This window comes from Dysidea avara, chromosome 5, assembly GCF_963678975.1.
Source record: "Dysidea avara chromosome 5, odDysAvar1.4, whole genome shotgun sequence".
NCBI classification, from domain to species: Eukaryota; Metazoa; Porifera; class Demospongiae; order Dictyoceratida; family Dysideidae; genus Dysidea; species Dysidea avara.
This window is the reverse complement of record NC_089276.1, coordinates 29,236,917-29,521,363: the sequence shown is the minus strand read 5'-3', so window position 1 is coordinate 29,521,363 and position 284,447 is coordinate 29,236,917. Positions and strand designations below refer to the sequence as shown.

The following is a 284,447-nucleotide window of genomic DNA, read 5'->3' as shown; positions in this document are numbered from 1 at the left end:
GTTTTACTGAAAAACCTTGACTGTCAACAGCTCATCAGTAATATTAAGGCTCATCAAACATGGGGAATCACATGGAACACTCCATGATTATATACACCTTCATGTAGTCATGGGGATTGGCTACAGATTGATGCACATGCATAGGGATTAAAATATTCACTAGTATGCAGGGTGCACTACTTTGCAGGTGTAGGCAACCTCCTTTGTTTCATTTTCATGATCCAATATCCAATATATTGGATCATGAAAATGAAACAAAGGAGGTTGCATGCTGCTAAGCATTTCCATACAACATCAGATCATGTCAGATGCAAACTTGTATTTGTTGGAAATCAAAACAGATTCTCAGAACCAGAGAGGATTATAACTGGTCTTCGTTGATCTGAAATTATGTCAGATCAAAGTCATAGTTGATCTGACATTGTATGGCAATGCTTATCAGCATGAATAAGCATGCCATGCTGGAGCATGCCCCCTGAAAAATTTTGGATTTTCAAGCTTGGATGTGAGTATTTTGATTGATTGATTGATTAATTAATTCATTGATTATAACTTTACAGTACTGCATACAAGTATAGAATAAGGGATGTACAATTAATAAAATCTTTAGGGTACAGTACTGATAGTCCGCTAGCTCAAGGCTACCGGCCATTAAAAATCAAAAATTTATACTTACGTACCGCATTACATTACTTATAAAAATTACATTACTTATACTTAAAGAGTTACATTAAAGGGGGACGGGATGTGTTGGAACATCTACTACATGGGCATAACAAATGAAATGTACAAGGGTTGTCATGTCTAAAGTTTGATAAAAAATGTGACCATAGAAACTTATATATCCTTGTCTAGCGGAAGAAGTTTTGATACCCAAAACTCCTTCAGCAGCCATGCACTGCATCACTGTTTAAGCCACATACATAATAAATCTGTAATAATAACATTTTATATTGTGATGATTTGATGTGATGTTTTGTGACATGATCTATATCAAATATACTGCAATACATTTAATACCCCTTAGAAACCACTGAAACAGTGTGTGAACGTAAAATGGTGCGAGTTGCACTTCGCTGAAAGCTGCAGGTTCAATTTCCTAAGCTAGACAAATTTTTTTCCGATTTTTTGGATCTTTTAGGTACACCTTTTTAGAAACTCTTTGACTGCTCTATTAGAGTCACTGACTGTTCTATTAGATAAGGGTTTCCACTCAAAATAGAAGGTGCTACATTCTGTTGTTTCTGGAGATTTTCAAACAGATTTGCCTTTAAGATAATACAAACAAGTGCTAATTTGTTACTGGAATGTTTGCAGCAGTTGCTATCAGCACAATTTTAACATATGTAAATACCCAAAAAGTGGTCACATGACCAAAAATCCCTTCATATAGGATTTCCACTACAAAATAAGGTGATGCCTCAGCTCTTTCATCGTTTTTGATGATTTTCACGCAGGCTGACATTAATAAGATAAAACAAACAAGTGTTAATATATTAGTACACTGTCTATTACTTTCAATATCAGTGCTGTTTTAACTGTAAACACCCAAAAAGTGGTCACGTGGCCAATAATCTCACTACAGCTATAAAGGATGTGCTATAGCACTACAAGATGTAGAAGTCTTCATTATAAGGCAAGAAAATACACTAATTGTGACTTCAGCAACCCTAAAATACAGTGATTTTCTAATAAGTTTCCCAATTTAACTATTATGATTTTTTGGTCACGTGACCACTTTTTGTATGTTTTGTGTGTTAAAATTATGCTGATACCCAATGCTACAAGCAATCCAATAATAAATTAGCACTTGTTTGCTTTATCTTAAAGGTCAGTCTGTGTGAAAATCACCAGAAACAACAAAAGGAAGCACCTTCCTATTTTGAGTTGGAAACCCTATAATTAGAGTATATCGATTTTTTTTAGTAGAAAGTGGTCATTGACTGGTTCAGTAGGTAATTGGGCCGTCTTTGAGCTAATTGGTCGGTAAATGTTCGATGGCCAACCGTTATAATCCACTCTACCCAGAACCCTTAATCCTGTATCTTCTCCTAGGAGCCTGCTACTTGTTTAGTAGCCAAAGTAGCTAATCATAGTTGGATACTAGCTGTGTGCTCAGTTTCTTTGCTATTTACATAAGGTATAGTAAAGAACTGTGCACCTTGCACATGTACACCATAGGTGTATGGGTTCAATTTGCAGTAAACATGCATATGACATAACTTCATCTTTTTGGGAAGGTATATGTATAGCAAATCATTATTTGTCTGTGAAAAGGGGTCTTACAGCTATTCCAAATGCATGTACTTAGTAACCCATTAATTAATTGACTTGTGGATAGCTTGATACCCCTAACATATCACTATTGCTTGATGTAATTTCATGGTTATAGTTGAAAAACACAAGGGGAAATGAAAAGGCTACAAAAGTATAAGATCTGGTCACATGTTTAAAGGTGTCTGGAGACTGGTAATTGGATAGCATATAACCTTAGTTAGCAACCGTTCCTGTATTAAGTAGATAAGTTTACCGTTCAAGTAGATACGTAAGTTTACTGTAAACAAACTATTTTTGACAGTTATTTCATATCTCCCTTACTTCATTGCAGACAGACAATCAATATACTACACATGCAGTTAAAATTAATGGGAAAATTCTATAATTTAATGAAAATTTTATGACATAAAGATAGCTAACAGGTAAAACATATAAACAAATAAGCAAATGTATGCGTCAGTGTGTCTAATTCTAGTGATGGTTTGCTACAAAATCAAATGCCTTTGCAATTTCTTTACACACATGCTTAGGTATATATGTCACTAGGATTATCAATTTGACAAATGATATCTTTAAATTGCGGTCGCTTATCTGGGGTCAGTGACAAGCACCTAACCATGAGGATGCATATAACAAGGGGAGTGTCTTTAGGTGTCTTCATTCTGTATCCTTGCTTCACACTCTCTTTAATAATCTGCAAATACATGTGCTATTACATTAACATAATTATTACATACAGTAGCAAGGTCCGCAAACCAAAAAATCACCCTTTACAAATCGATCCCCCTACCATTGTGGGATGTTCAGCATAGTATACCATTGTTACATCCACCATGAAACCGGAAATACAATTGCTGTCTTCATGGAAATATTGAAGTTTATGTCTCACGCACTGAATTTTTAAAAAAATTTTGTGCCTCACACAAATGACTGGTTGAAACTCACTACTTATATTTAGCCACATATTATCTAAAGTTGTTGTAGTCAAAAAGTACGCACAGCAATAAGCAAATGATTTGTTGGATTTCCAGCACAGGGCTGCTTTCTTTAAAAAATCACAAAACGAAACATGAATTTTCGAATTCAAACTGCCCTACTAGTCAAGACAAGAAAAGCCAACTATGCTTCACAGTGTTTTGATAAGGTTGGGTGCATAGTCTATCTATGCTGTTAGTCTGGAAAGGATCTGAAACTTCTCACCATCTGGGTGACAAGCATCAAAATTTTCATGCTTCATTTCATGGGATTCCCTCAATGATGCTTAAGTCCTTTTCAGCACTTCTGATGCCACACTGATCAGCTAATTTTATATAGAATGATGATAAAAGATGGACCAAAATGTTTGGCAGTGGTAGCAGTCATTGTTTCTACTATTTCATATGATGAGGTATAGTAGCAGCTTGCCAGGAGCCCCACCTAGCTTGATTCGAAAATGATGAATATTTTGCAACACGATGATGGTGTAGGGTGATCTAGTAAAGATTTGAAGCCACTGTGGAGCATGAGAGGTGAAGTCATTTTTGGAATATTTAGCTGCTTCTGGTGGTGTAGAGCTTCAAACGACACATAGAGGGTATGGATGAAATAATAATTGACAACCACTGACACAAACCGTCCAGGGACATCTTTGCTATCTTTCTAGTCAACCATTGATGGCTATTGTAGTTCTAAAAGCACTGGAAATGGCTAGAAGGCACGATATGTTTCCTTAAATTAATGTTGCAGAACATTTTGACATTTGTCACCCAGATGGTGAGAAGTCTCAGATCCTTTCCAGACTAACAGCATACACAAACCATGTATCCAACTTTATCAAAATACTGTGAAGAATACTTGGCTTTTCTTGTCTTGGCTAGTAGGGCAGTTTGAATTTGAAAATTCGTGCTTCGTTTTGTGATTTTTAAAAGAAAGTAGCCCTATTCTGGGAATCCAGCAAATCATTTGCTTACTACTGTGCATACCTTTTAACTACAACAACTCTAGATAAGATCTGGCTGAGTAGCGAATTTTATCTGGTCCTTTGTGTGGAGCATGAAATTTTAAAAACAAATTTTGCATATTGTGAGATATAAAAAGTGGTATTTTTGTGAAGACAATGATTGTGCCTCTGGTTTCATGGTGAATCTAGCAATGGTATACTGTGATCAACATCCCACAATAGTAGGGGGATCAATTTGTAAAAGTTGATTTTTTGGATTGCAAACCCTAACATTGCACATAATACCAATCAGTGTTGGGAGTACCGCGTTACGTTACGTAATATTATTACTTTTGTGGTAACTAAATAATATAACAAAATACGCTATAAAAACAGGTAATATAACTCAAGTTACTTTACTTACAATTATAGAACTTTACGTGGGTGAGATCAAAGGAAAAGGTGTACTTTAAATTTCATACAGTACACTCTCAGCCGGCCTACTGCTTCATCGACCACAAAGAGTGCTTTATTGCACCGCAAAGAGTATGCTAATAAAGCACTCGGCTTCGCCTCATGCTTTATTAGCATATCGGCCGCGCGCCTCGTACTTTATTTTTCATATAGCACTCGCGGCTATGCTTTAACATATACATGTAACACGTTACCTATTAGTAATATAGTTACTGTAATGAATCTAATACTGTATTACGTAATATTATTACTACAAGTAACGAAGTTACTAATCTCGTTAGTAATCCACTGAGTAATGCCTAGCCACAACAAAGTAATGAAGCCTACTGAATGAAGCTTATTCACAAACTTCTTACTCGTAACCATGATTTTCACGTTGTCCAACAACGCAATCATGTCACGTGATAAAGTGGTAGTTTTACACATGACAGCTTAAGGCTGTGGACACAAAGTAATATAATATGTAATATTATTATAGTAACTTTATTTATGGATAATATGTAACTGTAACTAAATAGTTCAGTTGCAAGTAATATGTAATATGTAACTAGTTACTTTTAAAAAGTAACTTGCCCAACACTGATACCAATGTAGATTACACATTTTAAGGTTACGGTATAGTCAAGGGGAATCATTCAAAATTTTGAATGCCTATTGATACTTTTTGAGAAGGGCATAAAACCAGTCTAGCAGTGTGAACAGTTTAAAATGAAGGTGAAGCTCTTCATATTTAATGTTTTCGTGTAGCTACAATGTAGTTTGAGGCAGGTGCAACACTACAAGTTTTTGTACCTTAGGGTGAAAAATTTTTGTGGGATACAAATTTTTGTGGATTTTGCGGGCATCTTACCATGAAAATTAAAATATTTTGTAGCTCCTGTACGAGTTGTATGGGGATTGATGTCTAAACAATGAAAGTTTGTTCCATGAAAATTACCGATTTTACCATATTAAATTTTTAGCAATCCACTGCCACAAAAATTTCTTGCCCTACGGTAGCAACATAAGTAAGCCAGCTCCAGCTATCACTACCATGTTTTTCTGCCACCAAATATATACAGCAAAAGCTGTCGGCTCTATGGGAATTTCTGGGGCATAGTGATACTGTATATTAAATTCATTAGGTCCTGTGGAAGCGTTTTTGGCATGTTTCTTCCCAGTGACAGAGATATAATAAGCCTTCAAAGAGCTTGTTTCACTCGAAGAAACTACTAACAGTTCAATAAAACGTCTATACAACCAGTAACTTTAAAAATCACTTCCATAGAACCTAGATATTTTAGTTGTTTAGTTACGTGTGTTGAAATTATAAGGATACAGTAATCTGTTAGTTGTTTTAGGCGGCACACTTTTATAAAACATCGCTCTATTGTGGACCACACACTCAAGAACAGTCGTTGTTCTGCAGTAAAACAAACAAGTACAATTAGTTTTATTGCTAACACAACACAGTAGTTGAAATTATTTATCCCTACTTGGTTTAAAGCAGGTTTTGTGATTTGTTCCACCCACACATTTTAAAATATTCTGCAACTTTAAATAAATCAATTGCAAAAAAATGCTGATTTCAGAATTAGCTGGTTATTGAAGTACTGTACAACTGCATTTATAAATGATGCAAAAAAAATTTTTATGAATCTGAAAAATATCAAGACACGCGGTAGTGTGTCATGCAGTGAACAAATTTTTTTCTCCAAAGTATTAATGTTGCTGTAAATTTGCACACCTACAAAAGTTTTCCACCTCAAAACATTTTATGCATATGGTGTATAAAGTAATTGTAAAAACCAGATTAGATATATCTCAGTTGCAGTGGGATCACCAATAATGTGTGTATGCACTCATGATTATCAGTAGAAGAACTTAACTCACCCTGAAGATAGTTGTGTCCTCATGCTTACACATAGGTTTCCTCACAAGTATATTCACATACAAAACCAATGCTGAATGTGGGCTAGTTGTCCCATTGGATGGGCATGCAGTGTAATGATGGAGTCAGTAACTGATACAACCAACACATATTAGTAAAGGTAATCCTATGAATTAATCACAATTACGTAGCTAACATGTAGTACTATTAGTGGTTGCAAAAAACTATACAAGTTTGTCTGGTGTTACTTGCTAATCAAAGAAGAGGGCTTATAGAAAAAAAACAACATACGTATACAAATCAAAAATCTACTCTTCATGATTGTGTTAGATAGATTGCAACTATTATGGCTTAAAGTGAATAGTGCATACAGAGGTTGTAGATGATTAACTGTAGACAAGGATGATGAATTTGAATTTTAGGCATACTGGCTAACAAGATATACATTGCATGTAACTCATTACTAACACAGATAAAGCTAAAGTGCATGATCACCATGCAGTCTTCATTTTGACATTTTATACAGTACAATGAAACTGACTGACTGGCTGGAAAACTTTCATTGAAGAAACTACATAACTTTTATTTGTTAAATCTTCTAGAATATTTCTTGAGATATTATCTGCTGATGTTCTGTTAATAGATACAAAGAAGACAATCGTGTTCTCCATTAATATTGGATAACTGTTGTGGACTTGTGGTCAAGAACAGTATAATCTTGTGATATAGAATGCAAGACCTGTAAATAGTAGTTGACATTACAACCGTTGTAGTCATTTATTGGCTACCACTCTTTGATACTAATATTATTAATATGAAGTAGGGATCCAATTGAGAAATATCACATAGGACAGAGACTATTACAGACACTCTAGTAAATCAGTCACCCTAATACAACAAATATTCTAATAGAATTTATAGAACTTTGCATGGTAGATAGACATCAAAAGAAAAGGTGTATTATATTTCCATAACATTACAGCTGAGTGTTAACTGTACTTTATTTACCACCAACTGTTGTGCAATAATATTAATTAAATTGGATCCCTACTTCATAAGTTCATTAATAATTATTTAGATGTACTAGTCAAAATTATGTAGCTGTTCACTTTTTTGCTATAGCGATGTACTTACAGTACAGTATATGTTACTTACAGTATATATTAAAGCATTGCTGTGAGTGTTACAGTATAAGCATGAGGCATGCAGTCAAGATGCTAATAAAGCATGAGGCGAAACTGAGTGTTTTATTATAGCACTGAGGCCAAGCGCCAAGCACCGAGTGCATCCGTATAGCATGTGCAAGGCTATGGTTTACATTCTTTATGGAATGTTCTAGTAGATTGAAACCCAGTACATAAGTTGTGCTAACATGGTACAGTAACTTGTATATGGTGGTCATGAACTTGCACTAGTCCAGGTGAATGTTAATTGCTTTGGTCCATGATATCGAAACTGTTTCAGTTTCAACATAGTGTACAACAAAGTACACTATGTTGAAACTTCATGTTATTTCCTGTGGACTAAGCTGCTGATTATTGTGTTCTGATAATATGTTGGCCACACCCATCAGCTGTCCTAAGGGTTGTTGACAGCAAAATGTTGGTACCTGTGTTTTAATTGCTGTCATAATTGTACTTTATTAAGCTTTGAAAGTACAGTTGGTGGTAAACAAAGTACACTTCATACCTCGTCTATAATCTTTGGAAATAAAATATGATTTTTCTTTTGATGTCAAAGTTCTATATATTCTATTAGAATATCGTACATGGCTGTTGTGTTAGGGTGATTGCCTTATTAGAGTATCTGTATTAGTCTCTGTCCTACGTGATGTTTCAAGAATACAGTACAACAGAAGGATCTCCCAGCACCCCAAATTCCAGATAGTGATTGATAAAAGTTGTCTAAGCTCATTTTTTGGTCTTCCAGCCTACCTCAGGGGCGTAGGGAGGGGGGTTCCGGGGGGTTCAGGAACCCCCCTTGTAAAATTTAGACTTCTGCAAGCAGGATCCTAACACACCATTTAGTGTGGCAGGACAAAATGAGTGAGTAATATAGCACAGTACAATAATTGATAAAGCTTGCATTCATCTCTCAGGGAAGGATTTACAGAGGTAACATGAGCCCTAGGCCTCTTCAAAACTTGCTAAAAAGATCGATATACTCTAATAGAGCAGTCAAGTATATACTCTAATAGAGCAGTCAGGTATACTAAAGAACATGCATGTAAATATATCCATGTCCATATGAAGTTTTTCAGACATTCTAACATTAAATACAAAACTTAGCATGACCTTATACTGCTATAGCTTTGGTGTGCAGTGTTTAAAGATATAGAGCTCCAGTAATTTATCACTTGTGTTATGCAAAATGAATTCATGCTATGCATATTTGTATATAGTTACATTGTTTTGATTGTAAGTCATTCCATTTATATCAGTGGATTCATGGCTCTTATACCACAGTGAGATAACTATCATTTGTGACCGGATTTGCGAAAAGGTACCTTTTTCACACACAAAATTTGATTCATTTTTTTAACTTTAAAGCTTCATAACTTTTTGATCATGGCATATATATAATTGTTTGAAATTTTCACCAAATGTAGCTACAGTATCTGGTTACATTTTGATACTACAAGCAAGTTAATCAGCACAAGGAATCAAGTGTTACATCATTTTGTCTGTTGGTATGTCAAATGTGTGGAAAAGGTATACCTTTTCGCAAATCCGGTCACATTTACAGATTACTATGTGTCTCTATAATTATATGTGTTATGTTGTCTGTTTCCACTAGGTGGCTTTATGTAGTACTACCTTCATCGCGGGGCACTTATATGTATCATGGTTAATGTACTTTTCGCATAAAATATAGCAATTTGCTGAGTTTTGATTCACAAAAATATTGAAAGTCTCTCAGCGGCTGGGGGCTGTGCCCCCAGACCCCTGCTTCTGGTAACTCAATGCTGCTGCTGGAACCCCCCTTCAAAAAATCCTGGCTACACCCCTGTTATCAGTTATACAAGAATTCTAATTATGTATTTCAGGAGTCCCATAGGTCCTAGGAATGGTAATACACAAAGTACTTGGGGACATTTATTTATTTATTATTGCAAATGGCAAGTTGCCAAAGGTCCCGTACAGTAATTATAAAGCATTTTAATTATATATAATGTCTGAAAGTGAATAGGTAGGTGGTGGCAGTTCATGACATCTGCTACTTGGACATAAATAAAGGTAGGTACAGTGGTTTTTATCATGGAGATGATCTACAAAGTGATTCCACATGAAATTCCTTTTGTTTTTTCTTGATAATTACTGCAATGGAGAGGTATAGATATCGGCATTCCACAAGCAAGGCAGGCAATGTAAATAGGAGTTTCTATTTAGATTATTAGTGTGTACAAGATGATTAAGTTTGCTGCATGTAGAAGATCTGGTGTGTCCTTGAGAGAATGTAACAATATTATAGTTGTTGATGTCAAAATTTTGTGCAGGTGACTTGAGTGGCTTGGTCACAAATAAAATATCTTGGATCTCAAAGATATACATTATAGGTAGGAATCTGAGTTCAAGTAGCCTGGATTTATAATTAATATCATAGTTGTTTAAAATGTATTTTGTTGCTCGATACTGAATACGCTCAAAGTACATAATATCCTTATGATCGTCATAACTGTGAGCATGCAGTAAGTGAGGTGCATGGGAACAAACTATAAATTAGCTATATACAAGTTTGTTTTAGCTGATGGAAAAATGATTGGAACAAAATGTATGCTGTATCAGTCCCAATGATTTGTATGCGTTGAATATTATAAAATTGTAATGATTGGTCCACTTCAAGTCACTGGAGAGCATCACTCCTAAGTCTTTTTGGGTCTCATGACACTCTACTTTAGTAGTATAGAAATAAGATATCTAGTGTTGGAAGTAGATTTGAAGGGAACATAATATACATTTAGTGAAGTTGAGCATTAAATTAGATTAGAAAGGGAAGGCTGATAATGAATGGAGCCAACTCTAAATGTAAATAAATGCAGTTTGGGTCTAATATAGATAGGCACCAGCCAAAGTATCAAAGTTATTTTTTCACAAAATAACATGCTTTATTAAAACTGTTCATTCTCCTTGATCATTGACTGTTCTATTAGAGTTATTGATCAATTGATTATCTAATATTATATAGAGTGTCAGTCAATTTTTATATGCCAGCAGGGGCGGATCCAGACTCATTGAAAGGGGTAAAAATGAACAGAGGCACTACATTGTCTGGTTTGGTAAGGTGAGACCAAAAAAGGTCACAGTCAGCTGACAATGGCTGCCCACCTCACCAACTATGCATTTATCATTAATTAAGTACATAAAAATCCTTACATAGCTCACTACATACTGCTCTAATACTGTGACTGCTTTATTAAAGTGACTTCTCTATAAGAGTATCTCAATCTTGGTATATATACTAAAAATTTTTGGAGAGGGTCAAGAGCCCCCTTTTACCCTCCCTGTATCCGCCGCTGTATACCGGCATGCATTTTCAGGGATTACGTCGTGAGCAAGGATTTCATATTTACGTTGTAGTATCAACCATATTGCTTCAGATATCTATAACTTACATTGCAAAATTCACGCCAGCATAACTATCGGGTGCATGCATAGCAGACTGGAGGCGGACCGTTTATGTTCAGCCCGGACCATTTATGCACTGGCATGGGTGGTCCGGGGGGACCAGTTATGTAAGCACAAGTGGTCCGGCCGGACCATTTGTGACAGCATAAATGGTCCGCCCAGACCATTGGTGCGTTGACAGCACACAAGTAATCATTAGGGATTCACGAGATAGCAGCAATTTTGACATTAAAGTATTATTTTATTTTCCAAAAATGTGCAGCCTCAGTTTGAGGATTAACGCACATATGAAACATGCATACAAAATGTTTTACAATATGATTGACTATGGGATTACTGATTGGTAGGGGGAAAGTAATAATAATTTCAGTTGGTACTTAAAAATTTGTAATGATTGTTGTTGGATTAGGTCAGGTGGGAGTGAATTCCACAGTCTAATTGATCTAGGGAAAAATGAATTACTGTACTGATTGGTCCTTGCATAGATATGATGAAATCTTTGATCATGTCCTCTGGTGTTAGAAGTGACAGGGATTAAATTAACTGGAGATATATCAATGAGATTATGAACAATTTTGTAGAGGAGGGTGATACTAGATACTTGTCTGCGGTGTTCTAAGCTGGGAATGTTAAGGTCAATGAGCATGTTAGTTACGCTGCTGAAACGCGAGAAGTCAGCCATAATGAATCTGGCAGATTGCATCAGTACTCGTTCAAGCTTATCAATGTCTCTTCTGATGTGAGGGGACCAGACAGGATTGGCGTATTCTAAGATTGGTCTTATCATAGCATTAGTAAAATGGTCTTATATAGAGGTGGTCTTTATAAAGAGGTGAGCACTAAGTGAATTATCTAACTACCAGATTCCTGAGCTTTTGACACCATCCCTCACATCAGAGGAGATTGGACGCGTTCACGTGAGCTGTACATTTTCATTGGAAAATCTTCGTTTCTATGATAGGGTCCGCAATCCGAAAAATCAACTTTCACAAATTGATCCCCCTACCATTGTGGGATGTTCATTGTAGTATCCCATTGCTATATCCACCATGAAACCGGAGGCACGGTTGTTGTCTTCACAGAACTATCGATTTTAGTATTTCGTGAGATGAAAAAATTATTTTTAAAATTTCGGGCTCCACACAAAGAACAGGATAGAACTTGCTGCTTAGCTAGATATTATCTAGAGTTAATGTAGTTAAAAAGTATGCACAGTAATAAGCAAATGATTCACTGGGTTCCCGGCACAGGGTCGCTTTCTCTCAAAAAGCAGAAAACGAAACACAAATTTTCGAATTCAAACTGCCCTACCAGCCAAGACAAGAAAAGCCAACTCTTCCTCATAGTGATGTGTTAAGGTTGGATGCATAGTCTGTCTATGCTGTTAGTTTGGAAAGGATCTGAGACTTCTCACCATCTGGGTGAAGAACGTCAAAATTTTCGTGCGTCATTTCAAGGGATTCTCTCAATGGTACCAAAGTGCTTTCCAGTACTTCTGATGCCACACTGGTCACTTAATTTTGTTTAGAATGATGATAAATGATGGTTCAAAACGTTTGGTAGTAGTAGTAGTTGATGTTTCTGTGATTTCATATGATGCAGTATACCAGCAGCTCACCAGGAGCTCCACCCAGCTCGAATAAAAAATGAAAGATTTTGTGCATTTTTCGGTTTGTTTTGGGATGTTTTGCAGCATAATGGTGATGTAGGGTGATCTAGTGAAGATTTGAAACTGCTGTGGAGCGTTAGAGGTGAAGTCAAATTTGGACGATTTTGCTGCCTCCCTTGATGCATAGCTTAGAGCGAGGCGTGGAAGCTGTGGATGAAATAATAATTGACAACCGCTGTTACCAAGCGTTCAGGGACATCTTTTGCCATAGTTTTAGTCTATAATTGATGATTGTTGTGGCTGCAGAAGCGCTGGAAATGGGTAGAATTCGCAACACAATTCTTTGATGCTGCAAAAATTTTTTACGCTCGTCACCCAGATGGTGAGAAGTCTCAGATCTTTTCCAAACTAACAGCATAGACAGACTATGCACCCAACCGTATCGAAACACTATGAGGAAGAGTTGGCTTCTCTTGCCCTGGGTGGTAGGGCAGTTTGAATTCGAAACTTCGTATTTCTTTGTCTGTTTTTTCAAAGAAAGCAACCCTGTGCCGGGCACCCAGCAAACCATTTACTTATTTCTGTGCGTAGTTTTCAACTACAACAACTCTGGATACGATTTGGCTAAGTAGCAAGTTTCATCCGGTCCTTTGTGTTGAGCACGAAATTTTAAAAATAAATCTTGCATCTTGTGAGATACTGAAAATGATATTTCTGTGAAGACAACAATCGTGCCTCCGGTTTCATGGTGGATCAAGCAATGGGATACTACAATGAACATCCCACAATGGTAGGGGGATTGATTTGTAGAAGTTGATTTTTCGGATTGCGGACCCTATCTATGAAGACAATTTTATTAAAATTATTAAAACTATAGTGCACTTGAAAGTTTATGTATTTCTAAATCTAACGGCGTGGCGATCCCCAGCGAACCCCGCTGATTTGGCTAGTAACAAAGCCAGAGTTTAAAGCGCCAATAAAATAAATTACGCAAAATCAGTTTTATTGAGGAGAGTAATGCAGCGTAGTCTGGCGCCGCCCGCCCCTTCGCATAAAGTAAGGGTCTGGTGAAATACAGATACTAAATCATTTCTAGCGCCCAGATTCGGCGCTAGCCAATTAGTGCATGCCAATGACGTTCATACAGAAATCGCCTTGGCAACACAATGCTTTTGTTCGAATTGCAGTACAATCATCTGACGTAACAAGCATTACGTGCGCTGTCTAATTGAATTCCTTTTGAAATGATTAGGTATTTGTATTTCTCCAGACCCTTACTTTTTGCGAAGGGGCGGGCGGCGCCAGACTAAATGCAGCGATCTCAGTGTACCGTACGCAAGGAAATTTTGACGAAGGAAAAATTTGACGAATTCAGACTTCAGCAGATTTGACGAATAAAATGTTGACGAAAATCAAGAAATTGTAGGCATAACCTGTACCTTTTAAGGGCGCTTATAAATATTTGACGAATTAAACCGATTCGTCAAAATTTTTGACGACAAAATTTCCTTACGTACGGTAATGTAGTGAAGGGACGTTGTTATAGAAAACATACGTGACAAGTCTGGTGAAGTTGTAGCTATGCATCAAATTGCAATTTATTAATTTCACCCCGAATCTCAAGTGCCTTGAGAAAACAAAGTACGTAGCGAATATCTAACGAGCCCCAGTGAATTCCATAGTTTTTCAGTTTAGTATGAGCCTTATCCACAATGACGTTTTATGACATCACGAGAATAAAGATGGCTGCGATAGTTGGAAGACTGTTACACAGGCGCCTATGGAGAAAAATTTTTAATTGCTCATATTTCAGCCAGAAAAGAAGATATCGAGTTCTAAACAACAAGTTTTATATAAGTCATTACGATAAACGAGTTTTGTCACGTTTCAATTTTTTTTCTAAATAGCGTACGTTTACAATATCTTTTGTTACTTCATAACCATACCTGTCGGTTAATGGTCGATATCTCCATGCCTAGCTTAGTCTCGCGGCGCCCGACCCTAAAAAGAGGGTCTGGTGAAACTGTGTACAAAAAGTTTGGCGCTGCCGGAATGTTGGAAGCTCCAATCAGATCGCTCCATTTCAAATTGATTATGTAATGCGTACATTTCAAAAGATTCGCGGCTTATGGTTAATTACATCCGGTGACTCTGCCGCTTAAAATCGTTGAGAAAACGGCCTTACAATTCTGTTGGGTTCGTTTTAATGAATAAATGAAGTAGCGCCATTAGTTTAGTGATGCTGTAAGCGGATATGGTTGAATGGATGCTGTGGCGTAAACAGTGCACTTACGTAAAACGTCATCCAATAAACATCCCAGAGATCAAACTTTTTGTACAGAGTTTCACCAGACCCTCTTTTTAGGGTCGGGCGCCGCGAGACTATTCCTAGATGAAATGTGAGCGATCGAAAATTTATCTCCATAGGCGCCTGTATAACCATAGATATTCTTTCTAATATCTATGGTATAACAGTCCCCCAACTATCGCAGCCATTTTTATTCTCCTGATGTCATAAACGTCATTGTGGATAAGGCTTATTGCGACTATTGAGGGTCACGTGCAATTAAGAGTAATATATATTTAAGTAGCGCTTATAGCGCGTCCCGGCAACCTCTCCTCAAATGATACTGCAGCTGCTGAATAGGCTAATAATCTGCTGGCCACAGCCCATTACAACCGATTGTACAGCTCTAGACATAATAAACATGATAATGAAGACATGACATGAAAGGGTTGAGAGTGGATTCATACTTAGTAATTACTCTTATGTGTGTGGACATGACTATAGTAACCATTATGATTATGATAATTGGAAAAGCAGCAGAATGCTGATTACATCCAATGAAACCATACACAAAATAAATAAATATGCAAAATACAAGTTTGAAAAATTATAGAAAATGATAATCTAAAAGAGATTACAAAAACCCTTAAAAAGCATTAATAGCATTCAGCTTGTGAAAATAGAGCAATCAATACACAGTCTATACTACACATTTTTTAGTGCACACAGTACAGTAATGCACGCGGTCATTACGCAACTAGGTAATACAATTCAACAGTATTTATGCAAGATGAATTGCATGCCTTGAGATTCTTTGTCTCTGTACAACCACCAATTGCAAGAATGGCTCGATCACCTATTGGAGCTACTGCACAGTGTGCTCTTGGACCAGAGAGTGAGTCAACCTCATTCCATGAAGTAGTGTCAGGATCAAAAGCTAAAACAGCTGAAACTGTCTTATTTTGTTTATCATCCCCACCAAGAACAACAAGAGGGTTAGATTGTGGAACCACAGACATCTTATAATAGATTGTATCACGGCGCATTTCTTTCCAGGGATGCTTTTCTACAGTTGAAGATACAAGATTGGCAAACGGAATTGCATACACTTGATTGCCACGGCTACTACCATCATCATAACCAACTATCCACACCTGGTCTTGTGATACAGTGATTGGCATGTCATACATCTTTGCTGGCAGACAAGTAGTTAACATGGACCAAGTTCGATCCTGGATCTTCATCACTTCAATGCTATCAGTCATCGTATTTCTTCTTTCTTTGATCTTACCTCCTAACACTATGACAAAACCATCATGCACCACCACAGCTGGCCGATACCTTGGTTGAATCATGCCTGGATAATGTGACTCCCACTGACCACTATCTTCATTGTAAGTGTTAACACTATTGACTGCAACCTTGTTGCTGGGTCTTCGTCCCCCAATTAGTGACAGCCTTCCTTCTATAATTGCTGGTATACTATGATGAAACCCTGATGGTGGGAGCTTGATCCACTGATTCTTTAATAAATTAAATTTTAATAAGTTTTCCACAGGAAAGCCATTACGGGAGTTACCCCCAGTCACATACACATCCATTCCTTTGGTGACAGCATAAGCCCAATACATAGGAGCAGGCAGATGCTGACAAGGTGTACACTGCAACTTGTGTTTTTTAGTGGCTAGGTATGACACTAGTGATGGCTAAAAGAGAACAAGTTATTACATACAAACAACAATCTAATTGACTTACATGTTCATCAGTATACAATAGCTTATAAGCCATCATCTCAGGATCATTTTTTCGGGTAATCAATTGGTTGATGTGGTCACACACTTCCTGTGTTTGTGGTCTAGCCACTACATCATCTTTAAGACATTGTTTAATACATGACAACAATGGGTGGACACTATGAACACTATCAAGGTCACTTTTACGTCGTTCCACTTCTAATTGTATACTAACATCAGTGCTGGGTCGAGGAGGAAACCTGGTAATGACCTGAAGAAATAATACCCCTAAAGTGAATACATTTGATTGGTTAGAGTGAGGCTTGTTTTGTAGCACCTCAGGTGGCACATAACCTGAGGATTTACCAACAATATCATTGAGTAGTAGAGGACACAAATAATCAGCTATCTTTGCATGACCATCACTGGTCATCATCACATTACCACCATGAAGATTTCTGTGTACCAGTGACTGGGACTGAAGGTAATGTACTCCTTGAGCCATATCGAGGCACAGTTTCAGCTGTTGATCGGTATAGATAGGCTTGCTAGTGTGACTCAAATAGCTAGTGAGAGACTCAGAGCACAACTCAGTGATTATTATTGGAACACCATCAGCTGAAACACGTACAACATCAATGAACCGTTCAACATTAGGATGTGAGAAACTGCTAGCTACAGAACTACATTTAGTAGAAAATTGTTTTAATAGCTTGGACAAGTCTTCTTTTGATATATTAGGATATCCCGGTAATAGTCTGGCATGGAGTGTCTTGCCAACATGCAAACCATCCTTGTAATGAACTCTGTGTACCTCACCATAACTACCACCACCAAGTAGGCTGTACTTTACTGGGTACATTTCCTGTACGAAGTAAAATGTAATGCAGCATTGAATACTATTAATTATAAAATACATACCGTACTGCTACCATCAACATCTGGCCTTTTTGCTTCTTTTGTATCTGCAATCTTTTTTAAAAGCAGTCGATTATCCTCTTTTGATTTCTTCAGTTCTTCATTTTTTACCCTCCATTTTGAATCTAATTCTTCGATTTCCTCCTGAAACTGTACCTGCATCTGTAATGTACACATGGTAGCTTTAACACAGTAAACTTAATATTGTTCATGTATTGAAAACACAACATCAATTAGATGGGTGTATACAGTAGAATTTACATACTGCATGCTTGGAGTTAAGGGTAGCTAGCCACATTAGGCCCGTACTCGGGGGGGGGTTCGGTAGGTTCGGACGAACCACCCTCCTTATTGTTAGGTCCACTTTATGACTAGCTTGAGGACTAGTTATGCACACTTGTGTGGCATAACTCATGAGTCTTGTACATTAATAATGAAGCTTTTTGCTTCTCACCTTAGGTAAGAATTGGTCCTGTGTGATTCTCCACGCGGATTTTCTTATACAGGAATATGTTCATGAATCTGTATGATTATCATTATCTATGGTAGTACGAAGAATTACTACAATTGATGGTGGGGTTCATTTCCAATGTGGTTTTGAGGATTTTGATTGTGGTCTTGCATGTTAATACTGTGAAATGGGAAGAGAAAACAAAAAGCCCACAAAAGGAAACACTCAGCTGTATCGTGCCAGCAATTGGATGGTTTTTTCACAAAACGGAAGAAGAGCCAAGAGAGTACAGTAGATGCAAGAATTGCAATTGATGGTGATGAAGACCGTGGAGCTGAAGAGCCAGGCAGTTCGCATAAGAGCCCCGTCAGCCCTGCTGATGCCATCGCACCATCGCCATTGCACCATCACTTAATCAGGCCAATGAAACTTCAGGTACCTGTAGTTATATTGTACATAAGAGGTTATAGCTATCCGTTTCCCTAGTTGTATGAGGTATGACTGCTGAGCAGAGATTAGCTATATATAGCACAGCCACTGTGGCTACAGTAACTAGCCCTTTAGAAATGGAGTTTAAATTTTGGAATAACACTTATAGACACATTTTGTTTATTGTCTATATTGTAGGTATAACAAACAAATAATTAGCTAGCCTTTACAGACTAGCTGATGCCATGGCACTCATTGATAAGGGCTATATAGCATGCATGTAATGGTTTTGTACATTTCTATATATTATAACATTGTATTTTAGGCAGTGGCGTAGCCAGACTTTTCGCCATGCCGGGGCAATGGGTGGGCAAGCCATTTCCCATGCACACACGTACACATGCCCATCTTCATATGGACATCAATATAACATTTTTAAAATGCATTATGTATCATCCCACACTACTGTATGCAAGATGACTAATATCAACCTAATAGAAGCGAACGCCTAGCTAGCTATTGGCCTTCTAACATATTACATACATCTAGCTACATGTGTCTTAATACCAGACTACAAAGATTCTTGAATTAAAGCACGAGGCGCTCTATCATGTGATGACTATGCTCTGCCACTACAGTTGTTAGCCTAGAAAAGTGGAAACAAAAAGAAAAGAATTGTTGACTGAACAAGTACTCCATACCATTTGAACTGAGCAGTATCCACACGGATAGATGGGTGCTAATTTCACAAATACCTCTAGACTGCTTTGCCTCCCGAGTTTTGACCATACCAATAGCTACCGTGATCACTTAATCCAAATGTAAACCGTCCAGCCCACTATAGTGAAACCAATTCTTTGTCCTTCACTCCTTGCCACAATGCTGCACGGTTTTTTGTAATCACGTGATCTTGCTTCTATTTATTGCCTCCTCTATTTGTGCACAATCACGTTACTCGTAGGGAAAATCCCTTGGATAACCCCATCTCTATTTAGCCAAAAAGAAGGAAACCATCGGCGAAAATGGCACGGTGAGTATTGTATAAGTTGTGCAGTGACTAGTTAAGAAACTTTAGCAAAATCTCGAGCTATCCAGCCCACGTCTTTATAATTACTCTAGGAGCCGCTGATGGTGGGGCAAAGAAGTGTGATGCCCGGGCAATGCCCTGGCTTGTCCGGATTTGGCTACACCACTGATTTTAGGTATGGATGATGTCTTAACTGAGACTGTGTCAGTGAGTCAGATTTGGAAAGTTTATCTGCTTCATTTCATATCCCTGATTCAGAGCCTGCAAGTGTTCCAGAACCTAGTCAGCTTCTACTCAGCAAATCTTGGATGTTGGTGAGATTTACTGTATGCAAGTGCTACATCACCTGCTGAGTTCACTAAAGCCATGCAATCCCTAACAGCATTGAAACCGGGTCACTACTGCTGACCTGGATAACCCACTGACCCGGATAGCAATCCGGGTCAGATCCTGATTTGACCCGGATGTGACCCAGATTAATTAAAGCTGAAGCGTGCGATAAGAGCTATGTTTCTGGTAGTCTCGAGTAAGTGAGACTACATTTTGAGGGTTCGATTCGTGTTGAGTAAATAAGTAGTTATGTGATAACTAAGCCGGTAAGCTTATAATTAAAAATCAGTCAGTGGGTTTGGTTTCACATAGCTACTGTGAGTTTACGGACAGCAATTGGGAGTGGCTTTGGGTATTACAATTTCCCGATATATTAAAGTGGGTGTGGCTCACAAAAGGACTTATCCTGCTGCAAGACTAGACTATATACAACTCGTACAATAATCGATTAGTGGGCATGGCTCCATGTACAAGATACTGAACAATTCTGTACATATAGACCATAATCTAGAATACAACACCAACCATACTCGGGGGCACCCCTTTAAACTAGTTACATTGCCAACCAGAATCAATGCTTACCACGATTCCTTTTTCCCTTCAACTGTCACGTTATGGAACAATCTGCCGGCGGAGGTTGTTACTTCTAGTAACTTAGAACATTTTAGAAAGAGTTGTAACAGTTACTTTTATAACTGACTATATTTTCTTATCAAAATATGTACATTTTTCCTCTTATAGAGGTTGTACATTAATCAAATATAATAATTATGACATATAATAATATAATGTAAGCTTGCAGACAGCAACGGACACAGTTTTGTGCTACAGACTGCACCTACTAATAAAGGGGCACAGCTGAGCATATGTTTGTAATGCGATAAGTGGGCGTGGCTCACGAAAGAGCTACACGACTAATGTTAATAAGTTTCCATGTCATCAAAACAATTTCGTTTCTCACGTGATCCAATCCAGGTCAGACCTGGATAATCTGTAAACCAAGTCGAACCCGGATGACCCGGACAAAATGTGACCCGGTTGACCCAGATAACCTGACCGGGATGACCCGACCAGGTTTCAACGCTGATCGCTAACAGCTGCTCAGAAATATGCGCTGTTAACAAAGCCATTCAAAACTCAAGTGTTTCCTTCACAGTATCTTGGTGGCTGTAATCATACTTTTAGGTATACATGGCTTGAAGAAAATCCTTGGTTGTTGTATAGTGAGAAGGTCGATTAAAAAGTATGCTACTTGGTAACAATCATGCCAGAGAAAATGATAACAAACTGTAACTATTCACACTACATGCACGTACTTGTTTTAGCTTGATTTGTTCTGCTCCACGGAGGTGCTTAGTTAATTTCTAATAATACGTAGAATATAATTATTGTAAACATAAATGTGCATACTTGCGTACCTCCAAATCATCTATGTCATATTCTAATTGTTGCACACTCTCCACTACAGAAGGTGAAGAGACTTCACTGTAGACTTCTGCTTTAGGTTTACTATCAAGAAGCTAATGAATAATAATGTAATTATACAACAAACTAACAAAACATGCTTACATCTTGTACATCAGGAGTGATTTGCTTGATAGTGTCTTCAATTTCTTTCTTATGATCATCAAGTCTCTGCTGTATGCCTTTTGTTTTCGTTCTAAACTCTCTCTCAACTTCTTCTCTGATTTTTTTATTTTCCTCTTGCAATTCATTGTATCTTCTTTGCAATGTTTCAGCAGAATCACGAAACTTTTCTTCCATCTGTTCAGTTTTACTCAGCTTATTCTGCAAGCGATCTTGCTTTTCAATATTCTACAACAACAACATATAGTACGTACTGATTATAAAATATTTGTTTGAAAATCATATCCTGTCACACTTACATGTCTGTTCTCTTCTTTGGATTTTTCAAGTTCCTTATTCTTTTGGTTTAACTGAACTTCTAGTTGATCAATTTTTTCTTGAAGATGCAACTGTAGATATAAACAAATATCCTATTACTGATAATGTGTTGCATGTACATACATTACACGACTACCTAACTACCATAAAGGACTGTACCCACTTCTACACACTACAGACTATCAAAATACATACATTATGGATGCCATTTACTGTTTTCAGACTCTGCTTGATAAACAGCAAGGCAACTGTGTGACTGGAAGGGGATTTACTATTGTCACGAAGCAAATCAAGACACACGATAGTGTGTTGTGCGGCCCAAGAAGCCGGCGCGCCACACCGTGAGTATATTAACAGGAAGAAAGAAAATGCAATTTTCACACCTATGTAGCTCTGTGATCCCTTATCCGATTGGAACCAAATTTGCTAGAGACATGCCGCCCAGTTAGGGGAGTCTACATACCAAATTTGAAGAAAATCGCTCCAGCCATTTCCGAGATACGAGTGAACAAAATTTCGTTTTAATTTCTTCGTTTTTTTCTTCTTCATCTTCTTCATTTCGCTCACTTCGCAAAATTCGCCATAAAACACGAATGCGTGCTCGGATTGGGCTGAAATTTGGCACACTTAAAGGGCTCATTAAGGCGGATCTCCGTACCAACTTTGGTAGGAGTCCGATGAACATTCACGGAGTTATGACCGATTATTTGCGTAAAATAAGGTCGAAGGTCTGTCACGCCTACAGGGTAAACCCCTTGGAGGAATCAGTTGAAAATTGATATGTAGATGGAGCAACCATCGTAGGAGTGCCTTTTTGTGGTTTGAAAGGAATCGAGATAAAGACCATGGAGATATGACACAAAACCCAACCTGTGTCAAAATTACGCGATCGATTTTTATGAATAAAAAAATTATTAGTTTTCATGTCTACCAGACAAACCGCTTAGAGCAACGAGCTGAAAATCTGTATGTAGCTGGAATAATCATCATAGAAAGTTCTTGCAGTAGTACAGAAGAATCGGATTACAAATCACTGAGTTATGATTCGAAAGGCAACTACGTGCAGCAAATGCGAGATCGAGATACTCTAATAGAACAGTCACCCTAATAAAGCATTCAGTTGCATGTATAATTTACTCAGTTATATTACATTGCAAGTTATTCTGTAGGGAATTCAGCTACAAACAAGTCACCCTGTAGTCAGATCAGCTAGAAGAAGGTACCTAATAGAGAGTTCATCTACAAAGAAGCCATCATGTAGAGAGTTCAGCTCAAATAAATCACCCTGTAGAGAATTCAGCTACAAACAAATTGCCCTGTAGAGAGATCAGCTAGAAGAAGTTACCTTGTAGAGAGTTCAGTTAAAAAGAAACAATCATGCAAAGAGTTTAGCTGCAAACAAATCACCCAGTAGAAAGTTCCGCTATGAACAGATTCACTATAGAGAGTTCAGTTAGAAACAAGTCATCTTGTAGAGAGATCAGCTAGAAGAAGTCACATTGTAGAGAGTTCAGTTACAAAGAAACAATCATGCAAAGAGTTTAGCTGCAAACAAATCACCCAGTAGAAAGTTCCGCTATGAACAGATCACACTGTAGAGAGTTCAGTTAGAAACAAGTCATCCTGTAGAGAGATCAGCTAGAAGAAGTTACCTTGTAGAGAGTTCAGTTACAAAGAAACAATCACGCAAAGAGTTTAGCTGCAAACAAATCACCCAGTAGAAAGTTCCGCTATGAACAGATCACACTGTAAAGAGTTCAGTTAGAAACAAGTCATCCTGTAGATAGATCAGCTAGAAGAAGTCACTTTGTAGAGAGTTCGGCTACAAAGGAACCACCGTGTAAGAGAGTTCAGTTGCAAACAAACCACTCTGTACAGACTTCAGCTACGAACAGATCACCCTGTAGAGAGATCAGCTAGAAACAAGTCATCCTGTAGAGAGTTCAGCTAGAAGAAGTTACATTGTAGAGAGTTCAGCTACAAAGAAACCACCATGTAAGAGAGTTCAGCTGCAAACAAATCACCTGTAGAGAGTTCAGCTAGGAACAAGTCACCCTGTACAGAGATCAGCTAGAAACAAGTCATCCTGTAGAGAGTTCAGCTAGAAGAAGTTACATTGTAGTGAGTTCAGCTACAAAGAAACTACCATGTAGAGAGCTCAGCAGCAAACAAATCACGCTGTAGAGAATTCAGCTACAAACAAATCACCCTGTAGAAAGATCAGCTAGAAGAAGTTACCTTGTAGAGAGTTCAGCTACAAACAAATCACCCTGTAGAGAGTTCAGCTACAAACAAGTCACCCTGTAGAGAGTTCAGCTAGAAGAAGTTACATTGTAGAGAGTTCAGCTACAAAGAAACCACCATGTAAGAGAGTTCAGCTGCAAACAAATCACCCTGTAGAGAGTTCAGCTAGGAACAAGTCACCCTGTACAGAGATCAGGTAGAAACAAATCATCCTGTAGAGAGTTCAGCTAGAAGAAGTTACATTGTAGAGAGTTCAGCTACAAAGAAACTACCATGTAGAGAATTCAGCTGCAAACAAATTGCCCTGTAGAGAGATCAGCTAGAAGAAGTTACATTGTAGAGAGTTCAGCTACAAAGAAACTACCATGTAGAGAGTTCAGCTGCAAACAAATTGCCCTGTAGAGAATTCAGCTACAAACAAATCACCCTGTAGAGAGTTCAGCTAGAAACAAGTCACCCTGTAGAGAGATCAGCTAGAAACAAGTCACCATGTAGAGAGTTCAGCTAGAAGAAGTTACATTGTAGAGAGTTCAGCTACAAAGAAACTACCATGTAGAGAGTTCAGCTGCAAACAAATTGCCCTGTAGAGAATTCAGCTACAAACAAATCACCCTGTAGAGAGTTCAGCTAGAAACAAGTCACCCTGTAGAGAGATCAGCTAGAAACAAGTCACCTGTAGAGAGTTCAGCTAGACGAAGTTACATTGTAGAGAGTTCAGCTACAAAGAAACTACCATGTAGAGAGCTCAGCAGCAAACAAATCACGCTGTAGAGAATTCAGCTACAAACAAATCACCCTGTAGAAAGATCAGCTAGAAGAAGTTACCTTGTAGAGAGTTCAGCTACAAACAAATCACCCTGTAGAGGGTTCAGCTACAAACAAGTCACCCTGTAGAGAGTTCAGCTAGAAGAAGTTACATTGTAGAGAGTTCAGCTACAAACAAATCACCCTGTAGAGAGTTCAGCTAGAAACAAGTCACCCTGTAGAGAGATCAGCTAGAAACAAGTCACCATGTAGAGAGTTCAGCTAGAAGAAGTTACATTGTAGAGAGTTCAGCTACAAAGAAACTACCATGTACAGAGTTCAGCTGCAAACAAATTGCCCTGTAGAGAATTCAGCTACAAACAAATCACCCTATAGAGAGTTCAGCTAGAAACAAGTCACCCTGTAGAGAGATCAGCTAGAAACAAGTCACCTGTAGAGAGTTCAGCTAGACGAAGTTACATTGTAGAGAGTTCAGCTACAAAGAAACTACCATGTAGAGAGCTCAGCAGCAAACAAATCACGCTGTAGAGAATTCAGCTACAAACAAATCACCCTGTAGAAAGATCAGCTAGAAGAAGTTACCTTGTAGAGAGTTCAGCTACAAACAAATCACCCTGTAGAGGGTTCAGCTACAAACAAGTCACCCTGTAGAGAGTTCAGCTAGAAGAAGTTACATTGTAGAGAGTTCAGCTACAAACAAATCACCCTGTAGAGAGTTCAGCTAGAAACAAGTCACCCTGTAGAGAGATCAGCTAGAAACAAGTCACCATGTAGAGAGTTCAGCTAGAAGAAGTTACATTGTAGAGAGTTCAGCTACAAAGAAACTACCATGTACAGAGTTCAGCTGCAAACAAATTGCCCTGTAGAGAATTCAGCTACAAACAAATCACCCTGTAGAGAGTTCAGCTAGAAACAAGTCATCCTGTAGAGAGTTCAGCTAGAAGAAGTTACATTGTAGAGAGTTCAGCTACAAAGAAACTACCATGTAGAGAGTTCAGCTGCAAACAAATTGCCCTGTAGAAAATTCAGCTACAAACAAATCACCCTGTAGAAAGATCAGCTAGAAGAAGTTACCTTGTAGAGAATTCAGCTACAAACAAATCACCCTGTAGAGAGTTCAGCTAGAAACAAGTTACACTGTAGAGAAACAAGTCACCCTGTAGAGAGTTCAGCTAGAAGAAGTTACATTGTAGAGAGTTCAGCTACAAAGAAACTACCATGTAGAGAGTTCAGCTGCAAACAAATTGCCCTGTACAGAATTCAGCTACAAACAAATCACCCTGTAGAAAGATCAGCTAGAAGAAGTTACCTTGTAGAGAGTTCAGCTAGAAACAAATCACCCTGTAGAGAGTTCAGCTAGAAACAAGTCACCCTGTAGAGAGATCAGCTAGAAACAAACCACCCGTAGAGAGTTCAGCTAGAAGAAGTTACATTGTAGAGAGTTCAGCAGTTTAGCTGCAAACAAATCACCCTGTAGAGAATTCAGCTACAAACAAATTACCCTGTAGAAAGATCAGCTAGAAGAAGTTACCTTGTAGAGAGTTCAACTACAAACAAATCACCCTGTAAAGAGTTCAGCTACAAACAAGTCATCCGGTAGAGAGATCAGCTAGAAGGATCACCTTGCAGAGAGGTCAGCTACAAAGAAATCACCCTACTTCATCTTTTCTTCTTCCTTTAGTAAAGAAAAAATGACAGGTTAAAATCCCTAAAGCCGGCCATAGGCCGGCTTTGGGGTATACAAATACAAAAAGAAGTGAAATCTATTCCAAAACAGCCAAGCTGTAAAAAAAGAGTGCGGCCCTGAGAAAGGCTATGGTGAAAAAAGATGTGAAATCCAAGGTGGCGGCCAAGAAATGGCTGTGATGGTAGGTTAATGGTAAAAATTTTAATAACAACAATTCAGGTGGATTTGGTGCCGCTTGGTCTTGGCACAAAATTCACCTGAATTGTCGTTATTAAAATTTTTACCATTAACCTACCATCACAGCCATTTCTTGGCCGCCACCTTGGATTTCACATCTTTTTTCACCATAGCCTTCCTCAGGGCCGAACTCTTTTTTTACAGCTTGGCTGTTTTGGATTAGATATAATTATCAGCGCAATAAATTGCAAATTTTGTTATAATTGATACCCACTATGGCCAATCATTAAACTCTTTACTGGGTGTCACAGTAACTTGAATTAAAGCACACTAAGCACCGAAAATTGCTTCGCATTTCGATGTACAACTTAATGTGTCACCCCAAAGAAAATTTAGATACATTGCAGAAGTCACCCTTTAGAGAGTTCAGCTACAAACAAGTCAAGAGTTCAGTTACAACACATCATCCTGTACAGAGGTCACCTACAAACAGTTCACCCTGTAGAGAGCTCAGCTACAAGTCACTCTGTACAGAGTTTAGCTACATAGAAGTTCATTATAGTATAAACTAACAAAACGTGCTTACATCTTGTACATCGGGAGTAATCTGCTTGACAGTATCTTCAATTTCTTTCTTATGATCATCAGGTCTCTGCTGTATGCCTTTTGTTTTCATTCTAAACTCTCTTTCAACTCCTTCTCTGATTTTTTTATTTTCCTCTTGTAATTCATTGTATCTTTTTTGCAATGTTTCAGCAGAATTACGAAACTTTTCTTCCATCTGTTCAGTTTTACTCAGCTTATTCTGCAAGCGATCTTGCTTTTCAATATTCTACAACATACGTCTGATTATAAAATATTTGTTTGAAAACCATATCCTGTCACACTTACATGTCTATTCTCTTCTTTGGATTTTTCAAGTTCCTTATTCTTTTGGTTTAACTGAACTTCTAGTTGATAAATTTTCTCTTGAAGTTGCAACTGTAGATATAAACAAACATCCTATTATCGATAATGTTATATGTACATACACATATATTACATGACTACCTAAGGAACTGTAGGCCACACATGCAGTACCCACTTCTACACACTACAGACTATCAAAATACATACATTATGGATGCCATTTACTGTCTTCAGACTCTGATTGATAAACAGCAAGGCAACTGTGTGACTGGAAGGGGGATTACTATGTCACAAAGCAAATAAATTTATCAGAACAATAAATAGTGAATTTTTGTTATATACCTGTCATGGCTAATCATTAAACACTTTACTGGGTATCACAGTAACTTGAATTAAAGCACACTAAGCACTGAAAATTGCTCCGCGTTTAGATGCACGACTTGATAAGTCACCCCGAAGAAAGTTTAGATACATTAGAAGTCACCCTGTAGAGAGTCCAGCACTGAAAATTGCTCCACATTTAGATGCACGACTTAATATGTCACCCCGAAGAAAGTTTAGATACATTAGAAGTCACCCTGTAGAGGGTCCATCTACAAGTCACCCTGTAGAGACTTCATCTACAAACAATTCACCCTGTAGAGAGTTCAGCTACAAGTCACTCTGTAGAGAGCTCAGCTACATAGAAGTTCAGCTACAAACCAGTCACCCTGTAGAGAGTTCAGTTATTAGAAGTCACCCTGTAGAGAGTTCCGCTACAAACAAGTTACCTTGTAGAGAGTTCAGCTACAGTACAACATATCACCCTATAGAGTTCAGATACATTAGAAGTCACCCTGTAGAGAGTTCAGCCACAAACAAGTCACCCGGTAGAGAGTTCAGTTCCATTAGAAGTCACCCTATAGAGAGTTCAGCTACATCCTGCAGCTACAACAAATCACCCTGTGGATACAATAGAAGTCATCCTGTAAAGAGTTCAGCTACAAATAAGTTACCCTGTAGAGAGTTCAGCTATAAAAAAAGCCAACCTGTAGGAAAGAGTTCATGTGATAATTTTACACAGTGTTAAAATGCATAATTATAAGCAAAAAAATAGTTAAATTGGAAAATATCCATGAATAAAAATTCAGTCCCTGATCTCTTCCTCCTTTCTGTAGCAAAGTAAAAAGACAAGTAAAAAAAGCTCCAAAGCTGGCCATAGGTTGGCTTTGGAGTATATAAATAGAAAAAGAAGTAATCTCGATACCAAAGCAGCTAAGAGGTAAAAAAGGGTACAGCCCCCTAAAAGTCATGGTGAAAAAAAAGTTGTGAAATCCAAGGCGGCCAAGAAATGGCTATGATAGTAGATTAATGGCAAACATTTTAATAATGATAATTCAGGTGAATTTGGTGCTATATCTATACTTCCATTACACAAATTTGTGATATATAAGCATACATTTGCAATTGTGAGGTTAAAAAGACATCCAAAATTTTACTGCCATGAATAAAGAGTGAATATAGAAGTGTGTATTAGTAGGTGCAATAGTTGAATCTACCTTGACATCACTGCTATCAACAGCAAAGAGTTTTTGGTATTCTGTCACATCGTCTGCAGCTGATTGCTGATAAACTGACACTTCCATTATGCCTCTCTCATCCTCTAGTATCTGGGTGCCAATAAGATTTTTTATAGACTTTGGAATAGTCCAATAGATCACAGTAGGATTGTACCTCACTGCTAGTAACTGAAAACAATGCTGTGTGATGCCACACTTGTCCATTAGTAGAGATCGTGTGTTATACACAAACTGGAGAGAAGGTTGTAGAGAAGGTTGTTTAAACTTTTGAGCAGAACTAACAGCAAGCAATGTGTGTGTGCTATTTTCATAGGGTATCATATTGGATCTAAGGAAAGGAGGCATATCATAAGACGTAATTGGCTGAAATGGATACAGCATAGCATCAAATTTATCAACTAAATCAACAGCCTCCTCACAAGTATCAGCCAGCATTCTCAGAATTGAGTGATCACTCCATGTTGAGTATGAGGTCAACTCCCACACCAGTGACTGAACACTGGTATATCTGCTCAATTTCTCCACATACTCATCAGAGAAGAGATTGATTTTGTGTATATCACTGGCCATCAGACTTCTACAAGTTTCAATCAACACTTCTGGATCACATGACTGTAGCAGTTCCCTCACTTTATCAGTGAGATAGAGAAACTCAGTGTACACTATTGATGGGTCAAAGTAGTGATTACTAGTAGACATATTAACTTGTGGTAGATCAGTAACAAGTTCCATTTTGTTATCAGAGGTCATTGTTATTCCAGGAATCACTGTAATGGAGAAAATAACTTGTGTACTACACAGAAATGCAATTCTTACCTTCTACCACCTTTTCAAAAAGCTCCAATTGTTTTTGCTGTAGCAATTGACAAAAGCTCAATAATGGTAAGCTTTTTAAATGCATGACATGTTGTAGTAACAACTGGTTTCTCTGATGACTATTTGACATCGTACAGATAATATTCTTTTCGTCTTCAGTCAATAAACCATGAGAATGCATTACAGGCAAAATCAATGTACTATTCGTGTACTGTAACAGAAGATCTTGCAATCTCTTTGTTTTATGAAAGAGATAATAAGAGCAAAAAACTGTATATAAAGGAGAAGGTGTACATAAGTATAATCATACAGTACGATAGCACTGTATACATGTAGTAGGGACCACAAAGGAGTAGGCGTGGCCCACAAAATACCATCACCCAAATCCCAGCCTCCATTTTCCCAGACAACGATGAAGCACTATTGGTTAGGTCAAACAAAGCTTTCAGATCGAGCCATAATGCCTTCAAAACGTAGCTACAGAATTTTATTATTTACCAGAATTTTCTACTGACTGAGTAACTGACTGACTGACTGACTGACTGACTGACTGACTGACTGACTGACTGACTGACTGACTGACTGACTGACTGACTGACTGACTGACTGACTGACTGACTGATGCCTTCAGACAAGCGTAACTCGATAACGGCTAAGGCTACGGGTTTGATTTTTTCACTGTTCGGCATCACTTCGGCCAGAGAGGTGCCTTTTGGCATACCGCAGTACATACAACGCATTCTTCATGGACTTATCAGTGTCCTCCGTTGTGTCCCATTCATCTTTGCTGACAGCAAGTGTTGATTTGATGGTAGCACGTGATGGCTTCCCTTCGTAATGGAAATTGTCTGTATTTTTCATAGTAGCTATTTTTATTGCAGAGGTGCTTTTCGAACAGTTCTTGTTTTGTACTACTGTGTAATGAGTTGAACATAGCTGATAACGAAGCGTAACGGATACTTCACTTTTCAGATGATAATTGATATAGCTGAGGAGCGCGGCACCATTTCTTTCTTTCAGTATATTCTTGGATTGCAGAGGTGCTTTTCAAACAGCTGTTGATTCATAATGCTGTGTAACGGGTTGAGCATAGCTGACAATGAAGCGTAATGGTTACTTCCATTTTTCAGACAATAATTGATATAGCTGGGGCACGCAGTGCCATTTCAGATGCGGTATGCGTGGATTCACCAGTCATAATAATTATTTACAAAAAAAGTTAACAAACAAGTACACAAAAAATTTTGAAATTTCAACTAGAGTAGGGACCATAGCACATCGATAAAAGTACTGAAACAAGTTGGAGTAATCCATGATATTAAATCACAGTAAAACAACAAAAAATTGTCATATCCCTACTGTGCATTTCTGCTATGTTATCTTGAGTACAGTAGGGATATAACACTTCTTATTGTTTTACACACATTTTACATATCAGCAAACAAAATGGTGTAATACTTGACTCCTTACACTGATTAACCTTCTCAAAATGTAGCCAGATACTGTAGCTATACACTCATGGAAAATGTCAGGCAATTATATGCCACGGTCAAAAAATTATGAAGCCTTAAAGTTCAAAAAATGGGTCAAATTTTGTGTGTAAAAAGGTACCTTTTTTGCAAATCCAGGCACAAATAAGGTTAATTCTCATAACTCAAACATAAAGCTTTAATGGCCAGGTTTGGGGCTTACTTATACATACTACATGTCTTCCTTTTCTACAGGCATAAAAGAATGAGTGAAGACTGCATTACTGTATATGGGTCTTGTACATAAATAAAAAAGAAGTAATATCATGAACCATGGTTCACTAGATAAGGGTGGGCAGTTTTCTACGCAGTAAGGGTGGGCAGGGTGGGTATTTTAATTATAAATATTGCGGTGTTACCAAATACCCACTAAATATGTATAAGTTTCCATTGCATCAATAGCCTCATTGTAGACTACGCAGTGCTTACTCTTCAAGTAGGAAAACAAATTGGAGGCATTAGCCAACAAACTTTTTAGACAGAAGTAACAAATAGCACTCTCATATTTGACTGATCTCCCATTAGTACCTTACTAGTAGTGCTGAGCAATAATATCGATAGTTCGATACTCGCAACAAAAAATCATTATCGCGATATGATAATTACAGCTTACTATCGCGATATTGCTGTAAGGTTACTAGAAACATTGTTACCAAGTTAATTTAACTGTTTTGTAACTCTTTAGGCTTGCTTATTCGCGAGATGTTTGGTTGCAATGCTACAACAAGCTATGTAACACTTTGACACCTCAGATCAAAGGAATTCTTTATGCTACAAATGTGATGTTGCACTGCTTGTGATGTTGCACACTTAGCAGTGCAACATCTAGATGTCGCACTGCAAAGAACTCATTACTGCATTCCACAAACTGTACAGCTTTAATGCTTCTTACTATTGAATACTGTAGTAAAATGTATATGAAACCTATATGACCAACATCCACTTTGCATTGTGGGCTTCAGTGATCTCCTGTGGCCTACAATTGAGCCTCCTGTGGCTCTCAATTGAGACCAACCGAATCCCACAATCAAAACTGTCTCGTGGTGATAAGGTTTCTTATACATTTTGAAAACCTTACATAGTAAGTACTAGTGTTATAGTGAGAGCTAATATGAAGCTTTGATATAATAACAATAATGATATATTCAACCACCACAAAGGATCCTGGACAAATGCTAGACCACATTAAAGGCACCCTCAACCACATCAAAGGCATTTAACTTAAAAGTGAATTTAGCAGCTTAAAACTACTGTAAAAGTAACTTGAAAGGGTTAGAACTACTTTACAAAGCTACTTTGAAGTGTAACATATTAGTTGCAACACTGTAAGTCGTGCATTACCTGATATGTACGCACGATGCTCCCTACAGCGTTACAACCATTACGTGTATATTTATCGGCCGCCCACGCAATTAGTTGATAGCTTCGAGAAGGGTCTAGAATTCCACTAAAAATGCTGCTTGAGAAGCTGGCTTGGCTGTTTTATAACTACTTGCCTTGCTTTATCATGGAAAAGTTTGGCTGCAAGGCTGTAACAAAAATTGTAGAAATATCGGCCACCCACGCAATTAATTACAAAATTGATGCACTTACAAGAAAACCAAGCAAACAGTAATCAATGATGATGTTAATTATGCTTAACATGCATTGAATACTTAGAACTATCATTCAAAGTGTAATTATCATGATATTATCTTATTGTGAATAATACTTCAATATCTATCGTGATAGTGAATTTCTACTATCGCTCAGCTCTACTTACTAGTAGTCCCATGCTATGCTCTCTTGCTAACAGGCTCTGCTATAATACTGTTTAAGTAATTTGAAAACCAGTAATTTCCAGTATTAACTATTTAACGATTCGGTTTTTAAAAATAATATGTTGCACAATAACTAAAAATCAGTATATTTCCCACCCCTAAATGAAGGTTGCCTATGATCTTGACAAAATCCTAATAGAACACTCGCCTAAACACCACCTTAAAAAATTCCCTTAACCACACAAGAAGCCTTTGAAGTTGATTTTGAAGAGGTATAGGTCCACTAGTAAATATGAAGTCAAAAGAACATTAAAACTATTTTTTCCAATCTTGAAAAATGCCACTTTGTTCATCCTGATATATTATTATCTAATCCAAAACAGCCAAGCTGTAAAAAAAGTGTGCGGCCCTCAGAAAGGCTATGGTAAAAAAGATGTGAAATCCAAGGTGGCGGCCAAGAAATGGCTGTGATGGTAGGTTAATGGTAAAAATTTTAATAACAACAATTCAGGTGAATTTTGGTGCCGCTTGGTCAATTGGCACAAAATTCACCTGAATTGTCGTTATTAAAATTTTTACCATTAACCTACCATGACAGCCATTTCTTGGCCGCCACCTTGGATTTCACATCTTTTTTCACCATAGCCTTTCTGAGGGCCGCACACTTTTTTTACAGCTTGGCTGTTTTGGATTAGATTTCATTTCTTTTTGTATTTGTATACCCCAAAGCCGGCCTATGGCCAGCTTTGGGACTTTTTTAACCTATGTTTTTTTTCTTTACTACAGGAAGAAGAAAAGATGAAGTACATGTACTTTAAATATTTTGTCAGTAAATGTACAAATTATATATATAATACATATGTTTATTACAGAACTGTCCATGGTGGTTTCTTTGTAACTGAACACTCTTCAAGGTAACTTCTTCTAGCTGTTCTCTCTACAGGGTGATTTATTTGTAGCTGGATTCTGTACAGGTGATTTTTTTGCTGCTGAGCTCTTTACAGAATGGTTTCTTTGTAGCTGAACTCTCTACAAGGTAACTTCTTCTAACTGATCTCTCTACAGGGAGATTTGTTTGTAGCTGAACTCTCTACAGGTGATTTGTTTGCAGCTGATCATGAACTATCTAGATGATGGTTTCTTTGTAGCTGAACTCTCTACAAGGTAATTTCTTCTAGCTGAACTCTCTACATGGTGGTTTCTTTGTAGCTGAACTCTCTACAAGATAACTTCTTCTAACTGATCTTTCTACAGGGCAATTTGTTGGTGGCAGAATTTTCTACAGGGTGATTTCTTTGCAGCTGAACTCTCTACATGGTGGTTTCTTCTAGCTGATCTCTCTACAGGGTGATTTGTTTGTAGCTGAATTCTATAATGGTGATTTGTTTGCAGCTGAGCTCTTTACAGAATGGTTTCTTTGTAGCTGAACTCTCTACAAGGTAACTTCTTCTAACTGAACTCTCTACAGGGAGATTTGTTTGCAGCTGAACTCTTTTCATGATGGTTTCTTTGTAGCTGAACTCTCTACTAGGTAATTTCTTCTAGCTGAACTCCCTACATGGTGGTTTCTTTGTAGCTGAACTCTCTACAAGGTGACTTCTTCTAGCTGATATTTCTACAGGGTGATTTTTCTACAGGGTGATTTGTTTGTAGCTGATTTTTCTACAGGGTGATTTGTTTGCAGCTGAACTCTCTATATGGTGGTTTCTTTGTAGCTGAACTATCTACAAGGTGACTTCTTCTAGCTGATCTCTCTACAGGGTGATTTGTTTGTAGCTGAACTCTCTTCATGATGGTTTCTTTGTAGCTGAACTCTCTACAAGGTAACTTCTTCTAACTGAACTCTCTACAGGGAGATTTGTTTGCAGCTGAACTCTCTTCATGATGGTTTCTTTGTAGCTGAACTCTCTACAAGGTAACTTCTTCTAGCTGAACTCCCTACATGGTGGTTTCTTTGTAGCTGAACTCTCTACAGGTGATTTGTTTGCAGCTGAACTCTCCACATGATGGTTTCTTTAAATTTGTAGCTGAACTCTCTACAAGGTAACTTCTTCTAGCTGATCTCTCTACAGGGTGATTTGTTTGTAGCTAAATTCTGTACAGGTGATTTGTTTGCAGCTGAGCTCTTTACAGAATGTTTTCTTTGTAGCTGAATTCTCTACAAGGTAACTTCTTCTAACTAAACTCTCTACAGGGAGATTTGTTTGCAGCTGAACTCTCTTCATGATGGTTTCTTTGTAGCTGAACTCTCTACAAGGTAGCTTCTTCTAGCTGAACTCGGTACATGGTGGTTTCTTTGTAGCTGAACTCTCTACAAGGTGACTTCTTCTAGCTGATCTTTCTACAGGGTGATTTGTTTGTAGCTGAATTCTGTACAGGTAATTTGTTTGCAGCTGAGCTCTTCACAGAATGGTTGCTTTGTAGCTGAACTCTCTACAAGGTAACTTCTTCTAACTAAACTCTCTACAGGGAGATTTGTTTGCAGCTGAACTCTCTTCATGATGGTTTCTTTGTAGCTGAACTCTCTACAAGGTAACTTCTTCTAGCTGAACTCGGTACATGGTGGTTTCTTTGTAGCTGAACTCTCTACAAGGTGACTTCTTCTAGCTGATCTTTCTACAGGGTGGTTTGTTTGTAGCTGAATTCTGTATAGGTGATTTGTTTGCAGCTGAGCTCTTTATAGAATGGTTTCTTTGTAGCTGAGCTCCCTACAAGGTAGTTTCTTCTAGCTGATGTCTCCACAAGGTCACTAGTTTGTAGCTGCACTTTCTACATGGTGGTTTCTTTGTAACTGAACTCTCTACAAGGTAACTTCTTCTAGCCGATCTTTCTACAGGGTGATTTGTTTGTGGCTGAATTCTCTACAAGGAAACTTCTTCTAGCTGATCTCTCTACAGGGAGATTGGTTTGTAGCTGAACTCTCTACTGGTGATTTGTTAGCAGCTGAACTCTCCACATGATGGTTTCTTTGTATCTGAACTCTCTACAAGGTAACTTCTTCTAGCTGATCTCTCTACAGGGTGATTTGTTTGTAGCTGAATTCTGTACAGGTGATTTGTTTGCAGCTGAGCTATTTACAGAATGGTTTCTATGTAGCTGAACTCTTTACAAGGTAATTTCTTCTAGCTGATGTCTCTACAGGGTCACTAGTTTGTAAATGAATTCTCTACATGGTAGTTTCTTTGTAGCTGAACTCTCTACGAGGTAACTTCTTCTAGCTGATCTTTCTATGACTTGTTTGTAGTGGAATTCTGTACAGGTGATTTTTTTGCAGCTGAGCTCTTTACAGAATGGTTTCTTTGCAGCTGAATTCTTTACAAGGTAACTTCTTCTAGCTGATGTCTCTACAGGGTCACTAGTTTGTAAACGAATTCTCTACATGGTGGTTTCTTTGTAACTGAACTCTCTACAAGGAAACTTCTCCTAGCTGATCTCTCTACAGGGAGATTTCTTTGTAGCTGAACTCTCTACAGGTGATTCGTTTGCAGCTGAATTCTCTACAAGTTAACTTCTTCTAGCTGATCTCTCTACAGGGTGATTTGTTTGTAGCTGAACTCTCTACATTGTGGTTTCTTTGTAGCTGAACTCTACCAGGTGATTTCTTCTAGCTGAATTATCTCTTTCTATAGTTGCATGAATTCCCTACAAGGTAACTTCTTCTAGCTGATCTCTCTATAGGGTGAATTGTTTGTGGCTGATCTCTCTACAGGGTGACTTGTTTGTAGCTGATCTCTATACAGGTTACTTGTTTCTAGCTGATCTCTTGAATTCTTTTCGGGTGACTGCTCTATTAGGATGACTGCTCTATTAGAGTATCTCGATCTCGCTCTTGCTACACCAAGTTGGATTTCGTGTTATAACTCCGTGGCTCTAAGTCTGATTTTTCTACACCATTGAAGAGCCTTTCTAAGATGATAACTCCATCTGTACAGCGATTTTAAAAGCATTACCCCAAGCGGTTTACCTGGTAGGCGTGGCAAGCAGTCGTTTTTTATTAGCTAATCTCGATTGCGTAATTGTTACACACTGTTGGTTTTTTTGTTGTATCTTCCTGGTTTTTAGCTCGATTTCTTTCAAACCACAAAAGGTTTGAGGTTCAATAGTTAACCTATTCACCCACCGAGTTTCAGCTTCTTCCCATACGCGGTTCACCCTGTAGGCGTGACAACATATTGGTGTTATTTTTCGTGAATAATCGCTCATAACTCTTTGCCTGTTTATCGTATTCCAACCAAAGTTGGTACAGAGATGCGCCTTTATACCCCCCTTCTGTGTGCCAAATTTCAAGGCGATCGGATATGGCATTCGCGTTTTATAGCAGTTTTTGTAAGTGTGCGAAAAGAGGAAGAAAAATAAGAAGAAGAAAAAAAAAACGAAGAAACTAAGCCAATTTTTGAAGTCGCATATCTCGGGAACACGCGAAGCGATTTCGCTCAAATTTGGCATGTGGAGTGCTGAAGGTGGAGGGAGTGTCCACAGCAAAAATCATCTTGTTTCATCAAGGCAGCACAGAGCTACGGAGGTGCGAAAATTGCGTTTTCTTTCTTCCTGTCAATATACTCACGGGTGTTACGCGCCGGCTTCTTGGGCCGCACGACACACTACCGTGTGTCTTGATCTAATCCAAAACAGCCAAGCTGTAAAAAAAAGAGTGCGGCCCTCAAAAAGGCTAGGTGAAAAAAGATGTGAAATCCAAGGTGGCGGCCATAAATGGCTGTGATGGTAGGTTAATGGTAAAAATTTTAATAACGACAATTCAGGCGAATTTTGTGCCTTGATTACATTTCACTTCTTTTTGTATTTGTATACCCCAAAGCTGGCCTATGGCCGGCTTTGGGACTTTTTAAACCTATCCTTTTTTCTTTACCACAGGAAGAAGAAAAGATGAAACAGATTTTAAATACTTTAAATATTTCTGATTTTATCAGTAAATGTACAAATTATAATATAATACATATATTTATTACAGAACTCTCCATGGTGGTTTCTTTGTAACTGAACACTCTACAAGGTGACTTCTTCTAGCTGCTCTCTCTACAGGGTGAATTGTTTGTAGCTGAACGATCTACAAGGTAACTTCTTCTAGCTGATCTCTCTACAGGGTGATTTGTTTGTAGCTGAACTATCTACAAGGGAACTTCTTCTAGCTGATCTCTCTACAGGGTGATTTGTTTGTAGCTGAATTCTGTACAGGTGATTTGTTTGCATCTGAGCTCTTTACAGAATGGTTTCTTTGTAGCTGAACTCTCTACAAGGTAACTTCTTCTAACTGATCTTTCTACAGGGCAATTTGTTTGTGGCTGAATTTTCTACAGGGTGATTTGTTTGCAGCTGAACTCTCTACATGGTGGTTCCTTTGTAGCTGAACTCTCTGCAAGGTGACTTCTTCTAGCTGATCTTCTACAGAGTGATTTGCTTGTAGCTGAACTCTCTACAAGGAAACTTCTTCTAACTGAGCTCTGTATAGGGTGAATTGTTTGTAGCTGAACTATCTACAAGGTAAATTCTTCTAGCTGATCTCTCTACAGGGTGATTTGTTTGCAGCTGAATTCTGTACAGGTGATTTGTTTGCAGCTGAGCTCTTTACAGAATGGTTTCTTTGTAGCTGAACTCTCTACAAGGTAACTTCTTCTAGCTGATCTCTCTACAGGGTGATTTGTTTGTAGCTGAATTCTGCATAGGTGATTTGTGTGCAACTGAGCTCTTTATAGAATGGTTTCTTTGTAGCTGAATTTTCTACAAGGTAACTTCTTCTAGCTGATGTCTCTACAGGGTCACTAGTTTGTAGCTGAATTCTCTACATGGTGGTTTCTTTGTAACTGAACTCTCTACAAGGTGACTTCTTCTAGCTGATCTTTCTACAGGGTGATTTGTTTGTAGCTGAACTATCTACAAGGTAACTTCTTCTAGCTGATCTCTCTACAGGGTGATTTGTTTGTGGCTGAACTATCTACAAGGTAACTTCTTCTAGCTGATCTCTCTACAGGATGATTTGTTTGTAGCTGAATTCTGTATAGGTGATTTGTTTGCAGCTGAGCTCTTTACAGAATGGTTTCTTTGTAGCTGAACTCTCTACAAGGTAACTTCTACTAGCTGAGGTCTCTACAAGGTCACTAGTTTATAGCTGAACTCTCTACATGGTGGTTTCTTTGTAACTGAACTCTCTACAAGGTTACTTCTTCTAACTGATCTTTCTACAGGGTGATTTGTTTGTAGCTGAGGAAACTTCTTCTAGCTGATCTCTCTACAGGGTGATTTGTTTGTAGCTGAATTCTGTATAGGTGATTTGTTTGCAGCTGAGCTCTTTACAGAATGATTTCTTTGTAGTTGAATTTTCTACAAGGTAACTTCTTCTAGCTGATGTTTCTACAGGGTCACTAGTTTGTAGCTGAATTCTCTACATGGTGGTTTCTTTGTAACTGAACTCTCTACAAGGTAACTTCTTCTAGCTGATCTTTCTACAGGGTGAATTGTTTGTAGCTGAACTCTCTACAAGGTAACTTCTTCTAGCTGATCTCTCTACAGGGTGATTTGTTTGTAGCTGAATTCTGTATAGGTGATTTGTTTGCAGCTGAGCTCTTTACAGAATGATTTTTTTGTAGCTGAATTTTCTACAAGGTAACTTCTTCTAGCTGATGTCTCTACAGGGTCACTAGTTTGTAGCTGAATTCTCTACATGGTGGTTTCTTTGTAACTGAACTCTCTACAAGTTAACTTCTTCTAGCTGATCTTTCTACAGGGTGAATTGTTTGTAGCTGAACTCTCTACAAGGTAACTTCTACTAGCTGATGTCTCTACAAGGTCACTAGTTTGTAGCTGAACTCTCTACATGGTGGTTTCTTTGTAACTGAACTCTCTACAAGGTTACTTCTTCTAACTGATCTTTCTACAGGGTGATTTGTTTGTAGCTGAGGAAACTTCTTCTAGCTGATCTCTCTACAGGGAGATTTGTTTGTAGCTGAACTCTCTACAGGTGATTTGTTTGCAGTTGAACTCTCTACATGATGGTTTCTTTGTAGCTGAACTCTCTACAAGGTAACTTCTTCTAGCTGATCTCTCTACAGGGCGATTTGTTTGTAGCTGAACTCTCTACATGGTGGTTTCTTTGTAGCTGAACTCTACAAGGTGATTTCTTCTAGCTGAACTATCTCTTTCCGTAGTTGAACTCCCTACAAGGTAACTTCTTCTAGCTGATCTTTCTACAGGGTGAATTGTTTTCTAGCTGATCTCTCTACAGGGTGACTTGTTTCTAGCTGATCTCTATACAGGTTACTAGTTTCTAGCTGATCTCTTGAACTCTCTTCAGGGTGACTGCTCTATTAGGGTGACTGCTCTATTAGAGTATCTCGATCTTGCACTTGCTACACCAAGTTGGATTTCGTGTTATAACTCCGCGGCTTTAAGTCTGATTCTTCTATACCATTGAAGAGCCTTTCTAAGATGATTACTCCATCTGTACAGTGATTTTCAAAGCATTACCCCAAGCAGTTTTTCTGGTAGGCGTGACAAGTAGTTGTTTTTTTTATTAGCTAATCTCGATTGCATAATTGTTACACACTGTTGGTTTTTTCGTTGTATCTTCCTGATTTTTAGCTCGATTGTTTTCAAACCACAAAAGGTTTGAGGTTCAATAGTTAACCTATTCACCCACCGATTTTCAGCTTCTTCCCATACGCGGTTTACCCTGTAGGCGTGACAACATAATAAATATTAATTGGTGTTATTTTTCGTGAATAATCGCTCATAACTCTTTGCCTGTTTATCGTATTCCAGCCAAAGTTGGTACCGAGATGCACCTTTATACCCTTCTTCTGTGTGCCAAATTTCAAGGCAATCGGATATGGCGTTCGCGTTTTATAGCAGTTTTTGTAAGTGTGTGACAAGAGGAAGAAAATAAGAAGAAAAAAAACAACTAAGAAACTAAGCTAGTTTTTGAAGTCGCATATCTCGGGAACGCGTGAAGCGATTTCGCTCAAATATGGAATGTGGAGTGCTGAAGTTGGAGGGCATGTCCACAGCTAAAATCGTCTTGTTTCATCAAGGCAGCACAGAGCTACGAAAATTGCGTTTTCTTTCTTCCTGTCAATATACTCAAGGGTGTTGCGCGCCGGCTTCTTGGGCCGCACGACACACTACCGTGTGTCTTGATTATTACTAGAATCAAGTCACATGCAACCAAGTATATACACCAATGTGGCAACTCCCTGGTAAGGCTATGCTTGACAGGGCAGTGACGGCATGATCAACAAATGGTCCCAAATCAAGCCAATATGGCAAAATAGCGACAGATATAACACAATAATGCCATTGTAACTAAAGGCCAACCGGTAGGTAGTGCCGATACATCAGTGGTGTATGTGGTAATAACACAGTGATGTACGTAATATGTATGTATGCTTACAAAACATACAGGAGAGAGCTATACGTACATTATTGTAGTATGCAGCAATACATTATTGGCAATACCAAAGATGGAAATTATTCAGCTATGTATAGCAAGTCAAGTACATACAAAATGTAAACCTGTTAATTTTTTTTTTACATTGTAGGTGTGAAATATTTCTGAAGATGACTCAGTAAAGTAGTGAGACTATGCATGACAAGGTTGTAAACATAATTATAATCCCAAGCCAAGCCATAATACAACACAGTATCAGGCACTGTATGAGGCCACCAGTAGTGAAGTGCAGTTCATCAGTGGTGTGGCAATGGCACAGTGACTGTATACATACACAACATGCACATTACTGTTGTAAGTACATAGAGTATGAATGCCAGATCTAGAAAGCCAGCCAGGTGAGACATCCAAGCCAGCTGGAAAGCCAGGTGAAGGATGAAACATACAAAATGTACAATACAAGTAAACAATACAAGCAAACATTAAAACATATCACGTTCTTACAATACAAACATGTACAACAAACAGCCAAGTCAACCAGAACCTAGCAAGCCAACTGAAGGTCAAGAATGAAAAATATATGCTACAAGCAAATAATAATACCCAAATAAAATTGCCAAAGCCCAATTTTTGGTCTGCCTACGTACCTTACTGCCTTATACACAGCCTCATTGCCTGACCACGTTTGCCACAATAACAAACTCATGTGTGGAACGTACCATTTCTGGTTCCGATGAGTGTCTGCCTTCTGCATTTTGCCTTTCCTTTAATCTTCAATTACATGGTTGTCTTCTTCTTTTTGCAAGGAAAACATACCAACATGACAATTTTCTGTATCAATAGAGGGGAACAATTAGGTGCTAACAAACTATACTTGAATGTCTTATGCTGAGAGTAGATCACTGTAACTACACTTGTGACCATAGACTCCTTAATGATCCAGCTGAAGTTTTGCTGTAGAAAACAGGGAATGGCAGCCACTTCCCTTTTTCTATTGTGAGTTAAGTAGCAAGCCACACGTGTTAAAGAAGACACCCTTAAAAGTAACATAGATGTTTTGTCTAAAAGAGTTTGTGTCATTTGCACTACTATAGATGATCAATCATGGGCTAAATTGTGTGGGCAATAGTACTCAAGACATTATTCATACAATGCCATATATAGAGATGATTGTGGTATTCAATAATTAAGTTGTTATCATATTCTATGTACACACATTACTAAGCTATGGACCTATGTATCAATACAAATTAGTACTGTTGTGAACACTTGATCCGTGGTCTGCTCAATGGCTGACACATGGTGCATAGAAAGATGGATTTACACATTGCTCAAATGACTACTGATAGATACTTAGTCACAGAATGTAGTGTTACAGTCCATTTTCAGCAACTTTACACTAGGCCTAGAAATTAAATACAACAGTTTTATTAAAGATTAAAGTGTACAGTATCTTTGAACGTTTTGCATCAAAGTGACTAGTAAGGAAATATGCTAGTTATACTACGTATAAGTGACACCTTAAAACACCCACCCACACAAAGGAAGGTACAAGGTTATATGTACTGCATGTATAAGCCATGATAAGTAACAATCTGCTGTGTGTGATAAATGTCAAGGGAATTAAAGTATGAGTTTGCAGTTTATTGCATTTCTTGTAAAAGAGTGTAATAAGAACTAGGATTCAGAGAAAAAAATTATAACTTCAGTCATGCATCTCTAAACTTCAAAACAAACATTGGGAAAGGTATGAGTGTACTTTTGTGTTTTCTGTTTCCTGTCAGTACAGAAACTGGTACTTCGATGCAAGCAAGTTAATATGACTTAGGCAAGATTGTGTACTTTGATGTATACAAGATTGAGTGAGTTATTGATTTGTCTAGGACAACACAATATAACAGGGAAGTGCATCGGGTTGAAGATATGTGAGCTAGTGTATAACAGCCATTATTAACTTTACATGTCTCAACACAAAACTGAGATATACGTACATATAGGTTTGGATAGACACATACATACAATAGTAGATACAAAGTGTTAGATACATATTATATTTTTAAGTTACATAGTTACCTGGATTAATTGTCTTAGTACTTGAATATTTCAGTGAAAAAATTGCTGGGTAATTTTCAACTTCAAAGTAAATGAAGGATTCAAACTCCTGCAAACTAATCAGCGCATTCTGGTATAATTGATAAGCATGGTGCTTAGGAATGAACCATAAAAGCTGCAAGCAACCTGTCCAGATGGCCCTTAATTTAGCACTACCCGGTGTAGAATCAATCATATATTCTAGGCTGTATTGGTAATTCTTAATATCTCCTACAGTTAGTTGACTGGTGTTCTTGTTGAACTTTAACTCAACAGTAGCACATTCAGTTTTATTCATCAAACAAACTGGAATATTCAAGAATACTTCATTAATTCTGATTGCACATATGTACTGTTTGTAGTTTCTAATGGTTTGCTTTGCTCCATCAACTTCAGATACATCTACCATAATTTCCAGCATATGTGTATCAAACCAGTTCCAGCAATCACACTCAGCTAGGACTAAGAAAAGGCTCTTCACATCTTTTGAACTTTTAATTGCAGCAATGAAATCAACTTCATTAGAGATCTTGATAACATCAGGGCCCCTAATGTACGTAACACAAGCCTCTTGAATATTAGACAAATCTACTTGATTGAAGTATGATTTCATGACATTTAGTAATTTTAAGTATGCACGGTAGTGGTCGTTGTATTCAGAAAAATCTAAAATTTTACTGACACTACTATCTGTAGCAACAACAAAATGACATCAATAATAAATTGTGCAATAATCTATAGTACCTGATAAGAGAGGTTGCTGGCGATTATCTAATTCATCCAAAATACGTTTTGCCCTTTTATCACAAGTCCCATCTCCATGGTGCTGCATTATTTTTAGCAATATCTTAAATGAGTCTGAGTCACCTGCTGCTAAATGACTGGTTATTTTCATCAGTATCATTTCTGCTTTTTCCTGAATTGTATTACAGTCTCCATAGGCTCCTAGTGTCACTACTTTATGAGGCACAAATTGTGAAAAGAAATTTTCATCTTGTGCTTTTATCAAGACGGTGAGATCATGACGGTGTTTTAAAAACACGTCACTTGCAATTTCTGTATCAAAAATTAACACATACGTAATGCATTGTGTTAATATGCTCACACTTTTGTATGTACGTATAGTTATAAATAAAACCACAATTACATATCTTTTCACTATGTGCATGAGCATGTGACCAAATTGTGGAAAACGGTCAATGTATGCACATATTTCAAAAATCAATCATTATATTGCTTTTATTTTATCTATAGAGCCAAAGGAATGGACTGGCAAAGTTTCAACCTTGTAAGTTTAGCGGTATGGGAGATATAGTACTGGAAAGCCAAGCTAGCAAATTAATTAATTTGTACAAAAACTATTAAGAAAATAATCTACAAGTGCTAAAATAAATATTCATAACTTATTGTTATGTGCAATGATAAAACTTGGCTGTTCATTAGAATCTGTGAATCCACCAAGGTATAATTTTGCCCAATATCTGTTTCTGTTTGTATTCACTCACGCACGCACGCACGCACGCACGCACGCACGCACGCACGCACGCACGCACGCACGCACGCACGCACGCACACACACACACACACACAGTACTGTTTTCTGTCCCTGCTTTTTCATTGCTAAGGATCTTAATTCACTTTAAACAATGTGCAGAATTATCATCTGGACTGTTTTATAGTCTGTCTATGTTTACTTATAAAATTCTCTTAATAAGTGTACTTTTCATTTTCGCACACATACAAGAGGGGCATGGCTTGAAGGGATGCACAATTTCTACAAGGCCCACACTGTCATTTTTCAGGCATAACAATACCTGTACAGCCTATAAGAAAAGTTGTTCAGACCATATTCAAAATCTCATTTCATTCATATTTTGATTTACATACCTCTGAGTAAGGATTGCCTGCCCTAGATCTAATAAAGGATGCACACATTTTCAGCCATGCAGGAACATACCCACAGCCAGCTTGCCACCAGCTGTGTAACTTCAATACACATTACAGTAGCATAACTTTGCATAAGTCTAGAGACAGTACCACACATTCCCAATAAGTGGGCGTGGCTCACAAAAGAAGGTGGACTGTTAGCAATCGATTTATGGGCGTGGCTCCACATAAGCCTGCAGACAGTAACACACAATCCCAATAAGTGAGCATGCACATGGTTCATGAAAGAAACTGAGTTTTTGCAGGAGGACTAGATAACGATACTTCCACAATGTCAAACTAATGCATTCCACCTGTGATCCAAGGATATTTTATAAGCGGGTCAGTCCCAGACAAAACGCGACCCGGCTGGTTGACATGACCTGGTTTCAACCCTGTGCTACATGCCTATGGACAGCAAATACATTCTCATTAAGTGGGTGGTTCCACATAAGTATGTAGACCTGCATTTGCATCAGTACAATTGTGCTAGCTAAATTATTCTCATGTGATCTGACCAGAGACCAGCTTGATCCAGACAAAATGTGACTTAAATGATCTTCACCGACCCAACCCTGTTTCAACCTTGCTACCTGAAGATCTAACAACCCCCGGGGCAATTGACAATGATCCACTTTTATTGGGCAATAAAATCCCCTAGTCCTTAGTACTAGGAAGTAGTGGGGATTTGGAAAGCTAGTTTACACCACAATTTATCCAATTCGACCCAGAGGAGGGAAGCTCGAGATGGGGAACGGAATTGATGAATGCATTTTATAAGTTAATAAACCAACAAGCTTTTCTTTAAAATTACCCATGTAACACTTATTCTCGAGACTATAGACTATGTGACACTCACCTGACATGGTAATGTTAGTTCAAAGCTTCTGTTAGGGTGTTTTTTCGCGCATATATGCACATTTCCGGAAGCGTGTTGACTGACCTGTGAATATAAAATGCTTTAGCAGGTATTCTTATACTTACACGCACATACACATATATCGTAGATACTAACAGTTAATCAAGAGTTAATGACACGAAAAATAGCCGACATTTCTATTTCTACAAGGGGCGCACTACACTAAAACAGCCTTATAAGTGGTTAGTCTGGTGGTTTTTGCGGGCGCACGCTGACCACAAAAGTCAATATTTTTGTTGTTGTCGAGGCTGACAACAAATGGCATAGCTGCCATGCCCAGGCACTGGGAAGGTAGGCCATCTTCGACCATGCAGCACACTGCATACATACACTGGCATGATCAGCATCTATATAGAGAGCATTTAAAACATGTTGTGCATCACTAAGCCGCTACACACTGATTGCTACATCTATACTGAGTAGCTGGGTGCAGGAGTCGTTTTATTTCTGAAAGCTAAACATGTCCTTAGCTACTTGAAGCCACAATGCTGTAACAGTTGCTCCACTATTACAGGGGGCATACGGAGGGGGGTTTCCAGTGGTTTCAGGCCGGGAAACCCCTTTGGATTTTACACAGTACTTGAAACATTCAGAAATTGAAACTTCAGGTTTCCAAAATCTGGAATCAATCATGGGGCAAGACGGATTTTAAAATTTTATCTTAGTTTCTTAGCAGCGCTTATAACATTGTTCTGAATTATGATTTTGGTGAAAATATATATAGAGAGAGAGAGCCATCATTACATGAGAAAATATGTACAGGAATGAAAAAGAAGCATCTGTAACCTCGGACTGCATGCGACCACAGAGTAGGCTGCCTAGAGCACTACTGTGGGCATGGCAAGGTACAAAAAGAGAAAAAAAAACACACAATTATACACATACAATTACAATGATAATTGCAATATTAACTAACTACGTATCTAGTTCGGACACCACTCTTTACATTGTCTCGCCATGAAAATCCTCTGAGAGGCAGAGATACTGGCAGAGGCTGCTTCATCTAACCAACTCCTGATTCCACTTTTTGGTGTGTTTAACTCAGGAAGGATAAATCTAAACAAATTGACCAAGTTCTGGATAGAAGAGACTTGGTAATGCCCCAATATTGTTATCTCAATTGTTTTACTCTAATAAAGCAGTCAGGTAATATAAACTACTCTAATATAACAGTCACTTAGCTGTAGTGGAAACCCTTTTTCAAAATTTCTACATACGCTCCTGATTACTGCAGAGCCTTTGCTGGTTCTTGATTTAAATCACAAGGTGCTTTCAATATCACGTGATGACTAGGAGATGTATCAATTTCAACCTAGAGGCTGAAAACAATTAAAATTCAGACCCTACATACCATTAATTTTGGATTGCCCACAAACCAGTGACCCCTGGCAGGCAGGTGCTTTTACTGACATGGCACACATGCCAAGCTGGCACTTCAGGGTTTGCTACACCATCTCTAGATGTGACCACATAAACTCAACTCCAAATACTGTCCAATGCACCAGCAGTTCCAAGGCCAACCCCTGTCACAATAGCCCACCGGTAGATTAAAGATTTAATGATTGTACTGGGAAGTCAGATCAACTGATGATTGAGGCCCAGGTGGCAAATAGCCACAAAACACAAAGAAACATACATTATACAATCAATTAAGCAGAAAAGAAGTTTATAAGAGTCTGTTATACTTAAACATGTACTTAATTATTGTTTCTAAGGTTCTTGAAAGAATTAGCTACTAAGATAGTCAATCATATCAGCAAATCCATCAGTCCATCTCAGTTTGGCTTCACCAAAAATTGTTTTGCATTGCTTAATTTTTACTCGGATCATATCATAAACAGCCCTCTTCAAACTGATGTTGACATCAGTAAAGCTTTCGATACTGTGTCCCATAGTATTTTGTTGACTAAGCTGTGCATAGTTGGTGTGCTGTGGACTTGGTTTAAGAATTACTATACTTGTTGAACCATTACCAAAGTGTTTCAATCAACAACTGTCTCTCTGATTTGCTGCCTATTGTTTCAGGAGTGCCACAGGGTAGTATTCTTGGCCCCCTGTTATTCCTGGTTTACATCAACAATATGTATATGTGAGTGGTTCAAGTAAAATCCAAATTTTATTTCTTTTGAACAAATCCGAAAAAATGAAGATTAAAATTTAGCATTATGACATCATCATTATGACTTCACCATGCACAAAATTTGTCAAAATTTGTTATTATGTTGATACGACATTCCTCACGGACTAAATTGTATTTAAAAAAATAAGTTTTTAAAATACGGCAATAATACTTTGATTTTACTTGAACCACTCACATATATATATTCATTTAAGTAAACTCCTTAAATTTGCTGATGACACAAAACTTCTTCATATTGCTTCTTTTTCTGACCACAATTCTCTCCAGGAGGACATCACTGCTTTGTTTATTTGATCTAAGGACTCAGACTTGGACTTCTATCTGAGGAAATTTGTACATCTATCATTCAAGCGTATTTTTAGTACAACCTACGTATACCTCACCTAGATTCTCATAAAGATCTTGGACTCATATTGTCAGAAGATTTAAGCACTATAAATTCGTCATTGCCCATGTTTACAAGGTCTTAGAGCTAAATATGCCGTACATTTCATTCACCCTCTATACATTAACTAAATTGTATATTTCATTGGTAAGGTCACCACTTCTTTATTGCACTCAGTTGTGGCACCTGCATTTGATGAAAGATATACTGAACCTTGAACAAATTCAGTGTCATGCCAGTAAGTCCATACTCAATGATTATACTAGCATCTGTGACTCCAACCAACCAGTTTAACATTACTAATCATATCAAATTTAGCTCTGCCAACACTAGATCCAGTACTAGCATCCTCGCCACTTAAACAACATGTCTCGTCACTCCTACTTTCATAGATTACTATCACTTTGGAATGCTATGCTTGTGCTTGACCTGAATTTGTCATTTCCTGGGATAAAATACAAACTTAAACAATATCTGTGGAACCATTTTATACACAAATTTTGACAACAACATAAACTGTTCACTACATTACTGTTGTCCCTACTCAAGGTGCATCAGTCCAAGCCACCCACCTCTAACTTGCATCTCTTGTAAATAACGTATGTATGTATGTAAATATAGTACTTAACCCCTGAGACCTGTAATCCTGTATCACTTGTTAAATGTATGTAATTAAGTAGTTAAGTGCATGAGTATGTGTAGTTTAGCTATATTTTAATGTACTTTTTGGCTGTTGGTGTGTGTTTCCAACAGACTATTGGTGTTTTCACCATAAAGTTATTATTAAATTAGAGGAAAACTGATTGTGAGGGTAGCAGTCAAGTAAGTGATTTGGTAAATTGTTCCATAATTTGATGGTGCTGGGAAAGCATCTATGTTACTATGTATGTTGATAAGTGGATGGAGCAGTTAAATGTGGGATAAATCATGCTAGATGAAAATTTCTTGTAGATGATTGCATTGGTCTGGAATAGGTTGGAATCTCAAGAGCTGTATTGTGGTGAATAGCATTATGAAACAGTGTACTTTTAGCACATTTTCTTAAGGTAGTGAAACTTTTGCTAAAGTTGTAGCCAGAACACACCCAGTGGGCAGCTCTACACTGGAATTTTTAAGCTCTAGTGTATGTGAGTCAAAGTGGGATCCCAAACACAGCTAGCATAATATTATTCCAGTAACAGTCTAACCAAAGAGATGTAGTCTTAAGAACAATCACACAGGTTGCGTTGCAATAAATTTAGCATGTTGGTAGATTTAACAGATAAAATTTTGATGTGGGGTAACCATGTAAGTGATTTATCAATTAGGATGCCAAGGTAAGAGTGTTGGTCTTTATTACTAGAAGTTGTTTGTTTAATAAGTATTCATAGTTAGAGCCATTGGTGATCTATTGCATTATGTAAAGTATAACATTTGTTTATGTTAAGTTCCGTTTGCCAAAGTTGTGCCCAGGCTACGTGGTCATGAGACAGATCTGTGGTCATGTGATCAACAAACTTAAGGGAATGCAGGACCTCACCGTGAGACCCAGAGTATTGACTATAATCTGTGAGACTCACAGAAAACTTTGACAGTTGGCAGATCTGTATATGTGATAGAATTCCACGGAATTCAAAGAATTGGATTTAACGCTTTCTCACAATCTTACTAGCAACTAAACAACTACAAGCTGAACTATATAGCCATAGATAATATACCTACTGACAGTGTCAGTATAGGTATAATACGTGTATCTATGAACTAGCCAAAGCTGATGCTATATCCTCTGGACACAGAGTAGCTAAAGCATGAGAATAATTCAAGTAGCTACTGTTACAGTAGCTAATAGCTTGCCTCGAAAAATGTAACTCTGTTCATTGCCTCTTACTTGACCTTGCTAAAGTTTTTGATTTTGTCCAACATCAGCGACTGTTACTCTGACAGATCTGGGGTGCCCCAAGGATCAGTTCTAGGCCCCCTATTGTTTTTATTGTATGTAGATGAGCTGAATAAAATTATCCAACACAGTAACACCAAACTCTTTGCTGATAATATAGCACTTTATAAAGAAATTGTGATTGTGAGCTTCTCCAAGAATTCAAGACATACAAATGGTGCAAAACAATGGCTATTGAAGTCGAATCCTCTGAAGTGTGAAAACATTTGTATCTCATACAGACATCTTCCTGGGTGGCTTACAGATACAGATTCCACTAGTCAGATTTTCAGTAATTCTAAGCTTAAATGGGGTGACTATTACGTATGTAAAACATCTAGCAGCCAAAGCATCACGTTCACTGAACTACTTGCGTCATATACTATTTTCATGTTCTCCATCAGTTAAAGCAACTGCATACAAAGCTTAATCAGAGTATGCTTCTCTAGTTGCAATTGGTGCCTGTACATTCCACAAAATATGTGTGTTTCAATTAGAATTGATTCAGCACTGTGTAGGGATCATAGAAATAAAAAGACATGAAACAAGGGTGGACATCTACACCTCAGTAACACCTGCAGTTGTACTAGCGGACATTCAATTCTTACTTCAGTCATGACTATTGACTGTATATGACTGAAATAGGAATTAAATGTACATTAGTATGGCTGCAGATAGAGGTATCTCCATTGCTTTATTGTTGTTTTTTTTTATGATCCTTATTCAAATGTAAAATTTAACAGTTTTTATACTTGTATATATGTATTACTGTGACAAATTCTGTGTTTGTCCAAATAACTGCCTACACTCAGAAAAACGGCCACACATACTTATATATAGCTTGTAAAACAGTTATGTGATGGGAAATACAGTATGCACAACATGAGTAATGAGTAGAAAATAATATGCAAATGTCATATATACCCTCAGGAGTTTATAGCCTTCAGTCTAATAGTACAGTAGTAAAACTATTCACTTCATGCCCTTTTGCTTTTGCTTTTGCAAAGGTCGCTTAACAGTTCTTGCGATTCTTTTATCATGAACCACAGTAGTGGTTCATGATATAATAGAGTTCGCCTATTATGTTTTGCTAAAATCCTAGTAGAATGCTCACCTAGACAACACCTTAAAAAGCATCCCCAACTACAAAAGAAGACTTAGAAGTTAAGAAGTATAGGTTGACTAGTAAGTAAGATTTGAAAACTGAAATATGCCATTTTGTTCATTTTTCATATTATACAATATAGTAGTGCTGTGTAGGAACCCCAAACAAAATAGAATCCTTAGAATGCTGCCACCAAAGAATACTTTGCAGGATGAAAAGCATATTAGTGGTTATAACATCAAAAACAAGAATACTAAGTTTTAAAAATCCCAAAACCAATTTTTGGTCTGCTTACCTGCTGCCTGCCAGCCTGACCATGGTCACTAGGCTATAGCTATAAAGGCTAAACAACGTACCATATACAGCCACATTTTATATTACAATACCTAACTGACATCTGGCATGGTTCTGAAGAATGTCTGCCCTCTGCACCTTGTCTTTCCTTTTATCTTCAATCATGCTGGTCATAATGTTCTATGCATGTAATGGAACCATATCAAAATTTTTCATATCATCACTTTCCTTGAGGAGCATTTATGTGCCACTTGAAGCCCTCATGATACTGTAAGAGATAGTAGAAACCCACTATAGCTGTACAATAGGTTTAATTTACCACTGAAAATAGGGAACAACAGTAATGATCAAATGGACTTAAACCAGCCACCATGCCCATATATGATAGCTAGATGCATTTTGTAGTCATCAACAGTGCCCCTCAATAAATGCATTATAATAGTGATTGAGCACTGCATTTATACACACCATTAATGATCCAACTGCAATGCTTAGAGTAATTGAGCATGGTGAACATGCCAATTCCTATTGGTCTACTAATACTGCAGCTATGTAAAATATTCTAATAGAACAGCGATACCAAACGCAGGACTGCCCAGAGAATCTAAGGGGTCCAGGGCAAAGAGTTAAAGTGGGCCCCTATATATAATATTATCATGTTTAAATTTTATGCACATGATTGGTCATGCCCAAGTCTGAACATTCTGTATGCACACTCAGCATGATCTATCTAGGGGGGTCTGGGGGCATGCCCCTCCAGAAATATTTTGGAAAAAAAAACAGTGAAATGAGATTGAATTTTAAGGGTATTTCAAAAACTCAATTTGTTTATAATTATTCAAGAAGATTAGTAGCTAAATACTGCAGCTTTACAGCTAGCTATGTTTGTAACTAGGATGTTGCTTTAAACTGCAAACTACTAGATTTATGTGGTGTATGTTTATTTTTACCCAGGCCAGCACCTGCACAAAATTAAATCATGCAGCTTTAGGTAGCTATAATAGCCACTCTCCTAGTACATTCTGTATAATTATATACAAGGGTGTAGGCAGAAATTTTTGAAGGGGACTTCCAACAGCAGTATTGAGTTACCAGAAACAGGGGTCTGGGGGCTGCCAGACCCTGAGAGATTTTCAATATTTTAATGAATAAAACTCAGAATATTAATAGTACTTTATGCTAAAACAGTACGTTGATTATATTTGCATAATTATAAGTGCCCCTGGGATGAAGCTAGTGCTACGTAGATAAAGCTACCTAGTGGAAACAGACAGTATAACACATATAGAGAGACACATATAGACATCTGTAAATCCCACTGGCATGGGAACCATAAATCCACTGATACAAATATAATGACTTACAATCAAAACATTATTAATATGCATATTATGGGTTCATTTTGCATGCCCAAGTGATACTGGAGTTCTATATCTTTAAACACTGCACACCAAAGCTATAGCAATAGAAGGATGCCAATTTGGCAACTTATGAGAGAGTTACTAAAATTGGCAAATAGCCAGTGGAAGGTTGCCAATTTTGGAATGTTGGTAACTTCTAATAGCTGTGGCCAACTTTTAAAATAGATTCCACTAGTATATTAGGTACTAATAAATTGTTGTAAATAGATCGATACTCCCTAATGGATCAGTCAGTGTAAATACAGACTATAGAGCATTCAAATGTATTGAACATTGCTCTCTAGATCGATACACTCCAGTAGAATAGTCATTATGGTAAGAAATGTTAAACAACTCTAAAGAGCATAACAGGTAACATTTTGGGAAATTTCTGAAAGCATTTTGTGCCAGATCTACTCACACACCAAGAAATCTTGATTCTTAATGTGTCAAAATTTAATGGATTGAAATTACTGCATAAAATGATAAGATATATTACCTAGTAATACTGACAAAAATGGAATGACTCATGAAATTAATGGTAATTAAAAACAAACAATCAACACATTACAAATTATTTGATAATAGCTAGATATACAACAAGTGTATTAGAGATACATCCAGTATAGTGAGTATACCCAATTGCAAGTTGTATAAATGCTGTCTGTCTCCCTGAATATGGTCAGAAACTATGGACTAGCAGTAAAGCTCACACTTAATGTAGCTGACATAATGTCTAAATCCATTAACTTTGATGATTCTGCAGTCTGAATGACCACTAGTACAAATCACCATAAGCACTGACACTATATTGATTTTCTGAGTGACTTTTTTGAATTAGGTGGTGTGTAAATACATACACTTAGTTTGAAGTAGTAGTCAAGGCAGCAACATTGTAATAATTATGGTGTTCCTCACTGAAAATGGGTAGCTCTGAACTTCGATAATGTTCTACTGCATACTTCATCACTTTTCCTGCAATTGGTTTCCTTCCCCCACTTTATTTTACTATAAATTCCAAGGAAGTGTCTTGATGCTTTATAAAAGGTTTCTTCTTACATACATGGTGAGGGTATAAGATGTCACATGTAGCTTCTCTAGGTCCCCTCTGAGGATTGAATTTCATGTTACTGTGCAGGGGCGGATCTAGGATTTATAAAGGGGGGGGCTAACTCAAGGTACTAATCTCTTGGGTAGAGGTGTGCGAAGCACACTTCCCAGCATGCAAAACATGCTGGAACTAGGGGGGTCATGCCATCCCAGAAAAAATTTGAAAAATAGATGCTAAAATACTGCACATTTCCACATAAAATTCATAATATTTTCTGCATGTAGATATTTTATATACTGCCTTTAGATTATAGATATGGCTTTCTGAAACATTTTGTTAATGGAAAAGTTTGGTTAGGTACAGACAACCAAGTACATGATGCACCCCTCTCACAATTGCACAACACTGAATAGGTGCATGTTAGAATAATAATGTTGAAAGTGGAAAATTTTGAAATTTAAACAATACAAGATTAAATCTGAGAGCATTTTCAATGGAAATTGTGTACCTGAATTAAGTATTGCCACACATATTAACTACACAAGTAGATGAATGTAGCCCTTTAAACAGACCATGCACTTCATTGTATGGGCAGATTTGGAAAAATTCCATAACAGAACCAACTACATGTTTCCAGTGAATGTTCTATTAGATAAGTTAGCTGACTGCTCTATTAGAGTATCTCGATCTTGTACACCTCCAATGCTGATCCGGGTCCTTGTTGCATAAACTTTAGCATAAATCCACTAATAATGACTTGGAAAGATGTTTATAAGGTGGTTTTATGAGTATTTGTATTATTGGTGATCATATAATTATGCTAAGACAAAATTTCAATATAATACTCAGCATATTGATCAAGTAAAGCCTAAATATGAAGGGGGGCTTCAGCCCCCAAAGCCCCCCCCCCCGGGATCCGCCCCTGCTGTGAATTTGTTGTACTGCACTGTTCTAAATGCTGTGCAGTCAAACTTGAATGCCTTTGTTGTCTGTAAGGCCAATGAAACTTGATTACCAGTTTCTCGCTCAGATTTTTGAAAATTTGATGAGGGCGGGCGGTTATTATTCATTATTCATTATTTTCCAAAAGTACAACACACGTCCCAATCATGAAGATTTCTGCCAAAAAAAGTGAGATTTACACCAGCGTTGAAACCGGGTCGGGTCATCCGGGTCACATTTTCTCCGGGTCATCCGGGTCTGACCCGGTTTACAAATTATCCGGGTCTGACCCGGATTGGATCACGTGAGAAACGAAATTGATCGTTTGACGACGTGGAACCTATAAACGCTAGTCGCGTAGCTCTTTCATGAGCCACGCCCACTTATCGCGTTACAAACATACGCTCAGCCACGCCCATTTATTAGTAAGTGCAGTCTGTAGCATGAAACTGTGTCCGTTTCTGTCTGCAAGCTTACGTGGAGCCACGCCCACTAATCGATTAATGTATGAGTTGTATATAGTCTAGGTCTAGTCTTGCAGCAGGATGCTAAGTCCTTTTGTGAGCCACACCCATTTTAATATATTGGGAAATTGCAATACTAAGTATGTATAAAGCCACACCCAATTGCTGTCTGTAAACTCACAGTAGTTACGTGGAACCAAACCCACGGACTGATTTTAAATTATAAACTTACTATTATTATTATTGGTAATACTGTGCAGACCTCTATTAGAGTATAGTGCACAGGTCACAACATACATACAAGTATACAAATTAAATAATAGCTAGTTTTTGTTTGAACTGATCAATACAGCTATTTCGATTGTGGGAATAGTTGCGCTTGCTTCCTATCCGCTTTCATACAACCAATTTCACCAAACTTTGAAGTAAAAATCTTTCCTACATCAATCAACGAAGACCAGGCTCAAGGACTACTACAGAAGAGGCCAGTTTCGACGCTTAGATCCGCGCAACAGACGCGCGACTGACTGAAACGCGAGAACCTTGGTACCGTGGTGAATAACGGTACCTGATCAGGCTAGTTTCAAGTTATAGTCTTACACTTGTTTGTTTTTGCTCGTTTTACCAGAGTGCTCGCCAATTGGAAATGGCCAGCGGAATAGCCAAGACCAAACGCCTAGCAAGCTCTCCAGCCAATAAGGAGGAAAAGAAGGCAAGAGGAGATCAGTGTATGGTTTGTTCTGAACCAGCTACTGCTGACATATTTGAGTGTCTATGGTGTGAGGGACGTCAGCACGCAAGTTGTTCAAAGCTAAGTACTGATGAATGTAATGCTATAGCTAACATATCAACACCAAATATTGTATTCTTTTGTTCCTCTTGTATTCAAGTGGTCCCTGTTGCTTTACGGCACTATGACAATCAAGTGCTTGTTGAATCTAGAATTACAGCTGTCGAAACTTCCGTCATCGAGATTCAATGTTCTGAACGAAAACTTCATGAATCAGTGAAATCTGTTGAATCACAAATTGAGTCCTTTCAAAAATCAATAAAGTCGTTACTAAATGAGCACACTACACAGTTATCAAAGGTCTCTACTTCTGTTAATGCTGTACCCCCTGAATCTGCAGAGCAAATTGCAGTGTCTTTACTTTCCGAGCAAAAAGAGAAAGAAAAGCGGCAGTTGAACATAATGATCCATAAGTTAGAAGAATCCACTGCAGATGATGGCCAATCTAGAAAGCAAGATGACATCAAGAAATGTGTATCATTATTTCAGAATTACTTGGGAGCGAAAGTGGCTATTACAAATGCTTTCCGTTTAGGTAAAAAATCTAACCGACCACGTTTACTTAAACTAACCCTTAGCAGTATGGAGGAGAAAGCCTTAATACTAAGAAATAAATCTAAACTAAGATCTACCTCTCACCCAGAAGATGTCCGTAACGTATTCATCACCCCAGATTTCACACCCATTGAACAGAAGAGGAACAAGGCCTTACGGGAACAGTTAATTAATATGAACAAAACAGAAAACATCTACATGATAAAAAATGGGAGGATAGTGCGGAGGCAAACTTAGCTTCCCCCCGCACTGATAATCAGTTACCCCTTACCCCTAGTGATCCTACTCCTAATGATTATCTTGATAATTCATTTAATCGCTCCCTTACCGTCTTATCTCTAAATTGTCAGTCTCTCTTAGCTAAAAAGGAGTCCTTTCTTAACCTTATCTGTTTCCATACCCCTGACATTATTATAGGTTGTGAATCTTGGCTCAAACCTGATGTTAAGAACTGTGAAATATTTCCATCTAATTACAATGTACATCGGATTGACCGTGCTGATGGCTATGGAGGCGTTTTTATAGCATGCCATGATTCTCTTGCTTCCTGTAACATACAGATAGAATCATCCTGTGAACTAGTGGCATGCCAGATACAACTTCCCAACCAGCCTCACTTAATTATCTGTTCACTCTACCGACCTCCATCAAGTAATGAAGCTTATTTAAATGAATGCTGCCACCAGCTGGAATCTATCAGACATAGCTATCCTGACTCAGCACTGTGGATTGCTGGAGATGTCAATCTCCCAGATATAGATTGGGTCAACAACACCATCAACAGTCATCAATACTCACTTAACCTAAACCAGATATTTCTAGACTTCCTGCAAGATAATGCTTTGTCTCAACTTGTCAATTATCCAACCAGAGGCTCAAATATACTAGATGTTTTTATTACTGACAGACCTTCGTTAGTTGAATTTTGTAACACAATTGATGGTATTAGTGACCATGAAGCTATCCTTGTGACATCTTATGTCCTTGCTCCGTTAAGACCTCCTATAGAAAGATCTATTTACCTATGGTCTCGAGCTAATTTTGATCATATAAGACAAGAAATGCAATCTTTGTGTGATGAGTTCATCACCACTTACTCGTCCTCTACACCAGTAGATGTCCTATGGAATAATTTTCTTGTGCTATGTAATGTTGGTCTGGCCATGGTTCCCACTAAGTCCACTTCCACTCAACCTAAGCAGCCCTGGGTAACCAACAATGTCAAACGCTTAAGTAGGAAGAAACAACGTGCCTACAATCGCGCACGTACTTCTGACTCCCCTTTAGACTGGTCCAAATATCATGACCTTAAAAGACAATGCCAAAGAGAATGTCGTCAAGCATTCAATAATTACATCTCTTCCCTGATAGACCCTAATAGCAGCAAAGTTACCAAAAGATTATGGTCATTCATCAAAAGTAGAAAACAAGATAATACTGGAATTGGCCCTCTTATCCACCAAGGAACTAAGTTTATTGATTCTAAGGACAAAGCTAATGTGCTGGCTGATTACTTTTCATCTGTTTTCACATGCAACAACACTTCCCATTTACCTGAAGTAAATGACATCCCTCTGCCTAGCATATCACCATTAACAGTCCATGTTGAAGGAGTGGCCCAATTACTAACTAACATCCAACCACACAAAGCTAGTGGACCAGACAATTTACCTGCTCGTTTCCTCAAGGAAGTCGCTTACGAGATTGCTCCTGTTTTATCAATTGTATTCCAGGCATCATTAGACCAAGGTCACTTACCAAATATTTGGCGAACTGCTGCAGTCGTTCCGATATATAAAAAAGGAAGTAAAACTGAGCCAAGCAATTACAGACCAGTATCCCTTACTTGTATTTGTTCCAAAATTCTAGAACACATTGTTTATTCTGCCATATCCAAACACTTAGAACACCACCAAACACTTTGTGATGAACAGCATGGATTTCGTAAGAGAAGAAGTTGCGAAACCCAATTGATTTCCACAGTGAATGATTTTGCCGAATGTCTGAATCAAAGGGGACAATGCGACATCCTTCTACTAGATTTCAGGAAGGCTTTTGATAAAGTTTCTCACTCGCTCCTGTATCACAAGCTAGCACATTACGGAGTACAAGGATCACTACTATTTTGGCTAAAATCATTTCTGAGTCACAGATCACAATACGTTATTCTAGATAACCACAAAAGTGATACCACCCAGGTCCTTTCTGGTGTACCTCAAGGCACGGTTCTTGCCCCTCTATTGTTTTTGATTTATATTAACGACCTACCTTTTTCCATCCACAATAAGATCAAACTGTATGCAGATAACGTATTGTTGTATTCTCGAATAACATCAATTGCTGACTGCTTAAGCTTATAACAGGACTTAGATCTACTTGCTCAATGGGCCAACAGATGGAAGATGACATTCAATATCCTGAAATGTGAGTTCCTGAGAGTAACAAACCAGCGCAATCCTATCTTGCACACATATTATATTGAAAATTCTCCCATTAAGGAAGTTCCATCTACCAAATATCTAGGGGTCACCATCGACAACAAGCTTACCTTCAATGACCATATCCAAACAATCACCAATAAAGCTAACCAAATCAATGCCTTTATTTACAGAAACCTGCGCCACTGTCCAAGCACTGTGAAATGTAACTGCTACAGAAGTATGGTCAGGCCAGTGCTTGAATATGCATCATCTGTATGGGATCCCCATACCTTAAATAATATTAATAGAATTGAAGCAGTACAGAGAAGAGCGGCCAGATTTTGCCTAAATGAGTTTTCAAGTTACTCTAGTGTTACTAACATGCTAAGCACACTTAACTTACCCCCTTTACAACAAAGAAGAGAGAGAGCTAAACTTATAATGATGTATAAAATTATTAATGATCTTATTGATATCCCCAAAGAGTACTTTACCCCTAATGATTCGCGATTAAGAAAAGGATACTACAGGCAACTGACGACAAACATTGACTCGTATAAATTTTCCTTTTTCCCCTCTGCAATTAAACTTTGGAACCCCCTTCCCCCCTATATAATTAATTCCCCTTCCCTGGATAATTTTTGTAACAACTTAAGTAATTATATCTGTGCATTATAATCATTTGTGATTTCTGCACAGTAAAAACAAATAATAATAATAATATCATTGGAGTCAATCACATTTTGGGGTAGATCATTCCAGATTTTGATTGCCGAAGGGAAAAAGGAGTACACATAAGAATCAATCCGTGTCATTGGTTGCATAAATCTCATATTATGACCTCTGGTACTATGTACAGTGGATATGGATGTCAGAAACGGATTTACTGGGATGTCAACAAGGTGGTTAATTATTTTAAACATCATTATGGCTTTCAGTTCATCTCTGCATCGTGCAAGTGTAGGCCAATTAAGGTCTGTAAGCATTTGCGTGACACTAGCGTAACGGGAGTAGTTGCTGGTCACAAATCTAGCTGCTTGTCGTTGTGTTCTCTCAATCATATCAATATCCCTCTTAGTACATATCCAACAATTAAGCGACTTTTAATAAAAAAATTTTTATTGGCAAGATACACGCGTCTACACTGGAAGCAGGTTTTCAAGGCTCTGTTATGGAGCGTCAGATAACTTTTAAACCCTTTCCAGGTTCTAGCAGGAATGGCCAGCATGACATCTACTTTCACGTAAAATGTAACAGCTTAATACGGCCTTCTTCATGGTACAAAGTAGGGGGTTTAACATTACACATAGAACCATTGGCCATGAAAATATTGGCTCACCTCAACAATCCAGGCGCAAACTTTTTAACGATTCCAGGTTATACCAGGCTAGATCTATCCTTTCTTGAATACTTCAGCTAGCTATACCGTTCGTGACGAACGTTTTACACGGTACAAATAATTTTATAAAAATCACTATCTCAATCCAATAGTCGCATACCCTGGCTGAGCACTGATTATTAATGACGCGCGCGCTATATTGCGTGGGCGAGTTGCAATGGAGAAGTATTACGTTCTTGAATGTTTAATTCATCAACTTTTCAATGGTCAATAGTCCTTGTACATCATGCTAATAACTTTTTTAGATCACGTGATACATCTTTGTATTTTGTACATGTAATCAAATAAATATTTTGAAAAATGGTCATTATAAAAATTTCAAGTTACTTGTTTGCAGTTCTCCAACGTATAAACCTGTGGAAAAAACAGTCACATTTAAATTGGTGAATTTAAAAAATCTTTATCACGCACACACTACACACACACACACACACTACACACACACACACACTACACACACTACACACACACACTACACACACACTACACACACACACACACACACACACACACACACACACTACACACTACACACTTCACTACATATTCACATAAAAATAAAACACTACAAGGTATGGTAATGGTTGTTTACATTGGTTAATTTTGTGGTGTGCCACATATAGCAACAAGGGAAATGTGTATCTGTGATCAAGAATTTAATTTAGTTTGTAATATCAATCTTTGTCAACTAGAGATGAACTGGCTATTGGTAAAAAGCGAGGGGTAGCCAATGCCTTGGGAATCTTGTATGCTATGTGAGAAATCCAATCAGAAATACACAAATATATTAGAAACCAAATCCTAAATCCTAAATCATGTAAAAATAAAGGAGAAAGTGAGTTTAACAAAGTAGACAATGATTGATCATGAATAACTAGAACAAGATGTAGATCAACAACTGTACAGGTAGTTACTAGTTAGCAATATCACTAAATGCTTTTAAAAATACATAAAGATTGGGAGTCTCGTATACGCCAGTTGGGTGCTTTGCTTGGGCATTGACAACCCCATTTCTGTGTTTTGCGTGGGCGTTGGCTACCCCTCGGGAAAAATAAAATAATGAAAGACTATACAGAAGCTGATCTGTACAGAAGATGAGCCCTGCACAGCTACGTGGGCTTCTTTTTACAAAGCATACGCTCACCTTATTTGCACATTGCCCAATCATCATCATGGACGCTTCCACCTCCCACCGTGCACTAAAGTAATAGAAACAAACATCATTAAATAATATAAGCATTAATATTATTATAGCATAACACAGCAGCACAATATTACAGCATGATAAACAAACCAAAGTATTTATACAGAAAACTATGTCATAGACATTTAATTGTCTTTGAGCAAGGCCATTTTAACGAAGGCGCAAATTGGGCGTGGGTGGGCAATTCATTACATTCTTTTCGCCGTTTATAACTATCACTGGCAAACTAATGCATATACTATATCAAAGAACGTATATATTTAAACAGTTGTATGATACTTATAGACTGTTTTTTCACTGTCAACCACTTCTTGCGCGTGGGCGCCCCACCACCCCTCCCCTCCGCACCCTCCCATATGATATACGTGCTATACAGCTGAGCATATAAAAGTTGCTAAAATTAACACGTTTTTGTAGAATCAGTTTTATTTTTAAAATTCTAATTGAACAAACAGTACATTTTCATACTGTAGCTGAATGACATTTAAATACATTGAATTGTCTGATATGTATGAGGTGCCCAGACAACAGCTGCATACTCTATAATTGGCTTAACCATTGCTTTGTACAACCTGTCCTTAATTGTTGGTGTACAATTGTGGAGGTTACGCTGAAGAAAACCTTTAGTTCTGTTAGCCTTGGAAGTTATTTGTTTTATGTGTTCTGACCAGGATAGATTTTGGCTTATTGTTACACCCAAGTATTTGGCCTACCGGCTTAGTTATCACATAACTATTCGTTTACTCAACACGAATCGAACGCTCAAAACGTAGTCTCGCTTGCTCGAGAATACCCGAAACATAGCTCTTATCGCGCGCCTCGGCTTAATTCAAACCGGGTCACATCCGGGTCAAATCCGGGTCTGACCCGGATTGCTATCCGGGTCAGTGGGTCATCCGGGTCAGCAGTAGTGACCCGGTTTCAACGCTGATTTACACTGATTACTCTTGCATTAAATAGCTAAAGTACGTTACTAATCCATATAACAAATGATTTTTCCATTAGAGTATAGCTGATTGCTCCATTAGAGTAAAAGTGACTGCTCTATTAGAGTATTTCAATCTGAAATGTCAATAATGAAATTCCATGCGGGTGTATCAAAAGCATGCGGGCGATGACGCGAAACTGCTAATCAAGTTTCATTGGCCTAAACTTTCACTGTAGAAATCCAACTTTTTCAAATGGGGTTTCTGAAGTCTTTGGAAACTCTCCTCCGTGCACCCATGCATTTTGTATGTCCCAGATAAAAACTAGGTGTTGAGTGTATGTATACAAATTGTGAGCTTGCCAACATACACATCATAGGCGGCGGAAAGGGGGGGCTAGGGGGCTGAAGCCCCCCCTCGGTCTGCTGAAGCCCCCCTTTCTTGGAGTGGGGCTGAAAACCGTGATAAAGATCGAGATACTCTAATAGAGCAGTCACTTTAATAAAGTAGTCAGTGTGTAGCGAGCTATGTAAGGATTTTTATGTAGTTTATCAGCTAGAAATGGTAGCTGGTGAGGTGGAAAGCTTTTGTTAACTTTTTTTTTTTTGGTCTCACCTTACCAAACTATAGAAATAAGTCTGGGTCAGCCCAGCCCCCCCTCATATCAACTACTTCCTCCGCCGCTGGTCTGACAGCAACATGTGCTGCAACCTTAGGATTACCTAACCTAATTTCAGGGACCTAGACCTAATGACTTGACTTACTGACTGACTGATAAGGTGTTGTGGACCCTACCTAGCTACAGGGTAAACCGCGTATGGGAAGAAGCTGAAAATCGGTGGGTGAATAGGTTAACTATTGAACCTCAAACCTTTTGTGGTTTGAAAGAAATCGAGCTAAAAAACAGGAAGATACAACGAAAAAACCAACAGTGTGTAACAATTACGCAATCGAGATTAGCTAATAAAAAAACGACTACTTGCCACGCCTACCAGAAAAACCGCTTGGGGTATTGCTTTGAAAATTACTGTACAGATGGAGTAATCATCTTAAAAAGCCTCTTCAATGGTGTAGAACAATCAGACTTAAAGCCACGGAGTTATAACACGAAATCCAACTTGGTGTACCAAGTGCGAGATCGAGATACTCTAATAGAGCAGTCACCCTAATAGAGCAGTCACCCTGAAGAGAATTCAAGATATCAGCTAGAAACAAGTAACCTGTATAGAGATCAGCTACAAACAAGTCACCCTGTAGAGAGATCAGCTACAAACAATTCACTCTGTAGAGAGGTCAGCTAGAAGAAGTTACCTTGTAGGGAGTTCAACTACGGAAAGAGATAGTTCAGCTAGAAGAAATCACCTTGTAGAGTTCAGCTACAAAGAAACCACCATGTAGAGAGTTCAGCTACAAACAAATCGCCCTGTAGAGAGATCAGCTAGAAGAAGTTACCTTGTAGAGAGTTCAGTTATACAAAGACACCATCATGTAAAGAGTTCAGCTGCAAACAAATCACCTGTAGAGAGTTCAACTACAAAGGAACCATCATGTAGAGAGTTCAGCTCCCTGTAGAGAGATCAGCTAGAAGAAGTTTCCTTGTAGAGAGTTCAGCTACAAACAAATCACCCAGAAGAAGTCACCTTGTAGAGAGTTCAGTTACAAAGAAACCACCATGTAGAGAGTTCAGCTACAAACTAGTGACCTTGTAGAGACATCAACTAGAAGAAGTTACCTTGTAGAGAGTTCAGCTACAAACAATTCACCCTGTTCAGAGATCAGTTAGAAGAAGTTTTCTTGTAGAGAGTTCAGCTACAAACAAATCATCCTGTAGAAAGATCAGCTAGAAGAAGTCACCTTGTAGAGAGTTCAGTCACAAAGAAACCACCATGTAGAGAATTCAGCTATAGTAACCCTATAGAGACATCAGCTAGAATAAGTTACCTTGTAGAGAGTTCAGCTACAAAGAAACCATTCTGTAAAGAGCTCAGCTGCAAACAAATGACCTATACAGAATTCAGCTACAAACAAATCACCCTGTAGAGAGATCAGCTAGAAGAAGTTACCTTGTAGATAGTTCAGCTACAAACAATTCACCCTGTAGAGAGAGCAGCTAGAAGAAGTCACCTTGTAGAGTGTTCAGTTACAAAGAAACCACTATGCAGAGTTCTGTAATAAATATATGCATTATATATATAATTTGTACATTTACTGATAAAATTAGAAATATTTACATCTGCTTCATCTTTTCTCCTTCCTGTGGTAAAGAAATAAAGATAGGTAAAAAAGTCTCAAAGCCGTCCATAGGTCGGCTTTGGGATATACAAATACAAAAGAAGTGAAATCTAATCCAAAACAACCAAGCTGTAAAAAAAGAGTGTGGCCCTCATGGTGAAAAAAGATGTGAAATCCAAGGTGGCGGCCAAGAAATGGCTGTGATGGTAGGTTAATGGTAAAAATTTTAATAACAACGAATTTTTGTGCCAAGACCGGATTAGATATAATTATACTCTGATAAACCAAAGATACCTGTACCTGCACAGTTAGCTACTGACTGTTGTATTAGAGTAGGTTGAATGCGAGATGCATTTAGTAGGCAAAGTTTTATAGTATGGCACAGTTATTCTCAATATTCTGCCTATTATGGTACTTCAGGCCACCTATTATAGTAAAAATGATGTCCTAGGCTGGTATTTAAATCGATACCTCGACTGATAAAACCAGCACTGGTTTTTAAGCTAGGAACAGATTTGACCAGCTTTAGCTGGTCATTTGTTGCATAAGCATTAGGAAATAGGAATTGCTCCCTATATGGCTAAGAAACATGCTTGTAGGATTATTAACAGTGCTTCTAAGATTAGGAACACTGCTTCTCAGTAGGATTAGGAACAGTGCTCCTAGAATTAAGAACAGTGGCCTAGGTTGGTCGGATTCAGCCTTAGTTTGTTCTTCACTTTTGTTACTAACATAAAGCTTTCTTCGTCTTCACATTTACAAAGTAGAAAAGGTAGCTGGAAGCACCGTGGTACAATGTATGGTCATGACAATGCCAGGGACCAAAAGGCAGTGGTGGATACAGAAGTGCACTGGTTTCAGCTGAAATCCTCTCTGAAAATAAGGCACGCGCCCAAAATCAGTTCATGGAGTGGGTGAAACTACCTAGTTTGTAGACCAGCAACCAAGTGCACAATTCATGTTCACTATAATAATAGCTAACAACCTAGCTAATCATTTGATGCCACCCTAGCATCAGGGTTGGAAGGTACAAAATAATTCACTGTAAATTCAGAAGTGTGAAGTTCATACTGATAGTATGTCTCCTGCGGTCACTTAGTGTGGTTGTCATACTTCTGAAGTATGAGCATCACACTAAGCGACCGCAGGAGTCATACCATCAGTATGAACATCACACTTCTGAATTTACAGTGAAGTGCCTCAAGAGTAATATTATTATTGTTTTAATGGTTTATTTATATTAATGCTTTATAGTACACACAAACGCACACTCGCACACACCCACACACACCACACACGCACACACGCACACGCACGCACACACACACACACACACACACATACACACACACACACACACATACATGCACATGCATGAGTTCAGGTACACACACAGGTACAAGTATGGCAATGCATATGGTGTACTAAAGGTCTGTAGGTTTGTGCTTACAGCCAAAAGTAGTAATTATTAATAGCTAAGTGATAAAAAAGATCACATGATGAAATTAATTGTCTATAACAGTGTGTAGTTATAATTGAGAAATGATTGGCAACACACCAACTACAAGGACAGAGGTATACGTAGTGCAATGTACATACGTATGAGGATTGAGGGATCAAAATTATGAGTGAAATGATCTCAGAAATGTGACTTAACTCTGTTCCTGATAGTGTCAACAGTCAGATGAATGGAAGTACATTCCATAAGTGATAAATCCTTATGAAGTAAATGTGTTGCTGCTTAGAGGGATTGTAATGTAATTTGAAGTCTCCTGATCTGACGCTGGTAGAAAAGGGTGAATAGGGTCTATTAGTTGGATTTTTGATAGATTTGATGAAAAACAGTGATATCTGAAGCTCAAAGGCATACATTGATGGGAAAAGCTCTAGTTTGAGAAGTGCTAGTTGGAAATATAATTGTTCAGAATATAGTATAGTTTGTGGCTCATCTCGGCTGAAGATATTCTATATAGGTTATTGATGTCTTTCACTAAATATGGATACCAGATAGGGGAGCATGCACGCAATACATGAAATTGAGACTTGATTAGAGATACTGTAACTTAACTTTTAGTCAGTGGCGGTATAGATGAACTGAAGGTTCTTTGTACAAGACCTAATATTTGGGGTTGTTCTTTTTTCTGGATGTGAGAAATCACACCATAGCTACATTATAATTTTATGTTGTGGCCCACACATGCATATCATGCAGATTCATAACTGCTACTTCTAGAGACTAGTATTGAATGGTGAGCTTTCTTTCAACATACATGATACCGTTTATTCAACAAGTGTAGCACCAAATAAGGCAAAATTGGGAGGCATTCAGTTGGTTTGCTTTGCCATCTGTATGTTAGCTTTTAGAATTGCCACTGCTAGAGTTGGATAATAAAATAACACCATGAAGTATACAGTGTTAATTTAATCAAAAATGTAAGTAGCTGCTAACTAGCTACAGTTCGTAGACGAGTGTCTGGAACAAACCTACGTGATATCACGTGATCTATCGGCATATTTCAGTTATCACATTCTACGATAGGATTAGGTAATTAATTAATTAATGTGTTAATATGCGTACCTATCCCCGATCACACGGTAAACTGATCGAACTTACAGTACGTAGAAATGGCGAAGCACGATGATAACAGCACCACGGCTGGACATGTTTGTCCAGGCAACTTGTATGGAGCAGACGGAGTGAAAGCTTATCACGAAAAGGTTAAACAAGATCCGTTAGTACAAGCATTCTTACATCCAGCAATGATCGACTTCTTGAAAACAGAAGTTTCAGGTAAAAAGATTTTAGATGTTGGTTGTGGAACTGGCTACTGGAGTTATCACGCAGCTCAGCACGGAGCCAAACTTGTACATGGATTTGACATTCAAGGCGATATGGTCGCATTAGCAAGGCAAGCTACCTCAGAGCTTACCAATGTGCATATCCAAGTCGGAGATGTGATAAACATGCCTTATGATGATGACAGTTTTGAGGTTGCCATGAGTGTGTTCATAACCTGTAGCTTGCCAACTGAAGTACTGAAAAGGCATTTCACAGAACTCTTTCGAGTACTTGTGCCAGGCGGAAAAGCTATGGTAGTGAATCTCACTAAGCCAGCTTTTGACACTTTGTTAGTAACTTGTGGAGCAGATAAAGCAAGTGCAGAAATGAAAATTAATAAAATCTTAACCAGTCTTCCAAAACATCCAACTCATCTGCAAATAAACAAGGCATTAGAGCCTCTTCATGAAATAGTACATGCTTGTTTTGCAGCTGATGCTGGGGGCAGCCTTTTCCTTGTAAGCAGCATAGACCAGTTAAATAACGGGCAGGCTGTGTGGAATAAAACAGAAATCATCGCCTTTCCCAATTACTATTATGATGATCAATTCTTGAAAACTTGTATTGTGGCAAGTGGCCTTAAAATTGGTAATGTTGAGAGCTTCTTTACGGAGGAAAGGAGGTTGGCATATAATAGCACTTTCTCTTCTAAATTTGATGAAAATGTAACTGCTTTTCCACATGCTTTGATGTACCACCTCGTGAAGCCCCTTTACAGTATACACAGCATGTAGTTAAATGAGATGTCTGTAATTTTATACGCACACTATAGGCATTGTACATTGTTTATATTGTGGGCATTGTAGCTGTATATATATACATAGACCTATTTGTAATTTAACACCATAAGTGCATTTGCATGCAGTGTAGTATGTACATGCCAAAAACGTTTCATTATGACTTCATGTGTAAGTGTAATGGAATAATTATGATGACTGTATAATATTATGTTCCCCTTAACAATGACAGAAGCCATGCATACAGGATCACCTAGATCTGTAGCTGTCATTCATATCAACAACTTATACTTGTTGCATGTGTCATAAGGACTCACTTTAGTATGATGCACATACTTTGTAAGGGGCCCCAAGAGGGACTCCAGAGGTCAGTCTAGCATACGGTACATGTATAGTGTTCAGAAATTTCCTAGGTGATATGCATTAATTTTGGCAGAAAGCTTACTATAATTAATATCAGTGCAAGCTTGAGAGAGCAGTCACCCTAGACAACAGTCATTAATATTATACTATTGAAATCACTCTCACCTTCAGTCTTATAGGGCATAATTTTCAAAAATTTCCTGGATGGGGGGGGAAGCCCTCAAACACCCTTTCCCTCCCTCCCTTCCCCCAGATTGACATGCTTCAAAAGGTGTTATCTAGCAATATCAGTTATAGGGGACCCAAATTCTAAATTTGCTCTGGGCCCTTAAATTCTCTCGGTGGTCCTCATCATAGTATGAAGTATGTATATCAAACTAGGAGAGTATACCATTAATATTATTTATAGTGCTATGTTACATGTGTTACTCTATTATGTTACACATGTCATGTTGGTTGTGATTGCATGGAGCAACCCTGAACAAGCCCCATGCAAGTCGGTATTGTGTGTCTGAGAATTACCGTTACACGTAAACATGGAAAGCCTAGAATTTAGGTTACAGACACAGAAATCCCCAACTGGGTGGTCAATGCGTATACGTTGTACAAGCGTTGCATGCTCGATAATTTACCTTAAGGTTACACTGGGAGAGAACATGTGGTCACTGCATAATACTACACATTAGTGTTGCACCGATAATCGGATCGGTTATTGGAAAAACCATATATTGGCTGTATTTTTGTGTATCGGTATCGGATCGGCACCATGAGAGAAAAAGCAGCAGATTCAGATATATGTATTATTTAAAAATACATGTTCGTGTTCACCAAACTGTGTATAGAGTAGCATTTTACTGCTTTGCAGTGTTGTTATTACTGCTAAAAAGTGCTGTCAGCTATTGTTGTAGCACTATCAACACTACAAACAAGCTAAATTAGTCCTTCATAAACAAATTTGTGGTAAAACTCACTGAAGGATAGACATGCAGTATTATATCGGATCGGTTAAGTTTATCGGCTTGGAAATATCATCCAATATCGGTTATCGGAATATTGGCAAAATGTCATATCGGTGCAACACTACTACACATAGATTATATGTTCCCTACTACACTGTTAAAATGAAGAGTAACCACAACTCTCAAGGAGTTCCCAGTGTAGGGAGGATTTAACACCCCTGGAGAGTAACCATTACTCTAAAGGAGTAACTGGGGAGTAACACATGCTCTGAGGGTGGTGTTGCTTACTCTTCAGAGTAATGGTTATTCTCTTCAGAGTGTTGGTTACTCTCCATGAGGTGTTAAATCCTCCCTACACTGGGAACTCTCAGAGTGGTGGTTACTCTTTATTATTAACAGTGTATGACACACATCACTGAACAACTTATTTACTTCATATACTTCGACCAAGAACAGTCATATGAACGGTGCACATTATAGTTAAATGGCTAAATGAAGCGAGTGTGACAGACTATATTAAACTGATGAAGGGAGAGCTAGGTTGATTGGTATTCAGTTGTGTTTGCTCCTGCTTTTGTAACCGATACACATGCAAATTCCGGTATGTTCCTATTTACAGTCTTAACAGGTTGATGATAATAAGTAACTAGTGGGGAAGGATATTCCCTACTCCGTTTAGCTACTACATGTTAAAGTTCTAAATAGGTCATCCTATATACCATCACTTTGTTTTCAACAAGATCGATCATAACCTTGTATGTGTAGAGAGTTGACTGATTATATTGTTTCTTTAATGTGTTGTGATTTGTATTGGTACAAGATCATTAGGGAGGTATGGTTACTGGTAGGTAACTGACCTGGCATTGAATTTATTAGTGCCATCTTGCTTTACACTAAGTTAAGTTATAATTATTGAATTCATGTAGACTGGCTTAGCACAAACATCAACAGCTGATAGTAGTGTATATCAAGCTAAGGTGACTATGCTTGAAGCTACTCACCAATGAACATTACAAATGTAGAGTTCAATAAATTGCACAATGTGTAGAACATTTCTCTACTATACACTGTAGCTCTAAAGAAACAGAAGTTAACGTGTTGTCGGTGTAATCTAATGCTATTGCTAGCTATACCAAAGTGTTTTATACTAGAAACATTGTCCATCCAGCTAAGTGTATATAGTACTGCCCAAACTTTACAAATGACATACATTTTATAAAATATGGCTACAAAGGTATCACCATAAGTTCACCTTTTCTTTCTAAGCAATAGGTGTTGACATAATGAAGCCTTTGTAATATGCCATCTATCATAATTAAAGTCCATAATAATGCTTATACATTTTTGTGCTACTATACCATCATGCCTATGCATGCATAGCTGAGATATTGCACATACTTTTTTAGATAAGGTGTTGTAACTTAATCACTTTTGTTTAACAGCCAAGCAGCTTCCAGCTAGAAGTTGAAAAATTTAACATTCACAGTATGATGACATAATAATTATAGTACGTGATGGATCCAATCACTAAAATGTGAAGTAATAAAATGGTCATGTGCATGACATCATAAATTGCTAAGCACCATTAGTTGTTCTACAGCATTGCATAGATACTTACAGTAATATTTACAATTACTGGTTGAAGTCTTAGGTCCTCCGAAAAAAAACAACATAAAAAGCAGCAGCTAAATACATACACATGGGTTGAGTATTGCAGTCAACCAACTTGTAGTTAATGCAGAACTATAATAGCAAAATTTACTGATATAGTTATAGCAGAAATTTAAGACAGTTCATGACTAGTACTATTTGGATGAATTTCTTGATATGTACTACTTAGTCAGAAGCTTCAGCAGTAGTAATATATTACAAACAGGCACATCCCAGGCAACTACTACATATTCTTTGCACTGTAAATTCAGCAAATGTATGATCATCATACTAAGTGACCTGCACAGGAGTCATACTGTAAGTGTGAACTTCCTTCTGAATTTACAGTGTATAATATACTGTAAAAACTTGAGGTTGAAGATTTTGATAATGGTTAGAACACTGTCACATCTTAGTCTGACATATCCAGACCCCCTTGCTGCACTGCATGAGGCTTATCACAAGCACCTGCTGAAAAAAATTGTAACATCATCATCTTTACCTGCTTGTGATAGCTACTGGTTATTAAAGGGAAGCTATGGTATTTGGGTACTATACACAACTGTAAGTTAGCAGGTGCTATCAGTTACCAAGCAACCATATAGTGTTAATACTGCAGGTTGAATAAAGTGATTTACTGATTTCAATAAAGTATGCTGTTTCTTGTTTCCTAGATACTTACAAAGTGCAAGTTTAATTATGCGGGATTCTTTTTAATAATCAAAGGTGATGATTAACTAACCACTGAGTGAACACTGGTAGGGGATGACTGCTCTTGAGGTTTAGTGAGGTTCTACAATGGAATTCAACAATAGTTGAAATCACTATGATCACATGCATATGCATCCTTCTCCTTGTCACTATGTGTGTATAGTGTCAGGACATTGCAATGAACTTCAATTAGAAGTATGCGATACACTTGATGCAAGATGGTGAAGATGCGTGACACTATTTTGAGCACAATGCATGTAATATTAGTTAGCTATAGCTATGAGTCATAGTATTTTAGAAAAGTAGCGCTAGCTGCTGATACATTGCTGGATCTATTAAATCAAAACACTCAACAAAGTTTATTGTAACCGGCAAGAAAATGCCAGCAGACACCTTTACTGATCAGGTATTGCTGCAGCTACTAGCTATGTATCAAAAGATAAAAGTTCGTTCAGAGGGTCAATTTGCCTATAAGGGAATTTTAAGTCTTGTTCAGTATTGAAGCAACAATTTCTGAAGTGCTGCAGCCAGCAATGAGAAAGAATCATCATTATTGAAATAATGAGCCCTTGGCCACATGCATGCGACCACTAAAAAAATAGGTTTAAATAGTGATGAACACCATGACAAGGAATTGTTTTGAGAAGTAATAAGCATGCACATTAAATTTTTAAAAGCATCAGTCGGGGGAGGGACCATACATTTCGTAACTGTTACCTCGGACTGTTAGCTACACTATAGTGTTAATCAGACTTTCGTAATGATGGGACGCGGGTATGGTATAGGTCTAGCGTGGTTATCAGACCGTAGATGCGGTAAAGCGTGGGCGAGTATAGTGTCGCGGGCCCGCTACAGTATAATTATGTCACGTAGCTATAAATACATAGCTACTTATTAATTAACAATTTGCTATTAATTTCAGTAGCCTCGAACCAGTCGACAGTGCTGTGCGTTCCGTCAGACTGCCGTTATTTCCTCGTGGATCACTAGCTAGCTAGCACAGTGACAAGTCACTACAATCAGATGGCAGAATTCGGGTGCCGTTATGGAGACGATGTGGTCGAAACTTACGCTAAGAATCACGCGCAAGAAGTGCTGACTCGAGTGTTCATGCATCCATCAATGATGAACTATCTCAGATCACATGTACCCGATAAGAAAGTTTTGGACGTCGCATGTGGGGATGGCTACTGGAGCTATCAAGCCGCTCACTGTGAACCCAAATCTGTTGATGGGTTTGACATCCAAGAAGATATGTTGGCCATAGCAAGGAAAACCACATCGAAATTCAGCACTGTCAATATCCAAGTTGGTGATGTAGTGAACATGCCATATGAAAATGATACTTTTGATGTTGCCATGATCATGTATGTGACATGTAGTGTGGCTACAGAAACATTACGCTCTCTGTTCAAAGAGTTGCATCGAGTACTTTTGCCAGGTGGAAAAGCTGTAGTAGTCCACCTCACAGAGCAATCTTTTGAAAAACTGTATTTGTTTGATGGAGTGGATGAGGAAACAGTGAGGAGTAAGATTGGCCTGTGCTTAAAACAACTGCCAGACTATCCTACTATTTCACAAGTAAACAAGGCTTTGGAAGATCTTCATAAAGTTATAAGGGTTTGTTTTGCAACAGACCAACATGGACGTGTCTACCAGATTACAGATATAAACAAGCTGAGTAATGGAGAACCTATATGGAATAAAACACCAATAATAACCTATCCCAATTATTATTATAAAGATAAGTTTCTGAGAGATCAAGTAATTTCAGCTGGTTTTTGCATAGACGAAATTGAAAACATTTACACCGAGAAAGCTAGACTGGAATACAATAATATACACCCCATTGGAAACCAAATTAGTAAAGTGATTACTGATTATCCACCAGCAGACATTCTTCATCTCTCAAAGCCAATACAACAAGTTCAAGTATAAATATGCTGTATATCTCATAACTCCATACAGTACAATACTATAGCAATACACACACAATTATGTAGATGAAAAATACAGACAAGCATGCATATGTATACAGCTGTGATTAATATACTGTAATTAAGAGGATCATACATGTTCTTGAAACCTTGTGATTTAATTAACATCATTGCAGCCATTTCTTGCTGCCATGCACCTTTGGCTTACAACTTTCCAAATACTGCAATATGCCTGTTGTTTGAAGGCTCACCCATTTTACAATTAATTGAGGTTGATATAAAGCTGAAAAAGAAGGGTCGATGCATGAAGTTGATTCTGCTATACATCACACTCCAGTCCGCACATACTCAGCTCATACAGAAAACTCCATGATTCAGACAAGTATAGTTGAGAGTTTTGATGTTAAATCTCTAACTCCCCAGTGGCAGATTCAGACTTTAAAGAAGGAGGGTTCTTTTCTGAGGTACAACTACTAACTAGTTCTAATGTAGTAAGGCAATCACTCTACAACATTACTAAACTTACCATTTAGGACCTTACTTGAAGCCTTGACAATTCAGTTTGAAAAGTTATTAATAGATACTGAACCAGAAATAAATCAAGGATAGTGACTATCCTAGATACCTTTCAGCAATATAGCGTTACTGCATGTAGCAATAGATTTGAAGAGCTGACACCAAGGCTAGTTTGACATTGTGATAACGTGTAAACGCACTCGGCATGAGAAGTTGTTAGGGTATGTGGGGCTTGAGCTCAGTGTGAGGATATACTCTTACAGAAAGTTTGCCTTCCCAATAGAATTAATTGTGGCTGAAATTCATAAATGCTGTGCTGACCACTTGACACTGAAGATTTAACTCTACAGAGATGAAACCTCTGTCTGTACTATATAGTACAACAAAACTGGGATAAGAATTCTGGTACTGTATAAATGCTGCATAGGTTCCACTTCAGCAGTGAAATTAACTGTGTGGAGCTAAGACCCAAAATATTTGCCCTTATATTATGGAGTATTGAATTCTCGAGAGGTTCTACAGTTTAGGTTTGCTTTGTTAAGTGTAGTAGCCTGAGTTATATATGCATTTGCTGACATAATTTAGGTCATCAAAGCATCAAGCATATGACCACAAAGCATTAGTTTCTTGTCCCCACCAGCATCACAGTTTTTTTGCCAATGTTTTGCACTCATTTGTGGCCAAGCTCAGCCATAAAACAGCCTTTTTAGTTAGTGGCTAGCTAGAACAGACTAATTGCATTCTGAGCCAATGTAGGCTACTATATCTAGTTAATAATAAATTGTTAATAAAAATCTACCACCCACATTTTAAATTGGATGAGATTCTGAAACTAACAATTAAATTTAGGCCACTCCAAATAAATTTTCTTGTTTCCAATCCTCTCACTAGACATATTTGTATGCAGGTGAGCAGTCTATGTATTCATTATTGCATTATTGATTTGACAACTTTTAAATCATTTAGCTATTATATAGCAAACTGCATAAAGTAAAGAAATGCTTAACCTATAATACTTTTACCATTAAAGCTGCAAGAATATTACAATGATATATTATTTATAACATGGGTAGCTACTCGTGATTTACCGTAATTTTCTTGTTTTTCGTTGTAAAATAATTTTCGTATGAAAATTTTTACATACGTAAGATCGAACTAGTCTAATAGAGCAGTCATCACGTAAATCATACAAAAACATTGTTACAGGATAATTTTTATCACGAAAGTTTTTTGCACGAAAATAAAGCGAATTACGCACTGTAAAACATTAAGTGTGCTTATAAGCACACTTAATAGCATTTAATAAAAAATTTATAACTATAGTTATAAATTTTTTATTAAATGCTATCCCACTAGGGACCTGTGAGGAGGCTAAAGCCTGTGAATACAGGGAGTCAGAAACATGTAATTAAAGCGTTGAAGAATGCACTCCAGAGGCGTAGCTAAGGTGGGGACTGGTAGGGCACAGGCCCAACCAATCAGTTTTAGTGCCCTACCAACTTAATTTGCAGAAACTATTCAAGCGCGATCGAAATACCCTAATAGAGCAGTCACCCTAATACAAGAGTCAAGCATTATTAGCATGATAATAAATGATCAACTGCTTAAATTGCTCTAAAATTCAACTTTAGAGGGTTTGACTTAAAACAATTTCCTTGGGGGCATGCCCCCAGATGCCCCTAGCAATAAAGTGTCAACCCTTTTTTTTTTGGTCTTCACCTAAAATCTAGCTGTGCCCAACCAATCCTTCAGGGCTGGCTACGCCACTGATGCACTCAAACTCAGTGGTGACTTGATCCCCCACAACATGTAGTCTAGGCATGCAAATTTTAGTGCTGACAGTAAACAGATGTGAGTGGTGGATGGAAAGTGTGCTGTGTGCAGCAGGAGTGTGTGCAGAATTCTGAAAAGAGGTTTTCTCTACAGCTCAGTGACTGTTATATGAAAGTTTATATTGCCTGACTGTTTTATTAGAGTATCTTGATCTTTTCATCACAATTACTGCTCAGAACAATGCTACAAGTGTTGCTATTGTGCGGAAAACCACTAAGGTAAAGGTTTAAGATGTGCCCTGTTTCGTGATAGATTCCATATTCTGGAAACCTGAAATTACAATATCTCAATGTTTCAAATAGTGCATAAAATCCAAAGGGATTTACTGAAACCCCTGGAAACCCCCCTGGGTACACTCCTGCGTAGCTGTGTCAGTGAGAGCACCAATACATTATGAGCATTGCAGCATTAATGCATTGTGCATACTACACATTCCTTGTATTGTAAATGATGTGTAGGAGATGATAGCATGGATCCGCTTCATTGAAACACTAAATGTGAACTATTATCTCACTTATCATACCCCACAGGGACATATTTTATGCATACCATATAGGGTATAACACTTATATGTACAAATAAACGCATCTTCTGTAACCACACTGAATTTGCAATAAAATGTGATCATGAGTTAGCAGTTTAAATATTAAATTTTATTGTATCAGTTGTAGCTATATTTTGTGCAGTGTATATACAGTAGTTTTGTATAATGATAAATGGAAAATATCAACACTAATATAGCAAGCTCATTTTAATTTGTAAATTTCAAGAAGAGTTTGTGGCTAAACATAACAGAAGAATGTGTATGTAATAGTTGTAACATGGGCACGAGTGATTTTCCTGATATACACTCAGGGCCGCAGGCCAGAGTGCAAGTGCATATATACACATATCAAGCAAATCGTAAGTGCCCATGTTACATATATTCCACTTGGGTGATTCACCTGCAAATGTGGGTAACTACATTGCAAGTATATTTATATTGGGCGATTTAAATATTGATCGTGGATGATCTATATACAGGGTCTGTATGCAAAAGTAAATAACACGGTGTTACTGAGGCTGAATGTAAGTGTAACAACATGAGCATGCTGCTTTGATTGTGGGTGTGCAAGTGAGCAAAGAAAACAAGCTCATAACAATGTCTTAAGTGTACTAAAGTACTTACTTTAATAGCCATTAATAAAGTTAAAGTCATGAATATGTTAATAATTCCAATGGCTAAATCCATTAAGTACCACAGTGCTATACGTGACATCTTGCACGCCAGGTGTCTATTATTGATCAAAACAACAATACAAACTAGCCTGTAACATTATTCATTCAATGAAACAGCAAATTATCTTCATTCCCAAGTCCATATTATAGTTTAACTTTACATTATTCACACATTGTCAAACTAATACATACCTACAATCAATCCCATTAAGTGTCACAGAGGCGATCAAATAGTTTTATCAACAAAAAGTTCTGGTGATTTCTGGGAATTCCTGGAATTCATTAACAAGAAATGGAAGCAGTACATCAAAATGTATACGATTGTGGCACTTTAGATCAAAGGAAGCCACAAGGTTATATATATGCCTTTACCACAGGGCGACATCAAGATGTCACCCTGTGGTTAGGGAAAAATCATGATATATATACTCTTACCACAAATATAAACGCTTTTGGTGCTGAGGCAGTACAAAGCATAAATATCCCCTTTGATTCTGTATATTGAGTGGTTCAAAGTTTTACATTGTGAGTTTGAGTTCAGCATGGACTAATAGGCTTGGAAAGATAGAATTTATAACTAGTTCAGCAACTAGACATCACTAAATAATTGACCATTAATCATTTTCACAGTATTGGGAACACTTTTCTGACGAAACATTTGTGGATACAATTTCTAGCCATCTAACCCCATTAAGGATGCCTAAAAAGTAGGTTATTTAGCTTAAGTTGGTACTTAACAGCATAAGTTACTAATATCAAGCCATCTTGCCACGTGATTCAAGTTGAAATGTAATGTATAGAAAAATTAGGCTTAGCTGCCTCTGAAGTGAGGTGTGAAAGTAGTATAACTATTTGTATATAAATATAATACTTCCAGTGTATTATTTCAGCAGGGTGATGCATATCTGAGTAGCTGCATGGTCATTCATGGTGAGTGGCTAGCCATCCCATATACCTCCCCTGAATCAGCCCCTGTATAAGAAGTCACCATCAAATAAAACGGTAATTATTCTTATTATCATTTTAGACTACAACAAGTTTGATACTGAAATTTGATTGGCTGAAAACGTGGTCTCTAAATCTCGTAGAGCCACGGTCATGTCCAATAGAGACCACGCTCTGAGGCGATACGAAACACGATAATTACGCGCCTGTAACATTGGCAACGCATGGGCATTTAAATGGCTAGTAACAGCCGTACTGAATTAGAGGGAGGTGTAATGGGCTTGTTTGTACTAATCAACACTACATTACTTGCTTACAAGCAGCTGTCGAGGCACAACAACAGCAACAATGAGTTGTAGTCCAGTCGCTGAGTCCAGTACTTCGATACATAGCACGCGCCTGTAACATTGGCAACGCATGGGCGTTTAAACGGGTAGCAACAGCCACGCTGAGGTCCCGCCATGTCGGGAGGTGTAGAGGGCTTGTTTCTAGTAATTAGCCATACATTTCCTATTTACAAGCAGCTGTCAACTCAAGGTACAATAACGAGTTGTAGTCTAAATAAGTTAGACGTCAAGAACCACTGGGTTCTACGGGATTTAGAAAACCCTCAGGCCCTTAGTAGCGCCCTCGCTGCGCTCAGGCGCTACAGCCCAGGGCCTTCGAGTTTTCTAAATCCCGTAGAACCCTGGTTCTTGACGTCTAACTATTATATAGAGGCACTTAGCACGTCATGAGCTATGTGCTGGAAAAGCAATTTGGATGGTTTTGTAACAAAGAAATATAATTTAAATGGTTTGGTTATACAATAACTGCTCCCTTCAGTGATAAATTGGTTTTGGCTTTACTGAATTGTAATTGATACAGCCAAAAATGTCTTCACCAGAAAGGGAATTTCATGGAACCCCTCCTGGTCTGTCCCTGCTACACAGGCCTCCTGGTCTGTCCCTGCTACACAGGCCTCCTGGTCTGTCCCTGCTACACAGGCCTCCTGGTCTGTCCCTGCTACACAGGCCTCCTGGTCTGTCCCTGCTACACAGGCCTCCTGGTCTGTCCCTGCTACACAGGCCTCCTGGTCTGTCCCTGCTACACAGGCCTCCTGGTCTGTCCCTGCTACACAGGCCTCCTGGTCTGTCCCTGCTACACAGGCCTCCTGGTCTGTCCCTGCTACACAGGCCTCCTGGTCTGTCCCTGCTACACAGGCCTCCTGGTCTGTCCCTGCTACACAGGCCTCCTGGTCTGTCCCTGCTACACAGGCCTCCTGGTCTGTCCCTGCTACACAGGCCTTCGGTAGCCTTCTTGCAGGTCCCTATAGTGGGATAGTGATTAATTAGTATAATGTGTGCTATTTATCATAATATACTGTAGCTACAAAAAGATAATTCCAGTGGTTCATTATGCATTCACATTTAGTTGCTGGGCCACCATTATTATACTTTATCTCATATCTTACGTCTGGTTCAGTTTTATGCATGGAGACTCCCATTAAATAAACTGCTGACCCCATTCACTAATTTTCAGAATTGTCATAACTCATAATTACTGTTCCCATTTGCTTGCAGTATAGCTAGTACATACTCTATGCTGTATACATTATGTATGCATCCTTTAGTTACTAGGCATTACTACAATTAATGTGTACATGTGTCCATTACATGTACGTAATACAAATAACCACACAAATTGGGTGAGTATTTATACAAATGACCATACAAATTTTACAATAGTTATGTCCTTTATATTTATACTACAAAACTACACTCTGATGACAGCCCATAGTCAGTTTGTGTCAGTAACTCAGTGATAACATATTCTAGGGCTGTAGGCACAATTATTTCAATGCTACATATGTTCAGTCTGTGCAATCCTTTTCTGGATAGTTTTAGGCCATCATTTTTAATTGTTTGATTGTGGATCATGTGAACTCATTGTGATTGAGTGGAGCACTGTCATAATGACAATTAAGAGGTAAGTGCATTTGCTGTGCTTATGTAAGGCAACTAGACGAAACACAGCTAGCTCAGTGCATGATATTTCTATCCATACAGAGATTTCCCTCTACACAACAAAGTTATGCAGCAATTTTCATAATCGAATAATGAGTATGTAGCGTATTATGAAGAATACATTTTTAGTTACTAGGTGTAGCTACAAATTTGCACTATACGTAGTAAATAAGTGTACAATAATTAATTGTGTTGTACAAATAAATCTCACAAGTGGTATGTACTTTGCATTATGAAACCACTACAATGACAACAGTACAGTTTCCCATGGTCAGTCTCTAGTGGTAGCATAGGGCTTCAAACACAATTTTCATTGCTCAATTGATACCTTTATTTGTCATGAAATTGTAGGAATTTTAGTTGCTAAGTGTATTAGCTACAAATAGTTGGTATATATAAATGTAAAACAAATTATGGGTGCTATAGTACAAATGATCTGAAAATCTACAAATGGCGGTGTGCATTGTATTACAAGACAACTCTGATGATGACAGCATATTATGTATAACCATGATATGTTAATTTTGTATGGGTGGCTCAATGGTAACATAGGCTTTCAAGTGCAGTTAAATTTAACACTAAATTCAGTTCATTGCATCAGTAGTACTTCAAGTCTGTGGGAGATGATGTTGCAGATGATGTTTCAGTTTAGTAGAGCGGCATAGCACATAAATAATATTATGATGATTTTGTGTACTTTGTGAGGAAAGCATCAAACTTAACATTTGTACTTCCATAGTGGGGTAGCTTAGCATTGAATTTTGAGGAAATCGTTACGAAGCAGATAAAAACACCATTTTTCTGAAGGTTTGTTGAAACTTTTGGACAATTTTTAAAAGGGGTGCCATGCCCCCATTATTATTGGTCCCTGCTTGTAGCAAAATATCTAAATACTCTAATAGGGAAGTCAACCACTAACAGATATTTTGCACATATCTCCTTTAAAAGCTATAGCTAATACTTAGTCGGTAAAAACACAGTAAGAACAACTTATATGTGACATAATTATGTTGATGATCTAGAAACCTATCATGCTGGGGATGTCTAGTTTGTAAGCATTTTTTGAGTTTATTTATTTATTAATGCCTTACAGCACAAGTGCTGAAGGTCTGTAGGACACCTAGTCCTACAGCCTGCTCAAAGACTTTAGCTACATAAAGTGTGTTTGAAAAGTTGCAGAAAGGAGAAAAAATCCATGACTGGACCTAGGTAGCCTTGAACCTGCAGCCATCCGATTTACGCTATAAATGTACATTCAGCTACTGCATGTCATGGATAGTGTAGTGATTGATTACAACCTCCTGGAGTTGGTCCCCCTGTTATGTAATCAATTTTACCACAATACAATTAGATGAAACAATATGGGGGTCACATGAATAGACAGTATAAAAGGAACTCAAGATTCAAAAAGGTGAACACTATCTCAGTTTATAAATGGAGGTACTTGAAATGCAAAACAGAAAACGAACTACTGAATTGTCCATGTGGTTACTTCAGAGCTTATGATCCTCCATGCAAACTATAATTATTTACTAATGAACATTGTATCATGACTAAAGTGGTGGTGGCTCTGTGGCTAAGCATGCCACATAGCTATAATACAGCATGTAGATATGCGTACCCAGGAAGTTTTTGTAGAAAGCAAATGCTTTTTCATAGTCATGTAAGTAGTATAGTGTGTGTCTTATGAGCTATAGTCACTTGTGACTCAAACACTGATATAGATTATTAGTTTGCTTATGCACTGGTGGTAAATGCATTTTCTAAAATATTGAGGCAATTTTGAAAAGAAGGCCTATAGTCCAGTAGATAAAACTTGTAACCCGGAAAAAAATGGTATAAAAGAAAGTTTGGTATCATTTTAAAGCTCTTTTCTCATAGAACAACATATCCAAAGTCCCAAAAAATCCCCCTTGGGGAATTTGTTTTATATCAGTTTAAAATTTCCAGGTGTTTTCAATCAGTATGTGCAAGAACAAGCAGCTGCTAACAATCATGACTGGATCTGCAAGAACCCCACATGTCAGTACTAGTTCATTTTTTTTGGATTTCCATTTTCTTTAGATAGCCAAGGAATGGTAAACTGAAGTTTCAGCTAGAGAAGCCAAGCACTTTTGAAGTGACAGTGCTACAAAGTGGTAATAACAGAACTAAAATCAATTTGTACAGTGACAATAAAGAATATAAACTACAGGCACTTAATTAAACGGTCATAATTAAACGGTCATAATTAAACGCACTTAATTAAACGCACTTAATTAAACGCACTTAATTAAACGGTCATAATTAAACGCACTTAATTAAACAGTCATAATTAAACGATTGCAGTCCTCTACCAAGATGCAACTTGCATCATCAGATTCTCCATGAACAGGTGAATCCATTGCTGGGTAAGTTTTGTCTTCCAGGCCCTTCCTACAACCATCGCCAGGCAAAATTGACAATGTGAGAACTGATCCACTTGTTCAACACAAGGTAGACTAATGCTCATACGTTTTGTCTCCTTGGGGGTACAGACATGAAACAAAGATTTACAAACTCCTATTGCTTTGGGGATCACGATGCTATCAAGGATTTCGTTGTTAGCACCTTCCTTCATTGAGAAAGAAGCGCTCAAAAATTCCAAAATATTTCACCCAATGGCATTGCATTCATAAATCAGGGGGAAAGCGTGGCTATTTTACACGATTACACATGAAACTACAAATTGTGACCATAAACTACGTATAGCTACATGTATAACAACTATGATATGACTATAACAACGAGAGTACAATTATGGGGAAAAGGAGGAGTCATCATCCAAACCTTGTGAGCCCGATATCATAAAAATAATCCTGGCATTGTTTGCTCAACATGAACACACTGAAAGTTATTGATGTAAATTTCTCCTAGACACTTTGGATGGAACTACGATCAGTAATGGGTCTAAGAATTGATCTCGGAATTGATGGTGCAAAAGGTGTCCTTACCCCAAAAGATTCCACAACTATAGTGGAATGAAATGACCTCCTCTTAAAAGCTATTACTCTAAACACTGAGTTCAATAGCAGAGACTTGTTCACAAATGATTTGTAGTAATTGTGTTGACAAATTATGACCGAATCTGCAAGAATCCCACATGTTATAGTACGTTCGCGTTGAGCTGAATCCTGGGTTGGTGATTAAGAAGCCATACAAGATCAAAGGCTTTAAACATGATGTTCATGACGCATTTATTCGTAAGCTCATGTTACGGGCGCGTACTTAATTGTCGAAAATATGGCGTCCAGTGCAGCGTTAGTGAGTGCGGAGCGAAACCCTCTTGGAAAGAGGTTAAACAGCCAAACAAAGCTTCTACTAATGAAGCTATGGAACTACTTCGAACAAGAAGCGAACAAGTCTAAAGTTTCCGTCAATGTGAAGCAGAGAATCTCTAAGGCCACTGGTATTAAATATCTTTGCAGCTGGGTTTGGTATTGATTTCGCCACATAGGGATTTCAGAGTCATCTATTATAAGAGTGAGGATGGAGTACCGCAAGAAAGGCGGGTTTTCTACACCAAGAAAAAGGTACAAAAGTAGTTTGCAGGAGGCTACTCTATTCATCTAATCGTCACTGCAGGTACAAACATTACTTTATTGTTACTTTATTATGCTTGCAGAAGGTGAACATACCAGACATTGTGTATATTGATCAGTGCAGGAGTGTTTAAAAGTCACTAAAGGTATTATAGGTCCAAATGCATACAAACAGTATTTCATTTAGTGAAACTTTCTGTAGAGTCCTCTGGGAATGTGACTTTGAGAACCAGGTGCTGATTTGAAACGGCTTGTATGGCATGTGCACAAAGTGATGTGAAAAGGATTAAAATGACAAATTGACTAGATGGGAATAGGAGAGAATAAGCAGCTGTGTGGTAAATGTGAAGTTAAAAACATGTTGTTTGCCTCACTTGCAGGTACACCTATGCTGGATAAAAGTACTTGAGCTGTTATAATTTGGGTTTTTACTCTTAATGGCTGAAAGAGGTTTTTCCCAAGATAAGTGGGCCACTTACCTTCTAAATACAATGCAACAGTGGCCTCAGCTCTTCTACTCACGCAACTCTGTTTTACACACACAAAAACTGTTTATTTTTTCTTGCAAAAGTGTATTACAGCCTCTTACATAACAGATGGTGATATCATGCGTGTTGAGGGCGGGAGTGTGATGTCTGGCTTCGCCACAAACATGTGTCAACATGAATATCAAAGGGCCGCGCTTTAGAGGCTTCCCCATTGAAAATGTATGGAGAAACTTTGCAGTGTCATAACTAGAGTGTCTTACATTCGAATGAAGCGCTTTTAATATATTTTTAGCAGATTGAGAAGCGCTACGTATCGAGCAATACAGGAGGCCAGTGCGATGTAGCAATCGTAAGTTATTAATAGTTTTTGAGGGTTCAGCTCAACGCGAACGTACTATAGTGTGAACCTAATTTTACAGTAGCTACCTATAGAATGCAGGAGTTATATTTGATCCTGATTATCAACATGGCTATCCTGCCTATTTTGGTGTCTCTGTCTGCAGTACTACTCAGTCTGCATATAATCTCCTTCTCTGCTTCCTGTGTTGCCCATGGGGTGGCTGCTGCAGCTGGATAGGTGGCTAAGGATACTACTGAAGCACCTGGCTCCTATGAATAAGCAGCTAAAGAAAATTCTGATTTTTTAACTAGCAAACTGATGTGGACATAGTGTGGCCGGCTAATAGTTTTACTCAATAGGATGCCTCACTCTGCTGCTGGCATTTACACCAGATATAGGTAGTCACCTATCAGTTGCAAGCTTTCTTGTACCTTTTCATTTGGAAACAACTGGCCTAGTGCCTGTCTATAAGATGCTAAAAGACATACTGTAATTTATGGTTGATTATATTCTACAAAGTTACAGGGAAAGCATTAGGTAAGACTTCTTAGCATAGTGATAATCGGAAAGCTGTTTTTCAAAATGATAGCATTGTGCACAGTTCTCCTTCACTATACCAGCAACAAAGAAAAGCTGCACATTACATATATAGGTAATCCTGCAAGCTAACATGTTATGTATGTGTAAGCTAAACAGTTTATGCCTCCGCCTTCCATTCAATGATAAGAAGCTACTGCTAGCTCAATGCATTCTGTTTTACTTAAAGAGCTATGTAAAAGCAGTTAGTTTTGATTACATGCCTTCTGCACTGCAGCACGCTACTGATGTTAGCTCCTAATCTCACATCCTCCTGATTACTTGAACTGTGCATTAGTTGAATCATAGAAATTTTGGTTTCACAAACCTTACTTAGATATCTGAGATCAATGCTTGCTGAGATGTAGTACAGGTGTTTGGTTATTCAGAGTATATGTATCTCAGCCTTCCCTGGTGCCATCAGCTTTTAAACTACGTAACAAAAGCTAATTACCTACGCTTTCTTTACAACAGCTGTGTCGTTATCATCAGTATCAGGATTAAGAAAACACTTTCAAAACTGCAGCACTCCCTTTAAAGGGTTTGATGCTACAGTATGTGCCTTCATCCTTTATATTGCTCACAGTTTACCTCTCTCGAAAGACTGATTTAAATCACAGGTCCTATGGTGCCATCTTTTGCCATAAAATCATTCTGGTCATTTGATATTGAAGATGTACTGACATACTCTGATCTTGAGAAATATTACACACCCTTGCTCTGCAGTTTTATTTGAAAATGACAAAAAAGCATGATCAATATTTTGATCATTGTGTAGCTATAACAAGATCAGTGCTTATGGTTACATACCTACAGTAACTACATTTTTTATGAATGCATCTCACACAGGCTAAAATTTAATGTAATCATTCACTTATTCGTAACAGGAAGTGCATATCTGTATATTAATGTACTTATCAATATTATTCTCCTCCTCTCCCCTTCCAAGAATAATAGAGGGTGATAGTAGCTGGCCATGGCTTCTGAGCCTATGTACATATGTGACCGGATTTGCAGAAAGGGGTCTTCCACACACATCCAATTTACCAACTTTGACGATTTGTAACTTCAGATTGGAGGAGGCTTTTGACCTGAAATTTGGTGTGATGTGAGCACCAGCATGGGTTAATAAATGGAGAAAATTTCAGGTTTACATCAATCTTGAATACCAAGTTATGGTCTCTCAAGTTCATGGAATTGGATGTGTGTGGAAGACCCCTTTTCGCAAATCCGGTCACATATTATGGTCATAGTGATTATATCACTATCATGTTCTACTGTATTCAAACAATGCCCCTACAGTAGCCCAAGTATATAAGTGCATGGGGATATGATGGCAAATGATGCAATGTGCGTAGGGAATCTGATTGCATAATAGTCAAATCCCTTACTATGGTTCCTGGGAGGTGAAGCTGATCACACATTTACAGTAACACATTTGAAAGACGTGTACTTAGCGGCATGGGTGGGTTTTTACCTTGAGAGTTGAGACATCCAGTGTCGGAGAGGTACTCACACTACTGTTGACAAACTTATTGTCAGCCATTTTGAATTAAAATCATTTATGTCATCTGCCATGTACAGCCATCACAATATACTTTGTTCAGTTTTCCAGTAGGAATGTGCGTGATTATACAGATGTATCGATATAAAATTTACAATAATCATGATATCAGTATTAAAATATTCATGAGGACCATCAAAGAGACAACATCCAAACATTACTAAGACAAGGGACTCCATACTCACTAAATCCATTAGCAGTGGAGCCCTAGTGTATACACCAATGGAAGAACATGCCCTACAAATACAGTGCATGGATAGCTGATCAAAGCAATGAAAATCCCAGACATGCAACCGTGAAGCAAACCTAAAACTACCAAATACTCATCCCTCACTTAGTGGACAAAAGAAAAGCCAAAGGCTTATAAAAGATAATAGCTTCGTGAGCTAATTGTGATGGGTGCATCTAAAAGTGGCACGTTCAATCTCACAAATGTGCTGGCCATATACATGAGATTTGATATTGTCATGTTTCTTTAAGACAAAATATAAGAGATGAAGTTGTTGGAGGAAGCAAGAGGATTGAAATTTTACTGTTATTCCTTTTTAGAGGTAAAATTGTAATCATAGAGGTTCACAGGAACCTCAGAAACTGTCCTTCATAAGTAGGTTAAATGTAGAGTGTACTTTACAGTTTACATGGAGGGTCCTTTATGCACTGCATGTACATGTACAAACTTATTTTCACCAGCTATCACTTAGACTTGCCAATTCCAAACTAATGCATATGCACAACCATAGTACTGTGCTTATGATCCATTTTTCCTCAAATATCAACTCAACAAGTAAGCTGTAGCTGGTGATTACTATTCTATTAGACACCAGCTGTCAACCATTTGTTACAGAAATTACATGCAAACATTTAAACAATAGTAAAAATAATTCCCAAAGATGGATTTTTTGGGATTTTGGATATGTTATTCTCCATTACATTTCACACAGAATGATACCAAAACTTCTTTTATACCATTTTTTTCCGGGTACATGACCTTTTTTGCATTTGACTACCGGACTACTATGTTACAGTATTAGAACCTAACCTTTTGTTCTCAAGGAAAAAGCAAGAATGTGTGTTTGGTGGCAAGTGTAGTTATAGTAGCCATCCAAGAAAGCTGTCTGGATTCTAGACAATTATTATACATCTTTCCTAGCTCCTATTGAAGTTTCCAGCAATGTGAAAGATTTAGTATTGTCTTTATGATGAACTAGTTTAAAGATGCAAAGGTAGGTTTTTCAGCAAATTGCTGACCTACTCTTGCATCTTTAAACTTGCTTGTCATAAAGACAATACTATATAAATATTTCACATTGGTGAAAGGTGCTGGGAAAGATGTATGAAACCTAATTATGTGCGGGTTGAAAACAAAATGGCCATATATGTAGCCCCAGTATAGTACGCACATTTACAGTATATCATACACTTAATATGGAGTGAAATTCACTTATATAGTTTTCCTATTTTAATTGAATTTGGCATTCAATATGTACAAACTTGTCAACTGAATCAGTAAATTAATGGTACTGTAAGTTAACTTTTACATGTAGCTATGCCGGTAATTTGAGTAATCTTGTTTATGGGTCTAATGTTAACAGTCATTACCAAACTGCATAGTGTGCATGAGCTATAGCTTGAGCCAAAATTTATATATTGTTAACTACAGTCCAAATGCCTGTTGATGCATTACCAAAGCACAGTTGTGAATGTACATCTTATTTCACTCCATATTCAAGTGTATGACATACCGTGGATATACTATACTGGGTCTACTTGATGGCCATATAATTAGGTTTGGTAGGCACCCCTTTTAATATTGATGAGTACACTATAAAGAACTTGTGTACCAAAAATGGTGCTTTATACACTCTGTAACAAAAAAATTTCTAAGCTATCTCACTACCAGTGGCATTCATTTTTGGATATAGTGCCATTGCATATTTGACCTTTGGTGAACTTTATGGCCATTTATCACCCTCAGGCATTGTTTTACACCATTAAAACATGGTTTCAAATTAAGATAGAAACAACTTGGTTTTTATTTGAAATCAATCAGTATTTCATTCCAAAGATATGACCATTTTATTAACCATAAAATTTTATAAAGTTACCTTCCCATTGGTAATTTACACCCCAAGGGCAGATAAATTCAAAGAATTTATGACTAATGAAAATGATCATAACTTTGGAGTGGAATGAGCTATTGACTTCAAATCATTATCAAGTTGTTTCTCAGGTTGACACCTTAAATTTGGAACCATGCTTTAACATGTAAAATAATGTCTCAGGGAGATACAGACAAAAATGTCAATTTTCAATACAAAAATGGCTGCAAAGGTCATCATAGGTAAAATCTACGATGGTACTATATCAAAAATGAATGTCATTAGGAGTACAATTGATGTGGAAAGTTTCATGCCTTTCTCACAAGTGACGTAACTTTCGCACTATGCCACTCTACTAGTTATGTTGTTAATCATACAATACAGTAGTACTGTATAGTAGGGATCCCCCCAAAATTAAATGGCACCTCCAAAACCTGTATTCAAAAATCATCATAGAAATACATCACACATCAAAAGGCACCTTCACAGGATAGTATGTCTAATGTCAAATTCAGCATTAAAAGTAAAGAAACATTCAACACCAATACTGACTTTAAATAAATAGTAAAAACAAGTTTTGGTTTGCCTTCCTGCCTGACTTCATTCAAAAAGTTAGAAGCCAAACAACATATAGCATGGCCTCCATTTTACATGTGAAGGTCAAGCTCGCTGATGGCATGTGCTGTTTGGGGTTCCTGCTGTTTTTACCAATTCTTCTCATAGTCATCTAGCTACTTCATGCATAGCTACGAAGGCATTAATTTTCATATTGACACTTGCCGTACAGGCACTTAATCATATCGACACCACAGGCCAGTGTCAAATACTGTATGCCAGCATAATGAAAATAGGCTGGAGTGCTATGCCTGACATATTAGGTGGATATTTCAAACTATGTAGCTTAATTCCTTAAAAATAGAGTGATACTCCCTCATAGAGCAGTCATGATCATAGCTCCTTATCTCTAATAGAACAGTTACTTTGTAGTGAAATACTCTATTAGAGCATTTCACTGATTAAAAGGTTCCAAGATAATTGTGGATCCCTACTTCTGTCTCATTTTTTAAAACGATAATTTTAAATACACTAGTTATATTTTATAATTTGTGGTATCACTTGCCACTTGCAAATAGGCAAACAGATTGAGGTGGTGAGTATGCTTCCTACATGAGGCAGACTACAGAGGTATAACTAATGGTAGCTAGTACTAAGTCATATGTGGGGTTGACAGATTTTGAATATTAATATGATTCAAACCTATATAAAATGAAGTATATATATAGATTAATCCACGGAGATTCAGGGGTTCCATGGAACCCCCCTCCATTTCAGGAAGAACAGTTTATTTATTTGGTGAGCTCACAATCAGCTTATCACTAAGAGATATCTATGGTATACCTATAAGTGGCCCTATCTTTATTACAAATCTGTCTTCCTTTATTAAGAAATCAACTGAAACTGCTAGCCTTAGCAACTCTACAATAATCATCAAATCGATGTTAAAATTCATAGCTTTTGTGATTGCCTCAATCCTTTAACAAAGGCCCTAAATAATAAAATTTACAGTGAGACAATAATATGATACAAAGTGGTTTTTTTATTACAGCTACATAATATAGTAAAATTATATATTTCAATCCATTGAGCTTTTTAGCAGAAACATGCAGACCAAATGAAATTATTATTGTTATAGTTGTATAAACAAAGCAGTTCCACATGGAACATCAAGGCATGCAGTTCTTCCGGTAGTAGTTATGTGTTTTTATTTTACGTTATTCACCTAGTACTTTCTTGGTCTCTCAACTCATTACTGTGAGTCTCTAATGATGATGTACAACTAGATTTGTAATTAGCTTTGAACATTGTAAAAATGACACATGCTTTGGAATTTTTGTCAAGCAAGTATTCAAAATCTGGGAGTCAAAGAGGACAAACAGTGCTTTGGTTAGCATAATACTGTACCACTTTATCATTTGATGATATCCATGCGAAGTTCTGTAATAACTTACATAATATATAATGCACCGTGTATTGTAAAGTGGTAACCAGGTAGCTAGTTGGTTACCCCTATATAATACTCATACAAGATCAAAGTATTGTATTCTAATAGAACAGTCACAAATACTTTTAATGCAATCATACAGAACATTCATTATTAAAACAGATGAAACCCAATTATTGGAAGATTAAAATTTGTACTTTATGTCAGATCCGCATAACATTATGTAGATGTTTTATTTTCAATGGGGAAGTAGCATCTATATATTCCTTAGTATTCTTTACATGTATATTCCTGATCATTAAATAATACTGTAGTACATGAAATCTCTTCAACAGAATGTATACTCTGCCAATTACCATTATGCATTTTACCAGAAATTATCTAGATATGCCTGTAATTATAAGTGATTGAAATTAGCAGTGTCAATGTTAGTGACACTGCTAGTGATAATGATGTGGTTACAATTTATTTACAATACTGTTCTGTGTATATTTTAGCATAAAAGAACAACTTTGGCCATGCATTTGGAAGTTAACTAAAAACTGATCATCAGTGATCAATTACTTAATCAATAACAGTTTAATTCAATATCACTACCAGCACTGACCTGTCATAACTGCCCTTACATGTGACATATTGCAGTTTTTCAAAATTCTGTGTTAGCTAATACTAATAGATCTAAGTACAGCACTTACAGTGGATGGCTTTTTCAATGACACACATAGGTACTTGTATTATAGCTACCCCCACCTAAATATCAAATACTGAAAAGTGAAGTGGCCATTCCTTCACTATTTTATGCAGTGCTTTGAGCAAAGAACAGTGTAAGAAGTACCTCTACAATTTCCATTACAAGGAAGCCTTTGTGCATTACCCACAAATCAAACACCTACGTAGTAGTGGAGAAAGAAATAGGACAAAAAGGAGGACAAAGGTAAGTCCATGATGCATCCACTGTAGCTGCTGCGGTAAGCAAAAAGGCACATCTTAGGCCAAAGTGATATAAGCCTGTAGTGACAGCCACAGTCGAGTTATGTTTGGTTGAAGGCATCAGTTAGTTAGTTACTTAGGTAGTTGGTACAAAGTTTAGTCAAATAGAAATTTAAATTTCATAGTTGGAAGTGTTTGGGGTCACTCCAGCGGTGTGTTTGGGTTTGATTATGCCTAACCAATACTAGCTGCCATGCTGTTGTGAAGGAAATAATTACGAGGCTGGTTTTTGAGTGATATTTCTGCCCAGACCTCCATAATGATCCCGCAGTACAAACTACACTGTATGATACAGTGTAGTTCCACAATTACAGTAATTAGATGCCTAATCTAGCTCCAATTATTTCTGCTTCAGTGTTGCAGCCAGAATAAATGTAAACCTCTTGATGTAGCTAACTTTTTGACTATATCTAAATAAACAACTGGACACACCACGCTGTCACTTTATTTAAGGTCATAAAGTGATGGCTATTTTCTAGTCTACAAAATATAAATGCTAAAATTTGCTCAAAACTTTGCCGTATAATCTCAGATAGTCAAATTCAATCATTATACATGCAGCACACTTGATGTACCACAAAATGATTGTGCTATACTTCCGCCACACACAATGAATTTTAACTAACTGCATCAAAGTAACTTTTAGACTATAGCATTTTGACATTAACACCAACAGATACCTGGCCGGGGCTCCAATTACAAACATAACTTAAAGTTTAATGTCACTTTGTATTAAACCAGTTACTAACAATGATGTGTTATACCTTTAGCATCATTGTATCTACACTATAGTTACTGTACACAAAAGTATGGTTGAACTAAAAGTATTACGTAGTGCATATATGCAGCCTGTAAATCAACACAAGTAAATACAACACATGCCTTTAAGCTATCTACAATGAAATTTGGATATCCTTTAGTATGGTGACAACCTGACCAAATTTTGGTCTCCTTTCTGGTTCATAGATCCAGCATTTTCTCATGACTTCATTGTAGAGTGATTTAGGGGTGTTCTCAGGTGCTTCCATCCTATGACCTTGTTCAATATATTGTCGAGCTTGCTGTAAATGAAAAACATCAGTACAATTATAATGTTTTATTGTATATTAGTATCTAAAATGTACTGCATTTCTGAATCTAACTCTTAAACGTATAGTGCATTGCATGGTATGTATTCTGAGCTGAGTGGCAAAAAAAGTAACTTGTACAAACATAAGGGGTACAGACAAGTGTATATGTGTACAATATAATAAGTAAACATGAAAAGGGTCTAAGTAACCCTCCAAATTTCACCACAAATCTTTCAAAGGGTCGAATTCTAGATATTACAGAACTTGTCACAATATATATATATATATACCCTTTTCATGTTTATGACGCATACACTAACACTGGTAGCATTTACTATGCATACCCACCTGAGAACTGGTAACAACAGTCATGGGTGGTGTAGTGGGTTTGTTTATACAACATTAATTAACACTAAATTTCTCTGTTACAAGCAGCTGTCAACAGTGTCAAGGTACAGCGAATAATAGGGTCTAAATAGGGTAGACTTTAGACTACTAGGGGTCTAGTAACCCTCAGACTCTGTAGAGATGCCTTCTCTTTGCTCAGGCATTACGACACACAGGGCCTTTGGTTTACTAAATTACATAGACCTCTGTGGTCTGTAGTCTAACTATTACTTAGAAAAACAGCCATAGCTTGTGAATAACTTGCAAATCAATTATTTTATGGGGAACTATACATACAACACAATGAAATAAGTTTGTATCTGGATGTCATAGCACTCAGGAGTTTAAATTTTGAATAGAGTAGTATAACTATATAATGCTGTATACAGCCATAGATACCAAAAAATTTTAAATCTACTTCTTGTGCTGCAGATACTCACAGTGGCCAAAAATGGCTCTGCTTTCTGTAAAAATGGCACTTCTATTAAGTACAAAATACTGCTTATCTACGAACACAGTTGGAGCCGTTTCTTCAGAAAAGTAATTTTTTTTATCCCATGTAACTTAGTTACAATTACTTTTAAAAGGTAACTAAGTATCTAGTTACTTTAATAAATAAAAAATAAATTGTGGCTCGTTTGTTAACTTTTGTAACATGATGATTTTTCCCAGATATGCTTCTAGAAAGGAAAGAAGAGAACTATGCATATGTGTACTTTCTGAAAATGATGATTCTGTGGCCTTTCAGCTCAGTATCAACTGTTACATCTGTTACTCAAGGCCTCAAGCTGAATCTTGTAGAACAGTACACAGAATGTGTCTACTTAATGTGGCTGCAGCACAAAAATTGAAGTGCTCTTGCTTTTAAAGCATAAGTACCCACAGTTACAATGTAACTATGGTAATTAGTTACTACCATAACTTAGTTACTTTTCAGACAGTTACTCCTTGTTACAAGTTACTATAGTTACAAGTTACTAGTTACAAAGTAAGTAACTAGTTATATTACTAGTTACTTGTAAAGTAACTAGTTACGTAACTTAGTTACAAAACTAACTAGTTACCCCCAACTCTGTCTACGAATGAAATTGTGCCCAAATCATCAGTTTAGTAAAAACATATCATATAAATTATTTTAAGAAGTCAGTTTACTGAACTAACATGTCAGCCTTTACCATATTATTCATTCCAGGATATGGTGGTAGTCCATGGGAGAATATTTCATAAAGCAGAATTCCATAACTCCACGTGTCACTAGCACTTGTATACTGATAGTGGTTAAGCACCTGAAACAATAACAAACACAAATGACCACACATACAGTAGGCTCTGCCGAACAAGTAACTAATCTAAGAGGAGCATAATCATGTATATGTATTTACTGTACATTCATAAGCATGTAAATTTACTTAACTGTTTCAGAGGCAAGATAATTAACCAATAAAGTTTATTTATTCATTGAAGTACACATGTTAAACTATCTGTGTACATACCTTAGGAGCAGTCCACTTAATAGGAATGTATCTTTCATCAGATGTCAGTGGCAAAAAGCCTTCTTTTGCCTTTCTGCTTAATCTAAAATCTGAAATCTTCAGAACCTGGTACTGTTCACCAATCATACAATTTCTGGCAGCCAAGTCTCGATGGATGATGTTGCATGATGCAAGGTATGCCATTCCTTGGGCAGCATCAAGAGAAAATTTCAGCAGCTGATACAAAGTTTGGTTGACACCCTCTTTTTGCAGGTAATGGAGGAAGTTTCCCCCAAGCAGTGGCTCCATTACAACATACAATGTATCCACATTGCTACATACTCCTAATAGTTTGATGATATTGTTATGATCAAGCTGTTTGTGAAGTTCAATTTCTTTCAAACACAGCTGCTTTTTATAAACAACACCAGAGAAACATTTCTTGACACACACTCGATTTCCAGAATCTCTCAGAATTCCTGAATACATTTCTCCAAGAACTCCCTTGCTAAGTGGTTGTCCATTGAATATAATATTGTGAAATGATATGTTAAGATTTGGGCAATGTTGTGAAACAGTTTGTTTACAAATTGGCCTTCTCAGCACAACCTGGTTACGTTTAGTAATAGGAATTTGATTAACAACATAGTGAGTGAGAAGCTCAGAAATACTAGGAAAAGCCAGTTTGTCTACAAAGCAATATTTTTGACCGTCCTATAATATCAAATGAATATAGCATACTATAGAAATATATTTGCATACTTTATCATTTAATTTCTGTATAACAAAATGTCTGTCAATTCCCTCCCATTGTGTAGTAATCACATGGCATTGCTTTGCTTCAGTATATCGAACCAAATAATCACCATCTACCTTCAACAATTGAGTTGCATCAACACGTGAAATGTCATGATAATACCAGAGCTCCTCCTCTACTGAAACCTAAAATGTACATGGTATTTGCATATGAAACTTTATGTAAAACAGATCTGATTTTCCATACTGTATGCATGCATGATTTGTATTACACAAGCCGTGAAAAAATTTCAATCACATTTTCCAAAACATTACATGCAGTTGTAATGATGTGCATATCAAGACACACGGTAGTGTGTCGTGCGGCCCAAGAAGCCGGCGCGCAACACCCGTGAGTATATTGACAGGAAGAAAGAAAACGCAATTTTCGCACCTCCGTAGCTCTGTGCTGCCTTGATGAAACAAGACGATTTTTACTGTGGACACTCCCTCCAACTTCAGCACACCACATTCCAAATTTGATCGAAATCGCTTCAAACGTTCCCGAGATATGCGACTTCAAAAATTGGTTTAGTTTCTTCGTTTTTTTTTCTTCTTATTTTTCTTCCTCTTTTCGCACACTTACAAAAACTGCTATAAAACGCGAACGCCATATCCGATCGCCTTGAAATTTGGCACACAGAAGGGGGGTATAAAGGCGCATCTCTGTACAAACTTTGGCTGGAATACGATGAACAGGCAAAGAGTTATGAGCGATTATTCACGAAAAATAACACCAATATGTTGTCACGCCTACAGGGTAAACCGCGTATGGAAAGAAGCTGAAAATCGGTGGGTGAATAGGTTAACTATTGAACCTCAAACCTTTTGTGGTTTGAAAGAAATCGAGCTAAGAACCAGGAAGATACAACGAAAAAACCAACAGTGTGTAACAATTACGCAATCGAGATTAGCTAATAAAAAACGACTGCTTGCCACGCCTACCAGATAAACCGCTTTGGGTAATGCTTTGAAAATCGCTGTACAGATGGAGTTATCATCTTAGAAAGGCTCTTCAATGGTGTAGAAGAATCAGACTTAAAGCCACGGAGTTATAACACGAAATCCAACTTGGTGTAGCAAGTGCGAGATCGAGATACTCTAATACAGCAGTCAGCCTAATAGAGCAGTCATCCTAATAGAGCAGTCATCCTAATAGAGCAGTCACCCGAAGAGAATTCAAGAGATCAGCTAGAAACAAGTAACCTGTATAGAGATCAGCTACAAACAAGTCACCCTGTAGAGAGATCAGCTAGAAGAAGTTACCTTGTAGAGAGTTCAGCTACAAAGAAACCATCATGTAGAGAGTTCAGCTGCAAACAAATCACCTCTAGAGAGTTCAGCTACAAACAAATCTCCTGAGAGATCAGCTAGGAGAAGTTTCCTTGTAGAGAGTTCAGTTACAAAGAAACCACCATGTAGAGAATTCATTTACAAACTAGTGACCCTGTAGAGACATCAACTAGAAGAAGTTACCTTGTAAAGAGTTCAGCTACATAGAAATCATTCTGTAAAGAGCTCAGTTGCAAACAAATCACCTGTACAGAATTCAGCTACAAACAAATCACCCTGTAGAGAGATCAGCTAGAAGAAGTTACCTTGTTGATAGTTCAGCTACAAACAAATCACCCTGTAGAGAGATCAGCTAGAAGAAGTTACCTTGTAGAGAGTTCAGCTACAAAGAAACCATCATGTGGAGAGTTCAGCTGCAAACAAATTACCTGTAGAGAGTTCAGCTACAAACAAATCTCCCTGTAGAGAGATCAGCTAGAAGAAGTTTCCTTGTAGAGAGTTCAGCCACAAACAAATCACCCTGTAGAAAGATCAGTTAGAAGAAGTTACCTTGTAGAGAGTTCAGTTACAAAGAAACCACCATGTAGAAAGTTCAGCTACAAACTAGTGACCTTGTGGAGACATCAGCTAGAAGAAGCTACCTTGTAGAGAGTTCAGCTACAAAGAAACCGTTCTGTAAAGAGCTCAGCTGCAAACAAATCACCTGTACAGAATTCAGCTACAAACAAATCACCCTGTAGAAAGATCAGCTAGAAGAAGTCACCTTGTAGAGAATTCAGCTACAAAGAAACCACCATGTAGGGAGTTCAGCTAGAAGAAGTTACCTTGTAGAGAGTTCAGCTACAAAGAAACCATCATGAAGAGAGTTCAGCTGCAAACAAATCTCCCTGTAGAGAGTTCAGTTAGAAGAAGTTACCTTGTAGAGAGTTCAGCTACAAAGAAACCATTCTGTAAAGAGCTCAGCTGCAAACAAATCACCTGTACAGAATTCAGCTACAAACAAATCACCCTGTAGAGAGATCAGCAAGAAAAAGTTATCTTGTAGATAGTTCAGCTACAAACAAATCACCCTGTAGAGAGATCAGCTAGAAGAAGTTACCTTGTAGAGAGTTCAGCTACAAATTTAAAGAAACCATCATGTAGAGAGTTTAGCTGCAAACAAATCACCCTGTAGAGAGTTCAGCTACAAACAAAACACCCTGTAGAGAGATCAGCTAGAAGAAGTCACCTTGTAGAGAGTTCAGCTACAAAGAAACCATCATGTAGGGAGTTCAGCTAGAAGAAATTACCTTGTAGAGAGTTCAGCTACAAAGAAACCATCATGAAGAGAGTTCAGCTGCAAACAAATCACCCTGTAAAAAAATCAGCTACAAACAAATCACCCTGTAGAAAGATCAGCTAGAAGAAGTCACCTTGTAGAGAGTTCAGCTACAAAGAAACCACCATGTAGGGAGTTCAGCTAGAAGAAATTACCTTGTAGAGAGTTCAGCTACAAAGAAACCATCATGAAGAGAGTTCAGCTGCAAACTAATCTCCCTGTAGAGAGTTCAGTTAGAAGAAGTCACCTTGTAGAGAGTCCAGCTACAAAGAAACCACCATATAGAGAGTTCAGCTGCAAAGAAATCACCCTGTAGAAAATTCTGCCACAAACAAATTGCCCGGTAGAAAGATCAGTTAGAAGAAGTTATCTTGTAGAGAGTTCAGCTACAAAGAAACCACCATGTAGAGAGTTCAGCTAGAAGAAATTACCTTGTAGAGAGTTCAGCTACAAAGAAACCATCATCTAGATAGTTCAGCTGCAAACAAATCACCTGTAGAGAGTTCAGCTACAAATACATCTCCCTGTAGAGAGAACAGCTAGAAGAAGTTACCTTGAAGAGTGTTCAGTTACAAAGAAACCACCATGGACAGTTCTGTAATAAATATATGTATTATATATATAATTTGTATATTTACTGATAAAATCAGAAATATTTAAGGTACATCTGCTTCATCTTTTCTTCTTCCTGTGGTAAAGAAAAAAAGATAGGTTAAAAAAGTCCCAAAGCAGGCCATAGGCCGGCTTTGGGGTATACAAATACAAAAAGAAGTGAAATCTAATCCAAAACAGCCAAGCTGTAAAAAAAGTGTGCGGCCCTCAAAAAGGCTATGGTGAAAAAAGATGTGAAATCCAAGGTGGCGGCCAAGAAATGGCTGTGATGGTAGGTTAATGGTAAAAATTTTAATAACGACAATTGAGGTGAATTTTGTGCCGCTTGGTCAATTGGCACAAATTCACCTGAATTGTCATTATTAAAATTAAATGTCTGTGTGTATGTCTCTGTATGTGTACGCACACACACATACACACCCTACCATATCCAATTATTTCCCAGCTTCTACTTAACGATCAATAAGAGTGGGAATTTTTAGGAGTGGTTGAATGCAGAAGCCCATAAATGTCTTACAGCACTTAATGTCCCCTGGTGACTGTACTTTTGTCATGAAGTTTTCAGCTTCTAGGGATAAAATGGGACAATTTTAAGGGCTGCCATGATTATGATATAGCTAATAGAAACATTTCATTCAAAAAAGTTAATGCCTGCATAGAAATCATTATTGAAGCAATGTGCGTTATGGAAATCACCACATCAGTAAGTTTTACAGGGGAAGTATGCACAGTGAAACTATCACTACATTTAGGTATTGAGAGTCACCACTTGAATAAAAAGTAGTTAGCTTGTAGTGACAGTGACTTCAAAAGTTGTAATCACCTGGGTTATTTGTTTGTTAACCTTAATTACATAAAATTATCACAATATTAACTAGAACATATACCTGCTATGTTGTGCTACTCAGGAAACTGAAATTACATTTACCTACGTAGTATTATAAGTAGATGTGAATTAACTTACCTACAAAAGGAGACTGCCAGGTTGCCTCTAGCTATCTCCTGTATTTAAAACTATAACAGCCATTTTTTATCGCAGACTTGCTGATTTATTGTCCCGCAGGAACACACTATCCTTTAGCATGGCTTCGACGCACACGATCTTTTTCATTGTTAAGATCTGCAACAATGTGCATCTGTGGAAGCTGGTCCATTTCCTATCACTCTGCTGATGCTTCTCCAGAGATGGGCCTGGCTTCGGGCGCCCTAAGGACTAAATTATCAGCTTTTGTCCAGCACTTATGCTGTCTGTGCTGAGGGTGGTGGCAAGAGCATAACATCTAGCATGGAAAAAAATAACAGCCGCAACAGATCACTAAATAGCTACTTTCAAGGGCAACTTCTGATACAAGGGTCACCTTGATTCTGACACCCTGGTTTAGTTGCTGTAATATGCAGCTGTCCACAACATGACAGCTAATGCCTTGAGTATTGGCAAGGGTAGCCCAGGGGAAATAATAGCTACTCACAAGCACATCATAAGTCACAACAACAACAACAACAACAATTTAAAAAACACCCAAATCCAATTTTGCACATATTAATGCTATATTCTACCTATCCTAAAATTGGACAGAGGATAGTCTTACATCACTAAACCCTTCATCAAACAACACCAGACTGAGAAGCTAGTTGGCATTTGTATGTCCGCAGCCCAGTTCTGCAATTTGTAAGCTCCAAAGAAAACATGAAACAGTTACTTTTTGCAAATCTTCTGTAGCCTTGTGCCTCTAAGGTTGTCAGTGTTCCTGGACTCATGGGAAGTCTACGTACCATCTATTGATTGTTTGAGCAGAAGTGAAATCAATGAGAACCCCATACAGGCTTGAATTGTGAATTGTGGTTAGTACCAATGTACATCATCTCTGTGACATAGTTTAATCTGCAAGTGTACAGACTGTATGTAAATATTAACCTCCTATCACTGTGATGGCTCCTGTGATCTGGTTTATGATAATGGTGACACTGAACAGTCTGTGGATCTTCACACTGTAGAATGGTGCTATGCAGGCAGATATCGCAAAGTATATCGTTCTGATAAACCTTTTACCCAGCCATCAACCTCTACTAATGCTGCTGCTGCTCTGCCTAAAATTTGCTCTTCATCAATGTATAGAGCAATGGGATTTGCTGATGACTTGACTGTTCATCTCTAAAGATGTCAAATCTCATCAGAAAGCTTTATCATCACTTGTCTCGAAGGCAATGGACATATGTTATGAGTTCCAACCACAGAAGTGCATATCTCTGAACTTCAATGGTCACCGTATGATTTCCTCCACAGTGTTCTCAATGGCAGATGGGAATACTATTAATATCTGTAATGTGGAATGCACCAAGTTTCTGGGTCGCACTATCGGTGTTTCTCCAATATTTCTCAAACGACTACTTCTGCCAACATGGAACTTACGGTTCTTACAACACATTTACAAGTGTTCTATTCGGGGTGAACATAAGGTATGGATTTTGAAAAACTTTGTGTCTTCTGTTCTACATTTTTATTTTGCTGTTGAGAGGTTTACTGTGTCATCTATTACTCCAGCACACTCATCAATACTGAAGTTTATGAAGAGTTGGTTGAATTTCCCCCGAAATTGCAATCCTGGAACTGTTTTTCATCTGGATGTGTTGAATCTCCCCTTTTTACCTCATCTGAAGCAGTCATCTAAGCTGTCATACATTCTGGCTATTGAGCGGTCAGTTGACCCACTGATTGTAGAGCTGCAATATTCTGTACTAGCCAACAGTCCAGATGTCTCTCCCACTGTCCTTAACCGTATATCTGCTGCTAAGGCTTCTGTTGCCAACGTCCTCTCTGCTACATTAAAGAACCATGCACGTCATGATTTACGTCATACTCATGTTGATTATTGGGAATCAAAATTCGAGACATTAACTGTTCAAAATAAATGTTTAGACATTGTCACTCTGGAGCAAGCTTGTCCTTTATGGAAGAGATTGATGTATGGCTTCCCTGAGAAACAGCTGTCCTTCTTACTACATGCTGGTTGTGACACTCTACCAACTCCTATGAACCTGGCTATGCGGAACATCATTACTAGCCCTAAATGTGACCTTTGTCAAGCTCCCCAGCCCACAACAAACCATATCTTGACCGGATGTCCTGTTGCTCTTGATCAAGGCATGTATACCTGGAGACATGATTCAGTCCTACAGGTTCTCATTTACAGACTCCAACAGCACTTATCTGACAATTATAAACTCTATGCTGACCTTTCAGGATATCTTGTTAGTGTCTGCCCTCCTAGCACCATTCCAACCAATCTTTCCTCCACCCTTAGCAGACCTGACTTGGTGTTGGGTTCCAATAATTCCATCTGTTTGTTTGAACTAACTATCCCCACCAATACCAGCAACATCTTTTGGCTGCTCGAACTCAGAAGGAAGATCGGTATGGCTGTTTACAATATGACCTTCAGCTTTCTGGTAATCTCATTTCCATCAAGATTGGTTGTTTAGGCCACTTTATGCCAGACACAATTGCCCAAGTGGCCAATGCTTGTGAAATGACAAAGAAGATTGTAAGATTCCTGTTTGAGCAGGGTGCTCGCATTGCTATCTCCTGCTCATACAGGATTTTTAATCCTAGAGCCTCCCCGGACTGGGATTTATTGGTTTGCCTAAACTGAACTTTTCTGTATGCCATAAATGTTTTTTTTGTATTGTAATAGTGTGAGTCTTGCCAGGGCTCCTGTACTGTCCATCCAGTGCATGGTACCCCTGAGTCTAGACCCTTGTAATTATGTTGTATATTGTCTTAACAAATAAGACGTCTCTCTCTCTCTCAGACCTGGCCTCAATATCCTTGAGGTCTAGGCACACATGAGGAAACCCTCAATTGGCAGAAAGCTACACACTGCTGGATCAACAAGGGGGTGGTACTCCAATATATCCTGTACTCCGATCTTCACCCTCGGTCAAAGTTGTCAAACTTGAACAATAAGCCTTGACCTTTGACTTTCACTAAAAACTGCACTTGACCCATGACCGAATTTCTGTATATTCTAGTAAAATTATGTTCACGCTGCTATTCTTAAAGCATCAATCGTGGTATACACTTTACAAATCATGCTTGCCCTTTGCCCAGCTGCAAAATTCTAGCTTGAATTTTGACTTTCACTTCGACCGAAGACGAAGATCGGAGTACAGGATATATTGGAGTGCCACCCCTTGATCAAAGTGTAGCACAGGCCTTATAAACACATACTTGCACACACACAATGTAACTCAACACATGTAGGTAATAATAATCCTGATAGGATTTCTTGTGGTTGTACTGAGTCAGTTGTTGTACAGTTGTAGAATCAATGGTGGTTACCTTGTCCTCGAGATACAGTATCACAAAAGACGTACTCGTGTGTGCTGGATAAAAGCATTGCTGTGGTCAGCAAATGCGTACCTATAAGCGCTTACCATAACATACAATGTGTAACTGATAAAGCAGATGAAACAAATAAAATCAAAACAATCGCTTGCGTAGCTAATTTGGCTGTTTGAATAGCACTTTATTATGAATCTAAATAAAGTCTGCAGCAGGCCCCTATACTTGAAGCTCCAGGACTCCCTTAGCCCTGGCAGCAGTTTGTCTATACTGAGCCTGATGGTAAGTTCGCCTCTGTCTGAAAAGTCCATCAACGACTGAATTAAGGGCGTGGTTTATCCATGGACCGTTTTATACAGTACAATAGACACTAACTTACATGCCATAGTGGGTGGCTGTCTAAAAAACAATTCACCTCCGTCTGTTCCAAGGTGTAGCTTACAAGCTGGGACTCTCGTACACTATCAGATAAATCCAAGAAATCTATAATTTAAATACGGTTATTTTTGTTTCCGTCCGTTCACCCATTAATTTCATGAACTTCGGGGCAGCAACCAGCTAAAATCATCAAAGATGAGCCCGGCTTTCAGACAATGGCTAGGCAGCTACAATGACTATTTGGAGTAATTAGGTGCTGAATGTTTCGTGAATCAACCATTACAAAGCACAATTGTGCTCCTGCCGAGACTTCTTTGGTCCCCTCTTGTCTACTGTCCCTGTTTCGTACACAAGTAGTAGAGAGAACTCGAGTGAACCATCTTTAAAATGTAGGTAAAATTTTTAATTGTATTTATAAATACTTATTAAATATTTTGAAATACTTAAATATTGGGACTCCCGTATTATACAAGCTTGGGAGCTATCCCGGCCCCCTTGGTCTGTGGTCTGTTCGGTCTCTAGCTATGTCTAATAGAGACACACCCGTTAATTAAATTAGCACAGAATCTGAATCACGTGGTTTGACTGAGGAGAACAAGTCGAGGAACAAGTACTGTTAAATGTGTGTGATCATACGTAGATATACTAACCCCAGGTACCTGGGGTTAGCTAGTATATCTATGGTGTGATGGTACGTATATATACGGTAGCTAATATGGTCAGGCTATAACTACAGGAAAACTGTATAAAGCCGATCCTGCAGCATTCTTTGTGGTGCTAATGCACCTATCAATGTTATCCCCCACCTCCCCCCTCCCGGGCGTAGTGGGGGAAATGGTGGGGATTTGACTTTTTGAAAAATCAAATTCTCCACCCACTGGGGAACAACTAGTGGTCAAATCTCCATGTAGTATCGCTGGAATAAACTTTAGGAAACAGATCAATTCTTATAGCTCGCAAGCTAAAGCAAACGCCTAAAATTTCGAACGGTCAAATGCCCCACTAGTGGGGCAAAATTTCTGATCAAATCGGCGAAAATCCCCCACTAATCCCTTAGTAAGCCCGGGAGGGGGGTAGTGGGGCTTAACATTGATAGGTGCATAATTCACTCAGTGCTCTAACTAGCTACTGCATCATGATCCCTAGCTGCTTCACAAGCTTTGCGTAGTCTAAAATTGCAGGTCCCAAAGGGCTAGCTAGCTACTGTAACTAGCTAGCTACTGTAACTAGCTAGCAAATCATCAGAAGAAGCTTCCCCATGGTTGACCAAAGTAAGCTGACTACACAGTATTTTTTGACCGTTTCTATCACCAATCAAACATGACTTTACTAACTAGATAGCTAGGCTATGACTGTATGAGGGCAGCACAAAAGGCAGGGCCAGTAGCTAGCTAGCTATCAAAATTTGTCAATCCAATTTAGCTATGTATTTTTAATATAGTTACTATGGTACAGCTGCTAGATTGTTGATATGATAAAGTCACTATGTACATTTTGTGGTGTTCAGTTTCAATATTCTTTGAAGAATTGCAGTGCATGTCTTTCAAAGTGTATAACTAACCCTCTACAAACCCATGATAATAAGGAACACGAGGGGTCTGCAAGAACTGCATGTAGCTACCAGTTGATAAAGAAATTGTCTTATTACACTCTCAATAAGTACCTACTGACATAGATGGTAAATTGGTAATACCCTAAATGCAGCAGTATAGGTGCTATTTTTTAGATTGTACATATGTTAAATAGCTGCTAACCGGTCGTATTATGCCTGTATAAATGAGTGGTTTAGCATACATGCTATAGCTTTGTGCTTGCATTGTATTATTATGTTGTCTACAAAATGGCCATGACTTGTAGATATGTTTGGAACTTGGCCTCTATAATGAGGGTGATCTATAAATAAAGTACTGGAGAGCACAAAGATCCTCACAAGTACATGGTTACTACAACAGATCACCCTAATGTATGATCCAGATAATATTATAGATGAGCCTTCATTTTCATTTATGCAGCCATAAATTTTGGTTCCATACAGTGTAAATGGCTCAGTCATTCATTAGTAACAGTTGAATATTATAAAGGCTTACATGTTGTTATACTATTTCTGTGATGACATTTAAGAATACTATGTATACAAGAGTAATGAACTATCATTTGCTTTGTATCAAGTTTCGAATGTGGTTGACTCACAGTTAAATAGATTTAACACCTCTGTGTCATTCCTGTCACATGTAACCACAGGCATCTAAAATTGAATTTGTGGTTAACATTTTATTTATAGTACTGTATTTACACCACTCCTTTTAGACAAACACACCAGCTAGGTAATCAACCTTACAGAGGTCAAATCACAAGATGTTACAGTGTTCATGAGCAGCTTTGTGTAGTTAACCAGAAGCTTTGTGAAGTTTTCTTCTTTCTATATACATACTATCTATAATACTAACAGAGATAGCTAAGTTGCTTTTGATTACTTTTGTTCAAATGCATGCAGGTAGTACCTAGTTGTGACTCTATCTCAAATTCTCAAGGGTTCAGTTTGTATAATAAATGATTATTACTTTTACCTGTATGTAATATGTCTATGCGATCAAAACACACAATATAGCTAATATGTACATAAGCACAAAAAACTTGTTTTGTGACCTTTATGATCCCAACCTCTACTGTAACTATGGCAACTAAAGAATCAACAAACAGTTTGATCAGGTATACAGTGCCAGGGAAACATGATACTTTGACCACACAGGCACATGCTCTAACATACCATTACATAACCACAATCATTGTATGTTATGGTTAGTTATCGATCTTGGCACTATCTAAGGTTAAATGTTATTCTTATGTAAATGATCATGGACAACGGTATGATTGAAAGCCATCATAAGAAATATTGAAAGACATAGCCACACTCTTAGACTTTCAGTGTAAAGCTTTAAATTAATAATGAAACCTACACTTAGTTACCTGTTACTTGTTGGTCATGCTGGAGCAGATACAACTGCCATGGTTAGTCACGTCTTCAATGGAACCCTGACATGAATTCAGTTGACCAGATTTCATTACCCACCAGAAACCTCAATTATGGTTACTAATATGTACGATATGTTTAACCACCACAAGTACCAGTTGCTTTACTCTCCCCCTTCTTTTACTAGATTTTACTCCCTAGCTAGATTCTTCTATTTTGTAAATAGTACACATTAATTTTTGGAATTATATTGCTCACGATACTCTCTCTGTGTAACTCTACCCCTAGATATCTGTTGTACCAATTTTTGTACTATGTAGCTAACCAATTCGTTTTGTATTTGCATTATTTTTTGTCATTGAATGTTTTAGCTAGTTGTGATGCACTTGATTGTGTGTATAGTTATTTAGTTTTGTATCTCATTTTAGTGCTTTGTGCTTTTTGTACTGGTAGCTAAACAAAGGTGATCGCAGGTGATGATATCCCTCATAGACCAATGCCTTTTGTCACTGGATATTAAAACTAAGGCCACTCCAAATGAGGATGTAGTTTCCTGTCTTCCACCCACATCACGTCTGAGCACCTGCAATGGTCATTATTACCATATTATTGTCATTATTCTCTAATTACGAGAAGATGATTATTTCTTGACAGTACTGCCAGGTGTATGGATCTGTGTTAAGCCTTCTGTTATGTGCTGAAACTCTGAAAGAATAGCTCTAAGAGGCCTTGTAACTGACTGATCACTTTGCAAATCTGTGGAAAGTTGAGGAATTTTTAAGTAAGTTTAGTAATACTGAACTAGATGATGGAATGTCAATCTCTGCATGCATGTACAGCTATCACATTAGGTAACTAGCTATAGCAAGTGCTCAAGTGGCTATAGAAATAAGATAATATATTGAGTCTCAGTTTTATATTATAGCCTCGGTTTTTTATTAGAGTATTTACAGCTACTTGCAGAATTTGATCGTTTGAGGATTGATAACTGTCAGTTATGAAACAGTTGAAATTGGTGTGCTACGACACAGCTGTATTCAGCACTTTAAGAGTTTTGTTGACTTCATTGAGCTTTCAGCCACCACCAAGTCTTCTATTTGACAGACTTTTGACAATGCAGCTAAGACGTGCATATCCTGCTCACAGAAAATTTTCTTGGCCAGGAATTGCAGTGAGCGGACAGCATATAGTTTATGTAATAATGTAACAAATTTTCTATTTTTGTATGTAGTTTAGGATTTTTTTGTTTGTTTAACCTTGCCGTTCCCACACAGATATCTTTAAAAAGTCTGGTTGTGGTTACACGAGACTGAGGTTTCATCAATATTGTAATGTATTTGCATGTTTCCTCATTCAGTAATGATGGTTCTATCATTCACAGTTAGCTATAATACTAAATTTTGCTTGGACTGTTTACCCACTGTTGATGAAACATGAATAGTTGAACCGCAACCTGTTGTTGTGATTGTAGTCTTCAATCTGTGAATATATCTAGAGCTTCCAAATTTACTAGTAATTAGCTTTGTGAAGTACTACATAGTTATGTGATCATCATCAACAAGGACTGGCAAATATTTTAGCAAATGCTTTCAAAATCATGAATCATGACATGGAAGGCATTTCTTTACTATAATGATGCTTGGCAGGAAGGATTTGGATGACCAAAAGTAACTGTTGTCATAATACAGCATATGCAGCCATGGTTCATCTGTTCCTTGGAGAACGATGATATATATAGAAGTTAGAATACATGATATATGAAAATAGTCTATAGCTACCTGGATTACTTGGAGCTCAGCATTCTAAAGTAGTGAACTTTACTAATAGTGAACTGCTGCTAGGCATGTACCTCAAAGCCCTTGGTAAATACTGAAAAAATGAATGACATACAAAATGAAAGATTCAATAAGACTATGTGAAGCCTAACTGAGTATAAGAAGCAAAAATCATAAGCTCAAGAAATGTGTCAGCCAATGTCCAGATACTAGGTGATTCTCATTCTCTGGCTATTTCTGCAAGCCTGTCAAAGCCCTCTTGGTCAAGATAAATGTCGTTTTCACTCAAGTAAGTTGTAGAGATTGTAAATCAGTCTGTGTAGATCTATGCCTGACAGAAAAGCTACACCACTGTATTCAGCTGCTAAGTTTGAAGCACTATGTGTAACTGCTCTGGTCCAGTAACTTCCTAGAGTGATAGCTAGCGTAGTGCTATAGGGTATATGAAAATTAAAGAAGAGTATGAAACAGTATGCTACAGTAGATTTTTGACTTCATTTCACAGTTAGTTTTGTGGCTCAAAAGCCATTGATGTAATAATGAATAATGATAATAAGCCTCCCTCCCTCACCACATTTTCAAAAATCTTGGATGGGGAACTACATTCTCATTTGGAGTGGCCTAAAATACTTGACATCTGTACAGCCCATTCCAACTTCTTCCCAGAACACCAGCACTGTTCAATCCCAACAAGCCAATGTTTCAGTACTAGTTGATAAGCCATTAATCTCTCTTAAATCTCCAGATCTTTAATCTGCCTCAAATTGTCCAACTGAGAACTCCAATTGACTAGATTCCGTCTGTCTGATGAACATACATAGTATTGTCAACAAAATCACTTTATGATAACCTTTGACTTTTCCACTTCACACAACAGTATCCACAATTCAGCCTCAAGTAAAATCTTCAATTTTTCTAAAGGCAACTACGACGGACTTTGTGATTTTATTCATCATTCAGATTTTACATTCTACTATATGTCTGAAGACATCGCATTTGTGTGGTCCTACTTGAGTAATCTTATTAGGAATTTCTTTAAGCAGTTTATTCTAATTGTTACAGTACAGGAAAATAATCAACCACCTCTGTTTAACTCTGACATCAGGCATCACATTAAATGTCTCCGAACCTTAGACGTAAATACACATCCTACTGACTACAACTGTACCAAAGTAGAAAAGTCTCAAGGACAACTCCAATCTAAAATAAGCAATGCCAAAAGTATAGTTATGAAAGTAAACATGTTACTGAATTAGCCAACAACAACAATTCCTGAATTAGCCAGCAACAACAATTCCAAAATTTACAAGCACATCAGAAACCTTACCAAGACAATATTTCTTCCATCTACACTATTCCAAGATTCTTCTCCTATAAACTGTGAAATTGAAAAAGTTAATTTATTTAATAGCTAATTTTCACAAAAACTTCATCTAGTTCAGTTGCCAGTAGTGATTATCCTATGTTACTCTCCAGCATTATCATCATCGAAGAAAAAGTCTATGACTGTCTAGTCTATCTTGATACAACTAAGGCTATAGGTCCAGATGGAATATCACCAATTGTACTATCTAAATGTGCCTCAGTCCTTACTTCATTATTTGTTCTGCTTGACTGTCAAGTATGGATATCTACCCAGTGAGTGGAAAATTCACAAGATAATTTTAAAATCAGGTAACCGCACTCAGGTTAAGAACTATTGCCCAATTTCTTTACTTAGTAATATATCCAAGGTGCTAGAGCGAATAATTTACAACAAAATAATCAATCATATTTCCAGTAGGATCAACCCAGCTCAGTTTGGGTTTTTACAGAATAGGTCAATGACTCAGCAACTTTTATTATTTCTATCAAAAATTTTTATCACTCGTCATCAGCTGGATGTCATCTACTTAGAAATTAGCAAGGCATTTGACACAGTTTCCCACTCACATCTTCTTACCAAACTTCTATCATTAACATTGGAGGTGAAGTTTGGTCCTGGTTCCATGCCTATTATTACAAACAGATATCTGTATGTAACTATACAATAACAGTAATTCCTATCTACTTCACTTCCATTGGAATCAGGTGTACCACGAGGTAGTATCTTATGTCTCCTCCTGTAACGTCCTGTTCATCATATACATGAATAACCTTCTCAATGCTGTTCTCTTCAGCAAATTAAACCTTTTTGTTTGCAGATGACACTAAGTGCTTTAAACATATAAGAGAACATAGTGATATGAATCTCTTACTAAACGATATCAACTGTCTGTCAAACTGGAGCACAACTTCACACCTGCCATTTCATCCCTCCAAAAGTTATCATCTATCCTTTAACGTGAAATTCCAAACATCTTCTACTATTGACAGTACCACCATACCTTCACTTCCCACACACAAAGACCTTGGAGTAATAATTAGTAATAACCTTGAATGAAGTCCTCACCTGGATAGTAACTAAAGTCTACAAGACCTTAGGTCTTATTCGAAGAACATTTAGTCAATCTATGTCACTGCCAGTAAAAGTTAAACTCTACAAAGCACTGGTCAGATCTCAAATCATGCATTGCTCTCCAACTTGGCATCCTTACCTTATGCAAGATATTACCAGTGGTAATATCTTTCATAAGGTAAGGACATTTACCAGGTTTGAACAACTACAATGTAGAGCCACCAAATACATCCTGATTGACTATACATCCGACTACAAAACAGGTCTAATAAAACTTCAACTTATTCCTTTAATGTATGTTCTGTTAATGTAGTTTTTTGATACTGTCACAGGATGCCAGTATTCCATCAGTGTAATTTTCAATAATATAGTTAATTTATTACATTGTACAACCTTTTTGTCTGTCACTGCTTTTTACACTGTAATGTAAAGTCTTTAAATTAAAACTACCCATTGATGTAATTAATTCCCCAGCTAGATACTAATAACTAAGGTTAATATACCTCCTCTGATTTAGCTATTTATAAAGCCAATGCAGGAGTCACATTCGACTAGACTGAATGATTATGGAGTCTAATACGTAGCTAGCTAGCTACAAATATAGTTGGTAGATATTGAAAGGAAAGAATTGAAAAAATAGAAATAGAACATCCGGGAGGCATACCCCTTTGTAATAAACAACACAACCACAACTGCCCACAAGGGGATTGACACTTGACTTGATCAGCCACACCCGTCTATGAGCGTCCGGAATATCCAGAGTTGCTCCGTATAGCTATAATATTATTTTTTTTCACATTTGAATTGATTTGTTGACTGTAGCTGAAGAACAATAGCTAGCTACTACTCTGGCTAAATCCATACGAAGTTGCTAACTACTATTGATAAAAGTGAGTGTAAACGATTAGCCACAGTAGCTAGCGATCATGTGTGCATCATTACACAGTTGATAAGATGCATGCAGTTATAGTTAATTTATCCAACGTATATCTAAAGATACCCTGCATGACCCACTAGCTATACTACCATGTATCATGGCACCGGGTGATGTGATAGCGCTCTCGTGCACCAGACCGCTTTGTGGAGTGGGGGAGAGGTGGCGGTCTGGCTTACCGGCCCACGATATTATAGCTACAGGATTAGCCGTACGGCGTGCATGCTGAACGTAGTTAGGGGTGTAGCTATGGTACTTTTTTTTACCGCCGGACTGGTAGACCTATAATGCAACAGTCTTGCTAAATTATTTGCGTGGATGTAGCTACGTACCTGGCCTCCAGAGCCTGGTTCAGTGGCTATAGCTAGTTGGCTGTAACAAAGGCGCTGCTGCGCTTAAAGTAATAGTAGCTGCGCTGTTGTATACTTAGACTATGTTTCTCCAGCTTAGAGTAGCTATCACCATAAAGCCAGGATTTGGTTTTGTAGCACAACGCCATCATAGAGGCCATCATTCATGTAGCTACGTTTGAACTTTGAAGCTTAAAAAGTCACATGACATATCAGATATCAATCATATCATAAACCGCGGATTACTTAAGCAATGCAAACCGCAGGTTGTAAGGCTCTTGAACTGCTTGAACAACTGCATAAATAGAGCTAGCTATGCACAAAAAAAGCTTATAGCAGGTTGAAGTGGCTGTATATTTTCCCTTAGTGAAAGTAGTCACTGAAGGTTTACTGTCGGTTCAATAACTGGTAGCTATACGGCTTATCGAACCGACTTTTAATTCAGTTTTCAAATACGTATTTGACAACAAAAATAACTGAAATCGATGTAGTCAATTATTAAAATCTCCTGAGCAGGCCAGCTAGGGCAACAACTAACTATATTATTATACTCTATGGCAATAGCTTAGCTAACTATATGGTGTTGCTCCATTTTAGAAAGTATAGAGATCATCCCTTGTGCAAACCAATTAGCTATCCTTATAAAATTAATCCCTTTGATTGTCATGGAGCTAGTATACAATTTATTTTAAATGTGCGGAATTGGAATTTCTGCTCTTGTGCTAGCTGTGCAATTGCTGCTGCTGTTGCTACTGTTGGTTGTGCTGCTGCTGCCACCACTGCCATCACTGCATGTTGTTGTCCATGCTGCCAATGCAGTAAGCTATACAAATAGCAATGCTGATAATGAATGTAAACTGTTTGCTTTGAACTCAATTAAGTGTCTGCACGTGCCTTTGGTTTTATGTAGCAATATTACTTCCACTAATGATATGTTAGTATGTCAGTTGGGTGAACATAATATGTGACCAGATTTCACAGAACCGATCCAAATCGCACATCAGGCAAAATCAAACTAACACCACCAGTGGATAGCTACACTATCGTACTACAAGTTTTGACCCTCAGCACTACTCAAACTACACGAGGCTGGTTTTTACACACGTCTTTTCTGGGTGGTGTGGAGTGCTCAAATGGCGGTTTCAGGCCTTGTGAACGACCTGGCTTGGCAAGAGTCAGTGGTTTACTGGTGGACAGCCTTATAATGTTGGCCAGACGTGTTCTCTGCTGATTTTGCTACATATCAGCCACTAAGGAGCCAGCACAGCCCTGTAATCTGGTGTCTGGACTCCAATCGTGGTCTGCCTCCATTTTGAGGTCTATCTTTTGCCCTCCCCACCACCCCCCAACCTCCACCCCTTTGTGAGCACTCGTGATACTACTTCGCTCGTCCAACTGCTCAGATTTTCTATCTTATTTGGCGGGAAACTGTACAAGCAGCTACAAGTACTGGAAGTGGCTTGAAAGGTAACAGATTGATGCATCTTTTGTGTAAATTTTATACGCGTGCTTGCTATCCTTGGAGAGTTATGCTGGCTTCAATTCTTTAAAACCGTTTATCTCGGAACTTCTAATGTGCGATTTGGATCGTTTTTCCAAAATCCAGTCACATATACACAATAAAATAATTTTGTAGCATCAGAGAGTTAATTATATATATATAATTATAAATAACAGCAGCTGCTTTATATTCTACGGCTACACTAAGGCATAAAAGCAACGGCCATAGTTTCTACAGTTTTACTAAAAATTAATTTCTCAGTCTAAAATGGTAACCAATGTCTATTGATTTAGAGCAATTACATCAACAGTATAAGTCTTTTCTTCAGCTACAAATGCTGCAGATACAAATTAACATGCTCACTATGACTGCACAACTCACTACAGCAACTAACAAAAACTTTAACTTAGTGCTGGGTTTGCATGTGCAGTCAACATCTCTGTTAATGTTGCAAGCATGCAATACTGTTCGGTTGGCTTGTTTCAGATAAGATAAGATAGTAACCACTTTTTAATCATATTCCTTGTAGCAGAAGAAAAAACATGTTTGTATCTTTATTCACATTATGAGTTACCATGCATTACATAATTTAACTACAGTTCTTATTTTGCTATTTATATATTCTTTAATTTTGTATACTGTCTGTGCATTTTGCATATTCTTTCCACATGTACTTAGGTGCACAAACATTTGAAAGTGCATCGGCAGGATGAAACTGCTGTTATTTGCACTGTTTTCATTGCTGAGCTTTCACAAGAGGTGAGAATCACATATACTTAACATTAATTTATACAGTGTTTGATACATGATAGCTTATATATGTACAAAATGAAACCTCCTCAACATAACTGTAAATGGGACAATGGCTGCAAGATATGTAGAAGTAGCTTTATATGTAAACCATAAAACACATTTAACTTCTTTTTTTGGGAAGCTACTACTATAATGAAGTAGTATCATTGAATAGGTGGCCACTACATGATGAGCTTTCACCATATACAGTCTGGTTTTGAGGTCTACACAATTTTAGTAGTCTGCATTAAACCCTACACCTGAGCTAAGTTGCTACTATATATACAAAGCCTGACAGCTGCTAGATTACTAAGCACTGTTTTCTACCTTTTTGACTTTAGCTTAATTGCTGTACTTTTGCAGCTGCCAATAAAAAGAAAATTAGGTTCAGTGTAGAGTAATCAGGTAGTAAACATTTGATGTTGTTATTGCAAAAAATTCAAATGGCACACTTTGCTAATGACAGCTATACAATGTTTTGTGTCTCCTCTTTATATGCAATACTGCTTAGACACAATGTCGTCTTGCGAGAGTGTGAACAATTACAAAAAACTCTCTAATGAAATGGTGTGGCACCCATTTTGCTCATGAGTATTCATCCAATTTTGCTTGGGGTGAACACTTAATTGTGAGTGAAATGGGTATCACGCCCTTTAATTAGTGAGTTTTCAATCACTTGCACTCTTGCGAGATGACATTGCATTTGAGTGGTACGATATTATTGTAAAGATCACTTGACAGTCTATGGATTTTAATTGGTGACCTGTTTGTCAGCCAGTCAAATTTGAGTACTCAACCTTGTTGGAGTCTTCTAATAGGTTATCTTTATTTAGCTATAAACTTAGGCCACTTCAATTTGATTAGTTTTTTTATAGGCCAACATCTCAGGAATATAGGATTGGTAGACTTTCACAGAAATTAAAATATTACTGTACAGAAGTCTGCACACAATATACAAGTAAGGGGGCATAATCTCGACAAAACAGTAACTAATTTGTAGCCATAGTGTGTTTCTGAACTAGGAAATTATTCTGCAGTTGGAAGAATATGAGACTTGTGTTCAGAGTTTCTTGTGGTATTTTATCTTCATTTTCCACTTATGAAAATTTATTTTAATTTTTCAATCTATGAAGAATGTACTACTGCTTATTTGCTGCAATTGTTGTTCTAGTGCCTCTCAGAGATCTCATTGTACTGCGTCATACCTGACCTATCATACCTACTATGAACACACAACTCAATACTCAAGTGAAGCATACACCCAACGTTGTGGATTGTTTGGATGGAGTAGATGTACTGTTTATCGGTAAGTGAAGTATTTTGGCAACACTATATTTAGCAATCTTGAACAGTCACTGAATCAGATGTATTTAGCTCTGCATGCACATAATATATTTAAATGACATTAGAATGTAATTTATTTCTAGTATTATTTTACTACCGGTTTATGTAACAGTTGCTATCTGGGTCAGTCAATCACTTGCAAAAACTGTCCATTCTTTAATCTGATCAGTGCAAAACATAGGAATTAAATTACTTACAATCTGTACATCCAAACTGCTATTCTGTAATTTGCTTTTTTTGTTGTAAAATAGTTTTCATATGCAAAACTTGTACAAAAATTTCTTACAAGAAAATTTGTGCATAATACTGAACAGAGCAACCATTCACATAAATGATACAAAAATATTTTTACATGAAACTTTTTATCACGAAACTTTTTTGCATAAAATAAAGCAAAGTATGGTTGCTCTCATTCAAGTCATTTGTTTTACCGGAATGTGTCATTTTACAGACAAACATCAACAAATCCTGTAGTTGCAAGACAAGGTTCAGCAGTAGTCTATCGTGTAGTGTGTTGTGCTGGATATACTGGAACATATCCTAGTTGTCAACGTATGTATGTAAATTAATATAACCAATGTTTATAGTAGATGTTTGTATCAACAGCAATCTGTGAACTTTCATGTATGAATGGTGGAACATGTTCTGCACCTAATACATGTAGTTGTGCTCCTGGTTGGATTGGTGAACAGTGCAATGTAGGTAAGTGCAGCTAAAACTATGTATCTACCTACACTATGATATTATCAATAATCATTAGATGTCGATGAGTGTCTACAACCAAACCCACCTTGTCAGCACACGTGTGTAAACACACTAGGAAGTTATACTTGTAGATGTAATGATGGCTACACATCAAATGGAAATGAATGTGATGGTAAAATTTAATAGAATAGTGCTGTATGTATGCATGTACACTGTATGTATACTTACATACATACATACATACATGCACACAAACACACACACACCATGCACACCACGCACACGCACGCACGCACACACACACACAAACATCATACATATATCCACGCATGCATGCATGTATGTATTTATGTGTGTGTGTGTGTGTGTTTGTGTGTGTGTGGATGTATGCACTATTGTGTGTTTATTTATAAGTATCTTAAATGCTAACCTCTATATTTCATATAGCATTCTTCAAGCTTGCAAGTAAAACTTTTTGCATATACGTAGACACATATAAATCATACAGTACGGTAGTATTGTATATTAAGGATCATGGAGTTTTGGGCTTTCTTGCCCTTCAAAGTACAGCCTCAGTTTTCCTTCAAAGTAGCTTGGCGGTATTGCTTAAGCATAACCAAACCCAAGAAAGCCTTCAGAGTGACCCCAAACCCTTCCAACAAGTTTCTAAGAAAAATTTAACTGGATATTCTAGTGACTAACCCCAAGCATAACTCAACAGTCCATTAGGCTACGGGCTTGATTGTTTCACTGTTCAAAGTCATTTTATTCTGAGACATGCCTTTTCACCAACCGCAGTACATACACATACCATGAATATACCTATGTTCCCCAGCTCTTTTCACTGATGACACAAGTTGTCAATTCACAGTAGTGTGATACGGTCACATGTTTACATCTAAATATTATTAAAAGTAGAAGGAAAAAATAGAAGTTTTAAAGAATAAAAAGTAGTGAAACAAGGGTAGGGAATAGTAAAAAAGTAACGAAACAAGAGAGGTTGCCTATACTTGCAGATAAATTAATGGACAGCTTCCCTGTGGCTGTAGTACATAGTATATAGCTATGTGATTGCTGAGACACTTGCTCTTCATTTGTATTACTGTGTAACAGGTGGAACATAGCTGAAGACAAAGTGTAATTTATCCACTGCGTTTTTCAGTAATTTATTGTTAGGCTGGCACCATTTTTTCATTTGAAGTGGTGTGCATGGCTTCATTAGTCATAACTATGTTATAGGTTTAAAAAAGTAAATTAACAAGTAGAATGAAAAATCAGAAAAGAATCAAAGAATAAAAAAGCAGTGAAACAAGGAATAGCAAAAAAGTAGCAAAACAAGAGAGGTTGCCTAATTAATATACTAATGAACATTTAATCTGCAAATGAAAAATGTACTTTATTTTCCATAACTACAAAAATACAGTTCAGATGTGAACGGTTTATAGCCCACCAACTGTACATTATGAAACTTTAAAGCTTAATATTAAGCAGACGCCAGTGGTTTGTTGTCAATAATCCCAAGGACAGCAAGGAACCACTAAGGCACCAACCTAATACTATAACCCAGTTATGAGCAGCTCTTAGTCCCACAGAAATATAGCTTAAGATATATGACCAACTCTGGAAAATCTGGCCATATTACAGGTTTGGTTTTCCACTACAGACAAAAAAGCCACATTGTAGCTATGCTACTAAAATTTCACTGTTATAATCAACAAAAGTTAGGTGATCTGTGTTTGCTGGCAAATCCAGCAGGATTTCCTTTATGAAGCTCTGCTTGTAGTTGATTTATCTGGTTGTAAAGAACCTTAATTTGAATTTCAAGCTTAATGAAGTACACCAAGGCTGGCTCAGCAAGGTGGGCCAGGTGGGCCATGCCCCAGCCAATAATTCCTGCCAAAATATTTTAACTCAGCAAACCAGTTTAATCTCACAGTTTAATTATTCTGACACCTGGTTTCCAATCATCACTGAAGCAACTGGCCGTGTTTCTCCTTGTAACAGCTGCTGTTTACATTGTTTGTCATAGTTGTAGTTGTTGTAGCTTGGAGGCCATTCACGATTGTTATCTCACACGATGGACCTTGTAAAGTAATGCGCCTTGCCTTTATTTAGGACAGTTATTTTTGTTTAAACATTTAGAGCCTCAACATACGTGACAACACATGTCATCATCAAGTTAAACCATTAATTTTCATCCTCTCACTTTTATGAAGACATATATATGGTTTAAGGAATCACTCTTGCCAATATTCATGGTTTACTGAGTTTAACGTTCTTTATTATGATGATAAAGAAGTGTTTTGCCCCACTTTCCAAAAGCGGTCTACCAGGGAGAAGGAAATATGTAGCTTATACAACAAGGTCTGATCAAGCTTTTTAAAGTTTAATATTAATACTTACTGGTTTATAAACCAACATTGCATTGCCAGCAGCTTTCAACAAATTGAAAGATTGACTGGAAAAAGTTTTAAGCTGGATACTAGCTAGCAATGAGAATACTGATCATGTTTAACAAATTTTCTGTCAAAATTATCATAATTTTCATTCTCAAGCATCTAAATTTTAAAAAATTTCCTGGGGGCCATGCCTCCAGACCCCCTAGAGGGCAAAATGCAAAGCATTTTGCAAGCACAGTGTGCAGTGACTTTTATCCCTATTAAGTATATAACAATTTAGCTCACCCAATGTTTAAAAAGTGAACTGATCCTGAAGTACACTTATGGCAGCAATTATCTAATACTGGAACTCATTAATGAGCAGCTTAGTCAACAGAAAATAACTGAATCTTTAGGTTATTAGCAGGCCTGTTATGCACTACAAAGACACTGGAACACTAGAGATAACACACACCTGTACTACGGTACAGTTCAACTATAATTGCATCATATCACACATGAACTTGCATGATTCCATGCTACGTTAGTGCATGGCTCACGTTTGTGTACTCACCTCACTTCTAGTGGCAGCACGTATGTGGTTTCATTAGAACATGCAATATTCTTGTGGAGTATACAGTGGAAAACCAGTAAACCATGCAGCGAAAAGTAAAATGTAGGATACGCATACCACATCGCTGCATTTTATCGCGGGTCTTTTGACCAACATCACAGCACTGTATCTCTGGAACATAGTGTTTTACAGTACCAACTTGTAATCACCACCATCTTGTTGGAAATTTAATTATCTTTTAAATGGTGCCTAGTATAAGGGCATAGGGTATTTGGTTTACGAGCTGTGAGTAATATTAAGCTATAGCCCCAAAGTACTCACCAAATATGGCTGAAACTTAAACAGCCCATTAGTTTTTCCCTATACAGTGAGGAATTAAAGTCATAAATTAAATTTCGAAAAATGAAAACAATCACTCAGTGGATCACATATGGTTTAATTCAGCCATCAATTCATCTTATGTCATTCATGCACTTGCCTGTGATGCGATGTACTAAACAGAAAATACTGTAATGCTATCTAGATTATATGTTATGTGCCAATGTTTCTTTACAAACTTCCTCAATGTTAGCTGCTGTGATAATAATACAAAATTTACTATGAAGGTATGCAATGTTCTACCTCCTATTCATTACGACAAATGGGAAGTGGGGATTGCTATACAGGGGAAATTTGGGTAAGCATGTCCCCATCCAGGCCTGTCCTTATCTGTACCACTGCATGAGACAAGAAATTGTATGCACATGTACATTTTATGAAGGAAATGTTATTTTCTGTGGTCCACAGATATTGATGAATGCAGTTTGGAGACTCCACCATGTGAACAGCAATGCAGAAATACTGTGGGCAGCTTCGTGTGTTCATGTCGTTTTGGTTATGCTGTGGACAACAGTGACCCAACAGCTTGTGTTGGTATGTATACTGTAACTTCTATTACTTTGTATGTAAAAATACTCCAGGAATTTGTATGCACATCATCATGTGTAAAACTGATGAAAATATTAAAATTATTGGCTGGGTACCAGCTGCACTTACAATTGCAGAAGGGAAAGGAAATGATTTTAAAATTAATGTTAAAATTTTTCTTCAGACCTAAAATGTGATGACAAGTATAAGGAAAATTTAAATGATCAATTTGTTCATTAAGTATACAAAAATATTACTTCTTATAAAGTAATAATATATATGCTTAAAACCAGAGTGTCTTGTTCAGAGTAGTGTTGTTCTAAATGATCTAGTGCTGCAAATTAATTTTGATGTAATTCTAGTTCTAGCACCCTCAGTCATCTTTTGTTAGTTATAGCCTAAGTAAACTTTTATTTTAGTTCTAATACTCCAATTTCCTGTAATTACAGTTAGTATTAGTTCCAGTGCCCTATTGTTAGTTCTAGTACCATAGCATGCCAGTTTGCAACGATTGTATTCAAAGTTTGACTAATTACTTGACTATACTGTACATACAAGTATATATGTATAAGGAAAAATTAGGAATTTTGTTTGATTAAGGATCATAGAAAAAAGTAGGACACAAGGGAGATCATTTACACCTGCAGATATATTATTGGACAATAAATCCCTAATTAGTTGATACCCATGACATACACAGTACAGTAGACCCTCTCTTTGTCAGACACCTTAGAGCAATCATTATTTGAGAGGGAATTTAATTTTAGGCAGTTAACATGAACATATAAATAAAAGAGTTATACATTAAAAAATAAAGAAAATGGATTTGTTTCATTCAAAGGAATGGCGTAAGTGTATTGTTTCAACGTATGAAGGTGTTTTGATCCTAAACGATTCTACTTACATTCTATTTAAAGCTCACCATTAATCTTTACGTATGATATGAAGCAAACGTTCATTTTCTCAGACTACAGTAGTTACATATGTCTAACGTCTGTAATATTAAATACAGTGCAATGAATAATGGCCTAATGTATTTCGCGGACTGGACTCGCGGACTGGACTCACGCACTGAACTGGAAACAGTTTTTAAACAATAATCCAGACATTATCCATCTCTTGCTACACTGGAGACCCCACTATCGAGCTACAACTGCTGGTACTACTCTTCCTTACAAGTCTACAAACTAGCGCATGCACTAATTAATTAGAATATACTTACGATACACGAGTACTGACAGTGATAAAGCGTGATAGAGGCTATTGTTGTAGCATAGATGTTTTCCTTTATTGTTTTGGCACTAGTACTAGGGTTGTAGAGATGAGTCAGTAACAATTCTTAGCAGGGTAGCTGTAGATGGCACCGCCCGGCGAGGTGATGGGGCTATGCAAATAAACTGGGTCATCACTACAGCCCTAACACTAGTCCTAAGTACTGGAGCAACAAAGGAAAAACATTTAAGCTACAACAACCTCTATCACGTTTTATCACTGCTAGTACTCGTGCATCATAAGTGTATTCTAATTAATTAGTGCATGCGCTAGTTTGTTGACTTGTAAGGAAGAGCAGTATTAGCAGTTGTAGCTCGATAGTGGTCTTCAGTGTTGCAAGAGATGGATAATGTCTGGATTATTGTTTAAAAACTGTTTCCAGCTCAGTGCGTGAGTCCAGTCTGTGAGTCCAGTCCGCGAAATACATTAGGCCATGAATAATACCTAATGTCCAGATGTGCTTTATCTGTAGCATACTTGTAGACATGCTTTGCTTTAAATGCTGTAGATATTGATGAATGTGTTTCATCCCCATGTGAACACATCTGTTTAAATAATCCTGGAAGCTATCAGTGTTTATGTCGAAGTGGATTTGAATTAGAATTTGACTTACATGATGGCACAGGCAGTTGCATTGGTGAGTTGAAGTGTTTCATGTACTATTGCAATATGATTGGTGTGTGAATCCACCTGTCAGAGTATGCACGATCATTTAATATTGCTCCTTGTTTTTCTATCCTCCTGTACCACTGTACTGAGTATATAGTCTCTGGTGGAGTGCTAGCACCAAGTCAAATGATTGGGTGGTGGTTTATGCGTAGATACACACAGCATCCAGCTTTAGAAAGGTTCACTGCCTTAGGCAAAAAATAGGGGTTAGTACCTACCACAATGCTTGGACACCTGCTATTGTTAGGATTCATACGTATGTAATTCATTTAGATTAGCTTTGATCATTTTGGATTTAGATTAGCTTAGATCACTATGAGGAGGTGGTTACCAATGCGACACTTGAACATTTCAAGTGGATTATTTTTTTATGTACACACTAACATGGTAGACAAGATAAATATCCTTGAAACAAATTGTTTGCGTGAAAGTTTTCTCACCACAGATATATAAACAGCCCTCTATGCATGCTGTAATTGTACAGTATCTCCCAAGTTCCAAGTGGTTCTTTTAGTAACTCTGTTTCTGATGACTCATTAAGATGAAAGAAGGCTGTAAGCATATTAGGTATAGTATAGGTTGCTAAAAACTAACATGCCAAGTTACTCAATTAGTAAGTATTCACTAGTGTCTGTAGGCAAATCAAGTATGGTAAAGTACACTCTACTCTTATACAGCACTCTATATTATGCTATTTAAACCCCCAAAATACTGCCATCAAATTTTACACCTTGAAAAAGATTGTCACGAATGGTATATCTGTAACTAATGTAAAATCTAGCTTTAAAATAATCAAACCCTTACAGTAGCACCAGCATTTAACTTTTAAATGCCAAAATATGATATTCATTGTGCCTGTCTGCCTTGCCTGTCTCTAGAGGCGAAATGATGTATAACATCTGTTAATATTAAACCACCTGTCAGGAGCTGAAACCACCATAATTGTAATATTATTAATTGTAAAAATGAAGTAGGGATCTAGGCAATAAAAAGTAGTGCAACAAGAGATGAATAATGGTATTACAGCATAGCTATATGAGAAAATCCCTACATTGGCACGTTATAACAAATATTTTGTTCAATGCCAAAGAAGGGATTTCACACCAAACTAAGCTGCAATACCATTATTCATGATCATCTCTTGTTTCACTACTTTTTATTTCCTGGATCCTTACATCATTTTTAATTTAATATACTAGTTTGTTTGGGTTTTTTTTGTTATAGCAAACAGCTATACACATGTGATTGTTCTATCAGGGTGACTGCTGTATTAGAGTATCTCGAGTGAGCCTTTAACCTAACAAGGAGTGTGTTACTATTTCTGTACAGTGGAACTTTTCTTATCCGGGCAGTCTGGTACTATACATACTACTGTCAGAAATGTCAGTAACTAAGAATACCATGCTAATGTGCTAAAGTGACTGACTTAAATACAAGCATTGTTGTTATTACTATCAATTAGGGTTATACAGTTTTGTGAGCAGAAGAGGAAGCGACTAAAGAGCAGTTATAGTCACTCTCCTGGGCTGTAAAAGTGTGTTATTGCCTAGCAACAAAGTGGTAGTTATTACTAGTGGAATAAACAAGCTACCTAACAGGTAAACAATTAAGCTCCCTCCTTGTGCTTTCATCTAACCCAAATTTCCTTATAGTGAATAGGCTACAGGCCATGTGACTAATTTAGGCTGTCCAGACAACAGAGGTGACCAGATAGTAGAGGTCCGGATAAGGGAGGTTCCATTGTACTAGCGTTATAAATACAGCTATACCAATAATAAGGGTGTGTGGTGATTTTGATCACATAAAAAGATTGTTAAGGGGAATTGTCTCTACATTCAATTATGATTAATTCGTTAATGGGTGTGATCTCAGTCCAATCATTAAGTTAAAGAAATATATTATTATTATTATTAGCACATATACTTTAAAGAATTTTGTTGCATCTAATTATGCCACTCAAGGAAAGTGCTAATAAAAAAATTAATGCCTCAGTAGGATTTCATTGCATAAAGAAGGTAATGACCAGCCTGTAAAAGAAAAGACAAGGTGCAGAGGGCACACACTCGTTGGAACAACAACAAACAACACATGTCACTGGTGAGTTTGTTACTGTGGTGTACAATGGTGTCTGTGCACTGCTTGGTTTGGCCTCCAGCCATGCAACTGTGGTCAAGCAGGCAGAGCTGGCTGGCCGACTGGCTGGCTGCTGGCAGGCTAAAACTCAAGTTTTGATGATTTTAAAATTTCTTTATCCATCCACCTGTAAGCGTTTTCTTGATTTTATGGTGTTTTTGACTAACACCATTCTGTAAAGGTGATGTAAGATGTCTCTAGGATGATTTTTAAAGATGATATTTTAGGCGGCATGTGTTACTTCTGGCGTGGTCCCTACATTAAACAGTACGAATAGATTAAAGTGCAATTTAGGTGATCTATATGCAACATGCTTAGAAGTCATTAGCCTTGATGGACATTTGTATGGTAGCAACACATTATGCACCTGGCCCAATACCCAATCTTTATTGCTCAAAGGGGCAGTATTCCAAGCCATACAAGTGTTGAAACAACAACATTTAATTTTGATGCTGTTATACACAACTACTGAGCAATTGTGGTTGGGAAATGAACTCACTTCCATAAAGCCTGCTGCAATGACTTGGAATACTTTTGTTCCATAAAGCCTGCTGCAATGACTTGGAATACTTTTGTTGTAAAATTACATGTCTAGACAGGTTATGTAAGTCAAATAGAAAATTGTAAACAGCCTGATTGCTTGATTGTATTGCAATGGAATGGAACACTAGCAGAAATGTAGCTGTAGTGCTAGCCATTGTAGACCATTAATTAACTCAACAGACTTGAAGTTCTTGTCAGTGATACAATCATGACAACAGTACAAATTGGTATTAGTTTCCAATTTGTATGGGGCAAAGCTTTACAGAGCAGTTCTTTTTGCAACCAAACAATGATATGAATAGCAGGACCTTACGAGTAAAACAGTACAAATTTGTTTACAACTATCCTGTTAGAAGATCACTACAAGTTCACCATTAATTTTTGCAGCATGATGTAATAAAACACAACAAGTTGTTACATCTTGAGAATATCTTATGAGATGTAAAATTAGCATTTGCATGGTTTGGCATACTGTCTCTTCAATCTGACAATAATAGGGAACAAAATATATAGCAGTTTGCACCTATGTTATACTGATTATATTAGATCAAATGAAAATTAAGAAGCCCACTAATTTAGCTATTGCGATGTAGGAATCATAAAGGTTTGCACTTCCTGCTAAGAAGGTCAATCATGCATATAGAACCTATCATCACAATAACAAGCACATTTAGGGGAAAACATGCGCACCTATCAGAGTGTATATTAGGCTTAATTATATGCATACATATCATTATTGTTTAGTTACGCTACCACTCACCTACTTATGTGGTCTGCTCCTCGGATCTTCATTCTTCACCTCCAGCAATCCATTGATTGAGGAGGGGATTTGGTGAGTGTTAGGGGCCTCATCTGCCATGGTATATGGCCTACGCAAGGTTATGTAATTCCAGCGGGGCCAAAGTAGGAAGTACTTTTGGTTTATTGATGCTTGAGTAATGAAAGAGTTTAGAGCAGAGAAGCGTCTCTGTCCTAAACTCTTTACGATAGAGGCCATAGGTAGGTCATAATATATTATATATATATATATATATATATATATATATATTGTGATCTACCCCCCCCCCCCCCAAGCATCAAGGTTATTTATTTTATTTAGACCATGCAATGTGCAGAAATTTGATGGTGACAACATCTAGTATTATGCACGATAAGCTATGCTTGCAACATACAGAAGATGATGTACAAACCGAGCCACGGTAACATACGAAACAAGCAGTGGAAGCGACATACGTTGGTATACAAACAAGCAATGGTGACAACATACATATCAAGCAAATGTGACGACATACAAATGTGACAATATAAATATTAGGAAGACATAACACACAAGCTAACTAACATGCAACTAACAACACAATGGTGTGTCCCATGCCAATTGCCTAGCAAAATTGTGGAGCACATCCTAACCATAGAACTAGATATATAACGAAGACACTGTACCATGTACACATTAGAGCAAGCACCGTGTTTTGAAATGATTCCTATTACAGTTGTATAGGTTGAAGTTTCCTTTAATGACAATAAAATGTACTTTTCTTTGTGACTATTATAAGACTCAAGGGTATGGTGTACAAGAAGCTGACACAACACCGTGAAACTGCTATACAAAGTTCTAACATGCACCTGGCTGCTTTTCTGCATACAATTTATGATTACTGTGTTTTTTTGTTTGTTTTGTTTTTAACAGGTATGAATTCAAGTACTGCCAACGTGTTCTGCTCACGTTGCTGCGCATGCGTTGTTCTTATTAGAACCCACTGTTGTATGCTAATATTTTGGATACTTGCATGGCCTACGCTTCACAACATTAACTGTGTTTAATAACTTAAACTTTATTTATACTTGTGTTTTAATACTATGCATTTTCCCACATTCAGATATTAATGAGTGCTCATCATCCCCCTGTGAACATTACTGTACTAATACAGTTGGAAGCTATGAGTGTTCATGTAGGAGAGGGTTCATGTTGGATGACACTAGATGTAGAGGTGTGTTGACATTATTTTGAATATTTCCAAAATGAGATTGTACTCTACCTGTAGATATTGATGAGTGTGTATCACGTCCATGTGATCACTTGTGTACAAACACTATTGGCAGTTTTGAGTGTTCATGTAGAAGTGGGTTTATGTTGGATACCAATGGGATATCTTGTAATGGTTAGTCCACCATCTACAGTACTTAATAGTGCTACTTTTGTATATACTTTGTAAAGTGGTGCTGTTACTACTAGAAGCCTAAGCCAACTATTATAATTATAACAGTGATGTTCTAGGAGAAAACCAGCTTTTTTAAAGTAAAAGCATTCGGCTTATTAAAAAGACATCTCTAAAGATTAACATTATTAAACGGAATACTTACTTAATATTGGGATGTAGCAGGGATGCTAGATCCCAATATTAATATATTTAGATGCTCTGGGATGTAGCAGCACTGCCACATCCCAGAGCAATGTAAATTTAATAAACATGTGGTACAAAATACTCTACTTCTACTTCTTATTTGCTATATAAGTAACTAAATCACTAATTGTGACCCAGTTTGGGAAAACCAGTCTTATGAACATCCTCTTGCCCTCCTTCTGGGCCCCTGCCTCCCTCCACCTTTGGAGCTCGGTTTAAAAACTATGGGAAACTTAGTTGTTGGCTACTTGCACAGTGGTTGCTCTGGAAGGTAAGGGATTGGTGTAAAATGTGTGAACATATGGTATACATAGATTCAACTATTGGCGAGCTACAACACATTAAATACTTAAAACCGGTATTGCTTGATACTTTTAAATAAGTGATATGACCGGTATTCCCAGACTAGGTCACAATTAATCAAGCACAGCCATGAAAGTTTGACTTTTATGAGAATATGGCATGTTCACATTAAAAAGGACACTACTATTAATTGAAAGCTAATAAGTATGTGTTATATTTACATATGTTGGAACAGAATCATCAAAGTTGAAATATGTAATCCATGTACAGATATTGATGAGTGCCAGATATCACCACCACCTTTATGTGCACAAGACTGTGTTAACACTATTGGCAGCTATAGGTGTGCATGTGGTGTTGGATATGAATTGGATAGTGATGGAGAATCTTGCAATGGTAAGTATATGCCTAGGATTGATAGAGAATCTTGTTATTCTTGATGGTTGGGTACAAGAATTACAGGCATGGTGATGAATAAGTGCGTTGTTCATGTACAGACCTGTGGGGTTGTTTATGAAGAATTCAGTTAGCAGTTTGATCATAAGACACACAATAGTGTGCCGTGTGGCCAAGAAAGCTGGCACGCCACACTGTGAATATATTAACAGGAAGAAAGAATTAACATTTTAATGTGTGCATAGCTCCATAGCTCCTTCTTTAAAGCACATTATAAAGCTGTTGATCAGGTAGGGTATGGGTGTGGAGGTCCCTGGCTTAAAACCTGGATAAAAACTTTCCAACATTTTTTGTCCATTTTTTACTTCTCAGTTACAGTTCTATTAAAATATCTCTATCGTACTTTTTGTCACATGTTTGGTTTTGCTTTATACATATCTCCTTATCTAATAATCTCAGTACTTTCAAACCACAAAAGGTTTACATTACTATAGTAACTTCATGTACAGACCGATCTTCAAGTTATTCCATCAATCGGATTACCCTCTAGGCATGTCAAAATTGCACGTAATTTTGTTGTTCTTAGTTCAATCTATATATAAATTGGACTAAATGTGTTGCAGTATGCTCTTACTACCCTCCAAATTTGAAGTAAATCGACTAAAGTATGCTTGAGTTATAGCGAGTAGAGCAAAAAGAAAAGCAGATGAAGAAAAATAGGAAGAAAATAAGATGAACTTTAAAGGCACATATCTAGTGATGGCTGGGTGGATTTAACTCAAATGTAGAATAGGAGGTACCATAAATATCCCAAGGGACTTTCTGCAGCAAAACTGGTTTATTTCTGTTCAGGCACTATTATTGAGCTACAAATGCATGAAAACAGCATTGTCTTAGTTCCAGTAAAATTATACACTTGTCTGTCACGCATCCATACTAGCCATACTTAATGCACAATGCACTATTGTATGTCCTGATTCACAACACAGGGTTCTACCTAATTTTGTTACCCTTAGGTCCTGTGGTAGCACCCTCACTTTGTTTGTATGCTATAGCACAAAACCTTGTGTTTTGTAATCTACTGTATCTTTTATTAAGAACAGTATTACCTGGTACTAGGGATCACCCTACATTTTAAAATGTTACCTCTATTAACATCTTCATGAAAGATTCTTGGTGGAACTATCAGACATATAATGCATGCAGTGTGAACTACAATAGCATCAACACTGGGTTTGGTATATCAAAGCTAGAATTTTTAATATCAGTGCATACTATCAAGGCGTGCCCTAGCAAATCTTTAAAATACTCTAATAGAACAGTCATTGATTACAAGACAATGACAGTAAATGTTATGTATTGTATAGAGAACCTTTCAAATTTATTCCGCTTACAAGCTTTTTTTACTGGCATACTTATAGCATGGTGTGGCATATGCAATATTTTATACCGAATGATCTTTTTACATTAAATAAATTATATTATACCTTATAACAATAATATAAAAATGGTGCAAATTATTGCATTAAAAAGGTAGTGTTGATTAGATATGTTATATTAGCCACTTTCTGTATAAGTCAATTTCATCATTTTGTTTCCGCTGATACTAGAATTGTAACTATTGTTGGCACATACTAATGGATGCTGCTAAGCTAGAAACTGTTGCTTATATTAATGACCTATGTAATAGTTATACCATGGGCATAAGTGTGGCCCTCGGGCATGTGCATATATATCAGGCAAAGCACAAGTGCCCGTGGTATAACTAATATGTTCTACTTTAGCATGCAGACTTACCTAATTGGCAAAAACTTTAGTTGTTATGCCCTTCTCTTATATAAGGAACCTAGTAAGCTGTGATTGTGGGATTGAATTTTGCCAAACAAGCTGTAATTGTGGAATTTAGTTTTAATACATCAAACAGTAGTTTGATTTTACTTGTGCTAAAACAGTAATTTTAAGAGACTAGTGTTTAATATGTTTCTTTAATTACTACATTTACAAAGCAACAAAACAAACTATTGTTGATGTATTAAAATTGAATCCCACAACCACAGGTTTTTTGACAAAATTCAATCCCACAATCACAGCTGGCTTGATTCCCTATATAAAAGAAGAGGATAAAAGTATAACATCAAAGAATTAAGTCTGATGATTTCTGGATATGTGACCGGATTTCACATAACAAGGCTTCCACACACACAAAATCAAACTTACGATTTTACCAGAAATGGATTGCTGGTCTAATACACTATCATATTTCACACTGTACTTCCTTCAGCACTGACAAGTCTGGTTTCTGTAGCAGCTTTCTTCCGACCCTGTCAAAGCCACGAGTGTGAGATTGGCACCATTAAATGGCCATGGCTCTGTGATAATGGTGTGTAGTGAGCTGGGACTTCACAGAGAGCTCGCCAATAGTGTTCTCAGTCAATTTGGAGTAATCTGAGTGCCATGGAGGGCCATGGAGAACCCAAACTTGGCCTCTGGATTCCAATCGTCTTCTTACTTCATTTTATACCCGTATATTAAGACCACCGTCCACCCCCACCCTCCCACCCTATTAGTACCGCCTGTGATATTATTACCCGCTCGAAAAAAGCTGCTCAAAACAGGGCAAATTTTGGGTATCAGAAATGTATACACCCACTCAGTGATAGCTAGTGAACAGATGAACAATTGGTGCAAATTTTGTTTGCACAGCTGTAGGCACTGGGAAGTTATTACACAATGATTCCTTAAAATCGCCATATCTCCTAACAAAGCTTTGTGCGTCGAAGCCTTGTTTTGTCAAATTCAGTCACACATGAATGCATCATAGCCCATATAAAGTGTAACTTACCAATTGACGCTTGAAAACAGGGTCACACTTTAATACCAACCCATGGAACACAGGGAATAGCAAGAGGCAGCCAAACAAGCAATCTGCATTGTTGTTAGATCACGTGATCTCACGTGATGCCTCTCATAATATTAAATGTGACCGGATTTCACATAACAAGGCTTCCACACACACAAAATCAAACTTACGATTTTACCAGAAATGGATTGCTGGTCTAATACACTATCATATTTCACACTGTACTTCCTTCAGCACTGACAAGTCTGGTTTCTGTAGCAGCTTTCTTCCGACCCTGTCAAAGCCACGAGTGTGAGATTGGCACCATTAAATGGCCATGGCTCTGTGATAATGGTGTGTAGTGAGCTGGGACTTCACAGAGAGCTCGCCAATAGTGTTCTCAGTCAATTTGGAGTAATCTGAGTGCCATGGATGGCCATGGAGAGCCCAAACTTGGCCTCTGGATTCCAATCGTCTTCTTACTTCATTTTATACCCGTATATTAAGACCACCGTCCACCCCCACCCTCCCACCCTATTAGTACCGCCTGTGATATTATTACCCGCTCGAAAAAAGCTGCTCAAAACAGGGAAAATTTTGGGTATCAGAAATGTATACACCCACTCAGTGATAGCTAGTGAACAGATGAACAATTGGTGCAAATTTTGTTTGCACAGCTGTAGGCACTGGGAAGTTATTACACAATGATTCCTTAAAATCGCCATATCTCCTAACAAAGCTTTGTGCGTCGAAGCCTTGTTTTGTCAAATTCAGTCACATATAGTGTGCACTCCTATTAGGTGTACAATGTCTCGAGTTAACGAGATATACGCACTGGTGGCAGTGCTTATATCTTGTTAAGGCAGTGTGTAATGAGATACACACACTGCCTTAACGGGATATATGCACTGGTAGCTGGTAGCAGTGCGTATGTCTCATTAACATTTGAGTCAGTGCAACATGTGATATATATGCACTGGCTTTCCTTTGATCTGAGGTGTGAAAGTGGTACATATATATACACCACTTTCATTTGGATGTTCAAAGGTACCACTCAGTGTTCAACTCACATAATTCCTGAGAAACATCAATAGAATATGGTTTGCTTGTGGCTTTCATGCCCAACCAGTTTAAATATGATATGCTTTGACTCGTTATAGTAAGCAACACAGAGCATTAAATTGTACAGGTGAGGCTATGCTCTGTGTAGTTGCTACATTTGATAGTTATTGAACTCAGATGAATGATCAGTAAAATAATAATTTGGACAATGTGTGGATTTGTATTTCTACCCACCAAGTGTCAGCCATCAAGCAAACCAAACAAAAAACACTGGTTATATAGAACAATATAACATCAACATTTTTAATAATGCACTTTAAGGTTATGGTATAGTCACGGGCAATCATTCAAAATTTTGAATGCCTATCGATACTTTTTGAGAAGCCCATAAAACCAGTCTAGCAGCATGAAAAGTTTTAAATGAAGGTGAAGCTCTTCATATTTAATGTTTATATGTAGCTACAGTGTAGTTTGAGGCAGGTGGAACACTACAATTTGTTGTAGTAACACAAGTAAGCCAGCCTGTACATCGCTCAGCTCCAGCTGTCACTACCATGTTTTTCCGCTGCCAAGTACAGCAAAAGCTGTAGACTCTATTGGCTTTTCTGGGGCATAGTGATACTGTATATTAAATTTATTAGGTCCTGTGGAAGCGTTTTTGGCGTGTTTCTTCCCAGTGACTCAGATACAAGCCTTCAAAGAGCTTGTTTCACTCTAAAAAACTACTAAAAGTTCAATAAAACGTCTATACAACCAGTAACTTTAAAAAACGCTTCCACAGGACCTAGATATTGTAGTTGTTTAGTCACTTGTGTTGAAATTATAAGGATTCAGCAATCTGTTAGTCTGGCTTTTGGGGGCGCGTTTTTATAAAACATCGCTCTGCTGTGGACCACACACCCAAGAACAGTCGTTGTTCTGTAGTAAAAACAAACAAACACAATTAGTTGTATTGCTAACACAACGCAGTTGTTGAAATTATTTATCCCTGCTTGGTTAAAGCAGGTTTTGTAATTTGTTCCGCCCACGCATTTAAAACTATTCTGTAACCTTAATTTGAGTATGAAAGAGGAGGTAAGTAAAATGAGTGCACTCTGTATGCTTGTGAAATGTTGAAAATTATGGATGATCCTTTAATAAGTACCTTTTTGTACTGATAATTATGGGTAACAGCTAGTAAGTAGCCATTAATGTCATCAAACTTTAGTAGGGATTGCTCCAATAATGAATGGTACCTTCCAAAATTCTGCTTCTAAAAACCACCCTAGAGTGGCAAAAGTACCTTAAACGACAAATTTAATGTCAAATATTGATTTTTAAATTGTCAAAATCGAATTTTCAGTCTGCCTGCCTGCCTGCCTGCCTGCCTGCCTGCCTGCCTGCCTGCCTGCCTGCCTGCCTGCCTGCCTGCCTGCCTGCCTGCCTGCCTGCCTGCCTGCCTGCCTGCCTGCCTGCCTGCCTGCCTGCCTGCCTGCCTGCCTGCCTGCCTGCCTGCCTGCCTGCCTGCCTGCCTGCCTGCCTGCCTGCCTGCCTGCCTGCCTGCCTGCCTGCCTGCCTGCCTGCCTGCCTGCCTGCCTGCCTGCCTGCCTGCCTGCCTGCCTGCCTGCCTGCCTGCCTGCCTGCCTGCCTGCCTGCCTGCCTGCCTGCCTGCCTGCCTGCCTGCCTGCCTGCCTGCCTGCCTGCCTGCCTGCCTGCCTGCCTGCCTGCCTGCCTGCCTGCCTGCCTGCCTGACCACAGGTATACAAGGCTAGAGGCTAAATGATGCATTATACAGCCACTGTTTTATGCCACAATACTTTACTCATGTGCCTTTCGGGTTCTGATGAGTGTCTGCCCTCTGTGCTTGCCTTTCCTTTAATCTTCTTCATGAATGAAACTATATTGAGACATAATTTTCCATATTGGCATCTTCCTTATTAGACACCATAAAATTATTTAAAAGTGGTGCTTATACTGCTTTAAGAGTACATGTTTGGTGGACACTGTACTTGCACAATAGGACTTTTTACAAACTAGCTGGATTTACAGCAATTGAGTGACATGCCCTATTACAATCTAGCTGGACCAGTATAACAATAGAAGTACATCCCCCTTAGTAATCTAGCTGTACTTACAGTGATTGATTATTTAATACATGCCACTTACTTAGAACTATAAGTTACTCATTTACCATATTGTCTCGGATTATTGCCCGTGCATTTATTTCTTTCAAGCAACTATTTACCCAGGCTACTAAATGAAACCGATGACTATACGAGACTGGCGTTTGTATACCTGATCAGTATTCACGAGTCAACTTTATACCTTGGTGTTGTACTCTCCTGGACTCTCCTTGATGTTTCCCTCAGCATATTTCACAGATTCAAGCTTACAAGGAACTCTATAAAACATTTTTCACTTCATCGCTTATAATGCCACCCGAAATTGTTAAAAATAATGACTGCACTAGACGTTTATTTGTGACCTGGCATTAATTCGAGACCCGGCATTTATTTTTGTTATGATGCTGTATACTCCTGGTGACTAAACGGACCAGGAATTTATACAAGACCGACTGTAATTCGAGGCAATACAGTATTTAAATCTAGTTGCCCTCATTGTGTTTTTCTGTGGTCTTCCTCAATGTATCTCCATACGTCATCCTCTGTAGGCACTTACAGAATATCAATTTACTTGTAGCCTTGAGTATACTACTTGTCCACAATATCTGTCCAGACTTCAGCTGCAACCCAGTTTCCATACAGTTAACCAAATACTAGTACTATGAATTATTACTTTATATAGTGCTGCTAGGACCAACATTACTAAAAGTGTACAGGTGAATTTACCTCCTCCCCTAATATACTTTCTCACTGTACTGTTGCAAAAATGCTGAAAATAATGGACTTGATTCCTGAGACTTTCTACTTGATTGTTAATTACACTATAATTGTATCTGAGTCAAACTGACTTTTACTTTGCCATGTAATCAAACAAATGTAATTTTAAACATATACTACAGATATTGATGAGTGTCGAATAATGCCACCGTTATGTCAGCAGCAGTGCAGAAACACTGTAGGAAGTTTTGTATGTTTTTGTATTCCTGGATACTATCTAGCTGATAATCAGTTATCTTGTAATGGTGAGTCTGTACAGAGTTAATAACTGAAACTCCTCTGAAATGACCATTGCTCAGGGTGTACATTCAATTATCAACAGTTTGTATGTATGCGTGCATGATTGCATCTTTAAAGTATTTCACTGTTCTATACAAAGGCATGTACACCCCTTTGTATGTTATCAATAGCATTAATACTGCATGTTCTTTATGCTAATGAAAACTTTGCTTCCAAACATAAGACTGGTTACAGTGCAACAATTTTATATTAAAATATTCATGCAGAACTTGTAGAACTGAAGCACACAGCTGTTGTCAGTGACTGATTCCATTTAGATTAGGGACCATATGGAACTACATAGGAATGAAAATTGAGTTTTCTTCCTTCCTGTATATGTGACCAAATTTTTAATAATCATAGATCTACGCACACACCAGTGAAGATTGCTTTTCATCATGAATGGATTGCCATACCAATACTCTACACATTTGCGCCACAGCCATACCTCTGATTTGATCAGGCTTCTTTTCATGTGTGGATTTCTAGAGATGTGTGCCAGCCACTGGGAACTCTTGTACTGCAACACAAGACTAGAGACATGAACAGACTTGGACAATTTCCCAGATATTTTCTACATACATTTCTTTAATTTACAGTGGCACTGGTAGTTTTGAGAGCCCAATATTAAGGCTGGAGACAACATATGATCCACTTGGCTATTTTCTGTTCATGTATCAATCATCCACCCACCACCCACGGTGACATGCTTGTGTTATACAGATACGGTGGTGAAACAGTTGCTCAAAATCGTGGTTATATCAATAGCTAACTTGCTATGGATTGAAGCACAATAAACACTATGGTTGGCTGCATTCACGGTGAAAATTTCAAACTCATACCTTTTGACCATCTCAGTGGATTGAAATGTTTAAAATTAGGTCACATATACCAATGCAGCAGCTTACACAAGATACACTACTGTGTGTCTTGATTAACTCTAATGATAAATTTCTGTAATAAAAGAAAGACACCAAGATATTTGATAGCAATATAGAATTTGTACCTATCATGTTTACCACGGCACCAATGTATAACCACTAACAACAGTTCTGTGTTTCAGTTTTATATTCCACTATAGAAATTTTTGATCTGACTCTAAACTGTAGTGCAGTGAGCAATATTACACACTGTATGACATGTATATTCATACTTCATTTTGTACATAGATATTGATGAATGCACATTTTCTCCATGTCAACATGACTGTACTAATACCATTGGAAGTTTTGAGTGCTTATGTAACAATGGACATGAGCTAGATAGCAATGGACGTACATGCACTGGTAAGCGTATTGCTCTACTAAACTTGTATGTGTGTGTGCAAGGTGTGTGTGTGTGTGTACCATGTGTGTGTGCATACCATGTGTGTGTGCGTACCATGTGTGTGTGCGTACCATGTGTGTGTGCGTACCGTGTGTGTGTGCGTGCGTGTGTGCATGCATGGCATGTGTACGTGCACGCGCGCATGTGTGTGTGTGTGAATGTAGTGTTCCTGTTATGAAGTATATTTAGTTATCCTCAAGAATCCTTTTACCTTAAAATTTGTCTCTTACATTCATTGATCACAGATTTACATACACACATTTATAAATGCAAAAGGTAGTTTTTTAATTACAGATTTTGACAAGCTTATCCTCCCAATAGATCACCATGTGTATGTATTTTTGCAGCTGTTGGTAGTCCATGTGAATCATCTCCATGTGAACAAATTTGCAATGAAAATACTAACAGTTATGAATGTTCCTGTTTACATGGTTACATGTTGCAGAGCAACAGGATGAACTGTGTTGGTAAGTGTGACATGCACTGTAATGGTTGATATTTGTGTGGATCCCTAAAACGAAAAGTGCCCATACTATTAACTGCACCATTAAAAGCCATCATAGAAGTATCATGCACTATAAAAATAACATTTAGGGAATCAAATCCAGCATTTAAAACAATAAAACAGAAAACTGAATATTGAACTTAAAAATACAAAAAAAAAACCTAATGCAAACCTCACTGCCTAACTACATTCTCAAGGTTATAGAGGCCAAATGAAGCTGTGTACAGCTACCATTTCATCTGCTCTCTGCATATGTAGTAACTATATAATCTCTATATTGCACTAATCACATGCACATTTGATTGTAACATATGCAGCACATGGATACATGATGTAACAATAAGTCACGTGACTAGGGATTATTCGAGAACTTGACTAGTTGTACTGGCACATGTATGGATGAACTATTGTACTGAATGAACTATGATTGAATTGTGAATTACACATGCCTTTCCTTTTATCTTGCCATCTTCTTCTTCATGAAAGGAAACCACATCAAGGAAAAAATAGACACTTTCCTTATAGGGGCATATTTAAATGCCACAAAAATTATTTGAAGTATATGAGCTACTGTAATAGGGAGTAAATACCTGTAGCTGCACTTACAAAGTGATTGTGTGTACTAACCATTGTAGCTACATGTGTTTTACACCAATTCCTTACCTCTTCAGAGTATCTTCTGTACAAGTAGCCAAAAGCTAAGTTTCCCACTATTTAGATAATTTTTAACTCGAGGCTGATTGTATCAGGTGAGCTTCAATAAGGGTAGTGGGCAGGTGGATGGGAGAGTAAGGCCAAATTATAGGCAATGATAAGACCAGATGGAGTAACAAATATTATTATGTGTAATTTAAAAATAAAACAATAAAAGCAGCGAAACAAGGTAATGAATGACAGTAACTATGACAACATAGCTATGTGAGAAAATCCCTACTTTGGCATTGAAAAGATGATGGTATATCACTGAAAACCTATGTATTTTTATTTTTAAATTAACAATTTTTGTCTGCACTAACACAAGTACAGATTAATAACTGTTATTGGTTCACTACCTAACAATCACAGAAAAGCCTCACTAAACTGTGATATCGTACTGTTTGATAACCATAAAACTAAGCACACATGAATGCTGCAATAAATGAGTTGAACTACTGTAAAAATTCAGTTTCAGTAGCCCATACTTGCATTGATACGGTGTATGTAAATTCCAGTCAAGCAAGCTCTTAGTAATTGTTTGACATTTATTTGTTTTAACACAATGTCACTGATTACAAATTACCAGTAAAGATGCCACCTTTTCCTCATGTGTAAAGCCCAAAAGCCTCAGGGCTTGCTTTTAGCTTAGTGCATAGCAGTACACCATCACATTGCTGTGCTATACTCCTAATTATTACAACAAAAGTCAACATGTTTTGTTTTATACAGATATTGATGAATGCAGTACATCACCTTGTCAACAAGGGTGTATTAATACTCCAGGGAGTTATGAGTGCTCTTGCAATCAAGGATATACACTGAATAATGATCTATCAACTTGTCTTGGTATGTAAATATTACATTAGTATTATTATTAGTATTATACATACTTAATAGTGTACGTTTGTATGTTGTACTAGCGAGGTCACATGTTTTTTTTTTAAAGTAGAAGAAACTTGATTTTTAGCTACAGCATCTTGTAAAGGATAGGTTTGCCACATTTGCTTTTGTAATAGCTAGTAACTATTAAATATACAAGTAGGCAGTTCTCCAGACATTTCTACTAAGCACCATTGGTAGCCATGGCAAAACATATCGCATAGTAAAAAACTTTGGTGGTAAAAAACTTTTGCGAATTTGGCGAATAGCATTCAATTCGCCAAAGTTTTTTTTGCCAATTATTTTAGATGATCACACGAGCACATTGAGTAACTAGAACTTAAGATGAAGGTCAACTCGTACTACCACGCAATAAAGTTCGAGCTGACTTTTGAGATCTTCGAAATGTGTCCCACAGTTGTAAGCACTCCTTCGGGATAGCATTTCCAACCAGCTTCATGTTCGCACATCAGCTAGTTCATTGCCTCACGATGGATTTAGGCATGAGGCTATTATGCTCCAAAAATTGAGCATTATGCTCTTGAGTTGTGCTCAAAAAATCACCTATTATGCTTTTGAGAATTTCCCATTATTCCCAAAATTATGCCACCATGATTGGCTAATAATTGCTGTATAAGACCATTTTTTCATTGATGTTTAAGCTTCAAATAGTCTTGACTTCTTTGGCTGATAGCTGTATTAGAGTATTTCATTTCGTGACTGTTCTATTAGAGTTTCTGACTGCTCTATTAGAGTATCTAATCAAAAACAGCCAAGCTGTAAAAAAAGTGTGCGGCCCTCAGAAAGGCTATGGTGAAAAAAGATGTGAAATCCAAGGTGGCGGCCAAGAAATGGCTGTGATGGTAGGTTAATGGTAAAAATTTTAATAATGACAATTCAGGTAAATTTTGTGAAGCGGCACAAAAATTCACCTGAATTGTCGTTATTAAAATTTTTACCATTAACCTACCATCACAGCCATTTCTTGGCCGCCACCTTGGATTTCACATCTTTTTTCACCATAGCCTTTCTGAGGGCCGCACACTTTTTTTACAGCTTGGCTGTTTTTGATTAGATTTCATTTCTTTTTGTATTTGTATACCCCAAAGCCGGCCCAGCTTTGGGACTTTTTTAACCTATGTTTTTTTTCTTTACTACAGGAAGAAGAAAAGATGAAGTAGATGTACTTTAAATATTTTATCAGTAAATGTACAAATTATATATATAATACATATGTGACCGGATTTGCGAAAAGGGGCCTTCCACACACATTCAATTTTCCAACTTTGACAATTGATAACTTCAGATTGGAAAGAGCTATTACCTTGAAATTTGGGCAGTGGTGATTTCTTTGCAGCTAAACTCTCCACATGATGGTTTCTTTGTAGCTGAACTCTCTACAAGGTAATTTCTTCTAGCTGATCTCTCTACAGGGAGATTTGTTTGTAGCTGAACTATCTACAAGGTAACTTCTTCTAGCTGATCTCTCTACAGGGTGATTTGTTCGTAGCTGAATTCTGTACAGGTGATTTGTTTGCAGCTGAGCTCTTTACAAATGGTTTCTTTGTAGCTGAACTCTCTACAAAGTAACTTCTTTTGACTGATCTTTCTACAGGGTGATTTGTTTGTAGCTGAACTATCTACAAGGTAATTTCTTCTAGCTGATCTCTCTACAGGGTGATTTGTTTGTTGCTGAATTCTGTACAGGTGATTTGTTTGCAGCTGAGCTCTTTACAGAATGGTTTCTTTGTAGCTGAACTCTCTAAAAGGTAACTTCTTCTAACTGATCTTTCTACAGGGTGATTTGTTTGTAGCTGAACTATCTACAAGGTAATATCTTCTAGCTGATCTCTCTACAGGGTGATTTGTTTGTAGCTGAATTTTGTACAGGTGATTTGTTTGCAGCTGAGCTCTTTACAGAATGGTTTCTTTGTAACTGAACTCTCTACAAGGTAATTACTTCTAGCTGATCTCTCTACAGGGAGATTTGTTTGTAGCTGAACTATCTACAAGGTAACTTCTTCTAGCTGATCTCTCTACAGGGTGATTTGTTCATAGCTGAATTCTGTACAGGTGATTTGTTTGCAGCTGAGCTCTTTACAAAATGGTTTCTTTGTAGCTGAACTCTCTACAAAGTAACTTCTTCTAACTGATCTTTCTACAGGGTGATTTGTTTGTAGCTGAACTATCTACAAGGTAATATCTTCTAGCTGATCTCTCTACAGGGTGATTTGTTTGTAGCTGAATTTCGTACAGGTGATTTGTTTGCAGCTGAGCTCTTTACAGAATGGTTTCTTTGTAACTGAACTCTCTACAAGGTAATTACTTCTAGCTGATCTCTCTACAGGGAGATTTGTTTGTAGCTGAACTATCTACAAGGTAACTTCTTCTAGCTGATCTCTCTACAGGGTGATTTGTTCATAGCTGAATTCTGTACAGGTGATTTGTTTGCAGCTGAGCTCTTTACAAAATGGTTTCTTTGTAGCTGAACTCTCTACAAAGTAACTTCTTCTAACTGATCTTTCTACAGGGTGATTTGTTTGTAGCTGAACTATCTACAAGGTAATATCTTCTAGCTGATCTCTCTACAGGGTGATTTGTTTGTAGCTGAATTTCGTACAGGTGATTTGTTTGCAGCTGAGCTCTTTACAGAATGGTTTCTTTGTAACTGAACTCTCTACAAGGTAATTACTTCTAGCTGATCTCTCTACAGGGAGATTTGTTTGTAGCTGAACTATCTACAAGGTAACTTCTTCTAGCTGATCTCTCTACAGGGTGATTTGTTCATAGCTGAATTCTGTACAGGTGATTTGTTTGCAGCTGAGCTCTTTACAAAATGGTTTCTTTGTAGCTGAACTCTCTACAAAGTAACTTCTTCTAACTGATCTTTCTACAGGGTGATTTGTTTGTAGCTGAACTATCTACAAGGTAATTTCTTCTAGCTGATCTCTCTACAGGGTGATTTGTTTGTAGCTGAATTCTGTACAGGTGATTTGTTTGCAGCTGAGCTCTTTACAGAATGGTTTCTTTGTAGCTGAACTCTCTAAAAGGTAACTTCTTCTAACTGATCTTTCTACAGGGCAACTTGTTTGTGGCAGAATTTTATACAGGGTGATTTCTTTGTAGCTGAACTCTCTACATGGTGGTTTTTTTGTAGCTGAACTCTCTACTAAGTAATTTCTTCTAGCTGATCTCTCTACAGGGTGATTTGTTTGTAGCTGAATTCTGTACAGGTGATTTGTTTGCAGCTGAGCTCTTTACAGAATGGTTTCTTTGTAGCTGAACTCTCTATAAGGTAACTTCTTCTAACTGATCTTTCTACAGGGTAATTTGTTTGTAGCTGAACTATCTACAAGGTAATTTCTTCTAGCTGATCTCTCTACAGGGTGATTTGTTTGTTGCTGAATTCTGTACAGGTGATTTGTTTGCAGCTGAGCTCTTTACAGAATGGTTTCTTTGTAGCTGAACTCTCTACAAGGTAACTTTTCTAGCTGATGTCTCTACAAGGTGGCTAGTTTGTAGCTGAACTCTCTACATGGTGGTTTCTTTGTAATTGAACTTTCTACAAGGTGACTTCTTCTAGCTGATCTTTCAATAGGGTGATTTGTTTGTAGCTTCACTCTCTACAAGGTAACTTCTTCTAGCTGATCTCTCTACAGGGAGATTTGTTTGTAGCTGAACTCTCTACAAGTTAACTTCTTCTAGCTGATCTCTCTACAGGGTGATTTGTTTGTAGCTGAATTCTGTACAGGTGATTTGTTTGCAGCTGAGCTCTTTACAGAATGGTTTCTTTGTAGCTGAACTCTCTAAAAGGTAACTTCTTCTAACTGATCTTTCTACAGGGCAATTTGTTTGTGGCAGAATTTTCTACAGGGTGATTTCTTTGCAGCTGAACTCTCTACATGATGGTTTCTTTGTAGCTGAACTCTCTACAAGGTAATTTCTTCTAGCTGATCTCTCTACAGAGAGATTTGTTTGTAGTTGAACTATCTACAAGGTAACTTCTTCTAGCTGATCTCTCTACAGGGTGATTTGTTCGTAGCTGATTTCTGTACAGGTGATTTGTTTGCAGCTGAGCTCTTTACAAAATGGTTTTTTTGTAGCTGAACTCTCTACAAGGTAACTTCTTCTAACTGATCTTTCTACAGGGCAATTTGTTTGTGGCAGAAATTTATACAGGGTGATTTCTTTGTAGCTGAACTCTCTACATGGTGGTTTCTTTGGAGCTGAACTCTCTACAAGGTAACTTCTTCTAGCTGATCTCTCTACTGGGTGATTTGTTTGTAGCTGAACGATCTACAAGGTAACTTCTTCTAGCTGATCTCTCTACATGGTGGTTTCTTTGTAGCTGAACTCTCTACAAGGTAACTTCTTTTAGCTGATCTCTCTACTGGGTGATTTGTTTGTAGCTGAACGATCTACAAGGTAACTTCTTCTAGCTGATCTCTCTACAGGGTGATTTCTTTGGAGCTGAACTCTCTACATGGTGGTTTCTTTGTAGCTGAACTCTCTACAAGGTAACTTCTTCTAGCTGATCTCTCTACAGGGTGATTTGTTTGTAGCTGAACGATCTACAGGGTAACTTCTTCTAGCTGATCTCTCTATAGGGTGGTTTCTTTGTAGCTGAACTCTCTAAAAGGTAACTTCTTCTAACTGATCTTTCTACAGGGCAATTTGTTTGTGGCTGTATTTTCTACAGGGTGATTTCTTTGTAGCTGAACTCTCTACAAAGTAATTTCTTCTAGCTGATCTCTCTACAGGGTGATTTGTTTGTAGCTGAATTCTGTACAGGTGATTTGTTTGCAGCTGAGCTCTTTACAGAATGGTTTCTTTGTAGCTGAACTCTCTACAAAGTAACTTCTTCTAACTGATCTTTCTACAGGGAAATTTGTTCGTGGCAGAATTTTATACAGGGTGATTTCTTTGCAGCTGAATTCTCTACATGGTGGTTTCTTTGTAACTGAACTCTCTACAAGGTAACTTTTTCTAGCTTATCTTTCTACAGGGTGATTTATTTGTAGCTGAATTCTTTACAGGTGATTTGTTTGCAGCTGAGCTCTTTAAAGAATGGTTTCTTTGTAGCTGAACTCTCTACAAGGTAACTTCTTCTAGCTGATGTCTCTACATGGTGGTTTTTTTGTAACTGAACTCTCTACAAGGTAACCTCTTCTAGCTGATCTTTCTACATGGTGATTTGTTTGAAGCTGAACTCTCTACAAGGTAACTTCTTCTAGCTGATCTTTCTACAGGGAGATTTGTTTGTAGCTGAACTCTCTAAATGATGGTTTCTTTGTAGCTGAACTCTCTACAAGGTAACTTCTTCTAGCTAATCTCTCTACAGGGAGATTTGTTTGTAGCTGAACTCCCTACATGATGGTTTCTTTGAAGCTGAACTCTCTGCAAGGTAACTTCTTCTATTGATCTCTCCACAGGGCGATTTGTTTGTAGCTGAACTCTCTACATGGTGGTTTCTTTGTAGCTGAACTCTACAAGGTGATTTTTTCTAGCTGAACTATCTCTTTCCATAGTTGCATGAACTCCCTGCAAGGTAACTTCTTCTAGCTGATCTCTCTACAGGGTGACTTGTGTGTAGCTGATCTCTATACAGGTTTCTTATTTCTAGCTGATCTCTTGAATTCTCTTCAGGGTGACTGCTCTATTAGGATGACTGCTCTATTAGAGTATCTCGATCTCGCACTTGCCGCACCAAGTTGGATTTCGTGTTATAACTCCGTGGCTTTAAGTCTGATTCTTCTGCACCATTGAGGAGCCTTTCTAAGATGATTACTCCATCTGTACAACGATTTTCAAAGCATTATCCCAAGCGGTTTATCTGGTAGGCGTGGCAAGCAGTCGTTTTTTTATTAGCTGATCTCGATTGCATAATTGTTACACACTGTTGGTTTTTTTGTTGTATCTTCCTGGTTTTTATCTCGATTTCTTTCAAACCACAAAAGGTTTGAGGTTCAATAGTTAACCTATTCACCCACCGATTTTCAGCTTCTTCCCATACACGGTTTACCCTGTAGGCGTGACAACATATTGGTGTTATTTTTCGTGCATAATTGCTCATAACTCTTTGCCTGTTTATCGTATTCCAGCCAAAGTTGATACCGAGATGCGCCTTTATATCCCCCTTCTGTGTGCCAAATTTCAAGGCAATCGGATATGGCGTTCGAGTTTTATAGCAGTTTTTGTAAGTGTGCGACAAGAAAAAGAAAAATAAGAAGAAAAAAAAAAAAAAGAAAGAAACTGAGCCAATTTTTGAATTCGCATATCTCGGGAACGCGCGAAGCGATTTCGCTCAAATTTGGAATGTGGAGTGCTGCAGTTGGAGGGCATGTCCACAGCAAAAATCGTCTTGTTTCATCAAGGAAGCACAGAGCTACGGAGGTGCGAAAATCGCATTTTCTTTCTTCCTGTCAATATACTCACGGGTGTTACGCGCCGGCTTCTTGGGCCGCACGACACACTACCGTGTGTCTTGATCTCGATCTTTTTTAACGGAATTGTGCAATCTACAGATTTTCCTACTGGTAAAGCTTTATAATTACCTCAAAATGCTAGCATAATTCCTGAGTCCCACACACACCTATTATGCCTGAAATTATGCCGGCATAATCACTGCATCCCTAGATGGATTTGACCAAACTGATACTTTGATATACGTGATAACCTCTGCTACTGAAAAAGTAAATATGGTTACTCTTGGCATCGCGGGAGATAGTGAAGCACGCCTTTGTTAGCACGTCATTACATCAGTAGCTACATAAGTACTGCTACAAAAACAACGCTAGCTACCTATACACTTACTATAGTACCGTAGAGTAAAAACTTTGGGGGTAAAAACTTTGGCAAATATTATTTCAATCGCCAAAGCTTTTTCGGCCAATTTTTCAACAGAGCGGTTTCGTCACACTTTTTACTACCAAAGTTTTTTACTATACGGTAAACAAGTGACGTTTGCAGAATTATGTCACTTTGTATTATGAAGTGCATTGTCGCCAATAAACTATCATATAGACTTTTAAGTTGTATCTTGCAATGAGTAAAAACCATTCAACCCATGAGCTGGACCACTTCTCCATGTGGCAAGCAATGATACTCTTCTCCCATAGGTTTTCCATGGAAAGAACCTACGTTATAGCTTAACCAAATGCCTTTTTCTGCTCTGATCACGAAAAACTCACCAGAAGAGCACTAAAGGATACATTCTATGCTGAGAGCAATATTTTTCAAAGTTTCTGAAATAATACATGTACCTCTGAGTTCAATATTTTTACACTTAATATGACTATTGTTCTGAGTTATCTGTATAGCTGCATAGAATAAAATGTTAAATATGGTTCAACAGTTTTAGTACACTAGTACATTATGAATTTCTCAAATTTCAGACATTAATGAGTGTGAAGTGCGTAGACCATGTCATCAGCGATGTACCAACACTATTGGCAGTTATCAGTGTACTTGTTACACTGGATATGAACTGGATAATCATCAGTTTTGCAATGGTTAGTGTAATATCATGTGAAGCATTTGGCACAGTTGTACCTACATTGCATAGCATATTGTGTGCTTATACCTGTAATCTGTTGCAAGTGATTTATGCATACTGTAAATTTCAAACATTATCACACGGTGATAACAATGCATAGAAATTGTTTATTTGTCTTTTAGTTTTCTCTAATACATGTAGTAATACATATATAGTAATAACAATCCTTGCCACATCTATACAGATATTGATGAGTGCACAGCATCACCTTCTCCATGTGAACATAGATGTATTAACAGTCCTGGTAGTTTTGAATGCTCCTGCAATGTTGGATATGAACTGAATAATGACCAACGAAGTTGTGTTGGTATGTATGCTCATTGTGCAATGTTATCTATATATCTCACTGTTCATGTATATCTGACTATACAGTATTTGTACAGGATGTAGCTACTCTACATGTTATTAAAATCATCATAGTTGTACAATAAAAACTATAGCATTATATATTTGTATTAATAGTTGCCGAAATTTTCAAAAACTTCTGTCCATGTAGCTACAAAGATTTAAAGCCTGTCAACTGTGTTGGAATATTCTGTTTGCTGTACTATGCCACTGTTTGTAATGAAGGTCCCTGAGACTTCCCATCCATTTCAAAAGTCATTGTATGCTTAGGTTATACACAAGTGGATCTAGTTATTTTACTAGTTGCCACTGTTCTTTGCAGTAGCACAAGTACGTAGTATAATATGGTAGTCAATTATTTTGACCGATTTTTGTGAGAAATGCATTACTATTGGAGTTTGCTTGAACATAGAATTTCTGGGGGCCACGAGGCACTGCAGCCAAGTTAGATAAAGATATGTAATAAATGAAAAACATTTTGAGTTATTTCTGAAAATGAAGTTGCTTAGCCACAGGAAGTTCTTTTTTGAATGGTTACACAAAATTTTATTTGATAACAATGAGAGTGGTTGATTGCAGTATTCGATAAACACTTTGCTATAATTTGACCGTCTCACATTGTATTTATGCACACAATCTTAGCCCTTCCCTTTGCTAGCTTTATGCATATTTCCATTACCTGTTACTTAATTAAATATAATAGCACCTATGACTTTCACTAGTATAGATACCTAGTTAGATTAAGTTTTATAAAGCTGAAAGGTATATATGCTGTAACACCCCTAAATCTATCCCAGAGGTTAGCAACCCCTAAATATGCCCCTGAGGTTAACTACATCCCTGAGGGTCATATAACCTTCCCCTGAGGTTGTAGAATCTGCCCCTGAAAATAGCACTGATAAATCTCTTCATGTAGGTAACACTCTCTAAATCTCCCCCTGAGATTAATAAACCCCTTAAATCTGCCCCTAAAATTAGCACCTAATCAGTTAACCCTTATGATTCAGTCCTAAATTTCACAATCCATAGAGATATGCATGTGTACATATATACCCGCAGACCTGCACTGAGAATTTGTACACTTTTATAGTGATATCAAATTTACATACCTAGTGCAAGGGAATGTAAGTAGCATAACCTTCGTATCACTGCTCATAATGTCATCATACAATTAGTGACATCATCCACACTTGGTACAAGTTACTAATGCCTTGAGGGCTACCCAGCGGTACTGCCCAAGGGCAATAATAACTGTTCTACATGTTATAAAACATTTTTATATGTCGAAAGTTACCGAAAGTTGAGTTTGACATCTAAAATACGGAGCAATTTCTGGTGCTTAGAAGAGTAGTTCAATTAGTAGTGTTGCCTAGTTGAATGTTCAGTGATTGACCATAGCAGATACTGATTATAATGTTAACCCATAGTTCCTAGTAACACTTTTTTGTGACATAGTAGACCACTTTAAGTTAGTCAGTATTCCTGGCCTAACCAATACTTTTCTGTGCCATTTCTCACTACAAGATCATAAGTCTTCTGCAACTTACTGCCCCATCAAACAAGGTCAGAAGACAGTAACTAGGATCCATAAATTTAGGTATTTTGATGGCACATACAAAAGTGGGAACTGCATGACTTACAGCGGTGCGCGACTTACGATCCATTATGCTACAGTGTATGTATGTACCCCAGGCCTCAGCATAACTTTCAGACAAAAATTGGAAAAATTGTTATATTTGCAATGAATAAGTAGCTATACATTTCTGTTACATATATCCTCCCTGGGCTAAGAACAATGTAGTTCATCATTATTGTATGCATACTGATGTTAATGTGATTGTACACCATTTGTAACTGCAGATATTAATGAATGCACAACACAGCCATGTGGACAAAGATGTAGTAACACTCAAGGGAGTTTTGTGTGTTCATGTGATGATGGATTCCGACTGGATAATAATGGACTAAGTTGTTCTGGTGTGTATGAATGTATGAATGTTTAGTGCAATTATGTTGTCTGAAAATATGTTGTTGTACACTATTGAACAACTGCTACATACAGTTATTTGGATATCAACTGTTTTCACACACAGATGTCGATGACTGTATATCAAGTCCATGCGACCACAATTGTATTAATACTGTTGGAAGTTACCAGTGTACCTGTCACCCTGGGTTTGCTTTAAGTGGTACCAGGTGTATTGGTAAGTGTGGTGTTATACACCTGCAGTAGCTGCATATGTGCATCAACACCAACACTACTTTAGACATCAATGAGTGTAACAGCAACCCATGTGAACAGATTTGTACTAACACAATTGGAAGTTATCAGTGTGGCTGTCGCGCTGGATATACACGGAATGGAAATAATTGTGAAGGTATATTCTGTTTTGTGTATGTATGTGTGTGTGTATGTGTGTATTATTATTGACTTTTCAAACTGGTACATTAAGGATGATAATAAGTATCAGGACTTTTTTAAATGCTGTTGTGATCTGCACCCAAAGCAATAACAGCATACATTTTATTTCTCCAGTGCACAATACATGTACAGTGGATTCTGCCACCATCTTTGATTTCACAACTTATTAGCCATGGCTATATTGGAGACAGTACACTGTCTGTTTTGCATTGCATATAACTTCTTTTTGTAATTGCAAGTCCCAAAACCAGTCTGTGGTCTTTGTGATTCTTTTTCTTCAGTGGCTATTCTTGTTGATGTATGCTTGTCTTAGCCTCTGAGGAAATCATATCATTCAGATGAAAATATTCTGCTACGGCCACATCAATTCAATTAAATAGTTCTCTCAAAAGCAAAACTGACATTATATCTAATGCATTATCACCTGCAAATATGTATCTTCTCAAAAACACACTATGACTGCAAAAAAGCTTTTCATTTGTTAAGACTAAGTAAGCCCTTTACTTATAGTAGTTATAGCTGTACTCCCTTCATGCTGTACATTTTATTTGTATGCTGACCTACTGCAACTATGTATATATACTCTTGAGAATTTTTCCCATGAGGCAACTGGCCTAATCAACAAATTGAACCCATTGCAAATGTTGAAGACATCTTTGGGGGCTTGACATTACTTTTCCGATGCTGTCCAAGTACTGTAAAGGTATTGAGTGGATGATATCTGGTAAGTGTTTTTAATACGTTAAAGCAAACTATCTTAATCTCTACAGTGATTGATCACGTTGTGACGATACTTATAAGGGTACTATGCACTTGATAATGTACATTTTGCTTTGCTGCTTACAGTTAATATTGCTGAAAACGGTTACTGATCTATATACACAATTCTATATAGTGTAGTTATGTATAATAGTTGAAGTCTTTATTGGGTGGAATTCATTATACTATTTAAGAGCACAATATGGGTAGGCTGCATTTATAACTGTGAAATATAATACATGATATGAACATTACTATGTAATAAGTTCACATGATCTAAGAATTCAACTGTTATCTCATACACAGATAATAATGAGTGCCAAGCATCACATCCATGTGAGCAAGGATGTAATAACACAATTGGCAGCTATCAGTGTACTTGTGGTGCTGGATATACACTGAATAGTGATGGACAGTCATGTTCAGGTACATGATAATAATGTGGATGTGCTTACGTATGCTCTGTTTTTAAATTTACAATAAGATTGACACCAGTCAAAATTTGTTGTCCAGACATATGAACGTGGCTACTGTATTATAATTAAGCAATGTATGATCAAATCACAAGGAGGGGAGGCTAAACAGTCCCCCGGTTGCTAGAAATCAAGGAAGTAACGACAAATATACACACCAACTCTTCTACTCATTGGTAGCCATGGCACAAAACTAAAACAAATGACGTATGCATGATTATGCCACTTTGTATTGTCAATTGCATAGCATCACCTAATATAGCTGGTTAAGTTCCATCACACAATGAACGAAAACCACTCTATCCATAAGCTGGAACGCATTTATCAAACATTACGGTCATACCATTTAAATAGGGGTAGTGGTGAATGTTTCGCACATTTCCCAAAATTCCACCTTTAAAAATCATCCTGCAGACATTTACGTGGCGAAAATCACCTTTACAGAATAGTACTAGTCCATATAATACATAAAACAGCATTAAATACAACAAAACACTTACAAGTGGCCAGATAGAAATTTTTAAAAATCGCCAAAACTTCTAATTTTAGTCTCACTGCCTCACTCACTGCCTCACTCACTGCCTCACTCACTGCCTCACTCACTGCCTCACTCACTGCCTCACTCACTGCCTCACTCACTGCCTCACTCACTGCCTCACTCACTGCCTTACTCACTGCCTCACTCACTGCCTGACCACAGTCACAAGCCTAGAGCCCAAAGGAAGTAGTACACAGTCACCATTTCACGCCACAACAACAAACTCACTGGTGGGATGTGCCTTTTGAGGTTCCGATGAGTGTGCACCTTGTCTTTCCTTTTATCCTCAATCAGGTTGGTTGTCTTCTTCTTCAAGCATCGAAACCAAACCGAGGCATTGATTTTCCGTATCAACACTTTTCTGTAAACACCACAAAATTATTTCAGAAAATGCTTATGCTGCTGAAAGTGCGGGGCGCTTATAATTTCAAGTGTTGCACATGAAACATTAAGGCTGCTGAGTTGTCACTTCAACTTTTGCCAACGCCTGGATTGCAATTGACGAAGAGATTTGAGACGGACTGATACTCGACGGCTTGTTCCTCTGAACACACTGACTCAGCCACTCAGTGCCGGATGGTGAGATCAGCGAGTGATTCATGTGAATGAATAGTACTTGAGTGGAAATTGTAGTACTTCATCCTATTAGTCGAGATTAAGCTCCAGACAACTGAAAGGGCCTGTTTGTTTAAACAACTTCTGGCCCGGGTGAATAGAACACGGACCATTGTACTGCGACAGGTCATAGATCTGAGCGCCACTGCTACTACAATCAAAGGTAAGCTATGCATGCTACTACAGGCCTATGTGCTTCCAATTTTGGTACAGTGCGTACTTTAATAAGCTGTAACTAGCTAGCTGTGCTACAACAAAAAACTAAACAAAGCAGTATTTAAAAATTGTTAATTTAAAAATGAAGCAGGGATCTATGCAATACAAAGTAGTGAAACAAGAGATGAATGATGGTATTACAGTATAGCTCGGTGGAAAAGTCCCTATTTTGGCACATTAACTATAATTTTGCTCAATGCCATAGTAGGGACTTTCCCACAGAGCTATGCTGTAATACCATCATTCATCTCTTGTTTCACTACTTTTTATTGTATAGACCCGTACTTCATTTTTAAATTAACAATTTTTAAATACTAGTAATATGTGATGAACTATAAAACTCATTTTCCATACATATTATTCTATTCTTTGAATGTTATCCCACTAAGGATCTGTGAGAAAGCTTAAAACTTGTGATTTTCTGTGGAAAGAACTTGTGTTTGAGCTTAAGCGTATGCCTTTCTACTGTATATGATCACACACCAAATTCAAGGTGAATACTATGAAACCAATGATTCTATTGCCTAAGCTGTCTACTGAACATATACAGCCCAATGTGCCAGTTTTTATGTGCAATTTTCAGGAGAAAATATTAACAATTTTTTAAGGGTTTTAACCTCACTACATATATTTTGCAATACAAGCAAGAACACAGTGTAATAGACTTGGTTTAATCCTTAGGTTCCTTCCTCGGTCTTTTTATTGTCTATCATTCTTGCTATGCATATGCATATCAAAGTACTGTAATTTACTAGTGTTTGTATGCATTTATATTCTACAGATATCAATGAGTGTGAAGCAATGCCACCACATTGTGAACAAGATTGTCGAAACACTCCTGGAAGTTTTGTGTGTTCATGCAGACTTGGATACTTCCTAGCTGATAATCAGTTATCTTGCAATGGTAAGTGTTTCATGGACAATCTTGTTGATAACACACTATTGTGCTGTGCCTTGCAGCTTCCTTGGATGTCTGACACACTACAATGTGTTCTAATGTACAAATTTGGTTATACATGAACATACTGTATTCTTGATTATTTCATTATAGAGGCTACATTTTATTATGTTTTTGCTAAATGCAATCAGTAACATGTCATTCAAGAGGTAATGAATAGACACCAGTATATATATTTTCCTTTTTGTGTTCCCAGTCTATTATGCTTGAAATTATGCTGCCTCTATCTGTTGTTAATCGATCACTCCTCTTTTAAAAATGTATTATTTTAATTTGTGAACGATTAGTTTAAAGTAAGTATAATGCTTTCATGCTCTAATAAAAGTCATGTCAAATAGCCTGACTGCTTGATTATTATTTTATTAGGGCATGTTGATGTTTTCTCTGTCATGCACTTTTACAAGAATTTTTAGAATAGCACTTCTATATATCTCTATGATACTTCATTTTCTATGATGCTCTAAATTATGCCAACACAGAGAGCATAATAAGTAATAATTACAAACTGTATGAAATTAATATGTTTACAGACGTTGATGAGTGTGGATTTTCTCCTTGTGAACACATTTGTACTAACAATGTTGGAAGTTTTGAATGTTCATGTAGAAGTGAATATGAGCTAGATAACAATCGACGTACCTGTACTGGTATGTTTGAAACTATGTACACCAGTAAATAGCTCTATGCAATTATGCGTATACAAATAGAATCTAAATTGAAACATTCTGTAACATGCAATAATTAAATATTGTATTGTAAACTGGGAATGCTTCACTGGGAGAAAGTTCATGGCTAAGTCATACCAAGATGATTCACGGTAAAACCTTTGTGGTAAAGCTTAAAATTGTAGAACATGTACGTTAAATTCATTTCAATTTAGCAGCAAAACATCCATGTTTTGCTTTGAAACCATAAAAATGCAAAACTTTCTCTAGAAGCAAGACTTTGATATACTGAACACAACACGGTATGTCTGTTTCTTCATTGTTTTGTAAGAATCTTGACCCTAATAGCACTGCAAATTTACTTTTAAACTTTTGTTAGCTACCATTAAAGTACACTGGACTCTATACCTATGTGCATGCATATATATATATTTGTACCCATAAAACATTTTTACTACTAAATTTTTCCAGGACACAATGAATAAAGCATCATTGTATTCTAAACCACTTATGTGTACATCTAGGTAATTGCTATGGACTAATAACCCTGACTAGGCTGTCTTTGTTTGTATGAATACCCCACCAAATAATTATACTATGCCAAAACCACAGAAATAACAGCTTCATCAAGTTTATAGCTGTACTACAATCTATAAAACTACTCCATTACTGAGCAATCGTATTTTCTTCAAGTTTTATCAACATCACATATATATTTTTATGTTCACACATCATAACAAGTTGCTGTAATACCTCAGGTTGTCATCTTAGGTTGTTATTGTTATTAGAGCATTACAGTGACCAGCACTGAAGGTCTGACAGCAACATGTGCTGCAGCCTTTGTCTTAGCCTATCCACTATCACATATCAAAAATGGCGAATATAATGAAAACTGTCCTATTGACATTTCACAGGATTGCATGCAGAGATTGTACTGTACATAAGATACCCAAAAAGTATGCCCAAATGATTTTGAGATTTATTTCAGTATTTTGAAACTCTAATAGAACAGTCACTTACTCCATCCATTAGAGTGATCAGCACAATGGTTTAGATTAGTCACTAAGCATCTTGCCAAAATTATACAACTAAATTTAGAAATGTTTTTTAACCTTTCCTAACAGTTTGATTGCAAAAGCAAAATATATATTAATAATGAGTGCATTTTGGAAAATAAAGCATTTCAACTAATTTTGAGCATAATTACTACAAGCCTAAAATCCACAATAGTGTGCAGTGGACCTGGTTATTCAAGAAACAAAACTTTTGTGGGAATATCTGTTTCAGGACAAGCACGATCAACATACCACATGACTGAAGTACTAGCAAGTTGGAACTGTACTCAACATGTGTTTGTTGTGTTGGATGCAGCCAGTCAAACAAATTTCTTGCTAACCTTTTTTGAGTACTCATCTCAGCCAAACTAGTCATAAACACAAAATGGAGCCTCCAATATAAGGATTGCACCAGTAGAATGCTTCTTTGAGATTTCTTATATTGTAGTATTATTGGGCTGATTGCTCTTTACCTTGTTTCATTATTTGGCTCTTCATACTACATAGATAATCTGACTAGCAGAAGAACAACTCACCGCCTATTTTCTTTCCACAGCACAAAACTTAGTTATAATTTGATCTTATAAGTTTATTATGAACTATATACTGAAGTGCTGTATGCAACTATTATTTACAGCTGTTGGTAGTCCATGTGAATCATCTCCATGTGAACAAGTTTGTAATGAAAATGCTGACAGTTATGAATGCTCTTGTTTACATGGTTACATGCTACTGAGCAACAGGATGAACTGTGTTGGTAAGTTTGACATTGTTAATGGAACATAGTTATATATGTACTGTATGTACAAATCTTGCATTTTTGTAATGAATATACAGTATGTATATGGCAGTACACATTTTAGAATCATCGTATGAATTTGTACAGACTAAAACTTTACATGTGTATGTAGACTGCAAAAGGCTGCTGTAACGTTTGTGCTACAGCAGGTGCCTGTATTGCTGTCCATAACATCAAACTATAATTTAGAGAGAACAAACTGTTAATGGCATTCCATACTGATATAATGATAAAAGTGCTAATGATATATGTATCTAAACCAAAACAGCCAAGCTGTAAAAAAAGAGTACGGCTCCAAAAAGGCCAAAGTGGAAAAAAATGTGAAATCCAAGGTGGTGGCCAAGAAATGGCTGTGATGGTAGGTTAATGGCAAAAATTTTAATTATGACAATTCAGGTGAGTTTGCGTTGCCTCCTCCCCTAGGATTTGGCACCAAATTCACCTGAATTGTCGTAATTAAAATTTTTGCCGTTAACCTACCATCACAGCCATTTCTTGGCTGCCATCTTGGATTTCACATCTTTTTTCACCCTGGCCTTTTTGGGGGCTGCGCTCTTTTTTTACAGCTTGGCTGTTTTGGTTTAGATATCACTTCTTTTTGTATTGCAAGCCACAAAGCTGGCCATATGGCTTTGATGCTTCCTTTTAACTTGTTTTTTTTCTTTACTGCAGGAATTGTGGAACAAAGGAAGTAATTGTGTGTATAGCTCTTGTCTGATGAAATATTTGTATATTTAACATTGAATGTGATTATCACATACTGTAGTTAATAAGGTGACTTCTTACATAACTGAACTGTAGCTGAAACTCTCATTGCTTTTTGTAGCTGAACTCTTTCCAGGATGATTTGTTTCTAGCTAAACTCTCTACAGGATGATTTGTTTCTAGCTGAACTCTCTACAGGGTGATTTTGTTTGCAGCTGAACTCTCTACATGGTGGTTTCTTTGTAGTTGAACTCTGTACAAGGTAACTTGTTCTAGCTGAACTCTCTACAGGGTGGCTGAACTCTCTACAGGGTGATCTGTTTGCAATTGAACTCTCTACAAGATGATTTGTTTCTAGCTGATCTCTCTATAGTGTAACTTGATTGTAGCTGAACTCTCTACACGATGGTTTCTTTGTAGCTGATCTCTCTACAGAGTGACTTGTTTCTAGCTGATCTCTCTACACGATGACTTGTTTCTAGCTGAACTCTCTATAGGGTTATCTGTTTGTAATTGAACTCTCTACAGGATGGTTTCTTTGTAGCTGATCTCTCTACAGGGTGACTTGTTTCTAGCTGATCTCTCTACAGGGTGAACTTGTTTCTGGCTGAACTCTCTACAGATGATTTGTTTGCAGCTGAACTCTCTACATGGTGGTTTATTTGTAGCTGAACTTTCTACAAAGCAATTTCTTCTAGCTGGTCGCTCTAAAGTGTGATCTGTTCATAGCTGAACTCTCTACAGGGTGATTTGTTTGCAGCTGAACTCTTTATATGATGGTTTCTTTGTAGCTGAACTCTCTACAAGGTAACTTCTTCTAGCTGATCTCTCTACAGGGTGACTTGTTTGTAGCTGAACTATCTGCAGGATGATTTGTTTGTAGTTGAATTCTCTACAAGGTGATCCTTCTAGCTGATCTCTCTACAGGATGACTTTTTCTAGCTGAACTCTCTACAGGGTGATCTGTTCATAGCTGGACTCTCTACAGGATGATTTGTTTGCAGCTGAACTCGCTACATGGTGGTTTCTTTGTAACTGAACTCTCTATAAGGTGATGTCTTGTAGCTAATATCTCTACTGGATGACTTGTTTCTAGCTGAACTCTCATAGAGCTATAACTTTCTCTGTAGAGTTTAAACATGTTTGTATAGCTGAACTCTTTACAGAGTGGTTTTTTTGATTGGTTCCTGAACTCTCCAGCTAGGCGGTGACTTATTTGTACTACAGAGTGACTTGTTTGTAGCTGAACTCTCTACATGCAGAGTGACTTACTTGTAGCTGAACATTGTATATAGTAACTTGTTTGTAGCTGATCTAGATGAACTCTCTACTGGTTTAGCTGAACCCTCTACACAGTGACTTGTTTGTAGCTGAATTCTCTACAGAGTGACTTGTTGTAGCTGAACTCTCTACAGGGTGACTTGTTTATAGCTGAATTCTCTTCAGTGTGACTTATGGTGTTCTGAATCTCTACAGCAACATATTTGTAGCTGAACTCTCTACAGGATGACTTGCTTGTAGCTGAATTGTCTATAAGATTAACTGTTTGTAGCTGAACTCCCTACAGAATAACTTGGGGGCAATGCAATATAATTCTATAATGGAGTAAGTCATAAAAGTAGCTGAATGCTCTATTAGGGTGACTGTTCTATTAGAGTATCTCGATCTTGCATATGCTAAACGTAGTTGGCTTGGAATCATAACTCAGTGGTTTGTAATCCGATTCTTCTGTATTACTGCAAGGACTTTCTATGATAATTATTCCAGCTACACATTGATTTTCAGCTCATTGCTATAAGCAGTTTGCCCTGTAGGCGTGAAAACTAATAGTTGTTTTTTTATTCATAAAAATCAATCGCGTAATTGTGACACAGGTTGGGTTTTGTGTCATATCTCGATGGCCTTTAACTGGATTCCTTTCAAATCACAAAAAGGCACTTCTACGATAGTGACTCCATCCACATAGCAATTTTCAGCTCATTCCTTCAAGTGGTTTACCCTGTGGGTGTGACAGACCTTCGACCTTATTTTACGCAAATAATCGGTCATACCTCCGTGAATGTTCATCGGATTCCTACCAAACTTGGTACTAAGATTTGCCTTAATGAGCCCATTAAGTGTGTCAAGTTTCAGCACGATTGGAGCACACATTAGTGTTTTATGGCGGATTTTTCGAGGTGTGCGAAAAGAAGTAGAAGAAAAAAACTAAACTTTGGCTGCTCGTATCTCGGAAATGGCTGGAGCGAGTTTCTTCAAATTTGGAATGTGGACTCCCCTACCTAGCCGGCACTTCTGTAGCAACTTTGGTGTCAATCAGATAAGGAATCATGGAACTACAAAGGTATGAAAATCGCGTTTACTTTCTTCCTGTTAATATACTCACGGTGTGGCACGCCGGCATCATGGGCCGCACGACACACTACCTTGTGTCTTGATTTTAATAAAGTTGTGCAGTTTATTAAATGTTTGACTTGAGTTTCACATGCCGTATATGTAATGCTGTTAATGTTACCTATTTCCCTAAGAGATTAACTACAAAAGTATTTACAGAGTAGAGGTGTATAACTTTTTGTAAGATACTCCAACAACATTTGTTCATGCTTAATGCAAAGCATTAAGTGGCCACTGTACACATATTATATTTTTCTTTTATTTACTAATCATATCTTCATGTAGATATTGATGAATGCACCTCATCACCTTGTCAACATGGGTGTAGGAATACTCCAGGAAGTTATCGGTGTTCCTGTAATCAAGGATATACACTGGATAATGATTTAATGAATTGTCAAGGTAATTATGGTATAGTATTAATTTAATATTGTTGGTGTATGCCACCAGGACTCAAATACCATATTTTACTGGTTAGTAGTTGTGGCTGCTATAACTTTCAGCAAGGAGAACCCTGCAGCTACTATGCGGCATGGGTGGCAATAGTCTGTGGCATTTATATGGTTTCATGATTGACTGACCTTGTTTAATCATCTTTCAATGCTATCATTTATTTCAACTACTCTCAAAAACACTATTTCCTGGTTTAAAACAACTCCTTTGCTCGGTTTCTGCCTAGATTTCTGCTTCAAACATGCCTGATAGGTATTCAGATACAAGTCATGGCTCTTATCCAAGGGCAGCTCTTGTGACAATAATTCTAGGCTGTGGAGTGGCTACTATCAGGGGGGGGGGGGGGGGGCTATAATACAAGCCACAACTATTAACCATTCAAAAAAGGTAGTATAAGCAATCAATTATCAGCCATGTTCCAACCTGTGGGATTCTCAAGATATACACAAACTTTTTATACCCGAGTGATAGGAAATTTAATACTCTAGGTGTCCACAACATACCTGCTCCCCAGGCAGTGGCATTCTTCAATAGCATCCAACCAAAGGCAGTGGTGAACATTATCAATTATCGACAGTCAACATCGTTTATCATCCACTTGTTAACTTGCTTGCATCAATTATCTTCCAGTTTGATGTTGGCACTCTCATGCAAAATCTTTCCAATGCTACAAAATAGTCTACCAGTACTAATTGTAATTCCACCAAAACTTCAAGAAAGTCTTATGAGTGGTCTTTGAAATACCTCAAATCAATTTCTAATAAAACAAACATTTAATGATTTAACACAATTAAAATGAATTAATGCTGCACCACCTCTAGTTTAGCAGTCCATACTGTTCATGTACACCACTACTACGTAGTTTAGTCTATACAGTGTATGCTGCATTGTGCTTTTCCAATTTGGAAATCTTCACATATGATGGAACAGAAGTTAAAGGATATTAAGTCTGCAGCTCATGTGTCACAAACTCTTAGCAAATTTGTATGAGGCAACTTTCTAATTTTACAGTAATGCATTTGATAATACTTTCTCTAAATATTCACTTCCTTTTGAATCAAATCGCTGGTATGCTTGTGAGCTTGTCCTTAAATTTTGTGCAATCACATGTTTTTACTGTGATATTTCTTAACTTTTAGACATTAATGAATGTGATATGGGTCGACCATGTCATGGAGGATGTATAAACACTATTGGCAGTTATCAATGCACTTGTAACACTGGATATGAGCTAGCTGATGATCAGTTTTGCAATGGTTAGTGTACATCACTGTTCATGAACGTGTGTAAATCATCAAGCTAATACTGTAGAAGCTAAGTAGCTGCCTTTGAACAATGGTATTGTTGTCTAATCATATTGATTTTCAATATCATATCAATTATATTGATTATCATGATAAATTTCTATGCGTATTTTGATTATGATACAATCTTTTTTATGTTGTGATATTATAGTGACACAAATGGTGTAGCACAATCTCTTACAGAAAATAATGTGGATGACAGTATACTGTGGTAATAATTTTCTTTAATAGAGATTTCCATTAGGTTTGGAAGGATTACATGGTGTTGTATTGCTACTTTCATATGATAAGAGCTGCATTTGTTAGTAATCTACTATCATGGCTTCACAATTTATATATCAGTATTTTATTGTACCATTGTAAAAAGATGCACAAGCATTTTAGATTTAAAATATGAAATTATTCATGCTATGAAGAAAATGTATGCAAGTTTTAATCAAGCCTTACTAAGGAAAGTCAGTCTCAAATCAGTTAAACTAAACCATAATATAATCTGCCTGCTCATGGAGAGTTCAAAAATTTCTGTTTCATTTTTATAGTCATGACTTTATAGTCATAGTCATGACTTTTTATAGTCATTTTTATAAGTCATATGAGTTTGTTTACAATGCAGTAGACGTAAACAAGATCATCATTATTATTTTCTTGCCTCCACACATGAATGCACAAATGGCTACAAGCTACAGTCATACCTTCATTAATCTGCCAGTCCATATAGTGAACATTTTGATTCAAATCCCAATTCAAGTACGTACCTGCAATTTATTTTCAGTATACAAATTGATTTCCTTGCTCTTCCTACTGTCTAATGCTATTATTCCAAAACTATTCACCACAATAAGCTGACACCTTGGTGATCCTTCCATTGACACTGTAGAAATCTTGAGAAAATAAAAACAAAATTTGCAGGTTATTGCTGAGACAGTCACAATTATTAATAAGTCATCTTCCTATACAGATATTGATGAGTGTGCAGCATCTCCTTCTCGATGTGAGCATAGATGTATTAATAATCCTGGAAGTTTTGAATGCTCCTGCAATATTGGATATGGACTGGATAATGACCAACGAAGTTGTGTTGGTATGTACAAATGCTCAGTGTTATGTTATTTATCTCACTGTTCTGTGCAGACTGTATTTATAGTGATTATGCATGCTATAAAAGGTACAGGTTTTGCCATACATAAGTATGATGGTAAATTGAAGACGCATAATAATGTAAACTACTTAAACTGTGGCTATTTGTAAGACCTACTATGTATGTGAATATGTGACTGTCTCTGGGAAAACTGGTCTTATCGCCCATTTAAAAGTATCGAGAAATGTTGGTTTAAATATTCAGAGTGTTGTGGCTGGCCAATGGTGGTAGCTACGCATACCAAATTTTTACATGTTTTACAACCATTTCTTACCTTCCTGATCATCCAGTGAAGAAGTAGTCAACAGTTAAGTTTCCCGCCATTTTAGATAGTTTTTAAACTGAGGTTGTCTGTATCAGGCAAGCTCCAGAAAGGTGGGAGGTCGGGGCCCTGGAAGGCATGCAACATGGTGTTCAAAAATTGAAAAGAAACATGTTGTGGGCCATTCAGGGCTCAGAACTGGCTAAAATGAAATGAAATTTACAGCACAGGTCATTTTCCAGCACCATGGAGCTGTACAGCCACACATAGCCATCTCCCGGTTGGCCAGGGCTCCATCAAGACCCCAGACCATTCGTATGGCTCACCACTGTGCTTTAAAAAAGCAGCCAGCAAATTTAAAGCAGACCACTTTACTCTGGTCGACTGTGGCAGTGAAACTTGATAGTACATTCATTAAGCTTTGTGTTTGTGTGAAAAAATCAAACTTCCTGTCTTGGGCGATAAGAATGGCTTTTGTAGATCCAGTCACATATTATGTTCATGTATGTTGGTGGCCAAGTGTCACCATGCATAATCTAGTTGATATATGATAGTGTCAAGTTTTGGTTTGCTGTATAAATACTTGGTTTCGGTTGAACATGCTTTCAGCTGTCCGTGTGGCGGCCTCCCAACTATCCATCATAATGAGCTTCGGGATATTACTGCTGGATTGCTGACCGAACTGTGTCATGGTGTTGAAGTTGAACCATCCCTGTAACCACTTTCGGGGGAATCATTTCGGTTGCGATCGGCCAATACTGAAGATGGGGCACGTCTTGATGTTGTTGCTAATGGCTTCTGGGAACGCGGGCAGAATGCTTATTTTGATGTTAAAGTCTTCAATCCTTTTACTCCTACGCACTGTTCAATTTCTTTATCACAGTGCTACAGGCGTGCGGAGCTAGAGAAGAAGAGAAAATATGAGGAGAGAATCCGGGAAGTTGAGCATGGGCCATTTTCGCCATTGATTTTTTCATGTACTGGAGGTATGGGACCTTTGGCCACCGTTGTTTACAAACGAATTGCCACACTACTCGCTGAGAAGCATGGACAATCATATAGGAAAACATTGTACTGGTTACGATGTAGGCTGGGATTTTCATTGCTCCGTTCAGCTGTTCAATGTTTAAGAGGTTCATGGTCCTCTTACCACCGCTGTGGATCGGGCGAGACAGCTGTCATTGACCTTGCTTATGCAGAAGGCAGGCTGGACTCAGCTTCACCTGACTAACTTTATATTTGTTTCATGTGCTTGTAAATATGCGTCCTTTATTTTATGCACAAAATATACATAAAAAATAAATAAATAGGGAAGGCCCTATAGAACAGTCAAAAAAAAAAAAAAAAAAAAGTTAATTTTTACCATACATATTTTCCTCCTCAGAAAATAATTTCACGCTTTCTACATTAACTCAACATATTTCATCATTGCCCATTCAGTACTATTTTGGCAAGGTTGTGGGCAACCGTTTGCATTATTTACAAAGTTTTAGCAACTACATTCAGTGAACAGATCCTTTGCTTACAGTATCTGCATGCTTTGTGGCATAAAGTCACAGCAAGTTTATATAAACAACATCAAGGCTTGCAACATTTCAGAATTGCTACTTTCAAGGATTGTCTTTAAATCTAGCATGCATATAAACCCAATATAATTGCTGCTGTGTATACGTAGTTTGCAATGTATGTTTGTGTAGCATTGTTTTTAGTCACCATCTTGATCACTTATGATCCCTACTAATAGGATTACCGTACCTGTATGTACTTACAGATGGTGTCCACATTAAAGCATTCTGATTTTATTGCTTGATCTTGTCATCTTACACATGCTAACAATAGAGCTGTAGTAATTGTACATGTTTCCTATTTGTAGATATTAATGAATGTAGAACAACACAACCATGTGGACAAAGATGTAACAACACTCAAGGGAGTTTTGTGTGTTCATGTGATGATGGATACAGGCTGGATAATAATGGACTAACTTGTTCTGGTGAGTTTGCAACATTTAGAGCAAACATGTTATCTAGTAAGAAATGTGCTTGCTCTGGAGAATGATTTGTTAATAATGACTATACTATATTTTTTTGCAGACATTGATGAATGTTTATCGCATCCATGTCAACACATTTGTACTAATACTATTGGAAGTTTTCAGTGTTCCTGCCACCCCGGGTTTGCTCTAAGTGGTACTAGGTGTATTGGTGAGTGTAACATTATGGTCTAAAGCTTCAGACACAAATTTTTCAATTTAGACATCAATGAATGTATTGGCAACCCATGTGGACAGATTTGCACCAACACAATTGGAAGTTATCAGTGTAGTTGTCGTCCTGGATATACACAGAATGGAAATAACTGTGAAGGTACACTGATGGATGTACATGCACAGTATATTGTAACAGGCAGTAAACTATACATCACGCACTACTGTGTGCAGTTTTAATTAAATTCTATATATAGTAGAGGTTTTGAAGACCCAGTAAAGTTTAAATTTTACCTTTAGCATAAATAAACTTCAGTAAGCATAAAATACTACTAAACTTCAGTCATTGCGTTTAATGCACAAAGACAGACATGGTGATTGTATGCTACTTTGGTGTCATAGGTAAAAAACATTTGCTAGTCATTTTTTTGCGGTGATCTCTATTGGTTCATTTATAATTTGCAGTTTGCCTACATTGCTATCTAGTGGAATATCTACTGGTATCCTATAAAGGGATCTGAATCCCTAGTAGAGATTTTCATTGCAGGTCAAGATGCTCAAAGAAGTCACTGCATTCAATATTGGTACATACATAAGTTTTGCAATATTCCCAAAACATAATTTTCTAAAACTGGGACAATCTCTCTGCATACATAATTTCATTGAAATTTATTATGTGGACTGTTCTACAGTACCTAGTAGACAACTCTACCATAGTAATGGCTCTATTTAAAATAAGGATGCAACAAGCATGAATATTGTTAAACCCATTAACAACCACTGGCATCATAACTCAGCAGGGCATCATATGCTAGTGCTGAAGTAGAAATGCCTATAGAATCCTGTTTTTGGGATAACTGGATCCTTCCCACATTTGATATGTAAGAGCGCAAAGTGTAACATTTCATGACAGGTGAGTTAAATCGTTCTTCAAGTTGATAAGTATTATTTGATAATAAAGAAAGTTTTTTACATCAAGATAGAGACAGGTCATGTTGACAGTCAACTGATTTATCCCGGTGTGGCATAGTGGACACGTATGCATACATATATGCATGCACAACAGCAAAATAGGACAAATCATAATAAACCAGTTATGGAATAGATCGCAAGTAAACTGTATAGTTCTTTAGAGTGTAAGGCACCTTTGTAAATAGTTGTAGTTGAATTCCATTGTCAGCTGGTTTTTACCAAAGTTTAGACTTTGTTTTTTGATAACTTCATTGTGGTTACTGACATGTAAACAAAACCACTCAAAAACAGCCAAGCTGTAAAAAAAGAGTGCGGTCCTCAAAAGCCTGGGTGAAAAAAGTTGTGAAATCAAAGGTGGTGGCCAAGAAATGGCTGCAATGATGTTAATGCTAATAAATTTTAACAATGCACACAGCCATTATTAAAATTTTTACTTCATTGCAGCCATTGCTTGGCCGCCACCTTTGATTTCACAACTTTTTTCACCCAGGCTTTTGAGGGCCGCACTCTGTTTTTACAGCTTGGCTGTTTTTGAGTGGATTTCACTTCTTTTTATGATTTCAAAAACCAAATTCTGCACCTTTTTACTGGGATATGTTTTCCAAGCTGTTGTATCACAAGTTTTTCTAGCATAGTACTTATTATGATGATTATGATGATGATGATTGGCGTGAGTTGTTCATACTAGTCTGCTCGCAGACCGCCTGGGGGCGAAACTAAGTTAATACTACAAATATACCACTGATCGAGTTGATATGAAAATGGCTCTGATTTGATAAAATAGCTAATAGATTGAGCCTCAAAGTGTTGCAACAATAGTATGGTGCTAATGCTCTAATAGAGCGCACGTTCTTGCTTTCACTGAAATCATCTAATAGAACACACATAAAATGTTCTAAAACAATCTAGATTTTCTATTGGTAGATCAGTTTTACTTATTAAGCTAGAATTTTCATTTATAAGATAGAAATTAAGTGAAGTGATCAACCGAGATAGCAGTGGTTCAGTGGTTAAGGATGCAAGCGTTAGGTATGGAGGTCCTTGGTTCAAATTCTGGTCATGATCAGTTCATTTTTTCGACATTTTTTATGCACCTTTTTTGCCCCTCAGTGACTGCTCTATTAGAGTATCTCAATCCCAAAATTTTACACTTGCTCGGTTTTTGCTTTATAACTTTGTAGCTGTAAGTCTGTTGCTGTTCTAACCACCAAAAGGCACTACTACGATGATCAGCCTATGTACACACGAATTTTCAAGTTATTCCTCTACTCGGTTTACCCTGTAGCCGTGACAAAAGTTTCATCTTTTTTTACATGAATAAATGCTCATAACTCCTTGGATATGTATCAGATTCATAGCAAACTTGGTACGCGAATGTACCTTTATACACTCTTCACTTGTGTCAAATATCGATACAATGGAGTTACAAGTTTGTGTTTTATAGCAATTTTTGCAAAGTGTGCGAAAAGAAATCGAAGCCCCCGTAGCTCCCCCTACGGCGAAGAAAAAAAAACAAAAAATTAAAATGAAACTTTGGCCACTCATATTTCAGAAATGGCTAGGGAGATTTCCCTCAAATTTGCTATGTGGCATGGCCTACCTGGCGGGCACTTCTGTAGTGAAACTAGTTCCAATCGGATAAGGGATCATGGAACTACAAAGGTGTGAAAATCGCATTTCTTTCTTCCTGTAAATATACTAACTAACGGGGTGGGGTCTATTCTAAACGGAACGGAACGGAATGATGTACTAAACTACGGAACAGAATGCTTTCTCAAATTGAAGCTTGCAGCTTACCATTGCTGTACAAGTTATCGATGGCACTTCCAGCAGGTAATCAAACGCACCCCAAGAAAGATAAAACGAATTTAAGGATTGATTGTGGGTTCTTGTTGGTTGTCATTAGTAACAAAGTACTAATTGTGGGAATAGCTGACTCAATGTGTTCATCTTCAGATGTATCAAGTAGAGAACTTAATGCATGACTTGTTTTTACTAGTATGTGAGTTGTTTTTGCTTACTTTGGCTTTAGAATGTACGGTCTGGGACCCAGCCTTTCTAATCGGCATAAAACAGTATGTACTGTAGCTACACTACAAAGGAAACAAGTATGGTGACAAGCTGAATCAACTCAGTCTAAGCAGAATCTAAAGGAATTTTGTGCAATGTGCCTCAAGGAGGCTATATTGTGTGAACATCAATGATTCATTAACAGAGTAGTAGGCCAGATATCTCAGCCTGAGTAGTGAGTTGAATCCAGGATGGGGTCTATTTTACAGAATGGAATGCTTTCTGAATCAAAACTTGCAGCTTGGCTAGCCGCTATCATTGCTGAAATTGCATTTTATCAGTGGAGCCTCCAAGAAAATGGAATAGGATAATAATAATAATATATTAATAGCTGTCTCATGTAGTGATTGTTCTACTGCCTGATATATCAAGCAGGTCTCTTCAATTCATTTATTGCATGACCAAGGCAAGTTTTGCTACTACAATACAGTAGCCGATTGGATGCCAGTTGTTTCTGCTGATCTTGACAAGATAAATAGTTTAGAAGACCGCGGGCCACTCAATTTCTTCAGTTTCAGAGCATAATATCCACAGAGAAATTAACTATATAGAAAGTTACTGGTGACAGGAAAAAGCTAGGTGATCATGACTTTATTCAGTCTAATAAACAGAATATATGATTGATTGAGTGAGGTATCACTTTCAGAATGTTCAGACAACCAGCAATGAGATGCATGGATTCATCGAATTTTTGTTGCGGTTGGAGACATTAAATATCCAAAAGCAAACTGACTGTATAATATTAATTCACTTTCTTTATATTTTCTCAATTTTGAGCCTGCATGTATACAAATAATTAATTTTTTCTTAGTCAATGAATAAGACGGGAGAGAAAATTTATCTTTGTTTACCTATACTGTACAACTTCAAAGGAAAATGAAGAAAACATACAGACAAATCAATAAAATTAGTACAACTACAATAAGGTGAATTACAGAATTAAATACTTAATATGGATTAGAGCCTTTAGATAATTATTGTTCCAAAGCAAACTTGTAGATGGAAAAAACAAAGACTGGTGAGATCTTGGTTAATAAATGACAGTGGTTGGAGATTAAAAGGGTGGTAACTTCTTGTTCTTGAATATGTTACAAAGTGGAGGTACAAATCAAAATGGGATATCAATTAAATTTGTATACATAAATAATCTAGCATTACTGTATTCATTTGTCCTCCACTTAAATATGCTACAACAGTGTCGGTACGTTGGCAGTCTACCTTGAAATCTCAACTCTAGAGTAGATCCAACACAGAGCAGCCCGCACTGTAACAAATACATGTGATCCCACTGTAATTTCATGGACCAGCTGGACTGCGGTTTAAAATAGACGAACAAATTTAACCTGTTTTATTTGAAGCATGTGAAATGTTACACTTAAGAAATTCTAGGATTCTTAGGTGGTATGTAATTAATGTGAGTGTTCCATTTCAGGTCTGACTAGATACATTGAAATTACACACACATCTTGGTCCAAATCACATTTGCCTGCTGGCTATGGGCATGGTATCCAGGGCTGTCCAGGGACATTAAGGGGCCCAGGGCAAGGAGGTTTTCATTCTGAATCACAACTTCACCCAAGCTGTATATTGAAGACAAAGAAAAAGAAGAAAAAAAAGGTCATTACAGCTGAGAATGACAATAGCTACCCCTCACCAACCATATCTCTTTATTTATAAGCTTGCTACACTGCTCCTCCTCTGAAGAATACTGTGACTGCTTTATTGAGTATTTAGATCTGACTGCTCTATTAGAGTATATCAATCTTGTAAACAGGTATTCAAGGGGCCCTTCATGGGGCCTCCTGGGGCCCCTTTCAGGCTGGGGCCCAGGACAAAATGCCCCAGTTGCCCCCTCTGTGGGCGGCCCTGATGGTATCACATACATAGAAGGTTTATAATTGAGATTTGGTTGATCTTGCAGTTTTGGCATTTAGCCTTATTCAAGGCTAACAGTCAGGCACATCCTTAAATTTGTGTAACAGAAAAAATCAGCACACTATCAAACATGGCATTAGTCCACTGCACCGGCTGTTAATAACTCCATGCATACACTTCAGTGATGTTTGCAGAGTATAGCCTTTTTGCGGTCTGCCAAAATATTTGCTCCTCACACACTGCACAAAATTATTCAAGTTTTAATTCAGCTATATAGCTCTTTCCTGTTACCAGTGTCTTCCTGCTTGCTTTATTTGTACACTGACTTATGACCTGCAAAGCTGGCCCATACTGTTTTCTAAAGTAAAAATAAGCAAAACAGCTCACATAAAGTGCCCTTCTTGATATATCCGTAGATGAATCATGGATGAACATCACTAATACAGCTCATCCCACAATTAATACTTCATTACTAATGACAACCAACAAGAACCCACAATCGATCCTTTAATTCTTTTATCTTATGTTTAATCACCCACTGGAGGTGCCACTGATAACTTTGTAAGGGCAGTTTCTGTAATGGTAAGTTGCAAGCTTCAATTTGAGAAAGCATTCTGTTCCGTGGTTTAGTCCATCATTCTGTTCCGTTCTGTACCATTCCGTAGAATAGACCCCACCACTAATGGTGTGGCGTGCCGGCTTCTTGGGCTGCATGACACACTACCATGTGTCTTGAACTGCATAGTCAACTTTTGTAGTTTATAGTGAGTATTTAGATATATGGTTACTAAGTAGTTATGTGTATTGGGCCGTTAGTATGATGCAATTCAGTAATTCAGCCAGTGGTTACTGAGAATTTGGCTGTGAATGGGTTAATTGTCATTCCTGTTAACCAGTGTGGAGCCCCAGTTCTTTGAACTGAACTTGCACACTACATTATAGTACTACATAGAGAATTTTACTTGGTTAAACAATGCAGCTCTTACTGACAATAAATACCATTAAGTAACTATATTATATACATTTAAATAATAGTTGTAGCTACTGCAATATATTCAAAAGTATGTACCTTAAGAACACATTGTGGACACTCAAAAGGATGGTTCATATTATATGCACATTGTGGGTGTGACTTTTCTTCAATCAATGTGCAGACATCTATGTCATTGCATATGTGGTTTACAGAGTATGATATATAACTAATATTATGCATACAGATATTGATGAGTGTCAAATGTCACCTCCGCCTCCATGTGAACAAGGCTGTTCTAACACAATTGGTAGCTATCAGTGTACTTGTGGTATTGGATATGCACTACATGATGATGGACAAAATTGTACAGGTATGTTATTCTGTATTGATGATTGACCATCGTGGATTATGGCGGCATAATTTAAGGCATAATTGATTGGCAAAAGCATCAATCCAATGGTACAATACTTACAAGTTGAGCAGATTTGTATTCTCTAAATAAAAAGTGCACTTTAATGTCAAATTTAGAGTCTCTTGTGTTAGGAACTAAATAGGGAGATACTCTTATAGAACAGTCACCACATGGAGAGGCACCATACAGTACTGTATATTAGAGATCATGAATATTTGGGCTTTTTTTGGCCAAAATTATCACCCTAAAACCAGCCTCACATTACGTTTAGCAGTATACCTTACCTTGGTGCCTTGGGAGTATTGGCAAGATATATATAAGCAAGCCCAAAGTGCTTTCAATATGACCTTAAAGTTGCTACAATATTTTTGATTTTTTCACTGTTCAATGTTGCTTCAACTGGTGTCTTTTGACAATGCAAGTTCCATGGACTTACCTGTGTCCTCCTTTGTGTCCAATTTATTTTTGCTGACAGCACAAGGTGTATAGGGATTTAATGTTCACTAGTATATCTTCAGATGTAAGTGACCTCCCTTGTTTCATTAAATTATTCCTTCTAATAAAAAAGCTCCTAGACACATATGATACTCTGATAAAGAAGTACAATGTTCCAAGACAATAGTTAGGGTATGATGGAGCACAACTAAGCATATTGTGAAGCGTTACTCTAAAATGTTGAACTAATATCAAAGGCACAATAGTTCCAGGCCTATGGTACTGTTGAGTTTCTACAATTTCAAATTGTGTTGATTATCAATAGACATAAACAGTTTTTGATTTTAGGATTTGACCTAGTACTATTCCTGTATGGTCACTTACTTTGGCAGTGCTCAATTGATGCTATTATTTAGGCTCTCTTCTTATTGCTATAGTGACTGACATTCTTGCATTTGTCTTTGTTATATACATAATGCACATATCCACTTTATTGTGTACTATGCAAGTTGTTATGTACCTTTTCACAGGTCAAGTTATGATTTGTCTAGTCTATTCATGCCAATTGGAGAAGCTATAAGACTGCAATCGATCAATGATTTATTTAGTGTATATATATTCTATTACAGATAACGTAGAATGCAATGCAATGCCACCATATTGTGAACAACAGTGCAGGAACACTCTTGGAAGTTTTGTGTGTTCGTGTAATGATGGATACTCTCTGGCTGTTGACCAGTTGTCCTGCAATGGTGAGTTTATGTTGTGTATATTTATAGAGTTTTGAGATTCAAATCCAGCTCAGCTTCTTACTTCTGCATTTTTCATGCAATATTTCAGTCTGGCTGAATGTTCTATTAGAGTTTTCCTAATCTTTAACTATTACATCATACTTCAATACAATAAAATCTAAAAAAAAAGTTTTGCAATTTATTGGAGTATTCACACTGTGTGCAAACAAATGGAGAAAACACCTATATAGACTTCAATAAAGGAAACTTAAATACAGTGTGAAGCTGGTTCTGCCTGTATAGCAGGTAACTCCTGTAAAAGACTGTTGTAATTTGGAGAAAGAACTGTGGAGTTATGCATCCATGAAACTGATTTCTTCTTTCTTCCTGTTCATGGTGTGACATGCTGTCTTTCTTGGCCATACTATATACTGCGCTCTACTGTTTGTTCTGTAGCATGCATTTTCTAGACTAGTACAGATAAAAGCAGCATAATTACTGTGCAAATACAGTTACATTTGTAGTGGAAATTTTAAAGTATATAAAATTTCTTGTCAAAATACTTTGTTTGTTATTAATTATTGCTATAATTTTTATATGACTGGATCTGCAAAAACCCTACACAGTCACACAAGTCTAAATATGCAGTATAAAGAATTAAATACAATGGATAAAAAAATGTCCATAAATTTTTAAATGTCTTGTGCTTAGTGAATTTAGGGCCTAACAGCAAAACTCTGGATATCACCTTATTCGCATACACAAGAGGAGATGGAAAATCTTCATTTTGTTACAGTAGATCTCCAAGGATACACAAGTTATGGGCATTTGTTTATGACATGTCATGGTTAATGGTGAACATGATGGTGCAAATTTGAACCCCGTATCTTACTTTATATTACAATTGTTTTAGTAAATGCCTGTGACCTATTGTCCTTATACTTGCTGTACAAATTGTTTTTTCTGTTTTTGCTACTTTGTAGGGCTGTAACTCACAACGTTATTGTCATATGAGGCTGAAAACTTTGCCAGAGCATGCACTTAGTTAAGTGAATTACAAATATTTAGTAAACAGGAATTCAAACAATGCGCAATTTTGTTGGCTTTTTGCAGATCCAGTCACATAATTATGTGTATCATTAAAATGACATATTTGGTTAAGATGATATTTACACCCTGTATAATGTAAACATACCTGTAGATATTGATGAGTGTAGATTCACTCCTTGTGAACACATTTGTACTAACAATAATGGAAGTTTTGTGTGTACTTGTAATGATGGACATGAGCTAGATAGCAATGGACGAACTTGTACTGGTATGTATAATGCTGTATATTGTAAATATATTGCACTGTAAAGAGTGTGTATGTAAAATATACTCTTGCAAAACTCATGTGAAAAAACTTTGAAACAGGATTTCTGTAACATACACTTAATTTAAGAAAAAATGTCTGGTGTTGTCTGCCTCTCTATTAGTTACCAATGGTCTTAACCCAAATGGTCTTATATTACAAAACCATTAATAATAATAATAATACTGCCCAAATAAATTCTTTTAACTGTCTTGCATGCCCAGGAGTAGATATCCTTGATCATTTGTGTATTAATTGTTGCAGCTATTGGTAGTCCATGTGAAACTTCTCCCCGACCATGTGAACAAATTTGCACTGAAAATGGTGACAGTTATGAATGCACCTGTTTGCACGGATACATGCTGCAGAGCAACAGGAGAAATTGTGATGGTATGTGTAACATTGTTAACAGAAAATAAGTGTTAGTTATATTCATTTTGTAAAATTAGCTAGTTCAGTATTGATGGCTACACTTCAAAACACAGTAACCCACAGGCCCTATGTTGTGGCACCTGAGTGAAGTAAAGACACTACTGCAGGACCTGAGGATTACTAATTCCATAAAATCCAGTGTTTTGAAGTCTACTTACTATTTCAGACTTTAACTTGTTGTTATACCTTCACAGAGTCCAGCTTTTAACATAGAAAGGTTGAGATACTAGAACAAACAAGCCAACTAACCTCCCTATAATTTAATATGGCTGTTAGCATCTATTATTTTAAATGTCTGATGTTATACGTAGGTACATGATTTCCTTGTTTTGTGCATCAGAGCAAAGCATGGTGTATATAGATCCTAATGCAGAACATGATGTGATGTAGAGATCATGTTTATAGCCAATCAAATTTCACAATCAAACATTGTTAGATCATTTAGTGAACAAAGCTGTATGATTATAGCACCCAAAATACACATCACTTAACACAGTACCTTCATTGTCATAATAAATACAAATGTATTGCACTAGTTACTGTAACAGTATATAAGATGACTCACATTGCAATTACAATTAAATAATACAGTAAGTTCTGATAGGTTTCTTGTTGAATAATTGCTGTGATATTAGTGACATACAGAGAGCAGCTGCTATTATTATATAATTCTTTTGAAAGGCTATCAGACTTGGTAGTTGTACAGACTGCTACTTAACTGCTGCTGCTGCTGCTGTTGCTGCTGCTGCCTGCTAATGTTGGTGTAATGCCATGTACCACAGACTATGTCATTTCATAAGTAGTTACTTACCGGTATACCTGACCTGTCAATATCATTCTTACATTGCATAATATGGGAACAAACTCTTATTTACGTCTACATATATTTGCAGATATCAATGAATGTAGCTCATCTAGTTGTCATCAAGGATGTACAAATACTCCGGGAAGTTATGAGTGCTTTTGTAATCGAGGATATACATTGGACAATGATCAAATAACTTGTAGAGGTATGTATGAGCAATTTATTGTAACGTGGAAGTGTAATGTAATGAGATAGTGTATAATACCTATGCATACATAATTACTGGGAATCAAATCAGTAATGTATAGATGAAAATAAGTCAAAGTAATTTTGTGTAAAGTCTTCCTCAATACCATTCTTTCATAAAAGGATTCGGGTCCAATAAAATAAGATACCATATTTTATAGCTAGGAGTTGTTGATTTATTCTTTGTACATACAAACATTTATTAATACTGTATGTATAGTACTAGACATCCGATTATAAACAACCTGATTCCTCATTAATTGTACCCACTAAACCACATTGGAGAAAGCATGATATCATTTTCGCTTTTCCATTTGGTAGCAGTATTATCAGACAATGACCAAATAGGTTTTGTTGAGAACAGATGCACACATTTATTTTCCTATTTTTCTTGAATCATAGGTTTAAATATATCTCTACTCCAACAGCAAATAATTGCACCAGTTCACTAAGATAAAGTTTTAACAATAACTATAAACATTTTTATTTTCTTTTGCATGTCTCCTCACTTTGTGTACTAATATTGAATTTGGTATTTCTTGCTTTCAGACATTAATGAGTGTGACTTGGGTAGTCCATGTCACCAACAATGCAGCAACACTGAAGGTGGTTACTACTGCAGTTGTAATCCTGGATATGAACTGGTCAACGATCAGTTTTGTAATGGTTAGTGAATGCCACTATTCATTGTACAGTATGTATATACGTATCTTGCTACGTATACTGTTAGTAGGCTATTTGCACTTTGAACATTGGTGTTGTTGTATAATGAAAACTACTAATACTGTATATTGTCTTCCTAAACAGATATCAATGAATGCGCAGTATCACCATGTGATCAAAGATGTACCAACCATCCAGGAACTTATGCATGTTCTTGCAATATTGGATATGAACTAAACAGTGATGAACGAAGCTGTACTGGTATGTATGTGTAATGATATGTGGCTTTGTATGTATCTAACTGTAAGTAAAGTACATCTTAACTATACTTACGTGTATGTATGACTGTAGCTGTTATACGTAAACACAATGAATTACAAATACGTATTTCATGGAGATTTCTTAGTATACTAGTAGGGCAGCTTAGCTGGCAGAAGTGGACACTCTGGACAAAAGCACCAATATTTTTTTACATACTACCCAGGTCGGTAGCATTCAGTTTTTGATAGGAACCAATTCATCTAATCACCCTGAGGCAGTTTGCTAAAGCATTTTAAGTTGGCTGCTATGGTTAGTAAAATGGCTTTTTGTTTATTTCTTCCTTAGGCATTGTTTAAATTGCTACTATTTGGCATCAAAGCATAGGGCTTACTTTGTGAAACAGCTTGCTTTTATTTGAAGTCAATAGCTTGTTCCATTGCAGAGTTGTGATCATTTATGTAAACCAAAAACCCATCAAATCGGTCCCGCCCACACATTTAATTACAAATGCAATGAAGTTTGTTTTGATGCCTAACTCCTGATCAGTTCATTATTAAGACATGTTAGGGTTATTGTAGGCATATACTCCATGTAGAATGTTACCATAGAAACCTAAACACTCATCTGTTACCATAGAAACCTACAAGAAACATTGAAAACACTCGGTATAGTGTTTTCAGTAGTCTTGTAATCCATATGTAAAATTGCACAAGTTATAAGCTCTTTATTCATTATCATAATAGCTCAGCAAATATCAGAAAACAGTTGATGATACCTGTACTGTTTGCAAAACAGAACACAATGAATCAAAATCCAACTAAATACGTACAATCAAGAAGGATAATTTACTAAATTTTACTGTATTAGTGGTCTATCAAGTATCGTCACACTCAGTATTAGCTATCGTATGTTTCTCAATCTAAGCAGTGACAGTTACAGAGCTCTGTGCGCTACCAACCAGCTTTTCTGCATGAACATCTGCCACTCTTACATTTACACTTGACTAGTTCACTACAAGCATTAGCAGCTATAGGTAATGTGCTCCACACTGCAACCCAGACATTGCACTCATCAAGTGTCCACCCCTAGCCTTCTAGAGGTGACTTCTATTGCTCATTTTGCTTACTGTAGCACCATATTGCAGTTTGGTATGCCACTCATTTGGTATGCTGCAACAGTGCTTCCTGTGTTGGGATAGCATCTCCATCAGCCTACCCTTGTTGCAAATTATATCCTTTCTAGCTTTATTCACACATTGTAGCTCTCTTGTTTTGTCATATATTAATGTTCTAGCAACTTGAAATGTGGAGAATCAATATCTGTAATAGATAAAGGGTGGAGTGCCACATAGGCCACCCATTCTGATCTCTTACCCTAACCATAAAGTGAAGATGTAGTGTCACAACCTGTGAAACTATGTATATGAAAAACTGGTATATAGAGTAATGGATCTCTCTGTACCAAGCTTTTGATAGATAGCACTTAATTATGTGATAAAGTGTTTTCCAGCACCAAAGGCCACCCAAATATTATGGCTTTGACAGAAAGTTACAAGATGGTGGAACTTTCCAATTAAAATCTGTATCAACAATGCAGTTGCTATGGCCATTCATAAAAGCTTCGGATAACCAGCCTTGTGTCAGCTTCTATTTTGATTGTTGAAAGAGAACAAAATGGCTTTTGGCTGTGGTACTTGAGGGATTGTGTTCAAGGTTGTCAAGTGCATCAACAGTAAACAGAAAATTTACAACTCCCTTCTCTTCATATATTCCTCACAAACAGAAGTTGTTAACTGGTTTTCTATTTCAAGAACCATGTCTTGGCTTGTGCACCTAGACTTAAGTCATATAGATGGTTTACTATCTTTTTAGACCTAGTTTCTCTGTGAATTTTCATAGAGAAGCAATGGATGTTGTCTCTCCAATAAATGATGAGACTAAACAGTAGCTGGTGTGTGCTTACTGAAATCAAAAAAGTGTTTGTGAGATTGTGAGGCTTACCTATGAATTGGTGGAATCTTGACATTTTAAGTCAAGACCATTATTTTAGTATCACAGATACTAGGGTCTGTTGCTGACAGCCAGGTAGAAACTTACCATGAAAATAAAAACCTTTGTAACTTGTAATGTCTTTTCACAAACAACACCATTTGATCTTGTGTGGCACAGCCTGTTTTAATATCTCCTGTATATATACTGTACCTTGCTCAAAAGCCATAATTTTATTATTGTCATCATTTTGTTCTTGCTCTTGTGGAAAATGTGCTAGAACTTTCTCCCTATATCAAACTATGTTTATCTCCTTCTAAACACCAAGGTCAAATGTGACTGGATTTGAGAAAACCCATGCAGCTTCGACGTACAAAGCTTCGTTAGGAGATATGGCAATATTAAATAATCATTGTGTAGTAACTTCCCAGTGCCTACAGCTGTGCAAACAAAATTTGCACCAATTATTCATCTATGTACTAGCTATCACTGTGTGGGTCTATAAGTTCTGATACCCAAATATGCCCTGTTTTTGGAAGCTTTTTTGAGTGTGTGTAGTGAGCTGGGACTTCACAGAGAGCTCGCCAATAATGTTCTCAATCAATTTGAGAGCCATGGAGGGCCCAAGCTTGGCCTCTGGATTCCATTCATCTTCTTGCTCCATTTTATACTTTTATACTGCTATATTAAGCCCACCCACTGCCCCTATTACTACACCTGTGACATTATTACCCCATTAAAACAAAGCCATAGCCATTTAATAGCACCAATCTTTCACTCTTGGCTTTGACAGGGTCGAAAGAAAGCTTTCTGCAGAAACCAGACTTGCCAGTCCTGAAGGAAATACAGAGTGGTGTATTAGCCATTCCTGTTAAAAACGTAAGTTTGATTTTGTGTGTGTGGAAGCCGGGTTATATGAAATCCGGTCACATATAACCTCGAACTTTTTCATGCAATTGGTAAGATAAGTAAGACAAGACATGACGAGCCATCGTATCTGTTGACCAGCATCAATGGGACTTCACACCTGAAATCGTAAATACTGCTTCCTACAGTAGCTTGAATTGATGATCTCATTAATTTCTCATTGCTAATTTTATATAACAAGACTTATGCCATGTTACCTTGTTTTGCACTAGTTCTTCAGTTGTAATATCATTACGGAACATTAGGACAACTAGCAAAGTTTCAAGCAAATGAGTTGTATACTACTAAAGCCATACCTATTTGATCTTATGTTGCGCGGGCCCGACCGACTGCATTTTTCTTCAAATGAAATAATTTTGAAAATCACGTGTGCGGATCACGTGTTCTTAATTAAAGACAACACCCTCGTGATATAGTCCAAAAGGGAACATTGAAGATCGTCCAATGCTCTAACATTGTAGAATACGATGGGAAAGCTCTTTGGGAGATCTATGTTTAAATCTGATGCTACTAGAAGAATATGAAATCTAGATTTTTAACTGTGTATGTACTATTATAGCTACATTCATTTTGTATGCTTGTGTTTAAAATTTTTATCATTTTCATTTTCAAACCGACCTACCTACCCAAATTTAAAATAATTTTTCCCGCGTAGCATAAGATCAAATAGGTATGGCCTAACAGGTTCTGTCTCCTTTTTGTATTGAGTTGGCATGTCAGTGTCTTTTGCTGACAGGTCAGACACATACTCCAATCCATATTTAAAACTTTAGTTCAAGTACATTTGTTTATTTAACAACACTTAACTTAATGTCAACATACAGATAGGCTATTTATCTTAGAAAGTATTCAAAATCTCAATCCCACAAGTAAAAGGTAGTTGTCATTGGTAACCATATGTGTTGTCAATGACAACCATATGTGTGAATGCTTTACTACAGCTCAGGAGTGTAGGGAGGGGGGGTTCCGGGGGGTTCAGATACCCCCCCTGCAAAAGTTAGACTTCTGCAAGCAGGATCCTAACACACCATTTAGTGTGACAGGACAAAATGAGTGAGCAATATAGTGTAATGGCACAATACAACAATTGATAAAACTTACATTCATCTCTCAGGGAAGGATTTACAGAGGTAACATGAGCCCTCTTCAAAACTTGTTAAAAGATCGATATACTCTAATAGAGCAGTCAGGTATATACTCTAATAGAGCAGTCAGGTATACTCTAAATAGAACATGCATGTAAATATCCATGTCCATATGAAGTTTTTCAGACATTCCAACATTAAATGCAAGACTTAGCATGACCTTATACTGCTATAGCTTTGGTGTACAGTATTTAAAGATATAGAGCTCCAGTAATTTATCACTTGTGTTATGCAAAATGAATTCATGCTATGCATAATTGTATAGCTATATTGTTTTGATTGTCATTTGTATTAGTGGATTTATGGCTCCTATACCACAGTAAGATATAACCATCACTTACAGATTACTATTATGTGTCTCTATGTGTTATGCTGTCTGTTTCCACTAGGTGACTTTATCTAGTACTACCTTCATCCCAGGGGCACTTAATGCATTATAATTAATGTACTTTTTGCATAAAGTATAGTAATTTGCTGAGTTTTGATGTATTAAAATATTGAAAGTCCCTCAGCGGACTCAATGCTGGTGCTAGAACCCCCCTTCAAAAAATCCTGGCTACGCCCCTGACAGCTGATTTTTGCCATTATGTAATATAATATTGACGCTATGATGAGAAAATGCATGGGAACACATGTATGACTTCATGTTCACTTGATTTCATTACATCAGATACTTTAAATGCATAAATAATTGGGAAGCCATAAAAGTACAATCTGGTTCCTATTGGAAATTGAAAGGTAATAGGGTAGACAACATTTGGAGAAAGTTTGGTGCTTTTGTCCAGAATGTCCACATCCAGAATGTCCACATCCATCCATCCAGAATGTCCAAATTTGCCATTAAGCTGCCCTACTATACCTGTTTACTAAAAATGCAAAACATTTTAGATTATGCATTTGCATAGTATTTATGTCTGATAACACTTATGCATACAAATGATGATTTGATTGCGTATTTTTCTATTTGCAGATATTAATGAATGTACAACAACACAACCATGTGAACAAGGATGTACCAACACTCAAGGGAGTTTTGTCTGTTCATGCCGCCATGGATACAGGCTGGATAACAATGGATTAACTTGTTCTGGTACACTATGTGTGAATGTTTAGTACATTTTTAGTTTGCCTAAAACAAGTTCATACTTGTGAAGCTTGATAAATGTGATTACTTATATTTTTAAATAACCTTTACATGCAGATGTTGATGAATGTGTCTCAAATCCATGTCAACACACTTGTACTAATGATATTGGAAGTTATCAGTGTTCCTGTGACCCCGGGTTTGCTTTAAGTGGTACCAGGTGTAATGGTAAGTGTGGTGTTGTATACTGTATAAATAACCATTAAAACTGTTTTGATTGTTTTCAGATATCAATGAGTGCATTAGCAGCCCTTGTGAACACCATTGTACTAACACAATTGGAAGTTATCGTTGTAGCTGTCGTACTGGATATATACTGAATGGAAATAACTGTGAAGGTGTGCTAGGAGTAAAACAGTGTACATGTGTAAAATGCAAAAAACAAATATTTACAAAAGTTATACTCTGTTGCACCATAACCCGGACTCCTGTTAAAAGTCTTTACAGAAACACCGACATTGAATTAAACCAATGTCAATACCCATATGCATATTTGATCTTCCTGCTTACCTCACAGTCTCAAGGCTATAATATTATGATCTTCTTCATGCAAAACCATGCATTCAGTTTCTTCGTCTCAGAGGTTGTTTCTTCTGTCTAATATTTAGTACTCAGTTAACATAGATGAAGACTATCTAGTTGTTAAAAGTTAGTGTAGCACAACATTGACTTGTAAGTAGTCATAAAAATTCTTTAAATTTATTTCCCCCTGGGGTTACTGTAATTAGCAGTGAGCAGGTAATTTTATAGAATTTCATGGCTAATATAAATGATTAGAACTTTGGGTTGTAATCATAAAATGTAAGGGACCATAAGTTACACATCTTTTGCTTTGCCACTCATAACGTCACTGTACAACTAGTGACGTCATCCGCACTCGGTACATGTGACTAGTGCCTCAAGAGCTATCCTGTGGTACTACTACCTGCGGGCATGGATGGCTGCATTGCACGTTATAAATCATTTTAAAAGCATCAAAGTTACTGAAACTAATGCATGCAGTAACACATTAAGATGTACATCTAAATACAGAGTGATTTCTGGTGCTTAGCAATTTGACCTTGAGTTTGTTCAAGTAGTAGTATTGCCCAGTCAAGTGTTCAACGATTGTCCATGGCAGGTACTGATTATATGATAGTCCATAATTCCTAGTGCTTATAATGGTGCTTCTTTTGTGACATAGTAAAACACCTCAATTTGATCAATTTTCCTGGTTAAGATCCTATACATTTTTTAATCACGAGATTACATGTTTTATGCAACTTACTGCCTATCAAGCATGGTAACCATCATCTGCAAATCTACTTGCTGTATTGTGATGGTGCATAACATAGAGAAGTGGGAACTGCATGACATATGGTGGTGCATGACTTACAGTCCCTTACACCATTGACTTCAAGTAAAACTCTTCATCAACTTGAAAGCATGTTTTAACCATGTCAAATAATGCATCAGGGAGACTAAGACTGAAATGATCAATTTTTAGTGCGAAATTGCTATAAAAGTCACCAAAGATCAAATCTCCAATGTCATAAGGAGTGCAAATTAGGCAAAAAGTTTTATGATTGCATCATAGATGACGTTTACTGTTCACACTATAATACTATATGCCACTCTACTATTTCATTCATTGCATGGAATTTGATCATTTTATTATAAAATAAAACTTTCATAAACTCTGTGCTGCAAAGTATAGTAGTTTCTCCTATGAAGGTATCAGGGGTACGGGGAAAGAGGGTTTTTAACAGTTGCAGGAAACTGCTCAAAGTTTACTAGCAGGAAGCTATCACGCCATTACTTTTAGTGGCAACACTAAAGTAGTGAGCAACAAAATGCAATACAACACTTCATGGCAAACTAAAACTAATACCCATTCCTCACAGGGAAGGATCTAGAAAGGAAAAAGGAGTATTTCAAAAGACTCTTTTTCAATTTGTCATACTTTAATAGAGCAGTCATGTACGTATGGTGTACTCTTACGACTAATAGAGCATTCACATAAATAATAAGTACTTAATCATCTTGATTGTAGTTACAAATTAAATCGTTAAAAGTCATTACATTTTTTTCAGTACTGTATGCATGTCAATGTAACCCATTTTCGTGGGGCTATACTTTGTTTTAATGTTACATCAATTCATACATGAAATAATTATCCCAACCTGTAAAGTTTAAGCCATCTGAATCTTAAAAGTCTCTCAGTGGAAGTTCAATACTGTTGTTGAAAACTGCTTTTGAAAAAAAAATTATGTTATGTAACATACACACTGTGGATCATTCTATTATCTGTATGCAGATGTCAACGAGTGCTTAATAAGGCCAAGTCTATGTGAACACATCTGCACTAACATGGATGGCGGATATACATGTGCTTGTAGAGAAGGATATCATTTGAATGCTAATGGATCTTGCACTGGTATGTACATGCACGTATGTATGAAATATGCTGTAGTGGCTTATGCAAAGTATATACTACAGTGTATATCATACTTGCACATACATGTGAATTAAATTGCTGTATATATTCACTGTTTAGTCAATATCTACTCTGTACCTTTTAGAAATTGATGAGTGTGCTAGCAATCAAAATCCATGCCATCACCAATGTACAAACACCCCAGGAAGCTATCGCTGTAGTTGTAATAGTGGATATGAATTGGTGGAGAATACGTTTTGCAATGGTTAGTGTGTTTCTGGTAGCATTTTATGTAATATATTTATGTACCCTACATGTGCGAAATTTTGAGTTTATTGGCACACAGCATTTTGGCCGTCAACAAAGCTTCTCTTGAATTTTAGGATTTTAAATGCAAACTAGAATTGGCAGATCTAGGGGTTCCGTGGAATTCCCCTTTGGTAATCCACGTGGAAGTACTGTACGTCCATGCATGATGCCTGCATTTTAACTGTTATGGTTGGAGAAAAGTCATGTATTGGGCTTAAGCAACATCAAACAGCGAAGAAAATTAAAGCCATAGCCATAAACTACAGTTGAGTAATGTTTGGCTGAAGGCATCAATCAGGCAGTCTGTTAGTAGAAACTTTAGTTAAATACAAGGAAAATGTAATAGGAATTTTAAAGTTCTATTTGGGATCATATAAATAAATACAGTAAGAGTAAACAAGGAAGGTCACCTATATACCTGAAGATGTACTTGTGGATGTTTAAGGTCTACTATAGTCTATAGACAAACTTAAAATCCTGATGTCACCTTGTACTTGTTAGTTTACTGTTTTGTAACTGAGGTGAACCGATGTATACCACATCAAAAAGAAAAAAAGAATCACACCAAACTTATTTTTTTGTCTAAATATGTGCCCCAACTAACGATTAACTGCCCATTATGTTTCTTTGTCAACTATGTTCATCCCGTTACATAGGAACAGTATGAAAAGTGCCTTTGCAATCAATCCACAAAGCATCATCTGTTCTGCTTGCTGTTATTAAATGTTATAATTTGCCATAATTGGTGATACAAACTGAACATGGGAAATGTATTAATTTACCATTGCATTGATTGCTGTTGCTAATATTCATTCAATATGTTTCACTTGATCAACAGATATTAATGAGTGTGCAGCAAGACCATCCCCATGTCAACAAGGGTGTACAAACTATCCAGGAAGTTATGAATGTTACTGTAATGATGGATATAGACTACATGAAAATGGTCAAACTTGTTTTGGTAGGAAACAATTTTTATAGTGACAATATGCTTATTTGTATGTGTGCAGGTATGTTCAATTTTGTGTGCATTCAGTAATCTTATTAGCCCGTAGAAAATAGAAAGTTTATAGTTGGAGACATGTAGTCTGTTAATATAGAAAGCAACACAAATATTTGTGTGCATTTTGATGTATTTGAAAAACTTTGTGTGCCCTAATTAATTACCATATATGTATGTATGAGTATATGTACATATATGTATTTTTCTCTACATGTATCTTTGATTCTTAATAGTTACATAGTATTTTGCCAATATGTATATCAACCAGTGAATTAGTCAGTCAGTCAGTCTGTCATTCAGTCTGTTTGTCAGTCAGTCAGTCAGTCAGTCAGTTAGTCATTATTTGTGACCAGATTTGTGAAAAAGGCTCTTTCGCACACATCCAATTCACCAACTTTAACAACTAATAACTTCAGCTGGGCAAACACTATTGACTTGCAATTTTGTCAGTACTGAGCACCAACATCATCTAATTGATGAAGTGGCTTTCAGGTTTATATGTTTTTTGTACACTAAGTTGTGGTCTTCAAATTTCATAGAATTGGATGTGTGTGGAAGGTCCCTTTTGCTAACCTGGTTACATTTAGTGAATTTTAAAATGCTAACAACCAGAAACAATTCTCTTTCCAGGCTATTTAATAATATTGTTGTGATAACCATAAGCAGTGGTAACAAGGGGGCATGCATCCTACTTTTGTTGGTGAATTCTTGTACAAAAGATAAGGTACTCAAATAGAGTAGCCCATTACTCTAATAGAACAGTCACATTTTATATCTCATAAAATTTTGGGTTGCTACTTAATTTATCTGTTACAACACAGTAGAAATACTCTTAAATAACAGTCCAGTACTTCTGTTTCCTACAAATTGCCTAGGGGCATGTCATAGACTTCCTAGGGTGCACTTCCATCTCTCTCTCTCTCTCTCTCTTGTATGCTTCGATCTGTACTACAGTATGTACAGTAATTTCCATTTGTAAAGTTAGCCCACTCGCTCTTTGGTTTACTTCACAAACCCTGGTGATAACTACATGTTTAAGTTATATATATATAAGATGCGTTGTACTGAAGGAACACGCATATGTCTTGCTTTTTATAAATGAACAGATATCCGTGAATGTGATGAAAATACTGATCGGTGTCATCAAGTATGTAACAACACAGTGGGAAGCTATGACTGCTCTTGTTATAATGGATTTTTACTGAATAGCAATGAAATTTCTTGTGATGGTATGTTTAGAATTGTGTTGTCACATACAATACATTTGTTACTAATGACATGCACTTTCAGATGCCAAGTACATGAGCATACTTACATTTACACTTTTTCTGTTATGCTTTGTTAAGTACTTCCTCACTAATCCTAACATTACTTACCTGAACTCCTCCTTACATCTTTAGTTTGTGTGAATTGCTTTGTGTGTATTAAACTTTTATCAACAGTGATTGTGCTTATACTTGCTTTATGCTATTGAAGAACACTTGTACCAAAAGCTCATCATAATGAATGAACTCTTGATAATTATTCCCTTGAATTCAGTTACAGACAGTACTTGCACTTGTACTTTACACAAAAGTCCCACAAGTAATGGTACTTATTTTATTGTAATTGGTGACTATCTGAACTTTCTTTAGTGCACGTAATGTTTTACACTGCTTGTTTTACAGATATTAATGAATGTGAGATGGGATTTCCTTGTGGTGACCATCAATGCATCAATACAATAGGAAGTTATGAGTGTAGTTGTAATGAGGGATATTATCTGAGTAACAACTATTGTTATGGTTAGTACAAATGCAGTCTCGTTCATAGATACTGTATATCATATACCATGTTATTATAACAATCACAGATATCAATGAATGTGGGGGTACTCCACGGCCATGCAGTGACTGGTGTGAAAACCTACCTGGATCATATCGCTGTCATTGCAATGACACCACAAAATTCCCAACAGCAGATGGTAACTGCACAGGTAATATCAGATCAAAAGTTGTGGAAATTTGTGCCAGTGAAGATTGTTGACATACTATCATAGATATTGATGAGTGTGCTGTTTCACCTCCACCATGTAACCATACATGTAACAATGTAATTGGTGGATATTTCTGCACATGTATGGAAGGGTTTGATTTGATACGTGGACATGATTGTAATGGTATGTGCCTGTTTCACAATCAATACTATTTTCTCTATATATACATACATTCAGGGGTATAGCTTGGATATTTCAAAGGGCAGTATCTAAATGTAATAGTAGGTCAGTGGTGTGGGGTCAACCCCCAGCTGCTGCTATAGTTTGAGCATTAAAATGGAGAAGGATTATATAATTCTATAAGTAATACAGATACAGGGATGCACTAAGACTGACTGCATATTAACATTTAGCTGTAACTACATGTGCAAATAAATTTATGAACTTTCTGACTTACACAATGGTAGAGTAAACATTTAACAGTTTATAAGTTTGTATTTACAAATAAAGCTACCTACTACCTTCTCAAATCCAAAACATGATTGTCAAACTGAGATATGCTCCCAGATTGTTTGCACACAAAGTTTTAGCATTTTTTTCATGCTATGAGCTAGAAAACTTACTATAATTAGCTTTTTTCATTGTAAAATAATTTTTGTATGCAAACCTTGTATATACGAAAGATTATTTTTACACATATTTTTTTACATAAGATCAAATTACTCTAATAGAGCAGCCATTCACGTAAATTATACAAAAATATTTTTACACGAAGCAAATTATGGTATATCATACATCCTCTGCAAAGGAGTAATTCCCACTTTGATTCCTGGATAGGGGTGTATAAATTACTGAAACAGCTATTCTTCACTAATTCAACACAAATTACTGCACATGGTTCTTGCTAATTCAAATAAAGTTTTGGCTGATCATTTATTGTGGTAACTGGAGTACAAATTTTGTCAAATCTGTATATAAATTAAGATTGCAAATAAATAGTTTCAGCAAAAGTATCTCTCAACCTAGGACTGATGGAGCAGCTAGCCAGAGAGTGGGGGCTAATATTGGTATACAGTGGCATTTGAAGTGTACTACAGCTGGACCATAGCAAGTGGTCTGGCTGGTTTGATTTAGGCTGGCTCACTTTTCAGCCACTTAAAATTTTGAAAAACAGATTTAGATACTCTAATAGAGCAGTGTATCCTAAAAGAACAGTCAATACTGTACAATAAGTTTAACAAAGCAGTAGGTTTCAGTTGCCAATCTGCATTGACAATTTCAGTCAGAATTGCTTCCAAATTCAATCTCAGAGGGTTCAAATTTTTCATGTGGAGACATGCCCCCATACCCCCTTAGTTAACATGCTTTGCATACCCATATGTGATATAACCACATTTTTGGCCTTGCTATGGCCCTGTGCAGACTAGGATTCTATTCTGGGAGTTTGGAGGAATGTCTCCAGGACTTCAGAATCTCTGAAATGGTGTTATATTTTATTTTCACTGTGTTGTATTGCTTGGTGTCTTCCAATACATAAGTCCCAAATAATGAGAGCTTAAGATTTTTACACAAGCAACTATAGTATGACTGCATGTGTACATATATTATTATTATTATTATTATTATTAGCGCTTCACAGTGACCAGCACTGAGGGTCTGACAGCAACATGTGCTGCAGCCTTAGGATTACCTAACCTAATTTCAAGGACTTAGACCTAGTGACTTGACTTACTGGCTGATAAGGTATAACAGAAAAGGGGCCAAAGCAAGGAAAAAATCCCTCCAACCGCAGGATTCGAACTGCACGTCACCCAATGTCTAGTCGGGGCCACACTCAGTCTTCCTCCAGGAGGGATGGATTTTCTTCCTTAAACCTAAAATATATGACCAACTTACTGTCAGTACTTTGCATGAATCACAATTATTAAATGCTTCTCTATTTAAAAGATACGTACAAGCAACTCATGTTTACTGCACATTTTCTATGACTTTGTTTTTAGATACTGATGAATGTGCTGAATCATCTACATGTCAACAAAACTGTTTGAACACTATTGGTAGTTTTGAGTGTTCCTGTAGGAATGGTTTCCACCTAATTAACAGGCAAAATTGCACAGGTAAGATCTGCATGCATGTGTCACATGTTATAAGTATTTCCCATTTACGTAGATGATAATGAATGTGACAATATTCCTTGTGATCAAATCTGTGTCAACACACCAGGAAGTTATGAATGTAGCTGTAATACTGGATATACATTGATTGGAGATCGGTGTCGTGGTAAGTTTGCACACGTACAGTAAAAGGGCAGCAAAATCATACCTTCAAAATACATGATATCAAATTCTTAATTTAGTTGTCAACTATACTATGAAATGTAGCCACATTGTACCTGTAATGTAGTAGTATTGATATGGTCATGAAAGTAACAACATTTGTTAATTTCATTGTTATTATTCATATGTGAGACTACAGTAAATGTCAGTTGTCAATAGTCAAGTGTTTGCCACAAACACTACTGTATCTCAGTATGTATGTAGTTGATATAGTGAGAAACAAAATAATCTGAAAATGCCCCAAACCATTTTAATAAATTTGATTGACCGAAGATTAAGTTTTGGACTAATATAATCTATGGATTGACCCAGTATAAAATCACAATTAAACTTGTTAAAAGTGCAACACTGTTGATATGCAGCCTTCCTTTTCCATACAGGCTGCTTGCAGTATGCAGACACATTTTTAACCACCCAGATAGAGACATGAACACACACACAACACACATGGTACCCAAACATACTCTTTGTACACACACACACACACACACACACACACACACACACACACACACACACACACACACACACACACACACACACACACACACACACACACACGCACACACAATTAATGAACAGAAAAGCATGCATATAATTCATTACAAGTCCACCAGTATGGATGTAATGCATGATGTAGACATACTGTACGAAAGTGTATACATAGTCTTAAACTGAGTGATAAATTTAATATTATGGCATTGTGAATAATTTGAGTATGTGTAGTTAGCTCATCTATTACTTCTGTTATATTGTTCACAGATGATAATGAGTGTAACATGTCACCACTTCCTTGTGAACATTTGTGCACCAATACTGATGGCAGTTATGAGTGTTCTTGTCGTAGTGGATACTCATTGAACAGTGATTCAAGTTCTTGTACAGGTATGATTATGTGGCATATGCAGGAATAAATTTATCTATGCAGTATATATAAAATAATTAATTTTAAAACAAAGCAGTAATGCAAGTGATGAAAAGTAGTGAAATAAGATCCGGATTACAGCATAGTTGTATGAGAGAGTTCTCACATTGACATGTCAATGGATTTCCCACATGGTTATGTTGCAATACTGTCATCTGTATATCTTGTTTATGCTTTAAGTCTTGGATCCCTATTCTGTGATAACCTTCAATGCACCACTTCGTTTACTTTATTGCTATGGCATAGCTACTATATATGTGTGCAACTGTTCTGGTGGCTGTTGTAAAAGAGTGCTTTATTAGAGTATCTCTATCTCGATGCAAATTGAGTGAACTTCTGTCTACATTGTGTATTGTGATTGCCATGCTGGACAAACTGATTAAGAAGGTAGTTCAATGCCATGTCTTGCTTACTACTAAGATCATTCATTTCATTTTGATTTTGATTTTTCAATACTTTTATAAGTGCAGCTACACATAGCTATCTACTCCCTCTTGAGCTCTTGAAATTGCTTTGTGGCATCTAACTATGCTCCTCTATTAACATGAAAAACTAATGCCTTTGAATGGTTTAAAGAAAGGTGAAGGGCAGGAGGCAGACACTTGTTGAAAATAGAAAAGATACGTACGACCCGTGAGTTTGTATAATGATGGCTGTGTACTGCTTTGTTTGACCTCTAGCCTTGCAACTGTGGTCAGGAAGACAGGTAGGCAAAGTAAGCAAGCAGGCAAGCAAGCAAATAGACCAAAATTTAGATTTTGGCCAGCTCAAAATTCAATATCCAGCTGTCTGTAAGTGCTTTCTTCTTTTATTGCTGCAATTGATGTTAGCTGGACTAAGACTAGTCCGTAAGTGATTTTCATCACATATGATATTTCTATGGTAGTTATTAGTGATAGAATTTTGGGCAGCACAGGGAGAGCCCTACTAAACATGCTGTTAAAACTCTATTATGAAAGTGCATTGCATCATGTATAGTAAGATAATTATTTGTTAGCAGCATTCTAGGGTAGACCAATGAATTTAAGGTTACTACCATACTGTATGATACCACACTAATACATTAATGAGTCATTATCTGAGGGGAGGTAGTACTCCAGTATGATGGTAACTGTAGTGTACTTGTAGGTGTAAAACAATTGATTTGTACAGTGACTAGCTATACTGAAAATAAATTACAGGTGCTCATTTAATCAATAATAATTCATGGGTGCAACAGGCTATGGAGTTGGGACTTGTCTCTTTGTGTTTACCATAACTAGGAAATTCTTCAAAATACAATTTTGGCCAGTGTCTATAGCCATGTTTTTACTGTAAGCAAGAAAGCTATTCAAGCTTAGAAATGGTAAGAGTAAATTTACGTTTTACCACAACATAAATGAACACAATTCACTTTGCTTCATGGTATAGAAACGAAACTAAAACATTCCTACTCTCCATGAAGAGGAAAACCTTTTGATATATAAGTTTGAGTATTGTTTCAATTTACAAAAATTTTTGTAGCACTTAACTGTTTTTTATGCTGTTTATTTAAATATGTATACTAGTCGAGTTTTCGCTCAGCGGGTCACATTCACATATATGCAGCTACTTAGGAGTATGTAGCACACTAGATTAAGCTATATGCTCTTTAAGATTTGTCAAATCAAATAGGGTTTTCAAAATCTAGTTAACTTCCTACCTATAATTTAGACACTCACATTTATGTATTTATGAGCTTCCTTTTTAATGGTTCTGCAACTGATTTGATCATACATTAATAATTGCCTGTGTTATTGTTATTAATGAAATTTACACATGTTTAGATATTGATGAGTGTACTAACAACCCTTGTCAACACAACTGTACCAATACTCCTGGAAGTTTTCTGTGCAGTTGTGTACCTGGATATCGACTGACTGGAAGAACATTTTGTGAGGGTAAGTGTCACATTATTATTTTTAGCTTGTGGTGATGACATGCATGTGTACAGCATCAAATTATATACACACAAACAGTCGAGCCCTTTTTTCATAGCTTAGCTGTGTGTTGATTTTGTAGCCCCATTCAAATTGCAAAGCCCATGGCTAGCTCTGGGATTTGTTTTTCCTTCATTACAAACACAATGAAAACAGAATAGTTGTGTATTACATGTTTTATTCAGAGCACACATTATTGATGACTTCTAATAAAACTCACATACGGTAGAAGGTTTAGTAGTACAATGGGGTGTCAATCAAAACCTCAGAAACCTACTAAGATCTGTCACTGGAGGACACAACAATAGAATGATTGATAGAACTGGGCAGTATTGGAATTTTAGTACCCAGTATATCATGTAGAAAAATATGAGGACACACTGTTTATCAAGGTGAAGTGACTGTTATAAATTATAGTAGTTGATTATTCTATTAGGGTATTCTGATCTTATGCTGGAATTAAAAATACCAGGCACTTGTCTCCAGTAGCATCATGTGTTTGTTTTGGTTCAATATAATAGTCTAAAAGCCTAAAAAGGGCTGTCACAGACACTATATTGGTGAAAACCATAGTATATATATATAATATTGATATTGCGATATTATCGTTAAGGTATGGTTACATTGGAGCACCATGGTATTGTTATAATACTGAGATACCACCCAAATTATTGATGTCATTGGATAATTAGAAAGCATGATTGAGATTACTGCTATACACACTCCCATGTTTTTAGTTGCCTTGTTTAATTGTTTGTTTTTTTGGCAATATCCATTTCCCATACTTTAATTTTTTAAATTATTTATGAATACACCTCTATTATGGACACATCTCTAGGGAAAATACAATGATTCTAGATAGATTATATATCACTTTATGAAACAGTTTTAAACTTAATTGCATTCTCTCACCAATTAAGATGATAGATGACTGAATTCACCATTATTTCACCTGGCTATTCTCAAGTGTCCTATCATAGCAATTGCAACAGAAACTTTAAATTCATATCATCCAAAAGTTGATAATAGCAGAAGCACATCGAATCCTATGGAGAACATATAACTCCATACACTACTAATACAACAGGTGAATTCAAACATGGTATCCAGTGTTACTATGTATATCATCGGCTACACTATCCAGGGGCAGATTCAGACTTATGGAAATGGGGAGTCAAAATGAACTGAGGCACTACATTGTCTGGTTTGGAAGAAATAAAAGGTCACAACCAGCTGACAACAGCTGCCCACCTCACCAACTATGCATTTATCACTGATAAAGTACATAAAATCCTTATATAGCTTGCTACACACTGCTCCAATACTATGACTGCTTTATTAGAGTGACTGCTCTATTAGAGTATCTCGATCTTGGTATACTAAAAAATTCCTTATACATTATCTTTATGTGCAGTAGGGATGTGCAGAATAAGCCGCCACATCATTGTATTCTGTGAAGGCAGCCAAGCTGGCTTTAATAGGTCGCCTTCAAGTCGAGAGATAACTATATAATGGTCGAGTCAAGTAATGTCACATCGCTTGTGAATACTGAAAGGCTACCCTGTTATGCCTGTGCTACTATTCTTCCATTGTGCCATTCAGCTTCATTCCATAGCTTTGTTTCCATAGCTTTGTTTCCATAGCTTTGTTTCCATAGCTTTGTTTCAGTAATGCCGGTAACATGACATACTCGAGCATGCGTTTATATATAATGTACTAATACGGAATTTTATAAAGTTACTTTTGTAGCACATGGCAGCCATGTTGAATTTCGCTGTTTACAGGGTTACATGCTCCTTTGTCCATAGAATTTGATGCACTCCTGATAATAATTCAAAGATATCATGGAACTACTATACTGTGACTGCTATTACATCCTGGCTATGAGTTTACAAAATTTACTTACTACACCTACTACTTCATTGTCATTATTACATTATGTACAAGCTATGTGTCAGCTTGTTAATTTCATTTTACTGTACTGCTTACATGACCCACAGATGTTGATGAATGTCAAGCATCGCCATCTCCATGTGATCAAGGCTGTACTAACACTGTGGGGAGTTATCAGTGTTACTGTAATAATGGATATAGGCTACATGAAAATGGACGAAGCTGTAATGGTATGTTGGTACATATCTGTAAGTATAAAGACTGATATACTTTACTCTGGAAATGAATAGCCCATTTATACTAGAGATAATCACAGTATGTGCCTTTATATATGGAGGTAGTGTATTGTTATAGTATATTAAACTTGCTGTACCTTTATAATACTTATAACAGTAGATCTGAGTTTACAGTAATATAATGACCACTTATTGCAAGTGCAGCACAAATTGCAAATTGCAAATTGGTCCATTGTGGACACCTAAACTAATTGACTTTGAAAAATTCCACTGAAGGATTAACCCAGCTGAAGAATACATTAAAGTTATTCTTTTTTACTTTAAGAATATCAGTTATTGTAATGATCTGGTTTAATATGTAATCTTACCTTATTATTATTATAGATACTAATGAATGTGCTGAAATGACTTCACTTTGTGATCAAGTTTGTATCAACACTGTGGGTGGTTACAACTGTTCTTGCAATGATGGCTACACTCTGAATTCTAATGGATTAACTTGTGATGGTATGTTTTATGAATACCTACTCAATGGATAATGTGTACTGTTCACATAATGTATATGCACAGATATCCCCTTACCATATAGCATATAATCTTACACTTGCTCTGTTACAGACAATGATGAGTGTGGAGATGATCCTTTCCCATGCCAACAAATATGCAATAACACTGTAGGAAGCTATCAATGTATTTGTAACACTGGATATAGAGCAGATAGCAACTTGTGTATTGGTCAGTACATAGAAGAGCTTGGGGTTACGCTTTGTGAAATACATGTTATTGTAGATATTAATGAGTGTGATAATAATCCACCACCATGTGAAGACGTTTGTACCAACACAGTAGGGTCTTATCATTGTTCCTGTAGTGACACATCTAAATCTGTGACTGAGGATGGTCGTTGTATAGGTATTGTATAACAGTTTATTATTGTTGAAACTTTATCATAGTGTTACTACTGCAGATATTGATGAATGTGCCATACCAGGAATATGTCAGCAGAATTGTACCAACATACCTGGTGGGTATTTTTGTAGATGTCGTGAGGGCTACCAACTGGTTAATGGACATAACTGTACAGGTAAGAAAACTTATAGTTAAGTGATAGTAATATTCTAGATGTTCCCAAATTCATTGAATAACTAAGCCATACAGGTTAGTAAATATGTACACCCTTTATACTGTATGTGTGTCCAGATTAGCGTACATACGTATCTTTCATGAATATGAAAGATGTTATTATCCTTCACCATGGGTTTCAACTTTGTGAACAGAGTTGGCTTACATTTATGAACTCTTACCCACCGATCAATTTTCCCACCAAGTAGTGTTGCACCGATAATCAGTTCAATAATCAGTATCAGTCTGACATTGGCTACTATCCAATTAATCAGTTTTGAGTAAATCAAAGCTGATGTTAACCTCCACTGTGTTGTGTAGTATCATACACTATGATAGTAGTGTACAGTAGGGACCACAAAGGAGTAGGCGTGGCCCACGAAATAATATCACACAGAAAACAGCCTCAATTTCCCCTAACGACAATCGGGCAGTATTGGTTAGGTGAAACTAAGCCCAAACAAACTTTCAGATCGACCCAAAATGCTTTCAACAAGTTGCTATGGAATTTTAAAAATAATTTATTTAATGGAATTTTCTACTGACTGAGTAAGTAATTAAGTGAGTCTGGTGCCTTCAGACAAGAGTAACTCGATAACGGCTAAGGCTACGGGCTTGATTTTTTCACCGTTTGACATTGCTTCAACCCAACAGGTGCCTTTTGGCATACCGCAGTACGTACAATGCATTCTTCATGGACTTACCAATGTCCTCCTTTGTGTACCATTCATCTTTGCTGACAGCAAAAAGTGTCGATTTGGCAATAGCATGTGATGGTTTCCCTTCGTAATGGAAATCGTCCGTATTTGTCATAGCGGCTATTTTGATATCAGAGGTGCTTTTCAAACAGTTCTTGATTCATACTGCTGTGTAACGGGTTGAACATAGCCGACAATGAAGCGTAATGGATACTTCACTTTTCAGATGATAATTGATATAACTGGGGCGCGCGGCACTTTCTTTCGGTATGCGTGGATTGCAAAGGTGCTTTTTGAACAGTTATTGATTTGAAATGTTGCGTAACGGGGTTGAACATAGCTGACAACGAAGCGTAATGGTTACTTCACTTTTCAGACAATAATTGGGGCGCGTGGTACCATTTCAGATGCGGTATGCGTGGGTTCACCAGTCATAATTATTATTTACAAAAAAAAGTTAACAAACAAGTACACAGAAAAATTTGGAATTTTCAACTAGAGTAGGGACCATAACACATCGATAAAACATACTGAAACAAGCTGGATATTAATTCACAGTAAAACAATAAGAAGTATTATGTCCTTACTGTGCTCAAGATACCATAATGGAAATGCACAGTAGGGATATAACAGTTTTACTGTGAATTAATATCATGCACTACTCCAGCTTGTTTCAGTACTTTTTATTGATGTGTTATGGTCCCTACTCTAGTTGAAAATTCCGAATTTTTTGTGTGCTTTTAATTAGGCTTGCGCCAATTATGCCAGCATAATTTCAAACATAATAGGCTAGCAAAAGCATCAACCATTATGCAAGCGTAATAGGACGATTTTCAAGAATTTTAATTAAAACATGCAATGTGCATGCCAAAATACTGCACAACATGAACACACTGCACATTATTACTGAATTTTATATCAAAAACCTTGCAGTGTTACTATTTTTACTATTTCTTGACTGATTATTCATACTTTATAGAAATAAGATCGAGATACTCTAATAGAGCAGTCACTTACTCTAATACAGCAGTCAAGAAATGCAAATATACTCTAATAAAACAGTCAACTCTCGAGCATAATCTTGGTTTTTGAGAGCATAATTTTGAGCATAATAGGCTGGATTTTGAGCACTACTCAAAAGCATAATAGACAATTTTCAAAGCATAATTGGCTCAAGCCTACTTGTAATGATGTGTGGAGACTAGACATCAGTTATTTGGTATTTTAATTGAATTATGTTTTGATGGTTTAGTGGTGACTACAAGCCATTCCCACAGTAAACTGTCAGGTTTTAGGCCATTCCCACAGTAAACTGAGGTTTTAGGTCTATGCTCATTCTAACCACTTGTTTTTACTGTACAGTAGTAGCACAATGTACTTAAAAATCTGTTTACCATGAGTAAATTTTACTTGTGGTATGCATCTAACTTGACATTTTAGCCTAGAATGAGCTGTATATTGTACACTATGATAGTAGTGTATAGTAGGGACCACAAAGGAGTAGGCGTGGCCCACGAAATATCACCCAAAAAACAGCCTCAATTTCCCCTAACAACGATCAGGCAGTATTGGTTAGGTGAAACTAAGCCCAAACAAGCTTTCAGACTGATCCGAAATGCTTTCAACAAGTTTCTACAGAATTTTAAAAATAATTTATTTAATGGAATTTTCTACTGACTGAGTAAGTAAGTAAGTAACTGACTGATTCCTTCAGACAAGAGTAACTTGATAACAGCTAAGGCTACGGGCTTGATTTTTTCTCTGTTCGATGTCGCTTCGGCCTAACAGGTGCCTTTTGACACACCGCAGTACATACAATGCATTCTTCATGGACTTATCAGTGTCCTCCTTTGTGTACCATTCATCTTTGCTGACAGCGAAAAGTGTCAATTTGACAATAACACGTGATGGCTTTCCTTCGTAATGGAAATCGTCCGTATTTGTCATAGTGGCTATTTTGATATCAGAGGTGCTTTTCAAACAGTTCTTGATTCATACTGCTATGTAACGGGTTGAACATAGCAGACAATGAAGCGTAATGGATATTTCACTTTTCAGATGATAATTGATATAACTGGGGCGTGCAGCACCATTTCTTTCTTTCGGTATGCGTGGATTGCAGAGGTGCTTTTTGAACAGTTCTTGATTCGAAATGCTGCGTAACGGGTTGAACATGGCTGACAACGAAGCGTAATGGATACTTCACTTTTCAGACAATAATTTGGTGCCATTTCAGATGTGGTATGAGTGGGTTTACCAGTCATAATAATTTATTTACAAAAAAAAGTTCACAAACAAGTACACAGAAAATTTTGGAAATTTCAACTAGAGCAGGGACCATAACACATCGATAAAAAGTACCGAAACAAGCTGGAGTAGTGCACGATATGAATTCACAGTAAAACTATAAGAAGTGTTATGTCCCTACTGTGCATTTCCATTATGGTATCTTGAGCACAGTAGGGATATAACACTTCTTATAGTTTTAATATCGTGCACTATACTCCAGCTTGTTTCAGTACTTTTTATCGATGTGTTATGGTCCCCACTCCAGTTGAAATTTCCAAATTTTTCTGTGTACTTGTCAATACTTAGGTCTCTAATATGAGTCACTTAATAATGATGAGGATGATCATGAGTGTTAGTGTTATTAGTGTATACCGGATTGGTTATCAGTATCAGCTAATTCTGTTGCTTAATACCGGTTATCAGAATAATCAGTTAATTTGGATATCGGTGCAACTCTACCACCAAGTCAACAAGTTATAACCATATACAGCAAAGCCTCACTTAGCAGCCACCTCTTTAATAAGACCACCTTATTATAGTGGCCACTTCTAGTAGGTCACAAATACTGCTAAGCAGTACTTTATAACCTCATTAATAAGGCCACTCCGTTATTAAGACCAATTTTTCTGGTCCCAGAGGTGGCATCATTAATGAGGTTTCACTGTATTGACAAAAATTAAAATGATAGTTTTAAACAGCAATCCAATAATTGTCACAAGGTAATTTGACCATGGAATAACATTTAGTTTGGTTTAACCAGTTAGAGCATTGGGCTTGCCAAGACATATAGCTAGGTGGCAAGGTATCACTTTTGCAATGATTGATCCAGCAGAGTTGATAATGTTCTGAGTTAGCTAGTGTAGCAGCTACAGACATACTGTATATAGCAGCTATCGTTTTTTGAATATACATAACCTTTGCCATCATTTCTTTCTAGCTGCATTTTAAAATCACAACAAATTTGATTGTTTACTGAATTACTGAAACAACAAAAATATATCATGTCAAAATTTTAATGACAAATATTTCAATGTTGATTATTATAAATTGTACACTTCTTGTGTAGACATTAATGAATGTGCAGCCACACCCCTTCCATGCAGACAGTTATGTACCAACACTGAAGGAAGTTATCAATGTTCCTGTCGTATTGGATTTGAACTTAATCCTGATGGTTTTACTTGTAATGGTATGTTTTATTTACTTAAGTTGCAAACTCTTCTAGATGTTATACACACTAAATATAATTAGATACTGATGAGTGTCTACTTGTGTCATCATGTGATCAGATATGTACTAACACTCGAGGAAGTTTTGTGTGTAGTTGTTTTGCTGGATATCGATGGAATGGCAGCAGATGTGTAGGTTAGAAAATGACATGATTTATACAATGTGTTCCTTAAACAGTGCACTATTATGTTGTGAGTTGAGGAATGTTTGATGTTGCTTTTGATAATTTATGTATGCATACATTATATGGTATTTTTATACTTTTATAGACATTGATGAATGTGCAGTATCCAACACATGCACACAGATGTGCACTAATACAAATGGAAGTTTTAGGTGTTCATGCAACATTGGGTTTCAACTTGATGATGATGGTGAAATATGCAATGGTATGTGTACATATTGTTATCCTGTATAAACATTATGTAAAATGTACATGTATATGTATTAAGGGAACAATTTACCATTCTTTGAGGTCATCTTGGGCTGTCATAGTTGTATGAATATTTAAACTGTATTTTTGATAAAGGCAACAGTGCATTTGAAGTAACCATGGATATATTTATGTTCTTTCTAAGCTGGCAATTGGTGATTCATAGATTTTAACTTTTAAAAGTCGGTTGATGGTCTTGACCATCAAATAAATAATATATTTGGGAAGCCATAGTTTCACTAAGTTTGTGAGAACACTGTGTAATCTTGAAATATAAACTTTTTACCAGCCATAATAAAAATAATATTTGAAAGAGAATGACTGAATGTGATACGTGCAAAAAGATTGTAACCTTGCAGATGAAGTGAAGGCTTAAAGGCAACAGTACTAAATAGTCAGAGTAATATAAGCTGCTTATACCTGTTCCCATGTGTAAGCTTTAAATGTTGATGTATGTATGCATTACTCTCTACCTGTGCAGCCTTAATAAATTGCAATAATTACAATATGCTGATGATTCATTTTTGCTGCACTACAGATATAGATGAGTGCAGAACTGGTCACTTATGTGAACAAATATGTACAAATACTATTGGGAGCTACCACTGTAGCTGCAATCCTGGATATACAGTAAATGGCAGCATGTGTAACGGTAAGTATATGCTCCACTTATGAAACTAATTTTGCAATGATAATATTATGTCATTCAGTATGGGGATAGCACAGTTTCATGGAAGATGGCACTTTTTCCCCAAAAAAACACTAGCCAGAATTATCCTCACAACCTTTTTGGCACATTGGCTGTGTTGGTTAGTTGTATTCAAGCCCAAAAAGTACCTTCAGTGCAACCAACATGCATGCTTCCAGTAGGTTGCTACAAAATTTTTAAAAATCAAGACACACGGTAGTGTGTCGTGCGGCCTAGGAAGCCGGTGCGCCACACCGTGAGTATATTAACAGGAAGAAAGTAAACGTGATTTTCACACCTTTGTAGCTCCGTGATTCCTTATCCGATTGAAACCAAAGTTGCTACAGAAGTGCCGACTAGGTAGGGGAGTCCACATTCCAAATTTGAAGAAAATTGCTCCAGCCATTTCCGAGATACGAGCAGCCAAAGATAGGGTTTTTTTTCTTCATTTTTTTCTTCTACTTCTTTTTGCACACTTCGTAAAATCCACCATAAAACACGAATGCGTGCTCCAATTGGGCTGAACTTTTGCACACTTTAAGGGCTCATAAAGGCGAATCTCAGTACCAAGTTTTGTAGGAATCCGATGCACATTCACAGAGTTATGACCAATTATTAGTGTAAAATAAGGTTGAAGGTCTGTCACGCCCACAGGGTAAACCGCTTGAAGGAATGAGCTGAAAATTGCTATGTAGATGGAGTAACTAACATAGGAGTGCCATTTTGTGGTTTGACAAGGAATCCAGTTAAAGGCCATCGAGATATGACTCAAAACCCAACCTGTGTCGCAATTACGCGATCGATTTTTATTTTTATATATTTTTTTTATTTTTTTAGCTAAATGAAGGCATTTTTCTTCTCAATGAATGACATAAGATAAAACAGTACATACTAAACAAAAACAATTTATCTTAAATATGGGCCTCAGCGACCTGCACAGCAACCGGTGCCTCAACAATGGGACAGTGCAAACTGGACCTGGCACCGTGAATGCACATAATTGCAGACCTCAACAAAGAGAAGCTTGATTTACATCTCAGCCATCCTATCATTATTCCATAAGAAAGACTGTGCTTTGCACTCAAAAGGTTGGCCAATCTCTTATAAAACTGAGTAGCAGCATCACCCATTCCACCAGTAGTAGTAAAACTTAAGGGAGTAAATGAGACATTCTCAACTTCATGAACCCGTTGTTGGTATTCATGTCTCTTTTCCTTGTCATGACATTGGTATGCAGAGTGTAGTGGCAGATTTGAGGGTGCACTAGGGTTAAAAATTCTGACATCAAAGTATGACCTCTCAAATTGTCCTCCCCAAAAAACCATTCTATAGATTTTTATGAATAAAAAAACTATTAGTTTTCACACCTACCAGGCAAACCGCTTAGAGCAATGAACTGAAAATTGGTGTGTAGCTGGAATAATTATCATAGAAAGTCCTTGCAGTAGTACAGAAGAATCGGTGTACAGACCACCAAGTTATGATTCCAAAGCAAACTACGTGTAGCATATGTGAGATCGAGATACTCTAATAGAACAGTCACCCTAATAGAGCATTCAGCCTATGATTCAGCTACGTTTATAACTTACTCCATTATAGAATTGCAAGTTATTCTGTAGGGAGTTCAGCTACAAACAGTTAATCTTATAGACAATTCAGCTACAAGCAAGTCACCCTGTAGAGAGTTCAGCTACAAATATGTTGCTGTAGAGATTCAGAACATTATAAGTCACACTGAAGAGAATTCAGCTATAAACAAGTCACCCTGTAGAGAGTTCAGCTACAACAAGTCACTCTGTAGAGAATTCAGCTACAAACAAGTCACTATGTAGAGGGTTCAGCTACAAAAAAGCTACCCAGTAGAGAGTTCATCTAGATCAGCTACAAACAAGTCACTCTGTAGAGAGTTCAGCTACAAACAAGTGTATCTGGAGAGTTCAGCAACCAATCAAAAAAACCACTCTGTAAAGAGTTTAGCTATACAAACATGTTATAACGCGATAAAGAAAGTTATAACTTTATAGAGAGATCAGCTAGAAACAAGTCATCCAGTAGAGAGATCAGCTACAAGACATCACCTTATAGAGAGCTCAGTTACAAAGAAACCACCATGTAGAGAGCTCAGCTGCAAACAAATCACCCTGTAGAGAGTTCAGCTAGAAAAAGTCATCCTGTAGAGAGAACAGCTAGAAGGATCACCTTGTAGAGAGTTCAACTACAAACAAATCACCCTGCAGATAGTTCAGCCACAAACAAGTCACCCTGTAGAGAGATCAGAAGGTACCTTGTACAGAGTTCAGCTACAAAGAAACCATCATATAAAGAGTTCAGCTGCAAGCAAATCACCCTGTAGAGAGTTCAGCTACGAACAGATCACCCTGTAGAGAGATCAGCTAGAAGAAATCACCTTGTAGAGAGTTCAGCTACAAAGAAACCACCATGTAGAGAGTTCAGCAGCAAACAAATCATCTGTAGAGAGTTCAGCCAGAAACAAGTTCACCCTGTAGAGAGATCAGCTAGAAACAAGTCACCCTGTAGAGAGATCAGCTACAAAAGAAACAGAGAGTTCAATTACAAAGAGATAACCCTATAGAGAGATCAGCTAGAAACAAGTCACCTTGTAGAGAGATCAGCTAGAAACAAGTCACCCTGTAGAGAGATCAGCTAGAATCAAGTCAACCTGTAGAGAGATCAGCTAGAAACAAATCACCCTGTAGAGAGATCAGTTACAAAGAAACCATCCTGTAGAGAGTTTAATTACAAACAGAAAACCCTATAGAGAGTTCAGCTAGAAACAAGTCACCTTGTAGAGAGATTAGCTAGAAACAAGTCATCCAGAGTTCAGCTAGAAGCAAGTCACCCTGTAGAGAGATCAGCTACAAAGAAACCATCCTATAAAGAGTTGAATTACAAACGGATAACCCTATAGAGAGTTCAGTTACAAACACGTCACCATGTAGAGAGATGAGCTAGAAACAAGTCATCCAGAGATCAGCTAGAAACAAGTCACCCTGTAGAGAGACCAGCTAGAAACAAGTCACCCTGTAGAGAGATCAGCTACAAAGAAACCATCCTGTAGAGAGTTCAAGTTACAGAGATCAGCTAGAAACAAATCATCTTGTAGAGAGTTCAGTTGCAAACAAATCACCCTGTAGAGAGTTCAGCTAGAACAAGTTTCTTTGTGGAGAGTTCAGCTACAAAGAAACCACCATGTAGAAAATTCAGCTGCAAAAGAATCACTCTGTAGAGAGTTCAGCTAGAAACAAATCGTCCTGTAGAGAGTTTAGCTAGAAACAAATCACCCTGAAAAGAGTCCAGCTACAAACAATGAGAGTTTCAGCTACAGTTCAGTTATGTAAGAAATCACCTTATTAACTGCTGTATGTGATAATCATCATTCAATGTTAAATATACAAATATTTCATCAGACAAAAGCTTAGAGCTATACACACAATTACTTCCTTTGTTCCACAATTCCTGCAGTAAAGAAAAATAACAAGTTAAAAGGAAGCATCAAAGCCATATGGCCAGCTTTGTGGCTTGCAATACAAAAAGAAGTGATATCTAAACCAAAACAGCCAAGCTGTAAAAAATGAGTGCGGCCCCCCAAAAAGGCCAAGGTGAAAAAAAGATGTGAAATCCAAGGTGGTGGCCAAGAAATGGCTGTGATGGTAGGTTAATAGAAAAAATTTTAACTACGACATATCAGGTGAATTTGGTGCCGAATCCTAGTGGAGGAGGCAACGCAAATTCACCTGAATTGTCATAATTAAAAATTTTTCCATTAACCTACCATCACAGCCATTTCTTGGCCGCCACCTTGGATTTCACATCTTTTTTCACCTTAGCCATTTTGGGGGCCGCACTCTTTGTTTACAGCTTGGCTGTTGTGGTTTAGATATATTTACTCAGTGTAACTTTATACAGACTGACTACAAACTGCATGATACCTTTGGACTTGAGATAAAATGTAGCACTTGGCTCTGCCTCATGCTATATCTGTCTCTCACACACTCTTTTACGTGCTATATTTGACATATACATGTAGCATGACCTTTTAACACAGAATCATTAACTTGGGATGGTATGCATAAGACACATGAAATAATTAGAAACTCATATAGTAGTCTTATAATTGGCAAAATAAACATTGCGCCTGTGCTGTGCATGCCTGCATTAATCTTTTAGTGGACTTAGATGAGTCTAGGCCATCTTCTTAATGACTAAAAGGTTTTGATTGTGGTACCTAATAAGCATATGTCCATGATATTTGTAGGACTTGTCCATTTATGTGAACAAAACTTGGTAAGAACATTCACTGACAAGCAATCATCATTGAAATCTTTGTTTATGCCTATAAGCTAAATCCAGTGGTTCTACTGTAGTCTTACTTGTCGGGTTGAATGGTCAGTCAGCGCAGCACAGGCTAGTAGCCTAGACTGGATTAGTTGATTGGTTGTTGTGGCTAGAATGCGTGATTGATCACTCAAAGCAGGCTATTAGCCTGCAAATGGGTCTGGCACATGCTAGTGTGTCATCTGCAGTTCTATAACTACCTGATATAGAATTGTAGCCCATTGAAAAGGTTATATAACTGCCCACTATAGAACAGTTATGTTCCATGTGACTATTATAGAACCGTTTTTTTTGCTTTGATCCCCCCACTCAAGATTCTTTATCTATATACAACAAATTGTTGCAGATATCAACGAATGTAATAATGATCCAAGACCATGTGCTGACACTTGCACAAACACAGTTGGTTTTTATAATTGCTCGTGTGATAATAGTGAAGTTATTACTGATGACGGTAACTGCACAGGTAAAAAGAATTGTACTGTACTCCAATTAATGTGATATTATCTCAGACCATGATGAGTGTGCTGCAAACCCTGGACTATGCCAGTACAGGTGTCACAATAGAGTTGGTGGATACTATTGTACTTGTGGCACTGGATATCACCTGGTGGATGGGCATAATTGTGAGGGTAAGTGATGCTATATATATAAATATAATAGTACAGTTTTTGTGTTTTCATGTAGTATGTATATATATCTTTGCATATATTTGGTTAGATACTGATGAGTGTTTGGAGTTGCCCTGTGATCACAATTGTAACAATACTGAAGGAAGTTTCATATGCTCTTGTCGTGATGGATATTTGCTAGATGATGATCGTCTTTCTTGTAACGGTGAGTTATAACTCAGATAAAACTTTGATTGATATAGCCCTTGTATTTTGTTGTTAGATATCAATGAGTGTGAGAACAGGTTTCCTTGTGATCAAGTATGCACCAACACAATTGGCAGTTATGAGTGTAGCTGTGATGAAGGATATATGTTGAACGGCAGTTTATGTCATGGCAAGTCACCACATGATGTTGATTGTGCTAATAATGAGCAATAGCGTAGTTCCTAAAATTACTTATTCTTTCCAGGAACCACCTCTTATTCCCCTTTTAATGTTTCATTGACCAGCATAATAAAAACTATTTTGAAATCAGCGCTGTGGCATCAAGACACACGGTAGTGTATCATGCGGCCAAGAAAGCCGGCTTGCGAGTATATTTACAGGAAGAAAAAACACAGCTTCATGCATACGTAGTTCCGTTCCCCCTTGGAATTATTTTTATACTGCAAATGCCCATCACTTTCAAGACCCCACATACCTAATTTGAGCAAGTTTTCTTAACGCAATCGTGAAATATAAGCCTTCAAAATTCAGCTTAATTTCTTTTCTTTTTTTTTCTTCATTTAGGGAGCTTGGGACTTAGATTCTTCTTTTTGCACACTTTACAAAAACCATTATAAAACGAAAATGTGTAACTCAATTGTCTTGAGCTTTGGTACATGGTAAGAATGTATTGTGGCACAATCACATACCAAGTTTGGTGCAAATCTGACTAATTTTCATAGAGCTATGGATGATTATTTGTGTCAAAAAAGACCAACTTGTTGTCACGCCTACAGGGTAAATCACTTATGGGAATAACTTGAAAATTGGTATGCGTATTTATTAACCATCATAGCTCAAACCTTTTGTGGTTTAACAGAAATTGCATTGACATCTACAGAGCTACAAGGCAAAAACCAAACAATTGTAAATCACGGGGTCAGAATACTCTAATAGAACAGTCACCATGGGTAAAGTACATAAATAATGTCAATAAAAGTTACTGAACAGTGTTCAAACCAGGGACCCCCATACTGGGCATCTGGATTCAGTGGAATGGAATGGTGGACTGGAATGGTGGAATGGACTGGAATGGAATGGTGGAATGGAATGGAATAGTGGAATGGAATGGAATGGTACTTAGGTAATTTCAATTAGTGGTCACCTCTTTTAAAAGACCACTTTCTAACAAAGACCACCTCTTTACAAAGACCATTTAACTTTAATATCTGAATTGTTGTTTTAGAGCCCTATAAGACAGTCTTATTGGTATGCCAATGATATCTGATTTATGATACAATACTGTAATTGCTATATACCCCACACAAAAACAGCTTGGCTATACAAAAAAATATGTGTCCACGAAATTAAAAGCAACTGGCAACTAAAGGAGCTAATATCTATAAATGAATGTCAATATATACTGGCAACTAAGTATAATTTACAATAATCTTGGTCCTTTATCAGTGACTTGTGCAGTCTGACTGCATTAATTCCAATTGGCTAGTAAATTGGTACCTCTCTCAATAGTCCGGTGTTGTAGAGGAGAAAAAAGGCAGCTAGTTCTAAGTCCTTGAATTAGGTTAGGTGACCTAAGGCTGCAGCACATGTTGCTGTCAGACCTTCAGTGCTGGTCACTGTAAAGTGCTAATAATAATAAATCACTAGCCAATTAGAGTTACAGGGAATTAATTAGGAATGCAGCAAGACTGTATGAGTGAATGATGATGGACCAAATTTTTATAAATTATAGCAAGTTATTTGTCGGTATTTCTTGGCCTCACCCAAATAATAGCTCCTTTAGTTGTCATTTACTTTTAGTTTGGTGGGGACGTCACTTTATACAGCCAAACCGTTTTTGTATGGGGTATATTTCTGTATTACAGATCAGACATCACTCTGATTTTTCTAGGCATGTGGCACACAACTGATCAATAAGACCATTTTATGGGGATACACCCTAAAACAACAAGATAGCAGCATTTTAAACATTAAAGTAAAACGGTCTTTATAAAGAGGTGGTCTTTGTTAGAAGGTGGTCTTTATAAAGAGGTGACCATCAATTGAAATTACCAAAGTACCGTTCCATTCCACCATTCCATTCCAGTCCACCATTCCAGTCCATTCCACCATTCCATTCCAGTCCATTCCACCATTCCAGTCCACCATTCCATTCCACTGAATCCAGACGCCCCTCCATACTGAACACCCAAATCCTTAACTACTGAACTGCTGCTATCATGGCTGATCACTTCACTTTATTTCTACTTTGTAAATGAAAATCTAGCTAACATCTACTCAATAGTCAAGTTCATAATTTCATAGATCTACCAATGGAAAATCTAGATTGGTCTAGAACATTCTACAAAAATTATGCAAGTAGCCGTGTCGTGCGGCCAAGTACAGCCAGTGTGGGTGGGCAATATAATTGTTTTACAGAACCAGAAAATACCATTTTCATGCATGAGTTGCAGCCTGTTTACAGGTGAGACCCGGCATTGATATACAATGGCTAATAATGAGGATGGAGTTCATGTAGACATTTATGCTTCAGGATTCTGGGGAAGTAGGCAAACATCTGAAGGGTTTTTTTGATGTCAAAATTAAGGCTACTGCACCTTCATATTGTGGTACCCAAGTATCCTCATCGTAGTTTATCGACGTTTTGAATGTGGAAAACAACGGGAAGTAAGAACGACAAAAAGAAATAGTATAATTAGCCATTTCTGCAGTGGAAGTTTCCTCAGGGTAGGGCATCTCCCATTCCTAGTTTTAAGTCAGCTATCATTGGGATATATGCACCTTCAAAATTCAGCTCATTCAGTTCTTCATAATAGCCACGCAGTCTTCGATGATTCCTGTAGTAAAGGGGAAAAAGTTAAAAAGAATTATCAAGGTCAACAGTAGGCTGGCTTTGGAACTTGCAATTACAAAAAGAAGTGATATCCACACAAAAACAACAAAGCTGTGAAAAAAGGTGCAGCCTTAAAAAGCCTGGGTGAAAAATGTTGCAAAATCAAAGGTGGCGGCCAACAAATGGCTGCAATAATGTTAATGCTAATAAAGTTTAATAATGGCTGTGTGCATTGTTAAAATTTACATCATTGCAGCCATTTGTTGGCAGCCACCTTAGATTTCATAACTTTTTTTCGCCCAGGCTTTAAAGCCACACCTTTTTTCACAGCTTGGCTGTTTTTGTGCGGATACACATATTTATTGTACTTGGCTAGCCATTCTCTTCAGAAATACTTTTTTGTGTGTCAAAGCACAACCGAAGCTTCTTTATAGTACTGTACACTTCTTATTAATAAAGTAAATGCTCTTTGAACTGCAGCTACAATAAGATGTAGCTATGCTGTATTATACATTAGAATTATGGACTTGTAGCTTTGTTAGAATACAGTATTTTATCTGATGTGCTGGCTATAAGCTTGCGTTGCTTTAAGGTGTTTTCTAAAAGACTTTTTCATCTTACTACAGCAATTTAAATGTGCAAAAATGTTGATTCTTAGATTCTCTCAGTGTTCCAGCATTATTTTAAAAATATTTTCACCCTTAGCCATTATGTTTGGCATAATAGATGCTTGACTAAGGTATTCAGCAACTGACAACAGACCCAGTATATACATACGTATATGTGTCTATCTTTCAGACATCAACGAATGTGAAGCAGCATCATCACCATGTGAACATGGCTGTACTAACACTGTGGGAAGTTTTGTGTGTTCTTGCAATGGGGGATATCACCTTGGTAGTGATGGTCGATCTTGCAATGGTGAGATGAGTTTTATTTTAGCATGACCATATTACGTTTGTTCTTCAGATACTGATGAGTGTGCCAATGGTTATCCTTGTGAGCAAATATGCACGAACAATGTAGGAAGCTATGAATGTAGCTGTTATGAAGGATATGTGTCAGATGGCAGTGCATGCAATGGTTAGTAGAATATTGCTCTATGAAGTTTAGTTGTTAGACATTGTATACATTTAGATATCAATGAATGCAATGGATCAAACAGATGTGTTGAGATATGTGTCAACACAATTGGGTCATATGAATGTACTTGTAGTGAAAATGGTGAAATGGCACTTGCTAATGGCAGTTGTGTAGGTAATGAACTGTCATGACATATTCAATATTGTATATAGTGTCACATATCCACACTGTGTAGATATCAATGAGTGTGATATTCCTGACATATGTGATCACATGTGCCACAACACATATGGCGGATATTACTGTACTTGTCCTGCTGGGTACAGACTGGATAATGGACATGGATGTGCTGGTATAAACAAAGATACCAAATGTTTATGACTAGTTACTTGGATTGTTTTATAGATATCAATGAGTGTGCAGCAGCCTCATCTCCATGTGAACAAGTTTGTAACAACACTCTTGGGAGCTATGAATGTTTTTGTTTTGATGGGTATTTACTGAGACCTGACAACCACTCTTGTAATGGTAAGGTTAACTGCATCATTTTTTAAACTTCTTCATAATCATGAACATTGACTACTTGCCAAGCGCAGTGCTTACAAATCCTGAAACATACATGTGCACTTCTTTAACTCTTTATCCCAGAAACCACCTGCTAAACCATGCAGCACAGTGAAGCCCTTCAAAATCCAGTTTGATACATATAGGACCAGAAGAAATACTTTTACATTATTTTCAATATGAGATAGCAAGTTTTGAACAAAATACCGTCTTTTTTTAATGTGGTAATATAAAAGAAATTATTGCTTTCCTGTGAAATGCTACTATAGCTCAAGAGCAGTAATTGTCCTTGCTGTGTAGGTGAAAGTGTAGTTATAGAACTCTAGAGTATGTGTGGTGCTACCACCATTCCATGATATATACAAGTGTATGGTGTCCAATGAGATTGTTGCTTCTGCTTTAGATATAAATGAGTGTGCAAATCCAATATGTGAACAAAGATGTACTAATCTACCTGGAAGCTTTAACTGTAGTTGTGGCAGTGGGTATACACCAAATGGAATTTATTGTGATGGTCAGTAAAGTGTTATTCATGTGCTTGTAAGATTTTAATGGGATTCTTATTTGCAGATATCAATGAGTGTTATAACACACCTAGTCCATGTGCCGATGTCTGCACTAACACAATAGGCTCCTACCTGTGTTCATGCAGTAGCAGTTTTGAAATGGTAACTGAAGATGGTAACTGCACAGGTAATAATGATATTATTAGCAGTATGCATCAATATGTTGTTATCATTAACTGTGTATTGCAGACATCGATGAATGTGCTGCCATGCCAGGACCTTGTCAGCATATATGTAGCAACACAATTCCTAGTTACTATTGCTCTTGTTTTGAGGGATATCAACTGTTGAATGGGCACAACTGCACTGGTAAAATTATAGCCAAGATACTCTATGTACTGTATATAGCCATGCAAAAGTTCAGATGTCTTTATCTGCATGCATAAAGTGTATATCTCATTAGTTTGAATATAATCTATATATTTAGATCCTTAGTTCATTTTATTCCTTGGACAAGAGTATCTAGAAAGTAAACTTGTCGAATAACAGAAGTCCAATATACAGAGCTCCAAATTAATTACTCTTAGAATACACACCTGAATGAAATACTCTAATTCATCACGTTGGTAATCCAGGTGTTTGCACAACTGAGGCTTGGATAACCAAGGATGCACCATAGTTATTACTGTGCAAATGTTTCAGTAATAATAATTGTAATTCAGTTGCTATGTAAAACAGATATTTAAAGCTACTCATCATGAAGGTTAAATGTTAAATTTATGAAGGAAGACAAAGTATATCGTTTCATGTGTTTTCAGCAAGTTTTAGAATGTCACGCATCTCCATCTAAATAATACCATGCATGAATACATAACATGCGGAATTTAATCTGATGTATGTCACTTTAGACATTGATGAATGTATGGACCCGTCATCATGTCATCACTTGTGTACTAACAATGAAGGAAGTTTTGTATGTTCATGTTATGATGGATATATACTTAATAGTGATCAGCGATCATGTGTCTGTAAGTTATCTGGGTGTTTTGTTAATGTAGCTTTTGTGTATGTTCAATAACTCTTTGCACAACCAAGAACTGTAAGAATAAATAATAGTGTGATGAAATACTACATATATCTACATTCATGAAAACACATGTATTGAGGACATCTTGGTACCAACCAAATGAGTTCTGATTATTAAAGTGTCCCGATTTTCCAGGTCACTTTACATACTAATGGAACCATTACTAAGTGTCCAGTGTAGAAGCTATTTCTTCAACTTTCCATTCACTGCATGTATATACGTATAAATAAGCATGCATGCATTATAATGTACATATATTTTACTTTGCGTGGGAGGACCAAAGCGATGCCACATATCGTATTGTCCATACAATACTAATCAACTGCATAACTGTACTGTATGAGTCATACAGTACAGTTATGCAGCTAATTGGGTAAATACAGTACAGTTATACACCTAATTGGGCAAATACAGCACACTTGGGCAAATACAGTAAAGTTATGTGGAGAATTTATTTAAGGAATGTAACATAAACAACACACTGTAAATTGCTAAAACCAGCCTAACTAATCCTATGAGATAATTCTACGGCTAGGAATAGATTGTATAAACACTTACTGATCGTCTGATTATGAAACATTTTAAACACGACTCCACTAAGACAGCACGATTGATCACATGCGTGACATTGTAAATTGCTAAAACTAGTCAAACTAATCCTATTAGTTCGTTCTATGACTAGAAATAGATTAGTTAAACACTTACTGATATCCTGATCACCAAAAATCGCAGCGGTTTAAGTATTAGAGAAAATCGCTCTGAGCCAGACAACCAGGAAGTACAATATAACAGTTAAAGCACTTGTGTGTATGAAAAATACAGCACTTGGGGGGTATCTCGAGGCAAATACAGCACTCGGCTTCGCCTCATGCTGTATTAGCCTTTCAACGTGCCCCCTCATACTGTATTTTCTATACACACGTGAGGTGGTGCTTTAACTATAACATAGTGTACATACAGCAGTGTTGTAATGTAAATGTGACCTAATTAAATTACAATCTTTCCATACACTTGTATGATTTTTCACAATGAATAGATAAGCACACCAATATCCTACCCACATCCATGCCGCTAGGTTGTTTTCACACCTGAGATGTGTGTCAGCCACTGAGAAAGCCTTGACCCTTCCCACTGGGAAGCGGAAGCATGAGGCTGGAACATAGACACCCTTCAAAGTTGTCCATATTTTTTCTGCATGTATTTTTCAGTTTGAATGTGTCAGGTAGTCTCAGCGCGCTGAAGATTCCATTCAACCTACTTGGCCATTTTTTATTTGTCCCACCATACCCATTAGAAACATGGTTATTAATATGTGCCAGTAACTGGCTCGTTTAGAACAAAGCGGGTTTAACACTATACAGTAGTTAACAGCACTCATGGTAAAAATTTTAAGCCCATAGCACATAACGTTTGACCTTCACAAGCTATAGTTATACTGGATTAAAATCTCACTATAATATCTGTTTATGTTTGAATATTGATGATTTTCCAAAAATAGTTATCACATACATGTATATACCTACATGGTTTACATTGTCATGTATACATTGTCATGTATGCATATTCTACAGCACTTCCCATCACTATCCCTCATACACCTTCAGTGTCATATTCTGACAATAGACTTATTGTGGGAATATCATGGAGAGTAAGTTTCTAACTGACGGTGACTACTATCACTACTGAATTATGTTTTATAGCCTGCTGTCTTCAACATTGAAGAATCTTCTCTTACTGGTTATAGATTAACACTGCGATACAGCACTAAACAGCTTACAAATAGTCCATTCATTACAGCCAATACAACAGCTATTAACTTGTCCCAATACTTCATTGGTCATCCACAATTCTATTTGATTTACAATGTCACTGTACAAGCATTGTATACCGATGGGATGGTTGCTGCCAACAGGAGTGAAAATGTCACCATCAGTGAGTTGATATTTCATATAGGTCTTGACATAATCAGCATGATGCCATTGCTTTAGGAACATTTGTTCTACGTGACTGCACAGTGATAGGATCACATCCAAACTCAGAGAGAAATTTTGGTATAAGTTCTGGTGTAATAAGGATAGTTTGTTCCTATGTTGGAGTGGCAAGACAAATTAGCATCAGCATTACTTGTGATGACTGTGAAACACCTCAGCCACCTGTTACCATGATTGGAGCTAGTCCCATGGACATACCTGACTTCTCAGCTGCAAATTATACTGTTGAAATATATGCTGTTGATAACAGTGAAAAGAGAGTTGAAGACAACACCATTGTGAAATCTGTTACTGTATTTACAGGTGTGATATACATAGAAGTATAGCATTATCACACATGCATACAAAGCACATTCCTCATTCACACATACACACTACACACAGTATTACACCACATTGATGTGCATGTACAACACATGGCACAGCATACAAAGGGAATTCACTTCCTTGACTGTTTGTGTGCATATGCAAATTATTTTTCTCTACCATCAAGCTCCTGAGGAAGCTCCTTCAATTACTGATGTGACTGTTGAGTCATCCAGAAGCATTGTAGTCTCTTGGAGATCACCTAGAGTTATGCTACTGCATGGTGAACTAGTACTATATTACATCACTGTAGAGGAAACCCAAATATTTCACATGGCGAATGGAACTATAATCTCACAAGAGGGAATTAACAGAAACAGAACATCAAATGCACGTGAAGATACAGAAGTTGTGATTGGTATGTTACATCCAAACTACAACTACACTGTTAGAATAGCAGCACAAACTACAGTAGGAATGGGTCCTTTTAGTGAATCCTTCTCTGTTACAACTATGGAAGATGGTGAGACATGTTTTGTGCATGTGAAGTTCAAAATTTAATGTTGTATACATAGTTTTATGCATACTATCGATTACTGCTTGTAGTCTAATGTAGTTCTTCATAGCATAAAATTACATTTCAACTTATTAACTATTACAGTTCCAAGTGAAGCTCCTGTTGTAGTCCTTTTGAATGCTACATCACCAAACAGTGTTGTGTTCTCGTGGGACCCACCATCATTGAATCAACAAAATGGACAACTAACACATTACCATGTAACCATAGAGGAAACTCAAGTGCTGTATGGTGATGATGGAACTACATGGAGAAGGGAAACAATAAGTAGTAACAGAACATATAGTGCATCAGTGAATCGCACACAAGTAATAGATGCTCTTGAACCTCACCATAACTATACCATTAGAATAGCCGCAGCTACTAGAATGGGACTTAGTTCATACAGTCCAGCGTACACTGCAACAACTATTGATGGAGGTGAGTTCATCATACACTATAGTATTATAGCCATATTTGGTAAGCATGATCAACTCTGTGAAATTACAGTGGAACCTCAGTTATCCTTATCCGAACTCCCTGTGACCAAAGGTGGTCCATAAGTCTGAAAAGTCCATATTTCTGAAACTGTGTATTAAAATAGCATACGAACATTGGTAAAAAATATCATTATTCATTTACCCTAATAGAACAGTCACTACTCTAATAGAGCAATCATTTCCATAGATCCAGATAACTGAGGTTTCACTGTATGGACAAAAAATAAAAGCAGTGTTTGGAGTGTAATCACCAGAAATCACTGCCCAAATAACGTTTAGATAATTTAGATTATGTATTACTCTGGTGTGTGTGCATGTGCGTGTGCATGTGCGTGTGCGCGTGCGTGTGTGTGTGAGCTAAGCTTGATATGCTGAACGAATTTGCACTTTGGGAGGTCATTCACTACTTTAACCATACAAATCACAGCAAAGACAAAAATTACAATATGAGGTACTGTAATAGAACAATCAAATACTCTATTCAGAGGTGTACTTTTGCTCCAGTACAATAATCATTACACATCTTGCTAATAACATAGATTTGCAATTTTACTTTTTGTAATGGCTTGTAGTAACTTTTGTTAGCCAGCAGTCAGAATACTTAATGAGAATTAGAAGTAGGATAATGTTAATTTTTTGGAGAAACGTGTATGACTGTACTATGCCAGTGTTTGCACAATAATATCTTGTATAGTGCATAACAGCGTTGAACCGGGTCGGGTCATCCGGGTCACATTTTCTCCGGGTCATCCGGGTCTGACCCGGTTTACAATTTATCCGGGTCTGACCCGGATTGGATCACGTGAGAAATGAAATTGTTCGTTCGACGATGTGGAACTTATAAACGCTATCGCGTAGCTCTTTCGTGAGCCACGCCCACTTATCGCATTACCAACATATGCTCAGCCACGCCTATTTGTTAGTAAGTGCAGTATGTAGCACGAAACTGAGGGTATCTATGGTGAGGGGTAGCTATTGTCAGTAGGTGAAGACCTTTTTTTTTTTCTTTTTTTTTCTTTTTTTTTGGTCTTCAACCTACAGCTAGGCTGAAGTTGCAATATTTACTCAACACGAATCAAATGCTCAAAATGTAGACTCATTCGCTCGCCCGAGACTAGCCGAAACACGTCTCGGCTTTAATTAATCCGGGTCACATCCGGGTCACATTCGGGTCAATCCGGGTCACATCCGGGTCTGACCCGGATTGCTATCCGGGTCAGTGGGTTATCCGGGTCAGCAGTAGTGACCCGGTTTCAACGTTGGTGCATAATGTCAGCATAACTAAAATTTTATACTTTTCCTTGCTTACACAGTTCCAACACATGCTCCATTGAGCTTTGTTTTAAACGTTATGTCATCAAGCAGTGTATTAGTATCATGGGAGCCACCTCAATTGCTAAGTCGAAATGGTCAGCTGAGGACTTATGTTGTTTATATCACAGAAATTCAGAAGGCCTATCTTGAAAATGGATCAATACTTTTACTAGCTCCAATGAATGGAAACAAAACATTTAATGCCTCCAACAATCATACACATATTATTGACAAGTTACACCCAAGCTACGAGTATAGAGTTAGAGTGGCAGCAGCTACTATCACAGGAATTGGTCCATCCAGCCTAGTATTGAGTGGCACACTGCCACAAGATGGTATGTTTAAAATATAATGCATACAGATAATTAGATTAATAGTATTACAGTAAATGTTTATGCATTTTAATTATAGTAGCAAGGAGCGTTTTCTGATTTGCCACATTGTTTTTATCAAATCATTACCAAAAATGTTCAAAGGTAGATCATAGTGAATGTTTTTGCAGGTCAATTTATCCATTAAAATTACTATGTAACTACATTACAGCAAGGCTCTTGTATCAAATCCCTTATGATAGGAAAGTTTCAGTAAGTACTTTTTGTAATGCTAGATGCAACAAAAAAGTTAGAAAGCTGCGAGAAACATCAATACTTGATGGAAACATTGCCAAATCTGTTATCTGATAGATTTGTATTGTATGATTAATTATGTAATTCAATTCAATGTTTTATTCATAACTTACAGCTCCAACTGAAGCTCCTCTGATTGTTTCCTTGAATGCTGAATCACCTTTCAGTTTCATAGTATCATGGGAACCACCATCATTAGATCATCGCAATGGTCGAATCGCTAGCTACCATTTAATCATTACAGAATGGCATATACCCATAGTATCTACTAAAAATCATTCATTAGACCCGGTAGAACTGGCAACATGGAATTCAACATACCACACACCAGCAAACTACACTCAGTTAATTGATGGGCTGCAGCCTCATCACAATTACTCTGTCAAAATGGCAGCTGCAACCATAATTGTATCAGCTAATGGTAATACAAGAGTGGCTATTGGTCCCTTCAATGATCGTATTAATGTGACAACGTGGGAAGATGGTGAGTGACATAGCCATGATCATGTATATTATATACACATAATAATTGTGAATCTATATAATGGTAGCATTAATATATGTGCTTACAGCATATTATGCATACATGCATAGCTTGATGCCAAATTGCATATTGTGATTTCATGGAGATTTTTTGAAATGTGTATATAGTTTGGCATTTTATGTATAATAGTAGATATTCTTGTGCTGTGTAAGTCAACGTGTACATTAATAATGTATGCTCCAAATATTTTGATTATTCTTTTCAAACATCCTATTCACAATGTTATCCTAAAATTTTTGTCAAACATTCAGTGAATTAGCAGGAGTAATATGTAACATTCTTAGTACTGAAGGTGACTGCTTTATTTCAGCAAGTGGTCATTCTATTAGAGTATCATACAGTACAATAGTACTGTATAGTAGGGACCACAAAGGTTTGGGCATGGCCCACAAAAAAAACATCGTCCAAAAACCAGCTTCAATTTTCCCTGATAACTATGAGGCAATGTTGGTTAGGTAAAACTAAGCCCCAACAAGCTTTCAGATAGACCCAAAATGCTTTCAATTCAATAAGTTGCTACAGAATTTTAAAAAAAATTTATTAAATGGATTTTTTTACAGACTGACTGACTGACTGACTGATTGACTGACTGACTGACTGACTGACTGACTGACTGACTGACTGACTGACTGACTGACTGACTGACTGACTGACTGACTGACTGACTGACTGACTGACTGACTGACTGACTGATGCCTTCAGACAAGCATAACTCAATAATAGCTAAGGCTACAAGCTTGATTTTTTCAATGTTCTATGTCACTTCAGCTGGACAAGTGCCTTTTAGTATACCACAGTATGTACAATACATTCTTCATGAACTTACCAGCATCCTCGTTTGTGCCCCATTCATTTGGGCTGACAGCGAAAGGTGTCAATTTAGTGGTAGCATGTGATGGATTCCCTTTGTAATAGAAATCGTTCGTATTTTTTCATAGTGGCTACTTTGATTGCAGAGGTACTTTTCAAGCAGTTGTTGATTCGTAATATTGTGTAACTGGTTGAACATAGCTGAGAACAAAGCATAATGGATACTTCATTTTTTAAGATGATAATTGGTAGCTGGGGCATGTAGTACTATTTCTTTCTTTTGATGTGGTAAGCGTGGGTTCACCAGGCATAATAATTTTATTTTACAAAAAGTTAACAAACAAGTACAAAAAATTGAAATATTCAACTTGAGTGGTGACCATAGCACGTCGATAAAGTGTTTCAGGTATACATACAAAAATATATATATTTGTAGTCATGTTTGCAAAAATGAGTCTTTCACCCACACCCAATTTTATGGGCTTGAAAGAACATAACTTAGTTTTCAAGAAAGAATCAGGCCTAAAATTTTCTAAATCCATTTATGGTGGTGCTCACCAATGACCAAATTTCTCAAGTCAATAGCTTTTCCAACCTCAAGTTATGAATTGCCAAAGTTGCTAAATTGGATGTACATGTAAGAACCCCTTTCACAAATGCAGTTACATTTACAATCATACAACAACAGCTAAGTTGTAAAAAGGTTCTATAATTATTGAAGTACGTGAACACATACCTATTATAGTTCCATGCTTATTACAAACATTTTAAAATTCTTTTATAGTTTGCCAGCAAGACTATGATAGTGGTATAATGTGGGGAAAACAAGGCAGCAACAGTTTAGCTAGTGTCAGCTGTTCAGAACTCCATCCAAGTTTTCGGTCAGATGTATACATCACTAGACAGTGTTTACTAAACAGAGTATGGGGCAGTGTTGATATCTCTAATTGTACGATAAGACCTGATGCCTCACGATCATTCTTTATTATGACTGAAGTGAGAGGTACTTCAATAGCAGCCAATGCAACGGTGATAGCAGACCATGTAAGTGAAATACTATGACATAACCTCATATACACTGTGTTCATAAGCATGTGCTATCAATTCAATGAAACATGCAATTACTGCATATACCATAATACATTTGTATAGTTATATGAGTATGTTTAAGTGCTGAACCCATGTCAGTTTAATCTTTCCTGCATGCAGTGAACATTACTTTGAATAAGTGATTTAGAATTTGCATATGTACAGTAGTGCTAGAAACAGTATTATGTATATTCATTTTGTAACAGTATGTAATCATTTGATACTGCTATCACAGATTATGTAATATTGTTTACAGGTGGTGCAGTTTCTGTCACAAGATTATACTTTAACAAACACATCAAATTATGCATATTCTGAAGGTTTAGAAGATGTTGTTGTTGTTTTTACTTCTGTTGCTGCTGAAACGCTTCCTGAGAATATCACAACTAGTATTTCACAGGATCTCAGAGCTAGAAACTATGAAACGTCATCTGTAATAGCATTTCAGCCTGATTGTAAGCATACCATAGTGGCAATTAATGTTTTCATGATATACATAGTTGAACTCTCTCTTTCTCTCTCTCACTCTATATATATGTATTATATATATATATATATATATATATATATGTAATAGTTGTATCATGTACCCGAGTGATTTGCCTGATATGTACACCCAAGCTCGAGGGCCGTTAGGCCCGAGAGCGTGGGTGTACATATCAGGCAAATCACGAGGGCACGTGATACAACTGATATGTACCATGTAGGCTAATAGCCTACTGTGGTGGGCGACTAATCACCCAAGCCAATACGAGACAACCCGCTGGATTTATTATATAGAGAGTCTTGTAAAATTCGATTATGGGTCAGCAGCGAGTAACGTTGCAGTTACGTTTGTTAACATAAACGGGAAAATCCTATGAATATCACGGAAACACTCAATTTTGCGATTTAACAAGTGTTTCAAAGTTGCTACATCGTTTAACCACTGTTTACAATGTTTTCTAAACATCCAGAGGGGTAAGCTTCGCTGTAGAGTGGTTACCTCGTGACATACGAAAAGTGGGCGTGGTACGTAATCAAACACGCGGACACGCGATTGTAAATTAACCATGACACTAGTTCTCACCTTAAACTTCCGTTTGTCAACTCATAGGGTGGTAAGGGTGTCGAATCGCCTTCGTATGAGTGCTGTAGAATGCAAAATCGGGTTCATGGTTTTCATCACGTGAGTAATAATAAACTCCCACAATCGAATACTGCCAGGATTCTTATAAAAACAAACAACGTCACCTCATCAGATATATCAAGGCCATGGTACATTTAAATGTATCATGGCCAGCCATGGTTTATTTTAAATGTACCATAGCCAGCCATGGTTTAACTTAAATGTACCATAGCCAGCCAGGGTTTATAAGATATGTACCCTGGAATTTGGCTTTGAAGTTAGGTGGTTTCATGGTACATGTAATAGTTATACCATGGCTGCAAGGGATTTTGCTGATATATACACCCAAAGCCCGAGGGCCGCAGGCTCGAGGGCTGCGGGTGTATATGTCAGCAAAATCCCAAGCAGCCATGGTACAAGTGATATATATCACTTGGGGCGTACTCACCTAATAGGTGAAAGAACTAACGAGAACTCATCCCATTTGTTTTATACAGTAGCATCTGAAGATCGATTGTGGTTTTAATAGCGTGGGCTAATAGCCATCAAAACGTTGTCCATACATTAAAACGTCATTAATACGTTACTATGCTTCAACATGCAATGTTAGAAAACTTGCGATTGTGGGATGGAGTTTATATTGTTATCATTTTTGTACTAAGTTAAGCCAACTAACTTCGCTATTGGGACAGTAAGTAAGTTATTATATTAAGTTAAGTACTTAGAACTATAAGTTACTAACCTATTTCAACGTAGCAGTAGTAGCTTTGCTGTTCCATGGTCTGTTCAAAGGCTGATACGCGGTGGGTAGAAATACGCATCCACAATCGCCCAAACAATTATTTTGTGCCTTCTTATCCTTTAGTAACAACCAACTACTCTATCTTAGCCTATGTACTAAGTTTAGCAACCTCTACAAAACCGAGTCCCACAATACAAAGCTCTATGTCGCTCAATATAACGAGTCAAAGCGCATCGATTCTTTGAACTGGCTGGGTATCAAAGTCATTGGCAAACTGCTTTCCCATGATATTGCCCGGGCAATATGCGAGTTAAACGCCGAGCAGCGCCTTTGAACACCCACGCTAAAGTGGTATATATATAGATAAAGCACTGCCGCGAGTGCTATACGGGAAATATAGTACGAAAAGAGTAGGCGAGAGACAAATATAGCACTCGGCTCCTCAGTGAGTTTCTAATTCACCTCATGCTATATTTGTCTCTTGCCCACTCTTTTCGTGCTATTCTTTTCGGGCTATATTTCCTGTATAGCACGAGCGAAAGGCAGTGCTTTATCTGGTATAGAGAACTGTCAACTTGAGGTACGCACAAGACACACGAAACAATTAGAAACTCACTGAGGAGTGTTATCATCGGTAGAATAGGCATTTCGCCTGTGCTGTGCCTTCATTAGTCGTTTTGTAAGTCTAGTCCATCTTCTCAATACTGAAAGCTTTTGATTGTGGTACTTTAATAAGAATATTTCCATGATATTTTTAGGACTCATCCGTTTATGTGAGCAAAACGTACTAAGAATGTTTACTGCTGCTGATCACAAGCAACCATCATTGAAATCTTCATGTGTGTCTATGATTAAATCCAGTTGTTTGGCTCTTACTGTTTGGGTTGATTAGTCAGCCAGCACAGTCAGGCTATCAGCCTACACTGGCTTGGTTGATTGGTTGTACTGGCCAGGCCAGAATGAGTGATTACTCACTCAAAGTAGGCTACCAGCCTACAAAATAGACCTGCCAGTTCTATAACTACCTGATATAGAACTGTGGTCTATTATAGTGTTCTAAAACTGCCCAATATAGAACACTTGGACTTTTATGGCGAATATAGAACACTTTTTGCTTTAATACTCCCACGCATAGTTCTTTATATATATCAGTACTAGTAGCCACAATAGCAATTATATGTAAACAAATTTGTGCTGCTTGATGCATCGTAGTTGAAAGCCAATCATTACAGTTTCAAAGAAGTCAGTCACATGTCAATTCTCGGAAGCTTTGGCTAGTAGCTTTAAGTTATAGTTGTGTAAAAAGTTCCACAAAATCATACTTTTGTATATAATGCAGGTACGTATGTTACCACAAGAAGAAACAAAATAACTATGGTATTACCATACATACGTACATTGTCATTATGTAAAAAAATTTGCCGACTGGTTTGTAACTTCAAAGTAAAAGTGTAACTGCTTTACTTGTGCAAAGTCATAGCCATGGTAAACTTTTCTGACACAGTGGCAGATCCAGACATTTGAAAGGAGGTTCTACTATGGTAGTTTGCTGCAGTCATTAGTATTAAACTACCCTGCCTATACAGTATATGCCCTAGCTAGATAGCAATGAGCAAAAAAGCACCCCCAAAAGCTGTTTCACAGTTGAATATTCTCATTCCAGGCATTTATGAAACTTTTAATGAAATAGTACCAAATGTTATGAAAGGCTAAAATCACTAAAACAATGGAATAGCCATGCTGATACAATTGTGACAGCATTACAAGTTTGTACCAGCTGCGGCTAAAGCCTGATTCAATTGGCTGTTTTCAATTCACATGGGACAAAACTTTACAGAGTGGTTCTTTTCACTACCAATTGCAAATGATTATGTGAACTGCAGGGAAGACACCTTATGAGTAAAATAGTATAATTTTATAGTATTACCAATGCTTTTCTTACAATTGTGTGTTAGAAGATCACTACAAGTTTGCCATAATGCAATGAAATGCAACAATTAATTCTGCCATGAACATACTTTACGGGATGTAAAAATATCACTTGTATGGCTTGGAATGCTGTCTCTAATGATTCTGATCCCTTCTCCAAAATGACCAGGTAGGAAGTCAGAAATACCTGTACATTTCTGGAGGCCTAATCTACTACTACGTACTAATTGCTCAAAAGAAATCACAAAAATAGAGATGTGTGTATATATATTTTGTACGCTCACATTAAATATTATTTTTATATGGATATTATGTTTGATGTTTGTGATGTTGAAAGCATCTTTCAAATGATTTCACTTAATTATGCAATCTTTTTTTGCACAGCCCATTGTCGTTGTGATGGATTAGTCAAGGGAAACTCTACTTACCATGTGTGTATTGGACTAAGCAGTACTCCTCCATGTTCTTATTCTTCAAATGGGACCAGAATAGTATGTCTGTCTTACATGTGCTGTGTACAGTAGGTGTGCATGATATATATGTGACCAGATTTGCGAAAAGAGGTCTTCCACACACATCCAATTTCATAAACTTGGGATATCATAACTCAGTGTTCAAGTAACATATTAATCTGAAATTTTCACAATCTATTCAGCTATGTTCGTGCCCACATCTGACCAACTTTTAAGGCAATAGCTCTTTCCAATCTGAAGTTATGAATTGTCAAACTTGGCAAATTGAATGTGTGTGAAGACCCCTTTTCGCAAATCCGGTCACATATGCTTCCCCACAGTTGTGTGTCTGTGTTCTACCATTTTGTACGTAACATGCTCACATTCATCTTTTAAAACATTGTTGTATATTGAAGCACAATTTATATTTACAGTCTGTATGAGTATGACGTGGTACTTAACCTTCCTGTAAGGACAACAGTTACAACCACACCAGAAGATCATGCAACTTTTTAAATTTTTCACTTGCAATTGCAAAGGCTTAAAATTGACTTCTTGGTTAAGTACCTACTAAAACAACTATCAGTAATTTAAACAAGACACACGGTAGTGTGTCGTGCGGCCCAAAAAGCCGGCGCGCCACACCCGTGAGTGTATTGACAGGAAGAACGAAAACGTCATTTTCACACCTTTGTATCTCGGTGATCACTTATCTGATTGGAACCAAATTTGCTACACAGTTGCCCGCCAGCCAAGGGAGTCTACATTTCAAATTTGAAGGAAATCCCTCCAGCCATTTCCGAGATACAAGCTTCCAAAGGTTCGTTTTTTTTTCTTCGTTTTTTTTTCTTCTTCGTCTTTTCGCACACTTGCAAAAATTGCTATAACAAGCAAACGCGTACTCCGATCGCCTTGAAATTTGGCACACAGAAAGGGAGTCCAAAGGCGCATCCTAGCATCAAATTTGGTACAAATCCGATGAATGGTTCTGGAGTTATGACCGATTATTCGCGTAAAACAAGATCGATTTGTTGTCACGCCTACAGGGTAAACCGCTTCATGGAATGAGTTGAAAATTGCTATGTAGATGGAGTAACCATCGTAGGAGTGCCTTTTGGTGGTTTGAAAGGAATCGAGATAAAGACCACGGAGATATGACACAAAACCCAACCTGTGTCACAATTACGCGATCGATTTTTATGAATAAAAAAGTATTAGTTTTCACGCCTACTAGGCAAACCGCTTAGAGCAATGAGCTGAAAATCGGTGTATAGCTGGAATAATCTTCATAGAAAGTCCTTGCAGTAGTACAGAAGAATCGGATTACAAACCACTGAGTTATGATTCGAAAGCCAACTCCGTGTAGCAAATGCGAGATCGAGATACTCTAATAGAACAGTCACCCTAATAGAGCATTCGGCTAATTTATTTATTCCACTATAGAAATTTATTACATCACAAGTTATTCTGTAGAGAGTTCAGCTGCAAACAGTTAATCTAATAGACAGTTCAGCAAGAAGACAGTTACCATGTGGAGAGTTAAGCAAATATATCACTATAGAGATTCAGAACATTACAAGTCACACTGAAGAAAGTTCAGCTATAAACAAGTCATGCACTGTGTAGAGAATTCAGCTACAATTAAGTCACTCTCTAGAGAATTCAGTTACACAGAATTCAGCTACACACAAGTCACTGTGGAGAGAGTTCAGCTACAAACAAATTACCCTTTAGAGTGATCAGCTACAAACAAAACACTTTGCAGGGTGTTCAGCTGCAACAAATCAACCTTTAGAGCGATCAGCAATAAACAAATCAACACAAATCTACCTGTAGAGAGATAAGCTAGAAACAAATCACCCTGTAGAGAGTTCAGCTACAAAAAATCACCCTGTAGAGACATCAGCTAGAAACTAGACACAATGTAAGGAGTTCAGCTACAAGCAATCACCCTGTAGAGAGCTCAGCTAAAACAAATCAACCTGCAAAGAGATCAGCTACACACAAATCAACTTGTAGAGAGATCAGCTACAAACAAATTACCTTGTAGAGAGATCGGCTACAAACAAATCAACCTGCAGAGAGAACAGCTACACACATATCAACTTGTATAGAGATCAGCTACAAACAAATCACCCTGTAGAGAGATCAGCTACAAACTAGACACAAAGTAAGGAGTTCAGCTACAAGCAAATTACCCTGTAAAGAGTTCATCTACAAACAAATCAACCTGTAGAGCAATCAGCTAGAAACAAATCAGCCTGAAGAGAGGTCAGCTACAAAAAACCACCCTGTAGAGAGATCAGCTAGAAACAAATCACCCTGAAGAGAGGTCAGCTACAAACAAATCACCCTGTAGAGAGTTCAGCTAAAACAAATCAACCTGCAGAGAGATCAGCTACAAATAAATCACTTTATAGACAGTTCAGCTACAAACAAATTACCTTGTAGAGAGATCGGCTGCAAATTAATCAACCTGCATAGAGATCAGCTACACACAAATCAACTTGTAGAGAGATCAGCTACAAACAAATCACCCTGTAGAGAGATCAGCTAGAAACTAGATACAATGCAAGAAGTTCAGCTACAAGCAAAATCACCCTTTAGTGAGTTCAGCTACAAACAAATCAACCTGCAGTGAGATCACCCACAAAAACGCACTTGTACAGAGTTCAGTTACAAACAAATTACCCTGTAGAGAGATCAGGCAGAAGAATTCACCTTGTAGAGAGTTCAGCAACAAAGAAACCACCATGTAGAGAGTTCAGCTGCAAACAAATCACCCAGTAGAAAGATCAGCTAGAAGAAGTTACCTTGTAGAGAGTTCAGTTACAAAGAAACCATCATATAGAGAGTTCAGCTACAAAGAAATTACCCCGTAGAGAGTTCAGCTAGAAGAAGTCACCTTGTAAAGAGTTCAGCTACAAAGAAACCATCATGTACAGAGTTCAGCTACAAAGAAACCACCTGTACAGAATTCAGCTACAAACAAATCACCCTGTATAGAGATCAGCTAGAAGAAGTTACCTTGTAGATAGTTCAGCTACAACAATTCACCCTGTAGAAAGATCAGCTAGAAGAAGTCACCTTGTAGAGTGTTCAGTTACAAAGAAACCATCATGTAGAGAGTTCAGCTGCAAACAAATCACTCTGTAGAGAGTTCAGCTACAAAGAAACCGCCATGTAGAGAGTTCAGCCTCATACAAACCACCTTGTAGAGAATTCAACTACAACAAATCACCCTGTAGAGAAGAAGTTACCTTGTAGAGAGTTCAGCTACAAAGAAACCATCATGTAGGGAGTTCAGCTACAAAGAAACCACCATGTAGAGAGTTTAGCTGCAAACAAATCGCCTGTAGAGAGTTCAGCTAGAAACAAATCACCCCGTAGAGAGATCAGCTGGATGAAGTCACCTTGTAGAGAGTTCAGCTACAAAGAAACCATCATGTAGACAGTTCAGCTGCAAACAAATCACCCTGCAGAGAGTTCAGCTACAAAAAAAATCACCTTGTAGAGAGTTCAGCTAGACGAAGTCACCTTATAGAGAGTTCAGCTACAAAGAAACCATCATGTAGAGAGTTTGGCTACAAAGACACCACCATGTAGAGAGTTTAGCTGCAAACAAATCACCTGTAGAGAGTTCAGCTAGAAACAAAATACCCTGTAGAGAGACCAGCTAGAAGAGGTTACCTTGTAGAGAGTTCAGCTACAAAGAAACCATCCTGTATATAGTTCAGCTACATTTCAAGTCACCCAGTAGAGAGATCAGCTGCAAAAAATATCCTGTGGAGCACAATGGGCCTGTAATAAATATATGTATATAATTTGTATAATTACTAATAAAATCAAAAATAATTGAAGTACTAAAATTTTTCTTTAAGTTATTTTCTTCTTCCTGTAGTAAAGAAAAAAACACATGGGTTAAAAAAGCCCCAAAGCCAGCCATAGGCCGGCTTTGCAGTATACAATTACAAAAAGAAGTGATATCTAATCAAAAACAGCCAAGCTGTAAAAAAAGGTGCAGCTCTTAAAAAGGCCATGGTGAAAAAAGACGTGAAATCCAAGGTGGCGGCCAAGAAATGGCTGTGATGGTAGGTTAATGGTTACATTTTAATAACGACAATTCAGGTGAATTTTGTGCCGCTTGGTCTTGGCACCAAATTCACCTGAATTGTTGTTATTAAAATGTAACCATTAACCTACCATCACAGCCATTTCTTGGCCGCCACCTTGGATTTCACATCTTTTTTCACCATGGCCTTTTTGGGGGCCGCACTTTTTTTTACAGCTTGGCTGTTTTTGATTAGATTTAAATGTAATTAACATTACAAAATCCACTGTGTTTTCATCACATGGTAGATTTTATATCATAACTAGAATAGAATATTTTTATTCTGTAACTTTTACTGGAGTCCCAATTGCAAATTGCATAGTTGTAGTATGATGGTATGTTTATGTCTTAAATGCTTCTGTTCTTGCTGACCCAGTCACAAATGCTAACAGTGTCTATTAATTCACTTCAGTTCCAATTTAGCCAGTTTCTTTTCAGAGGATGTCTAAAGAGCATTTTTGTTGTTGTGGTTATCACCTGTGGCTACTCTCGTTGTCTACTATTCCAATGTTCGTGGGTACCACCAGGGATTCCCTGAACTATGTGCTACCGCGCAGTTGCTACGACCAGACTTTATCACACTTGTTGAAACACACCTAGCTGAAAACTCATTACAAATGTATCTGCCAGTGGGATATGTAGTTACAGCTCGTCAGGACAGAACCCTACATATTGGAGGTGTTTTGCTCTTGTGCAGGAATCATTTTTTGGTGAGCACTGTCAGTTGCAATCCATATTATGTGTCTGGAGCCTAGGCAATGGTTGGCATGTTGTTCAAGGAACTATGATCGTCTGTGTATATCACCAACCTAGTGCAGCTGATTTGTCTCTCTAATTACTTCACTCACTCAGCTTCATTCAGATCATAGTCAGCACCCAATCATTATTGTTAAAGATTTTACTGTACATGAGCAGTGTTGGGAGTAACGCGTTATGTAATATTATTACTTTTGTAGTAACTAAGTAATATAACGAAATACGCTATAAAAACAGGTAATATAACTCAAGTTACTTTATTTACAAATGTAATGCATTACCTAAGTAATATAGTTACTGTAACAAATCTAATATTATGTAATATTATTACTATAAGTAACGAAGTTACTAATCTCGTTAGTAATCCACTGAGTAACGTCTAGCCATAGCAAAGTAATGAAGCCTACTGAATGAAGCTTATTCACCAGCTTCTTACTTATAACCAAGATTTGCACATTGTCCAACAACGCAATCATGTCACGTGATAAGGTGGTAGTTTCACATGTGATAGCTTAAGGCTGTGGACACAAAGTAATATAATATGTAATATTATTATAGTTACTTTATTTTATGGGTAATATGTAACTGTAACTAAATAGTTCAGCTGCAAGTAATGTGTAATATGTAACTAGTTACTTTTAAAAAGTAACTTGCCCAACACTGTACATGAACATGAATGGCTGGGTAGTCCTTTCACCTCTTCTGCTGGTATGGATTTTGCGAAATGTTTGGTTTACAACAATTGGTTGATAGAGCAACTCGTATAAATGATATACTGGATTTAACTATTATTGAGTGTTCTGGGAGTATTACCTGTCATCCCCATTTGGGAAACAGTGATCACCTAGGTTAAATTTAATGTAAGCTCACAGGTGCCAACTCCCAGACAAGTTTATCATTGGGACTCAGCTCCTTGGAATCACATTCGTAAACACTTTCGGCATGTGCAGTGGGATGTTTTGAGGTCTGGATTGATATCTGATACCACTGAAGCTGTTACTATAATCACTAAAGCTCAGTGATCACTACATTCCATCTACTGTACCTGCTGTAGCACGCCTAACTGTGTGGTGGAATCACTTTTGTCAGCGCACATATCAAAGGGAAGTGGTGGAAGCATGATTGACCAGCTTACCACGATGCTGTGTCAGCTGCTAGGAAAGCTCAAGCTATTGCTTTTCATCACCATCATAATTCTCTTCTTTCAAAGTTAATTACAAACTGGATCTAACAACCGTCTGTGGTGGAATCTTACTAAACACATAAGTAATTTCTGTAAGCTCCACACCAGATTTGTTCCTGATGTTGATAGTCTTGCTACCTATTTTGCAAACAAGCTATCGTTGCCCACAGACTTTGATTCTGCTTCACCTACACTTCCCTCAGATGTTTCAACAGTTACTTGTAAGAAATTATGGTTTGCCATGTGTTGAGCTCACTTGATGTAAAGAAAGCTGTAGGTCCAGATGGTGTTAGCCCTTACATTTTGAAGTACTGTTGTAATGAACTTTGTTTACCAGTGCATATTATGTATGTAGGTCTGGAGAATTTCCACTGTCATGGAAATTATCACGTATTGTTCCTGGTTACAAGCAGAAGGGTACTGTTACTGATCCCTGTTTTTACCATCCAAATGCTGTTCTTCCTACTCTAGCAATGGTGTTTGAATGGGTTGCTTATGTGCAGATATATTTATTTATTTATCTGTAATGTACAGACTCAGTAAGAGTATAACGTACATAATATAATTTAATAATTGCTCTTAATTAGGTAGCGATTGTAAAATGATGTTCCAATCTATCTTTGAAAGACTCAAGGTTGGGTGCTAGAGTGGTGTCTGTTGGTAAAGCATTCCAGAGTGCAATACTTGAAGGGAAATATGATAGTTTATATGCTTGTATTTTAGATGGTGGTACATTAAAGTGATGGGTATGATGGCTTCGTATCGGATATGGTGGCATAGTTTGTGTTAAGATGTTATGAGTATGAATGTGAAGGATGTTGTTAACAATTTTGTACAGTGTAACTAGCTTAGCTTGAACACAACAATGTTCTAATGTGGCCTAATGAAACTTTTCAAGCATATGAGTGACACTGGAGGTGTATGAATAGTCATTAAAAATAAATCTGTCCATACGGCATTGAACTGATTCAAGTTTCTGACTGTCTTGTAATGTGTGTGGAGCCCACACAGTGAAGCAGTATTCTAGAATGGGTCACACATAAGATTCATAGCATTTTGATATATCGTCATATTTCCCCATATAGCTATTCCAGTTTTTTTTATGAAAGGTACTGGTGCTCAGGACTGTGGAACTGGAATAGCATTTACTACTATTCAAGCATTTGAACATCATGAGGAGGTCGTATTGTATCTTTAGACATTTACGGTTCCTTCGATGATGTATGGTGGGCTGGTTTTTTGAAACATCTTTGGAGTGTTGGTTTAAGAAGTACAGTAAGGCTTATGGCCTTTTGTGCTCCTATTTGTGTAATAGGAGTTCATTTTTGGTGGCTCATGGTGATACTTATTCTCAGCAGAACTTTACAACTGGTGTTCCTCAGGGTGGTGTCTGGGCCCCTTTATTGTTCAATTTGTACATCTGTTACCTTACTAAACAAGCTTGACATTGTGACTTGTTTGAATATGCTGATGATTCATCTCTTGTGAAGATGATTAAGAAGAAGGAGGACGGGATAGTGGCTGCTGAAGAGATGATTGCTGACTTAAATCATGTTTTCTTGGGATAGAGTGTGGAACATTAATTTTGAACCTGCTAATGTCACTCACTGTGTGTTTCATAAAAGCGTGATGTTGAGTGTCATCCCCCTCTATTTATGGACTCCCTTACCATTGAAGAGGTTAATAATTTGGAGACTTTAGGGTTATCGTAGATTGACTTGGAGCTCTTTGATAGAAAATATGTCCACCTGCTGTCCATAGAGAATGGAAACACTGTACCGTGTTAGAGATTTTCTGGGTCCAAGAGGCCTAGCTGTTGCTTTTAAATCCTTTTTAGGCCTGTATATGAATACAGTAGTGTTGCTGTTGTGGGTACTGCAGCAACTCACTTATCTAAACTTGATGCAATACAGAAAATGGCTGAGAAACTGAGTGAATGTACATTTCCCTCACTGCATTCTTGCAGTGAGGCCAGTGCTGTGGGCCTACTTTGATAGAACTTGATTTCCGATGTTGAGGACCTCTACAGCAGTTTTGTCCGACTTTTGCCACTGCTCCATGGACACATTTTATTCCTTAAGAAGTTTAAATGATAATTCTTCATCACTATCCTCATCAGTTCACTACACATCTTTAGATCTATTTAGAAGAAGCTTTCTTGGTGCAATTACTAACATATGGGCGTCTACTCCTTTTGACATCAGGCTGAGAGGTTCTGAAGAAAGATGGTCTATTGTTTTGAAACTGTTACAGAGACATCTTTGTGTTTAATTGTATGTATGTTGTATGCTCTTTAGATGATATTGTAGATAATCTTTTTAAAAACTTCTCAGTCCCAACTTCTAGATACTAGAGCTGTTACTTGTTATTAGCTCCTGGGTGAGTAGGATTGAGATGGGAACAAAAATCAGGAGCAGGATTGACCAAAATGATGAGGTCATCATGTCATACAAGATCTTAGATTTTACACAATCTTTAGGATGAATTCTTCACAGGCTTTCACTAGTTAACAAAACATTCTTGACCGCTCTATGTATTTTTTAATGCAGTGAATGCTCTATTAGAGTATATTGATCACTTTAGCAGAATTTGATGGACTATAGTTTGCTAAGATTAGATTATGAACAGGAAAAGTTTGTCAACACTAAAGCCTTGATGACATAAAGATTTTTTTAAGGAATACATGTAACGTAATGATGTTAACTGACAGTGCCTGCATGTAGCTCTGGGAAGTTGTGTCAGGAGATTTATTAACAAAAACACTCTTGACAATTCTATTAGAGTATTAAATGCAGGTGAATGCTAAAAACAGTCACCTGCAGTCCTGTCCTTATTTTCCTAGAATTCTACTTACCCTTTTGAAATGAGTTTACTCCATGTTTGTTCCTTGTACTACTAAACATCACTATGAGGTTTATTATTTCACACCTCCTTAATATGTGACATTTAAAGGCTAGACGGGATCCCTGCCCTGCCATAATTAGCTGTTATTAGCAGTAATGATAAGCAATTCAGCCATCTGCTGTAATTGGCAGCACGACAATCCACATGTTATTACCTTTTGCGTTAATTACACTGATAAAAATGTATGAAACAAAAACTACCTAACTACACTGTAAATGGTTTTAGTTGCCGAGACAGGTTCTTTAGAATAAATTTATTTCTGTTTGGATCATCATGTAAAGCAATTTTAATGTGTAATTTACTTGTGTGTCTTTAAATTAGTGCACACCACCTGACTATATTGGAAATGGATACAACTGCACTCCAAATTGTACCGACCAGGAATGTATGTGTAAATTTCAAGATTGTACTGAGGTCAGTATTTACATCTGTATGCAGAGTGGCTTTACATATGTCTGGCATACAACTTTTGAGAATATAATGGCAAAGCGACATAATGTTCCATTGCACTATCAGAAGCAGATCATCTATGGTGATACCCAGGCCATTTGTTAATATTAACAACAAATACCATTGTTTTGCTGTAAATGACTTATAAAATACAGACTTTATGTTGTAGCTACAATTTCCAGAAATTTGCCAAATGTTTTAATTTACTGCCACACTTGTAGCATCATTTGAATTGAAATTGCTCTAGCTTTACATAACAGAATATTCATTAATTTCAATAATTATGAATAATTATGAATCATGATATCTTTAACAAAGCCATTATTAATTGTGACATCAGACATCACAGACATGTTGAGTATGTGTACACTGTAGTATGTTTGTGTTACAGTATAGTAAAACTGTACATATGTACATAGGTAACAACTGAGTTCATGATTAGTCCTGAGTCAAATATACTAAAAATTTATCCCTAAATGCTTTCAGAAATTTTCCAAATTTTTCACCTGTTGTGCTCTTCAGTGTTCCCATTAGCAACATTTCTTATCATTATCTTGGAACATATTTGTGACCAAATTTTGAAAAAAATCACCCGCATGGGCACATTTGACACACATTAAGTTCTGAAGCACAACATTATAAGTTTAATTCCTACCCATTTAAAAGTAGAATAAACCATAGATACCTTGAATTACAGAAAAATTTAGACATATTTAAAAAGGTTTTCTGCTATTAACAGTACATGCATATGCTATTTTCAAGTTCAAATTGTTTCGAGCATGACAGTGAGGGTGATTTTCCAAAATTCGGTCACATTATTGTTCAGTGAGTGCTCTATTAGAGTATTTCACTACAAAGTGACTGTTCTATTAGAAAGTATTAATCTAAGGAGTTATGTACAATGCATTTGAGTGCTCTGTTGCTTAGGAAGTATCAAACTGTTTTCGTGGAATTAAGTTCCATAGTTTGAAATATCCACCTACATAATATGCTAGCATTATGCTGGTGTAGCATTCCAACCTATTATGCTTTTTATGCTGGAATATTTGACGCAGGCCTATTCATGATTCCACTGAGTCTTGTGTACTCAGGTAAACTGGTATACAAAAGGTTATAGCAGTAAAGACTCATCAATATATTGATACAACTGATCATTACACCAGATGTTATACTGTGATTTAATATACTCTACATGAATTTGCAATAAATGCAGCTTGCTGTAGATGGGTTGCCTCTTTAAGGCGTGCTTATTTTAATTGTAACCTGCTCTGAGCTTCATAGGTCAGGAACTGTATTATGGCCTATAGTAGTGACAAACATTTGGGTTAGTTTTAGCATGCTAGTGCTAGTTAGCTCTTAGTATGATGAGTATGTTACAGTATAAAGGTTAGGTTACATCAGATAAAGTGAAGGGGAGATTCCTACCCTACCACTCAGTAATCTCAGGTTTTGGATTTTGGGGGCTGGTAAAAACTCACTGAAAATATTCTTTGCAATAGTTCACCACTACTTAGAATAATAAATTTAATGATTTTAAACTATTACATACAGCACTGTAGAATATTCCATGTTGTTTACTAGAACACTTAAAATGAGTGTCTGTTGACATCTTGACCAACAATATAATGGTACATGAAATAGAGGCACACATTACATGGGGGACAATCCCAAAAAGCCAACCTGTCTAGAGATATAGACAGATCCTATTCAGTAGCTTCATTTTCACACTAAATAGTATATACAGTATCTGTTGTAACATAGTAAACATTAACAATGGTTTTGTTTTGCTAACAGGAAGTTGATCCCTTACCACCTATCACATACATTGGATGTGGAGTGTGCATCATCTGTGTGCTAATTGCTATTGTAGCATTAGGAGTGTTCAAGTATGTTTGTGGTACATTCTTGACTTAAAGTTAGTCATTTGCCATTTTAACAAATGGTCAGATTAATTAACGTGAGCACATGTTATTACATGGGCAGCTTCTCAAACATTTACACCCTGTTCAAACTATCCAGGTTAACCAGAGTGCTTTCTACTCAGGTTATTGAATTTGGGTTGACTCTTGTTTACACTGCTGCATCAGACATTGCTCAATAGTACACGCCAAATAATATGAGGTAAAACAAGTGCACAATAAATAATAAGCTTTTAATTGTTTAGGTGCTTAATAAAATAATGCACTGGGATTGTAGTGAGGAATTACAAAGTGTAGAACCAGCTGGAATAAGTCATACAATGTAATAGCCACCATATTTAAGCTAGTGGGTGCTCCTTTTGCCAGTAACATCAACATGCAGTCAGAGCGTAACTGTCAAAAGAGTCTACCGGAAGTATGGTATGTTGTAACCATTTTGAAGAACAGTTTTAATACAGAGGTCTACTCACTGTGTGGCCAACAGAAGCAAATATTATTGTTAGCCCAAGTTGGCCAGCTCGGAATGCATTCACACTGTATTCTATACCGAGCCAACCCATGCCAGCCCACCTCTCTCTTTGTCATGCCATGCTGGACCCAATTCGGCATGGGTTGATTGATTCACACTGTCCTTTATTTCAAACAGTTCTGTGCTCTACCCAGGTTAGAAGGTAGTGTGAATGGAGTGTTAGTAACGCTGCTTTGTTTGGCCACTTGCCTTGCAAATGTGGTCATTGAGGCAGTGAGACTATAATTCAAGTTTTTATCAATTTTTAAAAATTCTATATCCAGCCACATGTAAGTGTTTTGTTATATTTATAGCTGTTTTATATATTATTTGGACTAGTATTATTCCATAAAGGTAATTTTCATTGCATAAAATGTCTCTAGGGTGATTTTTAAAGGCAGAATTTTGGGCAGCACATGAAATTTTGTAGGCAATCCCTACCTAGGTACTACTGTACCATTTGATAATGTAACTTTCATTAATAGTTTCCCCCTTTCCATATACTCTTCAGTGTTCATTCATTACAATCAGAGGCGAGCAAAAGCAGCCTATATGTTAACAAGTTCTTAACAAATGCCAAGAGAATGTCAGCTTCAAAAGATATTTACCAGTTTTCAAAATTTCCTGGGTTGGGGAGAGTAGACTTAGCATGATCAGTGCATGCATGTGGCAGGAAGTTAAGTGGAAAACAGTTATCAAGCGCACACATCATTGTAATGGCACGCATATATAATGCAAGCATATAATATTGTATACAGACATATTGTGATTGAACTGTTTTTACTAACCAATGACACATTTAGTGTGTATTGTATATGTATAAACTGCAAACTAAAGCAGTTTTATGTATAGTGTTACTGTATATCAAATGTAGGGGTATCACATTTGGAGAAAAGAGCAATTTGATCCATTTTAATCTCTGTATTGCTCTGCTGATTGCTTGCTTTGTGTTTGTTGGTGGAATATGGCTTGCCAAAGAAGACGATGTAAGTAACTAGGGGTAATGACATTTACAATTGGTTAAAAGAAACATATTTTAATAATTTTTCATTCTCTAATGTGCATATTCTCATACTGTATGTGACTGAATCTATCAATTACATGTGACATGAATTAATTAGCACCACTACTGAATTTCTATTTTTATCATTTCACTAATTTTAAGACACAGCATTGCTCAAACTACTGTAACACCTATAGTCAAATTTGTGCCAAACGAATAGTTATTTGACTTGTTAGTAACTTTTGTATGTAGTATCCAAAGCTGGTGTATATAAAGTATTAATAAAATCTGATCCAAAACAGCCAAGCTGTAAAAAAAGAGTGCGGCCCTGAGAAAAGCTATGGTGAAAAAAGATGTGAAATCCAAGGTGGCGGCCAAGAAATGGCTGTGATGGTAGGTTAATGGTAAAAATTTTAATAACAACAATTCAGGTGAATTTGGTGCCACTTGGTCTTGGCACAAAATTCACCTGAATTGGCATTATTAAAATTTTTACCATTAACCTACCATCACAGCCATTTCTTGGCTGCCACCTTAGATTTCACATCTTTTTTCACCATAGCTTTTCTCAGGGCCGCACTCTTTTTTTACAGCTTGGCTGTTTTGGATTAGATTTCACTTCTTTTTGTATTTGTATACCCCAAAGCCGGCCTATGGCAGGCTTTAGCACTTTTTAACCTATCATTTTTTTCTTTACTACAGGAAGAAGAAAGGATGAAGCAGAGTGATTTCTTTGTAGCTGACCTCTCTGCAAGGTGATCCTTCTAGCTGATCTCTCTACCGGATGACTTGTTTGTAGCTGAACTCTCTACAGGGTGATTTGTTTGTAGCTGAACTCTCTACAAGGTAACTTCTTCTAGCTGATCTTTCTACAGGATGATTTGTTTGTAGCTGAATTCTCTACAGGGCGATTTATTTGCAGCTAAACTGCTGAACTCTCTACGATGTAACTTCTTCTAGCTGAACTCCCTACAGGTGGCTTGTTTCTAGCTGAACTCTCTACAGGGTGACTTGTTTCTATCTGAACTCTCTACAGGGTGATTTGTTTGTAGCTGAACTCTCTACAAGGTAACTTCTTCTAGCTGATCTTTCTACAGGGTGATTTGTTTGTAGCTGAATTCTCTACAGGGCAATTTGTTTGCAGCTGAACTCTCTACATGGTAGTTTCTTTGTAGCTGAACTCTCTACAATGTAACTTCTTCTAGCTGAACTCTCTACGGGTGGCTTGTTTCTAGCTGATCTCTCTACAGGGTGACTTGTTTCTAGCTGAACTCTCTACAGGGTGATTTGTTTGTAGCTGAACTCTCTACAAGGTAACTTCTTCTAGCTGATCTTTCTACAGGGTAATTTGCTTGTAGCCGAATTCTCTACAGGGCGATTTGTTTGCAGCTGAACTCTCTTACATGGTGGTTTCTTTATAGCTGAACTCTCTACAAAGTGACTTCTTCTAGCTGATCTATTTACAGGATGACTTGTTTTTAACTGAACTCTCTACAGTGTGATCTGTTCATAGCGGATCTTTCTACTGGGTGATTTGTTTGCAGCTAAACTCTTTGCATGATTGTTTCTTTGTAACTGAACTCTCTACAAGGTAACTTCTTCTAGCTGATCTTTCTACAGGGTGATTTGTTTGTAGCTGAATTCTCTACAGGGCAATTTGTTTGCAGCTGAACTCTCTACATGGTAGTTTCTTTGTAGCTGAACTCTCTACAATGTAACTTCTTCTAGCTGAACTCTCTACGGGTGGCTTGTTTCTAGCTGATCTCTCTACAGGGTGACTTGTTTCTAGCTGAACTCTCTACAGGGTGATTTGTTTGTAGCTGAACTCTCTACAAGGTAACTTCTTCTAGCTGATCTTTCTACAAGGTAATTTGCTTGTAGCCGAATTCTCTACAGGGCGATTTGTTTGCAGCTGAACTCTCTACATGGTAGTTTCTTTGTAGCTGAACTCTCTACAATGTAACTTCTTCTAGCTGAACTCTCTACGGGTGGCTTGTTTCTAGCTGATCTCTCTACAGGGTGACTTGTTTCTAGCTGAACTCTCTACAGGGTGATTTGTTTGTAGCTGAACTCTCTACAAGGTAACTTCTTCTAGCTGATCTTTCTACAGGGTAATTTGCTTGTAGCCGAATTCTCTACAGGGCGATTTGTTTGCAGCTGAACTCTCTTACATGGTGGTTTCTTTATAGCTGAACTCTCTACAAAGTGACTTCTTCTAGCTGATCTATTTACAGGATGACTTGTTTCTAACTGAACTCTCTACAGTGTGATCTGTTCATAGCGGATCTTTCTACTGGGTGATTTGTTTGCAGCTAAACTCTTTGCATGATTGTTTCTTTGTAACTGAACTCTCTACAAGGTAACTTCTTCTAGCTGATCTCTCTACAGGGCAATTTGTTTGTAGTTGAATTCTCTACAGGGTGATTTATTTGAGCTGAACTCTCTACATGATGGCTTCTTTGTAGCTGAACTCTCTATTAGGTACCTTCTTCTAGCTGATCTGACTACAGGATGACTTGTTTGTAGCTGAATTCCCTACAAAATAACTTGCAATGTAATATAACTGAGTAAATTATAAATGCAGCTGAATGCTTTATTAGGGTGACTGTTCTATTAGAGTATCTCGATCTCGCATTTGCTGCACGTAGTTGTCTTTTGAATCATAACTCAGTGATTTGTAAACCGATTCTTCTGTACTACTGCAAGGACTTTCTATGATGATTATTCCAGCTACATACTGATTTTCAGCTCGTTGCTCTAAGCGGTTTGCCTGGTAGACACGATAACTAATAGTTTTTTTTATTCATAAAAATCGATCGCGTAATTTTGACACAGGTTGGGTTTTGTGTCATATCTCCATGGTCTTTATCCCGATTCCTTTCAAACCACAAAAAGGCACTCCTACGATGGTTGCTCCATCTAGATATCAATTTTCAACTGATTCCTCCAAGGGGTTTACCCTGTAGGCGTGACAGACCTTCGACCTTATTTTACGCAAATAATCGGTCGTAACTCCGTGAATGTTCATCGGATTCCTATCAAAGCTGGTACGGAGATCCGCCTTAATTAGCCCTTTAAGTGTGCCAAATTTCAGCCCAATCCGAGCACGAATTCGTGTTTTATGGTGAATTTTGCGAAGTGTGCGAAATGAAGATGAAGAAAAAAACGAAGAAATTGAAACGAAATTTTGTTCGCTCGTATCTCGGAAATGGCTGGAGCGATTTTCTTCAAAGTTGGTATGTAGACTCCCCTAACTGGGCGGCACATCTCTAGCAAATTTGGTTCCAATCGGATAAGGGATCACCGAGCTACATAGGTGTGAAAATTGCATTTTCTTTCTTCCTGTTAATATGCTCACGGTGTGGCGCGCCGACTTCTTGGGCCGCACGACACACTACCGTGTGTCTTGATAACTCACTTTTGATCTGTAATGTAATTGTGACAAAACTAGGCTTCAACACACATCCAATCCTTTGACTGTAACAGGACCTTCCAGCATGCTATTGAACTGAAAGTTTTACATGTTTCTGCCAAAATCACAGTTCAAATTTAATAAGCTGATGGCATATTCCTACACTGAGTTATGATCTCTCAAAGTCATAAAACTGGATGTGTGTGGTACTAGCCTGATTTTGTCTCACAATTACTCTTCAACACATTACCATAATGTAATTGTGCACATCTTTTGTTCTCTAGATTGCCTGTACTGTGGTTGCTGCTCTCATCCATTACTTCATCTTAGTTGTGTTCTGCTGGACAGTGTGTGAGGTAGTCACTGCCAACTTGATATTGTTTACAGAATCATACAGTGGCTTTTTCCAATCTATATATTTTTTCCTAATTGTATGTTGGGGTAAGTTCAGTATGGTGTGCATGGGTATTCTATTTACTCCTATTGTCTATTGTGCTGTCTCAACAGGCATTCCAATACCAATAGTTGCAATTGCTGCTGGAATACTTCACAACGACTACGGAATCTATGAGAATGACCAAAGGAGACTGTAAGTTTTTTTCAGATATAGACACTAAATACACCTGGGAATACAGATATACTAAAAGTTTTCAACTTGTGCAATGGAAATTCCTTTAAAAGTTTCCAGACCAACAAGCCAATAATATAATACATAATTTCATGTAGGCTAGAACCTGGTAAAGAAGCATTGTAACCATGTTTCTTTTGTTAAATGTGAAGATGTAGTTTTAGAGTTATACAAAGGCATCACAAACATATTACAACCAGGAGCCAAAATACATTTTTCTCTCAATTATTGTATGTAGACCAATGGTACAGCATATGCATGCATGTATAATTTCATCAGAAACATACGTGTGCAGATTACATTTGCCCTACCACCCACAAAAGTATTCCAGAATGTGTATTAATTTTTTATCACTTTTACTGTGTCTGCATCTTGAATGGCATTCTTCATATAGTGGGTAAGTTTTTTGCGTTTCAAGTATAGGGAATAATGCATGTCTGCTGTGTAACTTTCATTGCAAAGTTGACTCCTTTCACTTTTCTTTTGCTCCATTATCCTGTCAGAAAATTTATAAAACACCTACAGTATGAACTCTATAGAAACACCTACACTGTAAAAAATAAGTAGTGATACTGCAGCTGAATACGCTGGCAAATAATGGACATCACTGTAAATTGTTAGTAACAGTCACTAAAATATACAGTGATGTTCACTATTTGCGACTGCATTCACTTATTTTTACAGTGTATTGTATTGTTATGACTTTAAATTTAATCTTTGTTTCATTTTGCAGGTGCTGGATATCAGATATAGAAGGAGTTGCTATATACACATTCATTGTACCTGTTGTGCTAATGCTGCTGGTCAGCAGTGATAGTATATAGAATTTCTTATAATGTTGCCTTGCAGATTGACTGCCTTCTGTTGGTTGTAGCAGTCTTAAAGATACAAAAATTAAAGAAAACACATCACACAGTACATGATGAATCAGATGAGGACTTCCTACTGAGGCTTGTCAAAGCAAGGTACTGATTATTACAGTGCGTATGTTGCATGAAACAAACCTATTGATGATCAGAAGTACGTTGATTTATATACATGTATTCCCTTTAAGCAATTATTTTACTCACTCTCTTTTACAAATACAGGTACATACTGTGGAGCATGGTGATAATAATTCCACTGATTGGGGCTACTTGGATTGTGGGATTATTGTTTGTGGTGAATGGAGAATCAACTTATCTTCCATGGATCTTCACCATACTGTGCTCACTGCTGGTATGCAACAAACTGACCACTATAACACACAAAGCATGAAAAATCTTTTAAAATCTTGCATATTGCATATTAGGTAAACTGCATAATGTGCTTACTATAATTATAGATTATCTTTGTTTATATTGTGGTAATGTGGTGTGAACCCTCAATATTAGCATGTTTTGATAATAGACAACCTCACTATATTAATCAGTCACTGTATGTTCTCATGTTGCTTTTGCCCACAGGGAATTTCCATCGTTATATTCTTTGTGATGAGGAATAAAGAGGTAGCGTACAGCTGTTGTAATGTGTATATATAATTATGCAGATCACATAAATGCCAAACAGATATTACCATTACTAACCCATGTATAATTTGAAGCTGGGCAATATTTTTTGTACAACTTTGGCAATAAACAGGGACCCGCGGAATTTATTTTGAAATCTCCCTATTATTCTTTATAACAATTCTTTTTTTCACCAAAATTATTCCCTGGAGTGATTTCTAAAATACAGCTAATACATCTGTTTTCTTCTGCAACTGTAGAGGCCATTACTAGCAGCATAAATTGTAGCTTAAAGATCAAGATACTCTAATAGAGCAGTCACATCACAGTTGGGTGACTGCTTCATTAGGGTAGGTGAATGCTCTATTAGAGTATCTTGATCTTTTTCCAGTTTTATGCTAACAGTGTTTGAGAAATGTCTCCAAGAGAATTTTATATTTAGTAGAGCAACTAAGTGAAAAATCATTCACTTTTTGATAAAGCACTAAACTTGGTACAACATTTGCTTGATTCATACTATTTCTATTATGTTGTCATTAAAATTGCCACCATATCATGCTCAAAGAACCTGACAAATAAAACCACTAGAAATGTATTGGGGAGCCATTGATCAAGGTGCTTCATCAAAATTATCACTTAGCAGTCTACTAATTATATTGCAAGTAAAAATTATTATTAATTATTTCTGAAAATCATCTTATTATTATGGAATCATTCCTGATTCTTATTAAGGAAAACTCAAATAGTGTGTTATGACTTTCACACACAACTTATTGTTACAACATTAGCTACTCAAATACCATTCAATGTTCATTTTCTAGTGAATCATATAATCTCTGGTCATGTACAGTAGTATGTGTATACCATGTTTATACTTGTTGTTACTGTATCAGGTCAAAGAAGGTTTAAGATCTATGCTGAAGTCAGACAATGTAGAGCCAACTTTCTATCAGGTTAGTCCCGAGGTGTAGTTATGGATAGCATATGTAACATGTTTTTAAATAAAGCAAATCATCTACCCACTTTCATAGTACATATATTATGTTCATAGCTTTAAATTTATGTGTTTGAGTGTGCACAGTAAACTGAAGGAGTGTCCAAAAGTTTCTACCATATAGAAACATTGTTAAGAAAGATTACTCCACTTCAGTGAGCATGCATGTACACTATAAAAAGCAGTATCACTTCTATCAGACAAAATAGCAAATACCTAAATTATGATAGTAGACTATTTACAAGCTGTATTTAAATACCCAACAATGAAACCTTTTAATGTAGACTTGGAGACTGCTAAACTTGGACTGTATCAAGCACGGTATGCTTTAAAGATTAGCATATAGCCAATTTTGAGGTAGTTAAAGCACAATAAATACCCACTAGTGAATTGCATTCATCTGAAGTAGATTTTTGCTCAGATCACTCTACTCCTTCCAGCAAGTCATTTATTTTATCCAGCTTTTTGCCAGAAGTATTGCATTTTGCATAAAATTTATAACCTTAGCACATGCATTTTAAACTGAACCTTATACATTATAATTATTATGCTCTTGTGATGACTTTTCTATTAAACTAAATTCTGTTTAATTGAATGCTATGTTAGTATATATCAAAATTTTATTTGTAGCGTATTATGATGCAGGCAAGGAATTACACTTGTGTTCATGATTTGGAGTGTTTTTCTCAAACACATATGTCTTTTGCTTGCGTTCTGTCCTACTGTGTCAACACTTGCACCTTGTTTTAGTTCTTCACTGTTGAAAATTTTCTGAAAAATCAATACATCATTTACCAGTTCATTACTTTAGCTCTAATTGAGCACTACTTTGTTCAGGGAATATTGGCAAACAAAACAACGTTAAGCTTACTACACATCTACATAATTTCAAAGAAGCTTTTCTGAAGTTGGCAGAAAGGTCTGGTTATGTTATGCAATGGCAGCGGTATGGTATACACAAAGTGTCAGTAGCATAATTCACCAAGTAAACCAACTCCTTGACTTGATACGTTTCTACTCTATGTCTAGTTTAAATTGTTTAGATCCATGAATTTGTACTATTTAGAAACCCTATGTAATCACATCAATTCTTGATGATTACATACCATCCTTAGGGTTACTAATAGAGCACAAAAATCAAACAATAACTTACACATATAAATGCTATTTCTGAAGTACATATTTGGGAAGTATAAAATTACCTTTAATTGTCTTATCGCTATATATGTGTTCATCTTCATTAACACAGCATGAGATTGGAGGATTTACAATGCAAACACCAGGTACTGAGGCTCAACAACCTTCCAGTAAGTTGATGGGTATGTGCAGTAATAGTTTTCTTGTGCTGCATAAATAAATATTAAATGCATGTTACATTGAAAGCTGTACTAAATTTAATAGTTTTAGTGACCCTACTTATATTATAGTCTTTGCATATTATCCTATACTTAGCTAATAGTCCTTTTTGTTTTGGTAGTGTAACAGATGCAAGTGACACAAGTCCACACATACTGTATGCTAGAAATTTGTTGTAATGTGTAGATTCCATGCATATATGTGATCAGATTGTACAAAACTGATCCAAATCGCACATCAGACAAAATCAAACTAACACCACCAGTGGATAGCTACACTATCGTACTACTAGTTTTGACCCTCAGTACTACTCAAACTACTTGAGGCTGGTTTTAACAGATGTCTTTTCTGGGCTGTGTGGAGTACTCAAATGGCGGTTTCAGGCCCTGTGAAGGACCTGGTTTGGCAAGAATCAGTGGTTTACTGGTGGACACAGGGGCGGAGGAAGTGTCTACAAGTTGGGTAGGCGACTGTAAGATCATACTTCTATGACCACCACCAGCATCATAGTTGTGCAAGCACAACCAGCATTTGCAGCATGCTTAGGCTAGCTCCAAAAATTTTTTGAAAAATTGCTTTATGCGATTGAATCTGGAGACAATTTCACTAATGCATAGCTAATATAGTCTAATGGAATGAATAGTCACTGACTGCTCTATTAGGGTATCGATGACTGTTCTATTAGAGTATCTCGAGTGATAATAACCAAAAGTGATCCTGAAAAATCTGAGCAACCAGATTGCTTTCTATGGACTTGGAACATGGCTCAATAGTTACCACTAAAAGTTGGGTAGGCATTTTCCTACCCTGCCTACCTGGTTCCGCCGCCCCTGGTACAGCCTGATAATGTTGGCCAGATGTTTTCTCTGTTGATTTCACTACATTTTAGCCACTAAGGAGCCAGAACAGCCCTGAAATCTCATCTCTGGAGTCCAATCATGGTATGCCTCCATTTTGAAGTCTATCGCTTGCCCTCCCCACCACCCCCACCCTCCACCCCTTTGTGAGCACTCGTGATACTACTTCACTTTTCCAACTACTCTCTTATTTGGTGGGAAACTCTACAAGCAACTACAATGCTGGATGTGGCCTGAAAGGTAATAGATTGATGCATCTTTTGTGTAAATGTCACTTACGTGCTTGCTATCCTTGGCAAGTTATGTAGACTTGAATTCTTTAAAACCGTTTATCTCGAAACTTCTAATGTGCGATTTGTTATTCCAAAATCCAGTCACATATATGTAATAGTATACCGTGGCTACGAGGTGCATTGCACTTATATACACCTCGACTCCAAAGTTAGAGAAAGTTTACTGTTGATAAACCCCAAGGCAAAGCCGAGGGGTTATATCAACAGTGAATTTCCAATGACGGAGGAGGAGGAGTGTATGTAAGTGCAATACACCAAAGTGACCCATGGTTTATATAATATGTACATACCATGTGTTTACACTGCACACATACTAACAACCCATATGCACACAACCTAACTTAGTAACAATGCTTACACTTAATTCACCATAGTTTGGCACAGTAGACATACACTCTGGTAATCTTCTTCTCATGAGTTAGCCTTCTCAAAATGGTAGTGACAATCGATTGTGGCACTTAGTAATCTTAGTATATCCACAGGACTTGTCTATTTATATCAACAAACATAGGAGGAACGTTACCTGCTGACACCCATCATCAAAGTCATGAGGTATGTCTATAAAATGAATTCAGTGGTTGAACTCTTACTGGCTGGGGTGATTGATCACCCAGCACAGCAAAAGCTATTAGCCTGAACTAGCTTTGACGATTGGTGCCCGCTGCAAGCTATCAGCCTGCACTACAGGAATTATTAGTGTCATGTGCCTCAGACCACAGGTGAATATATATACGTATATACTCACCTGTTTCCAGGTAGGTATACCGTATAGCTGGTTATTTTCAAAGGGTTTTTTTTTCAGATGTTTTGAAGAGGCCCTTCTCTTCCAAAATAAATTCCCACAAGTAAAAATAGCATGCTTTCACATGATCAAACAGCACAATGCTCGTGTATTCCAGAGGGTGTATTCTTTACAAGTTTAAGCTCAGTATTATAGAATAGTATCATTACTGCATCAATAGCCAGTAAACTATCCAGAATAGCCATTGTTGGGAATCCATGCCATCTGCTGCTGTACCATGATTGAGCCATTTGCCTCGCCAGAAGCTGCTAACTACTCCACTTATAAATAACTCAGTCTTCTTTCCAGTGTGAAAAAGTGGGGATTATTCCTTCCTCGATTCCATCAGTAAGGTGAGCACATATAGAGTCTATGTATTTTTGTAATTTTTGACATGAATTTCTATTTACTTGAAATCCACCTGTACTTTGAAATATGCATTCTTCAAAATTAAAACCTTCAAAATTTGGATTTTACTGTTCCTACAAAATTTCTGGTTCAAAAATAACCAGGTATACAGTATATGTATATAGCTACTCACCTGTGGTTTGAGGGATACACCTTGCGGTGCTTGTGAAGTTTCATGTAACTATGGTGTGTGGGTGTCAGTATAATTAATTGCCAAAGCCGATTCAGGCCAACAACCTTTGCTATGCTGTATGATCAATCACCCCAGCCAGTAAGACTTCAACCACTGGATTCATTTTATAGACATACTTCACAACTTCAATAATTAGTGGCAGCTCCTACATTTGTTAATATAAACAAACAAGTCCTGGGGATATACTAAGGTTACTAAGCCCCACAATTGATTGTTGAGAAGGCCGACATGTGAGAGGAAGGCTACCAGTGTGTATACCATGCCAAACCATGGCAAATTAAGTGTAAGCAGTGAGCTTGTGTGCACACAAGTTGCTGTGTAGTGCATGCAGACACATGGTATATAATAACCATGACTCACTGCACTTATATTCACCCCCTCCTCCTTCTCAGTTTATTGTTGATGTAAATTATTATTATTATTATTATTATTACTAGGACCACATCACATACAACCAAGTACATACACCAACATGATAGCCCCCCGATGAGGCTATTAGGTGGTGAAGGCACGATCCCCAAATGAACTCAATATGTCACAGTAGTTACAGATACAACACAATAGTGGCATCGTAACTAAAGGCCACCAGTAGCTAAGTGCCAGTACATACATCATTGGTGTAGTAATAGCACAGTGATGTGTACACAGTATATGTATACAAAACATACAGGAGAAAACTATACATTATTGCAGTATTGTATGCAGCAATACATTTAGGGAACATCAAATTATTAGCCAATATACAGCACAGTATCAACATCAACTAGAGCTAAATAAGGTTCATCAGTGGTATAGCAATGGCACAGTGATGGGTGACGTACTATAATTATGCATACACAACTTGCAGGAGATAGCTACACAATGCTGTAGGAGTATGCAAGCCAGATGAATCAGATAAAGGAAGACAGCTAAGCCAGCCAGAGCCTAGTAGCTAAGCCAGGTGAAGGAAAAAATGATTAAGCACGTGCTCGAGCCTGACACCAACACAAAGGAAGTTCGCCATGCCAGCTGCACAAGACAAGATTGTTTACTTGTATTTTATATGTAACTGTATTGTAAAGAGCGTGGCATGTGCTTTAATGTTTTCTTGTATTGTTCAATTACATATTTTAGCTATGTCAATGAATCCACTGACAGCTGGGATGGAGACTTGAGACTGTTGCAAACATAAAAACTTACTTGTAATCTTCTTGTTTACGTGTAAAGTGGCCTCTGGCTCTCCTGCAGTCACTCCACGGACATTCGCTAATCTTCTCCTTTGCGCAATCTGTAATTAAGCAAGGGTGTGGTACTGGGAGTTATATAGAATTACACGTATAGTCAAGTCATCAGCATGAACGGATGCAACGATTATACGGTTGTGCCTTCATTCACAGGCGAATCTATCCCCGGTTAGTTCATGTCTCTAGACCTCGTAGTTTTTGAGAACATTAATTATTTTATTATTTATAACGTAATTTTAACCGTGTTTCGTATTATCTTTAGTACTTGGTTGTATAATTATTATTACTAGGCCCGGGGCAAATACAACCAAGTACAATCACCAACGGGACAACCTACTAATGGGGCATGTACAAACAATGCATGGCCAACACAGTGTATTCAGATAATGTAGAAAAGATGCACAGGAAATGATACATATGCATACATACACAGTCAAGGGAGTTTAACTGGCATCAGACAACCACAGTACTAAACACAACCTACACAAAAACCAAGTTAAGTTAGCTATATTGAAAGTTTATATTGTAGGTGTGACCTGTCTCTGAAAATGACTTAGCAGTGAAGTGAGGCTATGTAGAACAAGGGACATGGTGATGGCACAATTAGCAAACGATCCCAATCAAGCCAGTATGGCACAACATACCGTATTGTAACTAGAGGTCACTGCGGGTGATGTGCCAGTATATCAGCAGTGTGGCATTGGCACTAGTTGGCACAGTGATCAGTCTATAATATTATGTATACAATCATGCACAACATACAGGAGATAGTTACACATTGTTGTATATGCAGCAATGCATCTTCTTGTTAATTACAGACTCACGGTAGAGTAGCTAGTAGTTAAGCCAGGTGGAAAATAATTCCAGCCACTAGCAAGCCAAATGAAGGATGAAGATGTAGAATACAACTACAAGTATTACATTACTCATTACCTTGTTGTTCACGAGTGCATCAGCTGGTTCTTTACGAGCAAAGCAGCTGGTATCCCAGCTAGGCATCAGCTGGTTCAGGGGCATAGGAAGCATGGGTGCCATGGGTGCTTGGGCACCCATAAATATTTGCAGTGGCGTAACTAATGGGTATCAGCAGTTCAGTACAATGTACTATATATCACTGAAAAGATCGAGATACTCTAATAGAGCAGTCAATGACTTTAATAAAGCAATCATACTTGAGACCTTTTTTATTTTTGGTCTTCAGCTTTACCACTGGGCACCCATAAGTTAAATATCTTCCTACGCCCCTCTGGTTGTTTACTGGAGTGCATATCCTGCATACAAAATACACAGTTACAAGCATTTAAACTTACTTGTAATCTTGTTGTTTATGTGTAAAGTGGCCTCTGGCTCTCCTGCTATCACTCCGTGGATGTTTAATAATCTTCTCCTTTGTGCAATCTGTAATTAAGCAAGGATGTGGTGCTGGATGTTATATAGAATTACACGTACGGTCAAGTCATCAGCACGAACAGGCATACTTATTATACAGTTTTGCCTTCATTTACAGGCAAATCTATCCCCACTTAGTTCATGTCTCTAGGCCTTGTAGTTTTCTAAAACATTATTTATTTATTATTTATTTATTTATTTCATTCATTATTATTTATTACGTAATTTTAACCGCATTTCGTATTATTCTTAGAACTTGGTTGTATAATTACTAGGACCGCATCACATACAACCAAGTACATACACTAACGTGACAGCCCCCTGGTGAGGCTATTAGTGGTGAAGGCACGATCCCAAATCAACTCAATATGTCACAGTAATGACAGATATAACACGGTAGTGGCATCGTAACCAAAGGCCACCAGTAGCTAAGTGCCAGTACATCATCGGAGTGGTAATGGCACAGTGATGTGTACACAGTATATGTATACAAAACATACAGGAGAGAACTATACATTATTGCAGTATATGTAGCAATGGCACAGTAATGGGTGACACACTATAATTATGTATACACAACTTGCAGGATATAGCTACACAATACTGTAGGAGTATGCAAGCCAGATGAACCAAGACAGCCAAACCAGCCAGAGCCAAGTAACTAAGCCAGGTGAAGGCAAAAAAGATTAAGCTATTATTGAATTGCCTGACACCAACACAAAGGGAGTTCGCCATGCCAGCTACACAAGACAAGATTGTTTACTTGTATTTTATATATAACTGTATTGTAAAGAGCGGGGCATGTGTTTTAATGTTTTCTTGTATTGTTTAATTAGCTACATATTTAATGTGAATGAATCAGCTGGTATGGAGACTTGAGGCATTAAAAACATAAAAACTTACTTGTAATCTTCTTGTTTACATGTAAAGTGGCCTCTGGCTCTCCTGCTGTCACTCCACGGACATCACTAATCTTCTCCTTCACACAATATGTAAATAAGCAAGGGTGTGGTACTGGGTGTTATATAGAATTACACGTATGGTCAGGTCATCGACACAAATGGGCGCGACAATTATACGTTTGTGCCTTCATTCCCAGGCGAATAAATCCCCAGTTAGTTCATGTCTCTAGACCTTGTAGTTTTCGAGAACATTAATTATTAATTATTTATTTATTTATTTATTTATTTATGACATAATTTTAACCGCATTTCGTATTATCTTTAGTACTTGGTTGTATAATTATTAGTACTTTACAGTGACCAGCACTGAAGGTCTGACAGCAACATATGCTGCAGCCTTTGGATTACCTAACCTAACAATAAATAGGCCTGAGTCAAATATGCTCAAATTTTTGCCTAACATGCTTTCGGGAATTTCCCAAAATTTTCACCTGTTATCTTCTTCGGTGTTCCCATTAAGCTTGCATTGTGCTCCTAGGTCAACAACTTTCATACAATTATCTTAGAACATTGTAATCAGTGAAAGCTCTATTAGAGTATTTCACTACAATATGTGACTGTTCTATTAGAGAGTATTGATCTATGTACAATGCATCTGAGTGTAGTTTCCACTGACTGCTCAATTAGGCAGTATTGATCTATTTTCATGGAATTAAGCTCCATAGTTGAAATACCCACCTAATATACTACAGCATGGCACTCCAGCCTATTATGCTTTTATTACGCTGGCATAATGATGTAGGCCTAGATACATATAAATCCCTTGGTGAACGGTAAACTTCCTCTGACTTTGAGGTGCAAGGCCAGGAAATATCAGTGCATGGTAGTTCTTCAGCTACTTGAATGGTTCTGCCAGGAGATTTGGCTTACTAACATAGAAATGTTGTTTTAAAACTGTGCGCCATTCAAACAGTGATGACAAACAGAAAGCCAGCTTCATTTCTAGACAAAGTACTGTGTAGATTACCTCTAATGTTACTGAAATACATGCTACACTGGTAGATGGGTAGTGTTAAATTGTGCTCTGTGGATTATGGTGTGTGTTGTGTCCTTTAAAGGTGTTGATGATGATGCTAAGACAGCCACCTTTGAATGTTACAATAAACTATATGTTGAAATGGGTGATGTTGATGATGATGATGAGGCTCAGCTTACTGATCATGATGCTATGATGTTCTACTAAACTCTTTCAAAGCCACAACTGAAAACATTGCTATAATATACTTATTTGTTAAACATTTGTTTGGTTGGACTTTCAAACTGTTAATGTTGTTGCTGTGTTGCTTCATGCTATGCCTTTAATCAGTGCAGGGGTGAGGTTTTGAAAGGTTTCAGGAAACCCCTACTAAAATGTCAGTAGCAAGCAAAGTCCCCAGGCCACAGTGCTGCTGTTGATTTGTTTGCAAACAAGAAATAACATGAGTATAGCTACATCAATGTACACTATATTCTGAGTGACCTTGATATCAATAGTGCTAGGGATCACTTTTCTGGTGTGATTGATTACTAAAAGAATGCAATTCTTTGTCAGTCCCAAGGAAAAAAAAACAACCTTTACATTACTAGAGAAACTAAAGCTTTAAAGAACAAAGAAACCATTTATGGAAAAGATATACCAGATCACAATCTTCTACTGGTAATATAGCTTATACTCAAGCTCGTAATGCCTTGTGTATACCTCTTACACAAAACCTGCATAATTAAGCAGTTTAAGAGACAGATTGCTAATAATGTTAAGGAAAACCCAAAAGTATAATGGAATTATGCAAGAAAATGAGGACACATTCAGGGAATATTGAAGGAATTGTTGGCAAACTTTATATCTCAATCCAATGCACTTAACAAGTTTTTTTCCAGTATTTTTAAAAATGAGTACCCAAATGCATGCAGCACCAACCTTTAACATGGACAAAAGTGATGACATTAATATTATCCGGTATTACCATAAATCCATCCATTGTGTTTGAAAAATTAGTTTCTCTTAAAACTGGTGAGGAATGTGCACCTGGACCAGATGGATGGCCAGTGGAGGTTTTCAAACAGTGTGCAGATTGGTTATGTGTCCCACTGTCTATCCTTTTAACAAATCCTTTAGAAAGTAGATGATTGGAAAATTGTTTGGCTAACATAATTGTTGTTAATTGTTATATAATAATTGTTGTTAAAATATATGAATCCATTGTAAAGGATACTCTGACAATACTTAATCAGCATGGGTTTGTTCCTAGAAGGTCTCAATTTGCTACTACATGGTAAAAATTTTAATAACGACAATTCAGGTGAAATTGGTGCCACTTGATTTTTGCACCGAATTCACCTGAATTGTCATTATTAAAATTTTTACCAATAACTTGCCATCACAGCCATTTCTTGGCTGCCACCTTGGATTTCACATCTTTTTCACGTCAGTTAGGTGGTTAGTTAGTTACTTAGTTAGGCATCAGTTAGTTAGTTACTTACTGTAGGTAGTTGGTACAAAGTTTAGTCAAATAGAAATTTAAATATTTCATAGTTGGAAGTTTTTGGGGTCACTCCAGAGGCGTGTTTGGGTTTGATTATGCCTAACCAATACTAGCTGCCATGTTGTGAAGGAAATAATTACGAGGCTGGTTTTTGAGTGATATTTCTGCCCAGACCTCCATAATGATCCCACAGTACAAACTACACTGTATGATACAGTGTAGTTCCACAATTACAGTAATTAGATGCCTAATCTAGCTCCAATTATTTCTGCTTCATAGTGTTGCAGCCAGAATAAATGTAAACCTCTTGATGTAGCTAACTTTTTGACTATATCTAAATAAACAACTGGACACACCATGCTGTCACTTTATTTAAGGTCATAAAGTGATAGCTATTTTCTAGTCTACAAAATAAAAATTTGTTCAAAACTTTGCTGTATAATCTCAGATAGTCAAATTCAATCATTATACATGCAGCACACTTGATGTACCACAAAATGATTGTGCTATACTTCCACCAAACACAATGAATTTTAACTAACTGCATCAAAGTAACCTTTTAGACTATAGTATTTTGACATTAATACCAACAGATACCTGGCCGGGGCTCCAATTACAAACATAACTTAAAGTTTAATGTCACTTTGTATTAAACCAGTTACTAACAATGATGTGTTATACCTTTAGCATCATTGTATCTACACTATACTGTACACAAAAATATGGTTGAACTAAAAGTATTAAGTAGTGCATATATGCAGCCTGTAAATCAACACAAGTAAATACAACACATGCCTTTAAGCTATCTATAATGAAATTTGGATATCTTTTAGTATGGTGACAACCTGACCAAATTTTGGTCTCCTTTCTGGTTCATAGATCCAGCATTTTCTCATGACTTCATTGTAGAGTGATTTAGGGGTGTTCTCAGGTGCTTCCATCCTATGACCTTGTTCAATATATTGTCGAGCTTGCTGTAAATGAAAAACATCAGTACAATTATAATGTTTTATTGTATATTAGTATATAATTATTGTATATTAGTATATAAAATGTACTGTATTTCTGAATCTAATTCTTAACTGTATAGTGCATTGCATTGTATGTATTCTGAGCTGAGTGGCAAAAAAAGTAACTTGTACAAACATAAGGGTACAGACAAGTGTATATGTGTACAATATAATAAGTAAACATGAAAAGGGTCTAAGTAACCCTCCAAATTTCACCACAAATCTTTCAAAAGGGTCTAATTCTAGATATTACAGAACTTGTCACAATATATATATATATATATATACCCTTTTCATGTTTATGACACATACACTAACACTGGTAGCATTTACTATGCATAACCATCTGAGAACTGGTAACAACAGTTATGGGTGGTGTAGTGGGTTTGTTTCTACAAAAGTAATTAACACTAAATTTCTCTGTTACAAGCAGCTGTCAACAGTGTCAAGGTACAGCGAATAGGTCTAAATAGGGTAGACTTTAGACTACTAGGGGTCTAGTAACCCTCAGACTCTGTAGAGATGCCTTCTCTTTGCTCAGGCATTACGACACACAGGACCTTCGGTTTACTAAATTACATAGACCTCTGTGGTCTGTAGTCTAACTATTACTTAGAAAAACAGCCATAGCTTGTGAATAACTTGCAAATCAATTATTTGATGGGGAACTATACATACAACACAATGAAATAAGTTTGTATCTGGATGTTATAGCACTCAGGAGTTTAAATTTTGAATAGAGTAGTATAACTATATAATGCTGTATACAGCCATAGATACCAAAAAATTTAAAGCCTGCTTCTTGTGCTGCAGATACTCACAGTGGCCAAAAATGGCTCTGTTTTCTGTAAAAATGGCACTTCTATTAAGTACAAAATACTGCTTATCTACGAACACAGTTGGGGCAGTTTCTTCAGAAAAGTAATTTTTTTTAATCCCATGTAACTTAGTTACAGTTACTTTTAAAAGGTAACTAAGTATCTAGTTACTTTAATAAATAAAAAATAAATTGTGGCTTGTTTGTTAACTTTTGTAACATGATGATTTTTCCCAGATATGCTTCTAGCAAGGAAAGAAGAGAACTATACATATGTGTACTCTCTGAAAATGATGATTCTGTGGCCTTTCAGCTCAGTATCAACTGTTACATCTGTTACTCAAGGCCTCAAGTGGAATCTTGTAGAACAGTACACAGAATGTGTCTACTTAATGTGGCTGCAGCACAAAAATTGAAGTGCTCTTGCTTTTAAAGCATAAGTACCCACAGTTACAATGTAACTATGGTAATTAGGTACTACCATAACTTAGTTACTTTTCAGACAGTTACTCCTTGTTACAAGTTACTAGTTACAAAGTAAGTAACTAGTTATATTACTAGTTACTTGTAAAGTAACTAGTTACGTAACTTAGTTACAAAACTAGCTAGTTACCCCCAACTCCGTCTACGAATGAAATTGTGCCCAAATCATCAGTTTAGTATAAACAGATCATATATTTTAAGATCAAGACACACGGTAGTGTGTCGTGCGGCCCAAGAAGCCGGCGCGTAACACCCGTGAGTATATTGACAGGAAGAAAGAAAACGCAATTTTCGCACCTCCGTAGCTCTGTGCTTCCTTGATGAAACAAGACGATTTTTGCTGTGGACATTCCCTCAAACTGCAGCACTCCACATTCCAAATTTGAGCGAAATCGCTTCGCGCGTTCCCGAGATATGCGACTTCAAAAATTGGCTCAGTTTCTTCGTTTATTTTTTCTTCTTATTTTTCTTTTTCTTGTCGCTCACTTACAAAAATTGCTATAAAACTCGAACGCCATATCCGATTGCCTTGAAATTTGGCACACAGAAGGGGGATATAAAGGCGCATCTCGGTACCAACTTTGGCTGGAATACAATAAACAGGCAAAGAGTTATGAGCGATTATTCACGAAAATTAACACCAATATGTTGTCACGCCTACAGGGTAAACCGCGTATGGGAAGAAGCTGAAAATCGGTGGGTGAACAGGTTAACTATTGAACCTCAAACCTTTTGTGGTTTGAAAGAAATCGAGCTAAAAAACAGGAAGATACAACGAAAAAACCAACAGTGTGTAACAATTACGCAATCGAGATTAGCTAATAAAAATATCGACTGCTTGCCACGCCTACCAGATAAACCGCTTAGGGTAATGCTTTGAAAATCGTTGTACAGATGGAGTAATCATCTTAGAAAGGCTCATCAATGGTGTAGAAGAATCAGACTTAAAGCCACGGAGTTATAACACGAAATCCAACTTGGTGCAGCAAGTGCGAGATCGAGATACTCTAATAGAGCAGTCATCCTAATAGAGCAGTCACCCTGAAGAGAATTCAAGAGATCAGCTAGAAACAAGAAACCTGTATAGAGATCAGCTACACACAAGTCACCCTGTAGAGAGATCAGCTAGAAGAAGTTACCTTGTAGGGAGTTCATGCAACTATGGAAATGGATAGTTCAGCTAGAAAAAATCACCTTGTATAGAGTTCAGCTACAAAGAAACCACCATGTAGAGAGTTCAGCTACAAACAAATCGACCTGTGGAGAGATCAATAGAAGAAGTTACCTTGCAGAGAGTTCAGCTACAAAGAAACCATCATGTAGAGAGTTCAGCTACAAACAAATCTCCCTGTAGAGAGATTAGCTAGAAGAAGTTACCTTGTAGAGAGTTCAGCTACAAAGAAACCATCATGTAGAGAGTTCAGCTACAAACAAATCTCCCTGTAGAGAGATCAGCTAGAAGAAGTTACCTTGTAGAGAGTTCAGCTTCAAACAAATCACCCTGTAGAAAGATTAGCTAGAAGAGGTCACCTTGTAGAGAGTTCAGTTACAAAGAAACCACCATGTAGAGAGCTCAGCTACAAACTAGTGACTTTGTAGAGACATCAGCCAGAAGATGTTACCTTGTAGAGAGTTCAGCTACAAACAAATCACCCTGTAGAGAGAGGGTACTGATGAAAGCCGGAATGGAACGGAACGGAATGGAATTGATCGGGGCGCGCGCCACGTTAAAAATCGTTTAGAACAGATTGTGCGCTATTTCCAACTGTCACACAATAACTAGAATTATGATAGAATTAGTTTGTTTCTGTTTATAGGCATGCTAGTAATCGTTCGCTCGAAAGTTCTATTAAATGCCCACCACATGGTAAGGTGTGTGTAAATAAAATCCAGCCAGTTTAGTTTAATCCTGTTTTAGAAGTACTTCCTTACCATTTCAAGAGGTAAACTACTGTAGTATTTTCATGTTGTAGCGGTATTCAAACCTTTCTGTAGCGTAAGTGACCTATTATCGAACGGTACCTATTATCGAACATAAAAATCACGTAACGTATTCGGAAGTTTACAATATTATTCCACATACTCGTAAGGTGTTTAAATGGAGAATTCCAATAGTGTAGCCTATTCTTAATGAGCTTTCCATCCTTTAGAGTTTATGTGTGGACATCACAGCAGTCTTGATACTCATCACCACTGACGAAGAAATGAAGAAAAAGAACACAGGAATCGCCGTGAAAGAAGTACAACTCGAGCATGACTTTGGCGGCGGGAATGGGCTGACTGTTTGTCGTTTTCCTGAGTAAAAGATGTATCCACGAAGACTGTACAGAAGGGGTTGTTGTAAACAAGGATAATAATACTGTGTTATTGGTCGTAATGTGCTGATTTTTCACTGTACGCATTTTACACTAAACGATTTTCCATTGTAACACACAAGTGCATGCTTGTATCAAAACTACACTTCAGTTACAGTATCATGGTACTTCAGATAACACGTTGGTATAATAATTAAGAGTGTGTAGGTTGCACTGAAATCACCACAGTAGAAAAGGTGCAAAACGTTCAATAATTGATTAACGCAAATTAATGGGCGTTCGATAATAGGTATCGGTGTTCGATAATTCATATTTTACGGAATGACAAAATCCACTCATAACACGGACACTAATCGGATTCTATTGCTCAAACTTACGTGAGGTATTCTACAAGAAAGGCGCTACCTCCTGGTGAAAATTCGAAGTTGATACTACTTTCCTCGAAATATTTATAAAGTAAAGTATAAACCTTGTTCGATAATCGGTCACTTACGCTACATGTGTCGCTGGTTATCTGAAGCGACTATAATTCTACCATTACTGGCAGCGATTTACGAGAGTTCGCAAACTGCAGTATGTTATATTAACAGTGCTTACAAAAAATAGGTTAACAGCTTAGCTAGATGATCGTTGTTCAGCTTAGACGATTGTACAATGCATTCTTGCAGTGGGCATTAAATAGAGCCATCAAGCAAATGTTTTCTAGCATGTTGATAGCAGAAGCTAACTAATTCTAGCACAATTCTAGTTATTGTGTGAAAGTTGGAAACAGTACACAATCTGTTTAAAACGATTTTTTAACTTGGCGCACGCCCCCTATTGATTCCATTCCGTTCCATTCCGGCTTTCATCAGTACCCGTAGAGAGATCAGCTAGAAGAAATTACTTTGGTGAGAGTTCAGCTACAAAGAAACCACCACGTAGAGAGTTCAGCTGCAAAGAAATCACCCTGTATAAAATTCTGCCACAAGCAAATTGCCCTGTAGAAAGATCAGTTAGAAGAAGTTACCTTGTAGATAGTTCAGCTACAAACAGATCTCCCTGTAGAGAGATCAGCTAGAAGAAATTACCTTGTAGAGAGTTCAGCTACAAAGAAACCACCATGTAGAGAGTTCAGCTGCAAAGAAATCACCCTGTATAAAATTCTGCCACAAACAAATTGCCCTGTATAAAGATCAGTTAGAAGAAGTTACCTTGTAGAGAGTTCAGCTCCAAAGAAACCATTTTGTAAAGAGCTCAGCTGCAAACAAATCACCTGTACAGAATTCAGCTATGAACAAATCACCCTGCAGAGAGATCAGCTAGAAGAAGTTACCTTGTAGATAGTTCAGCTACAAACAAATCTCCCTGTAGAGAGATCAGCTAGAAGAAATTACCTTGTAGAGAGTTCAGCTACAAAGAAACCACCATGTAGAGAGTTCAGCTGCAAAGAAATCACCCTGTAGAAAATTCTGCCAGAAACAAATTTCCCTGTAGAAAGATCAGTTATAAGAAGTTACCTTTTAGAGAGTTCAGCTACAAAGAAACCATCATTTAGAAATTTCAGCTTCAAACAAATCACCTGTAGAGAGTTCAGCTACAAACAAATCTCCCTGTAGAGAGATAAGCTAGAAGAAGTTACCTTGTAGATAGTTCAGCTGCAAACAAATCTCCCTGTAGAGAGATCAGCTAGAAGAAATTACCTTGTAGAGAGTGAAGCTACAAACAAATCATCCTATTGAAAGATCAGCTAGAAGAAGTCACCTTTTAGAAATTTCAGTTACAAAGAAACCACCATGTAGAGAGTTCAGCTACAAACTAGCCACCTTGTAGAGACATCAGCTAGAAAAGTTACCTTGTAGAGAGTTCAGCTACAAAAAAATCTCCCTGTAGAGAGATCAGCTAGAAGAAATTACCTTGTAGAGAGTTCAGCTACAAAGAAACCATTCTGTAAAGAGCTCAGCTGCAAACAAATCACCTGTACAGAATTCAGCTACAAACAAATCACCCTGTAGAGAGATCAGCTAGAAGAAATTACCTTGTAGATAGTTCAGCTACAAACAAATCACCCTGTAGAAAGATCAATTAGAAGAAGTTACTTTGTAGAGAGTTCAGCTACAAAGAAACCGTAAAGAGCTCAGCTGCAAACAAATCACCTGTACAGAATTCAGCTACAAACAAATCACCCTGTAGAGAGATCAGCTAGAAGAAGTTACCTTGTAGATAGTTCAGCTACAAACAAATCACCCTGTAGAGAGATCAGCTAGAAGAAATTACCTTGTAGAGAGTTCAGCTACAAAGAAACCATCATGTAGAGAGTTCAGCTGCAAAGAAATCACCACTGCCCAAATTTCAAGGAAATAGCTCTTTCCAATTGAAGTTATCAATTGTCAAAGTTGGCAAATTGGATGTGTGGAAGGCCCCTTTTCGCAAATCCGGTCACATATGTATTATATGTGACCGGATTTACGAAAAAGGGTCTTCCACACACATCCAATTCTATGAACTTGAATGACCATACCTTTGTGCGCAAAGACGATACTAACCTGAAATTTTGTTCATGCATTAACCTATGTTGTTACTCATCACTGTCCAAATTTCAAGGCAATACTATTTTCCTATCTGACATTATGAACTGCCAAAGTTCATAAATTGGATGTGTGTGGAAGACCCCTTTTCGCTAATCCAGTCACATATATATAATTTGTACATTTACTGATAAAATATTTAAAGTACATCTACTTCATCTTTTCTTCTTCCTGTAGTAAAGAAAAACAACATAGGTTAAAAAATTCCCAAAGCTGGCCATAGGCCGGCTTTGGGGTATACAAATACAAAAAGAAATGAAATCTAATCCAAAACAGCCAAGCTGTAAAAAAAGTGTGCGGCCCTCAGAAAGGCTATGGTGAAAAAAGATGTGAAATCCAAGGTGGCGGCCAAGAAATGGCTGTGATGGTAGGTTAATGGTAAAAATTTTAATAATGACAATTCAGGTAAATTTTGTGAAGCGACACAAAAATTCACCTGAATTGTCGTTATTAAAATTTTTACCATTAACCTACCATCACAGCCATTTCTTGGCCGCCACCTTGGATTTCACATCTTTTTTCACCATAGCCTTTCTGAGGGCCGCACACTTTTTTTACAGCTTGGCTGTTTTGGATTAGATGTCAGTTTACTGGAGTAACATGTCAGCCTTTACCATATTATTCATTCCAGGATAAGGTGGTAGTCCGTGGGAGAATATTTCATAAAGCAGAATTCCATAACTCCATGTGTCACTAGCACTTGTATACTGATAGTAGTTAAGCACCTGAAACAATCACAAACACAAATGACCACACATACAGTAGGCTCTGCCGAACAAGTAACTAATCTAAAAGGAACATAATCATGTATATGTACTTACTGTACATTCATAAGCATGTAAATTTACTTAACTGTCTCAGAGGCAAGAAAATTAACCAATAAAGTTTTTTTTATTCATTGAAGTACACATGCTAAACTATCTGTGGACGTACCTCAGGAGCAGTCCACTTAATAGGAATGTATCTTTCATCAGATGTCAGCGGCAAAAAGCCTTCTTTTGCTTCTCTGCTTAATCTAAAATCTGAAATCTTCAGAACCTGGTACTGTTCACCAATCATACAATTTCTGGCAGCCAAGTCTCGATGAATGATGTTGCATGATGCAAGGTATGCCATTCCTTGGGCAGCATCAAGAGAAAATTTCAGCAGCTGATACAAAGTTTGGTTGACTCCCTCTTTTTGCAGGTAATGGAGGAAGTTTCCCCCAGGCATTAGCTCCATTACAACATACAATGTATCCACATTGCTACATACTCCTAATAGTTTGATGATATTGTTATGATCAAGCTGTTTGTGAAGTTCAATTTCTTTCAAACACAGCTGCTTTCTATAAACAACACCAGAGAAACATTTCTTGACGCACACTCGATTTCCAGAATCTCTCAGAATTCCTGAATACATTTCTCCAAGAACTCCCTTGCTAAGTGGTTGTCCGTTGAATATAATATTGTGAAATGATATGTTAAGATTTGGGCAATGTTGTGAAACAGTTTGTTTACAAATTGGCCTTCTCAGCAAAACCTGGTTACGTTTAGTAATAGGAATTTGATTAAGAACATAGTGAGTGAGAAGCTCAGAAATACTAGGAAAAGCCAGTTTGTCTACAAAGCAATATTTTTGACCGTCCTATAATATCAAATGAATATAGCATACTATAGAAATATATTTGCATACTTTATCATTTAATTTCTGTATAACAAAATGTCTGTCAATTCCCTCCCATTGTGTAGTAATCACATGGCATTGCTTTGCTTCAGTATATCGAACCAAATAATCACCATCTACCTTCAACAATTGAGTTGCATCAACACGTGAAATGTCATGATAATACCAGAGCTCCTCCTCTACTGAAACCTAAAATGTACATGGTATTTGCATATGAAACTTTATGTAAAACAGATCTGATTTTCCATACTGTATGCATGCATGATTTGTATTACACTAGCCGTGAAAAAATTTCAATCACATTTTCCAAAACATTACATGCAGTTGTAATGATGTGCATATGTGTGTGTCTTTGTATCTGTGTCTGTGTGTATGGGGTCTAGTGACCTGTGTGAGTCACTAGTCAGGAAGATTTGCTTGTGCTACATAGCACCTGAGTAGTGCACAGGTGTCCCAGCGCTGGTTCGCTGCACAGGCGTGACCACACTAGCATGGCAGCCAAAGGCTTTACTTTGCTTTGCATGTCTGTGTGTATGTCTCTGTATGTGTACGCACACACACATACACACCCTACCATATCCAATTATTTCCCAGCTTCTACTTAACGATCAATAAGAGTGGGAATTTTTAGGAATGGTTGAATGCAGAAGCCCATAAATGTCTTACAGCACTTAATGTCCCCTTGGTGACTGTACTTTTGTCATGAAGTTTTCAGCTTCTAGGGATAAAATGGGACAATTTTAAGGGCTGCCATGATTATGATATAGCTAATAGAAACATTTCATTCAAAAAAGTTAGTGCCTGCATAGAAATCATTATTGAAGCAATGTGTGTTATGGAAATCACCACATCAGTAAGTTTTACAGGGGAAGTATGCACAGTAAAACTATCACTACATTTAGGTATTGAGAGTCACCACTTGAATAAAAAGTAGTTAGCTTGTAGTGACAGTGACTTCAAAAGTTGTAATCACCTGGGTTATTTGTTTGTTAACCTTATAATTACATAAAATTATCACAATATTAACTAGAACATATACCTGTTAGTAAATAACAGACCTGCATGTCTTTATGCTGATGCACAAACACATATTTCTTTACCTTACGTGGTTGTTCATCTGTTTCTATATCCTCCACTTGAATATTCTGAAGATGCTTATTCAATTTCTAAAAATTATAATTGTAATATTATCTACACATTTTGTAATAGCATACCCCCAAATTATCAATCTCAGATTCAAATAACTGTAAAGTTTCCTGTAGAGTGGTAACTTTCAGCACAGTAGTTTCACCAGTTTTAGGTAACTACAAAAGAAATAGTAGCCAATACTTAATAAGTATCACACAGTAGTGTATTAGTCAGTTAGCATTCACCTGAGCCCTCATTTCTTATTAATAACTCTGCCAGTTGCTCAAACATTTAGTAGCGCTATGAAGTCCTTTAAATGCCAGAACTAATAGTCAAAAAAGTGCTTTGATATGGGCAAGAACAAGTTAGTTATAAGGCTTTAAAAATATCCAATACATTTAGTATAGATGATTCAGGAGCGCAAATATGTCTACAACAATTATGATTGTTCCAGTACAAAACCGTTCAGAGTGAACACATATTAGTGGGGACTCAGGTGAATACATACCGAGTATAGTAGGAATCATGGAAGGTTGCATTTTCTAGGGATGAACCTATTTTGCTTCTATTTTTCTTTCTAGTAATTCTTTTTATCTAGCCTATTTTGCTCAACATTTTGCTCAAACTTTACCTAGATTGCTGAGAATTAATAAATATTTATTGTAGTATTTAAGCTCACAAGCATGTGTGACTGTTTTATTAGAGTATTTCATAATATATAAGAACTACTCTATTAGAGTATCTCAATCTCTAGGTGTCCTTCCAACAGAAAGAAGCTGCATATTTGCTGAGTTAATACTTTGTGTGACTGTTCTATTAGACTTTATCTTTTTGTGCATTATGTGTTATGCATCTGTTCATTAGCATCCACTTCTCAAAAAACTCACCTATTTTGCCAACATTTTGCTCATTGCTTTTACCATCCTATTTTTCTCTGGAAAAAAAATGGCTCATTTTCCCACAAAAATGACCAGAAACCAGGCTCACAATACATTTCAAGGTATTGGTTAGGCATAATCAAGCTTAATACCTTACTCAATAATAGCTAAGGCTATGGATTTGGAATTTTCACTGTTTGACATTGCCCCAGCCCAAGAGATCGAATATGGCATACCACAGTACACACAATACATGCTTACCTTTATTCTTGAGCTTCTTTGAGTACCATTTCTTTTTGCTGACAGAGCAAGGTATCAATTTACAGTAGAACATCAATGGTTTTGTGTGTTGAAAAAATAAAAAAGGAAATTGTCTGTACTTTTTGCACCATGCCTCCAACAGTCGAAGTAAGCAGATTGATTCTAAGCTAGCTTCATGTACTGTATCATTCTCCATGTGTAAGGCTAACAGTCTGTACGTAACAGGCATAACATAGTCAAAACTAAGTACAATACTGTAACTACATTGCTTATTAGTTATTTGTGAGTGTGCATTTGTCATATTGTAGCCTCATACGTCTGGCGCCATTCTTCCCTTTGATCCAGTGTTATATAGAAGTTCACTAATTTTACAAAAAAAGTTCAAAAGAAAATACTTTTACAAGCTACTAGGAACCAATACAATAAAAAGTGCTCATAAAAACCAACACCCGAAAGCGCATTATACAATCCCTCCTTTTGTCATGCTGGTAAAGTAGGAGTCATTTGCACTTCTGATAATGATCTCCCATGCTAGGAACCTACTACTGTCCATATCTCACAAATGTTCATAACTAAGATATTATGCTAATTAAAAGTAAAACTGACTTAAATACAAGTAAACAATGATATAGTTAGTGCTAGCTATAGATAGTGCTATGCAGGTGCAAAGGAGGAAGTCACAGAGCATTCTTTATTACTCCCCAGGGCTGTAATGTATTGTCATTGTCAATAGGCTGCAAGCCATGTGACTTATTTATGCTGTCCAGACATCGTAGGTGCCCAGATAATGGAGCTCCAGGTAAGATGAGAGAGGTTCTACTGTAAGCACTATTCATTGTTATGACCCCTACTAGCGTGTACATAAAACTCCAATTGCAATTGAACTATCCCTTACTTTGCTGCCTGGAATTAACTGGCTGATAGTATTCTCAAGCTCATTTCTGTGACTGTTAAGTTTGCTTTGCAGGTCTACTAGTTTACCAATAGTCTTCACCTCAACCTCTTCCTTCATTATGTTAAACTCTTCCTGTAAATGTTTGCTTACTGCTTCTAATTCTTCAGCGGCTATACGAAATTTTTCCTTAGTTTCCCTTTCCTTTTCTAGTTCAGACTGTAGATAATTTCTTTGTTCACTAACCTGGAAATGATAAAATAGCAAATACAAATGTTAATAAATAGTATTCTTACACGTTGCAGCAATTCAGTTGATGAGGATACCTCAGCTTGTTCCTATAAATAATGAACAAACAAAATATACAGTGCTAGAATCTAAATAAGATGATAGCTTCTACATGCACTCTGCTCCCACCAAAGCATAAATGTACAGAACATTATACAAATAGCAATATAGCATATTGCAGTGTGTGCTTGGTAATGCTGAACACTTGTACACAAGGATATTAAATGAATCATACTACGTTGCATATGCTTATAGTGCTACATAATCAGACACAGGCACAGCAAGAATTTTTTAGGAGCAACACTAAGTTAAAGCAGAGGGAATCCCCAGCTGCTAAGAAATCTTAAAATAAAACTCAACAGATTACTAAATTTCATGGATTAAAAATTAGCACATAATGTAATAGTGAATCAGTTATATGCATATTTGTACAACCACTGATAAACAGCTAGCAAGTAAAGCTATACATCAAGACACACGGTAGTGTGTCGTGCGGCCCAAGAAGCCGGCGCGCCACACCCGTGAGTATATTGACAGGAAGAACGAAAACGTCATTTTCACACCTTTGTATCTCAGTGATCACTTATCCGATTGTAACCAAATTTGCTACACAGTTGTCCGCCAACCAGGGGAGTCTACATTCCAAATTTGAAGGAAATCGTTCAAGCCATTTCCGAGATACGAGCTGCCAAAGTTTCGTTTTTTTTCTTCGTTTTTTTTTTTCTTCTTCTTCGTCTTTTCGCACACTTGCAAAAATTGCTATAACAAGCAAACGCGTACTCCGATCGCCATGAAATTTGGTACACAGAAAGGGAGTCCAACGGCAAATCCTAGCATCAAATTTGGTATAAATTCGATGAATGGTTCAGGAGTTATGACCGATTATTCGCGTAAAACAAGATCGATTTGTTGTCACGCCTACAGGGTAAACCGCTCCATGGAATGAGTTGAAAATTGCTATGTAGATGGAGTAACCATCGTAGGAGTGCCTTTTGGTGGTTTGAAAGGAATCGAGATAAAGATCATGGAGATATGACACAAAACCCAACCTGTGTCACAATTACGCGATCGATTTTTACGAATAAAAAAAGTATTAGTTTTCACGCCTACTAGGCAAACCGCTTAGAGCAATGAGCTGAAAATCAGTGTATAGCTGGAATAATCTTCATAGAAAGTCCTTGCAGTAGTACAGAAGAATCGGATTACAAACCACTGAGTTATGATTCTAAAGCCAACTCCGTGTAGCAAATGCGAGATCGAGATACTCTAATAGAACAGTCACCCTAATAGAGCATTCGGCTAATTTATTTACCCCATTATAGAATTTTATTACATCACAAGTTATTCTGTAGGGAGTTCAGCTGCAAACAGTTAATCTTATAGACAGTTCAGCAAGAAGCAAGTCACCATGTGGAGAGTTAAGCAAATATATCACTATAGAGATTCAGAACATTACAAGTCACACTGAAGAAAATTCAGCTATAAACAAGTCATGCACCCTGTAGAGAATTCAGCTACAATTAAGTCACTCTCTAGAGAATTCAGCTACACAGAATTCAGCTACACACAAGTCACTGTGGAGAGAGTTCAGCTACAAACAAATTACCCTGTAGAGAGATCAGCTACAAATAAAACACTTTGCAGAGTGTTCAGCTACAACAAATCAACCTTTAGAGCGATCAGCAATGAACAAATCAACACAAATCTACCTGTAGAGAGATAAGCTAGAAACAAATCACCCTGTAGAGAGTTCAGCTACAAAAAATCACCCTGTAGAGACATCAACTAGACACTAGACACAATGTAAGGAGTTCAGCTACAAGCAATCACCCTGTAGAGAGTTCAGCTAAAACAAATCAACCTGCAGAGAGATCAGCTACAAACAAATCACCTTATAGAGAGTTCAGCTACAAACAAATTACCCTGTAGAGAGATCAGCTACAAACAAATCAACCTGCAGAGAGATCAGCTACAAACAAATCATCTTATAGAGAGTTCAGCTACAAACAAATTACCCTGTAGAGAGATCAGCTACACACAAATCAACTTGTAGAGAGATCAGCTATAAAAAAATCACCCTGTAGAGACATTAGCTAGAAACTAGACACAATGTAAGGAGTTCAGCTACAAGCAATCACCCTGTAGAGAGTTCAGCTAAAACAAACCAACCTGTAGAGCGATCAGCTAGAAACAAATCACCCTGAAGAGAGGTCAGCTACAAAAAATCATCTTGTAGAGAGATCAACTACAAGCAAAACACTTTGCAGAGAGTTCAGCTACAAACAAATCAACCTTTAGAACGATCAGCAACAAACAAATCAACCTGTAGAGAGATTATCTAGAAACAAATCAACCTGCAGAGAGATCAGCTACAAACAAATCAGCTTGTAGAGAGATCAGTTACACACAAATCAACCTGTAGAGAGATAAGCTAGAAACAAATCACCCTGTAGAGAGTTCAGCTAAAACAAATCAATCTGCAGAGAGATCAGCTACAAACAAATCACTTTATAGATAGTTCAGCTACAAACAAATTACACTGTAGAGAGATGGGCTACAAACAAATCACCCTGCAGAGAGATCAGCTACACACAAATCAACTTGTATAGAGATCAGCTACAAACAAATCACCCTGTAGAGAGATAAGCTACAAACTAGACACAATGTAAGGAGTTCAGCTACAAGCAAATTACCCTGTAGAGAGTTCATCTACAAACCAATCAACCTGTAGAGCAATCAGCTAGAAACAAATCACCCTGAAGAGAGGTCAGCTACAAAAAATCACCCTGTAGAGAGAAACAAATCACCCTGAAGAGAGGTCAGCTACAAACAAAACACTGTGCAGAGAGTTCAGCTACAAACAAATCAACTTTTAGAGTGATCAGCAACAAACAAATCAACTTTTAGAGTGATCAGCAACAAACAAATCAACCTGTAGAAAGATCAGCTACACACAAATTAACTTGTAGAAAGATCAGCTACAAACAAATCACGCTGTAAAGAGATCAGCTAGAAACTAGACACAATGTAAGGAGTTCAGCTACAAGTAAATCCCCCTGTAGAGAGTTCAGCTAAAACAAATCAACCTGCAGAGAGATCAGCTACAAACAAATCACCTTATAGACAGTTCAGCTACAAACAAATTACACTGTAGAGAGATTGACTAGACACAATGCAAGGAGTTCAGCTACAAGCAAATCACCCTTTAGTGAGTTCAGCTACAAACAAATCAACCTGCAGTGAGATCACCCACAAAAACGCACCTTGTACAGAGCTCAGTTACAAACAAATTACCCTGTAGAGAGATCGGGTAAAGGAATTCACCTTGTAGAGAGTTCAGCAACAAAGAAACCACCATGTAGAGAGTTCAGCTGCAAACAAATTACCCAGTAGAAAGATCAGCTAGAAGAAGTCACCTTGTAAAGAGTTCAGCTACAAAGAAACCATCATGTACAGAGTTCAGCTACAAAGAAACCACCATGTAGAGTGTTTAGCTGCAAAAATTACCTGTAGAGATTTCAGCTAGAAACAAATCACCCTGTAGAGAGATCAGCTAGAAGAGGTCACCTTGTAGAGAGTTCAGCTACAAAGAAACCACCACATAAAGAGTTCAGCTGCAAATAAATCACTTGTAGAGAGTTCAGCTACAAATAAATCCCCCTGTAGAGGGATCAGCTAGAAGAAGTCACCTTGTAGAGAGTTCAGCTACAAAGAAACCATCATGTAGAGAGTTCAGTTACAAACAAATCACCCTGTAGAGAGATCAGCTAGAAGAAGTTACCTTGTAAATAGTTCAGCTACAAACAATTCACCCTGTAGAAAGATCTGTCATTCAGCTAGAAGAAGTCACCTTGTAGAGTGTTCAGTTACAAAGAAACCATCATGTAGAGGGTTCAGCTGCAAACAAATCACTCTGTAGAGAGTTCAGCTACAAAGAAACCGCCATGTAGAGAGTTCAGCCTCAAACAAACCACCTTGTAGAGAATTCAACTACAACAATCACCCTGTAGAGAAGAAGTTACCTTGTAGAGAGTTCAGCTACAAAGAAACCATCATGTAGGGAGTTCAGCTACAAAGAAACCACCATGTAGAGAGTTTAGCTGCAAACAAATCACCTGTAGAGAGTTCAGCTAGAAACAAATCACCCCGTAGAGAGATCAGCTGGACGAAGTCACCTTGTAGAGAGTTCAGCTACAAAGAAACCATCATGTAGAGAGTTCAGCTGCAAACAAATCACCCTGTAGAAAGTTCAGCTACAAAAAAATCACCCTGTAGAGAGTTCAGCTAGACGAAGTCACCTTATAGAGAGTTCAGCTACAAAGAAACCATCATGTAGAGAGTTCAGCTACAAAGAAACCACCATGTAGAGAGTTTAGCTGCAAACAAATCACCCTGTAGAGAGACCAGCTATGAGAGTTCAGCTACAAAGAAACCATCCTGTATATAGTTCAGCTACATTTCAAGTCACCCAGTAGAGAGATCAGCTGCAAAAAAATATCCTGTGGGGAATAATGGGCGTGTAATAAATATATGTATATAATTTGTATAATTACTAATAAAATCAAAATTAATTGAAGTGTTACAAATCTTCTTTAAGTTCTTTTCTTCTTCTTCCTGTGGTAAAGAAAAAAACACATGGATTAAAAAAGCCCCAAAGCCAGCCATAGGCTGGCTTTGCAGTATACAAATACAAAAAGAAGTGATATCTAATCAAAAACAGCCAAGCTGTAAAAAAAGGTGCGGCCCCCAAAAAGGTCATGGTGAAAAAAGATGTGAAATCTAAGGTGGCGGCCAAGAAATGGCTGTGATGGTAGGTTAATGGTTACATTTTAATAACGACAATTCAGGTGAATTTGGTGCCAAGACCAAGTGGCACAAAATTCACCTGAATTGTCGTTATTAAAATGTAACCATTAACCTACCATCACAGCCATTTCTTGGCCGCCACCTTAGATTTCACATCTTTTTTCACCATGGCCTTTTTGGGGGCCGCACCTTTTTTTACAGCTTGGCTGTTTTTGATTAGATATACTGTAGCTACAGACATGTACCCACTGACAAAACTGGAAAAACTTGTAGTAAACAATCAAAACATTATTTTGTTTCTAACTACAACTATGTGTATCTAGGATGTGCTTGTACACCCGAGTGTATGATATGAGGTCTATCTATTCACAGAACTAAAAAGCTGTAGACTAGCAGTATGAGCTCTTGCATTACCCACCTATATAATGTTACAATGTCTGGTCTAGTAACCACAATAAAAACCCTGAAATTCTCAAGATTCCTTCTCACATTAACAAATGCATGGATATTCATATGAATGCTCTATTAGAGTATAGTTGACTGCTCTATTAGAGTATTGATTTTTAAAGTTCCAGAGGGGCTCATGTCCCATCTGTAGAACTTTCCTTGAGAGGTGAATGTTACTATAGGTTGTTGTGTTGTACTACATGCCATTGTACTACATGCCGTTGTACTACATGCCGTTGCTCACTCACTTTAGTGAAATTCCTGAATTTCAAAGAGGGGGGATTCCTAAAACCCTTGGAAACTCCCCATCCTACATCCCCAATACACAAAGCTAGTACACCAGCATGAAACTATTACTACATATGTATGTTACTACCTTCATGTTGTTGTTAACCAAGGTAAACAAAGGAGACAGCTCCACACGGATGCCATAACCTGATGATGTTTCTGATGAGGGCACTTGGTATATTGACAATTCTAAAATACCCTTTGCATGAAACTCCTCTCTACTCTCTACAACTATAGCTTTAATATGTACTGCCATGCACTTTGGAACAGCCCAGTAGATTACAGTAGGATTGCATTTTACTGCTAGTAACTGAAAACAATGTTGTGTGATGTCACACTTGTCCATTAGTAGAGATCGTGTGTTGTATACAAACTGGAGAGAAGATTGTGCATATTCTTTGTCAATCTTAACAGCAAGCAGTGTGTATATACTGTGTTCAGATGGCACCATATTGGAAAGCAAACACGATGGCACATCATATGACACAAGTGACTGAAGAGGATCAAGCCTGGAGTCAAATGTATCCAATAGTTTGATGGCTTCTTCACAAGAACTAGCCAGTTTTCTTAGAACTGAGTGATCACTCCATGTTGAGTAGGAGGTCAACTCCCACACCAGTGACCGAACACTGGTATATCTGCTCAATTTCTCCACAAATTCATCAGAGAAGAGATTGATTTTGTGTACATCACTGGCCATCAGATTTCTACATGTTTCCATCAACACTTCTGGATCACATGACTGTAGCAGTTCTCTCACTTTATCAGTAAGATAGAGAAACTCAGTGTACACCACTGATGGGTCAAAGTAGTGATTACTAGTAGGGACACTAACTTCAGGTATGTCAGAAACAAGTTGTAACCTGTTATCAGTACTGATGGATAGCCCAGGAATGACTAAAAAAACAATCTGTGAAATTACTGTAAGTTAAATTGCTAACATACATACCTCTGAAAAGCTGATGAGATGTTTTTGGTTGGCTTTGTTGCAATAGTTGAGAAAATGTCAATACTGCCAGTGAGCTCAAATGTATAACAGATTGGAGCAGCAACCATCTCATTTGCCAGCCATTTGGTGCATTCAAAATAATTCTCCTGTTTTCATTGGTTAGTAACCCATGAGAATACATTGTGGATAAGATCATTTCATCGTCAATGTGGTAGAGTAAATGATCAATTAATCCTTTCATTTTGTAGTAACAATGTTTAGATTGGAATGCTTTAAAATGTCAATACATAATATGACTTAAAGATGGATGCATACACACACACACACACACACACACATACACACACACACTTTTGTATATTACAATACACACACATACCTGTATGTATAATTATGTACATCAATAAGTATTGGAGCACATAAACCACACATTAAATTACATTTCAGAAGGCTCCGTTTCCATATCAACATGTAATGAGCACAATTACAGGATATAACAGCCACATGTTGATATTCAACTTCACCTTCCTCATGTAATGCTGAATAGCATGCAGGCATTTCATGCCCTGAGCCATTCGTAAATTAAACCCACATCTATACTTTCACTATACATAATGTCATTACAATGGCTGCTACTACCTGAAGAGATCTCTTTAACACTTGCATACTTTGGAGAGAAGATTGTAGGATAACTTCCAATTCTGAGGTACATGATTTCAGTGGCAAAGTAAAGATCAAGATGGCTAGCCAGTGTAGAAGTATATGCCTGCATAACCTGCTGCTTAGGGATCAACCAAAGAAATTCCAAACATCCTGTCTTGATTTTTCGTAACTTAATACTTGCAGTTCTACTTAACTTTTCAAGTTGGAACTGATATTTTCTAATGTCTCCAACAGTCAATTCATTCTTATGTTTGTCAAACTTTTCTTCTATAGTATCATAGTCACTGAATGAAAACAAGCATACGGGAATGTTGTGAAATACTTTATCAAGACTTAATGTGGAGATATGCTTGTGATAGTTTTCAAGTGTCTGTTTAGCTTCACCAATATCAGTAGCATTTACCATTGCTTCTAATAGATGAGTATCAAGCCAATTCCAGTAATCAGAGCCAGCAAGAATCAAGAGAAGGTCTTTTAGCTGTGATGATTCCATTATTTTACGGACAAGTTTAGCCTGACCAGAATACTGCAGCCCATCAGGATTTGTGATATGCAACAAACATGCTTGCTGGATGGTAGAAAAATCAACTTGTTCAAAAAATCTCTTTATGACACTTATAAGTTTGGTAAATGCCTCATGATGATTAAACACTGAGAAATCAACAATGCCATCACTGTCTACACAGCTCTTATCTGAAATATGTATACATCATAATGTTACACAATCAGCATACTATAAATGTTGTACCTGAAATGGAAATCTTTTGCAATTCTGATAGATGTGTTTCAATGTCATTTGATAGAGCCTCACAAACCACATCTCCATGTTCTTGCATTATCAGCAACATCTTGTGAAATGACATGGAGTACCCAGCTGCCAGATGGCCAGCCACTTTTTGCACAAGCCATGTAGCCTTCACCCTTGGAGAATGGAATATCTCACTACTGTCATCATAATCTGTCAGAGTGACTATTTTGTTGGACACAAAATGTGAAAATAAGTTGTCTCCCTGCACTTTCAATACATTGATTAGTTTGTCATAGTAGTCCTGTAACACCCTCAACTCACTAACTGCAAAACAATTTAATAAGTAATTAATAATCAACTGAATAGTGAACTGGCTACATGCACATAACTATTTACCTTGTGCGATCTCAAGGGTCATCTTGTAAGCCAGCCTTTTATGCTTTAGACTAGTGCTCAAAGCTCAGACAAGCCTGTTACTCCCAACATCATGATTTTTCAAAATCAAAATTATGCATTAGAGAGAGTTAACTGTTTATTAGAGTGCATCTGACTGTTACATTAGAGTAAGTGACTGCTCGATATATTTGAATCCTAGATATGGAAAGTGGTCAGCCACAGAGGAAAGATATTATAGATATTTTATGAATATTGTGTAGAGTATTCATTTGCTTTCATTGGGTGAACATTGTGCAGTATTGTAAGAATTGTCTTTGTATACTGCATGATTCTTTCACTTCTCTTATATTTGGCACAAACCTGTGGTAATATGTGGTTGGATGTTATATTATATGTAGTTGTTAGTAGCTGTATAGTTCCTAATGTATTATGGTTTGTCGTAAAGGTTTCATATTGTTCCATTGCTGTAGCTGATCTATATCTATTGTATGTATGCTATTGTTTGATTAGTTATTGTTTAAGTAAAGTTGAGAGAAGTCACGTGTAGCTAGCTAGGCATCAAATAGCCAGATATTACAAAACCAACTTGTAAGGTTGGTATGGCTTCAAGTTTAGTAAAACAAAAAATATTATTGGGAGCAAAAGAATTCAACTTTCTATTTGTAAGAGTCACTCGAAAAGATGCTGCAGCTAAAAGGTAAAGCACTTTTTAATCATTGTAGCACAAACCTCTTGTGGTTTAAAAAATCCAATCAGAGGAAACAGCTAAAGATTTGCAGATTAAAAACAACAAGTGTAGAATTGTGTGTGGCTGAGATTCTCTAATAGAACAGTCACCGAGGAGTCAACAAAGTGCATGAAAAAGATCAAGAAGCTGCTCAAGGCACAAACAAGGGATCTATGCCAATTCCTTACCCACTTAGACGGTTGTTTGTCACACTGTAAACGAAATTGATATGAAAATATAATTATGAAGAGATTAATAGGAAAATTACTAGGTGTAGCTAAGAATGTAAACTTTATTCTTTATTATTAATTACTAGACAGGCAGCACAGCTGATTTGCCTATGTTGTGCTACTCAGGAAACTGAAATTACATTTTATCTATATGAGTAGATGTGAATTAACTTGCCTGTAAAAGGAGACTGCCACTTTGCCTCTAGTATTTAAAACTACAATAGCCACAACAGATCACTACTAAACAGCTACTTTCAAGGGCAACTTCTGATACAAGCAAGGGTCACCTTGATTCTGACATCCTGCTGTAATATGCAGCTGTCAATAACATGACAACAATGCCTTGAGGGTAGCCCAGGGGAAAAAATAGCTACTCACAAGCACATCATAAGTCACAACAACAACAACAACAACAACAACAACAACAACAATAGCAATAACAGAACAGACAAATCCAATTTTGCACATATTAAAGTGATATTCTATACCTATCCTACAATTGTAGTCTTGCATCACCTAAACAACACCAGACTGACACTGAGTTAGTTGGCATCTGTACGTAACTTGACGTCCGCAGCCCAGTATAAGAGCATTTCTACAATTTATAAGCTCCAAAGAAAACATGAAGCAGTTGTCCACTTTACCGTTTCTGCAAATCCTCTATGGCCTTGTGCCTCTAAGGTTGTCTGGATTCATGGGAAGTCTACGCACCATTTATCGATTGTTTGAGCAGAGGTGCAATCAATGGGAAACCTACAAGCTTGAATTGTGAATTGTGGAGAAAGTCATCTCTGTGATATAGTTTAATCTGCAAGGATATGTAAATATTAAATCAGGGCCGGCCTCAATATCCTGAAGCCTAGTAGTGCATAAGGGACCTCTCAATTGACAGAAAGCAACACACTGTTGGACCGAAGACTACTCATGTGTAGCTAGCTAAGTGTTGGATAAAAGCTAGTCATACATTACTGTGGTCTGCAAATACGTACCTAGCTATAAGTACTTACCATAACATACAACGTCTCTAGCTAACTGGTACAGTGGTATAGGCATGCAGATAAAACAAACAGTATTTACTTGCGTACTGAGCTAATTTGGCTGTTTGCATAGAGAGAAGACCATCATGATTATGATGAATGTGTACAACAAAAAAGAGACAAGTATGTGAATCCTCGGACTAACATGCGACCACAGATCTGATCTACACAGTAGTCAGTTGTGGGCATGGCAAGGAAAGAAAAAGTGTAACTACATGCATACGTACATACATACATACAATAAGAAAAAGCCCTATAAGGTAACTACATGCAAAATCTAGTTCAATCAGTCTGGGTCAATAGTCCATTCTTTACAGCATAACATAACAATTTTGCGAATTTGGTGAATGCTCTATTAGAGTCAGTGAATACAGTCATTATGGATTTTGGTACTATACAGAGTATTTCAAGACTACTTTTAAGCAGAAACACTTAGTACAGTGCTATATACATCATAGGGACTAATAAACTTCCCTTAATAATGAATCACATTATAGAAGTCAAACATGTCAGACGCCAGTAGCGGTGTGAATATAGTTTACAATTGTAGGGATTTCATTAGCTAGATAAACAGCCATCTAACCACTCAATGCGTCAAAGCAAAAAAAGTTATTGTAAGTGTATAACTGCTACTGCTATGAGCACAATTATTTGAGTTACTCTAATAAAGCAGTCACCCATTTTTAGATTTATTTTTGTTACAGCGCACAGCAATCCTTCAAAGAATAATTGTAGGCTTTGACGTTTAGAGTATTATTAGCAGTACCATATGGGCTAATGAATTCATTGCAACTATGAATCTTGTTTAAGATAATAGTGGCGACATAGTCCAGACTAAATGACACCTATAACCATATGAATATAATTTGCACTTGTATGGATTTCATTAGTTAGATAAGCTACTGGTTGATCAATAAAGCTGTCTGCACACATCAATTAGCTCTCAGTACAACTATTTATGATTTATGACAAAACAATCTTAAAACTCTCTAATAGAGCAGTCTTTCATTTTTAAGTATTAAATAGTTGTTAATGGTTCCTCCCAAAAAAGATCTTCTGAGATGCAGAAATTGATGCCCCAGCCATTTCATTCAAAACAGCTCTAACACTGGCTTTTGAAAACAATAAATCTTGATCCATGAAAAAACTACATCTTTAAGTGCATTGACTGAATCAGGAAGGTAGTGACCCAAGACACTAACTTCCACATTACTGTAATAATTAGCGATATTCAAACGGTCCAACTCTGCAAGCAGCTGCAAATATTCAGGCTTTTGTTGCTCAGTTCGCCGGACAGTGAGCAGACTCAAGGTGCTGTCGTCATTTCACTGAGTTATTATGAAGTCTGAGGCCCTATACTTATAGCTTTGGGGATCCCTTAGCCCTGGCAGCAGTTTGCCTATACTGAGCCTAATGCCGGGTAAGGCCGGCTCTGTCTGAAAAGTTCATCAACGACTAATGAACATTTTGAATTAAAGGCGCCGCGGGCGTAGTTCATCCACGAAAACCTCTATATTTCACTCTAGTAATACAGTATGAATATAGCTACACTAACTTACATGCCATAGCGCGTGGCTGCCTAAAAACAATTCACCTCCGACTGTTCGGTCTAGGCAGTATCTACGAGACACACCCGCTAATTAAATTATAGCACAAGAATCCGCGGCACTGATTTGAGTGTGGAATCTGAATCACGTGGTTTCGGAGGTGCCGACTGGCACAAGTACTGTTAATGTGTGTGTAATGGATTAGTTTACAGTGTTAGCCGGTCAGGCCGTAAGTAGCTACCACTATTACTATACTACGTATTCGTATATACAGTACCGGGTAGCTTATTATGTAATGGGCTGAATGTCATTAGAAGCTGTCAGACCTTCACTGCTGGTCACTGTAAAGTGCTAATAATAATAAAAAGTTATAAAAAGCAATGAATATTTTTATTTATTTATTTAAGGCTTTACAGCACAAGTGCTGAAGGTCTGTACAGGGGTGTCTGTAGGAAACTTGGTTCTAGCTACAGCCTGTTTAAAGTTGTTACATATCCAGCCTTTGGGACTGCCCATATCTTATAGTCATTAAAAAACAAATCATAGAAGAAGCTTCACTGTGGTTGATCATCTAAGCTGACTACACAGTATTTTTGGCTGTTTCTATGATCAATCATACATGACTTTGCTATCTACATAGCTCAGTAGGCTATAACTGCATGGAGGACAGCACATGCATCTTCAAAAGGTAGGGCGCCGGCTATAGTAGAGTTGCTAGAAATGTTGATATGATAAAGTCACTATACACATTTTGTGGTGTTATTCTTTGAAGAATTGCAGTGCATTGTATAGCTAACCTGAAACGCAATTTAAACAAATGCTCAAAACAAGTTAAAGAATCTGCTTGTCTAACAATGGTCAGGCCACAACTAGAATATGCATCTGACGTCTGGGACCCTCACCAAACTGGAGATATTGCAGAGCTAGAAAAAGTACAACGAAGAGCAGCACGTTGGGTAATGAGTGATTATGGTAGACTTAGTTCTGTCACCTCAATGTTAAATCAGCTATCATGGCCAACTCTCCAGACTCGCCGCAAATTATCTCGACTACAAACATTACACAAAGTTTTTTACCAACAGATATCACTTACAATTCCTCCATGCTACCTACCAACATCACAATCCACAAGACAGTACCATCCACTGCACTACATCTTACCACATGTATCTACCACAGCACACCAAAATAGTTATTTTTCAAAAACTAATGATTGGAACTCTTTACCAGTAGATCTTATTGAAGTTGCAGATGCTGACATTTTTAGAACCGGACTACAATCATTATTGTAATTGTGTTGCATGTATTTGGGCAAATCTGAGCACACCAGCAGGGCTGACTGCTCAGTAATAATAATAATCATAATCATAATAACCTTATATACAAACCCATGATAATAAAACATGAAGGGGTCAACAAGAACTGCATGTACCCTGGTATACTGAGACACTAGCTATGGAAATTGACTTATATTACACTCTCAATGAGTATAAACTGATATCGATGGTAAGAAATAGCCTTAATACAGCTGTATAGGTTCTAATTTAGATTGTACAGATATGTTATATAGCTGCTAACCAGTCATTTCCATTGGTATTGTGCCTGTATAAATGAGTAAATTGTTTAGCATACATGCATGCTAAAGCTTTGTGCTTGCATTATATTATTATGTTGTCTACAAATGGCCATGACTTGCAGTACCACTGCCACTTTAGACGTGTTTGGAACTTACTAAAGGTGGCCTCTATAATGAGGTTGGTCTAAATAAAGCACTGCAGAGCACAGAGAGCCTGACTATACTGCAACTGATCACCTTAATGCATGATCAAGATAATAGATGAGCCCTCATTTTCATTTATGCAGCCATAAATTTTGGTTCCATCCAGCGTAAATGGCTCAGCCATTCATTAGTATCTGTTGAACTACATTAAATCAATAGATAAAGGCTCACATGTTGTTATACTATTTCTGTGATGACCTTTTTCAGGAATTTAAGAATATACGTACAAGGGTAATGAGCTATCATTTGTTTTGTACTAAGTTTTGAATGTGGTTGATTCATGCTTAGAAAGTTTTTAACACCTCTGTGTTATTCCTGTCACATGTAACCACAGGCAGCTAAAAATTGAATTTGTGGTTAACATTCTATTTATAGCAGTGTATGTACACCATACCTTTTACACAAATACTAGATGATCAACCTTACAGAGGTCAAATCACAAGATATACAATGTTCATGAGCAGCTTTGTATGGACCTTATCCGCACTGACGTCAAAGTGTTAAAAGGCGGCCGATAGTGTGGACACTTTGTACAGGGGGGTATTGGGAGAGATGGTGGTTTGCTATGTTAATGTTCACATACTGCAGCAAGGGGCAAGGTGAGGCATACATACTTAATTTCAAGACAAATGCGCATGGTTTTCCATCGATACCAAAACTTAAGTCTGCATGGTTTCATCTGGGGGACTATTTCGCAGTGCCATATCATGCTAACTAGCCTCTTACCTTTATTATCCAATAATTACATGTTGTGAAATCCACAAACAAAGTTCATTTTAGTGATTACATACGAAGTTCCCACACTATACACGGCATTTTGTCAATTATGATGTCATTGCGGACAAGATCCATACCAGAAGCTTTGTGAAGCTGTCTTATTTCTGCATGCTATCTATAAATACCAATACACTGTTAAAATTCAGGTGTAACCAAAGCACCTTTAGGGGTGTCCAGTTGCATGTTTAAAAACAACTCCCTTCAGGTGTTAGAAAAGGTGCTGTAGTGACACTTGGAGGGTGTGAAAGAAGAGTGCTACGGTGCTGCAAGAAATATAACACCAGAATGTAAAGGTGCTACAAGAGGTGTAAATTCAGGGTGTATATGGTGGGGTACACTGCCTTCATTTTAATTTCCGACACTTTCGTGGGGGGTGGAGCTCCTCTTATCCCTACATTTTCATTAATGGTTTATTCTGGAAACACATATTATGACCTGTGAAATACAGTAATTCAACAGGATTACAAATACACTTACTTGCTTGTCTTTCTACACTTTATAATTATGTAAATTGCAATTTGTACTTATAACATAACTAACTACCAAAGAAACTTTTACTTGTGGCCTTGTAGGTGCAAAGGGTGTTCCCATTACACCTCATCAATGAAATGTACTGTCAATGCTGCCTACATGCAGAAGTGCAGCACTTCATGCATAGTAAATAAGTTTCCTTTAGCACAATGGAAAAACATTTATGCAACTATTGTTTGGAAAATAGAATCCAAATCACATATTAGAAGTTTTGAGATAAATGGTTTAGATTTAAAACTATTATAACTTGCCAAGGCACGAATATGAAATTTACACCAGAAATGCATCAATTTATTACCTTTCAGGTACTTGTAGAGTTCCTGCCAAATAAGAAAGAAAATCAGATGAATTTAATGAGCAAGCTATAGCTCACTACAATAAAATGCATATTTGTGCATATGTGGTCAGCTCTAAATGTGATATGCATAGAATGTACTTGAGTGGGGTATATAATGTGTAGGAGATGATAGTTCACATTTGCTATTTAATGAGGCAAATGTGAACTATGATCTCCTACACATCACATACACCACAGGAGTGCACGCTAACACATTTAGAGCATATCATGTACACACAAATACACTTTTTATTGTAGCAGAGGTAGTATCATGGCTCCTCACAAAGGGTGGAAGGTGGGATGTAGAGGAATGAGAAAAATATAGACCATGATTGAAATCCAGACATGCATGACGTTACAGAGCTGTGCTGGCTCCTTAGTACCCAGAATATATGCAGCAAAATCAACACAGAATATTAAAATAGGCCATCCACCAATTCTTGTCAACCCAAAGACAATCAACCTTACCAAGGCCAGAAATTTCCATTGAGCTTTTAACACCACCTGCACCATTAAAACCAGCCTCAAGTAGTTTGAGCTCAAAACCATGCACTACTATGGTAGTGTGGCTACCGTGACATTTGATTTTGCCTGATGTGCAAATTGTAACAGTTTTGTAAAATCTGGCACTGTTGTAACTATTATGTCCACTTTAAACTACAGGTGTTTATCTTGCATGATAGTTCAGGACAAGTGCTGTTGTCATGGGGGCCAATAAATCACTTCGCCCATAAATTAATTGCATTCAATTGTTTTTTCCACACTTCTAAGAGTGTTAGTAATTGTATGCAATTACAGTCACAACATTACACCCTATCATGAGGTGAAAGACCTCTGTTTGGGGTGTTCCAATGAACAATTAAGGAAATTTACAAAATAGTAACACCCAATGGGTGTGACTATAAACCTCTTAAGGTGGTTATTATTTTCAAGGGTGTTGCAACAACACCCCCCTTGATTTTTAGAAAATTATAGGTGTTATGGTAGCACCTAAATTTTAACACTGTAGATGTACTGTAGCTAATCATGCAGTTTAGTCCAGGCAATAGCTACATGTAACTGCATATTATGCACATACTTTACTACTGTAATTTGCTTCTTTTCCTTGTAAAATAATATTTATATGCAAACACTTGTACGAAAATTTCTTGCACGAAAATTTTTATACAAGATCGAACTACTCTAATAGAGCAGTCATTCACGTAAATTATACGAAAATATTTTTACAATGAAAATTTTTATCACGAAATGTAATGATTTTTTGCATGAAAATAAGAGTATCACAAATAGTTGAAATCCACCAGGCTACTGAAAGTTTAACATTAAGAGGGAAGGGTTCAGTTTGTATATAATTATTACATTTATGTAATGTGCAAAATGTCTGTGCAAATCAAACACATAGTATACGTATATAAGCATAAAAAAACTTAATTGTCTTGTGACCTTTATGTTTAGAAATGGCCCCAACCTCCAGGCAATAAAGAGTCAGCAAACAGTTTGATCAGGTATAGCTATACAGTGCCATGCAAGGAAACATGATACTTTGACCACACATGCAGGCACATGCTCTACCTATTATGTCATAATAGTATGCTCAAAAGTGACTGTGCCTTTAAAATAGTTTTGAGACTTTCAGAGAGACTGAGATTGTCAAATTATGATCGATTTTAAATTGTCTTGACTCTTGATCAGGTGGGTCTTACCTGTATCATAAAGTGCCTGTTACTCATACCAAGACTTCTAACAGTCAAGACTTTTAACCAATCAAGATTTTTATTTGGTATTTATTTCTGTATAGTTGAAAAGATACTGTATAACATAGCAACAGTCACAAGTTCAGCTTTATTAGAGAATTTAAATACATGTGACTAAAAAATAAAGGCAATAACTTGAAAATCATCTGCATGAACACATCAGTTAGCTTTCATAAAGTTTATGATAAATTATTTTAAGGTTGTAATACTTCTTTATTGGAAGTATGACTATAGCGACCAACAAGTAGGCTATTGCACATGAAGATTGGAGTCAGTATTGAAATGTAGAAAAGATCCCAGACCTATGTGACTGGATCCTTCAACGACACACGTGCAGACTAGACCTAAGTTAATGGAGCCACAACAGCTATGACCTAGATTTTTCTCCATTCTACCTAAACTTGAATGCATTAAATTTTATAACTTCTCATCACTTAGCCCATTTGGCATGCATACAGTATTTCATTGTGTCTGTCTACACACAAGCCATGCACTAAATCCATTGTGAGTGTGTTGTTGTGACAACATAGTTGTGGTAACTTCTCTTGTTAACTAATTGGATATACTGTAGCATGTACATGTGACGATTCATAGATCTGAATATATGATAGTTATTAATTTTGGCACTTTCCTTAGCAGTAACTAAGCTAGTAAATATCATGCACAATGGTATGATTGAAAGCCACTATAAACAATGAAAGACATAATAGCCACACAATTAATGATTTTGGCTCTGGGCTACATGTTACTTAATTGTTAGCTATGCTGAAGCAGATACAACTGTACGGCATAGTCATGAATGGTCTGAGCCTTCCATGGAATCTTGTCATGAGTTCAGTTGACCAGATCCGGAAATATATACCTTATGATATGCTTCACTACCACTTCCTTGGGGTTTATAGCTATAGTACTCTTCCCTTCTTTTACTAGGTCTCACCACCTCTCCTTACCTCACAAGCATCCTTCCATCAACTTATATAGATTCTCCTACTTTGTATATATTATTCTTTGGAATTAGCTATTTCGCTTATAATACTCTCTGTGTACACTGTAGCTTGTCGCTCCACCCCTAGAAATCTGTTGTACCAATTTTTGTATACTCAGATGTAGCTAACCAATTCTTTTGTATTTGCATTATTTTGTCATTGTATGTTTAGCCAGTTGTTGTGTGCTTTGTTGTGTGCATAGTTGTTTTGTTTTGTATGTTTTTTTTAATGTTGTGTGCTTTATGTACGTAGAGCTATGATACATATAGGTGATGATATCCCCATGGTTGGGCATAAACTAATGCCTTCTGTTACTGGTGAATGTCATTAACACCCCAGCTAGATACTGATGACAAAGGTTAATATACCTCCTCTGATATAGCTATTTATAAAGCCAATGCAGGAGTCACTTAGCTAGTATACATTACCTGTATACTTCGACTAGACTGAATGACTATAATATACATAGCTATATACTAATATAGTTTTTTTTTGTTTTTTTAGGAAGAATTGATGGTTACAACTACAATTGAAAGAATTAAATGGTTTGAAAGAATTATTGGAAGAATTGAAAGAATTAAATGGTTACAACTACACAGCCAACTACTACTGCTACTATTACTACTGCTACTATTACTACTACTATAGGAATGCAATCAATCAAGGAAAAAGGGGATTGTTATCATCATCATTGTCCTGAAGAGCCCAATATCTTAAAATCATTTTAGCATTGCTTTGCCACAGTGCAACAGAAAGTTGTTGTAATAAATTCTTTCTTGCAAGCTTGGAAGGAACACCACTTCTAGGGGTGGTACGGTCAGTAATAATTCTTAACATCCTCAGGGCAAAAGGGGTCCACACTCCAAAGCACTCCACTACCAAAGAAACAAACTCAGAACCAGCCTTCTCCACAGCTGCCAAATGCTTCTCATCCTTGGCCAACTCTCCAGCTGCAGCAGCTACCCCAGCACATGCAGCAGAAGAAGAAATGAAAGCAGGCTAAATAGTGCTGCGTACAGAGCCGTCAAAGTAAGCAGAACGTCCGTGTTGAAAATCAGGATGAAAGATATCACCAGGCCACAGGCCATCATCATATGAAGCCCTCTGTTCCTTAA

The 284,447-nt window shown here is 37.2% G+C and overlaps 5 protein-coding genes and 1 long non-coding RNA gene across 8 annotated transcripts; 2 read left to right on the top strand and 4 right to left on the bottom strand.

The window, feature by feature from the left end:
* Positions 1-15,509: 15,509 nt before the first annotated feature.
* LOC136255851 (uncharacterized) lies at positions 15,510-46,793 on the bottom strand. Of its 2 annotated transcripts, none has more exons than XM_066048739.1 (15): positions 46,709-46,793; positions 46,574-46,657; positions 44,533-44,844; positions 43,771-44,478; positions 30,011-30,280; positions 29,174-29,961; positions 27,618-27,707; positions 27,313-27,558; positions 21,835-21,924; positions 21,518-21,763; positions 21,367-21,468; positions 21,265-21,312; positions 17,715-17,873; positions 16,816-17,658; positions 15,510-16,766 (listed from the first exon to the last, which is right to left on the bottom strand). In XM_066048739.1, exons 2-15 carry the CDS (start codon positions 46,578-46,580, stop codon positions 15,810-15,812), a joined length of 4,866 nt encoding a protein of 1,621 aa, XP_065904811.1. In that variant the 5' UTR covers positions 46,581-46,657; positions 46,709-46,793; the 3' UTR covers positions 15,510-15,809. The 2 variants fall into 2 exon arrangements, with proteins under 2 accessions (XP_065904811.1, XP_065904812.1); XM_066048740.1 differs by having other exon boundaries at positions 46,730-46,785.
* A 14,907-nt stretch (positions 46,794-61,700) lies between these two features.
* On the bottom strand, positions 61,701-62,850 carry LOC136255856 (uncharacterized). Its single transcript, XR_010701146.1, has 2 exons — positions 62,638-62,850; positions 61,701-61,847 (listed from the first exon to the last, which is right to left on the bottom strand). It is a non-coding gene; the product is annotated as an uncharacterized lncRNA (long non-coding RNA).
* Positions 62,851-93,940: 31,090 nt separating this feature from the next.
* LOC136255855 (tyrosine-protein kinase Fer-like) lies at positions 93,941-105,182 on the bottom strand. Its single transcript, XM_066048745.1, has 5 exons — positions 104,857-105,182; positions 96,880-97,059; positions 96,139-96,831; positions 95,821-95,931; positions 93,941-94,249 (listed from the first exon to the last, which is right to left on the bottom strand). The coding sequence occupies exons 3-5, from the start codon at positions 96,604-96,606 to the stop codon at positions 94,082-94,084; spliced, it is 747 nt and encodes a 248-aa protein (XP_065904817.1). The 5' UTR covers positions 96,607-96,831; positions 96,880-97,059; positions 104,857-105,182; the 3' UTR covers positions 93,941-94,081.
* On the top strand, positions 102,341-103,615 carry LOC136255170 (uncharacterized). The gene has a single exon (XM_066047889.1). It carries the CDS (start codon positions 102,341-102,343, stop codon positions 103,613-103,615), a length of 1,275 nt encoding a protein of 424 aa, XP_065903961.1.
* Positions 105,183-105,416: 234 nt separating the features above from the next.
* LOC136255849 (fibrillin-1-like) lies at positions 105,417-251,865 on the top strand. Of its 2 annotated transcripts, none has more exons than XM_066048736.1 (95): positions 105,417-105,465; positions 115,502-115,582; positions 116,787-116,921; positions 117,411-117,511; positions 117,566-117,661; positions 117,720-117,836; positions 121,403-121,528; positions 123,303-123,431; positions 128,020-128,130; positions 128,185-128,301; positions 129,118-129,243; positions 136,146-136,268; positions 137,472-137,588; positions 137,976-138,095; positions 139,559-139,675; positions 147,103-147,219; positions 147,448-147,570; positions 149,469-149,585; positions 149,702-149,812; positions 149,876-149,986; positions 151,096-151,215; positions 153,413-153,535; positions 154,120-154,236; positions 155,947-156,066; positions 159,490-159,606; positions 160,797-160,913; positions 161,920-162,042; positions 164,235-164,354; positions 164,455-164,565; positions 164,617-164,727; positions 170,702-170,827; positions 171,934-172,056; positions 173,237-173,353; positions 173,654-173,779; positions 174,715-174,831; positions 175,422-175,538; positions 175,680-175,796; positions 180,827-180,946; positions 181,058-181,168; positions 181,228-181,338; positions 183,297-183,416; positions 183,562-183,681; positions 184,564-184,686; positions 185,835-185,957; positions 186,396-186,512; positions 186,581-186,703; positions 186,767-186,886; positions 188,704-188,820; positions 188,873-188,983; positions 189,802-189,924; positions 191,770-191,883; positions 193,923-194,045; positions 194,436-194,558; positions 194,670-194,786; positions 194,841-194,963; positions 195,019-195,135; positions 199,227-199,349; positions 199,412-199,525; positions 199,660-199,779; positions 200,362-200,475; positions 205,214-205,333; positions 205,380-205,499; positions 205,588-205,704; positions 205,762-205,875; positions 209,338-209,460; positions 209,509-209,622; positions 209,677-209,796; positions 209,858-209,974; positions 210,028-210,150; positions 210,590-210,700; positions 210,757-210,879; positions 210,942-211,061; positions 211,601-211,720; positions 213,351-213,427; positions 213,480-213,711; positions 213,768-214,073; positions 214,264-214,599; positions 214,738-215,073; positions 216,446-216,781; positions 217,188-217,556; positions 219,211-219,470; positions 219,772-219,970; positions 223,679-223,785; positions 233,022-233,114; positions 234,945-235,036; positions 236,452-236,563; positions 240,277-240,433; positions 240,500-240,581; positions 241,354-241,423; positions 241,470-241,585; positions 241,709-241,838; positions 242,066-242,107; positions 243,001-243,060; positions 244,351-244,408; positions 251,622-251,865. In XM_066048736.1, the coding sequence occupies exons 2-95, from the start codon at positions 115,533-115,535 to the stop codon at positions 251,744-251,746; spliced, it is 12,150 nt and encodes a 4,049-aa protein (XP_065904808.1). In that variant the 5' UTR covers positions 105,417-105,465; positions 115,502-115,532; the 3' UTR covers positions 251,747-251,865. The 2 variants fall into 2 exon arrangements, with proteins under 2 accessions (XP_065904808.1, XP_065904807.1); XM_066048735.1 differs by lacking the exon at positions 105,417-105,465 and adding an exon at positions 112,807-112,928.
* A 1,804-nt stretch (positions 251,866-253,669) lies between these two features.
* On the bottom strand, positions 253,670-277,266 carry LOC136255853 (uncharacterized). The gene is made up of 13 exons (XM_066048743.1): positions 277,180-277,266; positions 273,231-273,554; positions 272,459-273,175; positions 271,820-272,089; positions 270,959-271,767; positions 265,338-265,379; positions 265,045-265,287; positions 263,097-263,186; positions 262,983-263,048; positions 261,892-262,071; positions 261,151-261,843; positions 260,832-260,942; positions 253,670-253,999 (listed from the first exon to the last, which is right to left on the bottom strand). The coding sequence occupies exons 1-13, from the start codon at positions 277,184-277,186 to the stop codon at positions 253,832-253,834; spliced, it is 3,720 nt and encodes a 1,239-aa protein (XP_065904815.1). The 5' UTR covers positions 277,187-277,266; the 3' UTR covers positions 253,670-253,831.
* Positions 277,267-284,447: the final 7,181 nt, after the last annotated feature.

Bases quoted from the DNA above. Each gene is read 5' to 3' on its own strand.
- LOC136255855 (XM_066048745.1), bottom strand. From the start codon at position 96,606: ATGTATTCAGGAATTCTGAGAGATTCTGGAAATCGAGTGTGTGTCAAG. The intron at 95,932-96,138 runs GTATGTACACAG...TTATTGTTTCAG, and splicing joins TTAAGTGGACTGCTCCTAAG to GTGCTTAACCACTATCAGTA. The intron at 94,250-95,820 runs GTAAAGGCTGAC...TTTCATTTACAG, and splicing joins ATCCTGGAATGAATAATATG to CAAGCTCGACAATATATTGA.
- LOC136255853 (XM_066048743.1), bottom strand. The intron at 262,072-262,982 runs GTAAAGAAATAT...TGTACATTTTAG, and splicing joins CAGATGAACAACCACGTAAG to GTTTCAGTAGAGGAGGAGCT. The intron at 254,000-260,831 runs GTAAAGGCTGAC...TTTCATTTACAG, and splicing joins ATCCTGGAATGAATAATATG to CAAGCTCGACAATATATTGA.
- LOC136255170 (XM_066047889.1), top strand. From the start codon at position 102,341: ATGGACATATGTTATGAGTTCCAACCACAGAAGTGCATATCTCTGAAC.
- LOC136255851 (XM_066048739.1), bottom strand. The intron at 21,764-21,834 runs GTAAGTGTGACA...TTGTTGTTGTAG, and splicing joins CCAAAGAAGAGAACAGACAT to AATATTGAAAAGCAAGATCG. The intron at 21,469-21,517 runs GTAAGCATGTTT...ATTATTCATTAG, and splicing joins TCACTCCTGATGTACAAGAT to CTTCTTGATAGTAAACCTAA.
- LOC136255849 (XM_066048736.1), top strand. From the start codon at position 115,533: ATGAAACTGCTGTTATTTGCACTGTTTTCATTGCTGAGCTTTCACAAG. The intron at 164,566-164,616 runs GTGAGTGTAACA...TTTTCAATTTAG, and splicing joins AAGTGGTACTAGGTGTATTG to ACATCAATGAATGTATTGGC. The intron at 223,786-233,021 runs GTATGTCTGTCT...TCTTTAAATTAG, and splicing joins CTTCAAATGGGACCAGAATA to TGCACACCACCTGACTATAT.